Here is a 228,455-nt window from a genome sequence, read left to right as displayed (position 1 = left end):
ATCTGCTCCCCCTCCAATCCTTGAGGGGTATTGTCTAGTTAAGGGCGCTCCTCCCTCCCTTCCTTGCCTGAGCAACATTGTGGTTTAGCATAACATATCTGCCATATTTGCGTGTTCAAGACCATAGCCTGTTTACTGACGCCATCTCTAGCCTAATTTCTCTGTGCTTGCCTGTCTATCCTGGATGAGTCTGATTGCTGACCAGACCTTTGCATTCTAGCAAGCTCTAATTATTTAGTTGCACCTGCTATTTTCTGTTCCACAGCACCAGCTCTGCTAAAACACCTAGTTAGTCTTGCCTCTACTGACTCTGCTGCTGCACTTATTACATCTAGCATCAGCTCACCCCACCTGCATGTATCCCTGGTGCTTGGCACCAGGGCGTCCTGGCCTACTTGGCCAGCTGCCACTTAACCCCTTAAGGACGCAGGGTTTTTCAGTTTTTGCATTTTCGTTTTTTCCTCCTTACCTTTTAAAAATCATAACCCTTTCAATTTTCCACCTAAAAATCCATATGATGGCTTATTTTTTGTGTCACCAATTCTACTTTGCAGTGACATTAGTCATTTTACCCAAAAATCCACGGCGAAATAGAAAAAAAATCATTGTGCGACAAAATCTAAGAAAAAACACCATTTTGTAACTTTTGGGAGCTTCCGTTTCTACACAGTTCATATTTCGGTAAAAATGACACCTTATTATTCTGTAGGTCCATATGGTTAAAATGGACCCCTACTTATATAGGTTTCATTTTGTCGTACTTCTGGAAAAAATCATAACTACATGCAGGAAAATTTACACGTTTAAAAATGTCCTCTTCTGACCCTTATAACTTTCTTTTATTTTTCCATGTACAGGGCGGTATGAGGACTCATTTTTTGCGCCGTGATCTGAAGTTTTTATCGGTAACATTTTTGTTTTGATCGGACTTTTTGATCACTCTTTATAAATTTTTTAATGGTATAAAAAGTGACCAAAAATACGCTTTTTTGGACTTTGGAATTTTTTTTGCGCATACGCCATTGACCGTGCGGTTTATTAACTATATATTTTTAGAGTTCTGACATTTCCGCATGCGGAGATACTACATATGTTTATTTTTATTTTTATTTACACTGTTTTTTTTTTTATGGGAAAAGGGGGGTGATTCAAACTTTTATTAGGGAAGGGGTTAAATGACCTTTATTAACACTTTATTTTTTTTAACTTTTTTTTGCAATGTTAACTTATAGCCCCCATAGGGACCTATAACACTGCACACACTGATCTTTTACACAGATCACTGGCGTGTATTAACACCTGTGATCAGTGTTATCGGCGCTTGACTGCTCCTGCCTGGATCTCAGGCACGGAGCAGTCATTCGCCGATCGGACACCGAGGAGGCAGGTAAGGGCCCTCCTGGTGTCCTGTAAGCTGTTCGTGACGCCGCGATTTCACCGTGGCTGTCCCGAACAGCCTGACTGAGCAGCCGGTATACTTTCACTTTCGCTTCAGACGCGGCGGTCAGCTTTGATCGCCGCGTCTGAAGGGTTAATACAGGGCATCACCGCGATGCAATATGACGGGAGCGGGAGCCGGCAGAGGACGTAAATATATGTACTTCGTCGTTAAGGGGTTACTCCACTGTAAAACATATTTTTAAATCAACTGATGCCAGAAAGTTAAACAGATTTGTAAATTACTTCTATTTAAAAATATTCATCCTTTCAATACTTATCAGCAGGTGTATGCTCCAGAGGAAGGTTCTTTTCTTTTTGAATTTAATTTCTGTCTGACCACAGTGCTCTCTACTGACACCTCTGTCCATGTCAGGAACTGTCCATAGCAGGATAGGTTTGCTATGGGGATTTGCTCCTACTCTGGATAGTTGCTAAAATTGACAGAGGTGTCAGCAGAGAGCACTGTGGTCAGACAGAAAGAAAATTCTAAAAGAAAATAACTTCCTGTGAGCATGCAACAGATGATAAGTCATGGAAGGATTAAGATTTTTAAATAGAAGTAATTTACAAATCTGTTTAACTTTCTGGCACCAGTTGATTTAAAAATTTTTTTTTCCAGTGGAGTACCCCTTTAACTGGGACCATTCTCGTGGTAGCAACCTGGTGTTTTCCTGCATCTAAGACGTGTTTCCACCTCCTGGAGCGGAATAAAGAGTGAAAACCAGGGGAACACTTAGTTTCCGCTCTCAAATTTGTCCCAAAGCCAAACTGGCAAATGGCACAGTGGGTCCACACCCGTTGGGGCGTTACACCCAAATGTTACCAATTTGGCTATGACCCCAAAGATGAAAAATGATTAATTACATTTTTAAAGCTAAAACTTATAGGAGGAAATAAAGCAATTAAAATAGTGCTTCACATTCTCTAGCAACCCTGATTGCACAGAAGACTCAAAATACCCTATACAGGAACACTTAATTTAGCCACTCTGACTAGAGTTTTGGGTGGACTGGTTGACTTTGTTCTCTTGGTATAGAGACTGCAAAATTAAGCAGGCATTTTCCCCAAATATCTCCCTTCCTACTCTCCTACATTAACCCTGGAACACATTAAAGGGCTTTTCCAGGACTATTATTATTGATGGCCTATTCACAGGATAGGCAATCAATCGCTGACTGGAGGGGGGTATCATTCAAGTAAATAAGAGCTGAGATGCAGGGCCCTGTTTACTCGGTAGTGTGGGGCACTAAACAGCAGATTGGCGAGGGTCCTGGGTGTCGGTACCCTGCTGAGTAGTAATTGAAGGCCTATTCTGTGGATAAGCCATGATTTTTAGCCCCAGAAAACCCATTTAAGATCTGATATTACATCGAGCCTGCTTTTGGTAAGCACTTAGAAGACTTAAAGGGGTACTCCGGTGAAAACCTTTTTTCTTTTAAACTAACTGGTGACAGAAAGTTAAACATATTTGTAAATAACTTCTATTAAAAAATCTTAATCCTTCCTGTACTTATTAGCTGCTGAATATTACAGAGGAAATTATTTTCTTTTTGGAATGCTCTCTGATGACATCACGAGCACAGTTCTCTCTGCTGACCTTATTATAATAATAATAACGCTTTATTTATTGTTGTCCTTAGTGGGATTTGAACCCAAGTCCCCGGCACTGCAAGGCAGCAGTGCTAACCACTGAGCCACCATGCTGCCCTTAGCATACATCTGCTATGCATGGTTGCTAAAATGGACAGAGATGCCAGCAGAGAGCACTGTGGTCGTGATGTCATCAGTGTTCCAAAAAGAAAGGAATCTCCTCTGTAGCATTAAGCAGCTAATAAGTACTGGAATGATTAAGATTTTTTAATAGAAGTAATTTACAAATATGTTTAACTTTCTGCCACCAGTTGATTTAAAAGAAAAAAGGTTTTCACCGGAGTACCCCTTTAAAGAGCACTGAGACAGAGACAATTGAAACACATTTTACGCTTAGTAAACCTGGACAATAAATGGCTTCTCACTCTTCACAAAATCTAACTCAGGTACCCGGACATCTGAGTATTTACTTTTACACACTGCCAAGTACGCAGCTACGTTATGCCAAAACTCTTCTCAAATGAATGGAACCAAACACAAACATATCTTGAACTATACCTCTAAAAAATCCACGTATTCTGACGTTATTTAATGTTCCTAATGAACCATAAAATTGCCTCTGTACTCATTCGCTGGGCCCTCAACATACCCTACTTAAACATTAAAATGCTACTTAACGCATATAAGATTTTCCCCTCTGCCAGGTATCAAGAAGTGACTCTCAAAATACTGTATAGGGCACAGGGATTCCACATGGGAATATGCTCCTCCGTTATTTGCCTGAAATGAACTACAGACATACATTTCTCATATGCCCATGACCCTGTTCCAAAACCTTGATGGTATACTAATTTACTAAATCCTATACAATTTTGTACCATGAGACCCAGTGTAATCTTTGGATGATTAAACCACACACAAAAAAAATGTACAAGGTAGTAGGAAATTACTATACTGTGTTGCAGCAGCAGCACCCAGAAAAGCCAGTTACAAGTATGGATTTTCCTAAAGCCACAGACCAGAAAAATATTTCTAGAAAAATGAACTTATTACTTCCTTTATAGACTGGATTAAAAAAAAGCCATACAAAAGGAGGAACGGTGATGTCCGGTATTAGCCACGAGTCCCGGCTACTGTTAGCCGCTGGGACCGACCCGATATGACGCGGGGTCACTATGCAGGTACGCCCTGCATCCCCAAGAGGTTAATGGAAAGGAGCGTGGACTCCCATGCTTACAAGCTGGGGTAAATTTTAGCTGAAATCTGCATCAGCTTAGATTTCAGTCAGACCTGCCCAGGGCAGCCACATATGTGTTAGGCGCACACCTCTTAACCACTTAAGGATGAAGCGCATACAGGTACGCCCTTGACTTCTGGGACTTAAAAGGGAACTGTCAGATATAAAAACTTCTCATATGTTGTAAAGCATGCAAAACCAATAGGTTTTGCAATTGCTTTCATTAGAAATTTTTCAGTATTTAATACTGGAAAAAGCCAGTCAAAAAACTGACCACTAGGGGTCCCCCTGCCTCCTGGGACACATACAAGTCCCGCCATGTCCAGCAGTCATCACCTACATCATGGACACATGGTGTGATTGACAGGGCTGCATGCAGGTCCAGCTCTGATGTGCTTGCTTCCGTCCCCCCCCACTCTGCCTGTGTGAGCTTGTGGCTGCCGGGAACAAACGTGCGCATGGACCTCAGTGAGCCAGCAAATCAGTGAGCACTAAAATCTAGCAGCATGTTATGTATGATATGTTTAGGGGGGGTCCTGCACCAGCCCACAGATGCCCACGGATGTGCGGGAGCTTTGACCCGGGACTGGAGTTAGATGTGTCTCACTGAGCAAGAAATGCAAGTAAATAAAAGTAATTCTGAGAAAAATATAGGTACAAAAATGTACATGATCAGGATGAGGTACTGACCAACATATAACAGTATTTTAAAAAAAATTTTTTGGGTGATCTGACAGGTACGCTTAAAGGACGTACACTCTCCGGTGATCGGAATGGGATGATTGCTGATATCTATTAGTAGCCTACCCAGTACATCCCACAGGAGAGCCCTGAAACACCTGCCTCCCCCCACTCTTGTCAGAGATCTCCACAATTCTGACGGGAGAATCATGGCTTTTCTGGGCCAATCAGGTCTCTGGTGACCTGGTGCCCCAAAGCATGCTGGGAGTTTTGCAACAGCTGGAGGCACCCTGTTTGGGAAACACTGCCGTAGGGTATTTTTGGTAGAGGAGGTAAACGCCATGCTTGCATCCGGGTCCATCCGTCCGCAAATCCCTAATTTAGGCCTCAAATGTGCATGGAACCCTCTCCCTCCGGAGCCCTGTTGTATTTCAAGGCAACAGTTTAGTGCCACATATGGGGTATTTCCGTAATCGGGAGAATTTTTTTTACAAATTTAGTTTTTTTTCTTCTCCTTTTACCCCTTATGAAAAGAAAAACTTGGGGGCTACACCAAGATGTAAGTGTAAAAAAAAAAAAAACTAACATGCTGGTGTTGCCCCATACTTTTCATTTTCACAAGAGGTAAAAGAGAGAAATTGGGTAACAAATTTTGTAGGGCTGTTTCACCATTTACCCCTTGTGAAAATGAAAAAATAGGGGTTAAATTCTAATATTTGTAACAAAAAATTGACAAACACCTGGGGGGTGTTAATACTCACTTTAACCCTTGTTTAATTCCTTGAAGGGTGTAGTTTCCAAAATGATGTCACATTGGGGGGTTTCCGCTGTTTTGGCACCATGAGGGCTTTGTAAAGGCGACATGGCCCCCAACTTCAATTACAGTCAAATCCTCTCTCCAAAATCCCAAAGTTGCTTCTTCCTTCCTGAGCCCTGTTGTGAGTCCGCACAGCACTTTTCATCCACATATGGGGTATTTTAAGAACCGGGAGAAATTGGGTCACAAATTTTGTGGTGCTATTTACCCCTAGTAAAGATTATATTATATTTTTGAATTTACCCATTGTATGTGGGGCTACAACAACATGTTAGTGTAAAAAATAGAGGTTTTGACTTTTCCTCTCCACTTTTGTGTTATTCCTGTGAAACACCTAAAGGGTTAACAAACTTTGTGAATGTCGTTTTGAATACTTTGAGGGGTGCAGTTTTTATAATGGGGTAATTTATGGGGGATTTCTAACAGAAAGCTCCTCACTTGTACTGAACTGATCCCCGAAAAATTAAGATTTTTTAACTTTTGTAAAAATTTGGAAGTTCTGCTAAACTGTGAAGCCCTCTAAGGTCTTCAAAAAGTAAAAACATGTCTGTTTTATGATGCAAACATAAAGTAGACATATTGTATATGTGAATTTATGTCATTTATTTGCATTACTATTTTCCTTACAAGCAGAGGATTAAAAATTTAGAAAAAAGCTAATTTTTCCATTTGTTCATTAATTTTTAGAATTTTTGCAAGTATCAATGAAAATTAACCACTATCCTAAAGTAGAATATGTCATGAAAAAACGATCTCAGAATCAGAATGATAAGTAAAAGCATCTCAGAGTTATTAATGCATAAGGTAACAAGGGTCAGATTTGCAAAAAAAATGGCGATGTCCTTTAAGATTTACTCCACCCCTAGACATCTTATCTCCTATCCAAAGGATAGGGAATAAGATGTCTGATAGCGGGGGTCCCGCCGCTGGACCCTCACCTGATCTCGCTCTGTGCCTAATGATGGGAAATACAGGGGCCCAAGCATCGTGACGTAACGGTTCCACCCTCTTGTGATGTCACGTTCCGCCCCCTCAATACAAGTCTATGGGAGGGGGCATGGTGGACGTCAAGCCCCCTCCCATAGACTCGCATTAGGTGGGCCATGACCAGGGCCGGACTGGGACAAAAAATAGGCCCGGGCATTTTAGAATAAGCAGCCCATTGTTTTGTGGGAGTTCAAATGCTTGGACCCCCACCGATCACCTAATTTCAAGTGACTCTACAGCTGTTGCAAAGCTAGAATTCCCATCATGCCTGGAGAGCCTCAGGCATTATGGGAGTTGTAGTTTTGCAACAGCTGTAGAGCCACATATTTGGGTACAGCATCACCCATCATCACTGCAGAACTAGAAGTGACTACAGCTCTGATGGGACAGTCAGGAGAATGCACAATGATACCAGTGACCTGAGTGATGTCTTCTCTGTTGGTCCAGGCACCAGGTCTTCTTCCAGCGACATCTTCTCTGCAGAGTCTGATGCTTGGACATCATTGGCTTCTCAGTTTATCAGCAGATCCTCATCCTCTGTATGAAAAAATAAATCATTATAACACTGCCAGACACTGTGTCCTGACACACATTGTACCCCTAATAATAATACTGACACGCATTGTTTCTTCTCAGTTTGGCTGAATTCTATCCCTGCACTGTCCTCCTTCATATCCCTCCTCCAGACCCCTCTGGCCTCATTTATCCTCTTCCTCCAGACCCCTCTGTCCTCCTCCATCTTTCTCCTCCTCCAGACCCCTCTGTTCTCTTCCATCCAACTCCGGACCCTCTGTCCGGCTCCATCCTCCTCCTCCAGATCCCCCCCCCCCCCACCCTCCTCCTCAAAACCTCTCTGTCCTCCTTGATCCTCTTCTCTAGACCACTTTCTCCACCTCTTCAATACCCCTCTTTTCCCTACTCCTCCAGGCTCCTCCATCCTCCTCCAGAGCCCTCTGCCCCCCCCCCCCCACAACTCCTGAGGCCATATTCACATGGTGTAAATTGTGTAATTTTGGAATGTCAGCACAGAAAACATGTGGACATTTTGCACATTTGAATAATCTGTCAGGCACTAGGACTGCTCACAAATGCACCCGTTGATAGCAATGCATTTCCAAGCAAAATCCGCAAAATAATAGACATGTCTATTCTTTTAGCAAATGCCAGAATTGGAACTTCTGCAGCAGAAACATCTGCCAAGTGGGTTCCACAGTGTGCACAATGCAGCAGAATCCCATTGAGAGCAATGAGACTCTGCTGCAGCGGAATGTCCGTGCGGAATACTCCTGCAGAATTCCACATGGACATTCCTCCATGTGAACATACCCAGCTCCTCTGTTACACTCCCCAACCCACACCCTAATGACTGCCAGACTTCTCTGTACCCCACCCCTAACTAAGTCCTCTCCAGGCTCCTCTGTCCCCTTTCCCCAGACCCCTGAGTATAATAGATTTGTATATGACCGGTGTATGTATGATAATAGATGTGTGTAAGTTTGATAGATGAGTATACACATCTATCATACACAAGTACACACATCTATTGTATACACATCTATCATACATACTTACACACATCTATTATATATACACACATCATATACTTATCTATCATTACACACACAAATCACTCATACAAACATCTATTATGCATACATACTCATCTTTCACACACATATATAATACATACATACACACATCATACATACAAAATACGTACATAACACATAATACATAAAAAAAAATAGAAAAAAAAGTGTAATTTCATCTATCAGGTTGGATGCTAGGTCGGTGCTGTAGTAGTTTTGAGTATATTTGCTGGCAGAAGAGCACGTACTGCAGAGAGTGGGCCATGGGCCGTGTCCCATGTACCAGAACAACTTGAAAAGAAAGTTGCCTCCAGCTCTTAAAAGGAAAACTGTGCTTGTAGTATTAAAACATCAAACATTTAATCTATATGCATTAAAAATTAAAAAAAAGGTGGACATCAATCATAAAAGATAAGTGAAATGCCAACATGTTTCGAGCTACATGCAGCTCTTAATCATGGCTACATGTAGCTCTAAACGCGCTGGAGTTACACTTCTCTTTTATGACTGATGTCCACTTTTTTTTATTTTTAATGCATACAGATTAAATGTTTGATGTTTTAATACAACAAGCACGGTTTTCCTTGTAAGAGCTGGAAGCAACTTTCTTTTTTCCTTTATTCTGATACATAATACATATATACACACACGTCATACATACACAATTCATATATACATATATATATATGTACACACATCATACATAATACATAAATACAAACATCATAGACACCATATATACACACACATCATACATATATAATACATCATACATACATAATATATACATACATAATACTTATGTAATACACATCATAGCTACAGGCACACATCATACATACATACAACCCCCTTCACCCCTCAGTCACCTTACCCCCATTCTGCATGCAGGGCGTGCTGACTCCCATCTGCTAAGGTGTGCTTTGCACCGGCCTCCACTTCTTCTTCCTCATGCCGAGGTATGGCCACTCGGCGCTAGGAGTTGTTGGCAGGGCCATTTCAGGGGGTGGAAGCAGATGTGCATATGTGCGCACCTGCGCGGGGAAGCCCCTGTGTCTGGCGTTAGCGCAGCATTGTGCACGGCTGGGGTAGGGGGAAAGTGCAGCCGGAGAAGGGGGAAAGTGCTGCTGGAGGAAGGGGAAAAGTGCGGCCAAAGAAGGGGGAAAGTGCGGTCGGAGAAGGGGGACAGTGCGGGCCGAGGAAGGGGGAAAGTACGGCCGGTGATGGGGAAATGTGCGGCCAGAGGAAGGGGGAAAGTGTGGCCGAAGAAGGAGGAAAGTGAGGTCGGAGAAGGGGGACAGTGCGGCCGCAGAAGCAGGGCTGACCAGCCGGAGCCACACACCAAAAAAAAAATATAAAAAGTTAAACATTGCACCTAGACAGACAGCCAACTGGATGGGCCGGCCCACCGGGCAAATGCCCGATTTGCCCGATGGCCAGTCCGGCCCTGGCCATGACCTCATAAGATGTCTAGGGGTGGAGTACCCCTTTAAGGCCAAAATGGGCTATGTCCTTAAGGGGTTAAAGCGTACCTGTCAGATCCCACAAATAAAAAAAATTATATATGTTAATAAGTACCTAATACTGACCATGTACATCTAATTTTATGCCTCTATCCCCTATATTTAAAAAAATAAAAATAAAAATCTTTTCATTAGCTCACAGTGTTAGAAACCCTCTCAGGGTAAGGGGGCGCCACCCTCGTTGGTGGTGGGAGGTGATTGGGGTATCTGCTCATACAGCTTTGTCCAAGAGTCCTCTCTTGTCCATGACTCATGGACAAGCTGATGTTGCTGCAGGACTGGTTAGTGTCCCAGTATGTATGGGGAGCCCTAGTGGTGGGATTTTCAGGAGCAGTTTCTTTTTATTAAATATTTAAAATGTTTTAAACAACCATATTACAAAATGTCTTTAATTTTCATGGGAAACAACATATAAAAAGTTTTTGAAACTCACAGTGCCCATTTAATAAATCTGGCTAATTAAACACCAGCAGGATTGTACTTAAGGCTGGTTCCAATTCTCTCCTTATGTGTAAAAGTTGTTATTTGTTATATGTTTATCCTTTTGTTAATAGGAAACAAGAAAATGAGAATAAATAACAGTAAAATGTACATTTTCAGAGAGAAAAATCCAGCACTGTACTGTAGAGACCACAACTGGATATTAATGGTGTACACTCTGATTGTGCCACTGTTAGCACTGGAATAGCACAGGTGTCTGTATTAGGTCCTTTTTACTATATTTATTAAAGACCTTGTAGAGTGAATACAAATACCAATTTTTGAACATGATATTAAACTATATAAAGTACATATCACCAAACTACATTTTAATATATTGTTCCTTATGTAATTTTAAGATATTTTGCTATTTACTTGCTGTTAAAATTTTCAAACTAGGTGGCTCTGTTCTGTTCCCTGCACAAGTCAAACAGTTAGATTGGTCTCCTCCCAGCCTGGCAGAAGTTCAAACTTAGGAAGTGCGTGCGGGGCATGGTGAGGCACAGTTCTTGCAGGCTTCAGTGACATCACGTCTGTTGGGGAACACTCACTTTCTCCTGCTGGGAGCTCACACAATGTGAGCAAGGGGAAAGGTATGATACAGAGCTTTTTAAAGCTTGGAAATGTTTTTTTTTTTTTTTAAGGCAGGAGGGGTGTTAGGAGTAGTTAGGGAATACAATCTGAGTTAGTTTAGAAAATATGGTTTTATGACAGGTGCTCTTTCAAGGCATGTCAAAAGTTTTGATCGGTTAGGGTCTCAGTGCTGAGGTCAGGGGCAGACTGGCCAGTCCATACAGACGTGGTTCGAGGGTCCGGCCGCGTAAAGGGCCCGTTTCCGCCGCTGCTGCTGCTGCTGCTGAGGATCCGGAACAAGTGTCAGCGCTGCTTTCTGCTGTATGCGCGGCTCATGCCCATACAAGAGAAAGCCTCCTCTCTGTGTGAGCTGCATCTGCGGCCTGCACTGAGAAGAGAAGTGACCTCCGCTCCCGCTGCACAGTGCAGGCACCGATGACGTTACTTATCGGCGCCTGCACTGTGGAGGATGGAAGACACACTTCCCTGCTGCGCTTCGGAGGAGATAGCTGTGTGGGACATAACCAGGTGAGCAAATTTTTTTTCCATCCTGGGGAGGGGTTGGGGACTCTGCTTCCTATACCTAATGTGGGGGAACTCTGCTGCCTATAACTAATGTGGGGGAACTCTGCTTCCTATACCTGTGGGAAAACTCTGCTGCCTACACCTACTGTGGAGGAACTCTGCTGCCTATACCTACTGTGGGGAAACTCTGCTACCTATACCTACTGTGGGGAGCTCTGCTGCCTATACCTACTGTGGGGAGCTCTGCTGCCTATACCTACTGTGGGAGAACTCTGCTGCCTATACCTGCTGTGGGGGAACTCTGTTGCCTATACCTACGGTGGGGAAACTCTGCTACCTTTACCTACTGTGGGGGAACTTCTGCCTACTAAATGTGGCAGACTTGGGGACTATCTTCTATGTTCCTGCCTAGCTAACATGGGGACAAACTACCAAACTAATAGGGTGTTACTTACATAGGGGGTTTCATACAGCTATCTGAGGGAATTTACCCACATGGGGCATGACTACCTACCTGGGGGCATGACCTATTTCCTGGTGACACTAACCCCCTGGGGACATTACCTACCTGTGACTTCCGTAAGCAACACCTTATTTTCTGTCCGCTATCACAAAATACTCTGATAGTGTCCCTCCGAGACTAGACTCTGGTGGAGGGGGGGGGGGGTGCTGGCTATCTACTTGACTAACTACTTGGCTACCTAACTTTATACCTGGATACCTAACTTTAGAAACTTCAGATTACAGCACTGAACCCCGGAGACTCAGTATCTTGATAGGATATTGCTTTATTAGCTCCCAATAGTGTAACATTTTGGCATAAACTTCCTTTCTCAAGCATTTTCTCAAGCATTTCTCAAGTCAGTTGTGTGCCGAAAAGTTGGCATATGTGGAGCTAATAAAGCAATATCCTATCAAGATCCTGAGTCTCCGGTGTTTGGTGCTGTAATCTGGCATTTCTTTTGTATGCAAATCTGGACTGACATTTCTGGATGATTACTGGCACGATGGTGGAATCCAGTGCTGTTTCTTTCCCTCTTCTTGGATGCCTAACTACTTACCTGAATACCTGGCTAGCTAACTACCTACATACCAGGATGTCTAACTACCTACCTACATATCTTGCTACCTACCTACATTCTTGGCTACCTAACTATGTACATACCTGGTTTTCATGCAAGGCTGCCTAACTACCTAGCTAGCCACCTACCTCAATGCCTGGCTACCTAGCTACCTGGCTAGTCACATACCTACATCTCTGGCTTCCTGATCTACCTATATAGTAACCTACCTACCAGGACTACCTACCTACTTGCCCTTTTACTGTGCAGGACACCAAGGAGGGCATTATACCAGTTTGTGGGACTATAGATGGGAAGATTGTGTAGAGTAGGGGAGGGCACTGGCAAAATGCAGAGTCTAACATGTTTGTCCTGCAGATGTTAAGAGATCCACATGGTCTGATCCGTACAGAGAAGAAAAGGAAAAAGGAGGTCGCTGATCAGAAAATACTTAATTGTGAGTCCCTAGATGTAACTGTAAGCACTTATATAGTAAACAAATCCTGTTTACAGCTGATATCTACTGCCATATGGTCCAGTATATAATCATTTATATGGTATACAGATCTCTGTACAGCTGGTATCTACAACTATATGTTCCTGTATATAATCACTTATACTGTATACAGATCTCTATACAGCTGGTATCTACCGCTATATGGGCACTGTATATAATCACTTATATAGTATACATATCCTTTATAGTATACTTGTCTGTGTATACAGTATGGCGGTATTATCCAGCTAATGTCTGATGGTATATATTTCCTCTTTGTATATCGTATTACTGGTCATGAAATCTTATTTAACCTATTTTACTTACAATAAAGTGTTTTTTGTTTTTTTTTTACAGTGTGTGTATATATTAGTTTATTCAGTGTATAGGGGTGATGGAGGGATTTGGGTGTAATAGGGGCATGGCAGAAGTGTGACCAGCAAAGGAGCCTCGCAGGGGGGCCCTTGCTTTTTTTTTTGTGAGTATTGTCATTCAACCCCTAGCTGAGGCCCTAGATACAGCTATTATTAGATACAAGTAGAAGAAGCGCTCAGCTAAGTACTTCTCTCGCAGGGTTACCGTACTTTCTTTTTTGTTTCACTGCAGGAGATTGTTTCACTTGGAAGTCTATGGAGACTGTCTACTGCAATAAGACAGAGATTACAATGAGGAGTGGTGAGTGCTTCTCCTGGCTGTATCTAATGATTGGTGATGGTCTCAGCAGTGACCACTGTAACTTCCCTTTTAGCAGCTATACATACTGTTTTTCTGCATCTGCCGGCTGGTCGTACCAAAGTAGCACTGAAAATAGCTGGTTGATTGTGTCTGTAGTACACACTCGGGTAAGGAGTGGATTTTTCAAAATCTGTGTAGAAGAGTGGTGCAGTTGTCCATAGAAACAGATTGCTTCATTCATTTTTCGGAGGCCTTTTAAAAAATAAAAGAAGTGATCTAATTACTGTGGGTAACTGCACCACTCTTCCTCATCAAAAGGTTTTGATAAATCTCATCAGTCTATTTGGAGGCTATGTACAATGTTAAAATAGATTACACAGCCCTCCACATGTTTTGCCACATTGCAGTGGTTTGTCAAAAGACAGTGGGCACCAACACCTTTGATATGGCCTGATGCACACAGTTTTGTATAGCTGCTAATAGTGCTACAGTGGGGAGAACAAGTATCCGATACACTGCCGATTTTGCAAATTTTTCTACTTACGAAAGCACGTAGAGGTCTGCAATTTTTATCATAGGTACTCTTCAACTGTGAGAGACAGACTCTAAAATAAAAATCCAGAAAATCACATTTTATGATTTAAAAAAAAAATGATGATTTAAAAAAAAAAAAAAAACGAAATAGCATTTTATTGCATGACATAAGTATTTGATCACCTACCAACCAGTAAGAATTCTGGCTCACAGACCTGTTATTTTTTCTTTAAGAAGCCCTCCTGTTCTCCACACATTACCTGTATTAACTGCACCTGTTTGAACTCATTGCCTGTGTAGAAGACAACTGTCCACACACTCAAACAGATTCCAACCTCTCCACAATGGGCAAAACTAGAGAGCTGTGTAAGGACACCAGGGATAAAATTGTAGACCTGCACTAGGCTGGGATGGGCTACAGGACAATGTGCAAGCAGCTTGGTGAGAAGACAACTGTTGGCACAATTATTAGAAAATGGAAGAAGTTCAAGATAACAGTCAATCTCCCTCGGTCTGGGGCTCCATGCAAGATTGCACCTCGTGGAGCATCAATGATCATGAGGAAGGTGAGGGATCAGCCCAGGACTACACGGAAGGACCTGGTCAATGACCTGAAGAGAGCCGGGACCACAGTCTCCCAGAAAACCATTAATAACACACTACGCCGTTATGGATTTAAATCCTGCAGCGCACGCTAGGTCCCCCTGCTTAAACCAGCGGATGTCCAGGCCAGTCTGAAGTTTGCCAATGACCATCTGGATGATCCAGAGGAGGAAAAGGAGAAGGTCATGTGATCTGATGAGACAATAATAGAACTTTTTGGTCTAAACTCCATTCGCCTTGTTTGGAGAAAAAAGAAGAATGAGTACAACCCCAAGAACACCATCCCAACCGTGAAGCATGGAGGTGGAAACATCATTCTTTGGGGCTGTTTTTCAGCAAACGGTACAGGACGACTGCACCGTATTAAGGGGAGGATGGATGGGGCCATGTATCGCAAGATCTTGGCCAACAATCTCCTTCCCTCAGTAAGAGCATTCAAGAATATCTGCAAAATCGGCAGTGTATGAAATACTTTTTCTCCCCACTGTACATATTTTAAAAAGTGTGTGTAGGATTACAAATAAAGCATATAGGGATTTTATAGGTTATGGGAAATATAGAGTTCTTTTGGCCCATCTAATTAGTGGTCTATGGACATACTTATTAGGGCAGGGTCACACAATAGCATTCATAGAAGAACTGCAGAACGAGCTCAGTGTGTCCATTCGTAATGGAAGATCTCCCGCTGTAGTAATCCGCCAATACGAGCACTGCTGGATAGATCTATTTTTATATTGCTGCAATAAACTGTGGAAGTTCTTTTATCCCAGTGCTGGATCCAAGACCTTTTTCTTTGTTACTGTGAAGGTTACACTGGGATCCATGATGTGAGCTGGATAAGTCTTTTTCTGTGTTACTGGACTTTTTGATCATTACTGTGGAGCGAACTGAAATCAGCGAATATAGATTTGGTCCGAACTTCGCAAAAAATTCACTTGGCTAGTTTTGGCCAAATATGCTTACATACAGTAAGCTGAGGATACTTTATATATCCCCATTTTATTGAAATGTATCCCACATGGTCAGTGGCGTTGCTATGGGGGTGCGGACTGCACCAGGTGACACCCCTCCAAGTGGGGTGACACCATCAAGTGGGAAAATCCGGCGATGGTGTCACCCCAGCAACGCAAGCACGTGCAAACGCAGAGGCAGTAAGTCACTACAATGGTGGAGCAGGAGCTCTCAGCTCCCACTCCATCATTCACTCTCACTCACACTGCAGACACTTCTTGCTTGCAGCGTGTGAGCCGCAGGGACGCGATCCCCAGCAGACCGGCATGATGATGTGACATCATCACGACTGCTCAGAGATCCGGTCACTGCGGCTCACACATTGGAAGCAAGGGAGAGACCTACCTAATCCACGTTGGAATTTGGATTAGGTGAGTGCAATTGTTGTTTGTTTCTTTTTACTATGTTTGGGGCACTATGGTACAGGTTAAAACTTAAATACTTAAACTTTAATAAACTTTATTAAAACTTGGGAGGGAACATGACGGGGACATTATATCTGAGGGGCACAGGACCAGGGGGCATTTAATGTAAGGGGCACAGAACAGTGGGCATTTTATGTGAGGGGCACAGGACAGGGGGCATTATATGTGGCAAAAGACAGGGCATTATATGTGAGGGGAACAGGGTTATGTGGGGGAAGGATGGGGGCACAGGACAGAGGGCCTTATTATTATTTTGAGGGGTACAGGACAAGGCATAATTATGTGGGGGTAACAGTACTGGGAATTATTAGGTCAGGGGCACAGGACAGGGGGCATTATTATGTGGAGGGCACAGGACAGGTTACAGTGTGTGATCGTATATATAGAGAGTCCAGTGCATGCTAGTATTATATTCAGAGGGTACAGTGTGTGTCAGTATTACATTTAGAGGGCACAGTGTGTGGTAGTACTGTATTCAGAGGGTACAGTGTGTGATAGTGTTATATTGAGAGAGCAGTGTGTGGCAGTATTGTATTCAGAGGGTACAGTGTGTGGTAGTATAATATTCAGAGGGTACAATGTGTGTGGTATTATAGTAAGAGGGTATAGTGTGTGGTATTATATTCAGAGGGTACAGTGTGTGGTAGTATTCAGAGGGTACAGTATGTGATAGTATTCAGAGAGTGCAGTGTGTGGCAGTATTATATTCAGAGGGTACAATGTGTGTGGTATTATATTCAGAGAGTATAGTGCATGGTATTATATTCAGAGGGTACAGTGTGTGGCAGTATTCAGAGGGAACAGTATGTGATAGTATTATATTCAGAGGGTACAGTATGTGACAGTATTATATTCAGAGGGTATAGAGCGTGGTATTATATCCAGAGGGTACAGTGTTTGGTAGTATTCAGAGGGTATATTGTGTGATAGTATTATATTCAGAGAGTGCAGCGTGTGGCAGTATTATATTCAGTGGGTACAGTGTCTGGCAGGGTTATATTATTATTGTTTTCATATAAATGATCAGAATGCGCTAACAAAGTGAGGAGCCAATGCCATCTGGGCGTCAAGTTCTGCAGAGAAAAAATTTAGCTGGAACAAGACCTGGCGGTATGTACCATCTGAATTAGGAAAGATTATAGGGAAGACGTCACCTGTAGTCACTGATGTCATTGTATATTCTGCCTCCCTATATCCCATCAAAGCTGTAGTAACTTGTGAGTTCTGCAGTTATGATGGGTGAAACAACAACTACCAGCATCCCCTCACCACTTCTAAGGTCATACTGGGAGCTGTAGTTTTAAATGGTAAGAACTTCTCCAGTACTGTCCCATTCTGTGGCAATTGCTATATTTGATTATTATACTGTAAATAATTTTCCGCAACGAGCTACACCACTGGCACACAGCCAGCTGTAATAGATTCCCCACACTGCACCCAACCCTGGTAATCTTTCCCCTACACAGCAAACCTACGCTGTGTACAGCACAGATTCCTAGGGTCCAGCACAGCGCAGGGAATCTATTAAAACTGACTGTGTGCTGGAAAATTTCTGCTCATGCCCAGGAAAACATGTGGTAGAAAGCCCATACAGCACTATGGTTTTTACCAAGAACCAAAAGTGTTTTGTTTTTTACTGAGTAAAAGGGTTAATGAGGAGCACAGGGGTACTATGAGGAGCTGAGTACCAGCAGGCCCAAACCTTAAAAAAATGACAGTCTGGGATGGTGGCACACTTGTATTTTAAGGATGGCAATGGCCGAAATAAATGGCTGCTGCCTTTTGATTTTGTGCCTATCTGGTTAGGTTTCTGTTTCTGTATACTGCACAGAACTGTCCCCTAAACTACAACTTCAATCATGCCTGTACGGTTTTGCTGTTGCAAAACTAAAACTGCAAAAAAGCTGGAGAGTCACAGGTTGGGGGAACAGTTCTGTATATTATACAGCAATATTCCACAGGAGACATCGAACAAACATACTGTAGTGACTTGATACAATTTCAGAGGTTTCATTACTGGAAGAATATGCTTTCAATCTGGCTTTAATACCATTGGAGCTCCTTCAACATGCCACAGTTTGGAGCTAGGTACTTGCAAATTTTATTGATTGCAGATCTTAAAGAGAGAGAAATAATAATGAATAAATAGATGATAAATTCCCATTTCCAAATAAAACAAATACACAAATGCTAAAATAAGATGAATTAACCTTCCTGTATCATACTAAATCTGTGATTATATTAGAATCAAGATAGGCTCCAATGAGCTAGATATAAATCAAAGTATGCCCTTAGCAAGGCAGTGGTTGTCTTGGAGGTTTGTTTGGGTGATAATCATGATTGAATACTGCCCTGTGGGCCAGTCCTCAAAATGTGGGGGAACATGCCCTACCTCAGTATGTCACAGTACATGTTGGCATTCATGGTTTCTTCATTGTAGTTCCACAATGCCAACAGCATTCATGCAGTCCCAGACCATGACACTCCCACACCATGCTTGACAGTAGGCACACTTGTCTTTGCACTTCTCACCTGATTGCTGCCACACACGCTTGACACCCACTAAATAAGATTATCTCGGTCCTACCAGACTACAGGACATGGTTCCAGTAATCCATGTCCTTAGTTTGCTTGTCTTCAGCCATCTGTTTGCAGGCTTTCCTGTACTTGATCTTTAGAAGAGGCTTCCTTCTGGGACAATAGCCCTGCAGACCAATTTGAAGCAGCATGGGGTGTATAGTCTGAGCACTGACAGGATGACCACTCACCCCTTCAACCTCTGCAGGAATGCTTGCAGCACTCATACTGTAAAACCACTGTATGGTCTTGCCCACCGTATAGCCTATGCCATAGTAATATAGCAACAATAATTTTTTTTATATTCCCGATACTTTGCCACAAGGTGCCATGTTGAACTTCTGGTGACCAGTTTTAGAGTGTAAGTGTGATATCACAAATTTTAAGACAATTGAAACCCATTCACACTTTGTAACACTAATGAGTCACATGACACCAGGGAGGGAAATCGGCTAATTGGGCCCTTTTTGGACATTTCCACTTAGGGGTGTACTCACATTTGTTGCCAAGGTTTAGACATTAAATGGGCACTATCAGATTCAAAAACGGATAAGTCAGGCTCGGTAAGAAAGACATTATCCAGGGACAAGTCAGAGTCAAAACCTAGAGGTCAACCTATTACAAAAACAGAAGCAGATATGGTGAGAGAAGTTTTATATTAATTCTGACAGGAACAAGTTCATGAATGCTACCCAGAAGACATACTGACTGAGGGGGACAGTCACGGGGCACCTGTACCGGCATTCGTTTCACACATTAACTATAATGAATTTAATCCGAGATTCACTAGTAATATGTCCATAGATAAGATTCAGTTCTTTGACATGGAATTGAATGGAGACCCTATAGAAGGGGTAGTACATTCTTCTCCTATTTCAAAAAGAAGTACCACCCAGTTCATACCATTAAAGGAAAACTGTCAGCCTGTTCACCCACACTAAACCCAATACACTGGGTTATAGTGTGGGTAAACTGGAGTCTAACGGGGGTCACCTACTTAAATATGTCCAGTAGGTCCTGAGATATGTCCCCCGGAAGATCCTCAGCTAAATTCAGTGAATCATGCTCGGGGGTGGGGTTTCGTCGGCTCAATTTACATATCCATTGTCTGTGACTCCACTAGGATGTGGAGTCACTACCAATGAATATGTAAACGGAGCCAACAAATTTATTTGAGTGACCCCTCGTTGGACTCCTGTTTACCCACACTACAACCCAGTGTATTGGGTTTAGTGTGGGTGAACAGGCTGACCGTTTTCTTTTAAAGCAATTCTAGCTGGGGAGTTTGTACATACTAAAAGAGCTTGCTTCAAAAGCAGTATCAGAAATAAAACAGTTGGATGAAACTAAGCTATAATGAGCCCAAAAGATGGCAGAACATGAATGAAGGGGGGAATTACTAAGACAACAGCATAGACAAGAAACCTCAAATAAGATAACTTAGTTTTTATAACGTCCTTCAGAAACAAATATCATGACATTGTGAAGATTGGGAAAAACAACCTGAATATTTTAAGACAGGAAGAGGACATAGCAAAAATAACTAACAAAGACTGCTTAGGTGTAGCCAAAATAGGGCAAGACAAGTCAATTCCCCAGTAATAATACTAAATCTTGTTTTTTTTTTCCCCCAAGAGGACTGCATAACTAAAGATTTCCCACTTAATACTGTATCTTACTAGGCAGCTGTCACTCACAAACAATATTTTACCACATATGGTACACACTAAATTCAAAAGGGTTTTAAATAGCTATGTTACCTATGTGGTTCTGTAATTTGTCAATTCTAATAAAACTGGTGAGCTTTTTAATCTAAAACAACATTTTGATTGTAGCACCAGCTACAAGATTTATGTGGGTGAGTGCACTAGATTGATTGAATCAGAAGGATTCATGCAAAACAGCCTGTCCAGACACTATTGAATATTGACAGTGGACTAGATCACAGTGCCACATTATTCATTATAACATTTGCTATATTAGTTTTCTCCACTCATAGGTCACTTGCCAATTTCTATAACATTTCTTGTGTTTTAATATTGTGGTTTTGTATTTTCGCCCTCAGACATATTGATAGTTATTGTTTTTACTAAGAGCCATTTATTCATTTGCAAACTCAAGTGTCATTAATCTATTCATTCGTTTACAAATACCATATCCTCCAAAGTGTTATGTATTTGTTTATTTATCTGCAAATATTTACTTTAAGAATTTCTGTACTGGCTAATTTTTACCTCAGTCTACATAAGATCGATCCCCTCTATATCAACCCAGCAATGACTTGGGATTACAGCATGACATCTTGTGGTTATTTTTACAACTACAGCTCTCATTTAATCTGTAAATGTGCCATAGTTACGGTAAGTGCACGCATTTTAAGATAGCAAAAATAAATAGTCACAAAATTTTATAATGTTTACATATAGCATTCTCTGAAGTTCTGCCTGTGCATAACTTTCAAAATAATAGGTGAATGTGCATTAGGGAATTCAACTTGTGGCTTGGTGAATGATGTCAGGACCAAGGATTTGGCTTTTTGTCCTGTAATAACTCTATTTGGAATAGAAAGGAACTGTACTTAAGGTGTTAAGAGAAAGATGCAAACCATCTTTTAAGTGTGTAAGGCCTCCTTCCACTCCCGATCTATGAAACTGAGCATGCATCATAGCAGGATGGTCTCGGCTGCTATCTGCAGCCGGACCTGTGGTTAATGCCGGACATCATCAGCTAATGTATAGAAACTAATCCTGGCAGCTCAGCGGAGCTGATCAGGACATCTGTGGTGAAATCCCAGGGTCGTATTTAGCTGAGAGGATGGGTGGAGGCTTCCTTCCTGCCTCCGTCCTGTCTGATCGGCACTTCAGGGCAGTCTGAAGCAATGAAACACTGATAATATCAATGCTGTGCTACTGCACAGCATTGCTCAATGTGTGCAATAAAAAAAAAAACGTTTTCATACAACACTGAGATGCAGGGACAACATGGAGAGGAGTCTCCTGCTCACTGAGCAAGTACTCTCTGGGGTAGAGGTGGGGGAGGATAGTGGGATGGAGGGGCAGGAAAGTCAGGCAGTTAGCTGGGTTACAGTTAGAAAACGGGGTAGAGGGAAAAGTGTCAGGGAGGCTAGTCCTGAACTAGCACACCCCAACAAGTTTGCCCGGTTGGCAGATCAGGGGGATGCCATTCCAGCAGAGCTAGCAGTACTGCAGCAGGACTCTGCCTCTGACCGCAGGGGGAGGGTCTGCTCCAGTAAGGAGGGAGGGAGGAGTGCAGGGCAGGCCAGACAGGTACTCGTAGTGGGGGACTCAATTATTAGGGGGACAGACAGGGCGATCTGTCACAAAGACCAGGATCGCCAAACAGTGTGTTGTCTTCCTGGCGCTCGAGTTCGGCACATCGCGGATCGGGTTGACAGGCTGATGGGTGGGGCTGGAGAGGACCCAGCAGTCATGATACATATTGGCACCAATGACAAAGTATGAGGTAGGTGGAGTGTCCTTAAAAACGATTTCAGGGACTTAGGCCGCAAGCTTAAGACAAGGACCTCCAAAGTAATATTTTCTGAAATATTACCTGTACCACGAGCCACACCAGAGAGGCAGCAGGAGATTAGGGAGGTAAACAAGTGGCTCAGAAGCTGGTGTAGGAAGGAGGGTTTGGGTTCATGGGGAACTGGGCTGACTTTGCTGTCAGTTACTGGCTCTACCGTAGGGACGGACTGCACCTCAATGGGGAGGGTGCAGCTGTGCTTGGGAGAAGATGGCTAGAAGGGTGGAGGAGTGTTTAAACTAGGGACTGGGGGAGGGAACCTACAACATAGAGGGGGAAGATAGTGTAGATAGAGAGGGGGGACTTTAATGTACCTGGGGGTGGAGCAGAGGGAGGGGTTAGAATAGGCCTTCAAAGGAAGAGATAGGCTTCAAAGAAAAACCATATGCCATTAAATTGCATGTTGACTAATGCCAGAAATCTGACCAATAAAACTAATGAACTGGAGTGGTTGATGTCTGAGGAGGATTATGACATAGTGGGTATAACAGAGACTTGGTTGGATGATACCTGTGACTGGGCGGTCAACATACAGGGTTATAGTCTATTCAGGAAGGATCGGACAAAACGTAAAGGGGGAGGAGTCTGTCTTTATGTAAAGTCCAGTCTGAAGGCTGCACTGCGGGAGGATATATACGGGAGGGAAACGATATTGTGGAATCATTATGGGTAGAAATATATGGAGATAAAAATAATAAAATTCTGATAGGGGTTTACTATAAGCCACCGAATATAATGGAAGAAGCAGAAGATCAATTAATGAGGCAAATAAACAAGGCAGCAAATCAGAATGAGGTGATAATAATGGGGGACTTTAACTATCCTGATATCAATTGGGAGACTGAGTCCTGTTAATCTCATAAAGGAAACAGGTTTCTGACTATAGCTAAAGACAATTATCTGTCCCAAATGGTGCAGAGCCCGACCAGAGGGGGCGTCATACTAGACTTAATATTAACCAACAAACCTGACAGAGTAACTAATGTGCAAGTTGATGGACACCTAGGAAATAGTGATCATAATATAATACATTATAACTTGTTCTTCAATAAGAGAATCTCTCGAGGGGCCATAAAAACAATGAACTTTTGGAAGACAAAGTTAGACCAAATCAGAGAAACAATATAAAATGGGATAATGCTCTCAAAAACAAGAATACTGACACTAAATGAGAGACTTTAACAAATATCTTAAACTCTCACTGTAATATGTCTATACCTTAATGGGAATAAAAGGGTCAGAAATAAAAGAAAACCAATAAGGATGAATAAAAATGTTAAGGGGGCAATAAATGACAAAAATAAAGCGTTTAAACTACTAAAACTGGACAACAGTAAAGGAGCATTTAAAAGCTATAGAGAAAAATTTTAAATATGTAAAAAACAGATAAAAGCTGTAAAAATAGAGACAGAAAGACTCATTGCCAGAGCGAGTAAAACTTAACCCCAAAATGTTTTTTAACTACATAAATAGCAAAAAGGTAAAAAATGAAAATGTAGGCCCTTTAAAAAATGATAAAGAAGAAATTATAAATGGGGATCAGGAAAAAGCAACTATATTAAACAAATTCTTCTCCACTGTATTCACCGAGGAAAATGAAATGGCAGGTGAAATACAGTGAGATAAGGCAAACTCCCCTTTACAGGTCACCTGTCTAACCCAGGAAGAAGTACAGAGTCACCTACAAAAAATCAAAATAGACAAATCACCAGGTCCAGATGGCATTCACCCCCGTTTTCTAAAGGAATTAAGTAGTGTAATAGACAGACCTCTATTTTTAATATTCATGGACTCTATAGTAACAGAGACTGTTCCCCAGGACTGGTTTATGGCAAATGTGGTGCCAATATTAAAAAAGGGGACAAGAGGTGACCCCGGAAATTATAGGCCTGTTAGTTTAACCTATGTTGTATGTAAATTGTTTGAGGGTTTTCTAAGAGATGCTATTTTGGAAGATCTTGATACAAATACATGTATGACTCCATATCAGCATGGCTTTATGAGGGATCGGTCCTGTCAAACTAACCTGATCAGGTTTTATGAGGAGGCGAGCTCCAGACTGGACCAGGGGCGATCGCTGGATGTCGTATATCTGGATTTTTCCAAAGCATTTGATACGGTTCCACATAAACGGTTGGTGCATAAAATGAGAAGGATGGGGCTGGGGGAGAATGTGTGTAAGTGGCTCAGTGATAGGAAACAGAGGGTGGTTATTAATGGTACTTATTCTGATTGGGTGACTGTAACTAGTGGGGTACCACAGGGGTCAGTATCGGGTCCTGTCCCATTTAATATATTCATTAATGACCTTGTAGAGGGGTTGAATAGTAAAGTAGCAATCTTTGCAGATGATACTAAACTCTGTAAAGCGGTAAACACTATAGAGGACAGTGCACTGCTACAAATGGATCTGGATAGGTTGGAGGCTTGGGCTGGGAAGTGGCAGATGACGTTAGACACTGATAAATGTAAGGTAATGCACATGGGGAGGAAAAATCCGGCCTGGGATTATGTACTAAATGGGAGCACACTAGGGACGACTGACGTGGAAAAGGACTTGGGAGTTTTAGTTAACAGTAAATTTAGCTGTAGTGACCAGTGTCGGGCAGCTGCTGCCAAGGCGAATAAAATCATGGGTGCATCAATAAGGGCATAGATGCCCACGATAAGGAAATAATTCTACCGCTGTACAAATCACTATTCAGACCACACATAGAATACTGTGTACAGTACTGGGCACCAGTGTACAAGAAAGATACAGTGGACCTGGAGAGGGTTCAAAGACGGGCAACCAGGGTAATACAGGGAATGGGAGGACTACAGTACCCAGAAAGATTATCAGAATTAGGGTTATTTAGTTTAGAAAAAAGAAGGCTTAGGGGAGATCTAATAACTATGTATAAATATATCAGGGGACAGTACAGAGATCTTTCCCAAGATCTATTTATACCCAGGGCTGTATCTATAACAAGGGGGCATCCTCTCCGTTTAGAGAAAAGAAGGTTTCTACACCAGCACAGACGGGGTTCTTTACTGTAAGAGCAGTGAGACTGTGGAATTCTCTCCCGGAGGAGGTGGTCATGGGGAACTCTGTAAAAGAATTTAAAAGGGGTCTGGATGCCTTTTTGGAGAGTAAGAATATTGCTGGTTATGTAAATTAGAATTATAGGGACAGAACGTTGATCCAGGGATTTATTCTGACTGCCATATTTGGAGTCGGGAAGGAGTTTTTATCTCTAATATGAGTTTTTTTTTGCCTTCCTCTGGATTAACTCAGTAGGGACTCATTAGGGATATAGGTTGAACGAGATGGACTCTGGTCTTTTTTCAAACTTATGAACTATGTTACTATGTTACAAAAGGTAAGAATATATTAAAAGTAGTAAAACAAAAAGAAACTTCTATAAATTGGGTATCAAATGTAATGGCTATTAGAAGGCAAGTAGGAAAAAAATGAAAGTGCCAAAATGAAAAATCTGTGTCCTTAAGGGGTTATGTGAACGAATGTTCTCTGCTGTGGTGCTTTGTCTGTGGGAAGGCGAGGTCCAGAGTCAGGGGGCTTGGTAGGGCAGTAGTAGGGCTGCCTAGCCACTGAGTCATTCCCCCTGTGGGCTTAGTGCTGTGGTGGCTATGGTCAAGCTCGGCACTATGCCAGTGGTAGTATAGGGACCCACTCTGACTAGGCGGCCTTGGCGTGGCGAGTGGGCTTGTACGCTCTGATCAAAATGTATACTAACAACCTGTTAGTTTTTAAAATTATGCTGAGAAGCAAGTAGATCAAAGGAGGGGGGGGGGGCAGCAGTCCAATTACCCCCAAAACAAAAAAGGAGAAAAACCAGCAGCACACAGGTTAAAAAATTAGGTAAAGCTAAAACAAAAGACAAGTCTTGTCTACAAATGCTGGGACTTTAAGGAATTAAATACACAAACTTTGTGTCAATAAGGGATTCTGAGAATTTTAAACTAATGTATATTACAGATATATATAGTTACATAGTTACATAGTTAGTACGGTTGAAAAAAGACATATGTCCATCAAGTTCAACCAGGGAATTGAAGGGTAGGGGTGTGGTGCGATATTGGGGAAGGGATGGGATTTTATATTTCTTCATAAGCATTAATGTTATTATATATATATATATATATATATATATATATATATATACATACATAAAGCAAAATCATCGGTAGTTGCAGTATCTTGTAATACCTTTTTATTGGACTAACAAGATTATGTAGAGACAAGCTTTCGGAATTCCTCCCTTTATCAAGACCATAAGCATTTCTGAGCTCACAAGGAGAAAAAACACGTTCTATCTCACAAAATATGCAGGGGTTAAAACAACATATGTGGAGAATGGACATTAAGTTGGGCCATAAATTGTATAGCTAAAGGATGATAGATACAGATAAGAATGAGGAGGGGGGGGGCAGGAGAGCAGAGGTGAGAATGGTGGTTACGCTATAATGTTATGTTTCTACAGTATATAAAATGTTTTTGCTAATGAAATGTGCACTTAAACGGCTGTTACTAAGACATGGTTTAAAGAGGACCTGTGGTCTCCCTGGAAAAAAAAATGGAAGGGGTACTCCAGCATTTCACATTTTATCCCCTATCCACTAGTACCAAGCTTGTTTATCTCCAACACTCCCATTGAGATGCATAGAAGGGGTGTATTGACTCCATGCTCTGTGCACAGGGACATTTTGGGCCCATTCTGGAGATCGTGCGGTGTCCCAGCGGTCAGACACCCCACGCTCAGGCCCTATTCTGATCGCATAGCTGTTTATAGAATGGTGATAAGCTCCCTTCTGTTCCAGAGATATACCGCTCTGTACTGCATCTGACAGTCTAGTTACTCAAGGAACCCCATTTCACTGTGTTGGTGGGGTATATAATGGCTGGGGTGTGTATACAACTCCGGCCAGCGCTCACTGAGTAAGATCTCGCGTCCCACAAAATACTGTTCAGTGAGCACTGGCCAGAGCTGTATACATGCCCCAGCCATTATATACAGTGGAGAGAACAACTATTTGATACACTGCGGATTTTGCAGGTTTTCCTACTTACAAAGCATGTAAAGTCTGTAATTTTTATCATAGGTACTCAAACTCCCAAACAGAATCTAAAAAATCCAGAAAATCACATTGTATGGTTTAAAAAAACATGAATTTGCATTTTATTGCATGATGTAAGTATTTGATCACCTACCAACCAGTTAGAATTCTGGCTCTCACAAACCTGTTACTTTTTCTTTAAGAAGCCCTCCTGTTCTCCACTCAATAACTGTATTACCTGTTGGAACTCATTAACTGTATAAAAGACACCTGTCCACACAATGAATCAAACAGACTCCAACCTCTCCACAATAACCAAGAACAGAGAGCTGTGTAAGGAAATCAGGAATAAAATTATAGACCTGCACAAGGCTGGGATGAGAAGGCAACAACTGTTGGCGCAAATATTAGAAAATGGAAGAAGTTCAAGATGATGGTCAACCACCTTCGGTCTGGGGCTGCATGCAAGATCTCACCTCGTGGGGCATCAATGATTATGAGGAATGTGAGGTATCGGTCCAGAACTATACAGCAGGACCTGGCAAAATGACCTGAAGAGAGCTGTGACCACAGTCTCCAAGAAAACCAATTGTAACACACTACGCCATCATGGATTCAAATCTTGCAGTGAACGAAAGGTCAAGCCAGCACATTTCCAGGCCCGTCTGAAGTTTGATTAACTAAGTGATCCGTATTGCCCAGGAAAGCCGCAAAACTTAAAGGATCTGGAGAAGGTCGGTATGGAGGAGTGGGACAAAATCCCTGCTGCAGTGTGTGCAAACCAGGTCAAGAACTACAGGAAACGTATCTGTGACTGCAAACAAAAGGTTTCTGTACCAAATATTAAGTTATGCTTTTCTGATGTATCAAATACTTATGTCCTGCAATAACATGCAAATTCACTTTTTAAAAATCATACAATGATTTTTGGGATTTTTGTTTTAGATTCAGTCTCTCACAGTTAAAGAGTACCTATGATAAAAATTACAAACTTCTACTTGCTTTGTAAGTAGGAAAATCTGCAAAACTGGCAGTGTATCAAATATTCGCTCTCCCCACTGTACACACTCCTCCCATCCAACAGACACAGCTGAACACTATATAACGAGATACCCATCCATGAGTAGCAAGACCATCATGTCTCGGACCTATATATCCAGAGATATAAGCATTTATCTGCTGGTGAGTTACTTTTTCATTGTGCAAGCTGGAGGGGGCGTGTCAGTCTGTCTCCCTCACAGGAGCAAGCCTGGGCAGTCAGCCAATCAGTACTCTCTACTCTGTAACCCTTTCCTCCCTGGTTTTACGCTGTGTCATGTTACAGAGAGAAAGATTTTTGGAGCTTGCCTGCAGTAATCAGAAGACATTATGGTGAATTCATAACAGGATAAAATTTATAAATATAAGAATAGATCTTTATAAAATTAGTGCAAGGATTTTTTAGATAAAAGTACAGCATTTTTATGAATACATGTTCTATCTGTTTTATCTTCTAGTAAAGCTGGATGCTAATCAGCATAGCTGTCACTATGTGTGTCATTCATCTTTCACAGACTCCTGAATGTCTGATCAACTTCTTTGTCATTCAGGAGTCCAAGAAAGCTTTGACTATTTCAGCATGCTGGGAGTTGTAGTTTAGTAACAATTGAAGCTGCAATGTTTGTAAATAACTGTGTTACATAGTTACATAGTTAGTATGGTCGAAAAAAGACATACGTCCATCAAGTTCAACCAGGGAATTGAAGGGTAGGGGTGTGGTGGGATATTGGGGGAAGGGATGGGATTTTATATTTCTGCATAAGCATTAATGTTATTTTGTTCCAGGAATGTATCTAACCCTGTTTTAAATTTATTAATCGTTCCTACTGTGACTAGTTCCTGAGGTAGACTGTTCCATAAATTCACAGTTCTCACGGTAAAGAAGGCGTGTCGCCCTTGAGAAAGGGAGTGCCCCCTTGTCCTTTGAGGGGGCTTAACCTGGAACAGTTTTTCTCCATATTTTTTGTATGGGCCATTAATATACTTATATACGTTTATCATATCCCCCCTTAAACGTCTCTTCTCAAGACTAAACAATTGTAACTCCTTTAATCGCTCCTCATAGCTAAGATGTTCCATGCCCCATATTAGTTTAGTCGCGCATCTCTGCACCCTTTCCAGCAACACAGTGTCCCTTTTATGGACTGGTGACCAAAACTGAACAGCATATTCCAGGTGAGGCCGTACCAATGCTTTATAAAGGGGGAGTATTATGTCCCTGTCCCTTGAGTCCATGCCTCTTTTTATACATGACAATATCCTGCTGGCTTTGGAAGCAGCAGCCTGACATTGCATGCTATTCTGTAGTCTGTGATCTACAAGTACACCCAGATCCTTCTCTACTAGTGACTCTGCCAGTTTAATCCCCCCTAAGACATAAGATGCATGCAGGTTATTAGTACCCAGATGCATAACTTTACATTTATCCACATTGAACCTTATGTGCCAAGTGGATGCCCAGACACTTAGTCTATCCAAGTCATCTTGTAACTTATGCACATCCTCTATAGACTGTACCGTGCTACAAAGCTTGGTGTCATCTGCAAAGATAGAAACAGAGCTGTTAATGCCATCCTCTAGATCATTGATAAATAAATTAAACAACAGCGGTCCCAGTACTGAACCTTGGGGTACACCACTAATTACCGGGGACCAATCAGAGTACGAATCATTGACCACCACTCTCTGGGTACGATCCATGAGCAAGTGTTCAATCCAGTTACAAACTAAAGTTTCCAAGCCCAAAGACCTTAACTTACCTGTCAGACGACTATGAGGGACAGTATCAAACGCTTTAGCAAAATCCAGAAACACTATATCCACAGCCATTCCTCTGTCAAGGCTTCTACTCACCTCTTCATAAAAGCAAATTAGATTGGTTTGACAACTTCTATCCTTAGTAAACCCATGCTGGCTATCACTTATAATACAATTATCCCCTATGTATTCCTGTATGTAATCCCTTATAAGTCCTTCAAACAATTTACCCACAATGCACGTTAAACTTACCGGTCTATAGTTTCCTGGGGAAGACCTAGAGCCCTTTTTGAAGATTGGCACCACATTCGCCTTGCGCCAGTCCCTTGGCACAATACCAGACACCAGAGAATCTCTAAATATCATGAACTGGGGTACAGATATTACTGAACTTACCTCTCTAAGAACTCTTGGGTGTAGTCCATCCGGTCCTGGGGATTTGCTTACATTTATATCACTTAACTTACCTTGTACCATCTCTACATTAAGCCAGTTCAGTACATTACATGATGTGTTACCAGCACTGACCTGGCCAATGTCAGCTCCTTCTTCCATAGTGTATACAGAACTAAAGAACCCATTCAGTAGCTCCGCCTTCTCTTGATCGCCTGTGACAACCTCCCCATTATCATTATTAAGGGGTCCTACATGCTCTGTCCTTGGTTTTTTTGCATTTATATATCTAAAAAAATATTTAGGATTAGTTTTGCTTTCTTTGGCCACCTGTCTCTCATTTAGAATTTTTGCTGTTTTTATTAAATTTTTACAGATTTTATTAAGCTCCTTGTACTGTTTAAATGTTGTAGCTGACCCATCAGATTTGTATTTTTTGAAGGCAATTTTTTTGTTGTTTATTGTTCTTTTAACATCATGTGTCAGCCATGTAGGATTTAGTTTTAATCGTTTATATTTGTTCCCCTTTGGTATATATTTAGCTGTATAGTTATTTAGAGTTGATTTAAAGATGTCCCATTTATCTTCTGTATCAGTATTTGACAACACCTCCCCCCAGTCTATGTCCTGTAGTGCAGCCCTCAGCCCAGGGAAATTTGCCTTTTTAAAGTTATATGTTTTTGCCTTCCCCGCCTGTCTTTGTTTTCTACATTTTAAGTCAAAAGTAACTATATTGTGGTCGCTATTACCAAGGTTTTCCCGCACAGTTACATTACCAACCAGCTCTGCGTTGTTGGAAATGATCAGATCCAACAAGGCATCACTTCTTGTTGGGTCCTCCACAAACTGGCCCATAAAATTATCCTGCAATAAATGTAGGAATTGTCGCCCCTTTGTAGTTTAAGCCAACCCCGGACCCCAATCTATATCTGGATAGTTAAAATCTCCCATTATTACCACTGTACCTGCCCGGGCGGCCCTCTCTATTTGTTTATGAAGCCGAACTTCTATCTCTTCAGTGATATTAGGGGGTCTGTAGATTACACCAAATACTATTTTTTCAGTATTTCCCTCCTTTTGTAATTCTACCCACAATGATTCCACATCCTCAGAATCATCACACACTATGGCATCGTTCACACTGACTTTCATACCACTTCTTACATACAGACAGACTCCACCACCTTTTCTGTTCATTCTATCCTTGCGAAACAATGTAAACCCCTGCAGATTGACAGCCCAGTCATGCGAGGAGTCCAGCCATGTCTCAGTGACCCCAACTATATCAATATGTTCCTCCAGTATCAAGGCCTCAAGCTCCCCCATTTTATTTGCTAGGCTTCTGGCATTTGTGAACATACACTTTACATTTCCATCCTTTATGTTATTGGGGTTAATGGGATTCAAGGGTGTAAGTTTTATTTTCCTATGAAGCTTATTCCTATTAACTATTCTAACCCCTCCCTCCGCTCCACCCCCAGGTACATTTATAATTCCCACCTCTCTATCTACACTATCTTCCCCCTCTTTGCTGTAGGTTCCCTCCCCCCAAGTCCCTAGTTTAAACACTCCTCCACCCTTCTAGCCATCTTCTCCCCAAGCAAAGCTGCACCCTCCCCATTGAGGTGCAGCCCGTCCCTACGGTAGAGCCGGTAACCGACAGCGAAGTCAGCCCAGTTCTCCATGAACCCAAACCCTTCCTTCCTACACCAGCTTCTGAGCCACTTGTTTACCTCCCTGATCTCCCGCTGCCTCTCTGGTGCGGCTCGTGGTACTGGTAGTATTTCAGAAAAGACTACCTTGGAGGTCCTTGCCTTAAGCTTGCGGCTTAAGTCCCTGAAATCATTTTTAAGGACACTCCACCTACCTCTTACTTTGTCATTGGTGCCAATATGTACCATGACTGCTGGGTCCTCTCCAGCCCCGCCCAACAACCTGTCAACCCGATCCGCGATGTGCCGAACTCGTGCGCCAGGCAGACAACACACTGTTCGGCGATCCCGGTCTTTGTGACAGATTGCCCTGTCTGTCCCCCTAATAATTGAGTCCCCCACCACTAGTACCTGTCTGGCCTGCCCTGTACTCCTCCCTCCCTCCTTACTGGAGCAGACACCCCCCTGGCGGTCAGAGGCGGTATCCTGCTGCAGTTCTGCTAGCTCTGTAATGGCATCCCCCTCATCTGCCAAGCGGGCAAACTTGTTGGGGTGTGCCAGTTCAGGACTAGCCTCCCTGACACTTTTTCCCCTACCCCTCTTTCTAACTGTAACCCAGCTAACTGCCTGACTGTCCTGCAACTCCGTCCCACTGTCCTCCCCCACCTCTATTCCCGAGAGTGCCTGCTCAGTGAGCAGGAGACTCCTCTCCATGTTGTTAATGCTTCTCATTGTTGCCAGTCGCCCCTCTAGATGCAGGATCTGGGCTTCCAAACGGACAACTAGCACACATCTCGCACAACAATATGCACCCTCAAACTGTTGTTCAAGGATTGCATACATTGAACAGGATGTACATTGGACTGCATTTTCCAACATGGAGGCCATCTAGTTATGGGGATTTCACAAATGTATAGGAAAAAACAGACAGTCAAAATTACACTTAATTTTTTTTGTAGACCTTGTGGGTTCAAAAATTAAAACTCAGCGATCTCAACCTCCTGCTTTCAAACTCCAGTTTTTGAAACTCCTCTTTCACGCCCCCTCTTACACAGCAACACTCAGAAAGAGCAAGCTAGTTTCTAAGATAAAGTATAAAAAGTACCCTATCATCTCACCCATCTTATGACCATTGATGGCCATATTGGGGTCATGTGCCTAATTTGAAGTTCTAAAAGATTCATATTTGTCCTTATAGTCACTATTTCATCCTATTTTTACTGACTTGAAGATAGGATGGAAAGTGTATTTGAAATGTTCCTTTTAAGACACTTTCACATTTGCATATTTAGGTCAGTATTTTGCATCTTTATTTGCAAGCCAAAATCAGGAGTGAATTCTACACTGGAAAAAAAAAGTGCAATGGAAATATTTTTTGTGTGTTTTAGAGCCAATTCTGGCTTTAGCTTATTCATTTGGATTTGTGCTTTGTGATAGTTGCCTGAAGAATTGTGACCATAAACATTGGGGGAGATTTATCAAAATTACTGAGTTTCCAATAGCAACCAATCAGATCGCTTCTTAAATTTTTCACAGACATTTTCAAAAATGACTGGACAGGTTTTGATTAGTGTTGCTCACGAATATTCGCAATGCGAATTTCATTCGCGAATATCGTATATTCGTGAATTCGCGAATATAGCACTATATATTCTTAATTACGAATATTCGGATTTTTTTTTCCACAGTACACATCGCAGTGATCATCCCTCTCTGCTTCCAGCTTGTGTGGTGTAAAGAAGGCTCTAATACTACTGTGTGAGACTGGCGCGCGAATTTTCGCATATGCGAAACTTTGCATATGGTAATTTTCGCATATGCGAATTTTCGTTTATGTTACTTTTTATATATGCTAATTTTCGCTTATGTGAATTTTCGCATATGCGAAAATAAAACGCGAATATTACGAATATACGAATTTAGCGAATAGGGGTACAGATATTACTGAACTTACCTCTCTAAGAACTCTTGGGTGTAATCCATATGGTCCTGGAGATTAGCTTACATTTACTTTACTTAACTTACCTTGTACCATCTCTACATTAAGCCAGTTCAGTACATTACATGGTGTTACCAGCATTGACCTGTCCAATGTCAGCTCCTCCTTCTTCCATAGTATATACAGAACTAAAGAACCCATTCAGTAGCTCCGCCTTCTCTTGATCGCCCATGACAACCTCCCCATTATCATTATTAAGGGGTCCTACATGCTCTGTCCTTGTTTTTTTTTGCATTTATATATCTAAAAAAATATTTAGGATTAGTTTTGCTTTCTTTGGCCATTTGTCTCTCATTTTGAATTTTTGCACTTTTTATTACATTTTTACAGATTTTATTAAGCTCTTTGTACTGTTTAAATGTTATAGCTGACCCCTTAGATTTGTATTTTTTGAAGGCTATTTTTTTGTTGTTTATTGCTCTTTTAACCCCTTAAGGACCAGGCCATTTTACACCTTAAGGACCAGAGCGTTTTTTGCAATTCTGACCACTGTCACTGTAAACATTAATAACGCTGGAATGCTTTTAGTTATCATTCTGATTCTGAGATAGTTTTTTCGTGACATATTCTACTTTAACTTAGTGGTAAAATTTTATGGTAACTTGCATCCTTTCTTGGTGAAAAATCCCCAAATTTGATGAAAAAAATGAAACTTTTGCATTTTTCTAACTTTGAAGCTCTCTGCTTGTAAGGAAAATGGATATTCAAAATAATTTTTTTTTTGGGTTCACATATACAATATGTCCACTTTATGTTTGCATCATAAAATTTATGAGTTTTTACTTTTGGAAGACACCAGAGGGCTTCAAAGTTCAGCAGCAATTTGGAAATTTTTCACAAAATTTTCAAACTCGCTATTTTTCATGGACCAGTTCAGGTTTGAAGTGGATTTGAAGGGTCTTCATACTAGAAATACCCCACAAAAGACCCCATTATAAAAACTGCACCCCCCAAAGTATTCAAAATGACATCCAATAAGTGTATTAACCCTTTAGGTGTTTCACAGGAATAGCAGCAAAGTGAAGGAGAAAATTCACAATCTTCATTTTTTACACTTGCATGTTCTTGTAGACCCAATTTTTGAATTTTTGCAATTGGTAGAAAGGAGAAAATTTTTACTTTTATTTGAAACCCAATTTCTCTCGAGTAAGCACATACCTCATATGTCTAGGTTAATTGTTCGGCGGGCGCAGTAGAGGGCTCAGAAGGGAAGGAGCGACAAATGGTTTTTGGGGGGCATGTCACCTTTAGGAAGCCCCTATGGTGCCAGGACAGCAAAAAGAAACCAAATGGCATACCATTTTGGAAACTAGACCCCTCGGGGAACATACCAAGGGGTAAAGTGAACCTTAATACCCCACAGGTGATTCACGACTTTTGCATTTGTAAAAAAATAAAAAAATAAAATGTTTTACCTAAAATGCTTGGTTTCCCAAAATGTTTACATTTTTTAAAAGGGTAATAGCAAAAAATACCCCCAAAATTTGAAGCCCAATTTCTCCCGATTCAGAAAACACCCCATATGGGGTGAGAAGTGCTCTGCTGGCGCACTACAGGTCTCAGAAGAGGAGGAGTCACATTTGGATTTTTGAAAGCAAATTTTGCTCTGGGGGCATGCCGCATTTAGGAAGCCCCTATGGTGCCAGAACAGCAAAAAAAAAAAAACACATGGCATACCATTTTGGAAACTAGACCCCTCGGGGAACGTAACAAGGGGTAATGTGAACCTTAATACCCCACAGGTGATTCACAACTTTTGCATATGTAAAAAAAAAAAAATGTTTTTACCCAAAATGCTTGGTTTCCCAAAAATTTTACATTTTTAAGAAGGGTAATAGCAGAAAATACTCCCCAAAATTTGTAACACAATTTCTCCCGAGTACGGCGATACCCCATATGTGACCCTAAACTGTTGCCTTGAAATACGACAGGGCTCCAAAGTGAGAGCGCCATGCGCATTTGAGGCCTAAATTTGGGACTTGCATAGGGGTGAACATAGGGGTATTCTACGCCAGTGAATCCCAAACAGGGTGCCTCCAGCTGTTGTAAAACTCCCAGCATGCCTGGACAGTCAGTGGCTGTCTGGTAATACTGGGAGTAGTTGTTTTGCAACAGATGGAGGCTCCGTTTTGGAAACAGTGGCGTACCAGACGTTTTTCATTTTTATTGGGGAGGGGGGCTGTGTAGGGGTATGTGTATATGTAATGTTTTTTACTTTTTATTTTGTGTTAGTGTAGTGTTTTTAGGGTACAGTCGCAAGGGCGGGGGGTTCACAGTAGTTTCTCGCTGGCAGTTTGAGCTGCGGCAGAAAATTTGCCGCAGCTCAAACTTGCAGCCGGATACTTACTATAATCCTCCGCCCATGTGAGTGTACCCTGTACGTTCACATTGGGGGGGAGAAACATCCAGCTGTTGCAAAACTACAACTCCCAGCATGTACGGTCTATCAGTGCATGCTGGGAGTTGTAGTTTTGCAACAGCTGGAGGCACACTGGTTGTGAAACACCGAGTTTGGTAACAAACTCAGTGTTTTGCAACCAGTGTGCCTTCAGCTGTTGCAAAAGCTACAACCCCCAGCATGTACGGACAGCGGAAGGGCATGCTGGGTGTTGTAGTTATGCAACAGCGGGAGGCATACTACTTTGGCTTGGGATGCTGGGGATTGTAGTTATGCAACAGCTGGAGACACACTGGTTTGCTACTTAACTCAGTGTGCCTTCAGCTGTTGCAAAACTACAACTCTCAGCAGTCACCGACAGCCAACGGGCATGCTGGGAGTTGTAGTTATGCAACCACCAGATGCAACACTAAAACTCCCAGCATGCACTTTAGCTGATTGTGCAAGCTGGGAGTTGTAGTTATACAACAGCTGAAGGTACACTTTTCCATAGAAAGAATGTGCCTCCAGCTGTTGCAAAACCAGAAGTCCCAGCATGCCCATAAGGGAATGCTGGGAGTTGTGGTGGTCTGCCTCCTCCTGTTGCATAACTACAGCTCCCAGCATGCCCTTTTTGCATGCTGGGAGCTGTTGCTAAGCAACAGCAGGAGGCTGTCACTCACCTCCTGCTGCTGCTGATCCACGCCGCGCAGGTCAGTCCCGCCGCCGCCGTCGCTCCTGGGGCCCTGATCCCAACATTAACGCCGGGGATCGGGGTCCCCAGCACCCGGGGTCCACGTCCCGCACCCGCTCACGTCCTCCGGAAGAGGGGCGGAGCGGGTGCGGGAGTGACACCCGCAGCAGGCGCCCTGATTGGTCGGCCGGGAATCCAGGCCGACACCTCACCCCTGCTGGCTCTGGCTGTTCGGGGCCGTCTCTGGAGACCCGATTGACCCGGAATCGCCGCAGATCGCTGGACTGAATTGTCCAGCGATCTGCGGCCTTCGCCGACATGGGGGGGCATAATGACCCCCCTGGGCGATATGCCGCGATGCCTGCTTAACGATTTCAGCAGGCATCGGGCACCGGCTCCCCTCCGACTAGCGGCGGGGGGCCGGGAATGGACAGGACGTACTCCTACGTCCTCGGTTCTTAAGGACTCGGAAACGGGGGCGTAGGAGTACGTCCATTGTCCTTAAGGGGTTAATATCATTTGTCAGCCATGTAGGATTTAGTTTTAATCGTTTATATTTGTTCCCCTTTGGTATATATTTAGCTGTATAGTTATTTAGAGTTGATTTAAAGATGTCCCATTTACCTTCTGTATCAGTATTTGACAACACCTCCCCCCAGTCTATGTCCTGTAGTGCAGCTCTCAGCCCAGGGAAGTTTGACTTTTTAAAGTTATATGTTTTTGCCTTCCCCGTCTGTCTTTGTTTTCTACATTTTAAATCAAAAGTAACTATATTGTGGTCACTATTACCAAGGTTTTCCCGCACAGTTACATTACCAACCAGCTCTGCGTTGTTGGAAATGATCAGATCCAACAAGGTATCACTTCTTGTTGGGTCCTCCACAAACTGGCCCATAAAATTATCCTGCAATAAATTTAGGACTTGTTGCCCCTTTGAAGTTTTAGCCAACCCCTGACCCCAATCTATGTCTGGATAGTTAAAATCTCCCATTATTGCCACTGTACTGGCAGTGTTGCCTCCAGCTGTTGTAAAACTACAGCTCCCAGCATGTCCACACATCCGTTATCTGTAGTTTTGCATACACTCAATAGAAATCTCCTATACTGGATACCAGTATGCTTTACGGCCGGTATCCAGTATGCTGTAAAATCTAGACTAGTCTGTCTGGCTACAAGACAGGCGATCCCTAGTGGCGGCTATTTTGAGCTTGAATTTCAGGTGAAAAAAAAAAAAAAAAAAATGTAACAGGTGTATATTGTGAAATGTCATATTATAATGAGTCCTGCAATATATGAAAATTTTTTAACAATGACAGTGCCTCTTTAAAGGAGTAGTCCAGTGGTGACTCAGTGGTGAGCAACTTATCCCCTATCCTAAGGATAGGGGATAAGTTGCAGATCGTGGGGGGTCCGACCGCTGGGGCCCCCTGCGATCTCCTGTACGGAGCCCCGACAGCCCGCGGGAAGGGGGTGTGTCGACCTCCGCACAAAGCGGCGGCCGACACGCCCCCTCAATACAACTCTATGGTAGAGCCGAAGCGCTGCCTTCGGCAATCTCCGGCTCTGCCATTGAGATGTATTGAGGGGGCATGTCGGCCGCCGCTTCGTGCGGGGGTCGACACCCACTATCTGGGCGGAGAGCCGGGGCCCCGTACAAAGAGATCGCAGGGGGCCCCAGCGGTCGGACCCCCCGCGATCTCAAACTTATCCCCTATCCTTAGGATAGGGGATAAGTTTTTCACCACTGGACTACCCCTTTAAATCTCTGGAAAGGAGGGTTTAAAGGCATGGGACAAGATGACCATATTCCTTTTTTCAAGACACACCACAGGTCTTCTAAGTGCTGCAGAGCAGAATACTGCATCTAATAGATAAACAAGTGAAATACTAGATTCATTTATTCAACATTTTATGACAATTTCTTACTTATTACATTCAGTTATGTAACAAATACATATAAAGTGGTAGTTAGTTGACAAAGTCTGTATCTTGTGGTTGCAGTTAAAAAAACTACTTATGTCTGATATTCTACAGCCATTGTAAGGTTAGATAGATTATTAGATATAGACATATAGCCAGAGTTAGTTTCAGTTTTCATTGTTCAATACTATGATCATTTCTTTTTCTTTGCATGCCTGAATCCTCTCATAGATCCACGTCCAAAGCAGATTGTAGAAGGCACCCTTCAAAAAATAAAAATAAAATAATTAATCCTAAAGCTCAAATAACGTCAAATGAAATATAATTTTGTTTTCCAATTGCTATTACATGGGCCACAGCTAGAGCTTGCAGTTTAGTACCAAGTGCCAGACAGAATGTGGCCTGGCCATTAGCACTAAACAACAAAATGCAAGCGCTTCTCACAATAAAAAACAGGATTTTTTTGGCCCAACTAGCAATTTGTAGTGACGTCACTCGCTACGGGACTTACAATCATCTTCACTCTGCAGCACACAGGTAGAGACGTCGCCGGCTGGGGCAGATCTCCCTGAAAACTGCATGGATTACTATACAGTCCAGTATCATCAGCAGAAACATTGCGCATACTGGAGGAATAGGATCGGACCAGAAATACATAGAGGCACGGGTGCGCACACACTACTGTGTGCTCTCATGCACATACGTATATCGGACAACAGAACAATTTGTAAGACCTCTGCTAGTGCTACTGACGGTCAAATAACTGTTTTGCATCTATTATTCTAACGGTTATACAGGGATCCATTAGATCGGCAATATAAGCTGCTGTGGGGCACATCATTACAATTTTTTTCCATAGCGCCAAGGTGTTAAGAGTATCCAGATTTGTAAATTACTTCATTTAAAAATCTTAATCCTTCCAGTACTTATCAGCTGCTGTATGATCCAGAGGAAGTTCTTTTCTTTTTAATTTTTTTTCTGTTTGACCACAGTGCTCCCTGCTGTCACCTCTGTCCATGTCAGGAACTGTCCAAAGCAGAAGAGGTTTGCTATGAGGATTTGCTCCTGCTTTGGACAGTTCCTGACATGGACAGAGGTGTCAGCAGAGAGCACTGTGGTCAGACAGAAAATAAATTAAAAAAGAAAAAAACTTTCTCTGTAGTAAACAGCAGCTTATAAGTACTGGAAGGATTAAGATTTCTAAATAGAAGTCATTTACAAATCTGTTTAACTTTCTGGCACCAGTTTAACTTTAAAGGGTTACTGTAGTTAGTAAGAAAATAAAATAAAATTGTTGAAGTAATTTGCCCTTAGACCTATAGCATAATAATATGCATGGGCTAATATGTAAAATATATTTTGATCTGTATATTATTGTAATGAGAGGCTGGAGCAAGGTGAGCTCCTCTCCCTCCCCCTCCCTTCAGTCATGAGGTCTGCACAAACCATTGCAAAGTTTTCTACCTAAATGCATGCTCTACATAACACTGATGCAGCCACGTGAACCTATATGGTGCAAGGACAGAAGAAAAACCTGCATTTTGTGCATGCTTTTTACAATCCTAAAGCACCTATATGGGGAAAATACACAAGAAATAAGTTCATAAAATATATATATTTTTTTTTTACAGTGCCTTCCATAGTTGGCCTGATGCTTTCACATTACTATCATCCAACCTTACTATACATTGTGCATTTTTATTTGCCAAAGTTTCGTAATCAATGGCTGTGTGTTGAGTTATTTTAAGGTGACAGCAAAAATAAAACATTAATATACAGGCTGTGTTCTTACTACTTTACATCGTAACAGAGTGTAATTTATTCATTGTTGTCACATGAAAAGCTATAATAAAATATTTACACATACTGTATGTGAGGGGTGTACTCACAAAAGATACTGTATATTTACAAAGAAAAAACAAAGAAAACTACCTTTTTTTTTTTTTTTTTTTTACAAGCAAGGTAAATTCCAAGGTAAAACCTAAGGAATATCATTTTGACCTAACAAGTATCATTAGAATACATACAGCGCTTTAGCAAGTAGGAAAATGGTTGCTGCCCTTGGGAAGCTTACAGGGTGTATTTACTTTGTGCAAATGAGTGGGTGGTTATATGTTGAAAATTGCCCTCTTGCATCCCTTTAAACTACATTTGTGTCCTCAAGATAAAGATGTAGGGGTGTGGCTTAGGCAGGGAGGTGTGAAGACGCAGTTTAAGCGTTAAAGTCTTTACAGCCAGCGCTACGTTACAAAACTTACCCCCATTCACAGCTCTCCGAGGGATGCCTCAACACCGCAGGGCTTCAGTACAGTCTACACCATGTCCTGTGACCCACCTGGTATCTGTTGCTCCTTCTAGACACCGCAGTCTGAAGTCTGTCAAGGTAGCATTCAAAGATGGCTTCCACAGCGGTATTGGTGGCTCAGTGACCTCTCCAGCACAGCTGGACAGATGTCCTTCACAGCAGCTCTTTCTAAGCCTTGAATGCCACAGTAAGTGCTTTCACAGCATAAGGGCCCTCAGCCATGACTCCGGCAGTGTGTGCTCCCCCAGCGTGGCTGGAGGCTGCTTCCCCGTATCCCGCACAGATAGCCTGTCAAGTTAATCCTTTCCAGTGTGGCTTTTCCTTCTCTTCACCTCCAGAAGTAGCAGGGCAGTATGCCTCTGTCACTGGGCATCTCCCTTAGCCCCAACAGCCTATGAGGCCCTCATAAGGGCAGAAACTACCTCAAAATTAATCCCAGCACTCAACATGCTTTCACACTACTATCATCTGATTTTACTATATGTTGTGCATTTTCATTTGCCAATTCTCTGTTGCTCTTTTTGTTATCAAGTTTGTCATTTTTGCACTTTTTATATTACGTTTCATATTTTAAATTGTATGTGAAGGGGACTGACCCCCGGATGTTGACGGCCTCTCGTTCTGTTCTTTTCAAAAGAAAAAAAAAACAAGCCTGAAGAATCACCCAACTAATCGCTTCACTACCTGACTCACTGCCTTTTCCATCTCACTTAAGTGACATACTCTATTATAAGCCTATGGAGCATATCTCCTGCTGTGAGACTGAGATGGCTGTGAGCCAGGAAAGAGGTACCAAGCCGAATGCTTCTTCAGGCTCATTATTGAAATCGATACTCAGACCACAACCTATTAAGCCTTTTGACAAGTATTAAATAGGCACTGTAATTTCAACAAACTTTGCATAAATAAGTAAATATAAGAAACTTTGCAACATATATTAGACAAAAACACTTTGTGTTATCAAGCTTCTTCGCTCTCCCCCCTCGCCTTTGAGACCGTATTCCACTCAGAAATTCAGCATAGTCCTGTGCCTTCAAGAAAAGTCAATAAATGTCTGCCCATCAGCTCTAAGAGAACTGCAAATTAGAGCTCAAGTCTGTGAAGCAGAAATCATCTAAAGAATAGAACAAAGTTATATAATCATCAGTAATAGTGCTGCTCTTCATGTACACACACACACAGGGCTGCATATCCTGAAATATCACCTAAAACTAAAGGAAACTAAGTTTTTGCAAATGACAGGGACAATTCAAGCATTTGATTAAGTTGTTAAGCATAACTGGCAAACTTGACCTCATATGAGGGAAACACAGCACATTTAACATAAACCTTTATGATGCATGGGAGAGGTGGCCACACATGTGTACTCACTATCAACTATGTTAAATAAGAAATGTGACAGAAGTATCAACCAGCCATTCAATATATGGTGATGCTGCCACCTGCTGGTGTTGGTCTTATCTAAAAACAGATATAATTTTTTTTTTTTTAAATAAAGACTGAAGTAAATTCAAAATATGATGCTGCTGCCACCTGCTGGTGTTGTTCAATTATGATCCAAAGAAGTATGACTGGCACCACAAGCTATAGTAAACAAACACAGTGCCTCAACTTTCCAGTCACAGCTATAAGGTCTCCGTGCAGGCCAACCCGTGGTGCTAAGACAACAGTACAGCAGTCCATATCCATAACAGGTAATAGAGAAGAACAATAATGGTGGCACTCTTGTATTGTGAAAATGGCAAGTCCTTTATTCACAGAGATAGAGGAACATAGCACACTACACTTTACTGTTGTGTGCTATGTCCCTGTCTCCGTGAATAAAGGACTTGCCATTTTCACGATACAAGAGTGCCACCATTATTGTTCTTCTCTATTACCTGTTGTTCAATTTTGTCTCATCTAAAAACAGTATTGATATTAAAAAAAAAAAGGCTTAAAGCCAAACAGAGACATGTCTCACGGCTCTCTACAATCTTTACCTTGCTCCTCAATTATAACGCGATTGTAAGTGAAAAGTAGATTATTGCCAGGAGGCACCGTGACTTACAAGTTGAAACATTGTTAAGTCCAGTTACAACTGGAATTAGAGTTTTCCACCAGAGTACCCATTTTTTTTTTCAAATCAACTTGTGCCAGAAAGTTAAACAGATTTGTAAAGGACTTCAATTTAAAAATCTTAATCCTTCCAGTACTAATCAGCTGCTGTATGCCACAGAGGAAGTTCTATTCTTATTGAATTTCTATCTTCCTGACCACAAATGGCTGTGGTTCATTATAACACTGCTGCTTTCTTTTTATGAAATGGCTTTTTTTTGTTGGCATTCCTTCACTCCAACTACAAGTCACAGGAAATCTTTAAGTGTGAGGTCACTTTTCTCCCTCCCTTACACGTACATCAGCCCACCCATTTCAGCACAGCTGAGCCGCCTTGCATGCTGTGCTGTGCTTGAAACTGCAATTCCATGCAGCCCTGTGAAGAATGATCTCCCTCCTACTCAGCGGTCATTCCCCCCACTGAAATAAAGACAGGCTCCCTTTCAACACCTGACTGGTGATATAATGTCTCGGGCTGCAATGCAACAAGGAAAAAGCAGAGACATCACTCATTTTGTATGCCTCTAATTTGGAACATAGGGGCAAAGATCACATAAGAATTGCAAGGCCAGCCATCAAACACAGGTACAGACAATATATTATGAACTACACTGACTTTACAGCTCGTGTAGTGTAGTCAAATTTATAAAAAAAAAAAATCCTGGAATACCCAGTTAATTTTGCTGTCCCCTCAAAATAGCTCAACACACAGCCATTAAGGTCTAAACCTTAGCAACCAAAGTGAGTACATCCCTAAGTTAAAATGTCCAAATTGGGCCCAAAGTCAATATTCTGTGTGGCCACTATTATGTTTCAGTACTGCCTTAAACCTCGAGCATGGAGTTTACCAGAAGTTCACAGGTTGCCAGTGAAGTCCTCTTCCACAACTCAATGACGACATCAATGAGCTGGTGGATGTTAGAGACCTTGCATTTCCCCCCACCTCCTATTTGAAGATGCCCCACAAATGCTCAATAGGGTTAAAGTTTGGAGACATACTTGGCCAGTCCAAAACCTTTACCCTCCACTTCTTGGTAGTGGTAGGCAGTGGTAATCTTGGAGGTGTGTTTGGGGTCGCTATGTTGTAATACTGCCCTGCTGCCCAGTCTCTGAAGGGTGGGGGATCAAGCTCTGCTTCAGTTTGTCACAGCACATGTTGACCATTATGGTTCCCTAAATGAACTGTAGCTCCCCAGTGCCAGAAGCACCCATGTAGGCTCAGATGATTACGCTCCCACCACCATGGTTCACTGAAGGCAAGACACCCCTACACACACACACACACACACACCTCTTCAATCTGATGCTGAGCACTCAACTTCTTTGGCCGACTATGATGTGGCCTGTTCTGAGTGAAACCAGTCCTGTGAATCCGCTGTATGAGGTGCCATGTTGAACTTTCAGTGACAGTATTAGGGAGTGTGAGAGCAATAACTCCAAAGACAACTGTTTCCCAATTACCTAAGATCTTGTAACCCTAACAAGTCACATGACACCGGGGAGGAAAATGGCTAACTGGACTCAATTTGGACATTTCTACTAAGGGGTCTACTCCTTTTTGTTGCCAAGGCTTAGACATCAATGGCTGTGTGCTGAGTAATTTTAAGGGGACAGCAAACATAAAACACTATTATACAGGCTGTGTTCTCCCTACTTTACATTGTAGCAGAGTGTAATTTATTCAGTGTTGTTGCATGAAAAGCTCTAATAAAATATTTACACATGTGAGGGGTGTACTCACAAGAGATAATGTATATTTACAAAGAAAAAAAAAAGAAAAAACATTTTTTTTTTCTTCAAGCAAGTTATACTGCACAAGTACATGCAGTCAACCCCTAAGGTAAAACCTAAGGCAGTGTTTCCCAACCAGGGTGCCCCCAGGTGTTGCAAAACTACAACTCCCAGAATGCCTGGACAGCCAAAGGCTGTCCAGGCATGCTGGGAGTTGAAGTTTTGCAAAATCTGGAGGCACCCTGGTTGGGAAACACTGACCTAAGGAATATTATTTTAACCTAATGAATATCATTAGAATACATACAGGGCTTTAGCAAGCAGGAAAGTGGTTGTTGCCCTGGGGAAGCTTACAGGGTGCATTTACTTTGTGCAAAGGAGTGGGGTGGTTATATGTTGAAAACTGCCCTCTTGCATCCCTTTCAACTATATTTGTGTCCTCAAGACAAAGATGTAGGGGTGTGGCTTAGGCAGGGAGCTGTGAAGATGCAGCTTAAGGGCTAAAGTCTACACACCCCAATGACAGCTCTCCGAGGGATGCCTCAACACCGCAGGGCTACAGTACAGTCTACACCATGTCCTGTGACCCACCGCAGTCCGACGTCTGTCAAGGCAGCATTCAAAGATGGCTTCCGCATCGGTATTGGTGGCTCAGTCATCCCTCCAGCACAGCTGGACAGATGTCCTCCACAGCAGCTCTTTCCCAGCCTTGGATGACACAGTAAGTGCTTTCACAGCATCAGGGCCCTAATCACTCTGGCAGTGTGCACTCCCTCAGCGTGGCTGTGGGCTGCCTCCGTGTCCCCTGGCTCCCGCACAGATAGCCTACCGGGTTAATTCTTTCCAGCATGGCTGGGTTTATTAGGTTTATTCATTCCATTATATGCACAGATGCATGGTACACGATGCGTTTCTGTGTATGCCTTCTCCATGGCATATGCCACAATGCCCTGTAAAGTTTTAACTGTACACAGTAACATAGTTCATAAGGTTGAGAAAGAAAAAGAAAAAGAAAAAAAAAAAAAAAAAAAAAAGCCAATCAAGTTCAACTTCTATACCCCTATTGAGTCCCTGCTTTGTTCATCCAGAGGAAGGCAAAAGAACCCACATACTAGAGGTAAAGATTCCTTCCCGACTCCAAATATGGCAATCGGAATAAATCCCTGGATCAACATTCTGGCCCAGATTTATCAAAGAATGTCTACGGTAGAGCTATTTTCCCATGTTTATTTGGGTGTTGGGTTTGACTAGCGTGCATCTTATTAATTAAGAAGGTGCAGCAGGATGATGAATTTTTCGCAGCTCCGCTGTGGTGGGAAAAGCTCTACCACATACACTTTTTCTAGACACTTGTGAGGGAGGGAAGTAGACACTTTCCCGGGTCCTGAATTTGGCAGGTTAGGCGTTTTTACTTACTTTCACAGAGCTGCCAGGACATTTTTACTTGCATTTTAGACGTTATAATCAAATTTGATTGTGGTGTTTAAGGGGTTAAAGCCATAAGGGGGCACCATCGTGATCAGTGATGTCTGGCATTAGAGATGGATCCTGGTGGCAGATAGCCGCCAGGACCACCCAGCTATGACCCACACTCAGCTCCTGAGCGCATGTCATAGAAGGGGAGTGGGACGCTGTCATCCACAAGAGTTTAAAGGTTGGTTGAATTGCGGAAGGTAGAAGTGATTCTCATGCCTACTGGTAGGTGGTGTAGCTTTGCGCCTAAAAAAGGACCTTTGCGCACAAAATGGCGACTTGACAAAAGTCGCAAATGATAAATACGTGACCACGGCATGGTAAAAAAAAAAAGTTCTACAGGTAGGCAAAGAGAGTGAAACTGTCTATATCAAAAGACGCATAAAAGTCACTAAATATGCTGCTTGCGCCTGAACTGTGCCAAAACAGACCATAAAAATGCTCTAAAAGCAATGATAAATCTCCCCCTCTGTCCCTATAAATCTAGTATCCATAACCTGTCATGTTATTACTCTCCAGAAATGCATCCAGGCCCCTTTTGAACTCTTTTACAGAGTTTACCATGACCACCTTCTCCGGGAAAAAATTCCACAGTCTCTCAGTTCTTACACTAAAAAAACGTAGTCTTTCCTCTAAACGTAGACGGTGCCCCTTGTTATAGATACAGTCCTGGGTATAAATAGGTCATGGGAGGGATCTCCGTACTGCCTCCTAATATATTTATAAATGTATTAGGTCATCCCTAAGCCTTCTTTTTTTCTCAACTAAATAACCCTAATTCTCATAATCTTTCCTCCCATTCCCCTTATTACTCTGGTTGCCCGTCTTTAAACCCTCTTCAGCTCCACCATATCTTTCTTGTACACTGGCGCCCAGTACTGTACACAGTATTCCATGTGTGGTCTGACTAGTGATTTGTACAGTGGTAGAATTATTTCCTTGTTGTGGGCATCTATGCCCCTATTGATGCACCCCATGATTTTATTGTCAGCTAGGCAGCTGCCCTACACTGGTCACTACAGCTAAATTCACTGTTTACTAAGACTCCTAAATCCTTTTCCATGTCAGTCGTACCAAGTGTTCTCCCACTTAATACATAATCCCAGCCTGGATGTTTCCACCCCATGTGCATAACCTTACATTTATCAGTGATGAACCTCATCTGCTACTTCTAAGCCCAAACCTCCAACCTATCCAGATCCATTTGTAACAATGCACTGTCCTCTATTGTGTTAACCACTTTACAGAGTTTAGTATCATCTGCAAAGATTGCTAGTTCTAGGGATGCACCTAAAGGGAAATTTTGGTCCCAAACTTTAAAATTTAGGCTGTTCTTGGCTGAAAAATGCATTGCCCCGCTCACTTTTAAAAAAATTTTTTTATATATAGTCTTTGTTACATTTCATTACTTTTTTGGGATGCGATGTAACAAAAATCAGGAATTGTTGCCTTTTGGAATTTCTTTTTTGGCAACCAGTTAAGGGACGGACATCGGAGCAATCTCCGATGTCCGTCATTACATGCAGATGTCAGCTGCTGATAGCAGCAGGCATCTCCCGGTTATGACACGGACCCAACCCACGGGCCCGCATCATGTCCGCTCATCCGACCCATGACGTACATGTATGTCATGGTTAGGGAAGGTGTTAAGCCACGCCCACCGAAATTATCAGCAGAAAATTCCCCTGGTTGAAAAGGCTGAAGGGGCCATTTTCAGCGATCAAAATTTGGTGCAGCCCTAGCTACTTTACAATACATCCCTCAACAAAGGTCATTATTATATAAAATAGCATAGGACCCAAAACTGACCCCTGTGGTACCCAACTAGTAACAGTCACCCAATCAGAATAGTACCATTAATAACCACCCTGTTTTCTTTCACTAAGCCAGTTACTTACCCACTTGCACACATTTTCCCCCAACCCAAGCATTCTCATTTAATGTACCAATCTTTTATGTGGCACTGTATCAAATGCTTTGGAAAAATCAAGATATACAACAGCCAGTGATTCCCCCAGGTCCAGTCTGGAGGTCACCTCCTCATAAAAGCTGATCAGGTTAATTTGACAGGACTGATCCCTCATAAACCTATGCTGATATGGAGTCATACATTTGTCAAGATACTCCAAAATAGCATCTCTTAAGAAACCCTCAATTTACATACAACGAAGGTTAAAGCGTACCCGTCAGATGCAACAAAATAAATTTTTTTAGATACATCACTCAGTACCTAATCCTGACCGTGTACATCAAATTCTTATGTGTTTAGCACATTTATTTTTTTTATTTATTACACTTTTAATTTAGCTCACTAGTCTGAATTCCTCTCAAAGGGAGGGGGCATGGCCTCACTGTGCAGGTCTCCGCCCCCTCCCTCAGTATGCTGTCTGCTCACATCTCCCCTAGCATTAGCAAAACTACAACTCCCAGCTTGTCCTCACTGACAGTAGCGGGACACAAGCTGACAGTGGGAGGATTTTTCCTCCAGCTGTGAGCCCTGCGCTCATAGCTGTCAATCAAGGAAGTGTGTCCATGACATAGGTGATGATGCATGGACACAGCAGGACTAGTATGTGTCCAAGCAGACAGGGGGCAGTTGTTTGACTGGCTTTTTCAGTATGACAGTTTTTCTTTAAATATAAGAAACAGGGGTCTGTTTAGAACATTACTTATCTCCCTTAGAAAGCGGGGGTGAATGCCATCTGGACCTGGAGACTTGTCCATTTTGATTTTTTGTAGACGGCACTGTACTTCCTGGGTTAGACAGGTGACCTGTACAGGGGAGTTTACCTTATCTCACTGTATTTTACATGCCATTTCATTTTCCTCTGAACACAGTGGAGAAGAATGTGTTTAATATTTTTGCTTTTTTCTGATCTCTGTGTCTAATTTCTTCCTCATCACTTTTTAAAAGGGCCAACACTTTCATTTTTAACCTTTTTTGCTTTATATATGTAGTCAAAGAACATTTTGGGGTTCGTTTTACTCTCAATGGCAATGAGTCTGTCTCCACTTTTGTGGCTTTTATCTGTTTTTTACATATTCAAAATTTTTCTCTATAGATTTTCAATGCTCCTTCACTGCCACTCTGTTTTAGTAGCTAAAATACTTTATTTTGTAATTTATTGCTCCCTTAACCTTTCTATTCATCCACATTGGTTTTCTTCTATTTCTGGCCCTTTTATTCCCATAAGGTATGTACCTCAAAAGTAAGAATTTAGAATATCTTTAATACTCACCCATTTAGTGTTAGTATTCTTGTTTTTGAGGACATTATCTAATTTTATATTGTTAAGGGCTTCTCTGATTTGATCAAACTTTGCCTTACTAAAGTTTATAAAGGTTCCCTTATTGAAGAACAAGTTATAATGTATTATATTATTATAATCACTATTTCCTAGGTGTCCTGCTACCTGCACATAAGTTACTCTGTCCGTTCTGTTGGTTAATATTAAGACCAGTAAGGCACCCCCTTTGGTCGGGCCCTGCACCATTTGGGAGAGATAAATTGGCTTTAGCTATAGTCAGAAACCTGTTTCCTTTATTAGATTCATAGGTCTCAGACTCCCAGTTTATATCGGGATAGTTAAAGTCCCCCATTATTATCACCTCATTCTGATTTGCTGCCTCGTTTATTTGCCCCAGTAATTGATCTTCTGCCTCTTCCATCATATTTGGCGGCTTATAGCAAAAGCCCATCAGAATTTTTTTTTATCTCCATATATTTCTACCCATAATGACTCCACATTATCGTTTCCCTCCCGTATATCTACCCGGAATGTGGCCTTCAGACTGAACTTAACATAAAGGCAAACTCCTCCCCCTTTCCGTTTTTTCCGATCCTTCCTGTGAGTTGACCGCCCAGTCACAGCTATCATCCAACCACGTCTCTGTTATACCGACTATGTTAAAATTTTCCTCAGACATCAACTCCAGTTCATCAGTTTTATTGGTTAGACTTTTGGCATTAGTCAACATGCAATTCAAATGTGTATGTTTTTTTTTCCTATGAAGCCTATCCCTATTAACTATTCTAACCTCTCCCTACGCTCCACTCCCAAGTACATTAATAAGTCCCAGCTCTCTATGTATATTATCTTCCCCCTCTATGTTGTAGCTTCCCTCCCCCAATTCCCTAGTTTAAACACTCTTCTGGCCATTTTCTCCCCGAGCTCAGCAGCACCTTCCCCATTGAGGTGGGGTAGAGCCTGTATCCGACAAAAAAGTTGGCCCAGGTCTTCATGAACCCAAACCCCTCCTTTCTACACCAGCCCTCCTACACCACCTGTTTACTTCTCCAACCTCTTTCCTACACCAGCCTTCCTACACCACTTGTTTACCTCCCTAATCTCCTGCTGCCTCTCTGGTGTGGCTCTTGGTACAGGTAATATTTCAGAAAATACTAACTTTCCTTAAGCTTGTGGCCTAAGTCCCTGAAATCATTTTTAAAGGACACTCCCCTTACTTGGTCATTGGAGCTAATGTGTACCATGACTGCTTGCTCTTCTCCAGCCCTACCCAGCAACCTGTCAATCTGATCCGCAAAGTGCCGAACTTGAGCGCCAGGAAGACAACACACTGTTCGACGATCCCAGTCTTTGTGACAAATTGTCCTGTCTGTCCCCCTAATAATAGAGTCCCCCACTACCAGTACCTGTCTGACCTGCCCTGCACTCCTCCTTCCCTCCCTACTGGAGCAGAAATCACCCTGGTGGTAAGAGGCAGTGTTTTGCTGCATTACTGCTAGCTCTGAAATGACATCCCCCTCATCTGCCAACTGGACAAACTTTTTGGGGTGTGCCAGTTCAGGACTAGCCTCAGTGACACTTTTTCCCTCTACCCCATTTTCTAACTGTAACCCAGCAAGCTACCCGATTGTCCTGCACCTCCATCCCACTATCCTCCCCCACCTCTACCCCCAGCGTGCTTGCTCAGTGTGCAGCAGACTCCTCTCCAAGTTGTAAATGCGCCTCAGTGTTGGCAGTTGCTCCTCTAGATCCAGGATCTAGGCTTCCAAATGAACAACTCACACACATCGCACAGCAATATGCAGTCTCGAAATGTTGTTCAAGGATTGCATACATCGTGCAAGATTTACAAATGACTGCATTTTCCAACATGGAGGACAGCTTAGTTTTGAGGATTGCGCAGATTAGTCAAAAACAGAAGTACATATTTTAATTAAACTCCCTGAATTTAAAGTCCCTTAAAAAGTACCTGTCACCAAATAAACTTTTCTAAACTAGAGCTTTAAAAAGCTGTGTATCATACCTTTATTCTTGCACACATAGTGCAATTTCCCAGCAGTAGAAAGTGGCTATTTCCCAACAGGTATGACATCACCTAAGCCTGGTGGGTGACCACTTCCCCCCCCTCACATCGTTGCTGTGCTGTGATGAATAAAAGACCTCAAGCTCTGTGCATCTTTCAGTGAGGCTCTGTGTAGCTGTCTATCAAGCTCAGTGTAGAGAAACACTTCCTGAGTTTGGTCTACTGCCAGGCTGGGATGAGACCAAACTTACAGTATTAATTGTGGCAGGGAACAGAACCTAGTGGCTGTCTATTCTATTACATTTTAAACATATTTATGTTGATAATCTTAAAAAAAAAGTGAATGGAAAAGGGTCTGCTAATTACACAAGTTTTAGTTGGTGACTTACTCTTTAAAGTCCCTTAGTAAAATATAATGTTAAGTAAAACCTATTGTGAATAGTGTAGATGTAAAAAAAAAAATAAAAAAAAATAAAACAATACTAATAATTAAAATTGCGGATTATTGGTCACTTCATATGACAGAAAAAAAATGAACAAAAAAGTGGGAAAATCCCATCAAAACAAAAATGGAACAGATAAACAGTAGATATGCAGTACAATTAGTCCTACAGACAAAAAGCACTATAGATGGAAAATTGATTTAAAATCCATAACTGTTCCAATTTTTTTAAAGGCAAGGAGGAAAAAAATGAAAAATCAAGGCATGCTTAAGGGGTTAAAGTAGTAAAGCATGTAAACATGGGGTTCATTTTAATCGTATTGATCCACAGAATAAAGAGAACATATTAGTTTTACTGTAAAGTGCACTGCGTAAATAGTAAACCCTCCAAAAGTTGCAAAATTGCATTTTTTTTTCAATTTCCCTTCACAATTATATTTTTTGGGCTGTGCCATACATATTATGAAAAATTCATAACGTGTTATTATGAAGTCCAGTTGGTCTAAAAAATGGTCTGTGGCTGGAAAGAATAAAAGTTATGGTTTGTAAAAGGAAAGGTGGAAAAAACAAATGCAAAAATGAAGCTGGCTGTGTCCTTTAAGGGGTTAACAAAAAACAACACGTTTTGGGCTGCGTTCGCTCTTTCATTAGGTGTGAATAGCAATGCTACAATTAACAATAAGTAAGTCAAACGATAGCAAGTCACAACTGAAGTGACAAAATGTTTAAGGATGCCAGATTCCAGCAACAATAAATACATCTTATAAAAACATATGACTGAAGTAAAATCAATTAATGCCTACGTTTATTTAAAATTTTTATATATATATATATATATATATATATATATATATATATATATATATATATATATATATATATTAATCAAACTAAATGTTTGTTTTTTTGCTGATCTCATATAGATCCTCAGGCCATAATGTGTTAACTTTAATCTTTTTGGATTTTTAAAATGAACACAGAGAACCTGACAAAAGGGCTAACAGAGCTCAGAAAAATGTTGTGTGTTGCTAATAAACATTGTTTGTATGAATTACCCTCATCATACATTTCACACTGGCAGCGTCAAAGTAGCTTCTGTCTTTTGTTCTTTCTGATCTCCTGGCTGTGTTGGACCCGAGGTCTTTGGGTCCTTTGCGGTCTGCTCAGTCGCACCCCTTCCGCACCTTGCTGCTGATAATAGACAGCTTGAATCTAGCTGTGCGGCCACAGGCTATTTACGGCATGTGCTCCCATGACCTACTCATAACTGGTCTCCCATGTACACCAACCTCCTCCTTGCCTGACCAAATGGGAAGTGGACTTGCAGCTCTTGCTGACCCCGGAACAGCGGTCCTGTATCTTACACCGGGTTCACCACTCTTCCAAGAAGCATGTGGATCCTATGTGTTGGCGATATGGTTCCTCAGAGGGCAAATTTTTCATATTTTCTGGTCATACCCAGTCCTGTTCTCCTTATGGGCTGTTTCCACTATTATTCATCAGTCACTGGGTTGGCGATGGTTTTGACCCTTGCTCTTTTTCTGCTGCATCACTGAGATCTCCACAAAAGCTTACAAACAGCCACTGCTCAGGTTTCTAGAAATGGCAGCAAGGGCCTGTATTCATCTTCTTTGGAAACAACCTTTGGCTCCATCCTTATCGTTTTGGGTGTCCAAATGGAAGAACTGACCTCTTTGCCAGCATCTCATAATAAGTTCTACCACACATGGTCTCCTTGGATGCTATACCAGGAAAACGAATACACTGAGGTCCTGCGTACTTCGTATCCTCCTAGATGTCACATGGTCACTATCCCCATGCTATTTACCAGGCTAAGGTGTTCCACATCCTCAGAAAGGGTCCATGTCTCTCCCCGCCCACTTTTATTCTTTGCCCAAACCTCCCCCTTTCTTGGATTATTCTTTATTCCCTGTTTCATAATTCTGCCTCCCCACCTTAACATACCATTCCTTTGTTCCCCAGTTATGTCATGTCTATCTTCTTTGTGTCTGCTGTCTCCGTGTGATTTCTCTGCCTTTGGCTTATGGATAAAACCCTAAGTATTGCTGTTTTAATGTACAAAAGCTTTTTTTATTTTGTCTGGCCAATTCAATGTTCCATGTTACTTTGTTTGTTTGTACTCTATACAATTTCTGTACTATATTTTGGATTTCATTTTCCATAAACTTTGTCTTTTTCTTTACAAAAAAAAAAAAAGATGTAGTTGAATACTATAGTGAAACAGCTCACTGTCATGCCACATAGGCACTTGTTAGGCACTAAATTTTACCCACTATACTAATAATGGATTCAATGTTGCAAGCCTGTTTATATTTTGAATGTGTTTACGTAACACTTACACAATGTACTCAGCCTTACAATAATTAAAGGTGTTATCCAAAGATTACAATTTATGAACTATTCACAGAATAGGGGATAAGTAGCTGATTTATGGGGTCGGACCACTGGGACCCGATCGATCACAAGAAAGAGTGAGGTGTTAGTGAAGGGCTCCGTAAGACAATTTCATAGAGAATAGAAAAATGCACTCGCCACACTCTGGAATAGGCTGGTCGTAGCTGGAGTCTTTATTGGTATCCAGACATGACAAGATTAACAGCACTCCGAATGGAGCAAGACACAACGGGCTAGCTGCGGGTGCGTGCAGCGGAGGATAGAAGACAACAGACTGTTGTCTAAACAACGCTTCTTTTGGTCTGATTCATTCACAGGTGAGCAGTGCTTTATACAATTATAAGTGACAGCATGTGAATAGTTAAAACCAACCTAGATTCATTTGAACCTGTGTTCACACATGACCTGTTTCTTACAGATAAGAGGAACCTAATGCTCCTAAGCGGCTAATCCAAGCTGCTTCTTTTTGTAATAATAAACGGTCCCGATCTATTCCTCTTTCTGTAGGCTCAACTTTTTCTATGCCTGCCACCCCCTATGCAATCCCTAATTTAGTCCTCAAATGCGCATGGCGCTCTCTCACTTCGGAGCCCTGTTGTATTTCAAAGAAACAGTTTAGGGCCACATATGGGGCATCTCCGTACTTGGGAGAAATTGCACTACAAATTTTGGGGGGCTTTTTCTCCTTTTACCCCTTATGAAAAGGAAAAGTTGGGGGCTACACCAGCCCGATTGCGCTGCGGGCACACAACAAGGCTCAGGAGTAACATGTACATTTGAGGCCTAGATTTGTGATTTGCACAGTGGTGGCAGTTCTGACATGAAAGCAAAAAAATAAATACCCACATGTGACCCTATTTTGGAAACTACACCCCTCACGGAAAGTAACAAGGGGTATAGTAAGCCTTAACACCTCATAGGTGTTTAATGAAAATTCTTCAAGGTTGGATGGAAAAATGAAAAAAAAAAAATTCTGGTGTTACCCTAAATGTTTCATTTTCACAAGGAAAATAGGAAAAAAGCCCCCCACAAGGAAAATAGGAAAAAAAGCCCCCCAAAATTTGTAACCCCATTTCTTCTGAGTAAGAACAGACCCCATGTGTAAAGTGCTCTCTGCTGGCGCACTACAATGTTAAGAAGAGAGGGAGCGCCATTGGGGCAGAAGAGAGGGAGCGCCATTGGGGCTTTTGGAGAGAAAATTTGTCCGGAATTGAAGGCCACGTGTGTTTACAAAGCCCCCATAGTGCCAGAACAATGGACCCCTCACACATGTGACCCCATTTTGGAAACTACACCCCTCAAGAATTGTAATAAGGGGTACAGTGAGCATTTATACCCTATAGGTGTCTGACAGATTTTTGGAACAGTGGTCCGTGAAAATGAAAAATGTAATTTTTCATTTGAACAGCCCACTGTTCCAAAGATCTGTCAAACGCCAGTGGGGTGTAAATACTCACTGCACCCTTATTAAATTCTGTGAGGGGTGTAGTTTCCAAAATGGGGTCACATGTGGGGGGATCCACTGTTCTGGCACATGGCCCCTGACTGTAAATGCACATGGCCCCTGACTTCCATTCCAAAAAATTTTCTTTCCAAAAGCTCAATGGTGCTCCTCCTCTTCTGAGCATTGTAGTGTGCCAGCAGAGCACTTGACGTCCACACATGGGGTTACAAATTTTGGGGGTCATTTTCTCCTATTATGGCTTGTAAAATTTGGGGAAAAAACAGCATTTTAGTGAAAACTTTTTTTTTTTCATTTACACATCAAACTTTAACAAAAAGTCGTCAAACACCTGTGAGGTGTTAAGGCTCACTGTTCCCCTAGTTAAGTTCCTTAAGGGGTGTAGTTTCCAAAATAGTATGCCATGTGTTGTTTTTTTTTGCTGCTCTGGCACCATAGGGGCTTCCTAAATGCAACATGCCCCCCAAAAACCATTTCAGCAAAATTTGCTTTCCAAAAGCCAAATGTGACTCCTTCTCTTCTGAGCACTGTAGTGCGCCAGCAGAGCACTTGACGTCCACACATTGGGTATTTTCATACCCAGAAGAGATGGGGTTACAAATTTGGGGGGCATTTTCTCCTAATACCCCTTGTAAAAATTTAACATTTGGGGGAAAACTATCATTTTAGTGAAAATGTTACCCCTTGTAAAAATTCTAAATCTGGGTCTTCAAGAACATGCCAGTGTAAAAAAATGAAGATTTTAAATTTTCTCCTTCAATTTGCTGCTATTCCTGTGAAAAACCTAAAGGGTTAACAAACCTTTTGAATGTAATTTTGAATACTTTGAGGGGTGCAGTTTTTATAATGGGGTCATTTATGGGGTATTTCTAATATGAAGGCCCTTCAAATCCACTTCAAAACTGAACTGGTCCCTGAAAAATTTGGATTTTTGAATTTTTTTGGGAAAATTGCTGATATATGGTACTTTGAAGCCCTCTGATGTCTTCCAAAAGTTAAAACATGTTAACTTTAGGATGCAAACATAAAAGTAGACATATTGTATATGTGAATCAATATATCATTTATTTGGAATATTCATTTTCCTTAAAGGGGTTATCCAGGAAAAAAACTTTTTTTTCAAACTGTCTCCAGAAAGTTAAACAGATTTGTAAATTACTTCTATTAAAAAATCTTAATCCTTTCAGTACTTATGAGGTTCTGAAGTTAAGATTGTTCTTTTCTAAGTCCTCTCTGATGACACCTGTCTCAGGAAACGCCCAGTTTAGAAGCAAATCCCCATAGCAAACCTCTTCTAAACTGGGCATTTCCCGAGACACGTGTCATCAGAGAGGACTTATATGCCCCTATATGAGGAAAACTAAACAATTTGTGAACCCCATAGACTCCTGATCCTATGATATCAGACAATTTATAAACTGCAGCAGTAAAAACGTGCTTTACGTGGCTATATGCACGTGTCCTAGGATTTATGTGGGCAAAACCGCTCAAGAAATGAAAAGGCGTATCTCAACATTTGAGTTGTATATGCACGAAGAAAGATACCTCGGTATCTCGACACATGCAGTTGAGACACAATAACAATCTGGCAGAAATTAATTTTGTAGGGATATGTCAACTACGCTTGGGCCCGAGACGAGGTGACATTCATAAGAATCTATTGAAAGAAGAATCGAGATGGATTCATCGTTTGAGGTGCATGGCACCGGTGGGCCTAAACGAAGGCTTTTCCTTTGCTGCATTTTTGGAATAAGCATGAACCAGCTTATGTACAGAAGACTTGTTTCATTATATTATGAATTGACCAGCTTTTACCATCCCATGTACTTCTGATATCTTTGATGATTAAAATAAAACATAGAAACCAACACAGTGATCCAAGAAAGTAATATGCCTGTCTCGTTCATAATATAATTAGTCATCTGAGAGACATTATCTATTTTTTTGCAACTTATTTCATCTTACTGGATTATTGGAATTCGTTAATAGATACTTACCTGTTACTTACCTGACACTTCTGATGATTGTAATATAAGACAGAAATCAATACAGTAATCCATGAAAGTAATATGCCTATCCTGATCACAATATAATTAGTCATCTGAGAGACATTATTTATTTATTTTATTTTAATTTACTTTATTTCACTGTATTCATGGAATTTGTTAATAGATACTTACCAGTTTGTGAATGCGGTTTATATGCCATAGAGATGGACATATAAGGTAACTCTATGATAAATCTTAGATATACGGTCTTTGTATACCTGACAGAATGATAACCAATCTATCAGTAGTGGTGCTCTATGTAAACACTCACAGCCATCCCATATGATAGTGCAGGTATATGCACATGATAAATTTCTATGTCCGGGCACATGCGCGGCAAGGGGGCTTTGTGCGATAGTACAGGCGTACCGCGGCGCCGACATGGCAGAGTCTCTAAGTTTGCGCGCGTGCGCGTTAGAGACATTCATGGATACAGCAGATAGCGGATAAATTCTAAGTCCGCGCGCGTGCGCAACTGTGAACGAGACGGCCCGGTGATCATGTGATAGATCACATGAGCGGGCGCAATGCGGAAATATGGCGCATAGAGCTGACAGGTAAGACAGCAACATAGTGATTGGATAATCCAGGACAGGTTAACCGGAATGGATTTCTGTGATTGGTTCCTTAATATTAAACACTCCGGATAGGTTGAGATACCTGTCGCTGAGTGATGACAGCACAAACAGACCATATATAAGGAAGTGCTTGACACGTGGGAAGGTGTTTGCCCATTGTTCCTCCTGAGGACGGTGCAGTAGCGCCGAAACTATTAGAGGGGGGCAAATGATAGTGTTTTAAATCTGTCTCGGCCCACTCAGATAAAAGGGAAACTGCAGTTCCCTATACAATTATACTAGTGAATTTACTCACAGTTATCAGAACACAGTGGACCCTGACATGGGATTTTAACGTTTTGGTCACAAATATTTTATCAGAGCACCATTAAAAGTTACGTTTTAGGGAAGTCTCCCAGTAATAGGAATCTTGTGCCCTGGGCTTCCTTCGCCCCGGGCTTTAGTAATTTATCAGAGAGGACTTAGACAGAAAAGAACAACCTTAACTTCAGAAGCTCATAAGTACTGAAAGGATTAAGATTTTTTAATAGAAGTAATTTACAAATCTGTTTAACTTTCTGGAGCCAGTTGATATATATAAAAAAGTTTTTTTTTTCCTGGCATACCCCTTTAACCCCTTAAGGACCAAGGACGTACCGGTACGTCCTTGGTCCTGCTCTTCTGATATAACGCGGGGTTACACAGTAACCCCGCGTCATATCACGGCAGGCCCGGCGTCATAGTGAAGCCGGGACCCGCCTCTAATAGCGCGCAGCGCCGATCGCGGCGCCGCGCGCTATTAACCCTTTAGCCGCGCGCTATTAACCCTTTAGCCGCGCGCTCAGAGCTTAGCCACTTGGCTAAAAGTGAAAGTGAAAGTTCACGACTAGCTCAGTCGAGCTGTTCGGGATAGCCGCGGCTAATCGCGGCATCCCGAACAGCTGACAGGAAAGCGGGAGGGCCCCTTCCTGCCTCCTCGCTGTCCGATCGCCGAATGACTGCTCAGTGCCTGAGATCCAGGCATGAGCAGTCATGCGGCAGAATCGTTGATCACTGGTTTCTTATGAGAAACCAGTGATCAACATAGAAGATCAGTGTGTGCAGTGTTATAGGTCCCTATGGGACCTATAACACTGCAAAAAAAAAGTGGAAAAAAAAAGTGAATAAAGATCATTTAACTCCTCCCCTATTAAAAGTTTGAATCACCCCCCTTTTCCAATAAAAAAAAAACACAGTGTAAATAAAAATAAAAATAAACATATGTGGTATCACCGCGTGCGGAAATGTCCGAATTATAAAAATATATCATTAATTAAACCGCTTGGTCAATGGCGTGCGCGCAAAAAAATTCCAAAGTTCAAAATAGTGCATTTTTGGTCACTTTTTATATCATTTAAAAATGAATAAAAAGTGATCAATAAGTCCTATCAATGCAAAAATGGTACCGTTAAAAACTTCAGATCACGGCGCAAAAAATGAGCCCTCATACCGCCCCATACACGGAAAAATAAAAAAGTTATAGGGGTCAGAAGATGACAATTTTAAACGTATTAATTTTCCTGCATGTAGTTATGATTTTTTCCAGAAGTCCGACAAAATCAAACCTATATAAGTAGGGTATCATTTTAATCGTATGGACCTACAGAATACATATCAGGTGTCATTTTTACAGAAAAATGTACTACGTAGAAACGGAAGCCCCCAAAATTTACAAAACAGCGTTTTTTTTTTCAATTTTGTCGCACAATGATTTTTTTTCCCGCTTCACCATAGATTTTTGGGCAAAATGAATGACGTCATTACAAAGTAGAATTGGTGGCGCAAAAAATAAGCCATCATATGGATTTTTAGGTGTAAATTTGAAAGAGTTATGATTTTTTAAAGGCAAGGAGCAAAAAACGAAAATGCAAAAACGGAAAAACCCCCGGTCCTTAAGGGGTTAAATTAAAAAAATGCAAAATTTTCAATTTGTTCATAAAATTTTGCACCAAGAGATGATGCAAGTATCGACAAAATTTTACCATTAACATAAAGTAGAATATGTCACGAAAAAACTCTCGTAATCAGAATGAAAGGTAAAAGCATCCCAGAGTTATTAATGCTTAAAGTGACAGTGGTCAGATGTGCAAAAAATGGCCGGGTCCTACACTGAAAATTGGCTGGGTCCTTAAGGGGTTAATTTTGCTATTTCTTGTAAATCTTTCTCACTTTCTATCATGAACCAATTTGTGTGTATAGCAGGTTTTATGGCATTATTCATAGGGGTATTTTGAAATACAAACAATGTAGATTTTTTAAAAGGTTTTTTATGGATCAATTCTTCCCTATTTTTTAACCGTGCTCTGTTTGCGGCTTTTTCTATGATTTTTTTGGGGTACCCTCACTGCAATAATCGTTCAGTCAGTTCTTGGACTTTTAATTCGTACCTAGTAGCATCATTATTAATATTTTTTCTAGCAAATATTTTTCTAGCAATTCTAGAAAGTAATTTGATATTTTCCCCAAGTAATCCATATAGTCGAGACATAAAATTTTTCTACGTTATGTAGACGACATTTTTGTTATACAGGACAATACTGAAGAAAAATGTTCCCAATTTGTCCACTATTTAAATACTCAGAACCAGGTCAATATGTTTTTCACCCATCAGTTTGGGTGTTACACGTTAGACTTTTTAGATGTTCGTATATTTGTGGAAAATGGAAAAATGAACACCACTGGATACAGAAAAGAAACTTGATATTACATTATGAAAGTTCTCATCCGAAACATGTCCGTGATGCAATTCCGTACAGCCAGTTCTTGAGAATTAAACCTATTAATAATGATGCTACTAGGTACGAATTACAAGCCCAAGAACTGACTGAACGATTATTGCAGCGAGGGTACCCCAAAAAAAATAATAGAAAAAGCCGCAAAACAGAGCAAGGTAAAAAATAGGGAAGAATCGATCCATAAAAAACCTTTTAAAAAAAATCTACAGAACAACGTTTTGTGTTTGTATTTTAAAATACCCCAACGGAAAATGCCATAAAATCTGCTATACACAAAAATTGGTTCATAATAGAAAGTAACAAAGATTTTACAAAGAAATAAAATTAAAACCCATCATTACACATAGAAAAATTACTACAATAGACAGTTTCATAAAAAATAAGAAAAAATATAATCAAAAAAAGAACAAAACATGGTTAAAACAAACAGCTCCAAAGGTAATTATCCTTGTAGGAATTGCAACATCTGTCATTTAAATAAGAGAGTGTTCACATTGGGCGGTTTTGAAATTAATGTACAACAACTAATAACCTGTAAAAGCACACATGTAGTATATTGTTTAATATGCCCCTGTGGCATGTATTATATAGGAAAAACAATCAGAAATGTGTACAAATGCATAAAAGAACACACTCCTTTATTAAAAAAAAAAATCCGGTGCTGCAAAATTTATAAGTCATATGCATGCAGTCCATGCAGGGAATTCAGCTGTATTAAAATTTGCAGGCATAGAAAAAGTTGAGCCTACAGAAAGAGGAATAGATTGGGACCATTTATTATTACAAAGAGAAGCAGCTTGGATTAGCCGCTTAGGAGCATTAGGTCCCTTGGGACTTAATGAACAGGACCATCTTTCCTCTTATCTGTAAGAAACAGGTCATGTGTGAACAATGGTTCAAATTAATCTAAGTTGGTTTTAACTATTCACATGCTGTCACTTCTAATTGTATAAAGCACTGCTCACCTGTGAATGAATCAGACCGGAAGAAGAGTCGTTTAGACGAGAAACAGTCTGTTGTCTGTTATCCTCCCCTGCACGCACCCCCGCTATGCCGTTGTGTCTTGCTCAGTTCGGAGTGCTGTTAATCTTGTCATGTCTGGATACCAATAAAGACTCCAGCTACGACCAGCCTATTCAAGAGTGTGGCGAGTGCATTTTTCAAATTCTCTATGAAATATTCTACACGATCGTTTGTTCTTCCGAAGAATTGCACCCCACACAGAAACTAGCAAGACAAAAAGTTTTTCACTCCATGACTTATACAGCTAGCAGTGCCTAGTAATCTTATCCTCATTTCATGTTGCTCCGTAAGACAAGCCATAAGAGAGGTCTATGAGATCATGACAAGGGGTTGGCTGTTTTCTAATATCAGGTAGAATAGTAGAGGACATAAAAGGTGAATAGGAGTAAAATGGCACTGGAAGTGGAAAGTGCAGGGTCCCTTGTTCAGGGAAGGAATTTCCGCTGGAAAATCTTTGGGAGGTGAGCTAAAAAGCAGATGAGTAAAGGGTGTGAGGTTTTTAGCATAAAAGGAGGCAGGTAACAGGAGCAGGCAGAGCAAGTTTTGCAGTTGATCCATCTTCCCGGGTATCAAGGGGGTGGGGGAAGCTGTAAGGGAGGGCAATGTCTGATATTGGAACAAAAGAAAGCTATGCAAGCCAGAAATTACAATTTTTTACCCAGGGTAGCAGTGACTGTACGGAGTACGAGGGTGTTTGGACACTGTCAGGCCAACTATCACTGTGAGGGCATGGTTTTGTGGCATAACTTTAGGTCATGGGTCACAATTTAAGTCAGGCTACCAGATGTACTGTATAATTGTTGCCAAAATAAAGAAGGGGGGTGAGCAACACAATTTTGTTAAGAGAACAAGTGGTGGCATGTTTTTGTTTGTCAGATTATCACCAATCAGATAGTTATTCCCTAAACTGTGGATAAAATTTCACTCTTGGGATAATCCCTTTAACAAAGATTTGTGAAATACTTGCCTGGGTTTGTTATGTGGCATTGAAGACACTGATGCATGTGAAGAACTATGGTCACCTGTAGATAAAACACTAATCTCCATTGATTCTACCAGTGATGACTCTTCAGGCATTATGTCCATAGACTGATTTTTGCAACACTCTTGCTTGGTTTTGCTGTAGAAACAAAGAAAAAACTGTAACTGTGGTCCATGGGGTAGATTTACTAAAGACTGGCACTTTACACACTGCTCTTTAGCTTATCTATGGTAGAATAATTTGCTTCTAACTGATCAAGAGTCGCAAGACACTTAATAAATTAGTCACAAATGTGGCTACCTAAATTGTACTCCAACTAGAAGCTGGCAAAGGTTTAAGCACCAATTTACTGCTAATTTTTGGCATCAATTTTTGTAAATGCAGTGGACCCTTTATGCTAAGTCAACGTATTTTCTAAAAAGTGGAAAAGGTAGTGTAAAAAGATAAAAAGCTACAAAGCTTTGCACAAACTGAGGACTTGTGCAAGTTTGTGACCTTTTGATGTCAGAAAACTGTCATATCACCTTTATAAACCCCCAATGTATTTCTTTATTGTAACAAAAAGCTTGTATTACATTATGCATCTTGTATACTTTATTCTATATCACAGACTACAGAGCTTCAGCTAATAGAAAGAAGAATAAATGTTCGTACCCAATTTTTCTAACTATAAGACTATAGTACATAACACTGGTTTTGAAAACTGAAAATTGGAAAAAAAAAAAAATTTCATTTTAAATAAACTACCATGTTGGTCTAAAGGAAGTCAATGTCTAAAAAGACCTAAAGATCAATGCCACTAACTTTGGTGGTGTAGGAGTGAAGAAGGCGAATAGTCAGATCCTATTAAGCTTAGTATATCACCTGGCCATTGACCTGAACGGTAATAATGAAAGCAGTTACCTCATTACAGTTAGCTATTCAAATTATGTTTACATGAATGTAAAACAGGCACATTTATGCATCCATATTACAGCCAATTGTCCCAGCCCTACTGCAGATCTAATTACAAGAACTAACTGCATTACTAGTCCTTAGAAGGGAACGTATCACCTTTATTTTTCCCTGGTTAGAGGGAGACACTGAAGCAAGTTCTTTTTTTTTTCTCATCAGTTTCAATTTTTTTTTACTGTATTTTTGTATTTTTCTTTTTTACATTATTATTGGGGGCAGTCATCTTACCTTATCTGTTTTTTACAACATTTAGAAATACCCATGGATGTAGACAACAATAAACTGAAGCTGCTCTGTTCAGAAGAATTGAAGGGAATTGAAGTCACTATTAAACATTCTCTGTGAACTTTTCAAAAGGTCATTCTATGGGAAGAGGAATTTGGGCCAAGATGTGCAGACATAGGGGGAGATTTATCAAAACCTGTGCAAAGGAAAAGTTGCCCATAGCAACCAGTCAACTTCTTTAATTTTGCAGAGGCCTTGTTAAAAATGAAAGAAGCGAGCTGATTGGTTGCCATGGGCAACTTTTCCTCTGGACAGGTTTTGATAAATCTCCCCCATAATGCCTGTTTTACAATTGAGAAACTGGACTTAACCCTATCGGACAATGGACATACACGTACGCCCCGACTGCCTGGTACTTAGAATGTAAATGTACATCCTGGTGCACCGAGTGGCATCCAGACTATGAAAAACAGGAAAGTCGCTCACTACATAGACCTGTCCTGGAAGCACACAGCATTTAAAGTAGTGCTGGGGTTTTGTGAGACTCATCGGCACACCCACTGTGCGATTGCAGGGGTCCAATAAAAAGGAATACCATTAAAAACAACAGAAGACAGGGCAAAAAAAGAGCCCTCATACAGCCCCGAATATAGAAAAATAAGAAAGTTATGGTGGATCAGAACAGGGAAATTATAAACATTAAAAAAAAAAAAAGTTTGGCCTTTTTAAGAAGTAGCATAGAGATGGGTATTGATTCATTTATACTGACTGACAGAATAAAGAAAACAAGTCAGTTTTACACAGTAAAATGCACTGTTAAAAAAATGAAACCCACCAAATTTGCAAAATTGCAGTTTTTTTCCAATTTTCCTCCACAAATGATGATTTTTGGGGGTTTCAGCACATTTTATGGTAAAGTAAAGCACTCACATGGTTCTGTTGATGGAAAAATAAAAGTTATGGCCAAAGGTGAGGAGTATAGATGAGCGAATTTACAATAAATTTGATTCGTCACGAACTTCTCCGCTCGGCAGTTGATGTCTTTTCCTGCGTAAATTAGTTCAGCCTTCAGGTGCTCCGGTGGGCTGGAAAAGGTGGATACATTCCTAGGAAAGAGTCTCCTAGGACTGTATCCACCTTTTCCAGCCCACCGGAGCACCGGAAATCTGAACTAATTTATGCAGGAATAGTCATCAACTGCCGAGCGGAGAAGTTCGTGATGAATCGAATTTACTGTAAGTTCGCTCATCTCTAGTGAGGAGAAAAAAAAAAAACACACAGAATCTGTCAGATAACTTAAAACACTGCATAAATCCGGAAGGAGAAAGGGATCCACAAACCTTACAGGGGTACTCCATCCCTAGACATCTTATCCCCTATCCAAAGGATGGGGGTAAGACGTCTGACAGTGGGGGTCCGGCCGCTGGGAGAGGGTGTGATGTCACGAGGGGGCGGGCATGACATGACCACTGTCGCCCGAATCCAGCAATCTGAACATAATGTTCAGAATGCTGGGTGCCTGCACGGAGATCACTGGGGTTCCCAGTGGTGGGACCCCCGCAATCAGACATCTTATCCCCTTACCATTTGCATAGGGGGATAAGATGTCTAGGGGTGGAGTACCCCTTTAAAATCGTATGTGATTAGCGCCCCCCCTTCACTACATACCAGTAACTTGCATTTTTAGAAATGACCACAGGTCCTCTATAAAGTGAAGCTTTCAAGTGAACATTGCTTGTCTTTTCAGGTACTTTCAGGTATAAAAATTACACTAGACTCACCTTTTATTTTTCTTAGGCATGCCAAACCGAAAGTCAGATGGATAGAGGTGGGCTTTGATTAAATGATTTTTCCGCTTGCCACTAGTTTCAAATTTCTCCATACATCCCTCCACCAAACACTGGAACTGTATTAAACCATAGAGATTTTAGTAAACTGTCAAAGTAGTTTATTAAGATTGGAAAAGTTTTAATATTAACCCCTTCCCCTTGGTTACATTTACAAAAAGCACAATTTCTCAGAAATTTTGCATATAAAGTTAAACGGCAATATATCTACCGTATTTTTCGCCCTATAGGACGCACCGGCGTATAAGACGCACCCAATTTATAGGTGCAAAATCTAAAAAAATAAAGATTTTGAACCCAATAGTGGTCTTCAACCTGCGGACCTCCAGATGTTGCAAAACTACAACTCCCAGCATGCCCGGACAGCCAACGGCTGTCCGGGCATGCTGGGAGTTGTAGTTTTGCAACATCTGGAGGTCCGCAGATTGAACACCACTGCATAGGAGGTAATACTCACGTGTCCCCGCCACTCCGGACCCGTCACCGCTGCCCTGGATGTCGCTCCATCGCTGTCGCCGTGTTTCCGTTGCTCTGGAACGTTTCTGCTGCCGACTGGGTATCCTCGCTCTCCGTCGCCGTCATCACGTCGTTACGCACGCCGATGCACGTACGCGACAACGTGATGACGAGGAAGGAGAGCGCCGGCCATACAGGGGATCCCTGAACGGAGAAGACACCGATGAGGCAGGTAAGGTCCCTCCCGGTGTCCTGTAAGCACTAACCCGGCTATTCAGTGGGGCTGTTCGGGACCACCGCGGTGAAATCGCGGTGGTCCCGAACAGCCCGACTGAACAGCCGGGTTAGTGTCACTTCCCCTTCAGACGCGACGGTCAGCTTTGATCGCCGCGTCTGAAGGGTTAATACAGGGCATCACCACGATCGGTGATGTCCTGTATTAGCCGCGGGTCCCGGCCGTTGATGGCCGCAGGGACCACCACGATAGGGGTGTATTCGCCATATAAGACGCACTGACTTCTTCCCCCCAGTTTTGGGGAAGAAAAAGTGTGTCTTATACGGCGAAAAATACGGTATCTATCTATCTAGATATGCATCTAGATGGATACATGCACACACACACAATCTCACACAAGGGAGTACATCCCTCACATTTTACATGAAGGTGATGTTAATTGCCCCATGACAGACGAAAAATTATTTTCTGTCTCAGTCACTGAATCAACTTTCTATTCAAATAAGTCCAGTATCCATAACCTTTAATATTATATTTGTCCAGAAAAACATCCAGCACCCTCTTGAACTTGTTTATTGAGTCAGACATCACATCATCATGTGGCAGAGTTTCATAGTCTCACTGCTCTTACAGTAAAGAATCTCTCACTGTGATGATAGTGAAACCTTCTTTCCTCTAGACGTAGAAAATGCCCCCTAATCATGGTTATCGGCCTAGGTATTAAAAAAATAAAAAATCACTAGAAAGGTTTCTGTACTGACATTCATATATTTGTACACTGTGATCAAAACACCCCTAAGATGTCTTTTCTCTAAACTAAATAACACCAAGCTTCATAACCTGACTCGGTACTGAATCCTCCCATACCATTAATAATCTTTGCCGCCTCATGTGCATTTTGTAAATATATTCTATTTTTTTATGTGACAACACTGAAGAAATGACATTTAGGTTCAATGTAAAGTAGTTGCTGCCCCCTCAAAATAACTCAACACAACACGCCATTGACTACTAAACCTTGGCAATATAGTGAGTACATCCCTAAGTTGAAGTGTCCAAATTGGGCTCAATGTGGCAGTGGCCTCCATTATTTTACAGCACTGCCTTAAAAGGGGGTATCTCTGCCTCTAGACATCTTCCCCGCGGGGGTCTTAGTGGCGGCCCAGCCGGATCTCCGCCTCGTCAACCCGGCATTCTGTACATTTATGTTCAGAATGCCAGCTGTACTTGGCTTTGGGTGCCATGGTCGCCACACTATCCTCCATTACTGTCTATTGGAGGGGGGTGTTATCGCTCGGAATCCGGAAAGGAGTTCGCTCCATGCAGCAGATTACTTGGGAACCGGGCCAGAGATCGTGGGGGTCCCAGTGACCAGATGCCCTGTGATCAAACATCTTCTCCTCTATCCTTTGGATAGGGAATAAGATGTCTATGGGCAAAGTGCCCCTTAAAGCCTCACGGGTATGGCGTTCACCAGAGCTTTAAAAGGTAGCCACTGGAGTCATCTTCCACTCCTCCATGACTACATCTGAGCTGGTGGATGTTTTAGATCTTGCATGCCCCTATCTTCCATTTAAAGATGCCTTACAGATGCTCAACAGGGTTAAGGTCTGGAGATATGCTTGGCCAGTCCATCACCTTTAATCTCAACTCCTTTAGCAAGGCAATGATGGTCTTCAGGGCCGGTGCAAGGATTTTCGTCTATACAGGCAAAGGGCATTTTGGCCCCCCCCCCCCCCTTACCTTCCCCCAATAGGTAGGTAGGGAATACTTCAGGTAGACGGGTATTGCAGCCACCCCCCCCCCACCCCTGTAAGGTATTGCTCCCTCAACTCCCCCCCCCCTGTAGTTAAGGACTACACCAAACCCCCCCCCCCCCCTGCCGTAGTTAGGCATTGCCCCCCCTTCCCCGTAGTTATGTTTCGGCCCCCTTGTAGTTAGGTACTGCACCACCAATACCCCACTGTCACTGTTGTTTGGTACGGCACCCCCAACCTCCCTCTCTGTAGTTTGGTGTTGCAACCACCCCTTCCTGAGTGAGGGCCACACGGCACACGCACGTAGCACACAACGCCCCAGCCCAAAGAAAAAAAAAAAAAAACATTTTCTGCCCCACAGACAGGCTATGCATTCCGTGCTGAATCCGTACAAAGAATGAACGCGCTCATTTTTTGTGCAGACACGGAAACATCTGGCACGCAAATTCAGCTGTGTGCACAGAGGAGCAGAGTGCCGTTGAATTTAACAGGACTCTGCTGCAGCGGAAATTCCATGCGGAAGTCCACACGGAATTTGGGCCGTGTGAACGCGGCCTAAGGCAGTGGCTTGGCCGGCATTATTATAGCGCCGGGCCTGGTCGTCTTAGAGGTGTGTTTGGGATTGTTATTGTGTTAGATTACTGCCTGCAGCCCAGTCTCTAAAGGAAGGGGATACTTCAGTATGTCAAAGTACATGTTGGCATTTGTGATTCCCTTAAAGGGGTACTCCGGTGGAAAACTTTTTATTTTTAAATCAACTGGTGCCAGAAAGTTAAACAGATTTGTAAATTACTTCTATTAAAAAAATCTTAATCCTTCCTGTACTTATTAGCTGCTGAATACTACAGCGGGAATTCTTTTCTTTTTTAAACACAGAGCTGTCTGCTGAATCAAGAGCACAGTGCTCTCTGCTGACATCTCTGTCCATTTTAGGAAGTGTCCAGGGCAGCATATGTTTGCTATGGGGATTTTCTCCTAGTACTGGACAGTACCTAAAATGGACAGAGATGTCAGCAGAGAGCACTGTGCTCATGATGTCAGCTTTTTGAAGAATAAGGTAATGTTTTCATCAAAACGCAATAGCTTTTTGCCATTTTAATGTATGAAAAAAGTGAAAATATATACAGTGGTCCCTCAACATACGATGGTAATTCGTTCCAAATGACCCATCGTTTGTCGAATCCATCGTATGTTGAGGGATCCGTGCAATGTAAAGTATAGGAAGCTGTACTCACCTGTCCTCGTCGCTCCGGACCAGGTCCTCACCGCTCCCGATGCTGTCCCAGGGGTTCCCGATGCTGTCCCGCTGCTCCGGTGTCTTCTTCGCGATCCTCCGGTGTCTTGCGCATCTTCTGCAGGGTCCGGGACTCGCTTTCTGGTGACGTTATTACGCTGCTGCGCCGGCGCGGCGTGCGTAGTGACGTAATAACGACGCCGGAAAGCAAGGCCCGGACCCTGGAGAAGATGCGCAAGACACCGGAGGATCGCGAAGTGGACCCGGAGCAGCGGGGATAAGTAAGTGAACCTGCTGGGGCACATTACACTGCTATCCGACAGCAGCTTAAGCATTTTGCGCTGTCGGATAGCAGTTAATGCGATGGCCCCGACATATAAAAGCATTGTATGTCGATGCTGACATCGACATGCGATGGCCTCTGAGAGACCATCGTATGTCGATTTTATCATATGTCGGGGCCATCGTAGGTCGGGGGGTTACTGTATTATATTTTACATTTAAACCATATTTTTTTAACAAGGCAAAGTAAAAACACTAAATTAATTTGTTTTTATTTTCCCATTTGTGCATTAGTTTGTTATGATATATGATGATGCCAGTTTTTTATTTTATTTATATATTGATATGATTATTTTACATAATTGTTTTCTTACTTTTAAGATATTTTACAATATTATATCCTCCATATTATGGAGAGTTTAAAGGGAACCTGACAATTCCTCAGGGCCTCACATTCCAGCCCTGGAACCTAACAGATCAGAAGAACAGCTGTCAGTTGTCACAAAAAGCTGAAAAGTAACTTCATTCTCTGCCAGTTCTGACTAATCTATTCACAAGGGAAGTAGACCAATGTTTCCCAAGCGCGGTCCTCAAGTCCCCACAACAGGTCACGTTTTCTGGATTTCCTTAGTCTTTCACAGGAGATATAACTGTGGTGATGTCTGATTCACTGACCACAATTATATCACCTGTGAAAGGAAATCCTGAAAACATGACCTGTTGGGGGTACTTGAGGACCGTGCTTGAGAAACACTAAAGTGGACCCGGCTGCTTCCAGTCACTTCTGCCTAGACCAGCGATTGGCTGCCTGACTAGTGGGATGAAGACATGGTAAACATGTCTGGAAGCTGCCTGTTCCACTCTTCTGCAATTGGATACAAGTCATTGACTGTGGTGATTAAAGTTACCTTCCAGTTCTTTGTGGCATCATAGACAGCTGAGGAGAATAGTGTTGGAACATTTCAGTAAATGTAGTCTAAGAACTCATTCTAAGAGTTGATATCAAATAGTAGCATTTACATGAATGAGGTAAGTTGCAATGGCAGACCAGCCCAAGCACAGGAGTGTCTTGGTTTCTGGGAAAAAAAAAACAGACCCTTTTATGGTATGGTGTCCAAATACCCCTCTGTAAGCAAGACCAGTGTTAAATTCTCCCTTCAGTTAACTTACAGAAACCGTTTGGCATTGATCAGCGTGGGTGCAAAATAGCTTGTCTTAAGTACTGTGCCCCTTCAGCTGTGACTGGCTAATCCTCAGAGATGTTAGGTTAGCGGTGTACAAGTGCACGAGTCCATATTCTGATTTGCTTGCACCTCCAAAGAGAGCTAAACAAGCTAAACACAGACTATGCAATTAGTGGTTGTCTCAGCACTCAGACTCTTACAGAGCAAAATTATTAAAATGTTTTGCTTTTTGGAACTACTCTGTAGTGTCAGAAGACACTAGAAAGTTGAGGTGAGCACTGAGCAGTACTTAAAAGAAGTACACAACAATTTAATCCCACCTGGGTTAACGAAAACCTCTCTATACTATGTGTCCAATCTAAAACGTAACTTTTATTAAGAATAGGGTTAATATTGTGAACTAAGGAGAAACACACATTTAAAAGCACAACCCCAGGAGCGTCTGCAGAAATATTATGGTGGCCTCAATGGAGTCCCAGAGTACCACTATTTAGGGGTGTTTATGGTTTCACTGCTCCTATTAGGGGTGTTTATGTTTACACCACTCCTATTAAACATACATACATTATAATTATATATATATATAAAACACTGGTTATCAGTTTGCATTGTACTCTTGCATGGACTCTAAGGCAGCATCACGCTAACCCGCTGTGCACCGCGGGTACGGATCACCAATGTGTAAGATACCCTCTCTATTTTATACATATATCCATATGTTATTTTATTCCATGGCATTGCATATTGCAAGACGTTCCAGGGTTGCAGTTTAAAAAGTATTGCTGTCACACCTCGACATGTTTCGCCACTATGTGGCTTTATCAAGGAGAACAACTGACAATACTCGTCTTAATCCTTCTAATAATTATCAGCCACTGAAGTGGAGTTGTTCTTTTCTGTCTGACAACAGTGCTCTCTGCTGACATCTCTGCTTGTCTCAGGAACTGCACAGAGTAGAAGAGGTTTGCTATGGGGATTTGCTTCTACTCTGGACAGTTCCCGAGACAGGTGTCATCAGAGAGCACTAAGGGTGTGTTCACACTGCGGAATCTCCGCTCGCTGAATTCCGTGAGCGGGGATTCCGACTGGCGGCCGCCGCCGAAGATGCTTCAGCGCTAGGGCCGCAGGGCACTGAGCCGTCACCATTGACGGCTATGCAGTGCTCGCAGAATCCGCACAACGAATGAACATGTTCTTTCTTTCTGCGGAACAATTTCAGCAGTGGAATTGTCTCGCGGAGACCCATTCACACTAATGTTAAGTTCACACAGCGGAATTTCGCTCGCGGAGTTCCGCTTGTGGTATTCCGCGGGAATTCCGTAGTGTGAATGCACCCTTAGACAGAAAAGAACAACTCAACTTCAGCAGCTCATAATTACTGAAAGGAATAAAAAAATTTAACTTACATATCTGTTTAACTTTCTGGAGCCAATTGATATATATATATATAATAAAAAAAAAGGTTTTTCCTGGATAACCCCTTTAATTTGAAGTGAAGGTAATTTCCCTATGAGTGCCTTTACTTTGCAGTTATTTGCTCTGTTCTGGTTCTCTGCTGTATCACATGACCAGCACTCTGACATGCTAAATTCTAGAGAAGTAAGTTTCTCTATTTCTATGAGACTCACATTAAAAGGAGATGTCCCATGCCTAGAAGTACAGAAAAACGTATCCCCTAGCCGCAGTATGGTGCCCCGGCTCTTACCCAGAGCGGCGTGTCACAACCTCATGAGTCGTCATCAAGGCAACGTCACTAGTCCAGGGCCGGGCCCGGAGCGGAGAAGAGGACCTCCCGGTGAAGATGGACAGCCTGGAACGACTAACCCTCCCCACCGGACGGTCCCTGCAGGATAGATGGCCCGGACCAGCTCAACCTTCCTTCCCACCGAAGGGAGGTGAGTAAAAAGCTAAAGGTGGGGGTCTGGATGATGACAAAGGCCGCAGTGGTCTTCAACCTGCGGACCTTCAGATGTTTCAAAACTACAACTCCCAGCATGCCCGGACAGCCAATGGCTGTCCGGGCATGCTCAGAGTTGTAGTTTTGCAACATTTGGAGGTCCGCAGGTTGAAGATCACTGGATTGACAGGCGGTGATGATGAAGGGGGGGAGGGGGATGATGACAGGCGGTGATGATGACAGGCGGTGATGATGAAGGGGGAATGATGAAGGGGGGGAGATGATGACAGGCGGTGATGATGAAAGGGGGGGGGGATGATATATTTCCCACCCTAGGCTTATAGTCGAGTCAATAACTTTTCTTGGGTTTTTGGGGTGAAATGAGGGGCCTCTGCTTATATTCGGGTCGGCTCATACTCGAGTATGTACGGTATTCACTTTTATTGTAACTTCCCTGAGGAAGGGAAATGGACCCAAACAGCATCAGAATTTTGTTTTATTTTTAGTCTTCTTTATTCTGTTTGAATGTCTGTCGATATATGTGTGTGATATATATATATATATATATATATATATATATATATATATATATATATATATAGCTATGCAGTATTCTATGTTTAACCCCTTAAGGGCCGAGTCCTTTTTCCCCTTAAGGATGCAGCCTTTTTTGCAATTCTGACCACTATCACTTTATGCATTAATACCTCTGGGATGCTTTTACCGATTATTCTGATTCCAAGACTGTTTTTTTCGTGACATATTCTACTTTAACACAGTGGTAAATTTTTGTTGTTACTTGCATCATTTCTTGGTGAAAAATCCCCAAATTTCATGAAAACTTTGAAAATGTTGCATTTTTCTAACTTTGAAACTCTCTGCATGTAAGGAAAATGGATATTCCAAATAAATTATATATTGATTCACATATACAATATGTCTACTTTATGTATGCATCATAAAGTTGACATGTTTTTACCTTTGGAAGACATCAGAGGGATTCAAAGTTCAGCAGCAATTTTCCAATAAGTTTTCAAAATCAGAATTTTTCAGGGACCAATTCAGTTTTGAAGTGGACTAGAGGGGTCTTCATATTAGAAATACCACATAAATGACCCCATTATAAAAACTGCACCCCCAAAGTATTCAAAATGACATTGAGAAAGTGTGTTAACCCTTCAGGTGTTTCACAGGAATAGCAGCAAAATGAAGGAGAAAATTCAAAATCTTCATTTTTTTTTTTTTTTTACACTCGCATGTTCTTGTAGACCCAGTTTTTTAAATTTTACAAGGCGTAAAAGGAGAAAAAAAAACCATGTCCCATTTAGGAATCCCCTATGGTGCCAGAACAGCAAAAAACAAAACAAAACATGGCATACTATTTTGGAAACTACACCCCTCAAGGAACATAACAAGGGGTCCAGTGAGCCTTAACACCCCACAGATGTTTGATGACTTTTCGTTAAAGTCTGATGTGTAAATGACATTTTTTATTAAATTTTTCACTGAAATGCTGGTTTTCCCCCAAATTTTACATTTTTGCAAGGGGTTATAGGAGAAAATGCCACCCAAAATTTGTAACTCCATCTCTTCTGAGTATGGAAATACCCCATGTGTGGACGTCAAGTGCACTGCTGGTGCACTGCAATGCTCAGAAGAGAAGAAGTCACATTTGGCTTTTGGAAAGCAAATTTTGCTGAAATGGTTTTTGGGGGGCATGTCGCATTTAGGAAGCCCCTATGGTGCAAGAACAGTAAAAAAATAAACCACATGGCATACTATTTTGGAAGCTACACCCCTCAAGGAACGTAACAAGGGGTACAATGAGCCTTAACACCTCACAGGTGTTTGACAAATTTCCACTAAATTTGGACAGGAAAATGAAAAATTTGATTTTTTTCACTAAAAGGCTGATGCTACCCCAAATTTTTCATTTTTACAAGGGGTAATTCGAGAAAAAGCCTCCCAAAATGTGTATCTCCATTTTTTTCTGAGTATGGAAATACCCCATATGTGGATGTAAATTGCTCTGCGGGCAAACTACAATGCTCAGAAGAGAAGGAGCGCCATTGAGCGTTCGGTGAGAGAATTTGGTTGGAATAGAAGTCGGGGGTGATGTGCGTTTACAAAGCCCCCCGTGGTGCCATAACAGTGGATCCCCCCCACATGTGACCCCATTTTGGAGACTACACCCCTCACAGAATTTAATAAGGTGTGCAGTGAACATTTACACCCCACTGGCGTTTGACAGATCTTTAGAACAGTGGGCTGTGCAAATGAAAAATAAAATTTTTCATTTTCACGGACCACTGTTCCAAAAATCTGCCAGACACCTGTGGGGCACAAATGCTCACTGCACCCCTTATTACAATACGTGAGGGGTGTAGTTTCCAAAATGGGGTCACATGTGGGGGGGTCCACTGTTCTGGCACTATGGGGGCTTTGTAAACACACATGGTTTTCAATTTCGGACACATTCTCTCTCCAAAATCCCAATGGCGCTCCTTCTCTTCTGAGCATTGTAGTTCGCCCCCAGAGCACTTTACATCCACATATGGGGTATGTTCTCACACGGAAGAAATGGGGTTACAAATTTTGGTGGGCTTTTTTCCTATTCTCTCTTTTGAAAATGAAAAATGTAGGGTAACACCAGCATTTTAGTGAAAATTATTTAATTTTTTTTTCATTTTCACATCCAACTTTAACAAAAATTTGTCAAACACCTGTGGGGTGTTAAGGCTCACTATACCCCTTGTTATGTTCAGTGAGGGGTGTAGTTTCCAAAATGGTGTCACATCTGGGTATTTATTGTTTTGCATTTATGTCAGAACCGCTGTAAAATCAGCCACCCCTTTGCAAATCACCAATTTAGACCTCAAATGCACATGTGCTCTCACTCCTGAGCCTTGTTGTGCATCCGCATAACATTTTACGCCCACATATGGGGTATTTCCGTACTCAGGAGAAATTGCGTTACAAATTTTGGGGGTCTTTTTTTCCTTTTACCGCTTGTGAAAATTAAAAGTATGGGGCAACACCTGCATGTTAGTGTTAAAAAATTTTTTTTTTCACACTAACATGCTGGTGTAGACCCCAACTTTACCTTTTCATAAGGGGTAAAATGAGAAAAAGCCACCCAAAATGTGTAACGTAATTTCTCCCAAGTACGGAGATACCCCATATTTGGCCCCAAACTGTTTCCTTAAAATACAATAGGGCTCCAAAGCGAGAGAGTGCCATGCGCATTTGAGGCCTAAATTGGGGATTTTAATCTGCCACAAAAATACCCCACGGCAGTGTTTCCCAAACAGGGTGTCTCAAGCTGTTGCAAAACTCCCAGCATGCCTGGACAGTCAGTGGCTGTCTGGCAATACTGGGAGTTTTTGTTTTTCAACAACTGGAGGCTCTGTTTTATTGGGGGGGGACTGTGTAGGGGTTGGACAGTTGGGTTTACAGTGAGTTTTAGCTGGGAGTTTAGCTGAAAATTTGCCGCATCTCAGACTTGCAGCAGAAAACTTGCTGTAAACCCAACTGTGTGAAATGCACCCTGTACATTATTATCATGGGGGGGGGGGGGGGGGGAGGGACAAACCTTAAGCTGTTGCAAAACTACAACTCCCAGCATGCACTGACAGAGCAAACATGCTGGGAGTTGTAGTTATGCAACAGCTGGAGGCACATTGTTTGCGGAACACTGAGCGTTTGTTACTTAACTCAGTGTTTCGCAAACAGTGTGCCTCCAGCTGTTGCAAAACTGCAACAATCAGAATGCACTGACAGTCGAAGGGCATGCTTAGCAACAACTCGCAGCATGCAAAGCCAAAGGGAGTTGTAGTTTTGCAACAGCTGGAGGCACACTGCTAAAACTCCCCAGAGTATGCCCTCTGGTAGTCTGTGCATGCTGGGAGTTGTAGTTATGCAACAGCTGAATGCACACTTTTTCATAGAAAAAATGTGCCTCCAGCTGTTGCATAACTACAACCCCCAGCATGCACAGGCTACCAAAGGGCATGCTGGGAGCTGTAGTTGGAACTCCAGATGTTGCAAAACTACAACTCCCTTTGGCTTTGCATGCTGTGAGTTGTTGCTAAGCAACAGTAGGAGGTGAACAGGCCTAACCTCCTGCTGTATCCTGCCGCTGGAACCGCCACCGGGACCGATCCTGCTGCTCCTTTCGCCGCCACCACACACGGGGGGACCCCCGCCGGACCAGGGCAAGGTAGGAGACCCCCGCCGGCGCCGATCTCCGCTCCGATCGCCGTCCCCAGCAGGTCCGTGATTGGTTGTTCGTTCCGATCAATCACGTGATCGTGAGGCGGCACCCGTGCCACCTCACTCCTGCTGGGTAAGGGTGAATGGGGCTGTCTCGGACAGCCCCATTCACCATTTTTTTCCGGGTCACCTGAGACCCGTAATAGCATCAAATCGTCGGTCTGAATTGACCGGCGATTTGCCGCGATCGCCGACATGGGGGGAGTCTCAGGATCCCCCTGGGCGATATGCCGGGATGGCTGCTGATAGATATCAGCAGTCATCACGTTCCGATCACCGCATCCAGAGACGTGGTGATCAAGGAAAGCTGCGCCGTAAATGTACAGCGCTGTGCGCTAAGAACTTCTTAGCAGCGCCGTACATTTACGGCACTCGTACTTAAGGGGTTAAAGTAATTATTACGACCTGAGTGAGCAGAAGAAGCAACAATCGCTCGTGAATGCTGGAAAGAAGCTTATGTGAAATTGTATAGACGGCGTACCTGGAATAAGGGGAGTTTGGAGTGTTACTCCCCTCTTGGTCACTTATGAGGAATGTTTATTCATGTACCTATTATACTGAATTGGATGTAAGGTGCTGGACCCTTTTTTCTTGTTTCCTATATAATGTGGAAAGCATAAAAATGGATGACTCAAGAATAAAGGCACCAGTATGGAAATTAAAGAAAATCTGTTGCCTTTATATTACCTAGTATATGATGCCCTGATGCCAACAGTACTTTTTTCTACACTCCTTAGTTTCCAAGATATAGGAATTTTAGTAGTACTTACTTGACTGCACTTTTCACTGAATAGTCAAATAGGTAGAAACCTTTTTTTTTTCCAAGTAAATGTTTTTATTAACACCATTTTTTCAATAATAGGCAGGAACTTTAACACAAAATAGAGTGTGAATGCTAGACTAAGAGGTTGTGATTAAAATAGTTGAGAAAACATGAATTATGTTACCTCACATCACCCCTTTTTTCAAAAAAAGTGCCCCGCAATCTACTATTCAGTGAAAAGTGAAGGCAACCAAGTAGTAAAATCCCTATATCTTGGGAACTAGAGGATGCAGCATTTTTTTTTTGGACTGACCTTATGTCCTCATTAACTACACTGCTACACCTGGGGAGTGCTTCTTTATAGTTTGTTTCACACAAAACATTTACAAAATACACTGCAGGTTTTTTTTCTCCCAAAAGACAGGAGTGGATTGTTGAGGAACAGAACTTCATCTTGCTTTTCCAAGGGACATGGGCATATTTTCTTTCACACTCACAGAGTGTTTCACGCTGCAAGTTAGAAAGGGGCAGGCTCTCTGTGGGCTGCCTGTGGCAAATTCTCGGCAGCAGTAATCAGCCGCAGACCCCATTTAAGCCAATAGGGTCTGCGTCGATTTCAGCAGTGGAAATTCCGCTGCCGAAAGTCTGCCCAGATAGCCAGCTCCTTTCAAACTCACAGCAAACTCGGAAATACCCTGCAAATTGAAAGGAAATATGCCGGTGTGAACGTACCCTAAAAGTGGTATCTAACAGCATTTTTAGATAAATACTGCTTATGTGTATTTGTTTTTTCCATTTATATTTTTTGCCAAAAACACTGTAACCAGATGTTAGCTGAAAGTCAGTGATTTAATGTTTGTAGCTTATTTACGTTGTTGTGTTATTTTTTTTTCAAGGGGATGTTGCATTTTGAAAGGAAAATATATGCATTTGTTCTATTTTTCCATTGGCTACTCTATAGGACAAAAACGCATTTAAAACCTGTACGAGTATTAGGAGTCACAAACCTCTTAATACAACGGACGTATCTTTGAATGGCTGTATCTGTGGGTTTTATTCACATGGAATAAAACAGAAGCACAAAATTAGATGTCTATTTCCAGTTAGAAACAGGTTTGTCTAAATTTGCTTAATTAAGCTTATTGTTATTTATATATTTTTTTTATGGACTGCAAAAAGAGGTAATCTGTCACCTCTTCTTATGCATATAAAACCAAAATGACGTGCAAAGTGTGCTGTATTCTTCCACTGAATTCAATAGGAGATTTATCAAAACCTGTGCAGAGGTAAAAGCTATGAAATACAAAAAGATATCCGATTAGTTGCTAGGGGCAACTAGTCAGCTTTTCATCTGCATAAGTTTGCTAAATCTCCCCAATATTGAATACCAGTGATTTACGCTTAAAACTAAAAAAAAAATTTAAATACACCTACAAATAAAATATAAATTTTGATCTTGTTGATTTCAGCTATAATTTACACCAACTTTTGTCGTAAATTATAGTTACCACATCCGCTAGCCGGGACAACTTATTTGGGCACAATAAAAAAATAAAAAAATAAAACACTGAGAAAAAAGTTTACAATTTTTGAGCAAAACAGGCATGTTTATGGTTAAACAAAAAACAAAACCTGCTAACGAACAGCACTTACATTTTCTTTTATGTATGAAGAAGGTCTAGAGCAGTGGTCTTCAACCTGCAGACCTCCAGATGTTGCAAAACTACAACTCCCAGCATGCTAGGAATTGTAGTTTTGCAACATCTGGAGGTCCGCAGGTTGAAGAACACTGGTCTAGGGGGAATTCCTTCATGTATTCACTATTAATGTTTCTATGTAGAGCTGCAGTAGATTTATACCTTTGGACATTATGCACAAGGGGAATCAACAGTGTGGACCTGTATGGCACTCCATATAAAATAGTTTATAAGACTGAAAAAAACAAGCATTTATCAAGTTCAACCTATGTCCCTACTGTGTTGATCCAGAGAAAGACAAAAAAAACTATGAGGCAAATGTCAATTGCCTGATACCAGTGGGAAAAATCCCTTTCCGGATCCAAATATGGCTATATCATTCCCTGGATAAGCATTTTGTCTATATAAATCTAATATCCTTAAATTGTAATTATTACTTTCAAAAAATGCATGTTGAGAAATAATGTCCTTTTTATGCTAAGAAATTGTGTCATGTTTCTAAATGGAATTTTCTCTGAAATGTTCATATTGGCATGGAGCACACAATGCATTCCTATTCATGTACATAACAGCAAGAGAATTCTCTCTCTTTAAAGCGCTGAACAAGATCATAATTCAGCAACAATTCAGGAAACCTTTGATGGAGCTAACATGGAGAATTCTTGCAAACATTTAAATACTATGAAAAGTAAAATTCAAAAAGGTACTGTGCTGTTCTACAAACAATCCAGTCTTACAATGAGGGATTTAATCAAAAGCACATCATTGTCTAATTATTCACATACCATACTGGTCTTTTCCGCCATAATCTGGAAGAGCGAGTCATGCCATTCAAGAATGTGTATGTCCAAAAGCCTGACCGATGGAAAAGATCTTTTGCATGTGGAACAAACATTTCTATGCAGAGTGTTGTAGTGATGTTCAAAGGACTCCAATGTGTCAAAGAGCTGCGCACAGTCTGCTACTTGGCAAGGAAATTCTGACACCCTGGGAAAAAAAATTATAATAGATATATATATATATATATATATATATATATAAAAATATTCTGTTGCAATATATATATATATATATATATATATATATATATATATCTCTAGGGAGCGCAAAAAGTTAAGGAATAACTCAGAGTATTCGTGTACATACTACACTGATAATTGAAGGTATAATCGTAAGAAAACAATCCTCAAACCCCAACCTCCTGCAGCCATTGATCTATAGGCAATCAGGGCCTAAGTTGAGAAATGCAGTACACTGGTATTTAATTAAAGTTTAGAACCTTTTAGGGTGTATTCACACGTAGCGTATCATGCAGGTATTTGATGTGCAGGATTTGAAGCTATGTTTAGTTTACACTGAAAGCTGAAGCTTCAAATACTGTGCATTAAATATGCACAGGATACTGTACATGTGAATACACCCAGAGTTACAGCAGAGCGAGCTCCCTGCTGCCGTAGCTCTATTTGTCTGCTCGTAACTGCGGAATGCTCACCGGCAGTCACAAGCGGACACAACGAGCTGCAGCAGCATCAGCAGGGAGCTCACTCTACCGTAACTATGTGTGCCTGCAGCTCATTCGCCGGGTCAAATACGCTGTGGATGCGCTCCCATGTCTACGTATCCTAAAAGGGCTCAGGTGGGAGGTAAAAAAATTAATGAATTATAATCACCTGTTGCTGATAACCCACTAATGCCTATTGTCAATGCTTCCTGCCCTCCTCTAGAAACATTAGGCGAGTATGCATTTCCAACGTATTTTGAGAGGAGAGTAGGAAGCGCACATCAGTGGGCGGTAGTAGGGAATCTGCTACAAATTATTACATGGTTTTCTCTCTTTTTCCTCTCACCCCGAGCCTTTTTAAGTACAAACTTATAGCATTAATATTTTGTTAAGTTATTGTCCATTAGAGCTGGGCGGTATGACCAAATATGTGTATCACGGCATCTTTGTAACTTATGGCGGTTCCACGGTATATAAAAGGTATTTCTTTCAGCTCCACCCCCCAAATCATGTGATCCGCGAGTGCTGTTCTGCTCCCCCCCCACCAAATCATGTTACCCGCCAGCGCTGTTCTGCTCCCCCCCAATTAATTATCAGTCCAGCGGGGTTCTACTCACATATGTCACCCGCAAGCACTGCCCTCCTCCTCTTTGTTGGGGGCCGCCGGCGATGTAACTCTATACCGTACACCAGTGGTCTCAAACCTGCAGACCTCCAGCTGTTGCAAAACTGCAACTCCCAGCATGCCCGGACAGCCAACGCACTGTCATGTAAGAAGCCGGCCAGAGCTCCTCACATGACAGTGGGCTCAGCCTATCACTGGCCGGGTCGGGACATCGCTGCGGCCGGTGATAGGCTGACGGTTGTCCGACGTTCCAGTCCCCAGCGTAAGGCCGACGTAGGTAAGTTAAAGTTTATTTTTTTTATCTTTTACAGCCCGGGCATATGGATACAGCATACAGCAGTGGCCTCAAACCTAAGGCCCTCCAGCTGTTGGGAGTTGTAGTTTTGCAACATCTGGAGGTCCGCAGGTTGAAGACCACTGGCGTACAGTACAGAGTTCCAGTGCCGGCGGCCCCCAACAAAGAGGAGGAGGGCAGTGCTTGCGGGTGACACATGTGAGTAGAACCCCGCTGGGCTGATAATTAATTGGGGAGGGGGGAGCAGAACAGCGCTGACGGGTCACATGATTTGGTGTGGGGGGGAGCAGAACAGCGCTGGCGGGTCACATGATTTGGTGTGGGGGGGGGAAGCAGAACAGCGCTGGCGGGTCACATGATTTGGTGTGGGGGTGGAGCCGAACAGCGCTGGCGGGTGACATGATTTGGTGGGGGGAGGAGCAGAACAGCGCTGGCGGGTCACATATGATTAGTTCCCCGATGTGGGGACTATTAAACAGTCATGGCCGTAAATGTTGGCACCCCTGAAATTTTTCAAGAAAAAGTAGTATTTCTAATAGAAAAGGATTGCGGTAACACATGTTTTGCTCTACACATGTTTATTCCTTTTGTGTGTATTGGAACTAAACCAAAAAAGGCAGAAAAAAAGCAAATTGGACATAATGTCACATCAAACTCCAAAAATGGTCTGGACAAAATTATTGGCACCCTATCAAAATTGTGGAAAAATAAGATTGTTTCAAGCACAGATGGTCCTTTAAAATCACCTGGGGCAAGTAACAGGTGTTGGCAATAATTAAAAAGCCCATCTGAAAGCAGATAAAAAGAAGAGAAGTACACTCAGTATTTGCATTGTGTCTGTGTGTGCCACATTAACCCCTTAAGGACTCAGCGTTTTTCGGTTTTTGCATTTTCATTTTTTCCTCATCACCTTCTAAAAATCATAACGCTTTCAATTTTGCACATAAAATTCCATATGATGGCTTATTTTTTGCGCCACCAATTCTACTTTGCAGTGACATTAGTCATTCTATCCAAAAATCCACGGCGAAACGGAAAAAAAATCCATTGTGCGACAAAATTTAAGAAAAAATGTCATTTTGTAACTTTTGGGGGCTTCCGTTTCTACGCAGTGCATTTTTTAGTAAAAATAACACCTTATCTTTATTCTGTAGGTCCATACAGTTAAAATGACACCCTATTTATATAGGTTGGATATTGTCGTACGTGCCCGTATCATAACTACATGCAGGAAAATTTATGTTAAAAAGTCTCATCTTCTAACCCCTATAACTTTTTTATTTTTCCGCATATGGGCCGGTATGAGGACTCATTTTTTGCGCCGTGTTCTGAAGTTTTTATCGGTACCATTTTTTATTGATCGATGATTTTTTGGCGCGTACGCCATTGACCATGCGATTTAATTAACGATATATTTTTATAGTTTGGACATTTCCGTACGCAGCGATACCACATGTTTATTTTTATTTACAGTTTTTTTTTTTTTATGGGAAAAGGGGGGTGATTCAAGGGGGGTTAAATGACCTTTGTTAACTTTTTTTTTGAAGTGCTATAGCTCCCATAGGGACCTATAACACTGCACACACTGATCTCTTATGCTGATCCCTGCAAAGCGATAGCTTTGCACGGATCAGTGAGATAGGGGCTCGAATGCTCAAGACTGTAGCTCAGGCTTGGAGCAATCAAATCCCGATCGGACGCCGCAGAGACAGGTAAGGAGACCTCCGCTTGCGTCCCAGCTGATCAGAACATCGCGATTTTATCGCGATGTCCCGATCAGCCCGACTGAGCTGCCAGGAAGCGCTTACTTTTACTTTCAGACGTGGCTGTCCACTTTGACCGCCACGTCTGAAGGGTCAATAGCGTGCGGCACAACGATCAGTGCCGCGCGCTGTTAGCCCAGGGTCCCGGCTATGAATAGCAGCCGGGACCGACCCGGTGTGATGCGGGGTCACAGCGTGACCCCGTTTTAAACACCGGGATCGGGTTCAGGGCGTACAGGTACGCCCTGAGTCCTTAAGAGGTTAAGCATAGACAACACAAAGAGGAGAAGAGAACTGTCTGAGGACTTGTGGAAAAATATCAACAATCTCCAGATATCTAGATTTGCCTTTGTCCACAGTGTGCAACATTATCAAGAAGTTTGCAACCCATGGCACTGTAGCGAATCTCCCTGGGTGTGGACGGAAGAGAAAAATTGATGAAAGGTGTCAACGCAGGATAGTCCGGATGGTGGATAAGCAGCCCCAAACAAGTTCCAAAGATATTCAAGCTGTCCTGCAGGCTCAGGGAGCATCAGTGTCAGCACGAACTATCCATCAACATTTAAATGAAATGAAACGCTATGGCAGGAGACCCAGGAGGACCCCACTGCTGACACAGAGACATAAAAAAGCAAGACTACATTTTGCCAAAATGAATTTGAGTAAGCCAAAATCCTTCTGGGAAAACGTCTTATGGACAGATGAGACCAAGATAGAGCTTTTTGCTAAAGCACATCATTCTACTGTTTACCGAAAAGGGAATGAGACCTACAAAGAAAAGAGCACAGTACCCACAGTGAAATATGGTGGAGGTTCAATGATGTTTTAGGGTTGTTTTGCTGACTCTGGCACTGGGTGCCTTGAATGTGTGCAAGGCATCATGAAATCAGAGGATTACCAACGGATTTCGAATCGTCCAGTGTTAGTGTCGCAAAGACATGATGGGAAACGCAGTTTGACTAAAACACGGAACAGGAAGAAGGTAAGAAAAAGGAGCACACAGGACACTAAGACAACTGATGAAAAAAGAGGCACAAACAAATCGCAACAAAGGTAAACAAACTAAAAAACGACCAAACAACAACAAATTCACCTAAAAAAAAAAAAAAAAAAAAGTATAGTAAAGGAGTACCCCTTTAAAATTGCTGTTGGGAAAAGAGACCTGGAGCAGTTTGCAAAGGAAGAGTGGTCCAACATTCCGGCTGAGAGGTGTAAGAAGCTTATTGATGGTTATAAGAAGCGGCTGATTTCATTTATTTTTTCCAAAGGGTGTGCAACCAAATGTTAACTTAAGGTTGCTAATAATTTTGTCCAGAACATTTTTGGAGTTGGTGTGACAATATGTCCAAATTTGCTTTCTTTCCTCCCTTTTTTGGTTTAGTTCCAATACACACAGAGGGAATAAACATGTGTATAGCAAAACATATGTTACTGCAATTATTTTCTGTGAGAAACACTTCATTTACGGTGCCAACATTTATGGCCATGACTGTATATCACGGTATTGTATCTTTCTGTATAACAATGTTCACACATATTTGACTGAACAGTACCTGTTTTTGTTACTTTTTCTTTTTAAAATATTTCAAAATATTTCAAAATAAAAAAATATTAAAAGCCACCTGACAGTGGCGTGAGTGCTTGTGCCTACTGAGCGCTCACGTGACCAGCGGCCATGAATATTCAAATCCAGCCGTCGGGCCCGCCTCCAGCGTGCAATTCAGCACTGGAAGAAGCCGAGCTTCAGAGGGAACAGGTGCCAGAATGCAGCTTCGTATATCTGTCAGAAACCCTGCACCGGTCTCCTGTTCACCCACACTATAACCCGAACTAGAACGGGTGACAGTTTTCCTTTAATAAAACTAGTCTGTACACTCCTACTATACACATCAGGGTATGTGCAGACTGCGCAGAGCATTGCATCCTAGTGTCTGTAGTACTGACTCTGTACTACAGACACTAGGGTGCAATGCTCTGCACATACCTCTGTGTGTATAGATAGCAGTGTGCAGTGCAGGGCATTGCACCCTAGTGTCTATAGTACAAACACTAGGGTGCAATACTCTGCACATACTTCTATGTGTATAGCAGTTTGAATGTAGTACATGCACACACTGCTATACACATGGAGGGTATGTGCAGAGCATTGCACCCTAGTGTCTGTAGAAGACACTAGGGTGCAACGCTCTGCAGATACTCCCCATGTGTATGACAATGTGAAAGGCAATGCGGCAGTAACAGTAGAAGCATGAGCCCTGAGGGCGCATTATACAGCAAGCAACCCAGCAAGTGATTGTTTGTAGTAGGGCTGCAACAATTATTTGATTTTATCGATAATCTTGCACTGGTGCTCTGCTCTCCTCTCTCGTTGCCGCCTGTGGATGCACTTCATTGTGCTTCCGTTTTATGGAGCCTAAGCCCTGGAGGACCTCACCCGTACTATTTCCGCCTCCCCTGCCTACGGTAGGTAGGCAGGGGAGGCGGAAATAGTACGGGAATTGTAGACCTTTTTTTCGTTCTTCACCTACATTTGATGCCACTGGTTAAGTAAAAAAAAAAAAAAAAAACACTCAAAGAGCATCATTTGTGAATGGAGCAGTATTACCCCTGTGAGGCCACTGCTCCATTCACCACCAATGGCACCGGTGCTGTACAGCAGTTGGCTATCACTCTCAGCCCCACAGACAGCAGATGGGGCTCTGGTAATGCAGGTTACTACCTCTTCCTACACAGAGGCATTATAGGGAAGGAAAATAATAATATACTAGCAAGTTTTACATACCTGGACCTTGCTTCCACTTCTCCAATTCCAGTCAATATATTTTGGAGGTACAAATGGCGATGTACATCTCCATCCTGCATTAAAAAGTAAACAGTATACAAGTTATAGTCAGCAAGACAAACATTGTTGCAAAGAAATTAAAATAAATCTCAACAAGCATTAAAAAAAATACAAATATGAGATTCCCAAAAAGGCAAGTTCAAAAACGGAAACTGGGCTAGGTGTGCTTAACTAATAGCCAGGGCATAACAGCCCTGCAGTGGCTAAGGAGTCCATGGGTCAGGGGTAGGCTCACTAGCAGCAGCCTGCTGCACCAAATTGTTGCTGGCAGAGGTTCACTTGTTATAGCAGCTGCAGTTTGTGCTTCTGGTGCCACCTTAATAAAAAAAAATTAAAAAACTTGCTGTCATCCCTTAAAATGCGTTGTCTAGTGAATTTTTTTTTTTTTTTAAAGCAAGGGCCCGGGCTGCCTTATAATATAGAAAAGCTTCTACATACCTCCCTTGCAGGCTCTGTGCCGTGCTTCTGACAAACTTCCCCTTCACAGAGCTGCAGATGTGATGTAGCAGCGCCGCTAAGCCAATCAATGAGGCGGGACATTGCTACGCGCAGTGATTGGATGAGTGGCACTGCTACGTAACGTCTGCAGCTCCGCAAAGTGGAAGTTTGTCGGAAGCATGGCACCAATACACCAGAGTCTACTGCAAATGATAGCACAGCTCTTACATCCACACCATTAATGTCCTGTAATAACATGGCAGTTCATTTAAAAACACCCAGTCAATGTACTATTCCAGCACTGAGAGGGAAGGGACTATCCAGAATCAGAAATACATAATGGCTTTCCTTCAGAAACAGCACCACTCTCGTTCTCGGTTTGCTCAGTTTGTCCTCAGCAGCTTAGCTCCATTGAAGTGAATGAAGCTGAACTGTAATACCACACATAGCCTGAGGACAGTTGTGGCACTGTTTTGGAAAAAAGCAGCTATTTGTTTTCTAGTCCTGGTCAAACCCTGTAATATATAGGTTTGTCTTTTGCATTTTGTTGTTGGGGGGGGGGGGGGGGGGGGGGAGGGAGAAGGGTCCCTCTGGCAATACATGGAGAGACTCTGCTAATGTTTCTTGCCCACCCTGCTGCTAGTCTTCTAAGCTCCAGCAACCAAGATTTAAGGGGTTTTCTAAATGTGATGAGTTTTGGCACTACACAGATCAGACATTGATGGCCTACACTGAGGATGGACCGGAAAACCCCATGAGGGGAAAGCCGGTAATTAATCACCGGTAATTCTGTTTTCAGAGAGATGGACTCCTCCCCCCAGGGACAGGAAACCCAAAACTTAAAGGGGTACTACCGTGCTGACAACTTATCCCCTATCTAAAGGATAGGGGATAAGTTGCCTGATCGCACGGGGTCCCGCCACTGGGGACCCCCGCGATCTCGCACAAGGCACCCCTCTCTCATCAGGCCCCAGAGCAAACATCCGCTCTGGGTGTGATGACGGGGCCGGTGATCGTGACTTCACAGCTCCGCCCCTCAAATCAAGTCTATGGCAGGGGGCGAGACAGCTGTCTCGCCCCCTGCCATAGACTTACATTGATGGATGGAGCGTGACGTCACATGGGGGCGGAGCCGTGACGTCACGATACTCCGGCCCTGTGATCGGCAGTCATCAGACCCGGAGCGATGTTCGCTCCAGGGCCTTATGAGAGCGGGGTGCTGGGTGCGAGATCGTGGGGGTCCCCAGCAGCGGGACCCCGCATGATCAGGCAACTTATCCCCTATCCTTTAGATAGGGGATAAGTTGTGAGCACGGTAGTACCCCTTTAAAAAAGGAAGTGCATTTCTCCTAGGCCCCAGTGAATTACAGAGACCTAGAAAAACACTTCCAACAAGTCAGTACATATAATACAATATTTTAATGCCATAAGAGTAACCAACGCCATAAGAACAAATATAAATATATTTTCCTCTCTTTTTTTTTTTAATATAAATCACCAATGTGCATAATCCCTAGTCGGGAAAAAGGGTGGGAATAGGTTGTGGTGCTGTCGTGACTATGAGGTAACAGAATTACCGGTGAGTAATTACCGGCTTTCCACCCTATCACGACAGCACCACCAGAGAGAATACCAGAGAAACATAGGGTGGGACCACAGCCTGCAGAACCTTACGACTGGATAGGGAAGAAGAGGCCCCCAAGCTCAGCCTGTAATGGCGGTAGAAGGTGTGAGGGGGAAGACCACGTGGCTGCCCTACATATCTGCTGAATAGGGGCTCCCCTAAACTCTGCCCAGGATGATGCAATGGCTCTATATGAATGTGCCCTCAATCCAGCAGGAGGAGTTAACCCTGCTGAAATGTAGGCTGAAGGGATTGCTTGTCTAATCCACCTAGAGATAGATTCACTATTGGCTTTGTCTCCTTTATTTGGACCAGAAATTTAAACAAAACAGTCTGTCAGTTTTCCTAAAAGGCTTAGGGGAAGATTTATCAAAACCTGTGGAGAGGTAAAGTTGCCCAGTTGCCCATAGAAACCAATTAGATTGCTTCTTACATTCTTAACAAGGCCTCTAAAAAATGAAAGAAGCAAGCTGATTGGTTGCTATGGGCAACTGGTCAACTTTGTCTCTCCATGGGTTTTGATAAATCTCCCCTAGTCCTTTGAAGGTATTCAATGACACACCTACGCACGTCCAACGTATGAAATTTTTCCTCTGTCTCATTGGACAGGTGGTTGCAAAAGGAAAGTAGAACTATATCTTGAGAAATGAGGACACTAACTTAGGCATGAAATCCAATATCTGAGTATAAGGTGGATTCGTGGATAAAGCTGCAATCTCCCCCACTCTTCTAGCCGAAGTTATAGCCACTAAAAGTGCAGTTTTTTGAGTCAATATTTTAAGAGGGATTGAAGATAAAGGTTCTAATGGATGTAAACATAGAGAATTAAGAACAACTGTTAGGAACCCAAACTTGTTTTGTTAGCTGTAATCTTTTCACCAGCTTAATGAACCTTACGACCCATGGGTGGTCTGCGATTTTCTGGCTGAACAAAGCTCCTAGAGCAGAGATGTGAACTTTTAATGTAGCCACTCTCAAACCTTTTTCAAACCCTTTTTGCAGGAATTCAAGAATGGATGTAATATTAGGTTTCTTGAGATGTATTGATGAGACATTACATACTTCAATATACTTCTTCCATATTCTAAAATAGGTTTTATTGGTGACTGGCTTCCTACTTGCTTGAAGGGTGGAGATTACTGCTTCTGAAAGGCCTTTTGCTTTAAGTATCATCCTCTCAAAAGCCACTCCATGAGGTGTAAATTTTTGATCACTGGGTTAACTATTGGACCCTGTACTAGTAAATTCTGTAGATCCGGAAGCACTCGTGATTGGCAAATTCCTTAGACACGAAAACCATGCTCTCCGAGGCCAAAAGGGGGCTATAAGAATTACTGTGGCCTTGTCCTCCCTGACCTTTTTGATCAGAGAATAAAGAATTAAGGGTCGACAGGCATATGCTAGATCCCAAGTTCATACCTGTGATAGAGAATCTACTACTAGAGGCTTGTCCGCTGGGGACAGAGAGTAGAATTTCCTCACTTGACAGTTTTTTATCGTGGCAAATAAGTCTGTGGTTTCCCCCAAAGTGAGACAATTTTCCAAAATAGTGTCATTTTGAATATCTGCAGATAGCTGGTCAATCCATAAGATCATAGAATGGGCTACAGATGTACCCGCTATGTTGGGTTTTAAGGCTGCTCCTGCCATTTCCCAGGTTCTCTTTAAAGGGGTACTCCATTGGAAAAAAAAATTTTCTTTTTTAAATCAACTGGTGGCAGAAAGTTAAACATATTTGTAAATTACTTCTATTAAATCTTAATCCTTCCAGTACTTATTAGCTGCTGAATGCTACAGAGGAAATTCCTTTCTTTTTGGACACTGATGACATCACGGCAACAGTGCTCTCTGCTGACATCTCTGTCCATTTTAGCAACCATACATAGCAGATGTATTCTAAGGGCAGCATGGTGGCTCAGTGGTTAGCACTGCTGCCTTGCAGTGCTGGGTCCTTGGGTTCAAATCCCACGTCAGCAGAGAGCAGTGTGTTCGTGATGTCATCAGAGAGCATTCCAAAAAGAAAATTTCCTCTGTAGTATTCATCAGCTAATAAATACAGGAAGGATTAAGATTTTTTAATAGAAGTAATTTACAAATATGTTTAACTTTCTGGCACCAGTTGAATTAAAAAAGAAAAAAAAAAATTGTTTTTCCACCGGAGTACCCCTTTAAGAATCCCACTGATTTTTGTCCATAGGATCTTTTAATACCCCGAGATCCTCAAAGGGTATGGCACCTTTGGTATGGCAAATTTTTGAAATGGCTACATCAATCTTTGGAGTTCTATTGCAGTTTTTTGTATCTGAATCATCAAAGGGCTACTTCCTCTTTAAGGCCCTTGGAATAAATGATTTTTTTTCCGGATTTTCCCATTCCTTTTAAATTAATTGGGACACTGTTCTGTGTATGGGAAACATGCTATGCTTCATTACTTCCAGGCCCTCAAACATTATGTCCTGTATAGACTTGGCCTCTTTTTGCTTCTCTAGTCCCATAGCTGATCTTACTGACTTAAGCAGCTGGTCCTTATCTTCCAAAAGGAAGGCAGGCTTGCCCGATAAATCCTCGTCTGAGGAAAGGGACTCCTCTCCTGATTCAGAATGAACCTTGACTAACCCTTCTTCTTCATCCTCTATTATGGGAACAGAATGGGTAGCTGTAGGCTGGGGAGTGGAGAGGGTAGATGGTAGTATCTAGAGCTGGTCGGTATAACTAAAAATGTGTATCACTGTATTTTTGTAAGTTATGGCGGTTCAACGGTCCTTAACAGTATTTCCCCCCCCCCCCCCCCCCCCCCGAGAAGCAGAACAGTGCCCGCGGGTCACATATGACAGTGCACTGCGGCTGATAATTAAGTCATTCGAGGGGGGCCCAACCGGCATGGGAAAAATTCATAGCTTGAGGGGAAAAAAATTTCAGCATTAGTAGTATCCCTTTAAGAGACTCCTTTATCTGTTTCTTAACCATATCCTGCATTTGCTGCAACAGGCTCGGGGTATCTGCCAGCATTACTTTATTTATATATGAAATACAGTTAGGTTTGTTATAAGCTGCAGCTAAACTTGCTCTGCAGATTGCACACTCTCTATTCTTAGTCTTTTTAGATGCCTTCTTATGTGAATCCTATATAAAAAAAAAATATATAACTAAGCGTCTGAACCCCAAAGAAGCAGGAACAAACTCACCACATAGCCATTGAAATACCGAGGAAGGGATCCGGGGGGAAGACTCTGGATGATCCAGTTTGCCCACATCCTCCTGGGAACTCATGCTGACCACACTCCCTCCTGGAAGCTGGCTATCCAGTGCACCCAAGAAGGCAAGGGATCAGAAAGAGGATTTCCTCATTTAAAATTGCTGCCCTTCCCCTCCCAGAGACCAGCGTCTGATGTAATTTCCGGTCTCCGGCCTTATTCCTCTACCAGCCACCACCATCTGTAAGCCGGCGCTCATGTGACCTTTATAGCTCTGCCACCAACATGGCCACAGCCCCCGAAGCACACTACAAGACTCCACAGCTGCCCCGGAACCCACCGCATCCTCCGCAGAAGATTTACAGCATCAGTAAAGATACCGGATTCTGCGCCTAAGCCCGAACTACGGGCCGGCGCAGCGCAGGAGATACGGTCGGCGGAGGGAGTAGGGGGGGGATGGGGGATGTTAGTAACTACCAGGCTGGGGGTACAATGGAAAGGCTCTTAACCAAGAGCCATATGGAGAACCCTCCATCCCAACTTCGCGGGACATTGCTTCCCAGGCCCCCTCCACCAGCATCAATCCAGTAGATTGACTGCTCCAAGTTTCCAAGGGACAGGAAACCACCGGGGTCTGGGAGAGATGCACTTCCTTTTAAGCTTCGGGTTTCCTGTCCCTGGGGGAGGAGTGCATCTCTCTGGTGGTGCTGTCATGACAGGGTGGAAACTATATATAACTACATGATGCTAATTGCAGATTGTAATATTGGGTCATGACGAAAATCTGGATAGCACTAGTAGGGTGGCACGGCTTGCTATACAATTTTAAAATATAGGTCTCAGACTATTAGAAGAATAAGAACTTTAATATTAAAAACATTATTTTAACTTGTGTTATGATGTATGTGTAAGTCAGCACCACTTTTGTCACAGCTCCCAACTGTATTTTCCAGATGTGGATAAAGATGAAACATATAGTCATTAGCTCCTTGCCCCACCATATTCTCTCTATTGGGCCACAGGCTGCATTAGGCCTGCTGCTTACAAGTTGCCGAGCCCACACTCAGGACGTTAGCTTCCTGGAACAGAGATTACATCAGTACTGGGAGAAAATAAGGGGGAACTATTACCCAGTAGGCAGCAGTGGCGGACATTATTATTTTTAGGTTCCACAAAAAGGAGTGTTATTACTATTGTGGGATAGAGAGGGGACATGATTTTCTGGTGCACTAAGGAGACATGTTGAGTTTTTAAAGGCAAACGGACATTATTTTGTTGAAGAAGGGCACAGGTGGGCATTATTACAACATTGGAAGATATAAGGGGCTATATAATTGCGCAGGGCTTGAAGTTGTCATGGTGGACTGGGCTTGATAGAATAGACTGAAAAACACATCAGCGGTTATTACTGCAATGTAATCACTTATATGGTCCAGAGATCCTGTTTAATTCTAGTTTACCTCTTCCCCTCCATGCACAAGTACTTTGGCACAGGTCATACCTAGAAGACTTATAAATATATAGAAAGCATATATAATCTAAATTATATATTATACCAGTCCTCAAAGGATAGTAGAAAAAGAATACAGAAGATAGGAAAACCGAGAGAAAAAAGAGCAATAATGGCAATATTAAATGGATGATAATAAGGTATGATACCTAATAATAACATAATAAAGTATGAGTCCAATAATGATGCGGTTACTGATATTCTCAATGACAGTTCAGGGAGTGATATAGTTAGTTATTGATTGCCAGGGTTAGTTCAGTTCCAGGGATAGTTCAATATAATCACTAGCGGATAGTTGGTAATACCTGCAAGCCGGGATGTGGTTCCACTTACTGTAGATGTATGTGGCCGGCGTCCTCCAGGATCACAATCTCAGGAATGATGGTAGAGTGGCATCCGGACTCCAAACAGGTGAGCGTTCCCGGCAAAAATGCAGGCTGGCACGGATATGCATCCAGCCCAGACAGTCCTCTCAGGTATTAGAATGATACAATGTAGGCAATAGTCTTATCGCAATCCCTGGCGTCCTCGTGTTGCGCGCGATCACCAGTGGTCCACAAAATGGGGAACTGCAGCGCTGTCAAGGCTAGATTCGGGCTATAAAAATCATACTTTGGTATAATCTTGAAACGCGTATAGCCTTTAATTTAACTTATTCTTTTATTACAACCACCAAGCCCAATAGCCCGAATCTAGCCTTGACAGCGCTGCAGTACCCCATTTTGTGGACCTCTGGTGATCACGCGCGATCAACTGCAACACGAGGACGCCAGGGATTGCGATAAGACTATTGCCTACGTTGTATCATTCTAATACCTGCGAGGAATGTCTGGGCTGGACGCATATCCGTGCCAGCTTGCATTTTTGCCGGGACCGCTCACCTGTATGGAGGCCGGACGCCACTTCGTGCCACCGCAGACTCTACCGTCATTCCTGAGATTGTGATCCTGGAGGACGCCGGCCGCATACATCTACAGTAAGTGGAACCACATCCCGGCTTGCAGGTATTACCAACTATCCACTACTGATTATATTGATCTATATTGAACTATCCCTGGCAATCAATAACTAACTATATCACTCCCTGAACTGTCATTGAGAATATCAGTAACCGCATCATTATTGGACTCATACTTTATTACGTCTTTATATACGGACATCTATTTGAGGTTATTCATTTATATTTATTCTTTACAGGTGGTTGTTTCATAGTATTTTCTTATATTTTAAGCCTTCTATCTTAATACAACATCTGGTGCAAGGGCCCTGCCCAGATGTAAATTATTATATATTTTAATAAATGTTGTTCTATATTTTTCTTATCCTTGATTCATGAACCTTATTATCATCCATTTAATATTGCCATTATTGCTCTTTTTTTCTCTCGGTTTTCCTATCTTCTGTATTCTTTTTCTACTATCCTTTGAGGACTGGTATAATATATAATTTAGATTATATATGCTTTCTATACATTATTAGGGGATATAGACAAACCTCAGGATTGTAAGCTTGAGTGAGCTACACATCTACCCCCTTTTTATCAACACTTACAAATAGTCAAGAAACATCTCCAGACTACAGGTTACTTTAATCCACATACATATGTATATATAAAATCCACCAAGTGAAGGCGCAGCACTCCAAAGATAGAAAAAAAAACATGAATTTATTCACCACGTTACCAACAGCAACGTTTCAGCTCAACACTAGAGCCATTTTCAATCATGCTTGAAAATGGCTCTAGTGTTGAGCTGAAACGTTGCTGTTGGTAACGTGGTGAATAAATTCACGTTTTTTTCTATCTTTGGAGTGCTGCGCCATCACTTGTTGGATTATCTAAAGGTGTCCTGATCAGACCCAGGACTCTTGGCACCCACGCATATTTTTTTCTATTTGGGAGTGCTGCAACTATTCCGGTGTATATATATATAACGACTATAATACAGCACGGCCATAGTCATTTTTTGTTATCACTTTTTTAATTATGAGATTGGTGGCGGAATATCTTCACCGACTCCCTGCTGCTTATAGCTGCATTTGGAAATGAAGCTTTCTGCTCTGTCTCCAGCTTGAGACCCATGTTTCGTGCAGTATGGTAATGAGCTACATGTAGTCATCAGGGGTTGCAGCATCCTCAGGTAGGCATGGATGATGACGGCGGTGCCTGAGCTGTCAATCACACATGAGTGGAGTGATTACAGCCCGGAGCTCCGTGTCTACATGAGGAGTCACACATCCTGATGACTATTTGTGGCCAATTACCATTGGGACGTGGCGGGACATTTCCAAACTTTATTTTCAGCACTTTAGTGTACGCCAAGGAGGACATCAAGACCAGGTGAGAAGCCCTATTTTACTCTCTGTAACATGTTGCCAACAGTTATATTGTACGGTGTCCATATTAGGACATCATCAGGCGTCAGTCAAATAGCATAATATTGGGTAAAATCTGGTGAAAAGTTCCCTTTAAAAGAAAAAAAGGTTCCCCTCAGAGATGCTCTCCCGCCTATTTGGAGTAAAGACATAGCTCACACAAGGCATACATGTTGCTGGGATATCCATACAATAACCAGCAAGTTCCATGCACAAGTCTTTTTCTAATGTGACTCATAGATGGAACTCACTGGGTGTCCTGCTACTGTCATTTTAACTGGGGGCCATGAAGGTTTTGGATAAAAAGGGCTATGAACTAGAGATTTACCAGTGTAACTCCAACTATTGCAAAACTACAACTCCCAGCATGCCTGGGCAGATAAAGGCTATCCGGGCATACTGGGAGTTGTAGGTTTGCTATAGCTGGAGGCACCCAGGTTGCAAAAGACTGATCTAGATAGAATCACCAAGGCATTATCTAGCAAAGGCACGCTGTGTAGTGTGGTGCCCTGATGGGTCAAACCTCTGATAAAGCAGAGGCCAAAGCTAATAGCAGAGAACAGACTATACATAAGATCTGTGCCCATTACTATTCATTCCCACCTCAAAAAACTCGTCTTCTCTCCTAAACCCGACTCTGCACGCAGTAAAAGACGCAGATTCTTCTAAACTCGTCCTGACTGGTAATCCAGGGAACTGCCCGATATCCAGCGACTCATCTCTAGAGAGCAAAGAAAGTAATTCGGGGGAAACCATGTGTACGGGTATTTGCGTTTCAAACCTCTATTCCGTGTTGCATGCGTCCCAAATTACGCATGCGTCATTACTGTCAAACACAAGAGGGCGACATTTGCAGAAAACTATTGTCTCTGATAACTGTGAATAAATGGCTGTGAGCAGCCATGTTGAAAAAGGCCAAAACACAGAGGAAACCATGACAGGTTTATGTGCCCGTAAGCGTCAGTAATTGTGACATTTCACCTCTAACCTTCTGCGTTCCACGACTCATTTTAGAATCCCGCGCTCGGTTCGCGGTGTGTTGTTGTCATGGCTACTCTGTCTGATCTCTTCTATATCGGGGAACAACAATAGAGTTTTCTATTACATTCAATGCTGGCCGACACGTACACAGCCTTGAATCCTGTGAGGAGGCCCGCGGAGGTGACGGAAGCCTTGAGCTACCAGTGACAGGTGATTGGGGGCGGAGGTATTGCATGTCAGCTTATTGTCCATTATCTATTTACTTCTCTGATAAATATTGTTTAGTAGTTTATGGCATTTTATCAGGCTGGGTTCACATGAGCGTTTTTTTTTATTCCTTTCTGTTCTTCAGATCTGTTGAGTCTGAGAAACTGAAACAGTCATCAGTTGTGCTTGAATGTTTTTTATGTTAATGTAAAAATACCACACATGCACAAATTTTTCTTTCTGTCAGAAGTAACGGACATCAAAACGTCTGTTTTAAATTTACTGAACTGAGCATGCTAAAAAAGGAAGTCATAGGAACTGAGGCCAGATCACATGACCTTAAACGTAAATGGCAAAAAAAAACAAAAAAAAAAAAAGGGACATTAATGGATAGAAACATTATTTGAAATTATTCGAAAGAGGAACTCCGGTACTTAACATCTTATCCATTCTTCACAGGATAGGGGATAAGTGTCTGATCACGAGGGTTCCAATGGATCTTCTGCCCGGCACCCCAGTGTTTTTAAGATTGTTGTTCAGAACACCGGCTCTCCTTGTGCATGGTATGGTCGACACCCCCCCTCCATGCACTATGTCTATGGGAGAGCACTATAACATCTGGCTTGGAAATTCTTCCATGTGAACAGTGCAGCAGAATCCAATTAAAGTCAATGGGACTCTGCTGCTGTGGAATGTCTGTGCGGAATAGTCATGCGGAATAGGGCTGCGACTAACAATTATTTTCATAATCGATTAGTTGGCCAAATTTTTGTTTCAGTTTATCAGATAAAAAGAATCATAGTGGAGAAGAAGATAATTTGTGCGTTAGATTAGGAAGGAAGTTAATGACGGGAGGGGATAGGGCTGAAGGTCTTCTGTGTATTTTAGCGAACATAGAAGCAAAAGCTGCCTTGGAGGCGCTGCTCAAAACTTGGATGCAAATGAAGGACTCAGGCCAGCACAGGACAACGTACAATTTATTGTTTACAGTAGGGACAACGCGTTTCGGCACCAACTAGTGCCTTCCTCAGGTCCACAAAGATTTCTATAGACAGAGAATTATATACAAATGGTCTATTCTGATATAAAAGCAAAATGTAATAGGACATACGGTAACATATTAAATTATATTGGTAGGTAACAACAATAAAATTTGTGGAATCCATGTATGAGGACTAAAAGTTGGGCTAAAAAACATATTTTTAGAGTGACATTAAGTTCAAATAAAAATGCCCCTAGTGATGGCGGTATTGCACATGACATTCAACATGATATAGTGTATAGTATAGTATATTCAATAGTGGAGGCATAGAGATTATTTGTTGAATCTCTCTAGGCATACAGGTAAAATTCATATTCATATGTCATATAGTTGTGAATTAAAGAGTAGCTCCCACCATCCCTTTTTTTCCCCCCTCTCTGTCCCTGCCTATTTCCCATCTATCCCTAACCCCCTCCCTGCCTTTTTTCTATCTATCCCTAACCCCCTCCCTGCCTTAAAATTTTTTAACTATATTAAAAATGGCTTTTTGTCTGCCTGGTAGTGTGCTCACAGGCGGGGGTCATATTTTTATTAATGCACTGGTGGGGGTAATAACTTAAAAAAAAAAAATCTTGTTTCTTTCTAATTTACAAATCCGCATTTTTGTTAAAGAACAGTTTTGCTTTAATATCTCCACCTGACTGCAGCTTTTTGAATTGAGTCTAATTTTCCATGTGAAAAGCCAAACCCTTTGTTGTTGTTTTTTTTATTACTTCCAAGTTTTCATTTTTTTTTTAAAGGTCCTATAAATAGCAACGTGTGACTGAATTATCTAACCCTTTGACAAGGAAAAATTGCTGTATTGCCCATAGTGTTTCCTGATTTTAGATTGTGGTGTTCTTTAAAAAAATGCTCTGTGGAAAATGCCTGTGCTTTTGGCGTCTCCAAGCGCTTTCTTAGGTAATAAAAAAAATATGCAATATTTATCAAGTCTGTGCGCCTTTTTTTGAAAATAAGGCGCACAGCCGTAGAAAAGAATGAGAAAAAAAATGCATAAAAAGCAGCTTCTCACAGACAAAATTGACAAATCTCCCCCTATGCCTCCACTATCGAATATTGCTGAATGTCATGTGCAATACCGCCATCACTAGGGGCATTTTTGTATTTGAATTTAATGTCACTCTAAAAAAATGTTTTTAGCCCAACTTTTAGTTTTCATATATGAATTTCACAAATTTTACTGTTGTTACCTACCAATATAATATAAAATTTTATGTCCTATTACATTTTTCTTTTATATCAGAATAGACCATTTATATATAATTCTTTGTCTATAGAAATCTTGGTGGACCTGAGGAAGGCACTAGTTGGTGCCTAAAAGCGTCGTCCCTACTTTGATCAATAAATTGTTTTGACATGCGCCTCATAGACAGTTTTTTGCTTGTATGTTTTCTTCTCCAAATTGGTTTCCTTCCTGGAATCTGATACCGGTTCCACTTCCCTTACCACTGCAGTTACACACCAACGTGTAACTTTGTTTTACAGGTCAGTATATCCCTTCGGTGTGGTGGAGGGTGCACACCTTTTTGATATACGATACCAGGGAGCGACCCCTGTCTTTTCTTCTTTCTCCCAATATTCTTTGTGTTTTAGGTAAGGGATGCATTGTGTGTTAAGTTTGTGGGGGTCGGCTAGATGCTGAGCTTTGCGAAGGCTGAGAGGAGTAGCTCTTTATTATATTTAAATATGTATAATAGTTCTTTTAAATATATTTTTCTTTTTATTCCTTGACAGGGCTATACCCCACTCCCCTACGCAGAAAGAAAGATCTACTGAGGCTTTGTTCATACTACAGAATTTCTGAGCTCAGAAATTCGGGTCCAGTGGCCTCCCATTGTGCACACTACTGAATTTCCATGACGGAAACTAAAATTTCAGACCCTGCTGAAAGAATGGTCATGTTTATTCTTTCGGCAGAATCCATGCCTGAATTTATGCCTGAAACAAGACATTGTAGTTGATAAAATCTCCCCAATGTATTATTAACCCCTTGGGGTTTTTCAGTTTTTGCACTTTCGTTTTATCCTCCTCACTTATTAAAAATGATAACCCTTCCAATTTTGCACCCACAAACCCATATGATGGCTTTTTTTTTTTTTTTGCACCACCAATTCTTCTTTGTAATGACATTAAGTCATTTTACCCAAAAATCTACAGCGGAACCAAGAAATTTTTTTTTGTGTGTGTAACAAAATTCATTGTGCGACAAAAAACGCAATTTTGTAAATTTTTGGGGCTTCCGTTTCTATGCAGTGCATTTTTCGGTAATACCGTATTTATCGGGGTATACCACGCACTGGCCTATAACACGCACCCTCATTTTACCAAGGATATTTGGGTAAAAAAAGTTTTTTACCCAAATATCCTTGGTAAAATGAGGGTGCGTGTGTATACCCTGATACACTGTTTCTTACCCCGTAGAAGCCTCCAGGAAAGGCAGGGGGAGAGAGGCTGTCGCTGCCCGCTTCTCTCCCCCTGCCTTTCCTGGGGTCTAGAGCCCTGCTGCCGCCGCTTCTCTCCCCCTGGCTATCGGTGCCGCTGCCCCTTCTCTTCCCCCTGTCTATCGGTGTCGCTGCCCCATTGCTGGCGCCGACGGACAGGGGGAGAGAAGGGGCAGCGGCACCCATTGCCGGTGCCGCTGCCCCGTTGCCTCCGCCATCCCCAGTTGTATAATTACCTGTTGTCGGGTCCGCGCTGCTTCAGGCCTCCGTTGTGGCGTCCCCTGCGTCGTTACTATGCGCTGCGAGACGCAATGACGAGTGACGTCACTCGTCATTGCGCCACGCCGTGCATCGCATAGCAACGACACAGGGGACGCACACTGGAGGCCTGAAGCAGCGCGGACCCGATCCCGGCAACAGGTAATTATACAACTGGGGATGGGGGAGGCAACGGGGCAGCGGTGCCGGAAATGGGTGCCTCTGCCCCTTCTCTCCCCCTGTCTGTCGGCGTCGCTGCCCCATTGCTGCCGCCGCCTCTCTCCCCCTGGCTATCGGCACCGGCAATGGGGCAGCGGCACCGATAGCCAGGGGGAGAGAAGGGACAGCGGCATTGATAGACAGGGGGAGAGAAGCGGCGGCAGCAGGGACCCCAGGACAGAGGGCAGAGAAGCCGGCAGCGGTGGCGATCTCTGCACCTGAAAAAGCCGCTGCTGCAGTTCATTGATTTAAAGCGCCCGCTTTAAATCATTCAACTGCAGCGGCTTATCGGCGTATAACACGCAGGCTAAAAATTTTTTACCTAAAAAATGCGTGTTATACGCCGAAAAATATGGTAATTACACCTTATCCTAAATCTGTAGGTCCATACAATTAAAATGATATCCTACTTATATAGGTTTGATTTTGTCTTACTTCGGGAAAAAAATCATAACTACATGCATGAAAATTAAAATGTTTAAAAATGTCCTCTTCTGACCCCTATACCTTTTTTTTTTTAAATTTTTCTGCATATGGGGATGTATGAGGGCTTATTTTTTGCGCTGTGATCTGAAGTCTGTCAGTACCATTTTTGTTTTGATCGCTTTTTTTTTTTTATGGTATCAAAAGTTACCAAAAATACGCTATTTTGGACTTTGGATTTTTTTTGCAGTTGACTTTTCTTTGGATTTTGCAATTGACCGTGCAGTTTAATTAAGGATATATTTTTATAGTTCGGACATTTACGCACGTGGCGAAACCACATATGTTTATATTTATTTTTCCTTTATTTTTTTTTTATTTTTTTAAATGGGATTTTTTTAAATCATTAACTTTTTTTTTTTTCTTTGCAATAAGGGCTATAACATGCAGTACATTGATTACAGCACTGTTCAATGCTATGCCATAGCATTGATCAGTTTTATTGGCGGTCGATTGCTCAAGCCTGAATCTCAGGCTTGGAGCAATCAATCGGCGATCGGACGTGCCGGAGGCTTTACCGAGGTTTTACCGCATTGGTCCCGATCAGCCCGACTGAGCTGCCGGGAATGCTATTAGCCCCGGATTCCGGTTACCGTTAGCCGCCGGGTCCGACCCAATATGACGCGGGGTCACCGTGTGACTCTGCGTTATATTGCGGGAGCGGGCGCAGGACGTACAGGTACGCCCTGCATCCCCAAGAAGATAAGTGCTTTCTCTGACCACCTGGTATTCAGGTGCACATTTTTTGGCTCTAGGTGATGTTTGCATGGGCAAAGAATGTGCGGAATATCTGCACGAAAAACAGGTGTGGACATTCCACATATTTGACTAACCGGCAGGCATTAGGACCGCTCAGAAGCGTGGCGTCTCATAGACTGCAATGCATTTCTTTGCGGCCTCTGCAGAAAGAATAGACTTGACTATTCTTTCTGCGACCTCTAGAATATGAATTCTGGAAAATTCTGCCATGTGAACAGTGCTGCAGAATCCCATTGAAATCAGTGGAACTCTGCGGCAACGGAATATTCTGTGTGGACCTGGCCTTACACCTCCAACATGGCTCATTGTGTTCTTCTGTGTCTACATCTGCCAGTTGAGATTAGTTACTCCTAGAAATGACATACCGCCTTATCAGAAATGACCTCTTATTACTTGGCCACTTTGAAGCAGGACATTAAATTACACAGACTGTCACTTTCAAACATGCAAAACCTGGCTGTCACTGGTTGCCCTTTGCAACACCATTTTTACCCTTCTCTTGCCACCAGACAGGAGCTCACCTTAGTATAACATCTCTTTGGCTTAGACACCTTCACTTTCTGGTTGGTAGCACCTTGCAAAGCAAGCTTGTACAAAAGCTTATCCAGGGACCACTGTAATTGTGCCCACAATGCCTTATGCTCACCTTCAAACTGTGTTTGCTCTGGGTATTAACCTTATATTTAGTCAGATTTTTGAAACTCTGTTTCTCCCACATGTGTCTGGCAGATTCAGCCATTACGTTGGGGATTTATGAAACTTTGTGCAAAGGATTATTGGAGCAGCTGCCTATTGTAACCAATTATATTGTGTCTTTCATGTTGTAGACTAAAATACAAAAGACAAAAAAGCGCGAGTATCAACTCTCCTAAAGTGAGCCGAGGATCAACTCCTCTAAAACTGTGGTGCAAATTCCGGCACAACACGTATAAGCACTTAGGGGGAGATTTATCAAAACCTGTAGAGAGGCAAAGTTGCCCATAGCAACCAATCAAATCGCTTCTTTCATTTTTCAGAGGCCTTGTTATGAATGTAAGAAGCAAGCTGATTGGTTGCTGTGGGCAACAGGGCAACTTTGCCTCTCCTTAGGTTTTGATAAATCTCCCCTTTAGTCATTTAAGGCTGCTGCACATTCCTCCTCATGCTCCCAGGCATGAATAATAGATTCCAATACCACTCCAACCTCCACGGAGGACAATAGGCACTGCCAATAAGGGTATCCAGAAGTGATGATAAAAACGTATTTTATTAAAACATTCTACGCTTTGCGAAACCGGACCGTTTTTTCTTCCGTCGAGGTTGGAGTGGTATTGGAATCTTTCATTTTGTAGAGACCATCTGACTGTTGCTATGGGCCCCACTGTTCCTTTGTGTAAGGTTTGATAAATCTCCCCAGTCTCTATATCGTTCTTTCCCCGTATAGGCAAACTGAGAACACAGTCTCTCAAATTGGGCTTCTGGTCCTCTATGTAGCAGTCAGCTTTGTGTGCCATTTTCCTTGCCCACAGCAATTCTCCACCTTTTGTAACAACCTATACTTCTTAAGCTTGAATCATAAAATTTTTGCAAAACTAGTCTCAAACTTTCACACAGTTTTTCTGACATTTTCAAATCTCCTTTTCTGATGCTTTTCATCCATTTACTTTGCTACAGCTATACTATTTTGCAGTTTGCAAACAAAACATTTATTGGAGTATAAATTATCCAAAAAACGTGAAAACATTCTACAACTGGGCTCAACAGAAGTACCCAGCACTTAATTATATGTCTGTAATAATTAAAAAGACATTAAATAAAATGTAGCACATTTGCATCTAAGAGGCAATCCAGCCTGTAAACATGTTATGCTTGTTTATAATATGTTGTAAATGTTACTGAAATGCTGTTCTTAAGGGTATGAACACACTACTTTTCTGACAGGATGCTGACTTATACTGTTAAAGGGGTTATCCTTATATATCTCAACTGGCTCCAGAAAGTTAAACATATTTGTAAATTACTTCTATTAAAAAATCTTAATCCCTCCAATAATTATCAGCTGCTGAAGCTGTGTTGTTCTTTTCTGTCTGGCAACAGTGCTCTCTGCTGACATCTCTGCTTGTCTCGGGAACTGCACAGAGTAGAAGAGGTTTGCTATGGGGATTTGCTTCTACATTGGACAGTTCCCGAGACACGTGTCATCAGAGAGCACTTAGACAGAAAAGAATAACTCAACTTCAGCAGCTCATCAATACTGAAAGGATTAAGATTTTTTTTAATAGAAGTAATTTGCAAATCTGTTTAACTTTCTGGAGCCAGTTGATATATAAAACATTTTTTTTCTTTCCTGGATAACCTCTTTAATGGCAGTAGCGAACCCCATTCACTTCTATGGGGGTAGAAACGTAGTGTTTCCGTACCCTAACATGCATTGCCAGTTTCAGGAATTACACCTTAAATGCTACATAGCAAATACTGACAAAATGCAGGTTAACAGCATTGTATATGTATTTACTGCATATGGGCAACTGCATAGTGTGTTGTCATTCTAAATTTCATATGGGAAACCATTTTAACCTGTTGTGCTTCAATAATTTATAATAGAACAGAAGCAAGTTTAGCAGTCTTACTAGAGACCAGAGGTATCCTACTACTTATTTATTAAAAGGCACATCTTGTGGTTGGCATAAAGTGTGAAGTTGCAAATTTTGACGCAGTGCTTGCATAAATAATTGTGACTTTTTGATGACAGAATATTGTCAGATTCTGTTAATAGATTCCCCTTTTTGTTCATAGTTTGTTTTATTTTCATAGAAATGCAACTTACTTTTTCATCTGTTTCAGACATCCACAATGAGTGAGTTCCGAATTCATCATGATGTAAATGAGCTCATCAGTCTTCTCCGTGTGCATGGAACTGAGGGAGCTGAGCTTTACATAGATCTCTTACAGAAGAATCGCACACCATATGTCACGACTAGTGTGTCTGCTCACAGTGCCAAGGTAAATATCTTTAAACTATTGAGTTATCAAGTCTGTACAAAGAAAAATAGAGATTGTGATCATTTTTTTTTATTTATTTTTTTTGCATTGATGCCTTATCACAGGCCTAATTATCCAGTAACATTCAAAGTATTTATTGTATGTTCTTCTTGTCTATCTATCAAATTCTGAATTAGTGTTTGTGTTTATGAAATCCTTTAGAGTACATTCACACGTACTGTGTTTGCTGTGGATCTGATGCTGTGTAAATCAATGTAACTAAATTATTTAATACAGTATCAAATCCGCAGCAAACACTGTACATGTAAATGTACCTAAAGGGAATCTGTCAGTTTCATTTGCTGCAGACACCTTGGATTGCTGTTAGCCTGTAAAAAGCAAACTACTCCTTTCCTTTATTTGATTTTGGTCCACAAACTTATCAAATTACTTTTCTATTTCTCTGCCAACACCCAAGGGGGTGGAGCAAAGTTGCCCAAGTGCTACAGCCTGGCTTTCCTCCCCGCTTACTCTGACCTCTTGCCCCACCTTGATTGACATAAAGAGCCCTGTACATCAGAGAATCAAGGGCTGTAAGGTAAGGGTGAGCAAAGAAGTGTGCTAGGCTCTGGTAATCGAGCAACTTAACATCCAGAGTCATAGTACATCATAAGAATCTATCAATAAGCTCTTGACACATAAGTTAAAAGGAACCTGTCATAATCACTCATTACATTATTATCATTACTGCCTGAACCACTGCCTCTGGCAACTTCTCCCACCGGCCTTTGCTAATAGATTTCTTACTATACCCAATCAGGGCTTTTGGTTTGGGTAGCATGAAACTGATGAAAGTTTCCCCTTAAACAGGTGCCTTTATAGCCTATACATGACTAGTAGACATCCATCACAGTCTCTTTTTTTTACCAGCCCTTAAAGGGGTACTCCGGTGGAAACTTTTTTTTTTTTTAATCAACTGGTGCCAGAAAGTTAACCTGATTTGTAAATTACTTCTATTAAAAAAATCTGTACTTATTAACTGCTGAATACTACAGAGGAAATTCTTTCTTTTTGGAGCACAGTGCTGACATCATGAGCACAGTGCTCTCTGCTGACATCTTTCTCCATTTTAGGAACTGTCCAGAGCAGCATATGTTTGCTATGGGGATTTTCTCCTGCTCTGGACAGTTCTTAAAATTGAGAGATGTCAGCAGAGAGCACTGTGTTCGTGATGTCTGCAGAGAGTTCTGTGTTCCAAAAAGAAAAGAATTTCCTCTGTAGTATTCAGCAGCTAATAAGTTCCGGAAGGATTAAGATTTTTTTAATTGAAGTAATTTACAAATCTGTTTAACTTTCTGGCACCAGTTGATTTAAAAAAAAAAAAAAAAAAGTTTCCCAACGGAGTACCCCTTTAAGCCATGTGGGGATATTGATATATTATTTTTTAAGTACATAATTTTTATTTTAATGCATTAAAATGTACACAAATTTGTCATAGGTGAAAATAGCAGAGTTTTCCAGGACACCAGAAGATTTCCTAAAGAAATATGAAGAGTTAAAATCAAAGAACACACGTAATCTTGACCCACTAGTATATCTGCTCTCCAAGCTTACTGAAGACAAAGAGGTATGATAGTAATTTAACATATACCAAAAAGGTGTCAATGTTTGACTTTAAAAGGGTAGTCCAGGGAATTGAACTTATCAGACACTTATGCTCTATACACGGGCCCCACCTTCCTGGACTAGCGCAAGTGACAGCCTTCTCAGCCAATCACCAGCCACAGTGATATCCCGCCGCAGCTGGTGACTGGCTAATGCGCTGGTGACTTGCGCTCGTCCTGATAAGTGAACGGGGCCCTGTACAGGAGATTGCGGGGGGTCCCAGCTGTCAGACACCCCACAATTAGATACTTATCCCCTATCCAAAGATTAAGGGAAAAGTGTCTGATAAGTTCAGTCCCCTGACTACCCCTTTAACCTGTTAACGACCATGGACGTCTATACTCGTCCAATGGCCGTTAACGGTGTATGACGCGGGCTCCTGACTCAAGCCCACGTCATACCGGCTGGCCCCCAGCTGATTCCTGTAGCTGGGGGGGCGGCGTTAATAGCCAACATGCGGCCTGCTATTAACCCTTTAGATCGCTGCTGTCAAAGTTGCGTGTGTAAATGTCCGAACTATAAAAATATATCGTAAATTAAACCGCACGGTCAGTGGCGTATGTGCAAACAAATTCCAAAGTCCAAAATAGACTATTTTTGGTCACTTTTTATACCATAAAAAAAGGAAAAAAGCGATCAAATAGTCCAATCAAAACAAATATGGTACCGATTAAAACTTCAGATCACGGCGCAAAAGAATGAGCCCTCATACCGCCCCGTAGGCAGAAAAATAAAGTTATAGGGGTCAGAAGATGACCATTTTAAATGTATTAATTTCCGTGCATGTAGTTATGAGTTTTTCCAAAAGTACGGCACAATCAAACCTATGATAGGGTATCATTTTAATTGTATGGACTTACAGAATAAAGATAAGGTGTCATTTTTACCTAAAAATATACTCTGTAGAAACGGAAGCCCTCAAAATTTACAAAATGGTGTTTTTCTTCAATTTTGTTGCGCAATTTTTTTGCTGTTTTGTCGTAGATTTTTGGGTAAAATGACTGATGTCATTACAATGTAGAATTGGTGGCGCAAAAAATAAGCCATCATATGGATTTTTAGGTGCAAAATTGAAAGAGTTATGATTGTTAAAAAGTGAGGAGGAAAAAATGAAAGTGCAAAAACAGAAAAACACTTGGTCCTTAAGGGGTTAAAAGTACTTGTCACCTGTTGCTTACTGATAATTGTTTTTGTATGTATGGGAAGATCAATGAAAAGTGTCTGCATCTAGCTACATGTGTAAGAGTTTAACCCCATTTGGACTCAGCGCATTATTTTTAGGTTTTCGTTTTTTCCTCCTCGCCTTCAAAAAATCATAACTATTTTATATTTTCTCGATCGCTTCATTGGGGGACACAGGACCATGGGTATATGCTGCTTGCCACTAGGAGGCTGACACTAGGCAAAAAAACAGAAGGCTGGCTCCTCCCGGCAGGATATACCCGCCTACTGGCTCTGAGCAACTCAGTTTCAGCTTAGTGTCAGAGGAGGCTAGATGCAGCTCTGGAGCTCTCCAGACCTGCTCTTTCTTTTTGTTTTTTTCCTAGTATCAGGTTCGGTTTAGAATTTCTCTCCCTTTTTTGTTTTATCTAGCATGGGGCGACAGGAGCATGGCGATGCTTGATCCACACAGCAGGCACAGCAGGTCGCCCACGCTGGTGAATTCCTCAGTTGGGCTTCCTTGGAGTCGGCACGCTGCGCGGCCTTGGGCTCGGGCAACTTGGTGGCCCTCGGGCGCTCCATGTGGCTTAAGGCTTGGAATGCCGATGTGGCCTCTAAACGCTCTCTCACTGAACCCCCGTTTCAGGGGTCTCGTTTGTTCGGTAAGCGCCTTGATGAAATAATCTCAGAGGCCACTGGGGGGAAAAGTTCTCTCTTGCGCCGTTCGGGTACGCGGCGGGGAACTCCTTCCTTTCGCCCTTCCCGCTTCTCAGGCCGCACGGATAGGCCCCAGGCCTCTCAGGACAAGAGGGCTCCGTCCTTCAAGTCTCGGCCCTCTTGGAAGTCGGGACCTCGTTCTCACCGCCCCCCTCCCAAGTCGGGGACCCGCAAGCCCTCCTCGGCATGAGGGTGCGCCCCCATCCGAGTCTTTCCCTCGGGTGGGAGGTCGCCTGTCCCTCTTTTCGGACGTTTGGCTAGCTCATGTCCAGGATTCCTGGGTCCAGGAGGTAGTTTCCCAGGGTTATCGCATAGAGTTCGCTTCTATGCCCCGGGATCGTTTTTTCCGGTCCCACCCCCCTCGGACCCCAGCTCTGGCTGCAGCTTTTCAGGTTGCCCTCCACAATCTTCTTTCCCAAGATGTGATTGTTCCGGTCCCTCCTCAGGACCGCTTCTCGGGGTTCTACTCGAACCTCTTCGTGGTCCCCAAGAAGGACGGCTCGGTTCGTCCGATCCTTGACCTCAAACTCCTGAACCGACACGTGCGCCTCAGGCATTTTCGGATGGAGTCTCTGAGTACGGTTGTGGCTTCAGTAAATCAAGGGGAGTTCCTCTCCTCTGTGGACATCCGGTATGCTCACCTACAAATTCCTATCTTCCCGGCCCACCACTGCTTCCTCAGGTTCGCTGTCCCCGGGGGTCATTTCCAATTTGTCGACCTACCTTTCGGGCTGGCTACTGCGCCCCGCATCTTTACCAAGACGTTAGCGGCAGTGGTGGCTCTTCTCCACTCTCGGGGCATCTCGATTCTTCCGTACCTGGACGACCTGCTCATCAAGGCGCCCTCCTTGGAGCAGAATCGGGCCAACCTCAGCATCACCCTCCAGACCCTCTCCAGGTTCCGTTGGATTGTCAACCACGAGAAGTCCCATCTGTCCCCATCCCAGTCCCTGGTTTTTCTGGGGCTCCACTTCGACACAGCGGCTGCTCGTGTCTCCCTGCCGGAGGACAAACTCCAGGCCCATTTCCCATCCGCACCTGCATGTCCGTTTTCGGGAAGATGGTAGCCGCCATGGATGCGGTGCCCTTCGCTCAATTCCGCTGCCGTCCTCTCCAATGGGCCATCCTGTCCCAGTGGGACAAGTCCCAGAATTGGCATGGAACAACAAAGCCTTGTGTGCTACTTTAAAAAAAAGGACTGTCCAGTAGAATAAAAGAGGCTCTTGCTGCACGTGATCCTCCGACTAACTTGTGTGAACTAATTCATCTAGCCACACATATTGATGTGCATTTTACCTAGAGGCAGGGAGAACTTCATACGCAAAGAGAACCTGCCCGAACATGGCATTTTCCTCACTTGGCACCCGTGTTCCAACGTCCACCTCTACAGTCGTCTTTGCCTCTTGCCGAAGAGGCTACGCAAGTGGATCGTACTCTTAATGCAGCTGGAAGGATCCCGACGACCCAATGAGAATTTGTGCCTATACTGTGCCAGTCCAGAGCACTTTCTCAAAGACTGTTCTTTACGTCCTCAGAAATGCGTCCGGGAAATGCTTGCATCTAGGGCACGTGGGAGAGGTGTCCCTAGATGTGAATACTACCTCTTCTTGCTTGATTATACCTGTTCAAATCTACACTTCTGCCAAGACTTCTTTCTTTGCTTCTGCATTCTTGGACTCCGGTTCCACTGGCAACTTCATTGATGCCTCTCTGGTACATGAATATTGTCTCCCTGTAACTCGTCTAGCCAAGCCTTTGTTAATTTCTTCAGTCAATGGACAAAATCTGGACTGTAAGGTGCTATACCACACAGAGCCTCTCATCATGCAAGTGGGAGTCTTGCATAAGGAAAAAATGTAATTCTACGTTCTTCCTCACTGTAGTTCTCAGCTACTTCTTGGTCTTCCTTGGCTCCAACATCATTCTCTGCAACTTGACTGGAAATCAGGAGAGATTACTCGCTGGGGACAGTCCGGCCAAGAGTAGTTTCTTCCTTTTCTCCTATGATTAGCCTGTCATCCCCTTATCAGGATTATTCTGATGTTTTCTGCGAAAAGCAGGCCGAGACTTTACCTCCACATTGTCCATAAAACTGCCCCATTGATTTACAGCCTTGAACAATGCCAGCACGCGGAAGAGTCTTTCCTTTGTCAGTTCCTGAGACTCAAGCCATGGAAAAATATATCCAGGAGAACCTCCAAAAAGGATTTATCCGAAAGTCCTCCTCCCCTGCTGGTGCAGGGTTCTTCTTTATAGGCAAGAAGGATGGTTCTCGCCGTCCATGTATTGATTATAGGGGTCTCAACAAAATCACGGTCAAAAATCGCTGTCCTCTTCCTCTGATCTCAGAACTTTTTGATAGTCTCTGGGGAGCCAAGGTTTTACTAAATTGGATTTGCTGGGAGCTTATAATCTGATTCGAATCCGAGAAGAAGACGAATGGAAAACGGCCTTTAATACCCGAGATGGACTTTTTGAATATCTTGTGATGCCATTTGGCCTTTGCAATGCTTTAGCTGTCTTTCAGGAATTCGTCAATGATATCTTCCAAGATCTTCTCTACACCTGTGTTGTCGTGTATCTTGATGACATCTTGATTTTCTCTTCCAACTTTGAGGAGCATCGTTCTCATGTTCGTAGAGTCATCTCTATGCCAAACTGGAGAAATGCCTATTTGAGAGGTCTAGTCTCCTGTTTCTCGGATACATTGTCTCCCATCAAGGCCTGCAGATGGATCCAGAGAAACAGTCTGCGGTTTTTGATTGGCCCCATCCTACTGGTCTTCGGGCTATTCAATGCTTTCTGGGATTTGCCAACTATTATCATCAGTTCATCCCACACTTCTCTTCCTTGGTCGCTCCTATTGTAGCTCTCACCAGAAAGAAATCTAACCTTAAGTCTTGGCCTTCAGAGGCCGAGGAGGCTTTCTCTCACCTAAAGTCTGCATTTGCTTCAGCTCCTGTGCTTTCAGAGGTTGACGCTTTGTCTGTAGGAGCTGGTGCCATTCTTACCCAGAAAAACTCCAAGGGCAAGACTGTAACCTGTGGTTTCTTTTCAAAAACCTTCTCGCCAGCAGAGAGGAATGACGCTATCAGAGATCGAGAACTTCTTGCTATAAACTAGCCCTTGAGGAGTGGCGACATTTGTTGGAAGGGTCTCCTCTTCCGGTCAGAATCTACTCAGACCACAAGAATCTCCTATACCTACAGTCTGCTCAGCATATGAATCCTCGCCAGGCAAGGTGGTCATTGTTCTTTTCCAGATTTAATTTCTTCATTCACTTCCGTCCAGCTAACAAGAATATCAGAGCTGATGCCCTTTCCAGATCCTCTGACGTTGTGGGTTTGGACTCATATTATTCCACCAGACCGTCTGATTTCTGCAGCTACTGACTATCTTCTGCATGTACCTCCTGGTAAATCCAATGTACGTGCCAGATTGAGATACAAAGTCCTGAAATGGGGTCATTATTCTTTATTAGCAGGTCATCCCGGAGTACGTAAGACGTTACTTCTAATCTCGCGTCACTATTGGTGGCCGCATCTGGAATGCGATGTCTCTGAATTTGTCCATTCCTGTGCACATGACAAAACTTCTCGACAAAAACCTGTGGGACTCTTACAACCATTGCCCATTCTGGAGACTCTATGGACTCGCATCGCTATGGATTTTATTACCGATCTTCCACCATCTCATAATAACACGGTCATCTGGGTTGTAGTTGATCGGTTTTCCAAAATGGCTCATTTCATCCCACTTCTCCTGGTCTTCCTTCTGCTCCACAGTTGGCGTGGCATTTCTTACAACATATTTTCCGTCTACATAGTCTACCAGAATGTATCGTCTCAGACAGCGGAGTTCAGTTTGTGTCCAAGTTCTGGTAAGCTCTCTGTACCAGTCTTGATATCCATCTGGACTTCTCTTCCTACCACCCTCAATCTAACGGTCAAGTGGAAAGGGTAAATCTGATTTATGAGACTTATCTTCGGCATTTTGCTTCTGCTCCTCAGGACGACTGGGTCGATATTCTCCTTCCCTGGGCCAAATTTTACTATAATCATAAGGAAGACGAGGACCTCTCCGTTTTTTTATTGTTTATGGTCATCCTCTCTGGTCTCCTCTTCCAGTTCAAGTTTCTTCTGGTGTCCCAGCTGTAGATGAACTTGTCCATTACTTCTCTTCCATTTGGCGACAGACTCGGCATTATTTGTCCCGGGCCTACTCTCGCATGAAAACCCAGGCTGATAAAGTTTGGTTATCTTCTAAGTACATTCGTTTCAATATTCCCAGCTACAAATTAGGTCCTGGATTTCTAGGTCCATTCGAGGTCTTACAAAAAATCAATGCAGTCTCGTACAAACTCCGGTTATCTCCTTCTCTCCATATTCCTAACTCTTTCCATGTGTCACTTCTCAAGCCTTTGGTTGTCAACCGTTACTCTCTAAAGAACACTGTTCCCACGCCCGTCTCAGGTTCCTCTGATGTCTACCAAGTCAAGGAGATCCTTGCCTCCAAAACCATGTGAGGGGGGGAAAAAGCTCTTCCTGGTTGACTGTAGGGGATTTGGTCCTGAGGAGAGATCCTGGGAAATTTTTGACCCAAAGGAAGAGGGGGAGACCAAGTGGGGGGGGGGGGGTACTGTTACACACTGCGCTCAGGCCGGCCATGAGCGCATCTCCCCTCACATGTCTCCTGTCGGCGGGCCGGCCGTGAGCACATTTCCCCTCAAATATCTGTCGGTGGGGCTCGGATTCGCATCGCGAGACGTGCCCGCATGCGAGTCCCAGCCTGTCACTCACCTCCGCCTTCTGCCTCCATCTCTCAGCTCCGGCACTCGTGCCCCCACCTCTGAAATTTAAAGGGCCAGTACGCCCATAAGCATGGTTTTCACCTGTGCCATTGTTATGTTTCTGCACCTCCCACATACCTCTGCCGGATCTTTGTTTCCCCCAGTGCCTTAGTGAAAGCGTTATACTGTGTTTCCTTGCTGTGTACCAGACCTCGAATTCCATGACCTGGCCATGTACTTTGCCGCCTTCCTACTGACCTTCTGTTACGTTCCTGTTTACGCTCCTGTGCTGCCGGCCCTGACCTCCTGCTTTCCAGACTATGTCCTGTCTCTTCCCTTCTGTACCTTGCATCACCTCAGCGGCCTGTGTCGAGTCGTGCCAGGGGTAGGGACCTGGGTGCTGCCTGCCGCAGCAAGACAATCCCGCTTTGCGGCAGGCTCTGGTAAAAACCAGCGGCACCTTAAACTCTGCTCCCTGGCACGGCCCGCGTCATCTACCACACAGGTCCAGCGGATCTATGACCTCTCGTGTTCCAGACTATTGTGGTCCAGCTGATCTACTTCCTCCCGAGTGCCAGTCGATTGTGGTGAGTCTAACAGTTATTAAAGAGTACCTGCCACTAAACTAATATTTTCTAAACCAACTCTGATTATATTCCCTAACTACTCCTAACACCCCTCCTGCCCTTAAAAAAATTGCCGAGCTTTAAAAAGCTCTGTATCATACCTTTCGCCTTGCTCACATTCTGTGAGCTCCTGGCAGGAGAAAGTGGGTGTTCCCGCAGCAGTACGATGTCACTGAAGCCTGCGAGAGCTGTGCCTCTCCATTCCCCACACCTACTTCCTGAGTTTGGTCTCCTGCCAGGCCAGGAGGAGACCAAACTGTTTGACTTGCGACAGGAAACAGAACAGAGCCACCTAGTGGCTGTTTTTTCGATCACGTTATAAACCTATAAAGGTTGAGCATTTTAACAGCAAGTAAATAACAAAGTATCTTATAATTACATAAGGAACAATATATTAAAAGTTTAGTTTGGTGACTGGTACTCTTTAAGCTGTATCACTTTCTACACTTAGATATGATCCATAGCAAGTGCAGTGTGATGCACTCCACCCTATGTTTCAGAAAAGCTAGAGGCATAATGGGAAATACAGGCTGAATTAGGGCATTGGTTATGTGTGAAAGCAAAAGGCAAAATGGCAAACAACCCATATTTTCCACATCAGCGAAAACAGTTATACACAACAAGGCATGCATATGAGCCTCTGTGTTATTCTTTTAAAAATTTCACTTTACAGGTAAAAATGTTGGAGTGCTTATGTTTCTTACTTGAAGAGATTAACGTTAATAAGGACTTTTTTTTTTCTATTCCCATCTTGTATCTACAGACCCTTCAATTTTTGCAACAGAATGCTAAAGACAGAGTGGAAATCACTACCATTACTACTGCCAATAGTAGCCTTCCTATTGCTCCCAGCTCCGCCAAGATTTCCATGCAAGAGCTTGAAGAGTTACGCAGGCAACTTGGAAGTGTAACAGCTTCAACAACCAGTGGCCCCCAGGTAAAGTTTACCTGTCTGATATTATCTTTAAATAATACATCTATATTTAAATCATGGGAAATGTATTTTGTTGGGGTTAATATGCCAGTCTTCAGCTCAATCTGTGCTTAGATTGAGTAACGTACACCAAATTAACTAAGTGACATAGACACATCTGTGGGTGTCTGCATGGCACAGACTGAAATCTACTTTTAAATATATGTGTGTTAAAAAACAACAACAAAAAAAACCATTTTGCATGCCTGAAAATTGAAGTGCAATGTTTAGTAAAGCTCCCCTTTTTTTTGCTAAAATTATTTATCTATTCTTTCAGCCAGTGGAGATTCTACGGAAACAACTGAGAGACAAACTGAACAAGAAGAATGTTGGACAACTAATTCCTGTGTTCCCACAATGGGTGTATGAGAGACCAGCTCTGATAGGAGATTTCTCTTCTATGTCTAGTACAAGTACAGATGTCACCGTGCCAATAGGTTTGTTGACTGTACTAGTGGCATGGAATCCTTGCTTAATCCATGTCAACTTTAATCAGTGTTAAAGGTGTGATCCAAATTTATAAAAAATGACAAAGTTCCTTGCATTTATTCCTCTTACTTATCCCTTGGGATTTTTTCCCATTTTGCCACTGTTACAAACTGGTATTGACTTGCATAGACTTTCACCATTTCAACAACGCAACATGAATAGTACTTTGAAAGTGCAAAATACCTTTTATTGTGAACAAATAACAAAAAAGTTCACATCTGTTGGATACATAAATATTCAACAGTTTGGTCTCATCTAACCTGGACACCTTCTTCCACATGTTTTTTTTCTTGCTGTGAAGGACAGCTTTGTGGATACAGTCCTATGGACAGATTCTCCCACCACAGCTGTTGATCTTTGCAGCTCCTCCAGAGTTACCATGGCCCTCTTGGGTGCTTCTCTGTTTACTTTTCTCCTTGCTTGGCTTGTCAGTTTAAATGGACTGCCTTGCTTTGGTAGGTTTGCAGTTGTGCTATATTCTTTCGATATTCTGTTTTTATGGTGCTCAATGAGATGTTCAAAGCTTGGAATATCTTTTTATAACCTAACATTGCTTTGAACCTGTCTAAAACTTTATCCTAAACCTATTTGGTAAGCTCATTGGTCTTCATGCTGCTGTTCGTATAGTAATGCCCTCTAACAAACTCTTCACAGAACAGGAGCATTTGTACTGAGATTAAATTGCAGACAGGGGGACCCAATTTACTAATTTTGTGACTTGTGAAGGTAGTTGGTCACACCAGAGCTTAGAGGTATCACAGTAAAGTAAAGTGGGTGAATACATATGTATTTAACATTTTTCAAGATTTTATTTGTAAATCATTTTGAAATCCATGTAATGTTTGCTCCCGCTTTCAAATGACGGACTATTTTTTTGTGTTGGTCCATTACATAAAATGTCATAATGTAGAACAGTCTAAAGTGGGGGAATACTTATGCAAGGCACTGTATCATCAAAGTGAATCGGTCAGCACATCTGCACTCTATTATCTGCAGACGTGCGCTGACAGATAATGGTGCAAAAACACAAATGTTACCTTTTTTTATATGAAGCGGAGGTGCAGCTGTGGCAGCTCAGTCCTTCCTCCGTGACACCTCAGTCCCAAATAATTTCCCTATTTTATGATTTCTGCAAAAGCCCGTAGCATTATAAAAGGTAATGTTTGTGTTATTGAGCCATTATCTGTCAGCACACATCTGCAGCTTATAGTGGGAAATCTATCAAAACCAGAGGCATTTTTAGAAATTAAAGAAACAAGCTGATTGGTTGCTATGGGCAACTTGTCAACTTTTCCTCTTCACAGGTTTTGATGAATTTCCCCCATGATTTTCAGATCGGCTGTTACTTTAAGAAATGCATTTTTTTTATGATTAGAAAGGATCTGACCTCTGGAACCTCCAGTGTCATTGTCAAAGGATCATACTGATAGTTTAGCACTGCACCCTCAGCACTGTTTTTTTTTTCTGCTTAGTGGCACCCTGACCACTGCTATGATGGGAATGTAATGTGGTCCCATTCAAATAAATAGGGCCAACTATGCGGAGGTGCATACCCTTGATGATAATGGGAATAAACCCCCCTTTAAAGGGGTACTCCACCCCTAGACATGTTATCCCCTAACTAAAGGATAGGGGATAATATGTCTGATCGTGGGGGTCCTGCCACTGGGACCCCACGCGATCTCAGGTGCAGCACACCAGTCATCTGGTGCACAGAGCAAACTCTTCTCCGTGCTGGACAATGGGGGACCTCAGCCGCCACGCCCCCTTCCATTCGCGCCTATGGGATGAAGCGTGACTGCTATGTACTAGCCATCATGCCCCCCTCCCATAGACATGAATCAAGGGGGTGTGTCGTTACATTTCGAACACTGAAGCTCCAGGCTTCAGTGTTCCTGAACGCCGCAGCGCCAGCCTGAAGATCGCTGGGACCCCCCCCGTGATCTCCAGCACGCCACCCCAGTCATCTGGTGCACGGAACAAATTCTGCTCTGTGCTGGATGATGGGGTACCACAGCCGTCACACCCCTACCATTCACGCCTATGGGAGGAGGAGTGAGGGCTTTGTCCTACCCGTAACGCCCCCCTCCCATAGACCTGAATGGATGGGGCGTAGCGTGATGTCACAAACACGGAAGCCCCAGGCTTCCGTGTTCATGAACACCACAGCGCCAGCCCAGAGATCCGCCACAATAATACATGTTATCCCCTATCCTTTGGATAGGGAATAACACGTCTAGGGGTTGAGTACCCCTGTTGAATTTCTACATTGTCTATAAGCATGTATTCGTAATTGTGTCAACTTAACTGTTTCACCAGTGTCTATTTTTATTTTTGTATGGACTTTAGGAGCCCTTCCTCTTCCCTCCCAGGAAGCAGCCATAGTTGAGGACCTACTATATGTTCTGATTGGAGTTGATGGACGGTATATTACTGCACAGCCCATAGTGGGACATCAAATACGTTCTTTCTCAGTGGACCCAAACCTAGATATGTCTGTAAAAGAACTTGTGAACAGGATACTACCTGTGGCTTCCAGTTATTCTACTGTTACCAGGTACTAAAATGATGCAATTATTCAAACAACTGATTGATAGAATTAATACAAAATATTGGGTAATTCCATTCTCTAGTATAATTTTTCCTATATATATAGTTTCATTCTATAGATAAAAATGATTGCTGGCTAGCAACCTTTTATTCCATTGTCCTGTGTTTTGTATTTTAATCAGATTAATTTTTATTGAAATGCGAAACAAATAACATACCAGTATACAATAGGACAATATACGGTAGTCTGAAGTTACAAACAGGCGTTGTTATACATAGCAGTCAATACAAACTTTCTTTTCCACTTCTACCTGGACTACAAATCATTGTCTACTATAATATATATATATATATATATATATATATATAATCTTTATTAGAAAATGTAATGAAGATTGAGGGGTTCTGTTTGTCTCCACGACAACACCCCGAGATTGCCTCTTCCTTATTGGACAGGAAAAACACTGAGAAGTTTAAAGGCCCTCCCTTTTCTCTACATCTAAGTGTTTTTCCTGTCCCGATCCAGACAGGTAATCTGAGAGGTGCGGGAGACCTTTTTTGTGCCCTCAGAAAAACTTTTATTCCCCCACACATCCATGTGAGCTTATGCACAGGGGCACGGTGGCAGGAGTTTGGATCTGGGTGCCCTTCTCCCATCCTTGTGTGCTCAACTTCTATGTGAAGCCCATTGCGCTCCAAAAGAAACCGTGCTGACATCACCTCCGGCCGGGAGCTGGATCACGTGATTCAGCCTACCCTATCAGAATCAATAGTGGGGTTTTCAAATGCTGAACAGATTAATAAATATAAAATCCTCCTGGAACCAGCATTCTTGCTTCCTCTGGATGAGAAATCTGATGCAAGATCCTTCAGTGCCAGGATGTCCAGGGCAGCAAGAGAACCTGAGGTTGATATGCAACAAAATCCGGGAACTGTGAGTACTGAGGGCCAGTGGTTTTACCCAGACATATCTTAAGGAGGTACATGTTTATCCATCCTCCCTTTCTCTTTTTTTTAAAGAGAAACTGATTCTAACACAGCCCCCAGTAAACCCGAATCTACTAGAAAGAAATGCGTAGTTACATAGTTTATTAGGTTCAAAAAGGACCAGAGTCCATCAAGTTCAACCTATGTCCCTGCATATTTACAAAGCTCATGTCGGGGGTGATTGCTCTCCTAAGGAGGGAGGCTATTGTAGTTTTTCATACCTGGATGACATATTGGTTGTGGCAGATTTTGGTCTTAAATTACAAATTCATGTTCCAAAGATGATTCAGCCCTTTAGGATCTGGGCTGGTTTCTGAATCTGCAAAAATCAAATCTAACACCCAGCAACAGGAAGTTCTTTTAGACTTCGTGCCAAGAGAATAGGGATTCAGGGTTTGGTGGCATGGTTTTGCTCCCAGAAATTCTGCTCCATAAGGACTGCAATGTCAGTTCAATGTCAGGGCCATCTAAAAGCCTGTACATCTTCAGTGAGGTGGGCCCAATTCCATTCAAGGTAACTTCAGAAATGGATTCTGTCTGTCTCAGACTTTATTAGAGAGGAGAGTAGTCATTCCTCAGATCCTAAAGCCCGAGCTAGCCTGCCTTCACATGGAGTTAGGAAGCACACGGCTTGGACCAAGTAGTCTAGGGGAAGTGGACTCAGGCTCTAGCTCAAAGAACTTCAAATCTGAGTGAACTGGGAGCAATTTGGATGATGTTCCAACATTTAGAACAGTTATGCAGGGACAGACACATACTCATCTACTCCGACAACACAACAGCTGTAGCATTTATCTGTCACCAAGGGGGACCCAGATGCAGTCCATTACTGTCAATTGCAAGACATATATTTTCTGGGGCGGAATCTACGGTGCTGTCAATCAAAGCAGTACATCTCAAGGGAGTGTGGAACTTGCAAGCAGACTTCCTCATCAGCTAACTTTATGATCCGGGAGAATGGACATTAGCAGATTGGGCATTCAAGATGATAGTAAAGAAGTGGGGACTTCTTCAAATAGATATGTTTGCATAAAAACGCAACGTACCTGACCCTCAAAACTGTTTTTTTTTTTTTTTTTGTGGTTGTTACTTCAGCTTGTAGTGTTAGTGAGATTCAAGCTCTCTCTATCCAACAACCTTTTGTTAGGGTAGTAGAGGAGACTGTGTTTAAACTGGACCCCAATGTTATGCCAGAAGTGTCATCTTTCTATCATAGATCTCAGGATATCATTATTCGTAGGAGTACTTTGGGGTTAGATGTGCTGCTCTTAACTATATAGAGGTTATCAATTCTTGGAGGAAGGATAGGAATCTCTTTTTTTACAGTTTACAGGCTCTAACAAGGGTAAGAAGGCCTCGAAAAGTTAATTTGCCAGATGGATGCGGTTAGCCATATCCAAATTCCAGTGCGGAATTTTCTGAGCTATTAAAGCATCACATTTCTGCCTGCACAGTTAAAGGGGTACTCCGGTGAAAACCTTTTTTCTTTTAAATCAACTGGTGGCAGAAAGTTAAACATATTTGTAAATAACTTCTATTAAAAAAATCTTAATCCTTCCAGTACTTACTAGCTGCTGAATACTACAGAGGAAATTCCTTTCTTTTTGGAACACTGATGACATCACGACCACAGTGCTCTCTGCTGACATCTCTGTCCATTTTAGGAACCATGCAAAGCAGATGTATGCTAAGGGCAGCATGGTGGCTCAGTGGCTAGCACTGCTGCCTTGCAGTGCTGGGGGCTTGGGTTCAAATCCCACTTATGACAACAATAAATAAAGCATTATTATTATTATTATTATTATAACGTCAGCAGAGAGAACTGTGGTTGTGATGTCATCAGAGAGCATTCCAAAAAGAAAATAATTTCCTCTGTAGTATTCAGCAGCTAATAGGTACAGGAAGGATTAAGATTTTTTAATAGAAGTAATTTACAAATATGTATAACTTTCTGCCACCAGTTGATTTAAAAGAAAAAAGGTTTTCACCAGAGTACCCCTTTAACAGTGTAAGCACAGAAAACCACCCAGTCCAAAACTGCTGATATTTATCACATTCCAGAAAAAAATAGATTACAGCACAAAATTTTATCTGTTGCACAGCTTCATAGGGGGGAAAAAATAAGTTATAAGGGTCAGAACATGGACAGGTTTTTTTTTATTTTATTTATTTTTTATTATAACAAAAGTTTGGCATCGTTGGAATCATACTGACCAGTAGAATAAATCTAGCATGTTTGTTTTGCCATATGTTAAGTTCAAGAAAATTATTGCCACACGCAATTGTGAATTGCATTTTTTTTTTTTTTTTTTTTTTAATATTGGCCTCCAAATTGTTTTTGTTTACAGCTTTATTATACATTATAGGGTAAAATTAAGGATACCAGTAAAAAGTACAACTTGCCCTGCAAAAAAACTCTCATACGAGGGAAAAATGAATACCGTATGTAAAAACTACCTCGCTCCCTGTAAATTTTCCAGTTCCCCACTAAATGTTCCAGCTGATACTTTTGAGACAGACTCTTCTCGGCAGGGACAACCTGCTCAGCCAATCATTGTCTGTGACTGACTGCAGCCGGAGTGTTCAGCAGGGGACGGGAAGACATCATTGGGGAGTCCCCATTGGGGAGTAAGGTAGGCAAGCATGTGTTTTCTTTTTTGTCTATGCGGCCCCAGCAACATATAAACAATTTCTGGTATCTGGATAACCCCTTTAAAGGGGTACTCCGCACCCCTGAACATATTATCCCCTATCCAAAGGATAGGGGATAAGATGTCAGATCGCCAGGGTCCCGCTGCTGGGGACCCCCGGGATCTCGGCTGCAGCACCCACCTGTACGGCTTCCACCTCACACCGGCAACGCTGGAGGCTTCGGATCCCGACCACAATGGCGGAAGAGCGTTACGTCACGACTCCCCCGTGTGACGTCATGCCCCGGCCCTCAATGAAAGTCTATGGGAGGGGTCGTGACGGACCTCCCATAGACTTGCATTGAGGGGGCGGGGCGTGACGTCACACGGGGCGAAGTCGTGACATCACGCTCTTCCGCCATTGTGGTCGGGATCCGAAGCCTCCAGCGTTGCCGGGGGAAATTTTCAAGGTACGGGACTTTATAAATTGTAGCACTAGTGGTGTAATCTATATTGCAATTTGCCCATGTGCTTTAAAATATGTGGGCAAAACAAGAAGGGCATTGAAAACTCGCATACTGGAACATCTGGGAGATGTTAGGCATAATATGGATAAACCCCTTGCACGACACATAAATTTGATACATCATGGTGATGTGAGGAATCTCAGATTTATGGGTATAGAGAAAGTTTGGCCCTCACCTAGAGGGGGAGATATGGACCAACTCCTACTACAAAAGGAATGTCGTTGGATTCACAAGTTGGACACAGTAACTCCGAAGGGCTTAAACGACCATCTCAACTTTGCTTGTTTCTTATAATTATACATCTATTGACACCTTCCCCCCTCACAGCGGTATGAGTAGGAAGTTTAGTGGAGACTGTAGCTAGTCTTGAGGTAGAAATACCGCTTACAATAGGGTCAAGTTTGAGGCAAGTAGGAGTCATCCTGAGCGGGGCCGCCCTTTTTAGGGCGTCATACTCCGCCTAGGTAGTTAGGGTCTTCATAGTTAGAAATAGGTACAGAGGTTAGGTTCACTAGGTCCATGTCTGATATCGCCCCTCCCCCTTTTCTCAATAGGGATAACCCCCTTGGGGGGACGGTGTCTTCATTTAATTATCTAAATACTAACCTCGGATATATATATTTAATGCTTCTAACAAACAACTCTCTATTCCGTACTGAGATTCACCATATGATAAAACCTTGTGTCGCTGCTATCAACTAAAATCATAGAACAACAATTTATCTATGGGGGATAGGGGGACACATGTAGGAAGGGGTTCAATATTAATATCTTTATGGGCTATGTGATCTTATTTACTTCCAGGGACCCAGTATTCGTCTGAGAATAGTGAATACCTTGAGTTCACATCGCCCTATTTAATCCCTCCCTCCAACACTTTCCCCCCTCCCCTCCCCTTTTCTCCAGCCTCCTCCTTCCCCGTCCCCTCCATGTTCATCTTTGGTTTATCTAATTTGTCCCGATGTGTCTTGCATCTTTCAGATGCAATTATGTATTTATCTGCCATACTTCCGTGCTCTTAGACAGTACGTTAAATCTACAAAAAATATAAATAGTAACCAGTATACTTTTATCTGGCCAGAAATCACGTGATAGTCTCTGGTTAGCAACAGTGCCGCGTCCTGACAACTAATACGCCCAACTGCGTCATCACGGGTGGGCGTTTTACAGTGACGTCATGGCCGTGCGACCGGATATGATGACAGACGCCGGGATCCTTGGCACGGAGGCACAGGAAGCCGCAAAAACAAGCCGGCTCCCCGCCACTGCGGGTGTTGCTCCGTCCAAGGATCCTGACCAGGCGAAAGGAATCGTAAGTACCGCATAGCGGTCTGTTGTCCTTTTTCAGGTACCGTAGTACAAATTCTGACAGGTCCGTACATGTATACATTTTTTTTCCCTAGGAAACTAAACTATGGGGAACGGACCTGTGAGTAATATATACAAAATAGACATCCTCTACGAATGTGTAAGATCTATAATCATGCTGAAACGAGGTATGGTTTGTGCTTTATTTTCAGGTATGAAGGAGATGTGACCCCTGCTGGACTGTCTGACCTATATGCCTGTGTCTAAATAAGAATATTTATCTACCGTATTTTTCGCCATATAAGACGCTCCGGCATATAAGGCGCACCCAATTTTAAAGGAGGAAAATCTAGAAAAAAAAGATTCTGAACCAAATACTGTAGTAAAATATTTTATATCAGTATAGTTCCCCCACAATAGTTGGCAGTATAGTTCCCCCACAATGGTAGGCAGCTCCTCCCCCCTCCCCCCCACAATAGTTGGCAGTATAGTTCCCCCACAACAGTAGGCAGCTCCTTCCCCCTCCCCCCCACAATGATTGGCAGTATAGTTCCCCCACAATAATTGGCAGTATAGTTCCCCCACAATGGTAGGCAGCTCCTCCCCCCCTCCCCCCCACAATGGTTGGCAGTATAGTTCCCCCACAATAGTTGGCAGTATAGTTCCCCCACAATGGTAGGCAGCTCCTCCCCCCTCCCCCCCACAATGGTTGGCAGTATAGTTCCCCCACAATAGTTGGCAGTATAGTTCCCCCACAATAGTTGGCTGTATAGTTCCCCCACAATGGTTGGCACTGGCAGCTCCCCCCCCCCACAATAGTTGGCAGTATAGTTCCCCCACAATGGTAGGCAGCTCCTCCCCCCTCCCCCCCACAATGGTTGGCAGTATAGTTCCCCCACAATAGTTGGCAGTATAGTTCCCCCACAATGGTAGGCACTGGCAGCTCCCCCCCCCCACAATAGTTGGCAGTATAGTTCCCCCACAATGGTAGGCAGCTTCCCCCCCCCCTCCAAAATGGTAGGCAGCTCCCCCCCCCCCCCCACAATGGTTGGCAGTATAGTTCCCCCACAATGGTTGGCAGTATAGTTCCCCCACAATGGTTGGCAGTATAGTTCCCCCACAATGGTTGGCAGTATAGTTCCCCCCACAATGGTTGGCAGTATAGTTCCCCCACAATGGCTGGCAGTATAGTTCCCCCGCAATAGTAGGCAGCTCCCCCCCACAGACATACAGCTTCAAGCCATATACAGTGTATGGCTGGAGGCTGTATCTCTGTGTGCTGCCCCCACAGTGTTCTGGTCACCGCTCCTCTGGCCCAGTGTCACATCTACTGCTATGGCCTATGGACCATAGCAGTAGGTGCCGGGACCGGAGGAGCGGTAACCGGAACGCTGAAGATTACACACCGCCGGTCACTCACCAGGCCCCGGTCGGCGTGCGTCTTCCTCCGGTCCTCTATGGTTGTACGCACGGGACGTCACTCAGGTCCCGTGCGTACAACCATAGAGAGGCGGATTATCGCAGGAAGACCGGAGGAGGACGCGCATCGGCCGGGGAATGGTGAGTGACCCGCGGACATCCTTATGTCCCGAAAAGATTTTTCGGGACATAGGGATGTCCGGCATAGGAAAACCTATGATTTTATCTGCCCGGGCCGGCTCCTGTGTGCGGCTGCAGGCGGGGGCCGGCCAGAGCAGGTAAAAACTAATACTGTATATTAAAAACCAGGGGGCCTCCAGCTGTTGTGAAACTACAACTACCAGCATGCCCAGACAGCCTTTGCCGGTCCGGGCATGCTGGTAGTTGTAGTTTCAGAACAGCTGGAGGCCCCCTGGTTTTTAGTATACAGTTATTAGTAATTCACTTGCCCGGCGCCCGGAACTGTATGTTCCAGGCGTAGGGCAATAAACATAGCTGGTGTGAGGTGAAAAATTCACCGGCGGTCATGAGGCTGCTGCGGGTGGGGAGCGGGTAGTCAGCGCTGTACCGCACCGCCGCAGCCTCTGTACTAACCGCTGACTTCCCGCTCTCGCCCGCAACAGCCTCGGGCGTATATTCGCCGTATAAGACGCACCAACTTTTCCCCCCACGTTTTGGGGAAGAAAAAGTGCGTCTTATACGGCGAAAAATACGGTATATATTTTTGCATACTATGAATTTGATAGTGGTATATCTATCTCTCCTGAGGACGTCACATTATTGTGATAGAAACGCGTTGAGAGTTTATATGAGATAATTATTAAATCCACATTCATCTGAATATTGCTCACATCTGTGGGCATACAGCCTTAAATGGATAACTGATTTGAAGCTATATATATTGGTGTTCTAAGTCGTCTGAATTGGTCGATGTAGTAGATCTACCTAATGCTTATATATAGGTTGCTATAGGCAACGACCTATGTTTGATTACTGACAACCTGGTCAGTTTTAATAATTCGTTTTTGTTTTTTTTGGTGAGAGGATATTTTGAGCACTAATTGGTGTTATTTTATGAGATCTTATTAAAAGTTAAGTATTAGGCACTTTCCTCCTTTTTAAGTTTATACTTATAATTTTGATCACTTAATATATGGACCAACATTTTACTTTTGTAAAGTCTCAGAATAACTTAGACACAAACATATTACCACATATTCTGAGAGAGGTCAGATTTATAAAATGGCCTTGGTCATTGAGGCCAAAATTGTGTGTGATATTAGAACATGTCTTCATTCCCTTCTATTGAGCTGAGCTGCACCACACAACCTGCAGACATATGTAGTACAGCTCTGTTTTTCTAGTGCTGGTGTTCCCACCTCCTTTAACCCCTTAACGACGCAGGACGTATATTTACGTCCTGCGCCGGCTCCCGCGATATGAAGCGGGATCACGCCGCGATCCCGCATCATATCGCGTCGGTCCCGGCACTCATCAATGGCCGGGACCCGCGGCTAATACCACACATCGCCGATCGCGGCGATGTGCGGTATTAACCCTTTAGAAGCGGCGGTCAAAGCTGACCGCCGCTTCGAAAGTGAAAGTGACCCGGCTGCTCAGTCGGGCTGTTCGGGACCGCCGCAGTGAAATCGCGGCGTCCCGAACAGCTTGCAGGACACCGGGAGGGCCCTTACCTGCCTCCTCGTGTCCGATCGGCGAATAACTGCTCCGTGCCTGAGATCCAGGCAGGAGCAGTCACGCGCTGATAACACTGATCACAGGCGTGTTAATACACGCCTGTAATCAGGATGAGAGATCAGTGTGTGCAGTGTGTCCCCTATGGGACCTATAACACTGCAAAAAAAAAGTTAAAAAAAAAGTGTTAGTAGAGGTAATTTAACCCCTTCCCTAATAAAAGTTTGAATCACCCCCCTTTTCCCATAAAAAAAATAAAACCGTGTAAAAAATTAAATAAACATATGTGGTATCGCCGCGTGCGTAAATGTCCGAACTATAAAAATATATCATTAATTAAACCGCATGGTCAATGGCGTACGCGCAAAAAAATTCCAAAGTAAAAAAAAGCGCATTTTTGGTCACTTTTTATACCATTAAAAAATGAATAAAAAGTGATCAAAAAGTCCTATCAAAACAAAAATCATACCGATAAAAACTTCAGATCACGGCGCAAAAAATGAGTCCTCATACCGCCCTGTACGTGGAAAAATAAAAAAGTTATAGGGGTCAGAAGATGACATTTTTAAACGTATAAATTTTCCTGCATGTAGTTATGATTTTTTCCAGAAGTGCGACAAAATCAAACCTATATAAGTAGGGTATAATTTTAACCGTATGGACCTACAGATTAATGATAAGGTGTAAATATCTGCGTAGAAACAGAAGCCCCCAAAAGTTACAAAATGGCGTTTTTTCTTCGATTTTGTCGCACAATGATTTTTTTTCCGTTTCGACGTGCATTTTTGGGTAAAATGACTAATGTCACTGCAAAGTAGAATTGGCGACACAAAAAATAAGCCATAATATGGAATTTTAGGTGGAAAATTGAAAGGGTTATGATTTTTAAAAGGTAAGGAGGAAAAATCGAAAGTGCAAAAACTGAAAAACCCTGAGTCCTTAAGGGGTTAAAGAGGACTCCCAGCCCCCTCTGACTTGGGTAGGTGATTGGGAAGCCAAAGCAGACCATCTAAATGAGTTGGGTAACTTGCTATACTCCTATTGACTTTAAAGCATATATCTAGTGATGTAGATAATAACATTATATGTATATTTGTAATGTAAAGTGGTTAAAAATTGCAGGGAATGAATTTTCACTAAAAAAACAAGTTTTTAACCAATGTATATTACAAATATACATAGGTTACTATATACATTATATAAAAAGTCTTTGCAGATGACAGGTAGACCTTCGCAAGACTACGGCTGTTAAAGCTATTAATTTTGTGGAAGTCCCATGCAAGCCTACGGGACTTCTTCCAAATCCTTAGATTAAATGCCCATAGTCTCACACAGATGTCAAACGGCACAAATATTTAAACGTATATCCCTCTGAGCCATCACTGGATGTAAACTTTAATAGGAGTTTTGTAACCATTTTCAGGACAAAAAAGCCATAACAATAGTATGTACACAAAAGCCTATGGCTGGGTTCACACAATATGAAATGAAACATGAGATAACTGCAGTAAATAGGCATATAAAGCTGCACTTTTTTCCTCTTATCTAATATATGGCCGTGATTGCACTCATTGGCGGACATTCATAAAGCTTTTTAGGCATAGAAAAGTCACACATTTTTGAGCAAGCCTCCAATTGTGCAAAAATTTTGGACTTTTTCCCCCTATACACTACTTGTGCCTGATGTTTGAAAGTGCATTGACTTAAAGGATACATCCACTGATTGCTCAGGCGGCAGGAAAATTTTCATCTTGGACTGCACCCTCAAAATGTATAACTAGCTTGAATTGTTTATAGTTTTACTTCTTGTCTCTGTCCATAACATAAGTTTTAGCTAGGAGTGCTGAATCCAGATGTATGTTCTTCTTCGAGACTAATCTTCTGATGCTGCCGAGGTTTCCCCTAGGCCTTTTGAATCTGTATTTTTTTTTTTTTTTTTTGTCGTTCATTATCAATGTACTGCTAATTATTCTTCACTATCTATTACAGGTTCATTGAGGAGAAATCTTCATTTGAGTATGGACAAGTAAACCATGCTTTAAGTGCTGCGATGAGGACTCTGGTGAAAGAATACATGATCCTTGTTACACAGCTGGAACACCTACAGAGACAGGGGCTACTTTCCCTGCAAAAGTTGTGGTTCTATATTCAGCCCACTCTCAGGGCGATGGAGGTATTGGCATCACTTGGTAAGTGTCACTTTTCTGTGTATATTTTAAAACTGTATTTTTGATTACCTATAATAAATAAAGGGTCCTTGCATGCATATGTCTTTTTTTTTTTTTTTGCATTACATCTGTCTCTTAGGAAACCTTACACCAGGCAGTAAAGGGGTTAAATGGCCACTGTCATTTAAGAAAACTTTTGATATGTGACAGGGCATGAAAAGTTTTGACATTCTGTAATGTATACCTGTTAATACATAATCTAAAAAAAATTATGTTTATATAAGAAATACTACCTCCTGGGGACATGGCTTGTACATGGCCATTTGAAGTCACATCTTATCAGAGCTCCGGGACCCACTCGCAGTTACCTGGACTTTCACCCATCTGCCGCTCTCCACAGGATGCACAGTACCCGTAAGACTGAGCTTAAGCCTCCCTGGACCCTTGCAATGTCACATGCTCGCTTTGTCAGCGCTTCTCCTGCTAATTCCCCACAGGCCTCCTTATCCAACATGGTGCGGTTCTCCTCTGCAGCACGCACCTGCCACGTGACTCCTCTGCCAGAGCTCCGCCAGCCCTTCCAGCTACTTATTCCCTTTCCTTGTGGGGATGATATGCAGCTGGCCAACTTTCTCAACATGCAGGACTTACATTAGCCTATGGCTCAGCCACAGTGGTTGGCAGAGATTGATGCTATGATGCATATCTTGCCGACCAAACCCTACCTGGATGCCCTCATTGCCTTCATAGTCATGTTACTCACAAGATGTCGCTGCCGTTAATGCCAGTATCTTCACGGTCGTAGAATCTCTTGCCTCTGGACACAGCTCACACCTCCCTGAATGCCAAAGTTGTGTTTTTTTTCTCCATGCCCTGATCTTGCTGGACTATTCTCTCCATGTCGATAACCTGTTGGTTGCAATAATGTGAAATTGAGGGTCTTCCTGAATCCCTAGTTGGCAACAGATTGGTGTGTGCTTTTAACATATTACTTGGGCACCCCTGACTGGATTTAGATCATACACCAGGTGGCAGGACAGTGTTCCATAGATTGAAATAGGCCATGTGATGTCCTGTCCCGGGTCCATCTTCTAACAAAAAGAGGCCATCCTGCATAGGGCCTGGGAATAGGGTCCTGTTGATCTTGATGAACATCAGATAACTCTTCTTCTTTATGCTTCTTGTCAGACTCTGGCTATGAGAAGACTGTTAAAACTCCTGCTAGGTTTTGCAGGCGGCGGTTCAGGGGTCCGCCTGAGCCTTTTTTTCTGCCAGGGTTGGCATGCCCTCCCCAGGGACTGCTTTAGGACGTCCCATGGTCCTGTGTCCCCCAATGAAGCGCTTGAGAAGTAGAATTTTGGACTTACCGTAAATTGTCGGAACACAGCTCCTGCCCATTGTTTTTGTTGCGGACAGCCGGTTTCCGCCCTTCCGGGGCGGGGGCGTTCTCCCTTTTTGGTCGGTTTCCCTTTTTTCTGGGTGTTGTGTTCGGACTGTTTTTTTCTGGGTTGGCTCTCCTTCTGCTTTGGGACTAAAACGGAGTTGCTCAGAACAGGGGGCGGGTATATCCTGCCGGGAGGAGCCAGCCTTCTTTTGTTTTTTTGCCTAGTGTCAGCCTCCTAGGGGCAAGCAGCATATACCCATGGTCCTGTGTCCCCCAATAGAAGCTCAGAGAAAGAGAATTTACAGTAAGTACAACATTCTACTTTTTTAGGGTACTGGAATACCCCTTTAATCTTAAAAAAAAAAAGTATTTAAATTGTTGATGTATTTTGCGTTGGTTTAATAGCACAGGTCTAGTTTAAAAGCTGTCCTATAGTTTTATTTTTATTTGCTTTTTTTCCAGCCATTTCTTTGGATAAAGGGGAGTGTCTGGGTGGAGCCACACTTAGTCTTTTGCACGATAGAACATTTGGTTACACAGGAGATACCCAGGCACAGGAGCTATGTCTTTATTTGACAAAGGCTGCCAGTGCCCCATACTTTGAGATCCTGGAGAAGTGGATATACAGGGGAATCATCAATGATCCATACAGGTACAAATTTAATCAAAAGTCTAGTTAAAGAAATGTTTTCTCATTTTACAAATCATTTGTGTGCCTATTAGAATGTTTGTATAGCATCATAATGGTAGCTTATAAATAGTGCTAGGAATTATGTACACATTCACTACTGTCCATGTCAGAAATACAGCACTCTTTCCAACAACATATTGCTCAGGGATGTGGATAAGGACAGACAAGACATGGGAGTCAGAAGCTCCCCTATAGCCTTTACTTCTGGTAAAGGTACATTACTTATCTAGCATAATAAATTGTGTTCTGTTGGATTAAATGAAAGGGTACGTACACCTTTGGTACAATATACTGTAGACCAGCATTTTAATAAACTAAACGCCAATCTTTTATTCTTAGAACATGTAGAGACACAAAGAGAAAATAAAGGCTCTATCTGGTGCTGGTTCTTAGTTTTATAAGGTAAAATACAGGTATGCTCACCTATGCCAGCAGCAGCCTGCATTCTCATCAGTTATCCTGGAATGGAGCTTGCACATGCTAGAAGATAGATAGTATATGAGATTCACTAACATACAAGAAAAATGGGCGCTTCTTCTTGACCTGATAAAGGATTTCACCTTTCAAAACGTGTTGTCCTGTGTTTTAATAAACACTTTTACTATTTCCTTCGTGTTACGGTTACCTTCCATGCGCCATCCAGCTCCTGTTCTTCGTGAGCTCCATTAGATCTCGTATACTAAGTTCAAACTTTTATTTTCCTCGCAGTCCATGAGAAACCAGAGCAGAGATACAGGGGCTTTTTGTGTTTCAAATAGCCTTAGCATTCTTGATCCTAGCCATGTTAAGATTAGAAAAATACTTTGGCCATTTAAAATGCATAAATGTCTGTATTTTATATTTTTTTTATGTATGTAAAAAATGACAGTTTGATCTATGGTTTTATTCAACCACTGCAGTACCTTTTGTTGGATTACTATCTAGCTGGAGTGAAATCTGTGTGTTGCTAGTATCTTGGTTGTTTTTGTTGTTTATTTTATTGCTACAATGCATATGGTTTTCAAGGCTAACATGTAAAAATGTTAATTTCTCTATTGGCTCTTTTGGGGGACACAGACCGTAGGTGTATCTTGCTGACTCTAGGAGGTGTGACACTATGGTAACAAAAAAAGTCAGCTCCTCCCTGCAGGATATACCCGCCTTCAGGCTCTGAGCTATTCAGTTTAAGCTTAGTGTCTGAAGGAGGTGGACATGGGCTGGATTCTCCAGTCCAGGTCTTCTGTTTTTTATTTTCATAGTATAGGGAGGTGTTAGTTTTTTATTCCCTTTCTTTTCAGTTTTCAGGTGGGGACTCAGGAACTGCGGTCCACTGTTTCACCATTGCCAGTGAGGGGGCACAGACATTGCGTATATGCGCTGTTAACACCCCCCCCCTAGCCAACGGTCAGCGCCTGGGTGGTACCTCATGGGTCCGTGTCCCCCTTTGTCTCTGCTCGTCTCGCTCGCGCATAGCAGCTAGGCGTGATGCAGGGACCATAAGCTGGCTGAAGACTTCACTGAAGACTCCATTAGGTAAGTTCTTCTGACTGAGGTAAGTACTTTCCCCCCCCCCCCTTTTTCTCCATAGGTATGGACTCGCAACCTCTGCAGACCCCCTGTTTTTGTCCCACCTTCAGTTTTATGGGGCTGCATTTTACAGGGGCTGCATCTTTTTATTGGGGGAGCAGTGGCACCTAAGAGGGCATATATTACAGGGCACTTTACTTCTGGAGGCACTTTATTTTACTGTGTGTGTGTGTGTGTGTGTGTGTGTGTGCTTGGTGGAACTACTTCAGCGCCTTATATGCTGCTGTAAGCCGCGGCGCCACTTCGAGCCGGGCGCTTCTGCGCCAGCTTACTTTTACTTTAGGCCACCCTCTCTATTCCCCCGAGCACTATGCGGACTGGACATGGCGCTCGGGACAAGGAGCGGGTGCCATTACAGTCCTTCTCGGCCGGTCTTAGCTCCGCCCACAGGGCTGGGAGCTTCCAGGGGCGCGAAGCAACCCCCTATCAGCGCCGTGGGCGTGATTTTCACAATATTGGGGCCTGTTACTGGGTGCCTTACTTCGGGCACGCCCCTCCCTTTCTATTGGCTGGTCTTTTTTAGTCTCCTTAGCTGCACGGAGTGAGTTCTCACTGCAGCTGACAGGGGACACAGACCAGGGTGAGAAGGCTAGTCCCTCTCTCTATCTCTTTTTCCACCATTATGTCTACTCCCAGAGCTGTTCCTCCCTCTAGTCAGAAACCTGGAACATCAGTGACTTATTATTTTTGTAAGCACTGTAATACCAAGATGTCTGGCTCTGCTGAGCCCACTTGCCCTGCCTGCTCCACCAGACCCCCTGATACCCCCTGATGCCCTTTCGGTCCCGGTGGGTTCAGCCGTTCCACTCAAGGGATCTTTCCTGCGCGGGACCTCTGAGAGGGCCGCTCCTCGTTCATGCTTCACGCTCTTACAAGCGTACTAGGGGTGCCTCATCTGACTCTTCAATTGAGTTTTCAGATAGACGTGAGCGTTCCCCTTGTGGGTCCTGCCCCCCTGTCATCTGGGCACGAATGTCGCTCCTCCTGAGGACGTTCTCGGATTCGCCGCTCTGCCACGCCAGAGCTGCGTACCCGGTCAGGGTCGCCCCCCTCCACGACTGCCTCTACTCATTCACTTCCCCTGGTGGACGAGGCTTCCGAGCCGGCATCTGACTCAGAGGACCGCTCGGACTCAATTGCAACGGTGAACTCATTGGTGACAGCCATAAGAGACACCCTTTACCTAGAAGATCTTCGGATGTCTATCCAGAAGTATCCTTTCATCGTGCTAAGCCAGCACCTCAAAGGTTCAGCTCTCACGCTGACTTTGACGTCATTCTGGAATCTGCATGGAAACATCCAGACAAGAGGTTCCCGGGAATCAAGACAATCCAAGAACGTTATCCATTTGTCAAGGACCTTGTCGCTAAGATGGTTTCCCCTCCCTCAGTGGATCCACCAATCTCCCGGATCTCTAAGGCGACTACACTGCCTCTGGCATTTGCCGCTGCCTTCAAGGATCCCATGGACAAGAAGGTAGAATCCTTAGCGAGGTTTGCTTCTGAAGCAGCTGGCTCTTCTCTTCTTCCCATCTTCGCCTCGACATGGGTGTCCAAGGCCCTGTCGGAGTGGTGCCAAAAGCTCCATCAGGATATCTTAGCGGGCTCCCCCCCCCCCCCCCCCCAGAGGATCAATCTGCTCTGGCTCTCCAATGCTCTAAAGCTGGGTACATTCTGTGCGCAGCTTCCACGTAGTCAGCCCGTTGTTCTGCCTTTGCTGTGGGTCACCTAGCGGCTCTCCGCCGCTTTATGTGGCTTAAAGCTTGGAATGCGGATGCCGCTTCCAAAAGGTCTCTCACTGAGCTTCCCTTTACGGGTGGCCGTCTTTTTGCCGACCGCCTCGATGAGATTATCTCCGTGGCAACGAGAGGTAAGAGTTCCTTCTTACCTCATAATAAGGCTCGCCCTTCTTCCCAATGGAAGTCCTTTTTCCTTTCGGTCATTTCGGACCTCTGGTTCCAGCTAAGGGTCCGGGCAGGTGCCCTCGCGGGACAAGAAGGCTCCCTCGTGCCGGGCACATCCGGCTTGGAAGTCGGACTCCAACCGGTCCGGCTGTTTTGCGCCCAAATCGTGCAACCGCAAGCCCACTTCTGCTGAAGTGAGGCCCCCACCCACGTTTTCTTTCGGGTGGGAGGTCGTCTCTTGTTTTCCGAGAAATCTGGACTTCACACATTCAGGACTCTGGGGTCAGGGATGTGGTGTCAAACGGTTACTGGATCGAATTTGCCTCCCTTACGAGGGATCGCGTTTTTCGATCCCGGGCCCCCCGGTCTCCCCCTCTGGCGAAGCAATTTCGAGCAGCTCTCCAGTCTCTGCTTCTCCAGGGGGTTATCGTCCCCGTTCCTCCAGGGGAACGTTTTCGGGGTTCTATTCAGATTTTTTTGTGGTCCCCAAGATGGACGGTTCTGTGCGACCAATCCAACCATCACCTTCTCATCCACCACTTCAGAATGGAATCTCTCCGTTCGGTGGTGGCGTCCCTGGAACAAGGGGAGTTACCTTCATCGGTGTACATCACCGATGTGTCAATATTTCTGGGCCATCATCTTTATCTCCGCTTGCGGTTCCGGAGGGGCACTTTCAATTTGTGGCCCTCCCCTTTGGTTTGGCCACGGCTCCTCGGGTCCTTACAAAGATCCTTGCGCCAGTGTTGGGCCTGTTTGGTTGAGGGGAATCTCTGTGATATTCTATCTGGACGACCATCTCATCAAGGCTCCGACCAGAGCCCAGAATCTGGACGTCACTCTCTGACTCGCTTCGGGTGGATGGTCAACTGGGACAAGTCAGTCTTCTGTCCTACCCAGTCTCTAACCTTCATGGGACTTCGATTCGACGGCCTCTGCCCGCATTTGTCTTCCGCCGGACAAACATCTGGCGCTCTGGTCGGGGGTACGCTCCCTTCAGACCCAGGTGTCAGTCTCCATCTGCACAATATGGACGTCCTGGGTCGGGTGGTGGCAACTATGGAGGCCGTACCCTTTGCCCAGTTTCATTACCGCCCCCTTCAACTTGCGATTCTCTCTCGATGAAACAGGTCTCCTCTGTCCCTCGTCAGATTGTTCTCCCTCGCAGGGTCCGTCAGTCTCTGCTCTGGTGGCCCCTTCTTCTCCTAGGGCGGTCCTTTCTTCCCCTTCTCTGGCAGGTTGTTACAACGGTTGCCAGCCTGTTGGGCTGGGGCGGCGTGTTCAGGGATTGGACGGTCCAGGGACTCTGGTCTCCCCTGGAGACCCCTTTTTCCGATAAACCTATTGGAATTACGGACGATTCTTCTTTGTCTTCTTCATTGGGAGTCCCGTCTTCAGTCTCGTCCTGTCCGCATTCAGTCGGACAACGCCACGGCCGTGGCGTACATAATCGACACACATTCCGGGAGTGTTCAACTGGGAAGCGGACTTCCTCAGTCGGTCCTCACCCGACCCCGGCAAGTGGTCTCTTCATCCAGAGGTCTTCGCGCAGCTCTGGGGCCTTCCGGACGTGGACCTCTTCGCGTTCCGGCACAATCGAAAGATCCTTCCGTTTGTGTCCAAATTCCGGGACCCACAGGCTCTGGACGTGGACGCCCTAGTGATTCCTTGGGCGGGGTTCGCCCTACCTTATCTGTTCCCTCCTCTCCCGCTGCTTCCTAGGGTGCTGAGGAAGCTCAAGGCAGAGGACGTCCTTGCTTTTCTGGTAACTCCAGATTGGCCCTGAAGGTCGTGGTACGCCGAGGTAGTCAGGCTCCTGGATGATGCTTCTCTGCGCCTTCCGCTCCGCCTGGTCCTACCCTCTCGGGGTCCTCTTGCCACCCCAATTTACAGTCGCTGCATTGGTTGGCGTGGCGCTTGAGACCGTGGTTTTGAGAGCCTGCGGGTTCTCTTCCCAAGTCATTCACACCATGTTCTAGGCTCGTAAGCCCTCCTCCGCACAAATTTACCACCGTACTTGGTGGTTTTTATTTTCGTTGGTGTGAAGCTCAGGACTTCTCCCCGGTGACCTTCTCGGTTCCCCGTCTTCTCTCCTTTTTTTGCAGTAGGGGTTGGAACTGGGGTTGTCTCTCAGTTCCCTTAAAGGTCAGGTTGCGGCCCCTGGTTTCTATTTCTCATGTCCAGACCTTCATGCAAGGAGTGGCGCACGCTGCTCCTCCTTATCTGTCACCTTCTCCCCCTTGGGACTTGAACTTGGTTCTGAGTGCCCTCCAGGGTGAACCTTTTGAGCCCCTTAGAGAGGTGTCTCTCCGAACTCCTTTCTTGGAAAGTGGCGTTTCTTGTTGCTATCACCTCCATCGGGAGGGTGTCTGAACTGGCAGTCTTTCCTGCCGTTCTCCATCTCTGGTGATCCACCAGGACAGGTCGTTTTCCGGCCAGTTCCTTCCTTTTTGTCTAAGGTGGTCTCGGTCTTTCATCTCAATGAGGACTTTGTCCTCCCGTCCTTTTGTCTGGCTCCTTCTCATCCTAAGGAGCGTTTACTACACAACACAAGCTGGTTGTAGTTTTGGGCTGTTCGGTCTTATCTCTCCATCACTTCTTTGTTTCGTCAGTGTGATTCCTTTGTCGTCCTTACGGAAGGTCGTCGCAAGGGACAACCTGCTTCCAAGGCCACCATTTCTCGGTGGATTCGATCCGCCATTGCGGAAGCCTATCGCTGTAAGGGGAAGATTCCTCCTTTCAGGGTTGTGGCTCATTCCACACGTTCTGTTGGGCTTCCTGGGCTCTCCAGAATAGAGCTTCAGCCTCGCAGATTTGCAGGGCAGCTACCTAGTCTTCTTTGCACACTCTCTCAAGGTTTTTCAGAGTTCATACGTTCGCATCGGCTGATGGTAGTCTGGGTAGTTGTGTTGCAGGCGTCAGTGGATCGGCCGTCTGCCTGACTACTTATCTGCCCACCCAAGGGACGGCTTTGGTACGTCCCACGGTCTGTGTCCCCCAATGGAGCCAATAGAGAAAAGGAGATTTTTTGACACTTACCGTAAAATCTCTTTCTCGAAGGATCCATTGGGGGACACAGCTCCCGCCCTTTTTGGGTTTTTTAATTTGGTTCTCTGTCCGAGGGTGTATTCAGTTGTGTTTTTTCTTCTGGTTCTCGGAGAGTTTGGGGTTTTTCTTTGCCCTATTGGTCTCCTCCTATTGCTCTGGAACTTAAACCGAATAGCTCAGAGCCTGAAGTCGGGTATATCCTGCTGGGAGGAGCTGACTTTTTTTGTTACCATAGTGTCACACCTCCTAGAGACAGCAAGATACACCCACGATCTGTGTCCCCCAATGGATCCTTCGAGAAAGAGAGATTTTACGGTAAGTGTCAAAAAATCTCCTTTTTGCTTACACAGTGAATTCATGGTAGAGGAACACGAGTTACAAAAAGAGAAAATACAAGAGGATTATAATGATAAGTACTGGGATCAACGGTACACCATTGTGCAACAGCAGATTCCATCATTCCTTCAAAAGGTTGCAGACAAAATCCTTAGTACAGGTAACATTTTCAACTTCTTATATCCTGTTGTTTCTAAAAACTTTTGCAGATAACAAATGACAGAAGTTTGTGTAAAAAGGATTGCTCTTTTTGTTCTTTACCAGGTAAATACCTAAATGTAGTCAGGGAGTGTGGTCGTGATGTCACTTGTCCTGATGCCAAGGAAATCATTTACACACTTAAGGAACGGGCCTATGTTGAACAGATTGAGAAGGCATATAGCTATGCAAGCAAAGTACTTTTGGATTTTTTGATGGAAGAAAAAGAGTTGGTTGCTCATCTTCGGTATGTGAACATTATAGTTATTTCATTTAATCCCCATAAAGAGATAACTGTATAATTCTAACTTAAGGAGTACCTGTCACCGAATAAAACTTCTAATATAGTATTCCTTGTTTAATTAGCAGACACTTTCCCATTCACTTGCTTTTAAAATTAACAACATAAATATGCTTAAATTGTAATTAAAAAATGGCCACTAGGTGGCTCTGTTCTGTTCCCTACCACAATTAATACTTTGAGTTTGGTCACCTCCCGGCCTGGCAGGAGACCAAACTCAGGAAGTGTTTCTTCACTGAGCTTGATTGACAGCTGCACAGAGCCTCATTGAAATCTGCAAAGAGCCTCACTGAAAGCTGCATTGAGCCTCACTGAAAGATGCACAGAGCTTGAGGTCTTCTATTCATCACAGCACTGCAACCATGTGAGGGCGGAAGTGGTCCCCTAGCAGGCTTCAGTGATATCATGCCTGCTAGGAAATGTCCACTTTCTCCTGCTGGGAGATTGCACTATGTGAGCAAGAATAAAAGTATGATACAGAGCTTTTTAAAGCTCTGACATTTTTTTAAGGGTGGGAGGAGTTTTAGGAGTAGTTAGGGAACATAGCCTGAGTTACTTTAGAAAAATTTATTTGGTGACCAGTTCTTTCTTAGTACTTCAATATACTCAGGCTTTCCTTCTTTTTTATTTTTTATTTATTACTGTAAATTTTTATTAAAGTTTTAACATACAGAAATAATGCCATAGACAACATATGCAGATGTAAAACAAATGTCAATGGTGAATACAAACAGTTACAAGAGGTGACTTGGGGCAAAGTAAAATGCCCGAGCAATTGTTCCAAAAATACCACACAAATGGTATGCAGTGATCAGTCAGCTCTCTCAACATAACCAAGGTACCAAAAAGGACCACTGAAGGCCCACATACAAGACATCCAGGACAAAAAAGAGCAAAACATGACATAGAGAGGACTAACAATGACAAAAACAAAACAGTACAAGGATGACAAAAGGAGGAGGGGGGAGGGGAAGAAGAAAGAATAGCTGGAAGTCAAGGGAAAGGAAGGAAGGGGAGGGGGGGAGTAGGAAGGGCAGGGGACAGTAGAGGGATAGTATCAGAAAAAAAGTAGAAGGATTAAGGGGATTGTCTATCTGAAAACCGATCCCAGGGTTCCCAAAAAGAGAGGAAGAGAGGCATGGAGTTATTAAGGGAAGCTGTGAGGGATTCTAGGTAACGTATCTCCCGAATTCTTGTTACAAGATCTATTTCAGAGGGAGGAAGGGCCTGCTTCCAGTGTTCAGCAATAAGAGTTTTGGCTACCAAAACAATGTGCATAAAAAGTTTGAAAGGTCTTTTGGACAGAGCCCTTCTAGAGAGATGCAGATGAAGTATACTAGTGGGTCCAAGAGGACTGCGACACCCAGTACTTCAGTGACCAACGACCTCACCACTTCCCAATAGGGAACAATCCCAGGGCAGGACCAAAATATATGGAAAACTGTGCCCAGCCCTACTCCACAGCGCCAACACTGAGAGGGGAATATTTGGGTTCAGTTTATTAAGCATCTTGGGGGTATGATACCAGCAATTAGCATTTTAAATTGTGTTTCTTTGTAGGCTGTGCAAATGGAGGCTTTAGAGGCCCGTTGCCATATGATCTGCCATTGGGGAAGTGTGATGGTGGTGTTCAAGGCCTCCTCCCAACGACTCATGTAGCGATGTGATGGGGGACTCCCATTTAGTGGAGGGTTAATAATAGAATAGATGTCCAAGAGAAGCCCCTTCATCTGCGGTCCAGAACTGCATAACCGCTCAAAGGCCGTAGGTATGGAGACCACATTAGTACCCAGGGCAGACAACATAAAGTGCAGAAGCTGTAGATAATGGAGTCGTTCAGAGGAGGGAAGACGAGTGCGAGAGACCAAGTTCTCAAAGGACAGTAGCGTGCGGGAAAGAGGGTCTACAACATTAGCCCAACAGAAAAGCGCTCTACACCCCCCCCCCCCCCCCCTCATTCCTATACTCTGGCTTTTCATCACCAAAAATAATTATTACAGCATAGACCAACATTTTGCTCCTGTTTTAAATTACAACTATGAAAAGGAAGATGTTTAGATTCTTTTTTTGTCTTGAATGATCCACTGCCTGAGAAAACAGGATACCTGGTTTGAAGAACTTTGTTGCAGAACATCCATGTTTATGCTGCATATTACTCAGCTAAGTTGCAAGAAAGCAATGAGGAGTTAAAGGTTATTCCTCAGCCTTTATGTTGTTTTTGTTTTGTTTTTCATTTTAACTCTTCTGCATTACCCATCAGCTTTTATCCACTCCCTGTTCATTGCAATTGTAGGATCTTAGGCAGTACACTCAAACAGAACTGTCACGACTTCACATCGTGGACGGGGGTGAACTTCCCAGAAATAAGAGGCTATAACTTGTCATGTATTTTAAGACATCATGAACGTGTTCCATAACACCTCCATATATTCTAACACGCCCCTGTAAATCCAATATGCTGCCCCATGGCACCCTATGGCTCTGCGCCATTGTCCTTTTTCCTCACTGCCGCCACCCATCAAGGGATCCTTGTTGCTTAGGGATACCATAGCTGCTTAGAAGGTCCTTAGAAGCCGTATGGGGCTATCCTATTGTTGCTCGAAATATCTCTCCCCCTGGTACACTCCAGAATTCCTGGAAGGCCATCGGAGCGCACTATTTCATTTGTGGAGGCTGAAGGGGATCAATACCCAGGGCAACCTCATGAAAGACATTGCCACCAAGAGCCCCTCCACCTTACCCTCCAATGTTGTTACATTCTTAAGGGATGATCCTATCCTTCTCCCACATAGCCTTGGGATGGGAGGTCGGGATGGGAGGTCAAGATAGAAGGACGGGATGGTCGGGCTAGGAGGTCAGACTAGGAGGTCGAGATAGGAGGTCAAGATCGGAGGACGGGATGGTTGGCATAGGAGGACGGGATAGGAGGTTGAGATAGGAGGTCGAGATAAGAGGACTGAATAGGAGGTCTGGGTATGAGGACAGGATATGGGATTGGGATATGACAACAATATATGGGGATGGGATATGACGTCAAAAGCTTCCTCCTTTGACGATTTTCCTCCCCAACAAGTATGAGGCAGGAAAAACCGGGCAAAGCCAGGTACTCAGCTAGTTGTTAATAAATGTATTCTTTCATTTCAATTTGGAGTGCTATAGATTACTACATTCAATGGGTAAAAATCACAGACTTTTTGCTGAATTATGTAAATGTCTGAGTGAAGAACACAGCTGGCCTACAAGTTCAAGGGGGGCCTGGATGTTTTTCTGGAAAAATATAATATTACAGGTTATGTATACTAGATTTATGGGGATAGAATGTTGATCCAGGGATTTATTCAGATCACCATATTTGGGTCAGGAAGGAATTTTGGCATCAGCCCCATGTTTTTTTTTTTTTTTTACCTTCCTCTGGATTAACACAATAGGCTTTTAGGTTGAACTCAATGGACTCAACCTTACAAACTATGGGGGAGATTTATCAAAACCTGTCCAGAGGAAAAGTTGCTGAGTTGAAAGAAGCGATCTGATTGGTTGCTATGGGCAACTCAGCAACTTTTCCTCTGGACAGGTTTTGATAAATCTCCCCATATGTTACTATGTAATCTCAGATTGGCGGGACTTTATTTTGATATGGGCTGTGTTCGGCTTGGTTAAGCATGGAGACTGCACAGGGGTATGCATATTTAATGAAGGGGCATGGCACTGGTCTGATGATCAGATGATGATCATTGATCCTGCTCTGTGTGAGACACACCCTCTCATTACATATGCACAGCCCCTTACAGTCACTGCATTGAACTAAGCCCATATGAAAAAAAAAAAAGTCCTGCCTATTAGACAGATTTACTAAATTTACTTATTTTCTCAGAGTGTGTGCCATATGTAAAATATATATGTTTTACAAATGACAGGTATCAGCTGTATTACACAGCTGACAAACTAACACTCACAATATCCCTTTTTTTTCTTTTACATTTTTGTTGAAAGGTCCATCAAGCATTACTTCCTAATGGATCAAGGAGACTTCTTTGTCCATTTCATGGATCTGACTGAGGAAGAACTTAAGAAAACAGTAGAAGACATCATTCCAACCCGACTGGAAGCTTTGTTAGAACTAGCGTTACGAATGAGTACTGCAAATACAGATCCTTTTAAGGATGATCTAAAGGTACTGTGAACATTTTAAAGTAAGCAGAAATTGTTTGATTTCAGTTATGTTAAAGCGTTCATAAATAACTTATAGGGGAAACTGACAGCTGGCTTACTGACACTAAACCCAATAGACAGGGTTATAGTCCGGGTAAACCTGCTTAAAATTTGATATAATCCGATCAGTGCCTCTGTTCAGGAGATACAAGTAGCATAGGGTTCGTTGCTAATATGCTAATGCCGTCATTTGTCCAATGAAGACAGCAGCAGGCATGCAGAGCTTCCCTGCCTCCATCCCCTCTGCTCCCATATGCCCATCCAACTCATGAATATACATAGAGGACCCTTCACCCATGTGAACACGCTGCGGGCGGGCATATGGGAGCAGAGAGGAAGGAGGCAAGGAAGCTCTGTATGCCAGCTCACGCCTCCATTGCACAAAGGACATCATTAGCATATTAGATACTGACCCTATTACTTCTTGTATCTCCTGAACATCTGGAGATACATCTTCCCTACTAGACTAGACTTCTTTGTTAAAATCAATTTCTTGTTAGTATCTAGTAAAAGAAATCCAGCTCCAGTAACAATCAAAGCATTTTCTTTGTCAGAAACTTGCATCCCATCATAGTAAGTAATTAGTGATGAATGGATACTGCTTTTATTAATGTAAGTTGCTGACAATAAAGAAAATGTTTTGGCTGTTGCACTACTGGCGTTGGATATCCTTTACATGTGGATTGCTCAGAGTAACTCTGATTCTAGATCCAAAGACCCCCAAAGTGAACAGGTAGGGTCCAGTAAGGTGCTATTTTGTTTTACCACGGTCACCAGACTAATCCCTTTAGTCTAGTGTCTCCAAGAGCTAGGCACACACTGCTCAGCTGCTTAGATAATTTACTGCATATGATTCCTGCAGTAAGTCCCAACCGGCAGACGTGGCTTCTACCAGTGGCAATGTCCAGTTGCTAGTCAGTTTGATACCTCCACTGCTTTTGTGTCAGGTACTGGTGAAATCTGATTCTTATCCTGACCTCAACCTTGTTACGAGTCATGCTTGCACCTTCTTGTCATCTCATCACTACATTCCTGGTCCGCGTGCCTGTTGCTTTCTGTTTTGATCTCACCGTGACTATGCTTGGCTGCATTCCATACCACACTACAGCTCCCTGAGCTAACCGGCAACTTTCACTTTCGTTTTTAGCCGCGCGGCTAAGCTTTGAGCTTCAGAAGCTCATAAGTACTGAAAGGATTAAGATTTTTTAATAGAAGTAATTTACAAATCAGTTTAACTTTCTGGAGCCAGTTGATATATAAAAAAGTTTTTTTCCTGGATAACCCATTTAATGCTTATAAAGAAATATAAAATCCCATCCCTTCCCCAATATCGCGCCACACCCCTACCCTTCAATTCCCTGGTTAAACTTGATGGACATATGTCTTTTTTCAACCGTACTATGTACTATGTAAAGTAGACCTATTGTATATGTGAATCAATATATAATTTATTTGGGATGTCCATTTTCCTTATAAGCGGAGAGCTTCAAAGTAAAAAAAAAAAGCAACATTTTCAAATTCTTCATCACATTTTTGAATTTTTCACCAAGAAATGATGCAAGTATCAACAAAATGTTACCACTAACATAAAGTAGAATATGTCACGAAAAAACTATCTCTGAATCAGAATGAAAGGTAAAAGCATCCCAGAGTTATTGATGCTTAAAGTGACAGTGGTCAGATGTGCAAAAAAAGGCCCGGGTCCTTAAGTTGAAAATGGTCTGGGTCCTTAACCTCTTAAGGACTTAGGGCGTACCTGTATGCCCTAAGCCCGGTCCCGGTGTGAAAAACACATCACACCGGTTCGGTCCCGGCTGCTAATGATAGCCGGGACCCTGGGCTAACAGCGCGCGGCACTGATCGTTGTGCCACGCGCTGTTAACCCTTCAGACGCGGCGATCAAAGTTGACCGCTGCGTCTGAAAACTAAAGTAAACGGTTCCCGGCAGCTCATTCGGGATGATCGGGACATCGCAATAAAATTGCGATGTTTTGATCAGCTTGGACGAAGGCGGAGGTCTCCTTACCTCTCTCCGCGGCGTCCGTTCAGGGATTGATTGTTCCAAGCCTGAGCTACAGGCTTGAGCAATTGAGCCCCTATCTGACTGATCCGTGCAAAGCTATGGCTTTGCAGGGAACAGCATAGGAGATCAGTGTGTGCAGTGTTATAGCTCCCTATGGGAGCTATAACACTGCTAAAAAAAGTGGAAAAAAAAAGTTAACAAAGGTCATTTAACCCCTTCCCTATTAAAAGTTTGAATCACCCCCCTTTTCCCATAAAAAAAACCCTGTGTAAATAAAAATAAACATATGTGGTATCGCCATGAGCTAAAATGTCCGAACTATAAAAATATATTGTTATTTAAATTGCACGGTCAATGGTGTGCGCGCAAAAAAATTCCAAAGTCCAAAATAGTGTATTTTTGGTCACTTTTTATATCATGAAAAAATGAATAAAAAGCGATCAAAAAGTCTGATCAATACAAAAATGGTACCAATAAAAACTTCAGAACACGGCGCAAAAAATTAGTCCTCATACCGGCGGAAAAATAAAGTTATAGGGGTTAGAAGATGAGAATTTTTAACATATAAATTTTCCTACATGTAGTTATGATTTTTTTTCTGAAGTACGACAATATCCAACCTATATAAGTAGGGTATAATTTTAACCGTATGGACCTACAGAATAAAGGTAAGGTGATATTTTTACCGAAAATGCACTGCGTAGAAATGGAAGCCCCCAAAAATTATAAAATTGCATTTTTTTCTTCAATTTTGTTGCACAAATTTTTTTTTTTTTCCGTTTCACCGTGGATTTTTCGGTAAAATGACTGTCACTGCAAAGTAGAATTGGTGGCGCAAAAAATAAGCCATCATATGGATTTTTTGGTGCAAAATTGAAAGCGTTATATGATTTTTAGAAGGTGATGAGGAGAAAATGAAAATGCAAAAACGGAAAAACGCTGAGTCCTTAAGGGGTAAGCAGGACAACCACTCCAGCCTCAAAATCTCTCTTAACATTGCAGAGAGTCAGTTGAATTGTTAGATTCCTTTACAGATTGTAAGCTTCTTTGAGTAGGTCCCTCATTTCTTTTGTTTTGTAATTTACCGTAGCTTTTTATTCTGTAAAGTTTTATTCTGGTCTGTACATCGGCCAACTATATTTTAAGGTAATGTGCAATTTTTCAAAACTATTAGGAAAGATTGTCAATCATCAAAATTCATTCTCTCAAACCTAGAAAACGAAATTCCTAGGGATTATCTGTGACTTCATGAAGGCCAGGGTTCTTCTCTTTGTGGAAAAGTCTACTGATGGTAGCGCTTCTTTGATCCATTTGCTTCTGCTTGAAAGTGTTCAGTGTCTTAAGAGTACTAGTGATTGCCCGTTCCATGTAGGCCATCAGTGCATTATGGGCATGCCGTCATCAGGCTTCAGATTCTCTAGTATGCTTTGCAACCACCTTGAAAATTCAGAGATTGTAAACAAGTACAGCAGAAAGATATCCAGTCCTCCAGAGTAGGTCAGGGTACTATTAGATACCCATAAACCTTAGATAAATACCAGATGTAGCACACAATGCAGTTGGTTTGCATACATATGTTCTTAGGGTATGTTCACACTGAGGAATTGGGGCGGAAATCACGCTGAAGATTTTCACCCCAAAACACAGGTTTTTTTTCCGCTCAGAATTAGCAGCGATTTTGTGCGGAAATGCAGGTTTCATGCGGAGGAGGAGAAGAGGAGGAGTATCGAGAGTGGGAGGAGTTCCTGCGGCCATTTCCACAGACTGATTTTCAGGGGCGTTTCCATTCATTTTTGGTGAAAATTTTGCGTTAATATATGTATTTTTTTTTATTCATAAATACTCCTTTTTTTTTTTCATGCGGAAATTCTGCGCGAATTCCGCGTGGAAATGCTTCTGACTGAAAAAAAAAAAAAAAAGTAACATTGATCTCTATGGGAGAACGACGCTGATTCCGCCTGAAAGAAAGAACATGTTTCTTCTTTCTTCAAGCGGAACAGACTTCCTCATCAGAATTCTGCTTGAGGAAATTCCTCAGTGTGAACTGAGGGGCAGAAATTCTGTACAACTCTATGGGGTTTTCACTGCTGAATGAATTGGAGAGGAAAAAGCAAGCAGAATTACTCATGGAAATTCCTCTCCAATTCCTCAGTGTGAACATACCCTTACTGTCACAGCCTGATTGTCAAGTGATGGAGGTACTTGACATTACGGTGGACTGGCTGCAAGATGTGACATGGAAAAGAGGCCTGACTCGCAATGAGGTGGAGTAGCAAGCCAAGCCCAGATTTATTAAGTGACCGTCTCCTGCGTAAATGTCCGTCTCCTACGGGGGAGCCAAGCAGTGTGCAGGAGACTAAGGGGATGACGAAGCTAACACTGCTGGGTACTGATGGTCCTTGGTGACCTGGCATTTGTATTTAAAAAAGAACTGCTTCAGATAACTGACCACTTGTCAAGGCTTGTTGGTAAACCTGTAAAAGCTTTAGGAGGCAAGATATCTTTATACGGTTTATAAATTTCAGTTGGCAGGCCATCAGTCCATGTAGACTTATCACTGGCCATACCTGCTAAAGCTAATTCTAGTTTCTTTACTTTGAGGTAAAAGTAAGCAACTCTGCATCCTCTCCGGTAATATGGGGCAAAAGCAGCCCTCTTTTGAGATAGGGCACAACTAAGACTGATATAGATTAGCATATAATTCATCAAAAGTGACCACCTTCTGTCTGGCAGGATAAAGCATGTTACTTGTTGAGTGCGTAGGTGTTTCTTGATGTTGTTTTTTGCTCTTCTCTCCTGAACATCAGCAGAGTAGTCTAAACAAAAATACTTTTTGCCTATTGATAGCTAAATCCAGGATGTCCTTGGTAACCTTTGGGAGATTGTCCTGGTTCCTATAGTAAAGCATGTTCATGAGGACATTCTGTGGCATATCACCAGGAGGTAAAGGACCCATGGGGGTCCTGTGTACACTCCCCACAGCTTAAAAGTGGCAGTTTGCTCTCTCCACCTTCTCTGGGACCCCCACAACATGGTCCATTCTCCAAATTGTCATTTTATGCTTGATCCCTTGTAAAGAGCTATTCAGTTACACCTGAGAAACATAGAGATGTTAAAAGTGTCAGTCCAGTGATGTGGCTCCATGCCATCTTTACAGTTCAGGTTGGAGAGCCACAGTTCATCCCTAAAATAAGCTAAACATTGTGCTTTGGCTGCTTTTGGCCTTTTTAAGTGTTTTTAATGATCCTGTCTGTCTTTTTGATATATGTATTAATAAAGAGAATTTTTTGATATTTACCTTACATGGGTGTGCGCTGTTTTACGTGTTTCTTTTTCTTCTGGATATACAGTTCATCCCTGTCAATCAGATTGCAACTGTACATCGCTCAGCAAGTTCTGTGCATGAGTCCTATTAATTAGAATAGAGCTTGTGCATGGTACTTGCTAGGCTTCGTACGGTTGCCTTGGCCACCCCACGCCCAGCATGAGCTGCATTTCTGGACTGACACTTTAAGCATCTCAATGTTCCTCAGTTGTTACTGTCTCTTTCAAAAAGGTCACAGCGTCTAGATTTGTTTTTTCCTCTAATGCAGTAGTTCTTTTAGTTGTCCTTCTCTATGTCACCCAATTTAAAGGAAAGCAAGGAACTATTGCAGTGTCCCACAGCCTTTAGTATATCAGAAAAGTTAGGCTCTACATTCAGTGTATTTGTGCCACATGAGCCTGCTCAGTGCTAGCAATGTGCTGTTCAGCCTGCACAGTTGACATTTTGGTCTTGGGATGGTGTCATCTTGGAACTCCTTCTCCAGACTCTTTGTAACTTTTCCATGCTTTATGGCATGCAAGTTGTGCACCGAAAGGGGGTCAATAAGGTCAGGGTGCAGTCAGCAACACTTTGGAGTGAAAAGCAAGAGCTCTGATTCAGCCCTTCTGTTTACTTCCCATGCCACTGTCCCAATGCACAAACTGATTAGTTTGTTGTCTGGTGGAGGGGTGTAGCCTGTAAAGCTAGAAACACCCTTTTTTTTTTTTTTTTTTTTTTTTTTATACCTCAAACACATCCTTTTAGATATAGGGCCTTTTCCATGGTGCTATGTTCCACAACCAACACGAAACAGATTTTATGGTAGATACAAAATTGCAATTATTTGGTATCCTATTATCATGCTCTGTATGATTTTGGTAATTTTCTTTATTTCCCTTAAGATTGAGCTTATGCCACATGACCTCATCACACAGCTCCTACGTGTTCTTGCCATTGAAACTCGTCAGGAAAAAGCCTTAGTTAATGCTGATCCAACTGAGCTGGCACTGAGTGGATTAGAAGCTTTCTCCTTTGATTATATTGTTAAGTGGCCTCTTTCACTAATAATTAACAGGTAGGCAATGTTAAATCTGTTTTGCTATGGAAAAGGGGTTGTCCAGCTTAAAAAAAAAAAAACTCTACTTACCACCCTCTGTTGTTGGGGCGGACACTGGGAACCCCAATAAAAGAGGTTTATTCTGGATAACTCCTTTGGATAACTATGAATAAAGGAGTGCTCCAGTGCACTAAAACTTATCCCCTTTCTGAGGGGATAAGTTTTAGGTCGTGGGGGGTCTGATTGCTTGGAACCCCCCCCCCCCCCCCATGTGAGCCGGAGATACCCAAATGTTGTATCTCCAGCTCACCCATAGAGATACATAGAAGGGGCGTGTCAGCTGTTGCTTCGTGCAGGGGTGACCCCTTCCTGAGAACTGCCAGGGTGTTGTGCATGAGATGGCAGGAGGTCCAAGCGGTCGGAACACCCTCGATCTAAAACGTATCCCCTGTGCTCTGGATAGGGGATAAGTTTTACTGTACTGGATTACTCCAAAGATGTGAAGTCTAGCAGCTTCCCAATATACTGATAAATATACTCTACATAAATGTCTTGTGGCATGTATTCTTTGTTTTTAGCATTTATAATGTTGTAGTAATCTTGTTTTTTGGGAATAACAAATCAGTTTATTTATAAGACTCTTATTTCTAATTATAACTTGGGGGAAAAAATTCTTCCATTTGCAGAAAGGCTCTTACACGTTACCAGATGCTTTTCCGTCACATGTTTTATTGCAAGCACGTAGAGAGACTACTTTGCAACGTGTGGATCAGCAACAAGGCTGCCAAACAGTTCTCATTGCATTCTGCTAAATGGTGAGTGTTTACTTAGCACAAATATTTATGCACATGGCACAGCCATGAATATTGCTGATAAGATGTATGTCCATACAGATGTGATCTCAAGCACCACAACTTGGGACCTGATTTGCTGTGTATAGATCTTTCATCAGCTGATTAAAGCTGGTAGAAAAAATAAGAAGTCTAACATGAAAACATAAAAACCTTTTCTCTATCGGCTCCATTGGGGGACAGAGGACGTGGGTGCATGCTGCTGCCTCTAGGAGGTATGACACTATGGCAACAAAGAAGTCGGCTCCTCCAGGCAGGATATACCCGCCTCCAGGCCCTGAGCTAATCAGTTTTAAGCTTAGTGTCTAAGGAGGTGGACATGGTCTGGAGTTCTTTCCATGTTCTTATGTTTTATTATTTTCCTAGATTTAGGGAATGTGTTAGTTTTTTAATTCCATTTTCTTTCCTTATTTCAGGTGGGGACTCAGGAACTGCGGCTCACTGTTTCCCCATTGCGAGTAAGGGGGCACAGACATTGTGTATATGCGCTGTTCACCCCCTCTCGCCAACGGTCAGCGCCTGGGTTTGTACCTCATTGGTGCGGATCACCCGATCTCCCTGCTCGCCTTGCTCGCACTTGGTAGCCCGGCATGATGCAGGTGATAAAAACTGGCTGAAGACTTCATAGGAAGACTTCATGAGGTAAGTTCTTCTGACTGAGGTGAGTATATTTCCCTTTCTCCTTAGGTGCAGATTTGCAACATCTGGAGACCCTCAGTTTTTGGCCCACCTACTCATGGGTCTAATGGGGCTGGCCTGGACAGGGGGTCCTTTATTAAAAACTGTGGTGAGCAGTGGCAGTTTGAATGGTAAACTTTCTACACTTTATTCTTATATATATATATATATATATATATATATATATATATATATATATATATATATATATATGTGTGTGTCACTGTGTGTGTGTGTGTGTAACGACTGTGTGTGTGTTTTTAGATTGAAGCGGCTGACAGCCGCGGCGTTCTCTATGCGGGCGCTCTGAGTGCCGGCTTACTTTCACTTTCGGCAGCGGCTGCTGCCAGCGGTGTCTGGTCCGCTTAGTTCCCCGCGAGCGCACATGCATTCACATGTGCGCTCGGGGCAAGGAGCGGGCGCCATTACGGGACTTCTTGTTAATACTTCGCGAAGCTTCTCTGGGCGCGAACTGTGCACCAATCAGCGCGCGATTATGGTGGCAGGGGCCAATCAGCGGTTCCCCCTGCTCCTAACACGCCCCTCCCTTGCTATTGGCCGGCATTTCTCCTCTCTGACAGCTGGAGACCACCACTGGTTCGAGTCCCGGGGAGTGTGTCATCTGACTCATCCCCCGAGTCTTCTGGCAGGCACGGGCACTCCCCTCACAGGCATCGCCCCGTTACTCCGACCTGTAGCAAGCGTCGCTCCTCTAGAGAATGCTCCCAGGATCGCCACTCTGGCTCTCCAGACCCGCGTACCAGGTCTGTCTCTCTCTCTCTCTTACAGGGCCGCCTCACACGTTCCCATTCACCTGGAGAACTTGTGGAAGAAGTTCTGATTCGGCCTCCGACTCAGAGGACCGCACGGATGTGCCTAATGTGGTGTACTCATTGGTTGCGGCCATAAGAGACACCTTCCAGCTAAAGGACCCAGGAACTTCGGACGTGGTCTACAAGTTTCCTTTCATCGTGTCCGACCGGCACTCAAGACTTTCAGCTCTCACGCTGAATTTTACGCCCTGCGGGTATCCGCTGGAAATCACCCTGACAAGAAGTTTCAGGAAACGAAGAAGGTTCAAGCGCGGTATTCCTTTTATCAAGCACCTCATTGCTCGGTGGACCTCCTCTCCAACTGTGGATCCGCCGGTCTCTCGCCTCTCTAAGGCGCCTTCTCGGCCATTGGCTGATGCGGCTGCCTTCAAGAATCCAGCGGACATGAAGGTGGATATTTTGGCAATCTCTGCTCTTGAGGCAGCAGGTTCTTCCTGCTTTTGCTTCTGCCTGGGTGTCAAAGGCCCTTTTAGTATGATCTTCCAACTCCGCCAGGGTAGTCTTCAAGATCCCTCTGGAGGATTTATTTAATCTAGCTCTCCGATGCGCTGCAGCCGGAGATTTTTCTGTGTTCTGCTTCCATGTGCAGCCACTGTGCTGCCTTTACCACAAGCTACCTGGTAGCCACCGTCCCTTCATGTGGCTTTAAGACTGGAATGTGGACGCCACCTTCAGGAAGTGAGGCGATGGGCGGAAAAAGTTCATTACCTCTGGTAAGACTCACAGAACCGCTTTCCGTCGTAAGTTCTCCTTCCGGTTCTGTGGACCTTTGGTACCAACAAAGGGTCCAGCCAGGCGCCTTCATGGGAAGAGGGCTCCTGTTTCCGATCCCATTCCTCCCGGAGGTCGGCTATCCGTTCCGGCCGTTTGGCGGCCCCATCAGGCACCCGTAGGCCTTCCTCGGCCTGAAGGGTCGCCCCCACCCGCCGACCTCTCTCGGGAGGTTTGTTGCCTCTCACCCTCCGGGATGCCTGGACATGCAGCTTCAGGAGAATGTTTTTCGAGGTTTATTCCACCCTCTCTGTGGTCTCCAAGAAAGGCGTTTCTGTTCGCCCAGTCTTGGTTCTCGAATATCTCAGCCAGCATCTTGCGTTCCCATCCCGAATATAGTCTCTCCGTTCGGTGCTGTCGTCCATGGTTCAAGGGGAGTTTTCGTTCCTGGGTGGACATCAAGGATGTCTGCCTCCACTTCTCATTGTTTCCCGTCATCAGCGGTACCTGCAGTTCCGGACGGTCATTTCTATTGTAGCTATCCATTTCGGTCTGGCCACTTCTCTGCAGACCTTTACCAAAGTCCTGGCGCCTGTGATAGCCTTTTTACGTACAACAGTTGTTTCCGTGATTCCTTATTTGGACTACCTCCTGATCTGAGCTCCAGCCAGGACCCAGATCCTTGAGAGTCTTAGTCTCAACCTCCAGACCTTGTCTCATTTCGGTTGGAGGGTCATTTGGGACAAGCTCAACCGCTCTCCTGGGGCTCCAGTTCGATGCCGCCTCTGCCCGCTTTCGACTCTGCCGACTCTTTTCAAGAGTCTGATGCCTTCGGCTCCCTGCTCCAGATTCCATTCGCTTTTGCATGGATGTCCTTGGTCGATTGGCGGCGGCCCTGGAGGCCGTGCCATTTGCCCAGTTTCATCACCGACCTCTTCAACTGGTGATTTTCTTCCGGTGTGACAGGTCTCCATTGTCTCTTGTCAGTCTTGTTGGTCCCTTCTATGGTGGCTTCGTTTTCCTTCCTGTCCATCTCTGCCAGTCTTTCAGGCTCGGGAGTTGTTTTCAGGGACCGCCCGGTCTTCGCCCCCCGAGAAGCTTTTTCCCCTTCAACATTTTGGGGCCTAGGGCAATTCTTTCTTTGCTTGCTTCTTGGGAATTTTCCTCCTGGGCAGAACTCAGGTTTCCGGCCATCTCAGTTATCTTCAGTCTGGCTGTCTCTGCGATGTGATCTTCTCGGCCGGTCCTCAGTCGTACAAGGCCACTGGTCCCCACATCCAGGGGTGTTTGCTGTGATCTGCAACCCCTGGGGCGCTCCAGGCGGGGACCTCTACTTGTCCCACCATAACCGAAGCGTTCCTCTCTCTTGGTCGAGCCTTGCCCTACTTTGTCTATTTGGTGGTCGGGCTTTGCCTTACCTTATCTGTTTCCTCCCTTTCTTCTCTTTTTGGGGTATTGAGGAAACTCTCAGTGGGATGTTTCCGCATTCTAGTGGCCCAGTCTTGGCCCGGCAGGCATGGTACGTCGTCATGGTCAGGCTCTTGAAAGACTTAACGTTGCGCCTTCCCTATCGTCCAGACCTCCTATCTCAGGTCTCCTTTGCCACCCCTATTACCGTCTCTGCTTTGATGGCGTGGCGGTCGAGACCGCGGTTTTGAGAGCCGTGGTTTCTCTTCCCAAGTCATTCACACCATGCTCAAATTTACCACCGTACCTGGCGGTCTTATTTTAGTTGTTGTGAAGCTCAGGTCTTGTGTCCTGTTACCTTTTCGGTTTCCCGTCTTCTCTCTTTCTTGCAGTCGGGATTGGAACTGGTTAAAAGAGACGTGGGGCTCACACTAAGGGACACGAGGTTAACTGATTTGCTTCACTCAAAGGATAGGGAGAAAAATAGAAACAATGTAAAAAGATCAGTCCTCAGTGTTCCACTCACAAATGAGTGTGTAATGGATATCTGGTGGTAATTAATTCTTATAAAGCCAGTTAGTATTCAAAATTATATAATATTTATTACACAGTTCTAAAAATATCTCTAGAAGTCTGTCTCTGCAGGGCCCTTGCGGTGTGTAGGCTCGCTTCAGAGAATGAATAAAATAAACAGTAAAAATTAAGACCATATAATAATGCGGTTCACCTCTATAGTCATATTAATTACAATGTATATGAAATTATCCTGTGATGATCCTGCAGCAGAAAAAATAATGATATACGCTGTAATAAAAATTGTCCTTTAACAAAGGGTAATGTAGCAAAAAATATAGCAAAAAATTAATTATACATTTTTTTTAGCAGAAATATCCTGCAAAACAAAGTCCAGATCTTTAAAAAGAAATAGAATATTAGTAAGTCCAATGGAAATATATACTAGTCCAAAATATATCCTGTAAATAAATCCAATTTGATTTATAGATCCTATAAGGGTGTAAATCTCTTCAAACACTGCCGTTGTATTAGGCAATCAAATTGTTGCAATATACTTGATCAAGTGATACAATTTATGCACTATGATTCAAGCCAAGCAGAACCTATGTAGTATATCTATGTTGGTAAGAGTCCTGTTAGAGGAGAAGTTTCGGCACACTGTGCCACTCACCGCCCTTTAGTGGAATTGATGATTCTCCGGGATGGTAACCGTCTGGCTGGAGGTGGCGATACCTGATGTCAGGGTCTAGCCCCTTCTTGTAGCCTAAAAACACTGCCCGCCGGTGATTGCCGTAGATGTCATGGGTGTTCACTCCGATATACAGGTAAATGGTGCCCGATAGAAGCGGCAGGTAGTATCGGCGGCGTGTGATGCAATCGATCAGCTGATTGCAGGTCAGCTGACCTCGGCTGTATAGAGTCCCAATATGCCTCGGAGGTTTTAAATCCACTTAGCGGGAGATTCGAGAGAGTGCAGGGTCCGGTCGTGATCTTATGATTCACGTTCTGAATTCACTGAATTGTAAAGGTCTGCTGGCAGTTGTAGTCCTTAATCTGATATATATATAGGCAGTCCTTTGGATCTGAATGTGGCCAGTATATGGTCTTTTTTTAGCGATGTTGGAAGCAGGATATAAAATATTTAGATAAAAAAATAAAATAAACGCAGGATATAAATAAAACCGCAGGAGAACCGCAGACTAAGTATGAACTTGTAGCAATCCCAAACGCATTTCGGGGTACCCGTAGGTGATATCCTGACCCCTTCCTCAGTGGTGCATACAAGAGACTCAAGGAACTGGGGTTGTCTCTCAGTTCCCTTAAGGGTCAGGTTTCGGCCCTTTCTATTCTTTTCCAGGGTCCTCTGGCTTCTAATTCTCATGTCCGGACCTTCCTTCAAGGAGTGGTGCATGCTGCCCCTCCTTATCGGTCACCTTCTCCCCCTTGGGACTTGAATCTGGTTCTGGGGGTACTCCAAGGTGAACCTTTTGAACCCCTTGGGGAGGTGTCCCTGCGCCTCCTTTCTTGGAAAGTGGCATTTTCTTGTTGTTATTTCCTCCATTTGGAGAGTGTCTGTCTGAATTGGCAGCTCTCTCCTGCCGTTCTCTGTTTCTGGTGCTTCACCAGGACAAGGTTGTCTTCCGGCCAGATCCTTCCTTTTTGCCTAAGGTTGTTTCGGCCTTCATCTCAATGAGGACATTATTCTTCCATCCTTTTTGTCCCGCTCCTTCTCATTCTAGGGAGCATTTACTCCACAAACTGGATATGGTTTGGGCTGTTAGGTATTACCTCTCCATCTCTTCTTTGTTTCGTCAGTGCGATTCCTTTTTCGTCCTTACAGAAGGTCGTCGTGAGGGACAACCTGCTTCCAAGGCTACCACTTCTCGGCGGATCCGGTCTGCCATTTCGGAAGCCTATCGCTGTAGGGGGAAGATTCCTCCCTTCAGGGTTGTGGCTCATTCTACCCGTTTCTGTTGGGGCATCCTGGGCTCTCCAGAACAAAGCCTCGGCCTCGCAGATTTGCAAGGCGGCTACTTGGTCGTCTTTGCACATTTTCTCGAGGTTCTACCGGGTTCATACCTTTGCATCGGCTGATGCTAGTCTGGGCCGTAAACTGCTGCAGGCGGCAGTGGAACAGCCGTCTGCCTGACTGATTATCTGCCTACCCAAGGGACGGCTTTGGTACGTCACACGGTCTGTGTCCACCAATGGAGCTGATAGAGAAAAGGAGATTTTTTAACACTTACCGTATAATCTCTTTCTCGAAGAATCCATTGGGGGACACAGCTCCCGCCCTTTTGGGTTTCTCTTTGGTTCTCTGTCTGAGGGTGTGTTCAGTTATATTTTTTCTTCTGGTTCTCGGACAGTTCGTTTTTTTTCCTAGACCTGTCGGTTCTCTCCTATTGCTCTGGTACTAAAACTGATTACCTCAGGTATATCCTGCTGGGAGGAGCCGGCTTCTTTGTTGCCATAGTGTCATACCTCCTAGAGACAGCAGCATACACCCACGGTCTGTGTCCCCCAATGGATCCTTCGAGAAAGAGATTTTACGGTAAGTGTTAAAAAATCTCCTTTTACTGCATTGAAAGTATTTTAAATGTGCCCCACTATCAGTTTTTCCACATAAACCATAGCCTAGTTAATCCATTTAATAGGCTGATTACTTATGTCCCTCTGGTATTTCAACAGTATTCCTCCAAGGTAATTAATTCTAAGTCTAGGTGTCCGTTTACCTTAGAGAATATGACTGGAAATGGTGCAATACAACCAGACCTTATTCCTTTACACAAGCTTTAATTTTATATAAGCAATAAAAAGGACAGGCACCCAGCACTGGCGCCGCTGATGTGATGAGTGTACTGGAAACTGCGTTCCTATCTTCAACTCTGGAAATGTTCAAACCAACTGAGCGGTGCTCTTGTGCAGAAAAAGGTCCATAATGACCAATGGCAACAAGTAGACAACAAGAACCGGGATGAAGTCACTTTTTGCTTGATTTATTAAATACGTGGTGGAATACAGGCGAGCAGGACAGATGATTCAGCGGGGGGGAACAAGAGAGGAGTTGAAGGACAATTTAATGCAATTGCGCTTCATCAGGCCTATCACTAATATAGGCCTGACGAAGTGCAGATGCGCTAAACGGTCCATCGCCTCCTCTCTTGTTCGCCCGGCCTTATCATCTGTCCTGCTCGCCTGTATGCCACCAGGTATTTAATAAACCAAGCAAGAAGGGACTTCACCTGGGTGAGTGCTCTGTTTGTTCTTTACTTGTTGCTATTATTGACCTTTAATTTTATGCTTACAATTGTTTTAAAACATAAAAGCATACTCATTTAAAAGGCGCATACCTAGATCTGTTATTCTGATCCTGGGTTTCGCATACTCCCACTTCTTCCAAGACTTTATTACTTCTTTATCCCAATTTTGCTGTAAAAGAAAGTGATTTTTGATTGGGACGAGTGGCTTACATTTAAAGGGGTTTAGTACATACCTTCCAGACAGTAATGAACATGCTTAGGAAGGATCTGTGCTTGTCTTGGGGCTAAATGGCTATGTTGTGAGTCCACCATAACATTGTGGCTAGCTTTTTGTGAACTGGTATTTCCTGTTTGAGTTTTTCTTTTTTGACTACAAATCCCATAATTCCATTTTGCTCCCTCCCACACATCAGCCACCCCACAAATTGAAATATAAATGAGCTGCATCCATTCAAAAGACCTCTGGTTTTCAATCAGGGTGCCTCCAGCTGTTGCATTAGTTGCAGATTGATCCCTCCACCCATTGAAGCAGACAGGCTCCCTGTCATCAGCTGACTAGTGAGTCGGGTCTCGGCCGCATTGCAAACTGGGAAAAATCTGAGACAACAGTCATTTTGTATGCTGCTAAAAATAAATATTGGGGTGAAAATCACAGAAGAATTGTGAGAAAACTGTCACACACAGGTACAGACGCTATATTATGAACTACACTAACTTTACAGCCCCTGTAGCATAGTAAAATTAAAAAACTTCCTGGAATACTTCTTTAAAGGGGTACTCCACTGGAAAACTTTTTTTTTTTTTTAAATGAACTGGTTAAACAAATTTTTAAATTACTTCTATTAAAAAATCTTAATCCTTCCAGTACTTATCAGCTGCTGTTATGATCCAAAAGAAGTACTTTTTAAAACAATTTCCTTTCTGCCTGACCACAGTGCTCTCTGCTGACACCTCTGTCCATTTTAGGAACTGACCAGAGTAGGAGCAAATCCCCATAGCAAACCTGTCCTTCTCCGGACAGATCCTAAAATGGACAGACAACTCCAATACCAGACGTGTCAGAAGAGCGCACTGTGATCAGACAGAAAATAAATTAAAAAAGAAAAGAACTTCCTCTGGAACATACAGCAGCTGATAAGTACTGGAAAGGTTAAGATTTTTAAATTTACACATCTGTTTAACTTTCTTGCACCAGTTGATAAAAAAAAGGGTTTTCCAGGGAAGTACCCCCTTTAAAGCTACAGGCTGAAATTGTAGACCAATTTGAAAAGTAGTAGCTACTTTTTACCTTCATAGTAGTAACAGTAAAATTGTCTGGAAAGCTCTCGAAAATCACTCTTTAAAAGGGGTTATCTAGAATTAGAAAAACACAGCTGCTTTATTCCAGAAACAACACCACTGTTGTCTTCAGTTTGTGTGTGGTATTGGAGTTGTAATTCCACAAAAAACCTGAGCACAGCTTAAAGGGGTATTCCAGGATTTTTTTTTTTATTTGACCATGCTACAGGGGCTGTAAAGTTAGTGTAGTTCATAATATAGTGTCTGTACCTGTATGTGACGGTTTTCTCACAATTCTTATGTGTTTTTCACCCCAATATTTATTTTTAACAGAATACAAAATTACTGTTGTCTCAGATTTTTTCCAGGTTGCAATGCGGCCGAGACCTGACTCACTAGTCAGCTGATGACAGGGAGCCTGTCTGCTTCAATGGGTGGAGAGAGCAATCTGCAACTAATGCAACAGCTGGAGGCACCCTGATTGAAAACCACAGGTCTTTTGAATGGATGCAGCTCATTTATCTTTCAATGGGTGGGGTGGCTGATGTGTGGGACGGAGGAAAATTGAATTATGGGATTTGTAGTGAAAAAAAAGAATAGTTAAACAGGAATTACCAGTTCACAAAAAGCTAGCCACAGTGTTATGGTAATCTCACAACATAGCCATTTAGCCCCAAGACAAGCACAGATCCTTCCTAAGCATGTCCATAACTGTCTGCCAGGTACATACTAAAATCACCTTATGGGGATAACCTCTTTAAACTTTAACATTCTTATGTTTTCAATGAAGGGTGAAGCTGTAAGCTGCTGACAGTCAGCACTGATGGCTTATCTCTCTGAAAACAAAAGGCTTGGGCAGTTAAAATTCAACATGCCTGATCCTTCTGGGTAGATAATGCCAGGGGAGAGATAGGAAACCTGTCATACATATTAGATGGTCAGCCAGTCCTGCCCAATAACGTTCAGCTGACACATGTAGCCAGCTCAACCCACACTTTCAGCATTTTTACATACATGCGTGTAAGGATTGCGGTGGAGATCAGCCTGTTGTGGGAGTTATGAGAGGTACCTACTTTTATTTGTTTTAACCCCTTAACGACAATGGACGTCATGGTGACGTGGTACACCATGACGTACATTTACGCGCTGCCATGATCGCGAGCATCGGAGCGGTGCTCGCGTCATGCGCGGCAGGTCCCGGCTGCTATCAGCGATTGCGCGGGTGTCCGCCATTCTCCACTCAGATGCCGTGATTAGAGATGAGCGAATTTACAGTAAATTCGATTCGTCACGAACTTCTCGGCTCGGCAGTTGATGTCTTATCCAGCATAAATTAGTTCAGCTTTCAGGTGCTCCGGTGGGCTGGAAAAGGTGGATACAGTCCTAGGAAAGAGTCTCCTAGGACTGTATCCACCTTTTCCAGCCCACGGGAGCACCTGAAAGCTGAACTCATTTATGCAGGATAAGTCATCAACTGCCGAGCCGAGAAGTTTGTGACAAATCGAATTTACTGTAAGTTCGCTCATCTCTAGCCGTGATCAATACAGATCACGGCATCTGCGGCAGTGCGGTACTTTGAATGGATGATCTAATCGCCCGCAGCGCTGCCGCGGGGATCCGATCATCCAGCATGGCGGCCGGAGGTCCCCTCACCTGTCTCCGGCTGTCTCCCGGGTCTTCTGCTCTAGTCTGAGATCGAGCAGACTAGAGCAGAAGATCACCGATAATACTGATCAGTGCTATGTCCTATACATAGCACTGAACAGTATTAGCAATCAACTAATTGCTATGAATAGTCCCCTATCAGGACATAAAAAGTGTAAAAAAAAAGGTAAAAAAGGTAAAAAAATTTTACATTTAAAAGTAAAAAAAAAAGGGACAATTCCCCTCCCCCAATAAAAAAGTAAAACGTCCGCTTTTCCCATTTTACCCCCCAAAAAGCGTAAAAAAAAAATGAATACCCATATTTGGTATCGCCGCGTATGTAAAAGCCAGAACTATTAAAATATATTGTTAATTTTCCCGTATGGTGAACGGCGTAAACGTAAAAATTTTTTAAAAGGTCCAAAATTGTTGCTTTTTTGTCACATTTTATTCAAAAAATTTTTTATAGAAAGTAAAACCTAAGCAAAAGTGGTACTGATAGTAACTACAGATCATGGCGCAAAAAATTAGCCCTCATATTGCCTCATATACGGAAAAATTAGAAAGTTATAGATGGTCAAAATAGGGCAATTTCAAACATACTAATTTTGTTAAAATGGTTTGAGATTTTTTTTTAAGCGGTACAATTATAGAAAAGCAGATAACATGGGTATCATTTTAATGGGATTGACCCACAGAATAAAGAAAACATGTCATTTTTACCGGAAAGTGTACAGCGTGAAAACAAAACCTTCCAAAATTTGCTAAATTGCGGTTTTCTTTTCAATTTTGCCACATAAATAATATTTGTTTGGTTGCTCTGTACATTATATGGTAAAATAAGGGATGTAATTACAAAGTACAATTGATGATGCAAAAAACAAGCCCTCATATGGGTCTGTGGATGGAAATATAAGAGAGTTATGATTTTTAGAAGGGGAGGAGGAAAAAACGAAAATGCTAGAATAAAATTGGACTGGTCCTTAATGGCCAAAATGGGCCTGGTCCTTAACCCCTTAAGGACGCAAGACGTAAATGTACATCCTGGTGCGGTGGTACTTAACGCACCAGGACGTACATTTACGTCCTGTGCATAACCGCGGGCATCGGAGCGATGCCCGTGTCTTGCGCGGCTGATCCCGGCTGCTGATCGCAGCCAGGGACCCGCCAGCAATGGCCGACGCCCGCGATCTCGCGGGCGTCCGCCATTAACCCCTCAGGTGCCGGGATCAATACAGATCCCGGCATCTGCGGCAGTGCGCAATTTAAATGAACGATCGGATCGCCTGCAGCGCTGCTGCGGGGATCCGATCATTCAGAACGCCGCACGGAGGTCCCCTCACCTTCCTCCTTCCGGCGTCTTCTGCTCTGGTCTGAGATCGAGCAGACCAGAACAGAAGATAGCCGATAACACTGATCTGTTCTATGTCCTATACATAGAACAGATCAGTATTAGCAATCATGGTATTGCTATGAATAGTCCCCTATGGGGACTATTCAAGTGTAAAAAAAATGTAAAAGTAAAAAAAAAGTGAAAAATCCCCTCCCCCAATAAAAAAGTAAAACATCCGTTTTTTCCTATTTTACCCCCAAAAAGTGTAAAAAATTTTTATAGACATATTTGGTATCGCCGCGTGTGTAAATGTCCGAACTATTCAAATAAAATGTTAATGATCCCGTACGGTGAACGGCGTGAACGTAAAAAAAAATCCAAAATTGCTACTATTTTTAATACATTTTATAAAAATAAATAAATTATAAAAAATGTAATAAGTTTTTTATATGCAAATGTGGTATCAAAAAAAAGTACAGATCATGGCGCAAAAAATGAGCCCTCATACCGCCGCTTATACGGAAAAATAAAAAAGTTAGAGGTCATCAAAATAAAGGGATTATAAACGTACTAATTTGGTTAAAAAGTTTGTGATTTTTTTTAAGCACAACAATAATAGAAAAGTATGTAATAATGGGTATCATTTTAATCGTATTGACCCTCAGAATAAAGAACACACGTCATTTTTACCATAAATTGTACGGCGTGAAAACGAAACCTTCCAAAATTAGCAAAATTGCTTTTTTCTTTTTAATTTCCCCACAAAAAGTGTTTTTTACTTGCGCCATACATTTTATGATATAATGAGTGATGTCATTACAAAGGACAACTGGTCGCGCAAAAAACAAGCCCTCATACTAGTCTGTGTATGAAAATATAAAAGTTATGATTTTTAAAATGCGAGGAGGAAAAACATGAAAACGTAAAAATTAAATTGTCTGAGTCCTTAAGGCCAAAATGGGCTGAGTCCTTAAGGGGTTAAGGAATTAAGCTTCTATTTTCCTACTGCGTAGTTATAATCACAAAATGGTGCTTGCATCATGTACACACCATGTTAAAGGGGTTATCCAGGAAAAAAACTTTTTTTTTATATATATCAACTGGCTCCAGAAAGTTAAACAGATTTGTAAATTACTACTATTAAAAAAATCTTAATCCTTTCAGTACTTATGAGCTGCTGAAGATGAGTTGTTCTTTTCTGTCTAAGTGCTCTCTGACGGCACCTGTCTCGGGAACTGCCCAGTTTAGAAGCAAATCCCCATAGCAAACCTCTTCTACTCTCTGCAGTTCCCGAGACAAGCAGAGATGTCAGCAGAGAGCACTGTTGCCAGACACAAAACAACAACTCAACTTCAGCAGCTGATAATTATTGAAAGGATTAAGATTTTTTTTAATAGAAGTAATTTACAAATCTGTTTAACTTTCTGGAGCCAGTTGATATAAAGTTTATTTTTTTTCCCCTGGAATACCCCTTTAAACCACAACTAGCTAGTGACCTTGAAGGTATTGAAGCTTGTATGTACTGGGTTGCTGAGCAGACAATAAAGTTCTAGACCAATAAGCCGACAGCATTACCCACTAATCAGTTATGATGCAACCTGCTTGCTTGCTATGATAAAAGTTGTTGGATGCCTTAGTTCAGAGTGACTCTTCGCTTGTCTCTCAGCGTGTAAGGATCACCCATGTGTATTGATACCTATGAAATAAATCACCTTTTCTTCATGATACTGGGAGTCTTGATTGATCTCAGGGGAAAAGTTTTCCAACACAGCCCCCTCCATTTACATTTGTCTTTCTATACAGCAGCCCAGACACTTTTAGAGCATCTTCTTATTTAACCCCTTAACAACCCGCACTATGTATGTATATGTGTGTGTATATGTATATATATCAGGCCCGTACTGGCCTACCGGGATCCCGGGAATTATCCCGATGGGCCACTGGGCCTGGGGCCGCTTCGGGGCCGGATTAACGTAGGGCCCGGCGGCTCTCTAATTATCTAATTAGGTGATATAGGCGGCCGCCTAAGGCCTCGCACTAAAGGGGGCCTCGCGGCCGCCTAAGTTGTGTAGTTAGAGCAGTGATTTTGGCGAGATATATATATTTTTTTCCAAATGTCCTGCCCCGGCCTGCACGTGGGGGGGAAGGGAAGCCTGTGTGCGCACTGCGCACACAGCATCCTCCTGCGTCCAAACCCGCCCTCCCCCTTGTGGCGCAGTGGTCCGAAAATGGTGCCCGACGTCGGAGCGAGCTGCATTTGCGCCGGACTGCTGTGGAACTGCAAGCTGTGTGCGCCGGCTTGCTTAAGGTACCGTACATTTTCCACCCCTCCGTTACCCCTTCTCAACCCTGTCCAAACCCCCCCCACTGTCACCCAGGTCCACCCTCTGCCCCCCCCCCCCCCCTGTCATCCATGTCCACCCCCCCGTCATCCATGTCCGCCTTGCCTACCTCCCTGTCCATCCCTGTCACCCATGTCTACCCCCCCCCCCCTGTCACCCATGTCAACCCCCCCCCCCTGTCACCCATGTCTACCCCCCCCCCCCATATATATATATATATATATATATATATATATATATATATAAAATGGTGCAGCCGTGCAGGAGCTGAGCTCGCTTCATACCTGTTCAGGCCCGGCTGCTTTCAGCAGCCAGGACCTGTGGCTAATGACTGACCAATGGCCAATGTCCAACATTAACTCTTTAGACACCGCGTCTAAAATGCTGAAAATACACTGCTGCTAGCCCAGCAGAGCTGATCGGGATGGTCACGGTAAAATCGTGTCCAGATCAGCTGAGGGGACAACGGGAGGGCCCTTACCTGCCTCCTCACCATCAAATTGGTGCTCCTATGCCCCAGTCAGCCATGGCAAAAAAATGTTTAAAAAAAAAAAATGTAAATAGTTTTTAAAAATATAAAAAAAATCCTCCCCCTAATAAAAGTTCATATCACCCTCCTTTTCCATTGTTCAAATAAAACACTGTAAAAAATAAACATGTACAGTACGCCAATGAAATGTACAACTTGTCCCGCAAATAAGAAGCCCTAATACAACTTTGTCAGTGGTGAAATAAGAAAGTTATGGGTCTTAGAATGTGAGCCAAAAGAAATAGAAAAAAAAAATCACTGGGTCATGAAGGGGTTAAATGAAGTAAAATAAAACCTATATAATTTGGGTGTTGTTGTAACCGTATGGACCTAAAGAATAATGTGTAATTTTACCGAAAAGTGCACTGTGTCGAAACGGAAGCCCTCGGGCTACAAAATAGTTACATAGTTACATAGTTAGTACGGTCGAAAAAAGACATATGTCCATCAAGTTCAACCAGGGAATTAAGGGGTAGGGGTGTGGCGCGATATTGGGGAAGGGATGAGATTTTATATTTCTTCATAAGCATTAATCTTATTTTGTTCCAGGAATGTATCTAATCCTGTTTTAAAGCTGTTAATTGTTCCTGCTGTGACCAGTTCCTGAGGTAGACTGTTCCATAAGTTCACAGTTCTCATGGTAAAGAAGGCGTGTCGCCCCTTGAGACTAAACTTTTTCTTCTCCAGACGGAGGGAGTGCCCCCTCGTCCTTTGGGGGGGTTTAACCTGGAACAGTTTTTCTCCATATTTTTTGTATGGGCCATTAATATACTTATATACGTTTATCATATCCCCCCTTAAACGTCTCTTCTCAAGACTAAACAATTGTAACTCCTTTAATCGCTCCTCATAGCTAAGATGTTCCATTCCCCATATTAGTTTAGTCGCGCGTCTCTGCACCCTTTCCAACTCCGCAGTGTCCCTTTTATGGACAGGTGCCCAAAACTGAACAGCATATTCCAGGTAAGGCCGTACCAATGATTTACTAAGGGGGAGTATTACCGTATATACTCGAGTATAAGCCGACCCGAGTATAAGCCGAGACCCCTAATTTCAACCCAAAATCCCAGGAAAAGTTATTGACTCGAGTATAAGCCTAGGGTGGGAAATACCTCATCCCCCCCTGTCATCATCCAGACCCGTCATTAACATCCTCATCATCATCCCCTTTGTCATCATCCCACACATCCCCCCTTCATCATCCTCTTATCATCCCACACATCCCCCCTTCATCATCCCCTTATCATCCCACACATCCCCCCTTCATCATCCCCTTGTCATCATCCCACACATCCCCCCTTCATCATCCCCTTATCATCCCGCACATCCCCCCTTCATCATCCCCTTATCATCCCGCACATCCCCCCTTCATCATCCCCTTATCATCCCACACATCCCCCCTTCATCATCCCCTTGTCATCATCCCACACATCCCCCCTTCATCATCCCCTTATCATCCCGCACATCCCCCCTTCATCATCCCCTTATCATCCCACACATCCCCCCTTCATCATCCCCTTGTCATCATCCCACACATCCCCCCTTCATCATCCCCTTGTCATCATCCCACACCCCCCCTTCATCATCCCCTTATCATCCCACACCCCCCCTTCATCATCCCCTTATCATCCCACACCCCCCCTTCATCATCCTCTTCTCATCATTCGCCCTCAGTGGTCTTCAACCTGCGGACCTCCAGAGGTTTCAAAACTACAACTCCCAGCAAGCCCGGGCAGCCATCGGCTGTCCGGGCTTGCTGGGAGTTGTAGTTTTGAAACCTCCGCTCCGGAGGTCCGCAGGTTGAAGACCACTGCGGCCTTCAACATCATCCAGCCCCCTCTCACCCCCTTTAGTTCTGAGTACTCACCTCCGCTCGGCGCTGGTCCGGTCCTGCAGGGCTGTCCGGTGAGGAGGTGGTCCGGTGAGGAGGTGGTCCGGGCTGCTATCTTCACCGGGGGCGCCTCTTCTCCGCGCTTCCGGCCCGGAATAGAGGCGTTGCCTTGACAATGACGCAGAATTACGTTGGCAATGAACGCACCTCTGCGTCGTTGTCACGGCAACGTGACTATTCTGAGGCCGGGCCCGAAGCGCTTAGAAGAGGCCTCCCCGGTGAAGATAGCAGCCCGGAACACTATCCCACCGGACCACCTCCTCACCGGACAGTCCTGCAGGACCGGACCAGCGCCGAGCGGAGGTGAGTACTCAGAACTAAAGGGGGTGAGAGGGGGCTGGATGATGTTGAAGGCCGCAGTGGTCTTCAACCTGCGGACCTCCGGAGGTTTCAAAACTACAACTCCCAGCAAGCCCGGACAGCCGATGGCTGCCCGGGCTTGCTGGGAGTTGTAGTTTTGAAACCTCTGGAGGTCCGCAGGTTGAAGACCACTGCGGGTGGGGGAGTTCACTCGAGTATAAGCCGAGGGGGGTGTTTTCAGCACGAAAAATCGTGCTGAAAAACTCGGCCTATACTCGAGTATATACGGTACGTCCCTGTCCCTTGAGTCCATGCCTCTTTTGATACATGACAATATCCTGCCGGCTTTGGAAGCAGCAGCCTGACATTGCATGCTATTCTGTAGTCTGTGATCTACAAGTACACCCAGATCCTTCTCTACCAGTGACTCTGACAGTTTAATCCCCCCTAAGACATACGATGCATGCAGGTTATTAGTACCCAGATGCATAACTTTACATTTATCCACATTGAACCTCATTTGCCAAGTGGATGCCCAGACACTTAGTCTATCCAAGTCATCTTGTAACTTATGCACATCCTCTATAGACTGTACTGTGCTACAAAGCTTGGTGTCATCTGCAAAGATAGAAACAGAGCTGTTAATACCATCCTCTATATCATTAATAAATAAATTAAACAACAGCGGGCCCAGTACAGAACCTTGGGGTACACCACTAATAACCGGGGACCAATCAGAGTACGAATCATTGACCACCACTCTCTGGGTACGATCCATGAGCCAGTGTTCAATCCAGTTACAAACTAACATTTCCAAACCCAAAGACCTTAACTTACCTGTCAGACGTCTATGAGGGACAGTATCAAATGCTTTAGCAAAATCCAGAAACACTATATCCACAGCCATTCCTCTGTCAAGGCTTCTACTCACCTCTTCATAAAAGCAAATTAGATTGGTTTGACAACTTCTATCCTTAGTAAACCCATGCTGGCTATCACTTATAATACAATTATCCCCTATGTATTCCTGTATGTAATCCCTTATAAGTCCTTCAAACAATTTACCCACAATGCACGTTAAACTTACCGGTCTATAGTTTCCTGGGGAAGACCTAGAGCCCTTTTTGAAGATTGGCACCACATTCGCCTTGCGCCAGTCCCTTGGCACAATACCAGACACCAGAGAATCTCTAAATATCATGAACAGGGGTACAGATATTACTGAACTTACCTCTCTAAGAACTCTTGGGTGTAGTCCATCCGGTCCTGGGGATTTGCTTACATTTATATCACTTAACTTACCTTGTACCATCTCTACATTAAGCCAGTTCAGTACATTACATGATGTGTTACCAGCACTGACCTGTGAGGTTTGTTTCAATTTTGGTGGGGTTTGTTTCAATTTTGCCCCACAATTTTGTGAAATGATGGTGCAAAGAAAAAAAAACAAGTCCTCAAATGGGTCTGTTGGTGGAAAATTTAAAGCATTATGATTTTTTAGATGGTAAGGTGAAAACAACAAAAGTGCAAAAATGAAAATACCCTGTGTCCTTAGGGGGTCAGAAAAGCAGGGAAGGCAGCAATGTTAAGATACACATTGAAGGGTTGGATAATAATATATGTAGAGAGAAATAAACACTAGTGATGGCAGAATCCATCTTTACCTGCATCTCCGGCCATGTGATAGTTGAATAGCCAGCATCTTTGTCAGCTAGTTAAAAGTATTCAACCTTCTATCTTCAGCCTTCCAGATCATTTTACCCTTTTTCTCATGGTTTCAGGTTTGCTGGGGCATTTACTCTCCGTCAGAGGATGTTAAATTTTGTACAGAACATCCAGTATTACATGATGTTTGAAGTGATGGAACCAACTTGGCACATACTGGAAAAAAGCCTCAAATTAGTAAGTAAAAAAAAAAAATAATTTGTAAAGTACAACATGGTGTTAAGTGTTAAGTATGCCTATTAAAACAAGTTAATGAGAAGGTAGTGGAGCTAAATGGAGAAACAACAAAGAGGGGGAAGTTTAGTAAAGGGGAACGTTGTGATTCAACTGACATTAATTTAAAACTGCCCACTGGAAAGAGAAAAGAAGGGTCTAATAAATCTGCAGCCCTGTACATCTACGTCATCAAATTGTTCATTAATCAAACCAAACTGGATGAACGTCTTCTCCAGGAGCATGCTGTAGATATCCTAACAGCAATGAAACCCACAGAAATCCATCTATGAGTACCGTATTTTCCGGTGTATAAGACTACTGGCCGTATAAGACGACCCCCAACTTTTACAGTTAAAATATAGAGTTTGGGATATACTCGCCATATAAGACTACCCCTCTACCGTGATAAAAGTTACCTTACCGTTGTTCCCCCACACTAGGTTGTCAGCATAGTTCCCCCCACATTAGGTTGTTGTCAGCATAGTTCCCCCCACATTAAGTTGTCAGCATAGTTCCCCCCACATTAGGTTGTAGTTCCCCCACATTAGGTTGGCAGTATAGTTTCCCCACATTAGGTTGTAGTTATCCCACATTTGGTTGGCAGTATATTTTCCCCCACATTAGGTTGTAGTTCCCCCACATTAGGTAGGTAGTGGACCCCACAGACATACAGCCTTCAGCCATATACAGTGTATGGCTGGAGGCTGTATGTCTGTGTACTGCCCCACTTCAGTGCTCCGACCACCACTCCTCCGGTCCAGGGTCCCGATCTACTGCTATGGCCTATATAGCAGAGCCACAGGTTGAGAAACAATAATTTAGGCGCACAGTGACACAGTTCTTACTGGCCACAGTTCATTAGGTAACACAGTGGCAATGATCATTAGGAAATAAAGTGGCACAGAGGTGTCATTATTTGATCAGGGCATAGCATGTGGCAGTATTATATTCAGGGAACACAAGGGCCCTGATTTACTAAGAGGGGAGTGTAGTTTTCTTTGTGGGTTTTAATATCCTACAATAATTTTAAACGGTACTTACACTTTCCCTAAATTTTTTTGCTTTTTTTACACAAGCTCTGATCTGTGGGGTTTTCCTCAGATCCACTACATTTTCTGTGGAAACTTTAGTAAATATGTTGGGTTTTACTGAAAATGTCGGGGACACGCCCATTTCCATCATCCACACCCACTTTTCCCGGTGGTCACGCCCCTTTTTTAGGGGTTTTCTCAGTAAAATGGAGAGTTAGTCTTTTTTTTTCAATTCTGGCGCAGACAGAATTTCGGGCACAATGCGCCAGAATCTGGCACACATCCCAACAAAACATGTTGGGTTTACAGTAGTAAATCAGGGCCAAGGTGTGGCATCATTGTATTCAGGGGCAAAGTATGTAGCAGGAGTTTATTTATAGGGGTGCATTGTGTGACAGTATGAGGTGCGAAGTTTATGGCAGTATTTGTAGCTAGTATAGATAATAAGGATCCAAAGAGAGTGCAGCAATCTCTTTCCAGCTCCCAGCATTTCCTTACCATTGTTCAGGTCATACAGGTAGCTGTAGATTTGCACACTACACACTTCAGTAGCACATTTTACCATGCAACAGGCACTGCCCTAAACCACCAGGGATTCAGACATTAACATTTGTTGTCCTAGACCACTGAGAATCCTTGTATGTTCACCCCCTCAGTGTCTAGATCACTAGGGATTCTGACTTCCACCCCTTCTCTACCCTAGGCCACCAGGGATACAGACATTATTAATTTCATGTAAACTAACAAATTTTCTTTGCTACATAGCTCAGCCCTAACTGCTCTACTCACAAAAGCTTAGAATATACACTGACCATGAAACATGTACACTAGATTGTCTGCTGGAAGGTTTATAGCCAACAATCAGCTTAAATCCAGCAGTAAATCATCTGGTGCCAGAAAGTTAAACAGATTTGTAAATTACAAAAAAAAAGAAGGTTGCAGCAGCACTTTTGGTCAAAAATGGATGCTCTTAGCGCACTTTTTGATCAAAACGTGTCCCCCCCCCCCCCCCATCCACCACGCGGAGGTGGCCTCATTTCGGATGGGACCCTAACACACATTCTGAGCCTAACACTCACCTGCTGGGCATATAGCCTCTGACTGGGTGACATGCTGGATCCATTATCAATTTATTGAATTAGTGTATTAGGTAGTTGTGCTGGCTATTTTTCTTTTTGTAGATTTGTAAATTACTTCTATTTAAAAAATCGTAATCCTTCCAGTACTTATTAGCTGCTGTATGCTACACAGGAAGTTCTTTTCTTTATGACTTTCTTTTCTGTTTGACTACAGTGCTCTCTACGGACACCTCTGTCCATGTCAGTAACTGTCCAGAGCAGGAGCAAATCCCCACAGCATACCTATCCTTCTCTGGGCAGTTCCTGACAGGGACAGAGGTGTCCGCAGAGAGCACTGTGGTCAGACTGGAAAGAAATTCAAAAAGAAAAGAACTTCCTGTGGATCATACAGCACTGCTAAGTACTGGAAGGATTAAGATTTTTAAGTAGAAGTAAAAAAAAAAAAAAAATCCACTAAAGTACCCCTTTAACCCCATGGGGACAGAGCCTATTTTGACCCTAAGGACGAGAGCATTTTTTGCAAATCTGACCTCTGCAAATCTGAGAGAGTTTTTTTTTTCATGACATATTGTACTTTATGTTAGTGGTAAATTTTCGTCGATACTTGCATCATTTCTTGGTGAAAACTTCCAAAATTTCATGAAAATTAGTTCACATAACAGAAGCGTGGCCAGGCACCCTCCCTCAGTATCGTGCTGGTAGGACGGAGTATACTGGTCTGTGGCAGCAGATCAGGATATCCTCAGTCGGGCCATCCCCAAACAACTGTGTGCGGTCGTGCTAACACGGGCAGAGCAGTCCAATGGTAATACCAATACAGGTGAGAAGTGAAGAAAAAACTAAGCACAAATCTTTAGTTGCAGACGATCAGGAACTTCTTTATTGAAGTCTTGGGGACACCATCTGTTGGGGGAGCAGGACGCCGGACAGTCCGGCGTCCTGCTCCCCAACACACGGTGTCCCCAAGACTTCAATAAAGAAGTTCCTGATCGTCTGCAACTAAAAGTCTGTGCTCCGTTTTTTCTTCACTTCTCACCTGTATTGAAAAATTTGAAAATGTTGCACTTTTCCAGCTTTGAAACTCTGCTTGTAAGGAAAATGGTCATACCAAATAAATTATACATTGATTCACACATACAATAGGTTTACATTTTTGGTATCATAAAGTTGACAAGTTTTTACTTTTTGAAGACATTAGAGGGCTGCAAAGTAAAGCAGCAGTTTTCCAAATTTTCATGCGAAATTCAAAATCTGAATTTTTCAGGGACCAGTTGTTTGAAGGGGAATTTAGGGGCCTTTCTGTAAGAAATTCCCCATAATGGACCCCATTATAAAAAAAAAATAAAATAAAACTGCACCCCTGAAAGTATTCAAAATGACATTTAGAAAGTTTAACCCTTTAGGTGTTTCACAGGAATAGCAGCAAAGTGGAAAAGAAAACTCAAAATCTAAATTTTTTACACTAACATGTTCATGTAGCCCCATTTTTTTTATTTTTCATTTTACAAGGGGTAAAAATAGACAAACCCCCACAAAATTTGTAACCCAACTTCTTTCAAGAATGGCAATACCTCATATGTAGATGTGCATATTTTCGTTAAAGTTGAACGTGAAAATGAAAAATTTTAACCCCATTTCTTCTGAGCATGGAAATACCCCATATGTGGATGTAAGGTGCTCTGCGGGCAAACCACAGGGTTCAGAAGAGAATGAGCGACATTGAGCTTTTGGAGAGACAATTTGGTTGGAATAGAAGTCGGGGGCCATGTGCGTTTACAAAGCCCCCATTGTGCCAGAACAGAGGAAACCCCTCATATGTGACACCATTTTGGAAACTACACCCCTCATGGAATGTAATAAGGGGTGCAATGAGCATTCACACCCCTCTGGTGTTTGACAGATCTTTAGAACAGTGGGCTGAGCAAATACAAAATACATTTTTCATTTTCACGGACCACTGTTCAAAAAATCTGTCAGACACCTGTGGGGTGTAAATTCCACACTGCACCCCATGAGGGGTGTGGTTTCCGAAATGGGGTCATATGTGGGGGTCTACCATTCTGGCAGCATGGGGGCTTTGGAAAAGCACATGGCCTTCAATTCCAGCCAAATTCTCTCTACAAAAAAACAAATTTTGCTCCCTCTCTTCTGAGCATTGTAGTGCGCCCATAGAGCACTTTACATCCATTTCCTTACTCAGAAGAAATGGGGTTACAGATTTTGGGGGCTTTTTCTCTTATTACTCCTTGTGAAAATTAAAGATTTGGGGTAAAACTAGCATTATAGTAAAAAAATTTAATTTTTCATTTTAACATCCCAATTTAACGAAAGGTCCTCAAACACCTGTGGGGTGTTTAGGCTCACTGTACCCCTTGAAATATTTCTTGAGGGTAGTAGTTTCCAAATCACTAATTTAGGCCTCAAATGTACATGGTGCGCTCTCACTCCTGAGCCCTGTTGTGCGCCCACGTCCACATGTGGCGTATTTCTGTACTTCCGTCAAAATTTTGGGGGTCTTTTTTTCCTTTTACCTCTTGTGCAACACCAGCATGTTACTGTATAAAATTTTATTTTTTTTCACTAACATGCTAGTGTAGCCCCCAACTTTTCCTTTTCATAAGGGGTAAAAGGAGAAGAAGCCCCACAAAATTTTTAGAACAATTTCTCCCAAGTACGGAAATACCCCATATGTGGAACTAAACTGTTGCCTTGAAATACGACAGGACTCTGGAGTGAGACACTACTCTGGAGTGCATTTGAGGCATAAATTAGGGATTTGCATAGGGGCAGACTTGGATGCAAGCATGGCGTTTGCCTCCTTCACCAAAAATACCCTACGGCAATGTTTCCAAAACAGGGTGCTTCCAGCTGTTGCAAAACTCCCAGCATACCTGGACAGTCTATGGCTGTCTGGCAATTGCGGGAGTAGTTGTTTTGCAACAGCTGGAGGCTCCGTTTTGGAAACCCTGCCGTACAAAACGTTTTTAATTTTTATTAGGGGAGGGCAATAACTGTATAGGGTGTGTGTAAGTAGTGTTTAAACCAACCAATATGAAACCAATATATGAAGGGTAATATTCTTAATTTACTCATAAGTCCCCCGGGAAGAGTGATCCACAAAATTTAATTTCCCATATATCCACATGGGTTGGGAAACACTGTGTTTAGGTAACAGCACCTAACTTAGTGTTTTCCAACCAGTGTACCTACAGCTGTTGCAAAACTAGAACTTCCAGCATGTACTGACAGCCAAAGGGCATGCTGAGAGTTGTAGTTATGCAACAGCTGGAGGCACACAACTACAACTCCCAGCATGCCCAGACAGCTGTTTGCTGTCTGGGCATGCTGGGAATTGTAGTTTTGCAAGATCTGGAGGGCTTAAGTTTAGAGACCACTGCACAGTGGTCTCCAAACTGGTTCTCCATAGCCAAGACCACTTACCATGATCGCCGCCCCCTCCCCTGAGAGGATTTCTAACACTGTGAGCTAATTGTAAAGAAGTATTTTTATAATAAATGTAGGTGAAATATAGGTTAACTGTAGGAGTATACATTTGCAACATTGTATAAACCCAACAACAGCAATTTTTTTACTTTGAAAATAATTTGCCATTTGCCAGTATGCATTTACCTGTATTGGAATGACACATTTCTTAGAATTAGGTGCAACTGTGATAAATTGGATGACTACAAAAAAAGTTGCAAAGGAAATGTATTACAAGTTTGAGGAAAAAGGATATAACAGTAAGGGTATGTTAACACATGCATATTTTCTGCTGCAGATTTGTTGGAGTAGATTTTCCTTCCTATTGAAGTCAGTGGGCAGTAAAATCTGCAGCAGATCTGCAGCAAAATTACACATGTGTGAACATACTGTTAACATTCTCGCTGGTGTTAGCTCTGGGACCCTCCTTTGCCACAGCCAAAAGGATCCGTTTTTACTTCATTCAGTAGGCAAACAATAATTTCCTCATACAAGTCTGGCTCCTTGCCAGCTTTATTAGATAGGTTGCAGGATAAACAAAAACATAACACAGGAATTAAAATAAAAACCTAGGCCATCTTGCTGCTAACTGTACAATACAGCATGCCTTGACTATCAACTGGAGGGCTTTTCTCTGCCAGTTAAAACGTGCGTCCAGCAACCTTTACTCACTGTTCACACACAGCGTTTGTGGCCTCTTGCCTTTTGTTCTTATACCCCTTGTCTGTCTCATACAGGAGAACTAACACTTCACCTGCGTTACCACAACTTTTCACAGTCCACTTTACTGGTGTGGGTCACTCACAGTGCCTGGTTGTGTGCTCTTTGCAAGGACCTCTTGCCTCTCCCTCACAGCCAGAGTACATACTACACTGTCTGACTTCCTTTTTAACCCTTTAAGGCCTTAAGGACTTCTAAAAATCATAACTCTTTTATATTTTCATCCACAGACAAGTATGAGGGCTTGTTTTTTGTGTGACCAGTTGTCCTATGTAATGACATCACTCACTTTACCATAAAATGTATGGCGCAACCAAAAAAATACTAAGTGTGTGGGGAAATTGAAAAGAAAACAGCAATTTAGCAAATTTTGAAGGTTTTGTTTTCACGCTGTACACTTTATGGTAAAAAGGACATGTGTTCTTTATTCTGTGGGTCAATTAAAATGATACCCATGATTACATACTTTTCTATTATTGTACTGATTTTAACAAATCACAAACTTTTTAACCAAATTAGTACATTTAAATTCCCTCTATTTTGCTGACCTATAACTTTTTTTTCGTATAAGCGGCGGTATGAGGGCTCATTTTTTGCTCTGTGATCTGTACTTTTTATTGATACCACATTTGCATATGTAAAACTTTTTAATACATTTTTTATCAAATTTATTTTTGGAATGTTATTAACCTGTTGGGGACGAAGGGCGTATGCATACGCCCTTGCGTCCTGGTACTTAAGGACAAAGGGCGTATCCATACGCCCGTGGGAATTTCAGTCCCCGCCGGGCGGGGACCGGACCGTGGTGACTGCTGATATCTATCAGCAGGCACCCCGTGCAAATGCCCAGGGGGGTCATTAGACCCCCCATGTCGGCGATCGGCGCAAATCGCAAGTAAATTCACACTTGCGATTTGCGCCGATTACGGGTCTATGGTGACCCGGAATAGAAGGGGGATCGCGGGTGTCTAAGACAACTACGATCCCCCTGAAGCGATAGGAGTGAGGTGGCAGGGGTGCCACCCCTCCTATCTCTGCTATTGGTGGTCTAGACGTGACCACCAATAGCAGATCGGTGGCGGAGGGGTTTACTTTAGTTTTCCCCGTCCTGCCCACCCACAATAGGCGGGGCAGGACGGGGAAACGACGGGGACCGAACGCCGAAGGTCCACTTACCCTCCGGAGGCTGCAGGCGACGGTGATCGACGGGCGGCGACGGAGATCGGCACGGGCGGCAGAAGAGAACAGCTCCCTGGATCCTACAGAAGCCGGTAAGTTGCCTAGCAACATCTGGAGGGCTACAGTATGAGACTGTAGCCCTCCAGATGTTGCAAAACTACAACTCCCAGCATGCCCAGACAGCTGTTTGCTGTTTGGGCATGCTGGAATATGTAGTTTTGCAACAGCTGGAGGGCTGCAGTTTGAGACCACTATATAGTGGTCTCTAAACTGTATCCCTCCAGATCTTGCAAAACTACAACTCCTAGCATGCTCAAACAGCTCTTTGCTGTCTGGGCATGCTGGGATTTGTAGTTTTGCAACATCTGGAGGGTCACAGTTTGGAAATCACTGTGCAGTGGTCTATAAACTGAAGCCCTCCAGATGTTGCAAAACTGCAAATCCCAGCATGCCCAAACAGCTGTCTCACCATGCTGGGAGTTGTAGTTGCGTAACCTCCAGCTGTTGCATAACTACATCTCCCAGCATGCCCTTCGGCGATTAGTACATGCTGGAAGTTGTAGTTTTGCAACAGCTGGAGGCACACTGGTTGGAAAATTCTGAGTTAGGTAACAGAACCTAACTGAAGGTTTTCCAACCAGTGTGCCTCCAGCTGTTGCAAAACTACAACTCCCAGCATGCACGGTATGTCAGTACATGCTGGGAGTTGTAGTTTTGCCACAGCTGGAGGCACACTGGTTGGAAAATACTGTTAGGTAACAGAACCTAACTGAAGGTTTTCCAACCAGTGTGTCTCCAGCTGTTGCAAAAGTACAACTCCCAGCATGCACGGTATGTCAGTACATGCTGGGAGTTGTAGTTTTGCCACAGCTGGAGGCACACTGGTTGGAAAATACTGTTAGGTAACAGAACCTAACTGAAGGTTTTCCAACCAGTGTGTCTCCAGCTGTTGCAAAAGTACAACTCCCAGCATGCACTGTCAGTGCATGCTGGGAGTTGTGGTTTTGAAACAGCTGGAGGTTTGTGTCCCCCCCCCCCCCCCCATGTGAATGTACAGGGTACATTCACACTGGCAGGTTTACAGTAAGTTTCCTGCTTCAAGTTTGGTCTGCGGCAAATTTTTCGGCGCAGCTCAAACTCCTAGCGGGAAACTCACCGTAACACGCCAGTGCGAATGTACCCTAAAAACACTACACTAACACATAATAAAGAGTAAAACACTACATATACACCCCCTTACACTGTCCCCCCCCCCCCCCCAATAAAAATGAAAAACGTATTGTACGGCAGTGTTTCCAAAACGGAGCCTCCAGCTGTTGCAAAACAACAACTCCCAGCATTTCTGGACAGCCACTGACTGTCCAGGCATGCTAGGAGTTAAGCAACAGCTGGAGGCACCCTGTTTGGGAATCACTGGCGTAGAATACCCCTATGTCCACCCCTATGCAATTCCTAATTTAGTCCTCAAATGCGCATGGCGCTCTCTCACTTCAGAGCCCTGTCGTATTTCAAGGAAACAGTTTAGGACCACATATGGGGTATTTCCGTAATCGGGAGAAATTGCACTACAAATTTTGGGGGGCTTTTTCTCCTTTTACCCCTTATGAAAAGGAAAAGTTGGGGGTTACACCAGCCTGTTTGTGTACTGTCACCCCATTTTGGAAACCACCCCCCCCCCCCCCCCCCCCCCCCCACGGAACGTAACAAGGGGTATAGTGAGCCTGAACACCGTTGTTTGACGAATTTTCATAAAATTTGGATGGGAAAATGAAAAAAAAAAATGTTTTCACTAAAATGCTGGTGTTACCCTAAATTTTTCATTTTCACAAGGGAAAATAGGAAAAAAATCCCCCCAAAATTTGTAACCCCAATTCTTCTGAGTAAGAACATACCCCATATGTGGATGTAAAGTGCTCGGCGGGCGCACTACAATGCTCAGAAGAGAAGGAGCGCCATTGGGATTTTGAAGAGAAAATGTGTCCGGAATTGAAGGCCACATGAGTTTACAAAGCCCCATAGTGCCAGAACAATGGACCCCCCCCCCCCCCCCCCCACACATGTGACCCCATTTTGGAAACTACACCCCTCGTGTAATGTAATAAGGGGTACAGTGAGCATTTACGCCCCACATGTGTCTGACAGATTTTTGGAACAGTGGTCCGTGAAAATGAAAAATTTTATTTTTCATTTGCACAGTCTACTGTTCCAAAGATCTGTCAAACGCCAGTGGGGTGTAAATACTCACTGCACCCCTTATTAAATTCTGTGAGGGGTGTAGTTTCCAAAATGGGGTCACATGTGGGGGGGTCCACTGTTCTGGCACCACAGGGGGCTTTGTAAACGCACATGGCCCCTGACTACCATTCCAAACGAATTCTCTTTCCAAAAGCTCAATGGCGCTCCTCCTCTTCTGAGCATTGTATTTCGCCCGCACAGCATTTTACGTCCTAACATGGGGTATTTCCATATTCAGAAGAGATGGGGTACAAATTTTGGGGGGCATTCTCTCCCATAACCCTTTGTAAAAATGGTAAATTTGAGGAAGAAACTGCTCTTTAGTAAAAAAAAACTTTTTTTTCATTTACACATCTGATTTCAACGAAAAGTCGTCAAACACCTGTATTAAGGCTCACTGGACCCCTTGTTACGTGCCTTGAGGGGTGTAGTTTCCAAAATGGTATGCCATGTGGGGTTTTCTGCTGCTCTGGCAGCATAGGGGCTTCCTAAATGTGACATGCCCCCCAAAAACCATTTCAGCAAAATTCACTCTCCAAAATCCCATTGTTGCTCCTTCCCTTCTGAGCCCTCTACTGCGCCCGCCGAACACTTTACATACACATATGAGGTATTTCCTTACTCGAGAGAAAATGGGTTACAAATTTTTGGAGTCTTTTTCTCCTATTACCACTTGTTAAAATTCAAAAACTGGGTCTACAAGAACATGCGAGTGTAAAAAATGAAGATTTTGAATTTTCTCCTTCACTTTGCTGCTATTCCTGTGAAACACCTAAAGGGTTAACAAACTTACTGATTGTCATGTTGGATACTTTGAGGGGTGCAGTTTTTATAATTGGGTCATTTGTGGGGTATTTCTAATATGAAGGCCCTTCAAATCCCCTTCAAACCTGAACTGGTCCCTGAAAAATTCCGATTTTGAAAATTTTGTGAAAAATTGCTGCTGAACTTTGAAGCCCTCTGATGTCTTCCAAAAGTAAAAACATGTCAACTTTATGATGCAAATATAAAGTAGACATATTGTATTTGTGAATCAATATATAATTTATTTGGAATGTCTATTTTCATTACAAGCAGAGAGCTTCAAAGTTCGAAAAATGCTAAATTTTCATCAAATTTTGGAATTTTTCACCAAGAAATGATGCAAGTATCGACAAAAATTTACCACTACCATAAAGTAGAATATGTCACGAAAAAACTGTCTCGGAATCAAATTTATAACAACAACCTAAAAAAGTCCTATATACTGTGGTCTAAATAAAATTGGGGAAAACCCAAAACAACCACTAAATAACCTATAAATACGCCACTACAGCGTATAGGGTAAACCCACCAAAAGTAAAAAATGTATATAATAAAATGAATAGAAAATATATTAATCTGATAAATCAATAACCATAAAATTTAATAAATATGATTTTATTTTTCAAAAAATACATATATCATACACAAGCAAGAAAAGTTGGTAATAATATATAGCTATATAACATACATAAAAATAGTAATCATTAGCGCAATTTGATAATGTGTATAATTATTTAAAAAATATATTTTATATATATATATGTAAATAAATGAACTTAAAAAATGCAAAGGATAGCAGGGACGGGAAAAGGATATAAAAAAAGTTGTAAAGAAGGAAGACGTAAATGTCGGGGTCAGCTGATCACCAATGGATCATAAAAGCACCTTTTGCTAAAAAAATATACGTGCAATGTGACACTCAATTTAAAGCATAACAAGTGTATTTAACCTTAAAGATAAAAATGCATAAAGTGCAATGTGCAACACAGAAATATACGTGTATACAATAGATATAAAAAAGGAAAAAACAGTGCAAGAAACCAAAAAATAAGGTGCTAAAAGTAAAGGTGTCAGAATGTAAATACTTGACCCCACATGTAAAAAGAGGATGGGTTCCACGTCCCTGCAATCACCTCCAACGCGTTTCACCGTGACCGGCTTTGTCAAGGAGTATGAGTACGTTTTATTTGTGTTTAAAAAAGCTGGCACTAGGTGTCTCCCTACTTGTCAAGAGCACATTTTCCCCCATCTTTTGCACAGACTTTGGACTCCTGCTGGTCTGGCAGAAGTCCAAACTCAGGAAATGCTGACCCCCCTCAGCCTTATCCAATCAGAGCTCATCTCACACACTGAACTGCTCTGGGCTGTGTGTAGCAGAGTGAGGGAGGAAGTTCTCCCCTGTATGGCTTCAGATGATGTCACGCATAACATTGCACAAGTTCAAAATTCCTAGTACAGTTCATATCATCCTGTAGCAGTTCATGGGGGAAAAAAATATTCATTGAAATTTAGTCCACCATTAAACTTTTCAGGCTTTCCTGAGTCCACAGTCTACCTACTCTCACACACAGTCTTTTGTGTAAGATTTCGCCTCGGCACTGCATGCGCCAATCTCTGTTCACCAGACTTTAAATCCAACCTGCAGAGTGTGAACAGTTTTCAGAACTCATGAGGGGTCCCCCACCCTCACATGGTTTTGCAACTGGACATAGGTGTCAGCCACCCTGAACCGAGTTCACATAGTCAACTAGGGAAAAACCACTCTCAGTCTCAGCATTTTTATGCACAGTCCAATTACTCTTATGTACAGTCTCATAATTTTTTAACCCCAGCTACCATATACACTTGCTTATCAAGTAGCTCTGCAACTTTATATCCAGCATCACTGTTAGGCCGCTGTGCAGACTGCACTCTTGTAGCTTGGCTTACTCTCACTCGAGTCAGGATCTCTGTCCTGACTTTCTCATAGTCCCCTAAGATCTTTGGCTCCAGTTCACAATAAACTTTTAGCGCCTCTCCTCCAAGGAATCTGAACACCAAGTTTCCCCAGGTAAAAAAAAAAAAAAAACAGGAAGGAAAGGAAAAACCAAGGAGACTCCCCTCCACCACGCGCATATGAGTGTCCAAAGAAACTCTGGTGTTTCTGTGAAGGCCAGCAACTTACTCAAAGTCTGGTTATACAAGTCTATTTGGCCATGTGCCACTGCCATCCACTTCTCAGCTCTCTCAATGGCTGCTAATTCAAAAAACCATTGTCTGAGAGAGGGAGTTTATTCTCTACGCCAATATCTAGGGAACACCAATCTTACTGCCGTCAGGCAGAATATCAAAACCCCAGCCTTAAATAACAACCTGCATACACTGAAAATATCTCAAAAACTTTATCCCAAAAGACCTTAATCCTTGGGCAGCCCCACTTTATATGAAGCAGGGTGCTCCCCTCCATTTTATACCTCCAGCACCTGTCAGACACCTCTAGAAGTACTCTATGCATTAATGAGTGGTTCCTATTCCATCTAGAGATAATCTTGTAATTTTCTTCTTCACACTGGCAGAGCAATACATTTGGTACGAAAGTGTACAGATTTTCCCCACTTCTTCCTCATTCAAGGCCACCCCAGCTCCTCTTCCTACTTTACAAAGAAAGTAGCCCTTTTCAAGAAGTAGTCCTACCAGGGTTACATATTGTTAGCAGTAGATGATATACCTTTGATTAGTGCCTGTATCTGTACCCCTGAACAACTTTTCTATGGCTGTAGGGGGTCGGATATCATTTGCCTTGAGATATAAAGATAGGAAGGATTTAATCTTGGCGTATTCTAGCCACACAATTTTTGATTCAGGAAATGCTTCTGCCCATCTGTTCATGGCAACAAGCTGATCTTCTATTAGTAGGTCTCGTATTCTACCCCTCTCAATTCCCAAGCATTGGAAGTAGGTTGGGTCTTTAAACCCGTGTAAGAAGGCTGGGTTATCAAACAATAGGGTCAGAACAACCTGTCCTTTGTGTAATTTAGAACGTATCCACCCATCTATCCCACACCTGCAAAGCATTTCCTAATAAGAATGGCATATTTGGTAGAAGCTTTCTATCCCTCTTCATTAAGAATGTCACCATGGCCACCCATTTTTTCAAGTCAGCCTGGCGGACCCAGTCTAACATCAATGTAATAACTGCCGCCTTTTGATAAATCCGCAGATCCCAACGCCCCCCCCTCCATTCTTTCTATTTATGGACAAGAATTCTGTCCTGATTCTCGACTTACCACTACTCCATATAGAATGTGCTAACTCTCTTGTTGGATTACCTTAAGAAAGTGACTCAGAACCTTTATGGAAATCGTGAAAGACGTATAGACACTCTGGTAATTTATCCATTTTAATTATATTCAACCACCCATACCAAGACACAAACTTATTCTAGTAAGCTTTTAAGTTCATGGCTATCTTATTCTATACTAGAAGGTACCGTAGTTCAGTGAGAACAGGTTATCCAATTGAGAAGGAATCTGTACCCCCAGATAGGTTATACTATGATCTTTCCAGACAAACGAGAAGTACGTTTTTAAACTCTCTAAGTCATTGTCAGGCAAAGAGATGTTAATCCCTTCAGTCTTCTTTAAATTGGCTTTGAAATGACCTAATCTCTCGAAGTGTTCCAGCTCCCTTATGATAGATGGAAACAAAACTCTCGGGTTGGTTATATATATAACAGCAGATCATCTGCATATAAGGCCAGTTTGTGATGAACTTGTCCCAATTTTACCCCCTTAATATCTAGTTTATTGCGTATAGCAATGGCCAGGTGTGCCATTGTTAGTATATATAACAGGGGTGACCGCAGACACCCCTGTCTGGTGCCATTTTTAACATTGAAGGCCTCAGATAGTTAATAGTGAAATAGAATGTCATGCTTCAAAAAAGTTTAGGAAAAGTATATACACTCTGGTTTCTCTTCATTCTTAAATAAATATTTCCCATAGAGAGGAACAATTATGAGTCCTATATAATTTTTTTGTTGCCCGGCGATAGCCTTTTGAGCAATAAGGTATATTGGTAGGTTAGTTTTAATAAAGAAAAAGGGGTTATCCAGTTGGGGGGGATTAGAACTATCTTGTGCCAACCTGTGTTTTTATATAAAAAATAAATGAACCTGTACTCCCCTCCAGCACTCCCACGTTGCTTCTGTTTGTCCTGCTCTTGTCCCCCTGTGTAATGCTGTTCCTAAGCTGGAGTATGACGCCTGCGCGCCCCCCTCCCCAAAAAAAAAAAAATATACAGTCGTGGCCATAAATGTTGGCACTCCTGAAATTTTTCTAGAAAATGAAGTATTTCTTACCGAAAAGGATTGCAGTAACATATGTTTTGCTTTACACATGTTTATTCCCTTTGTGTGTATTGGAACTAAACCAAAAAAGGGAGGAAAAAAAGCAAATTGGACATAATGTCACACCAAACTCCAAAAATGGTCTGGACAAAATTATTGGCACCCTTAACTTATTATTTGCTTGCACACACTTTGGAAAAAATAACTGAAATCAGTTGCTTCCTATAACCATCAATAAGCTTCTTACACCTCTCAGCCGAAATATTGGACCACTCTTCCTTTGCAAACTGCTCCAGGTCTCTTATTGGAAGAGCGCCTTTTCCCAAAAGCAATTTTAAGATTTCTCCACAGGGGTTCAATGGGATTTAGATCTGGACTCATTGCTGGCTACTTCAGAATTCTCCAGCACTTTGTTGCCATCCATTTCCGGGTGCTTTTTGACATATGTTTGGGGTCATTGTCCTGCTGAAAGACCCAAGATCTCGGACACAAACCAACTTTCTGACACTGGGCTGTACAGTGCGACCCAAAATCGTAGGCCTCATTCCGTTTTCGGTAAACAGTAGAATGATGTGCTTTACCAAAAAGCTCTATCTTGGTCTCATCTGTCCACAAGACTTTTTCCCAGAAGGATTTTGGCTTACTCAAGTTCATTTTGGCAAAATGTAGTCTTGCTTTTTTATGTCTCTGCGTCAGCAGTGGGGTCCTCCTGGGTCTCCTGCCATAGCTTTTCATTTTATTTAAATCTCGATGGATAGTTCGCGCTGACACTGTAGCTCCCTGAGCCTGGACGACAGCTTGAATATCTTTTGGAACTTGTTTGGGGCTGCTTATCCACCATCCGGACTATCCTGCATTGACACCTTTCATCAATTTTTCTCTTCCGTCCATACCCAGGGAGATTAGCTACAGTGCCATGGGTTGTAAACTTCTTGATAATGTTGCGCACTGTGGGCAAAGGCAAATCTAGATCTCTGGAGATGGACTTGTAGCCTTGAGATTGTTGATATTTTTCCACAATTTTGGTTCTCAAGTCCTCAGACAGTTCTCTTCTCCTCTTTCTGTTGTCCATGCTTAGTGTGGCGCACACAGATGTAAAGACTAAGTGAACTTCTCCTTTTTATCTGCTTTCAGGTGTGATTTTTATATTGCCCACACCTGTTACTTGCCCTAGTTTAAACGAGCGTCACATGCTTGAAACAATCTTATTTTTCGATAATTTTGAAAGGGTGCCAATAATTTTGTCCAGCCCATTTTTGGAGTTTGGTGTGACATTATGTCCAATTTGCCTTTTTTCCTCCTTTTTTTTGTTTTGTTCAAATACACACAAAGGGGGAGATTTATCAAAACCTGTCCAGAGGAAAAGTTGCTAAAGTTGTCCATAGGAACCAATCAGATCGCTTCTTTCATTTATGAAGAGGCCTGTGAAAAATGAAAGAAGCGATCTGATTGGCTGCTATGGGCAACTCAGCAACTTTTCCTCTGGACAGATTTTTATAAATCTCCCCCAAAGGGAATAAACATGTGTATAGCAAAACATGTGTTACTGCAATCCTTTTCTGTGAGAAATACTTCATTTTCTAGAAAAATTTCAGGGGTGCCAACATTTACTGCCATGACTGTGTTTGTATGTATGTATGTATGAATATATATATTACATTTCAATAAATGTCTTTTTGTGTTTTTCATGTGTGTTTTTTTATTTATCTTTCTTTTACTTTTTCCTCAGGCTTCGAACATAGATGATGTACTTGGTCACCACACAAGTTTCCTTGACAACTGTTTGAAGGATTGCATGCTTACCAATCCAGAGCTTCTTAAGATCTTCTCAAAGCTGATGTCAGTTTGTGTTATGTTCACCAACTGCATGCAGGTAAATATTGCTCCCACAACTGAAAATTTTGCTTAGAATGGACTGTTAACAAAAATATTTAAAGCAGATATCTACAGAGGTTGAACAAAATAAATAGAAGAGCTATTTTACAAAATACACTTTGTGCTTTGCATGCCTGAGGATTTTCACTCATACTGGTGTCACTAAACTTTCTTTGAACTTTGTAATATTTTGAGGGGTCATAGTTTTGTGTTTTTGGCTACAATTTGACAAATTGTTCTTCTTTCCCTTGCGTCAAGCTTTGTCCTTCGACCAGAGCTGCATCTGTCTGCAGATGTGTTGCCAGTCTTTGCATACTGATATATGATCAAAGAAACAGTAGACCTTGACACACCCATCAACTTGGGTCACAAAGGTCCCTACCTGACTTGCATAAACCATTATTCCTAATTGCAACTTTGCCAGGTCTGGCTTATCACACTGCTAAAACAAATAGCAGATTTTATAGCAGCACAAGTTTATCAACAGCAGTTAAGCCTGTGTGACTGATGAAAATAAGAGGCTGTTACCTGAAGCGTAGCGTGTAGCTTCAGGGCCCCGATGCAGAATCTGCAACAGGGCCCCATATGCCAATTATTTCTACTGCTCTATTATGGGGCAGATGTGCTTTGGGGCCCCCTTAGGCACCAGGGCCCCGCTGCCACTGCTATCTCTATAGCTAAGCCCCTGGCTGTTGGCAGTAATTGCAGGTGTGCCAGGAAGAGTTTAATTAAGTTGACTATGTAAAATAGGGGTGCTCTAGTTATTTATTCCAGACCTTTATTTGCTTCAGTATATGTCTGATACTGTTCTTATTGAAGTAAAAAAGAGAACAAGGATGTGCTCCGTAGTGTGACATCGAGACATAAAATAGGTAACTTACCAAAGGAGGTTGTACTACGTCCAAGTACAACCATGGATAAAGGTGCAATACAGGGCGGTCTCTGCAGCTACTCCACGCCGATAAAATCCAAATAAAACCAATTTCTCCAAGCAACAGGGCGGGATGAACAGGAGCGCTGAGACCAGGTACTAAGGTAAAAAGATTTATTTCCCACAATGCAAATGTTCTTATTGGTAGTTCAAAGCTGTTTGTTGTTTAAAAAAAAAATCCCTACAAGCATGATAAAGGCATATAAAAGCAGTGAAAACCTATTCTCACTCCTTTTTCACCACTACTCCAGCAATGGCTCCACTGCAGTGTCCCTTGCCAAAGGTGTTGTAATGGAAAAGTTTCTTTAAATGGACACTGTCACAATAAAAAATGTTTTTGGCATATGATACAGCAGGTAAAATAAATAAGATTTGTAATTTACTCCCTGTAAAAAAAAAAAAAATTATAATTATGTCCCTTTCATGGCCTTATAAATCTGACCACTGGAGGGGTCTCCCTTCTGGTCCAGACTGCATTTTGTTTTCTCAAAAGCACAGACTTTGGTCTCCTGGCAGGATACCAAACTCAGGAAGTGCTGTCTGGCTACACAAGCAGAGAGCGAATGCTATTCACTGCCTATGGCCAGACCACCCTTCCTGAGTTTGGTTTCCTGCTGGACTGGCAAGAGACCAAAGTCTGTGCTTTTGAGCAGACGTAATGTGGTCTGGACCAGAAGGGAGACCCCCCAGTGGCCAGATAAAGAAAATAAATAAATAACATTAAAAATTAACATAAAAACACTAAAAATACCGATTTTTTTTATCACATCACATATCAGGAAAAAAGACTAGAAAAAGATCAAAAATACCCATAAGATCGAGGTAAAAAAATAAGCCCTCATATATGCCTGTATATGGAAAAATAAAGTTTTAGGGTTCAGAAAAAAGTATTTTACGCATATCAAGTAGTACAGTAATAGAAAAACTATATAACCTAGGTATTGTTTTAAGTGCATTGACCTACAGAATAATGAGAACATATCATTTTTACCATAAAATGCACTGCATAAAAACCAAACCCCTTAAAGTTGCAAAATTGCAATTATCATTTTCGGCCCACAAATAATAATTTTTTGTGGTACATTTTATAAAGTTTTGTGGTACATTTTATGGTAAAATGAAACATGTTATTGCAAAGTACAATTGTTTGTGCAAAAACAAGAATTATGCCTCCTAAAAGGATTAAAGGAAAAAATGAAAACAAAAAATGAAAATTGTCTGTGTACTCAAGGCCAAAATGGGCTTTGTCCCTTAAGGGGTAAAGGAGTATTCCAGGTTCAGACTTTTATCTAAAAATCACACCATCGTCACAAAATATGCTATTGTTTTAAACACTTGCCAGGGATGTAGAATTCCTATCGCCCAACGCCCGGGACAAGCAGTTCCGGGCGCCGGGCAGGTGAATTTGTCCGGCCTTAGCAGGGCCGGACCTGACAAGTCGCCCAGACCTCTGCAGTCTGTATGGAGCGGGCTGCCGACTCCTGCCCGCTCCATACTCTGCAGCCCCCGTCTGTAGAAACCTGTGTCCTCCGAAGCAGAGTAGGGGAGATGAGAAGCTGTGTATGTCTTCTCTCCCCTGCTCTGCAGACGTGTGGGGGGAGATGAGGGGGCGTGGCTTCTTGCTCCCCGTGCAGACCTGCATCCTCTGCCTTCACTCCCCCCAGCTGTAGCTTCGGAAAGCTGAGGGGAGGAGGCATGTCTGCACGGGGAGATGCATGCGGTACTCTGCAGTGTGTATGGAGCGGGCTCGTGACTCCTGCCCCCAGAAGTTCAGTAGTCTTTGCCGCTTTAATCCTGTGTTGTCCCAGATGTTTTTCATATCTCACCACAGCCTAAGACAATGCCAATGTTACTATAATCTCAGGGGGCTTGGCTTGGCCTTGTCTACGTGACAGATATTTTTTTTCTTGACCTATGATAACCCCTTCGTCATACATGTGCAGCTTGTGCTTGCTCTGGGTGTGTAAAGTGGGCTCAAAAGCTGAGCATGCTTCATACGCAGTGGGTGCCAGATTTGTTTCACTTTATACAAGTAGTAATCTATATATATATATATATATATATATATATATATATACACATATACTAGCTGAGTACCCGGCGTTGCACGGTTTTTCCTTCCTAATCCTTGTTGGGAAGGAAAATAAACAAAGGAGGAAGCTTTTGACTGCATATCCCGTCCTCATATATTTTTGTCATATCCCGTCCTCCTATCCCGTCCTCCTATCCCGACCTCCTATCTCGACCTCCTATCCCGTCCTCCTATCCTGATCTCCTATGCCGTCCTCCTTTCCCGTCTTCCTATTTTGAGCTCCTATCCCGACCTCCTATCTCGTCCTCCTATCTCGACCTCCTATCCCGTCCTATCCCATCCCCTATCTTGACCTCCTATCCTGATCTCCTATGCCGTCCTCCTTTCCCGTCTTCCTATCTCGACCTCCTATCTTGACCTCCTATCGCATCCTCCTATCCCGTCCTCCTATCTCTATGTCCTATCCCGACCTCCTATCCCATCCTCCTATCTCGACCTCCTTTTCCGACATCCTATTCTGACCTCCTATCCCGTCCTCCTATCTCGACCTCCTATCCCGTCCTCCTATCCTTATCTTGACCTCCTATTCAGACCTCCTCTCCCGACCTCCAATCCCTACCTCCTATCCCGTCCTCCTATCCAATCCATCTATCCCAACCTCCTCTCCCGACCTCCAATCCCTACCTCCAATCCCTACCTCCAATCCATCTATCTCGACCTCCTATCCTGACCTCCTATCCCATCCTCATATCCCCTGCTCCTATCTCGACCTCCTATCCTGACCTCCTATCCCAATCTCCTATCCCGTCCTCCTATCCAGTCCATCTATCCAAACCTCCTATCGCGACCTCCTATCCCGACCCGTAATATGTGTACCAGGTATTGAAATATCTCCATCTGTACGGAAGTTATGTGGGAACATACATTTCCCATTGATTTGCATGGGACTTTAAACAAAAGCCTTGACCCTCAAAAATGGGGGTAGTTAAGGGATAAATTAACTATCCTATATTTTAAGTGGACATATAAGTAACATGTGACCAAGTATTATGGAAATATCTCCAGCCGTTTGGAAGTTATGCAGTAACATATATTTACCATTGACTTGTATGGGACTTTAAACATAAACCCCGCCCCTGGCAAATCGGGGTGGGTAAGGGTTAAATCACCTATCCTATGTTTGTTGTTGACATATAAGTAACCTCCTATCCCGTCATCATATCTCGACCTCATATCCCGTCCTCATACCCCGACCTCCTATCCCGTCCTCATATCCCGACCTCCTATCACCTATCACCTATCCTATGTTTGTTGTTGACATATAAGTAACATGTGTGCCAAGTTTCATGTTAATATCTTTAGCCGTTTGGACGTGATGCTGGAACATACATAGATACATACACACACATTGAGTTTTATATATATATATATATATATATATATATATATATATAGATATAGATATAGATATATATATAAAACTCAATGTGTGTGTGTGTGTTCCAGCATCACGTCCAAACGGCTAAAGATACGAACATGAAACTTGGCACACATGTTACTTATATGTCAACAACAAACATAGGATAGGTGATTTTAACCCTTACTCACCCCCATTTGCCAGGGGCGGGGTTTTTGTTTAAAGTCCCATACAAGTCTATGGGAAATATATGTTACTGCATAACTTCCACACGGTTGGAGATATTTCGATAATACTTGGTTACATGTTACTTATATGTCCACTTAAAATATAGGATAGTTAATTTAACCCTTAACTACCCCCATTTGTGAGGGTCATGGTTTTTGTTTAAAGTCACATGCAAATCAATGGGAAATATGTTCCCACATAACTTCCGTACCGCTGGAGAAATTTCAATACCTGGTACACATATTACGGGTTGGGATAGGAGGATTGGATAGGAGGACGGGATAGGAGGACGTGATTGGAGATCGAGATAGGAGGATGAGATATGAGGATGGGCAAGAAGGACGAGATAGGAGGTCGAGATAGGAGGTCGAGATAGGAGGACTGGATAGGAGGTCGAGATAGGAGGACGGAATAGGAGGTCGAGATAGGAGGTTGAGATATGAGGACGGGATAGGAGGTCGGGATAGGAGGAGGGGATAGGAGGTCGGGAGGACGGGATGTGAGCATGGCATATGAGGTCGAAATATGATAACGGGATGTGAAGTCAAAAGCTTCCTCCTTTGTTTATTTTCCTCCCCAACAAGGATTAGAAAGGAAAAAAATGGGCAACGCTGGGTACTCAGCTAGTATATATATATATATATATAAAACTCAACGTGTGTGTGTGTGTGTGTATGTATGTATTTTCCACAAAAACTTCCTAACGGCTAAAGATATTAACATGAAACTTGGCACACATGTTACTTATATGTCAACAACAAACATAGGATAGGTGATTTAACCCTTATTCACCCCCATTTGCCAGGGGCGGGGTTTATGTTTAAAGTCCTATACAAGTCTATGGAAAATATATGTTCCTGCATAACTTCCAAACGGCTGGAGATATTTCGATAATACTTGGTCACATGTTACTTATATGTTCACTTAAAATATAGGATAGTTAATTTAACCCTTAACTACCCCCATTTGTGAGGGTCAGGGTTTTTGTTTAAAGTCCCATGCAAATCAATGGGAAATAACTTCTGTACAGCTGGTGATATTTCAATACCTGGTACACATATTACAGGTCGGGATATGAGGACGGGATGGGAAGTCGGGATGGGAAGTCGGGATAGGAGGCCGGCATAGGAGGTCGGGGTATGAGGAGGGGATATGGGGTTGGGATATGACAACAATGTATGGGGATGGGATTTGAAGTCAAAAGCTTCCTCCTTTGTTTATTTTCCTCCCCAACAAGGATTAGGAAGGAAAAAACGGGCAACGCCGGGTACTCAGCTAGTCTATATATATATAAAACTCAACGTGTGTGTGTGTATGTATATGTGTATGTTCTAGCATCACGTCCAAACGGCTAAAGATAATAACATGAAACTTGGCACACATGTTACTTATATGTCAACAACAAACATAGGATAGGTAATTTAACCCTTACTCACCCCCTTTTGCCAGGGTCGGTGTCACGATCACACCCTATCGGTCCAGCTAAGACGCTAGAGAGAGAGTGTGATGGTGCAAGGGTTAAGGCCACCAGACCTCTGGGTATACACTACTAGTCCCAGCAAGTCACCAAATTAACCCTTAGATAAACGTGTTTCCACCAGAGCTGCCTTCAGAAAGGTGAGCTCATATATTTAGAGATCAAAGACCAGAGCTGATTAATTAAACATTTTATCTGATAAAAGGTATCACAGTGCTGACTACATAAAAATACAGAAACAAATTACATACAGTTACAAAAATATATAAAAGAGTTTAGCAAGGCAAGTTCAGAAAACAAAAGATGAAGTTCTTACAGCATGATGGTATCAGCCCATGAGAGTGAGAGTCCAGCTGTTCTTAGGATGGTCTTGTCAGCTTTGGGCACAGCCTTCCACACCCTGAGTCTAGAATTGTTTTAAATATCATATCTGCTTTCTTGGGAGGGAGACTCCATTCCCCCCTCCCACTGATCCCACCAGGTCTTCTCTCTTCCTGGCCCCTTATCTGTTTGATTATAGGATGGGACCAGAGTGCATGACTTCAAAAAAGCCTTTGACTTCATAGGAGATGTAAACAAACAGCCAGACCCCCAATAAAATGCAATACACAAAAGGACACACCGTCGGAATGACCTCTCACCCATGTCCTGGACAATCCATCACACACAGTTATAATTTATAATACACATATAGGATTTTAATAATCAGGCCTTGGGCCTGACAGTCGGGTTTTTTTTTTTTTTTTTTTTTTTTTTTTAAGTCCCATACAAGTCTATGGGAAATATATATTACTGCATAACTTCCAAACGGCTGGAGATATTTCGATAATACTTGGTCACATGTTACTTATATGTCCACTTAAAATATAGGATAGTTAATTTAACCCTTAACTACCCCCATTTGTGAGGGTCTGGGTTTTTGTTTAAAGTTCGTTGCAAATCAATGGGAAATGTATGTTCCCACATAACTTCCGTACGGCTGGAGATATTTTAATACCTGGTACACATATTACGAGTCGGGATATGAGGTGGGAATAGGAGGTCGAGATAGGAGGACGGGAAAGGAAGTCAGAAAAGGAGGTCGAGATAGGAGGACGGGATATGGAGTTGGGATAGGACAACAATATATGAGGACGGGATATGAAGTCAAAAGCTTCCTCTGTTGATTTTACTCCACAACAAGGATTAGGAAGGGAAAAAACGGGCAATGCCGGGTACTCAGCTAGTATATGATAAAAACTACAAAAATTTGGGCATCTAATTTTACCAACTGGCGCAATTGGCATAACAACGCTGTTTCTGTTTTTCAGTATATTTTATGGTAAAATGAAGGATGTCATTACAAAGTACAATTGTTACCACAAATATCAAGTCATCATATGGCGAAGAAAAATATTTAAGTTAGGGAAACTATATAGTTACATAGTTAGTACGGTCGAAAAAAGACATATGTCCATCAAGTTCAACCAGGGAATTGAAGGGTAGGGGCTCGGCGCGACATTGGGGAAGGGATGGGATTTTATATTTCTTCATAAGCATTAATGTTATTTTGTTCCTGTTTTAAAGCTGTTAATTTTTCCTGCTGTGACCAGTTCCTGAGGTAGACTGTTCCATAAGTTCACAGTTCTCATGGTAAAGAAGGCGTGTCGCCCTTTGAGACTAAACTTTTTCTTCTCCAGACGGAGGGAGTGCCCCCTCGTCCTTTGGGGGGGTTTAACCTGGAACAGTTTTTCTCCATATTTTTTGTATGGGCCATTAATATACTTATATACGTTTATCATATCTTCTCTTCTCAAGACTAAACAATTGTAACTCCTTTAATCGCTCCTCATAGTCAAGATGTTCCATGCCCCATATTAGTTTAGTCGCGCGTCTCTGCACCCTTTACAGCTCCACAGTGTCCCTTTTATGAACAGGCGACCAAAACTGAACAGCATATTCCAGGTGAGGCCGTACCAATGCTTTATAAAAGGGGAGTATTATGTCCCTATCCCTCGAGTCCATGCCTCTTTTTATACATGACAATATCCTGCCGGCTTCCTTTGGAAGCCGCAGCCTGACATTGCATGCTATTCTGTAGTCTGTGATCTACAAGTACACCCAGATCCTTCTCTGCCAGTCTAATCCCCCCTAAGACATACGATGCATGCAGGTTATTAGTACCCAGATGCATAACTTTACATTTATCCACATTGAACCTCATTTGCCAAGTGGATGCCCAGACACTTAGTCTATCCAAGTCATCTTGTAACTTATGCACATCCTCTATAGACTGTACTGTGCTACAAAGCTTGGTGTCATCTGCAAAGATAGAAACAGAGCTGTTAATACCATCCTCTATATCATTGATAAATAAATGAAACAACAGCGGGCCCAGTACTGAACCTTGGGGTACACCACTAATAACTGGGGACCAATCAGAGTACGAATAATTGACCACCACTCTCTGGGTACGATCCATCAGCCAGTGTTCAATCCAGTTACAAACTAAAATTTCCAAACCAAAAGACCTTAACTTACCTGTCAGACGTCTATGAGGGACAGTATCAAACGCTTTAGCAAAATCCTGAAACACTATATCCACAGCCATTCCTCTGTCAAGGCTTCTACTCACCTCTTCATAAAAGCAAATGAGATTGGTTTGACAACTTCTATCCTTAGTAAACCCATGCTGGCTATTACTTAGAATACTATTATCCCCTATGTATTCCTGTATGTAATCCCTTATAAGTCCTTCAAACAATTTACCCACAATGCACGTTAAACTTACCGGTCTATAGTTTCCTGGGGAAGACCTAGTGCCCTTCTTAAAGATTGGTACCACATTCGCCTTGCGCCAGTCCCTTGGCACAATACCAGACACCAGAGAATCTCTAAATATCATGAACAGGGGGTACAGATATTACTGAACTTACCTCTCTAAGAACTCTTGGGTGCAATCCATCTGGCCCTGGAGATTTGCTTACATTTATATTACTTAACTTACCTTGTACCATCTCTACATTAAGCCAGTTCAGTACATTGCATGATGTGTTACCAGCACTGACCAGGCCAATGTCAGCTCCTCCTTCTTCCCTTGTATATACAGAACTAAAAAACCCATTCAGTAGCTTCGCCTTCTCTTTATCGCCTGTGACAACCTCCCCATTATCATTATTAAGGGGTCCTACATGCTCTTTCCTTGGTTTTTTTGCATTTATATATCTAAAAAAATATTTAGGATTAGTTTTGCTTTCTTTGGCCACCTGTCTCTCATTTAGAATTTTTGCTGTTTTTATTACATTTTTACAGATTTTATTAAGCTCCTTGTACTGTTTAAATGTTATAGCTGACCCATCAGATTTTAATTTTTTGAAGGCTATTTTTTTGTTGTTTATTGCTCTTTTAACATTTGTCAGCCATGTAGGATTTAGTTTTAATCGTTTATATTTGTTCCCCTTTGGTATATATTTAGCTGTATAGTTATTTAGAGTTGATTTAAAGATGTCCCATTTACCTTCTGTATCAGTATTTGAGAACACCTCCCCCAGTCTATGTCCTGTAGTGCAGCTCTCAGCCCAGGGAAATTTGCCTTTTTAAAGTTATATGTTTTTGCCTTCCCTGTCTGTCTTTGTTTTCTACATTTTAAGTCAAAAGTAACTATATTGTGGTCGTTATTACCAAGGTTTTCCCGCACAGTTACATTACCAACCAGCTCTGCGTTGTTGGAAATGATCAGATCCAACAAGGCATCACTTCTTGTTGGGTCCTCCACAAACTGGCCCATAAAATTATCCTGCAATAAATTTAGGAATTGTCGCCCCTTTGAAGTTTTAGCCAACCCCGGACCCCAATCTATATCAGGATAGTTAAAATCTCCCATTATTACCACTGTACCTGCCCGGGTGGCTCTCTCTATTTGTTTATGCAGCCGACCTTCTATCTCTTCAGTGATATTAGGGGGTCTGTAGATTACACCAAGTATTATTTTTTCAGTATTTCCCTCCTTTTGTAATTCTACCCACAGTGATTCCACCTCCTCAGAATCAGCCCACACTATGGCATCGTTCACACTGACTTTCATACCACTTCTAACATACAGACTCCACCACCTTTTCTGTTCATTCTATCTTTGCGAAACAATGTAAACCCCTGCAGATTGACAGCCCAGTCATGCGAGGAGTCCAGCCATGTCTCAGTGACCCCAACTATATCAATATGTTCCTCCAGTATCAAGGCCTCAAGCTCCCCAATTTTATTTGCTAGGCTTCTGGCATTTGTGAACATACACTTTACATTTCCATCATTTATGTTATTGGGGTTAATGGGATTCAAGGGTGTAAGTTTTATTTTCCTATGAAGCCTATTCCTATTAACTATTCTAACCCCTCCCTCCGCTCCACCCCCAGGTACATTTATAATTCCCACCTCTCTGTCTACACTATCTTCCCCCTCTTTGCTGTAGGTTCCCTCCCCCCAAGTCCCTAGTTTAAACACTCCTCCACCCTTCTAGCCATCTTCCCCCCAAGCACAGCTGCACCCTCCCCATTGAGGTGCAGCCCGTCCCTACGGTAGAGCCGGTAACCGACAGCGAAGTCAGCCCAGTTCTCCATGAACCTAAACCCTCCTTCCTACACCAGCTTCTGAGCCACTTGTTTACCTCCCTGATCTCCCGCTGCCTCTCTGGTGCGGCTCGTGGTACTGGTAGTATTTCAGAAAATACTACCTTGGAGGTCCTTGCCTTAAGCTTGCGGCCTAAGTCCCTGAAATCATTTTTAAGGACACTCCACCTACCTCTTACTTTGTCATTGGTGCCAATATGTACCATGACTGCTGGGTCCTCTCCAGCCCCGCCCAGCAACCTGTCAACCCGATCCGCGATGTGCCTAACTCGTGCGCCAGGCAGACAACACACTGTTCGGCGATCCCGGTCTTTGTGACAGATCGCCCTGTCTGTCCCCCTAATAATTGAGTCCCCCACCACTAGTACCTGTCTGGCCTGCCTTGTACTCCTCCCTCCCTCCTTACTGGAGCAGACACCCCCCTGGCGGTCAGAGGCAGTATCCTGCTGCAGTTCTGCTAGCTCTGTAATGGCATCCCACTCATCTGCCAAGCGGGCAAACTTGTTGGGGTGTGCCAGTTCAGGACTAGCCTCCCTGACACTTTTTCCCCTACCCCGCTTTCTAACTGTAACCCAGCTAACTGCCTGACTGTCCTGCAACTCCGTCCCACTGTCCTCCCCCACCTCTACTCCCGAGAGTGCCTACTCAGTGAGCAGGAGACTCCTCTCCATGTTGTTAATGCTTCTCATTGTTGCCAGTCGCCCCTCTAGACGCAGGATCTGGGCTTCCAAACGGACAACTACCACACATCTCGCACAACAATATGCACCCTCAAACTGTTGTTCAGGGATTGCATACATTGAACAGGATGTACATTGGACTGCATTTTCCAACATGGAGGCCATCTAGTTATGGGGATTTCACAAATGTATAGGCAAAAACAGACAGTCTATAAAAATGTAACATTAATGATCCCACAATGTAAAAACAAAACTATATATAATTTCGTTAATCGTACTGACCCAAAGAATAATGACAAGACACAGACCAAAACTGTCTTATTATCCCATAGCAACCAATCACAATTCCACTTTTATTTCACCAGAGGACTGGTAAAATAAAAGGGGAATTATAATTGGTAACCAAGAAAGCTGAGCAGTGATTGGTTGTTATCGGCAAATCAGATGGTGTCAGACGAAATAAAAAATCTGGTTACATAGTTAGTACGGTTGAAAAAAGACATACGTCCATCAAGTTCAACCAGGGAATTGAAGGGTAGGGATGTGGCGCGATATTGGGGAAGGGATGGGATTTTATATTTCTTCATAAGCATTAATGTTATTTTGGTTCAGCATATTATCTTCACTGCCCAGTAAATGGGGTATTTTTTTTTATTTTTATTTACAGTACATTTTATGGTAAAATGAAAACTGCCATTACAAAGTTATGATTTATAGAAGACAGGATAAAAATAAAATTGTCTGTAGCCTCAAAGAGTTTAATTTTACAGCTGTAATTGTTATGGTCGTAAATTAATTGCTAGGGCTTTATTTTAGACTGTTTATGTGCCAAAATACAGTCATACTTTGGCAAATACTGCAAACCTTCCAAAATCTGTCCCTATTGAAAATAGATGTCTTATGTTGAGTTCAACAGTTACGATTTAGGCTAAGACAACTTTGCAAAATATTTGGTTAACTGTTAGTAGAATTCTATAGCCTTCTAGTTTTTGTTTTTTTCCAATAAGGTGGACTTATTGATTCTTCTAATTAAAAAACAACATACACAAAATGCTGTGGAACTAGCCTAAAAATCTGCATAAAGATAAAGTCAAATATTTCACCATTGCAAGGGATGAAATTGGTCACATAAGTCTGCAGAAACATAGGGTGTGCTGCAGTTTTTAAATAAATTTCAGATTTTTAGTGCAGATTCCAGAACAGATAATCTGCAAGAACATTGCATCTGTTAAAAAAACAGAATGTTTGCTCTGTGTTAGCCAGTATGGCATGTTTTTGAAATAACCTGCACCACATTAATGCATTTAATTGTGAAATGTCCCCTTTTTGTCAGAGGTTTACACAGAGCATGCAGGTGCAGACAGAGATGGAGCGTTTGACCTTGGAGCATGGAACAATGATGGGCCCTCCTACTCAAAGCGAGAAGTCAGAAGAAGCTGTTAAAAAGAAACTCACCTCTAAGGTAAATGGTTAATCTGTGCATTCCTAGGAACAGACTAAGTACATTTATTTAATTTAATTGTTGTGTGGTACTTAGTTTCTTGCAGAACATGTTGATGCATTTCAGTCTTCAACTGGTTTTGAATCAACCATCAATAATTTTGATAGCAATTTTTCAACACATCTCATGGACCTTCTTGATAAGTTGAGCATGTACAGCACCAATGACTGCGAGCACAGCATGATTAATATCATATATAGGTAAGAAAAATTGTAAATGTCTTCTTAAAGTGTCCAAAATAATTTTATCCCTTTGGCGACATATAATACATGTATTTGAGATTGAGCTTGCGTCAGACGGTAACGGTGGTCGCCGGATGCTATTAGCACTCACCATTAAAGGGGATATTCAGCCTAAAGTGGTAAAAATAAAATGTCTTCAAAAGGCATCCCAGCTGTTTCAAAATCAGGCCTCCATAGCCCTCATAAACAGCCTTTTAAAATCCAGCAGTGAGGCAAACAAATTACACAAACCATCAGCCCCTGGGCTTGTTTCCTATGTGAGCTTCTAGGAGGGGCTGCCTTTAAAGACTGAGCAGTGAATATAGATAAGGGAGGTGTGTGAGCCTCAGCCAATCAGGGGCAATCACACACGGCACACTGAAGCACTGCTCTCTGAGCTGAGGAGAAGAGTTTGCTGTGTCTTTTACTGTAGACGCTGGCCATCAGGCAGGAAGTCCAGTAGATCTTATCACACATTGAGGAAAAGCTGAGAGAAACAGGATATGTGCTCAGCAAAGATTAAACTTTATGTTGCAAAGTTATATAACTTTTAACATATGCAGCTATATAAAGGTAATTTCATTTGCTGGAGTTTTCCTTTAATGACAGTCATCGGCAATCATGCTTATGTTGGTCACTGAACACTTAATTGCAGCAATCACTACCAATTGTGTCATTTAACCCCTTAAGAACGCAGGACGTAAATGTACGTCCTGGTGCGGTGGTACTTAACGCACCAGGACGTACATTTACGTCATGTGCATAACCGCGGGCATCGGAGCGATGCCCGTGTCATGCGCGGCTGATCCCGAATGCTGATCGCAGCCAGGGACCCGCCGGCAATGGCCGGGCGTCCGCCATTAACCCCTCAGGTGCCGGGATCAATACAGATCCCGGCATCTGCAGCAGTGCGCAATTTGAATGCATGATCGGATCACCCGCAGCGCTGCTGCGGGGATTTGATCATTCAGAATGCCGCACGGAGGTCCCCTCACCTTCCTCCTTCCGGCTCCCGGCGTCTCCTGCTCTGGTCTGAGATCGAGGAGACCAGAGCAGAAGATGACCGATAACACTGATCTGTTCTATGTCCTATACATAGAACAGATCAGTATTAGCAATCATGGTATTGCTATGAATAGTCCCCTATGGGGACTTTTCAAGTGTAAAAAAAAATTTAAAAAAATGTAAAAGTAAAAAAAAGTGAAAAATCCCCTCCCCCAATAAAAAAGTAAAACATCAGTTTTTTCCTATTTTACCCCCAAAAAGCGTAAAAAATAAATTTTAGAGACCTATTTGGTATCGCCGCGTGCGTAAATGTCCGAACTATTAAAATAAAATGTTAAAATAACATTTTATTTAAAAAAAATTATAAAAATTTATTAAAAGTTTTTTATATGCAAATGTGGTATCAAAAAAAGTACAGATCATGGCGCAAAAAATTAGCCCCCATACCGCCGCTCATACGGAAAAATAAAAAAGTTAGAGGTCATCAAAATAAAGGGATTATAAACGTACTAATTTGGTTAAAAAGTTTGTGATTTTTTTTAAGCACAACAATAATAGAAAAGTATATAATAATGGGTATCATTTTAATCGAATTGACCCTCAGAATAAAGAACACATGTCATTTTTACCATAAATTGTACGGCGTGAAAACAAAACCTTCCAAAATTAGCAAAATTGTGTTTTTCTTTTTAATTTCCCCACAAAAATAGTGTTTTTTGGTTGCGCCATACATTTTATGATATAATGAGTTATGTCATTACAAAGGACAACTGGTCGCGCAAAAAACAAGCCCTCATACTAGTCTGTGATAACATCATATGATTCCTTCTCTAGAAAAGATACTGATGGATACTGCATCCTTGCCACTGATAACTCCAGTAGAGTATCTGTCTCACTCTCTTGGACCACGCCCCCTTAAACTGAAGCTGAATTGGGGGAATCTGTTCCCTTGTCTATATTGGAAACTGAACCCTTTCTAGCTCTCTGTTACCTCCGCCCTAGTACTTTATTGAAAAGTGGTGTTCCTGTTCTGCAGATCAGGGCTCAAATGCCCCTTATGTGGATCTGGGATGATTTCAATATGCATGTCTGTGAAAAATTGATGTTAACAAGCCATGATTTGAATTCTCTTAGACTGACTGAATGGCAAAGGGATTCCTAGGCCATGGCATTAGAGTACATTCATTCTCCAATGTCAGACACTTAACAGAAATGGCTTTCCATTAAGCAGGTGTGGTACATTGCTAACACGAATAGCACAGGTGGATACTTTGGTTTGGTAAAATGGTCCTACCTATGGGCGTTGTCTGCTCATTTACTTAATTTTGTCAGATAAATTAAACTGTATGAAAGAAAGACCATCTTTCTTGCCTGTAGTAACCAATCAGAGCTCCGCTTTCATTTTAACAGCAGTTTAAGAACTCAAAGCTGCGCTCTAATGGATTATTATGGACAACAAAGACAATTTTACATTTTGGTTATTTTCTATAGATTGTGATCTGTTGAGACAACTGTATAAAGCAAGGATAAAATTGTATCCACATATGTGAAATTTTTGTTTATTATACTACAAGTGTCTATATTCTCACTCTTGTTATATTTTACAGGTTAGATTTTAATGGTTTTTACACGGAACGTTTGAAAAGACTTTCTGCAGAAAGAAGCCAAAAGATTCCCTCTCAATCCATTCCTCTACGACAAGCAGTGACCAGCCAGTGATGTAACATTAACAAAAGTGAAACAGAAATCATTGCAAAGTCCATCCAAATTCTGCCTACAAGAACTGTACTACCATTTTTCCCTGATAATATTCTTTTCTTTTGAGGACATAAATGTAAGAATAGCCCACTCTCTTGGTTGTTATGGTCATTTATAGATGCGTGTAATTATATTAAGTTTTGGAATTATTTATACATTCATGTACTGCAAGAGAACTCACAATGCATAACCTGTCCTTCTCTGCATAGACTGCACCACTTGTAAACAGCTTTTGTAATCATTATCTTTATTGTCTACTTGCATATTAGAAATATTATTTGAAGTTAATAAACCCTGCTGTTTTCTGGTTGTCTTAAAAGAGCAGGTCATCAATGTTTAGTCTGCAGTGTTCCACCACTTAAAACCTATTGATCAGCAAATCAAAGGGACTGCAGCTCTTTGGCCAAGTTTCCACTGCCACAGCTTTTTCTTGCATTTTTACCTTTGTGTGATAATTGCATTTTTGAGTTCTTTACCTCGTTTTAGCAATCTATAGGGGTCTGAACACTCAAACCCTGACCAATAATAACTTTTACCACATCTCTATGACACGATATGAAAAAAAAAGTTTTTTTCTTTAATAGTAATGCTTTTTATGGTCACTGTCATTTGACAGCATATGCGATCCCTAACACTTTGTAAATTACTTTATTTACTTAAACTGACTCCTAATCCCCCCCAAAAAACAGCTCCGAAGTCTTGGCCACTAGGTATCTTACCTCTCTGCAATCTGAGAAAGCCTAGGCTGTGCAGCTGCAAGCTTAGCCAGTCAGCCTTCTGAAGTTGATCCTCACTGTGCATAATAGGTAAATAAGGGTTTCTCTCTCATATCTGATCACTAAAAGTTCTGAGCAGCTGGCCTTTGTGTAAGTACCAGTGTACCTACTGCTGTATGTTCATTGTGCTGCAGTGTGTAAACCCGCTTGTCTTGGGGCTAAATGGCTATGTTGTGAGATTACCATAATACTGTGGCTAGCTTTTTGTGAACTGGTATTTCTTGTTAAAGTTTTCTTCTTTTGCCTACAAATCCCATAATTCAATTTTCCTCCCTCCCAGACATCAACCACCTCACCCATTGAAACTTAAATGAGCTGCATCCATTCAAAAGACCTGTGGTTTTCAATCAGGGTGCCTTCAGCTGTTTTAGTTGCAGATTGATCTCTCTCCCACCAAGCGATCGCTCCACCCATTGAAGCAGACAGCTGTCATCACCTGACTAGTAAGTCAGGTCTTGGCCCATTGCAACCTGGGAAAAATCTGAGACAACAGTCATTTTGTATGCTGTTAAAAATAAATACAGTGGTCCCTCAACATACAATGGTAATTCGTTCCAAATGAGCCATCGTTTGCACGAATCTCTCAACATATGATGAATTCGACAATGTAAAGTATAGGAAGCTGTACTCACCTGTCTCCGCCGCTCGCGATGGTGTCCCCGCCGCCACCAATGGTGACCCCGGGCCTCCGCTGGGCTCTCCTTGTCTTCTCCGGTCCTCTACTGTCTTCCGCAAGGCCTTACTGGGCCTGCGTATCGACGTCATTACGCCGCTGCGTACGCCATCTCTATTGGATGACGTGCGCAGCAGCGTATTGACGTCATCGGAGAGTTTCAAGAAGACACCGGAAGACCAGCGCTGGACCCGGAGGGCACCCAGGAGCATCGTGGAGGGGTAAGTAATACTTACCGCACCACACGGGGAACATTAAGCTGCTATGCGGCAGCAGCTTAAGCATTTTGCGCAGCCGGATAGCACTTAATGCGATGGCCCCGACATAAAAAAGCATCGTATGTCAATGCTGACATCGACATGCGATGGCCTCTGAGAGGCCATCGTATGTCGATTTGATCATATGTCGGGGCCATCGTAGGTCGGGGGGTCACTGTATTGGGGTGAAAATCACATAAGACTTGTGAGAAAACCATAACACACAGGTACAGACACTATATTATGAACTACACTAACTTCACAGCCCCTGTAGCATGGTCAAATAAAAAAAAAATCCTGGAATACCCCTTTAACTCTAGCTTCTCAGCAGCAGCAACAGGTCCGTGCTTAGTTTGTTGTGCTGCTGTTTTTTTTCTCATCACAAAGCACCTTGTGAAGCCTGTGCATCTTCTTCTTACCTCTTCTTTTCTCCCCAGAAGTATTGTAACAAAACCATTAGGCACATGAAAAATCTTTTGAAATGACAGAGAATATGTAATCAGAAAATTATACTAACATAACTTCTTTAAAACCAACACTTTTTTAAAGGGGTACTCCACTGGTAAACTTTTTTATTTTTTTATTTAACCCCTTAAGGACCGGGGGTTTTTCCGTTTTTGCATTTTCGTTTTTTGCTCCTTGCCTTTAAAAAATCATAACTCTTTCAATTTTGCACCTAAAAATCCATATGATTGCTTATTATTTGCTCCACCAATTCTACTTTGTAATGATGTCAGTCATTTTGCCCAAAAATCTACGGTGAAATGGAAAAAAAAATCATTGTGCGACAAAATTGAAAAAAAAAAACGCCGTTTTGTAACTTTTGGGGGCTTCCGTTTCTAGGTAGTACATTTTTTGGTAAAAATGACACCTTATCTTTATTCTGTAGGTCCATACGATTAAAATGATACCCTACTTATGATTTTTTCCAGAAGTACCACAAAATCAAACCTATATAACTACATGCAGGAAAATTAATACGTTTAAAATTGTCATCTTCTGACCCCTATAACTTTTTTATTTTTCCGTGTATGGGGCGGTATGAGGGCTAATTTTTTGCGCCATGATCTGAAGTTTTTAACGGTACCATTTTTGCATTGATAGGACTTATTGATCGGAATTTTTTTGCACGCGCGCCATTGACCGAGCGGTTTAATTAATTATATATTTTTATAATTCGGACACTTCCGCACGCGGTGATACCATATGTTTATTTTTATTTACACTTTTTTTTTTATTGTAAAAGGGGGGTGATTCAAACTTTTAATAGGGGAGGGGTTAAATGATATTCATTCACTTTTTTTCACTTTTTTTTTGCAGTGTTATAGCTCCCATAGGGACCTATAACACTGCACACACTGATCTTTATCATTGATCACTGGTTTCTCATAGGAAACCAGTGATCGATGATTCTGCCGCATGACTGCTCATGCCTGGATCTCAGGCACTGAGCAGTCATTCGGCGATCGGACAGCTCCCCAAATTAGGTGCAGTACAGTTCCCCCACATTAGGCTGTAGTTCCCCCACATTCGGTGCAGTATAGTTCCCCCACATTCGGTGCAGTATAGTTCCCCCAACATTAGGTGCAGTATAGTTCTCCACATTAGGTGCAGTATAGTTCTCCCCACATTAGGTGCAGTATAGTTCTCCCCACATTAGGTGCAGTATAGTTCTCCCCACATTAGGTGCAGTATAGTTCTCCCCACATTAGGCTATAGTTCCCCCACATTATGTGCAGTATAGTTCCCCACATTAGGTGCAGTATAGTTCTCCCCACATTAGGCTATAGTTCCCCCACATTAGGTGCAGTATAGTTCTCCCCACATTAGGCTATAGTTCCCCCACATTAGGTGCTGTATAATCCCCCAACATTAGGTGTAGTATGTTCCCCCACAGACATACAGCCTCCAGCCATACAGTTTATGGCTGGAGGCTGTATGCCTGTTTACTGCCCTACTTCAGTGCTCCGACCACTGCTGGTGGTCGGAGCAGTGAAGCTGATGTGCCGCTGGACACTTACCATGCTGGCCAGCGCATGTCCTGTTTGCTGCTCCGCTCCTCCGCATTGCTTTCCAATAGGCGCACGCACGGGTCGTCAGTGACGTCCCGGCGTGCGCTACCCCCCGGCGGTCCCTGCAAGGGCCGCAGAAGGTTAACAGGGACATGGGATGTCCTTAATAGGGATGTCCTTAATAGTGATGGGGCAATTGCCCCCCCCCCCACCCCCCAGATTAATTTCCCTGTTCCCCCCCCCCCCTGGATCCGCCACTGCATGCAATATATACACACACAACACACTGTACACATTACATACTGTACATGCATGCTTCATACACACAGATGCTGTACACATTACATACTGTACATGCTTCATACACACACAACATACTGTACACATTACATACTGTACATGCATGCTTCATACACACACTGTACACATTACATACTGTACATGCATCATACACACACAACACACTGTACACATTACATACTGTATATCTATCATACACACACACTGTACACATTACATACTGTACATGCATGCTTCATACACACACAACACACTGTACACATTACATAATGTACATGCATGCTTCATACACACAAACTGTACACATTACATACTATACATGCATCATACACACATACTGTACACGCACCATGTACACATTACATACTGTACATGCATGCTTCAAACACACACACACATACTGTACACATTACATACTATACATGCATCATACACACACACTGTACACATTACATACTATACATGCATCATACACACACACTGTACACATTACATACTGTGCATGCATGCTTCATACACACACAGCACACTGTACACATTACATACCGTACATGCATGCTTCATACACACACTCATACTGTACACATTACATACTGTGCATGCATCACACACACAACACACTGTACACATTACATACTGTACATGCATCACACACTGTACACATTACATACTGTACATGCATCACACACTGTACACATTACATACTGTACATGCATCACACACACACTGTACACATTACATACTGTACATGCATCACACACACTGTACACATTACATACTGTACATGCATCATACACACACATACTGTACACATTACATACTGTACATGCATCATACACATTATATATTGTACACGTTACATACTGTACATGCATCATACACACACATATACTGTACCCATTAGACTGTGCATGCATCATACACACACATACTGTACACATTACAGACTGTGCATGCATCATACACACACATACTGTACACATTACAGACTGTGCATGCATCATACACACACATACTGTACACATTACATACTATACATGCACCATGCACACACAGATAGATCAGTGTTTCCCAACCAGGATGCCTACAGAGGTTGCAAAACTACCACTCCCAGCATGCCCAGACAGCCTTTGGCTGTCAGGGCATGCTGGGAGTTGTAGTTTTGCAACAACTGGAGGCATCCTGGTTGGGAAACACTGATATAGATACACACATGCACTTTACATATAGTCATCCACAGTAGTAACACACACACACAGGCATAGTACATAGACATACACATATGTACACACACACACACACACACACACACACACATATATATATATATATATACACACATATACATCCACACACCTGCTTATACACATATATACATGCAGGGACACCTACTTTAGTCAGTGCCCATGTTGTACAGCCTCTGCGGTCTCTTTTCCTCACAGCTCTGTGCTCTCTCCTCACCCCTCCTCCTGCTCAGACGGCTGAGAGAAGAGTCCGGGGCTGAGGGAAGATACCAAGTGCAGCGGGGGTGGGGGGAGCGTGATTGTGGTGAGTTGAGAACTCCAAAGCTGCAAGTGAGTTTATTTTAAAAAAAAATGTCAGACATTTGGGGGCCCTCGTTTGACTGGGTGCCTGGGGCCCGGAGCACAAGCTCCAACAGCACGATTGTTAATCCAGCCCTGGTGATGCGTGAAATTGCCCCGTCGCTACAGGACGGGCAAGCACTGGCTCTGCTCGGGGCCCCCCAGCCTGCTCAGGGCCCAAGCAATTGCTTGGTTTGCCTGTCCTGTAGTCATGGCCTGCTGATTCAGCACCTCTATCTGAGAGTTCTGACAGGTCCGTAGTATTATCAGAAGAGCTTTGGTCAGTAGATTTAAAGCTGACATGATTGTTTCTTTTTTTGTAGTAGTATTTATTGTGACCTTTTTTCAATATAGATTTCGGGTTTGAAAAGATATTTTCCCATTGTCCCCAGCAGTTGTACTCAGTCTTAGGCTGGGTTCACATTACGATTTGTAACTACGGTTCCCGTATACGGCTGGGAGGAGGGGGCGGGGCTTAATCGCGGCGCCCGCACTCAGCCGTATTCGGGAACCGTATTTAATGCATGTCTATGAGCCGACCGGAAGTGAACCGCAGCCTCCGGTCGGCTGCTTTTCCGGCCGTATGCGGTTTCCCGACCGTAAGCAAAAACCCGGTCAACCACGTTTTTGCCTGCGGTCGGGAAACCTGCATACGGCCGAAAAACCAGCTGACCGGAGGCTGCGGTTCACTCCGGTCGGCTCATAGACATGCATTAAATACGGTTCCCGAATATGGCTGAGTGCTGGCGCCACGATTAAGCCCCACCCCCCTCCTCCCAGCCGTATACAGGAACTGTAGTTACAAACCGTAGTGTGAACCCAGCCTTAGTACGGAAATCGTGTCACGCTGAAATTTAGATTTTTTGTTTGTTTAATGATCTCTTCCAATTTAGTGATTTTTTTTTCTTTAAGTTTTTTTTTTTTTTTATCAAAGTCGATGAATTCTTGGGTGGAAATAAATGGTCTAAGATTATCTTGAGTTGATTTAATGTCAGTGGTTACATCTTGCAACAATAGTTCCTCAATCAAATCAATGAGTAAAATGGAACTTTTAGTAAGAATATTATTCCACCTCTGTTGAAATTCGTCATTAAATACCAGTGTCGGAATTTTTTTCAACCATGCACATTGGACAATGAAGTTGCTTGTCCAAGGTGATCAGTTACGGTGTTCCCCCCCCCCCCCCCCTTCTTGTGGGCGGTGAATACCTGGACTGTGTCAGTATAAACGATTGTGCTGAAGTGTTCACATGTATGCCATGACTAAGGGCCTTATGGCCTGAAACGCGTCGGCGTTTGAGGACTAGAAGCTATGCTTGTCTTGCAATTTTGTCCTTGTGTTACATTTTTTGCCTGCCATGGAATTTTAACTTGGATATAAATAAAGGATACTTTTATTCAGTGCTGGCTCCACCCTTCTTCCAATACCTCTCTTGCTTCAGAGGCTGGCCGTGCACGTGTAGGATCAGGTGAGCTGAAACTTTCTTCAAACCTTGATTTATCTTGTATGTGCCTCCATACTTCGTGCTCCCTGTATTCAATCCTTTTTTCAACATGGCTGAAGGCAATGATGTAGAGAATGTTATGACAACACAAGCATTAAGAAACATGGATGACTGCACTGAACGTGCCCATGCTGCTAAAGATTTGTTTTGTGGCGATAATTTCTCCAAGGACTTTAATATTACCTATTTAATGCACAGCTTGGAAAAACTGCAAGTAAAGGAAACTAAATTATGGTGGGATGTTACCACCCTCAAAGCTTACATAGAAAAATGCATTGTTCCAATGATGAATTTCAACAGAGGTGGAATAATATTCTTACTAAAAGTTCCATTTTACTCATTGAGTTGATAATGGAATTTGAGGAATTATTGTTGCAAGATGTAACCATTGACATTAAATCAACTAAAGATAATCTTAGACCATTTATTTCCACCCAAGAATTCATCGACTTTGATAAAAAAAAAACTTAAAGAAAAAAAATCACTAAATTGGAAGAGATTATTAAACAAACAAAAAATCTAAATTTCAGCGTGACACTCACAATTTCCGTACTAAGACTGAGTACAACTGGAGTCAATGGGAAAACATCTTTTCAAACCCGAAATCTATATTGAAAAAAGGTCACAATAAATAGTACAAAAAAAAGAAATAATCATGTCAGCTTTACATCTACTGACCAAAGCTCTTCCGATAATACTACGGACCTGTCAGAACTCTCAGATACAGGTGCTGAATCAGAATCTAATGTGAACACCAACCAAAGAAATGACTGAAAAAAGTGGTCAAAAAACTAATCCGGAGGGCGGGGAGAAAACATAAAAATCAGAACGTACCAGAGCAAAGAAAACAACATAAATGAAGTGGATCATCAAGTGGTTAATATTTCATCTTACATTATTTCTGATTATGAGTTGAAACTATTCTCTAAAGGTTTAGGCTTTTCACCTACCATACAGTTTGATGTCTATAAAACCATTCTTGACATCAATAAATTTGTATGCCTTCTAACGGTAAAAAAACATTTTTTGCCGGTCAACACTACGGATGATCAGTTTGCCAATATGGATCAAATAGAGCAAGATTCACATGGATTGCCCGCACCAGATTAGATTTTGAAATCTTTGAAGGAACAGATGGCTTTCCGTGATTTACATATGCTTGAGTCTGATAGTAGGATCAATTCTGTTGGTAAATCTACTCAGTTTGTAACATCTAACCCTTATTTTTTATCCTGTCCATGCACGACCACCGGTTTTGGACCGTTTTCACGACTTAGTGATGAGGGACTTAGTGGCCCTAAAAGGTGATGATGTATCTCATGTTAAAGATAATCTGACCAAAGGTGAAAGACGTGCATTATCTAATCTTCAAAAAAATTCGGACCTTACAATAAGTTTGGCCGATAAGGGCGGTTCAGTTGTTTGCATGGACACCGGGTTGTACATTAAACTATGTGAAGAGTTGTTATCAGATGTTAATACATACCAACCACTTTCAGCCCATCCTACTGTCATATTTCAAAAATCTTTGAGTTGCTAAGAGGTGCTTTGGGTACTATTTCGAGTGAAAAAGAAATTGATTATATGTTTGTTGAGCAGCCAATTATTCCTATTTTTCATGCTTCACCCAAGCTTCATAAGGACCAATTCCCGCCGCCGATGCGACCCATCGTTGCGGGAATCTGTTCCCTCAATGAACGTGTGTGTCAATGGCTTGATTCTGTCTTGCAACCGTTAGTTTCCAAATGTCCTAGTTTCATTAAAGACAAAAAGCACCTTTTGGCAATTCTAGACTAATTTCCTTGGTGTGAACAGTATTCATGGCTTACATGCGATATTGAATATCTTTATACATGCATTCCTCACCATTTAGCTATTATAGTACTCACATATATTTTACACCATTTTTCTAATTATGATTTAGAATTAAAACAATATATTTTGGATGTGACTGCTTATATTTTGAAACACAATTATTTTTTGTTTAATGATGTTTTTTATTTACAAAAAACTGGAGCATCAATGGGTGCAAAATCTTCACCTGCCCTTGCTAATTTATTTGTGTTTTGGTGGGAGAATTTTTATATTTTTTCTGATCACAATCCCTATCGAGAAAATATCGCATGGTCGATGACGTCATTGTAGTGTGGAATAATAATGAAAATAATGAAAATTATAGTCCTCAGTTTAATAAGATTAGGAACATTATATCAAAACATCTTCCCATATTACATTTGGATTCTGGTTTAAGTGAGATTATTAAAAAAGGCATTAGGTTTTCCACTCGTAAAGCACCCACATTAGCTAATTCATTGGCTTCTAGTACAATCGCAGATCGTGACACTCATAACACTTCGCTTCAAACAAGGTTTTTTGAAATGTTCAGAGGCTAGATGTATAGTCTGTAGATATGTTGTTAGATGTACCACCATCTTGTCCTTGTGTTACATATTTTGCCTGCCATGGAATTTTAACTTGGATATAAATAACATTTTATTCAGTGCTGGCTCCACCCTTCTTCCAATACCTCTCTTGCTTCAGAGGCTAGCCATGCACGTGTAGGATCAGGTGAGCTGATACAAACTTTCTTCAAACCTTAATTTACAAATCTGTTTAACTTTCTGGCACCAGTTGATTAAAAAAAAAAAAAAAAAAAGTTTCCCAGTGGAGTACCACTGGAGTAATCTTGCCGTTTTCATCCTGGCCAGTAAGCCCACTAATAAACTGACACTTCCTGTACTGTAGTGATCACTTTCCAGCAGTGTCCCTCTCAAACAGGATTACAGTGAAAGGTGACACCGGCGTATAGGTAGTCACATTCAGTGCTAAGCACACCACTACCAACACACACTGTCCTGCAATATCACAGAGAATGCCTAACTATAAAAAATTGTTTTTTGTTTTTTTTACGATTTTTTAAAATAAAAGATTAACACAAGGACAACAGCTATAGGCTACCATCATTCACAGTTTTGAGCCAAAGGCAAAAGTAGGTCCAGTGTATGTCCTTACTTCCTATATTTCCCATTTCTTTCTAATTCACTTTTAGTTTTAGGTTAAAAAACTCCAGTGGAAGTTAAAAAAAATAAAATAAAATGCTGTGTTAGATGGAAGCTTTAGCGAGATGTGCACTTTAATTGTTGTTCCAAACTGTTGTTTCTGTGTGTCCTCTTTTCAGTTTCATTTATTGTGAAGGGATTCTCACATGGCCAGTACCACAAGATAGACATGTGCTTGTGTTTTTTAGGTTATGCATGTAGTTTACTGATATCTAAGATAGAGACAGGCTGCACATCAATGGAAAGGCTGCAGCTGTGCTTGAGGAGAAGATGTCCAGAAGAGGGGAGGAGTGTTTAAACCAGTGACTAGAGATGAGCGAACTTACAGTAAATTCGTCACAAACTTCTCGGCTCGGCAGTTGATGCCTTATCCTGCGTAAATTAGTTCAGCCTTCAGGTGCTCCGGTGGGCTGGAAAAGGTGGATACATTCCTAGGAAAGAGTCTCCTAGGACTGTATCCACCTTTTCCAGCCCACCAGAGCATCTGAAAGCTGAACTAATTTATGCAGGAAAAGTCATCAACTGCTGCGCCGAGAAGTTCGTGAAAAATCGAATTTACTGTAAGTTCGCTCATCTCTACCAGTGACTGGTGGGAAAGCAATCACTAGTCAAGGACAACTACAGTGTAGATAAAGAACTGGAACATATTAATGTACCTGGGGGTGAAGTGGCAGTAGAAGTTACTGTAGAATAGTTAATAGGGATATGCCTAATAGAAAAAGAAAAAAAAACACGAATGCACAGCTAAATTGCATGCTGACTCAGGGGCGGACATATCACTTGTTCAGCCGGTTCGGCTGCACAGGGGCCCAGCGTGTTAGGGGGCCCCCCTAGTAGCCCAGGTTACAGCCTGGGCCTCACAGTCTGGGCCCCTGTAGGGCCCCCTGCCAGTACTTCATACTATATGCTGCAGCAACAGGTCCCGGACCTGCCACTGACAGCAGTAATTTACCTTTAAACCGGCCGGGCGAGAGGACAGACCAGGGGCTGATGGGAACAGACGTGCCCCGCGCAGGCACACACGTCTGTTCCAAGCCCCTGACGTCACGTGTCATGGCCTCTGACCCCGGCAGAAGCGACAGGAGCAGCAAACCCTCCCGCCTCACAGCCGCATCGCTGAGCAGATAAGGTGAGGAGAGCGATGGTCGGGTGCAGGGTGGGGAGGGGATTGTAATGATGAAGAAGAGGACAGGAGGGGTGTTGAAGAGGTTGGTGGTGTAATGATAAGAAGGATTGGGCGTCTGGGAGAGCGTAGTGTTGATATGGAGGACCAGAAGGGGGGTCAGGGGTGTAGTGATTAGGGGGTTTAATGTTGATGAGAAGGACTGGGGGGGGGTGTCAGCTGTGTAATAATGATGAGGTGCTTAAGGTATATGGGGTGATGAGGAGACTGAGGATGGAGTGCGTGGGGTGTATGGGGTGATGAGGAGACTGAGGATGGAGTGCATGGGGTGTATGGGGGTGATGAGGAGACTGAGGATGTGTTGCGTGGGGTGTATGGGGTGATGAGGAGACTGAGGATGGAGTGCATGGGGTGTATGGGGGTGATGAGGAGACTGAGGATGTGTTGCGTGGGGTGTATGGGGTGATGAGGAGACTGAGGATGGAGTGCATGGGGTATATGGGGTGATGAGGAGACAGGATGGAGTGCATAGGGTGATGAGGAGACTGAAGATGGAGTGCATGGGGGGATGTGGAGACTGAGGATGGAGTTCATGGGGTATATGGGGTGATGAGGAGACTGAGGATGGAGTGCATAGGGTGATGAGGAGACTGAAGATGGAGTGCATGGGGGGATGAGGACACTGAGGATGGAGTGCATAGGGTGATGAGGAGACTGAAGATGGAGTGCATGGGGGGATGAGGAGACTGAAGATGGAGTGCATGGGGTGATGAGGAGACTGAGGATTGAGTGCATGGGGTGTATGGGGTGATGAGGAGACCGAGGATGGGTTGTGTGGGGTGTATGGGGTGATGAGACTGAAGATGGGGTGTATGGGGGTGATGAGTCTGAGGATGGGGCCCATGGGGTGATGAGGAGACTGAGGATGGGGTATATGGGGGTGATGAGGAGACCGAGGATGGGTTGTGTGGGGTGTATGGGGTGATGAGACTGAGGATGGGGTGCGTGGGGTGATGATTAGACTTAGAATGGGTTGTGTGGGGTGTATGGGGGAGATAAGGATACTGAGGATGTGTTGCGTGGGGTGTATGGGGTGATGAGGAGACTGAGGATGGGGTGCGTGGGGTGTATGGGGGTGATGATTAGACTGAGGATGGGTTGTGTGGGGTGTATGGGGGAGATAAGGAGACTGAGGATGTGTTGCGTTGGGTGTATGGGGTGATGAGGAGACTGAGGATGGGGTGCGTGGGGTGTATGGGGGTGATGATTAGACTGAGGATGGGGTGTGTGGGGGAGATAAGGAGACTGAGGATGGGTTTTGTGGGGTGTATGGGGTGATGAGGAGACTGAGGATGGGTTGTGTGGGGTGTATGAGGGAGATAAGGAGACTGAGGATGGGGTGTGTGGGGTGTATGGGGGAGATAAGGAGACTGAGGATGTGTTGCGTGGGGTGTATGGGGTGCGTGGGGTGTATGGGGGTGATGATTAAACTGAGGATGGGGTGTGTGGGGTGTATGGGGGAGATAAGGAGACTGAGGATGGGTTGTGTGGGGTGTATGGGGTGATGAGGAGACTGAGGATGGGTTGTGTGGGGTGTATGGGGGAGATAAGGAGACTGAGGATGGGGTGTGTGGGGTGTATGGGGGAGATGAGGAGACTGAGGATGGGGTGTATGGGGGAGATGAGGAGACTGAGGATGGGTTGCGTTGGGTGTATGGGGTGATGAGGAGACTGAGGATGGAGTGCATGGGGTGTATGGGGGTGATGAGGAGACTGAGGATGTGTTGCGTGGGGTGTATGGGGTGATGAGGAGACAGAGGATGGAGTGCATGGGGTATATGGGGTGATGAGGAGACTGAGGATGGAGTGCATGGGGTGTATGGGGGTGATGAGGAGACTGAGGATGTGTTGCGTGGGGAGTATGGGGTGATGAGGAGACTGAGGATGGAGTGCATGGGGTATATGGGGTGATGAGGAGACTGAGGATGGAGTGCATGGGGTGTATGGGGGTGATGAGGAGACTGAGGATGTGTTGCGTGGGGTGTATGGGGTGATGAGGAGACTGAGGATGGGGTGTATGGGGGTGATGAGGAGACTGAGGATGTGTTGCGTGGGGTGTATGGGGTGATGAGGAGACTGAGGATGGAGTGCATGGGGTATATGGGGTGATGAGGAGACTGAGGATGGAGTGCATAGGGTGATGAGGAGACTGAAGATGGAGTGCATGGGGGGATGAGGAGACTGAGGATGGAGTTCATGGGGTATATGGGGTGATGAGGAGACTGAGGATGGAGTGCATAGGGTGATGAGGAGACTGAAGATGGAGTGCATGGGGGGATGAGGAGACTGAGGATGGAGTGCATAGGGTGATGAGGAGACTGAAGATGGAGTGCAGGGGGGATGAGGAGACTGAGGATGGAGTGCATAGGGTGATGAGGAGACTGAAGATGGAGTGCATGGGGGGATGAGGAGACTGAAGATGGAGTGCATGGGGTGATGAGGAGACTGAGGATTGAGTGCATGGGGTGTATGGGGTGATGAGGAGACTGAGGATGGAGTGCATGGGGTGTATGGGGTGATGAGGAGACTGAGGATGGGTTGTGTGGGGTGTATGGGGTGATGAGACTGAAGATGGGGTGCGTGGGGTGTATGGGGGTGATGAGTCTGAGGATGGGGCCCGTGGGGTGTATGGGGTGATGAAGAGACTGAGGATGGGGTATATGGGGGTGATGAGGAGACCGAGGATGGGTTGTGTGGGGTGTATGGGGTGTATGGGGTGATGAGACTGAGGATGGGGTGCGTGGGGTGATGATTAGACTTAGAATGGGTTGTGTGGGGTGTATGGGGGAGATAAGGATACTGAGGATGTGTTGCGTGGGGTGTATGGGGTGATGAGGAGACTGAGGATGGGGTGCGTGGGGTGTATGGGGGTGATGATTAGACTGAGGATGGGTTGTGTGGGGTGTATGGGGGAGATAAGGAGACTGAGGATGTGTTGCGTTGGGTGTATGGGGTGATGAGGAGACTGAGGATGGGGTGCGTGGGGTGTATGGGGGTGATGATTAGACTGAGGATGGGTTGTGTGGGGTGTATGGGGGAGATAAGGAGACTGAGGATGTGTTGCGTTGGGTGTATGGGGTGATGAGGAGACTGAGGATGGGGTGCGTGGGGTGTATGGGGGTGATGATTAGACTGAGGATGGGGTGTGTGGGGTGTATGGGGGTGATGAGGAGACTGAGGATGGGTTGTGTGGGGTGTATGGGGTGATGAGGAGACTGAGGATGGGTTGTGTGGGGTGTATGGGGGAGATAAGGAGACTGAGGATGGGGTGTGTGGGGTGTATGGGGGAGATAAGGATACTGAGGATGTGTTGCGTGGGGTGTATGGGGTGATGAAGAGACTGAGGATGGGGTGCGTGGGGTGTATGGGGGTAATGATTAGACTGAGGATGGGTTGTGTGGGGTGTATGGGGGAGATAAGGAGACTGAGGATGTGTTGCGTTGGGTGTATGGGGTGATGAGGAGACTGAGGATGGGGTGCGTGGGGTGTATGGGGGTGATGATTAGACTGAGGATGGGGTGTGTGGGGTGTATGGGGGAGATAAGGAGACTGAGGATGGGTTGTGTGGGGTGTATGGGGTGATGAGGAGACTGAGGATGGGTTGTGTGGGGTGTATGGGGGAGATAAGGAGACTGAGAATGGGGTGTGTGGGGTGTATGGGGGAGATGAGGAGACTAAGGATGGGGTGTGTGAGGTGTATGGGGGAGATGAGGAGACTGAGAATGGGTTGCGTTGGGTGTATGGGGTGATGAGGAGACTGAGGATGGGTTGTGTGGGGTGTATGGGGGAGATAAGGAGACTGAGGATGGAGTGTGTGGGGTGTATGGGGTGATGAGGAGACTGAGGATGGGGTGTGTGGGGTGTATGGGTTGATGAGGAGACTGAGGATGGGGTGTGTGGGTGTATGGGGGAGATAAGGAGACTGAGGATGTGTTGCGTGGGGTGTATGGGGTGATGAGGAGACAGGATGGGTTGTGTGGGGTGTATGGGGGAGATAAGGAGACTGAGGATGGAGTGTGTGGGGTGTATGGGGGAGATGAGGAGACTGAGGATGGGTTGCGTGGGGTGTATGGGGTGATGAGGAGACTGAGGATGGAGTGCGTGGGGTGTATGGGGTGATTCAGTGGTGTACAGTGGTTGGCAGTATTATATTTAGGGGTACAGTATTTGGCAGTATTATATCCGGGGGTACAGTGGTTGGCAGTATTATATTCATGGAGTACAGTGGTTGGCAGTATTATATTCAGGGGTACAGTGGTTGGCAGTATTATATTCAGGGGTACAGTGGTTGGCAGTATTATATTCGGGGGTACAGTGGTTGGCAGTATTATATTCAGGGGTACAGTGGTTGGCGGTATTCAGGGGGTACAGTGGTTGGCAGTATTATATTCAGGGGGTACAGTATTTGGCAAGGTTATAATGATTATTGTCATCATACAGAGGATGAGGATCTACTGACAAATTAAGGAACCAATGATGTCCGGGTGTCAGACTCTGCAGAGAAGATGGAAGAAATCCTGGTGTCTGGACCAGAGGAAGAAGAAAAGTAAAGACAACAGAGAAGACGTCACTCAGGTCAGCGATATCATTGTGTATTTTCCTAACTGTCCCATCAGAGCTGTAGTCACTGATATCATTGTGTATTTTCCTATCTGTCCCATCAGAGCTGTAGTCACTGATATCATTGTGTAGTCTCCTGACTGTCCCATCAGCTGTAGTCACTTCAGACATGATGGGAGTTGCAGCTTTCCAACATCTCGGGAGCCACTTGAACCAAGGTGATTGGTGGGGGTCCCATGAGTCAGACCCCCACCATAAAAATGGACTGTTTATTTTAAAATGCCTGAGCCTATTTTTGGTCCCAGTCTGGGCCTGCCTGTAAGTCACTTCTATCACTAAGGATAAGAAGCCAAGGAACCAGGGGGTGCCAAGGGGTGTCGTGCTAAGTCCAGGGGTGCGAATGTAAAGGGGAGCACTGCCCTCTGCCTCCCAGCTAGATACGGGTCAGGCTGACCCGGGGGAGTACTCACTGGGCCGCACACTGAGAGGGACAGAGGCCACCCGGAGCCCACCTCAGGAGCCGTTCCATCCACCTGTGGTGGACAAGGCAAGTGGCGACACTACACGTGCGGGGTAAGTGGAGGCCCTCCGGTGGGGTTTAGGTACATGAGGGGGCACAGTGCTGGGGGGGGGGGGTCCCAGGCACATTCTTTGCACAGGGGCCCTCTGCTGCCTGTGTCCGCCCCTGTGCTGACTAATGCTCGAAGTTTGAAATCAATAAAATTGACGAACTGAAATATAAAATGTCTGAGGAAAATGATGACATATTGGGAAAAATAGAGACATGTCTGGACAATAGCTATGAATGGGCAGTTAACTCAAAATGTTATAATTTATTCATGAAAAATTTGAAAGGGTGAGGTAATTACTTTTATGTAAAGTCCAGTCCAAAGGCCGCACTGCGAGAAGATATATGGGAGGAAAACAATAATGTGGAGTCATTATTGGCATAAATATATGGAGAGAAAAATGATAAAATCACAATAAGGTTGTTATTATAGGAGACTTAAACTATTCTGATATAAACTAGGAAACTGAGACCTATAAATCTCATAGGGGAATCAGGTTTTTGGAAACAGCTAATGATAATGAAATGAATTCATCAAGCTTTTTAGACCATTTTTTTTTCTATCTAAAAAAGTTACATCAACAGTCTCAGTCACTTCTTCTGCGACTTTTGCTATAGATCATATCTGAAAGTGAACTACCCTGTGCAGGGCTTTAAGATAGTTTTATGCAGTGGTGATCGATTCATAATGTGCGACTTTTCTCTGAAAGTTACACAAAAGTTGCCGCTCCTGTCCTTTACACACTAACCCACACAAATTTACTTCAGCCCTGAAAAGTACACACCCTGCGCGCGTCACTGCCATGGGGATCAGATCAGCCAAAATGGCAGACAGAGGTCCCCTCACCTGCCTTCACTGCTCTCCTGGGTTCTTCTACTCTGATCTGCCTTCCAGCAGACCAGAGCAAAAGATCGCCGATAATACTGATCAGTGCTATGCCTATGCATAGCACTGAACAGTATTAGCAATCTGATTATTGCTATAAATCAGGGGTCTCAAACTCCCGGCCCGCAGAACAAAAGTTTGTGGCCCGCACCAGGTATGTGTAATTTGTATTGCCCGACACATGCAGTTTCGAGCGCCAGACATGTAACTTCTTCAGGCATTTAACCCTGCTTCGGGCAAGCAGCGCTAAATACCGGAAGGCTTCACTCACCCCCTCCTGCCGGTCTCCGATTGGCCGGCCGGCCCGAGTCTGATGAGGGATGTCGTGCATGTGACGTCCCTCCACAGACCCGCACCTCGTCAGGCCGTTGCCGGAGAGGAGAAGGACAGGTAAGTGTGTCTGTGTGTGAGAGTCGGGGGGGGAGACGACCTAATGTGGGGAACCTGCTACTACATAATGGGGGGAACCTTCTACCTAACGTGGGGAACCTGCTAATTCCTACCTAATGTGGGGAACCCCCAGAAGTAGCACCTCCATCATCCATCAGCTCATGCTATTACCAAACGGGGGTAGGGGGAATGGCTGGTGGATGATGAGGGGCTCATGATGGGGGCATTATATGCCTCCAGTGGCCCCCAGATCATTTGACTAAAAAAGTGTAAAATAAATGTTAAAAAAAAAGTAGAGAAAATAAAAAATTATGTGAAAAAGCCCCTCCCCCAATACAGATTTAAATCACCCCTTTTTCCCATTTTAATCAAAACAGTGTAAAAAATAATAAACATATTTGGTATCACCACGTGCGTAAATGTCAGAACATACGGTGAACGGCATAAACGTTAAAGTCCAACATTTCTGCTTTTTTGGTCACATCACATTGCAAAAAAAATTAACAGCGATCAAAAAGTCCCATGTACACACAACTGGTAGTAAATAAAACTAAAGATCATGGAGCAAAAAATTTGCACTCACACCTCCCTGTATACGGAAAAATGAGAAAGTTAGAGGTGGTCAAAATAGGACAATTTTAAACGTACTGATTTTGTAAAAAAGTTTGGTATTTTTTAAAAGTATTACAATAATAGAAAAGTATGTAACCATGGATATCATTTTAATCGTATTGACCCACAAAATAAAGAAAACATGTAACTTTTACCATAAAGTTTACAGCATGAAAACGAAACACACACAAAAAGAAAATTTGCTAAATTGTGATTTTTGTTTAAATGTCCTTACATACATGGTTTATCATACATTGTAGGGTAAAATGATTGATGTCATTACAAAGTACAATTGTTTGCGCAAAAAAACAAGCCCTCATATGGGTGTGTGAATGGAAATATAAAAGAGTTATGGATTTTAGAAGGCGCGGAGGAAAAAATGAAAACGCAAAAATAAAATTGGCTGTGTTCTTAAGGGGTTAAAGAACAGCTGGAAATCATGACAATTTGAGAGATGACTATTAACAGAGGCTATAACCTGAGAGCTAGGTGGATGATATGGACGGAGACCAACAACCAGACTCACCTGGTAGCCTGCAGCAAGACCAGTAGGCTTCGTAGAGTGGGCCCCCTACACAGTAGCTGGCATTTTCACCTGGCTGCGATTCTGCCGACTCAGGGTAGGACAGTGACAGCAGTGGCCAGGGTGGGGCGCTAATTGCCAAGATTAGAATGTTAGAACCCCCAGTGTGCCTTTAGAACCTTATTTTTGAAGATGAACTCCCAGAGGAGGCACCTGGGGTAAGAAAAAGAACCCAAAGCAGCAAAAGTGGTGAGTTACATCTACAATCCCCTCCCTGCAACCCCTGAGCCAGACGCTGGGTTAGATCATTGTGTGCGCCCCATTACCCAACCCAGACGTGTACTGTGGTGGACTGTATGCAAAGGTACAGGGAGAGTTCAGATACTAAAAGATGCTGAGCTCCATCCCTGTTAACAGCAGCAGGGATGGAAAAATGAAGGCATCATCTAAAGGGCCGGACAGTGAGGGTGGGCAGATTCATGTGTGTCACTGTTGGGGGAAGTAGAATGCTCTTCTCCTGGCTCTGGCGTATTGTAGAGACGTCTCCTGGAGGCTCTCAAAAAGTATATAAATGTAGAGGGTAGAGCAGTTGATCTGTCCTTCTGAATAGAGATCAGAGAATTCACAGCAGGCAAGTATGGAAGATATCTTCTTTACGTGCGTGCTGTGAATTCTCTGCTCAAGCGCTCACTCAGCACCCAAAGCTCAATTTAAAGTAAAGGGTCTGCAACTGTAGTCTTTCCTTTTTAGTAAATTTTCAAAAATTGCTAAAATTCTTTTTTTGTACGTACTGTTTTAAACTTATGTCAATTTATAACTCAGGCACAGGCTTACTTAACAGGTGTAAACATAGCCTTAAAGTGTATGTAGAGAAGGTCAGCACTCGAGTGCAGGTGCTGTGCTCGTGGTATAGCGTAGATAACAAACAGAAAAGTGCCAGCACCAGCTACTTTGTTGCTTTGTTAGTTTTATTAGTAACTAGCTTAATACCCGGCGTTGCCTGGTTTTTCCTTTCTAATCCTTGTTGGGGAGGAAAATAAACAAAGGAGGAAGCTTTTGACTTCATATCCCGTCCACATATATTGTTGTCATATCCCAACCCCATATCCTGTCCTAATATCCTGACCTCCTATCCCGTCATCATATCTCGACCTCCTATCCCGTCCTCATATTCCGACCTCCTATCTTGAGACCTTCTATCCCGACGTCCTATCCCGACCTCCTTTTCCTGACCTCCTATCCCGTCCATCTATCCCGACCTCCTATTCCGGTCCTCCTATCCCGAACCGTAATATGTGTACCAGGTATTGAAATATCTCCAGCCGTACGGAAGTTATGTGGGAATATACATTTCTCATTGATTTGCATGGGACTTTAAACAAAAACCCTGACACTCACACATGGGGGTAGTTAAGGGTTAAATTAACTATCCTATATTTTAAGTGGACATATAAGTAACATGTGACCAAGTATTATCGAAATATCTCCAGCCGTTTGCAAGTTATGCAGTAACATATATTTCCCATAGACTTGTAAACATAAACCCCGCCCATGGCAAATGGGGGTGAGTAAGGGTTAAATCACCTATCCTATGTTTGTTGTTGACATATAAGTAACATGTGCCAAGTTTCATGTTAAAGGGGTTATCCAGGAAAAAAAAATTTTATATATCAACTGGAAACTCCAGAAAGTTAAATAGAATTGTAAATACAGTAACTTCTATTAAAAAATCTTAATCCTTTCACTACTTATGAGCTTCTGAAGTTAAAGGACAACTGCAGCGGCATTACACTTATCCTCTATCCACAGGATAGGGGATAAGTGTTTGATCGCGGGGGGTCCGACCGCTGGGACCCCCCAATCTCCCTAACGGGGCACCGCCATAAGAGCTCATGCTGAGCACTAAGGCTCGTAGCGTCGACCTAGAGGTCGACGGTGACGCCCCGTCTCCTCCCCGTCCCCATAATGTTCTATTGGGGATGCGGGGAGGCACGAATGCTGCCTCCCCGCCTCTCCCATAGAGATGTATGGAGGTGGCGTGTCGGCCGCAACGTCATGCTGCGGCTGGCACGCCCCCTGCACGGGAGAGCCGCAGGCCCGTACAGGAGATCGCCGGGGGCCCCAGCCTTCGGACCCCCCCGCAATAAAACACTTATCCCGTATCTTGAGGATAGGGGATAAGTGTAACGCTGCAGATGTCCTTTAAGGTTGTTCTTTTCTGTCTAAGTGCTCTCTGATGACACGTGTTTCGGGAACCGCCCAGTTTAGAAGCAAATCCCCATAGCAAACCTCTTCTAAACTGGGCGGTTCCTGAGACACATGTCATCAGAGAGCACTTAGACAAAAAAGAACAACCTTAAAGGGGTACTCCGGTGGTCAACGTGTTTTTCCGTTTTTGACTTACCCTATTTGTTTTGTTTCATTTCTATTCTTGTTGTTTAGCCTACTCTATTTTCGTTCTTTGTTGTCTTTTTATCCCCCACTTTGTTTTCCTATCTTTGCTTCTATTTCCTGTTTCTTGCTGTGCTGAAAACTACAAATCCCAGCATGCCACATGCCTTGCTGGTTTGGGGCGGCTCCTTTTTATTTTTATTTGTTTGTTCCGCCCTTTACCCACCCTACTATTTTCCCGGGTCAACCCCCTCATAAACAGCACACTAACATAATCAGCCTTGGTTGGGATACACTGTCATACACACACAAAAGGGACTACAACTCCCAGCATGTGTAATTCAGGAGTCTTCAGTCTGTGGTATAACACCAGCATGCTGTCTCTGTAGTCTCCTGGGGGTTGTAGTTCACCACACCTCTGTAGGGCATACACCAGTGTTTCCCAACCAGGGTGCCTCCAGGTGTTGCAAAACTACAACTCCCAGCATGCCCTGACAGCCTTTGGGCATGCTAGGAGTTGTAGTTTTGCAACAGCTGGTAGGCACACTGGTTGGGAAACACTGGTGTAACATGATGTGTATGCTGAATAGGCTAGAACAGTGTTTCCTAACCAGTGTGCCTCCAGCTGTTGCAAATCTACAACTCCCAGCATGCCCAAAGTCTGTCAGGGCATGCTGGGAGTTGTAGTTTTGCAACAGCTGGAGGCACACTGGTTTATAAACACTAGCATACACACACATACACAACAGGGACTACAACTCCCAGCATGCGTCATTCAGGAGTCCCCCCTCCCCCTTCACTTATAGAGATCATTCCCAGTATGAGAGTTATTCCCCTGCAGTCCGTACATCCCCAGCCCGTGCACCTTCTCATCCTCCCCTTCAGATAACACTTATCTTATCTGTGAGTTCCTTCTCCTGTGCAGACCTGTGTCCTTAGAATACAGAGCAGGGGGGAGGGGAGGAGCTGTGTACTCAGCTGGATTAGATGAAGGGGCGTGGCTTATTCCTCTCATGCAGACAGAGAAAAAAGAAAAAAAAGCTGTGACATCTTGTCCACAACAGACTCAGAACTGTGGACAACAGTAAAAGAAAACCCTAGGTAAGAAAAACACACACATGCTGCCAAAACATATAACACATGTATATTGCAAAAAAACAAAACTTACAAAGTAGATTCCATATAGTCAAAAAAATTAACCACTGGAGTACCCCTTTAACTTACAAATCTGTTTAACTTTCTGGAGCCAGTTGATATATATATATATATATAAAAGTTTTTTCCTGGATAACCCCTTTAATATCTTTAGCGGTTTGGACGTTTTTGTGGAACATACATACATACATACACACATTGAGTTATATATATAAATAGATATAGCATATTACAGTTACGCAAGACACGTTTCGGCATATAGCCTTTCTCAATTGTATACAGACAACAGTGAAAAACACGTGTTTGTATATCATGCACTCCCGCTAGTATTACACCCTTTTGAGTTTCTTTAACCCCTTAAGGATGCAGCCCTTTTTCACCTTAAGTACGGAGCCCTTTTTCGCAATTATGACCACCGTCACTTCACGAATTGATAACGCGAAAACGCTTTTACCGAATATTCTGATTCTGAGATTGTTTTTTCGTGACATATTCTACTTTATTTTGGTGGTAAATTTTCGGCGTTAATTGCATCCTTTTTTTGGTGAAAAATCACAAAATTTCATGAAAATTTTGAAAATTTTGCATTTTTCTAACTTTGAAGCTCTCTACTTGTAAGGAAAATGGATATTCCAAATAATTTTTATTTTTCTTCACAAATACAATATGTCTACTTTATGTTGGCATCATAAAATGGACATATTTTTGCTTTTTGAAAAAATTAGAGGGCTTCAAAGTAGAGCAGCAATTTTCAAAAATGTCATGAAAATTGCTAAATCTGAAGGGACAGATGTTACAGAACTACAACTTCCAGCATGCCTGGGCAGTCGAGGCATGCTGAGAGTTGTAGTTTGGCAACATCTGGAGGGCTACTGTTTGGGCACCACTGTAACAGTGGTCTCTAAACTGTGATCCTCCAGATGTTGCAAAACTACAACTCCCAGCATGCCCAGACAGCCTCTGGCTCTCTGGGCATGCTGGGAGTTGCAGTTTGGCCTTCCTAGTGGTTGCCACAGTAAAGATCATTTAACTTTCACTTTCAATTCCCCCCCCCCCCCCCCCTGTCAATTCCCTACCTGATCCAGCAGGCTCAAGCAAAGATCCCAGGTCCCCAGGCATCTTCTCCTGCAGGTATGGCCTCCATCTTCTTCCCAGATCCTCTCGACATCCAGGGGCGGGCAGAACGGGGGGTTGCCATGGCAACCCCCTGTCCTGTGCTGCCATTGGTCAGAACTCCGTTCTGACTAATGGCAGGGGATAGGAGGAGATCGCAGCTTTGCAACCTCACTCCTAGCTGTTGCTGACAGCTCCGATCAGCCCTATTTTCCAGGTGATCGGGTCACCAGAGACCCGATCAGCCCGGAATTGGAGAAAATCGCATGTCTGAATTGACATGCGATTTTCTCCGATCGCCGACATGGGGGGGGTGCCGGGGTGCCTGCTGAATGATTTCAGAAGGCATCCGGCTCCGGTCCCCAACCGGCTAGCGGTGGGGACCAGATTTCCCACAGGCGTATGGATACGCCCTCGGTCCTTAAGGACTCGGAATGCGGGGCGTATCCATACGCCCTGTGTCCTGAAGAGGTTAATTTCCTTAACGGAATACGCCCGGAACTCAAATTCACAATGACTTTAGATAACCTGGTGTTAAAAAATGAAAGGAATGGGTTACAAACAGATTAATGTAGGAAAGATACAGACAGAAATAACCTTTTGCTATATTCTAGCTATATTCTCCTGTGTAAACGTGTAGGGCCATAGTATGCTCTATGTAGAATTTTGAGGGAGGTCTCCATAAAGGAGACCTGCCAGCTAACCCGGCCGAGATAATCACAGCAAGAGTGCCATATAGGGAGAGATAAGGTGGTATGAAAGTCTGCCTAGCGTAACATAAATGGTAATTTAACATCTGACAGGGGGCGTTCAATTGGCTATAAATCACAGAAAGTAGCCCCTTGCAAGTAGGGGAGTATAGCATTAAACGCTAAAATCTAGAAAGAGAGGAAGAAGGAAGAGAAGAAGACAGAGAGCGAAGGAAGGAGAAAACCTGGGGTACCCTAAAGCATTCTGAAGCTGAGGGATTGTATCGATTCCGGGACTCATCCAGTGTTAGAAGGCGGCCTCTAAGCAAAAAATCATGATGACAGTGTCATTTCTGCGAGTGCCACCAGGAGAAATAAGAGGATCGGAGACCTGGAGAAAAACAATTGTTACCCAGGATAGGGGACAGAGGTGAGGAAGGGGAGTGAAGACGAAGGCGACCGCCACAGAGAAAGAGAGTATAATGTATGTAAAGCAGATGAGGGGACATAACGAGAGACAGGCAATAAGGACCACATAAGAGCAGGGAAGGAATAAGGTAGGATCAGTGTGGATTCCAACTGGACCCAAAGGGGAGCTTCATCAGGGACCATAAACCATGCAAGTTGACTTAAACGGGCTGCATAATAATATTTGAGGAAGTTGGGTACAGATAGTTGTGATAATAATGTTTGTGATAGTGCATAACTGGGGAAGGGATGCGTGGGTGTTTATGGCGCCAGATAAAGGAAGAAACTTCTGATTGAAGTGTCTTGAGATCTGCCGTCGGTACCGGGACTGTTTAGGTAAAGGGAAGTTTAGGTAAAACAACCATCTTCACTGTATTTACCCTACCAATCCAGAACAGATAGGACACATCCCAGGAGCGTAGGTCTGAGCAAATGGAGCGATACAAGGGTAGATAATTTGTAGCATAGAGAGAAGATATGGAGGGGGTAAGGGATAATCCAAGATAGGTGAGGGTAGGAGTAGGATCAGGGAAAGCAAAGTTAAGATAGATCAGCTTTTGAGTAGGGTGAGGGACACCACAGAAAAGAGTTTCAGATTTTGAGGTATTCACACGCAATCCAGAAAAAAGAGAAAAGTCAGAGAGAAGGCGGAAAAGATTAAGAAGGGAGGTCAGGGGACGGGTAAGGGACAAAAGAATATTATCAGCAAATAAGCATAGCTTATAGCAGGAAGGACCTATCATTACCCCTGATATGTCAGGCGAGGACCTAATGAGAGTCGCCAGGGGCTCCATCACTAAAGCAAATAAAGCAGGAGAGAGAGAGGGCACCCCTGGCGAGTCCCATGTGAGACCAGGATAGGACGGGGAGTAGTGGTGGGTAACTTAAGAAAAGCAGAAGAGTGAGAGTAAAGTAAACAGATCATATGGACAAAAGGGCCCCTAAAACCCAATCTATCAAGCACTCCATGTAGATATGTCAAGGAAACACTATCGAATGCTTTGTGTATGTCCAAGGCTAATAACATAAGGGGTGTAGAGTAGGAATTAGCCCAATGCATGACATCTAAGACCCTCCTAATGTTATCTGATGCCTGTCTCGCGGAAAAAAATACAACTTGGTCAGCATGGACCAGCTTCAAAAGAAAAGTATTTAACTGGCGGGCCAGAATAGAAGTGAGTATTTTAGTATCTAAATTAATAAGATATATGGAACGGTAATTAGATATAATAGCCGGATCTTTGCAAGGTTTGGGAATGACCGTGATAAGAGCAGGGAAGGGAAGAAGCATGGAAAAGGCAGTTAAAGAGGGATACCAGATGAGGGGTTAAAATAGCAGTGAATTTCTTATAATATTGGGCAGAAAGGGCATCTGGCCCTGGTGCTTTCCCCAATTTCAAAGAGGCAATAGTAGAAGAGACCTCTTCGAAATAGATGGGAGCATTAAGGAAGTCCCTATTCTCTGAAGTAAGAGAGGGTAAAGCATTGGTCAGGTGCTGCATAGAGAGAAGAAAAGTAGGAATGAAAATCGTCATAGATACTACAAGGATGAGAGGTGCGAGATAAAACATGACTGGCATATAACAACATGGGAAGAGTAGATGAATTAACAAGCAACCAGTCTATGGGGGAGTAATGGTTCTGCAAGGGAGAAAAATAAGTATAACCCCTTGCAGAACCATTATGTTCTCGCCACGTGTCCGTCAATTGTAGAGATTTAAAGGAGGAGAGTAACAATTGTTGTTGAGATCTAGACCTCCCTAAAGGTAC

At 43.1% G+C, this 228,455-nt stretch overlaps 2 protein-coding genes across 7 annotated transcripts; one reads left to right on the top strand and one right to left on the bottom strand.

Moving 5' to 3' along the window:
- Positions 1-39,222: 39,222 nt before the first annotated feature.
- Positions 39,223-106,042, bottom strand: ZNF511 (zinc finger protein 511). 5 transcript variants are annotated; one of them, XR_008846488.1, is made up of 7 exons: positions 97,414-97,566; positions 87,612-87,685; positions 81,431-81,632; positions 66,803-66,927; positions 63,828-63,980; positions 41,521-42,772; positions 39,223-39,525 (listed from the first exon to the last, which is right to left on the bottom strand). XR_008846488.1 is itself a non-coding variant. In XM_056531211.1 (6 exons), exons 1-6 carry the CDS (start codon positions 106,025-106,027, stop codon positions 39,456-39,458), a joined length of 645 nt encoding a protein of 214 aa, XP_056387186.1. In that variant the 5' UTR covers positions 106,028-106,042; the 3' UTR covers positions 39,223-39,455. The 5 variants fall into 5 exon arrangements, 4 of the variants coding, with proteins under 4 accessions (XP_056387186.1, XP_056387185.1, XP_056387183.1 ...); XM_056531211.1 differs by lacking the exons at positions 41,521-42,772; positions 97,414-97,566 and adding an exon at positions 106,007-106,042; XM_056531210.1 differs by lacking the exons at positions 41,521-42,772; positions 97,414-97,566 and adding an exon at positions 97,799-97,933.
- On the top strand, positions 97,862-202,302 carry TUBGCP2 (tubulin gamma complex associated protein 2). Of its 2 annotated transcripts, none has more exons than XM_056531204.1 (18): positions 97,862-98,001; positions 106,024-106,182; positions 107,660-107,788; positions 115,883-116,056; positions 116,370-116,529; positions 118,931-119,138; positions 129,687-129,886; positions 131,712-131,901; positions 138,808-138,953; positions 139,058-139,238; positions 143,283-143,463; positions 149,731-149,903; positions 150,572-150,700; positions 169,240-169,360; positions 185,987-186,130; positions 198,832-198,960; positions 199,036-199,199; positions 201,833-202,302. In XM_056531204.1, the coding sequence occupies exons 2-18, from the start codon at positions 106,033-106,035 to the stop codon at positions 201,942-201,944; spliced, it is 2,691 nt and encodes an 896-aa protein (XP_056387179.1). In that variant the 5' UTR covers positions 97,862-98,001; positions 106,024-106,032; the 3' UTR covers positions 201,945-202,302. The 2 variants fall into 2 exon arrangements, with proteins under 2 accessions (XP_056387179.1, XP_056387181.1); XM_056531206.1 differs by having other exon boundaries at positions 97,887-98,017.
- Positions 202,303-228,455: the final 26,153 nt, after the last annotated feature.

Source organism: Hyla sarda, chromosome 7 (assembly GCF_029499605.1).
Source record: "Hyla sarda isolate aHylSar1 chromosome 7, aHylSar1.hap1, whole genome shotgun sequence".
In the NCBI taxonomy this organism is placed as follows: Eukaryota; Metazoa; Chordata; class Amphibia; order Anura; family Hylidae; genus Hyla; species Hyla sarda.
Note: the sequence above shows the minus strand (reverse complement) of the source record. Positions and strands in the feature narration are given on the sequence as shown.

Excerpts from the sequence above, each read along its gene's own strand:
- ZNF511 (XM_056531208.1), bottom strand. The coding sequence starts at position 97,566 with ATGGTTTCCCCCGAATTACTTTCTTTGCTCTCTAGAGATGAGTCGCTG. Across the intron at positions 63,981-66,802 it reads ATGCCTAAGAAAAATAAAAG|CAAAACCAAGCAAGAGTGTT; the intron begins GTGAGTCTAGTG and ends TTGTTTCTACAG. Across the intron at positions 39,526-63,827 it reads ATGCCACATAACAAACCCAG|GGTGCCTTCTACAATCTGCT; the intron begins GCAAGTATTTCA and ends TATTTTTTGAAG.
- TUBGCP2 (XM_056531204.1), top strand. The coding sequence starts at position 106,033 with ATGAGTGAGTTCCGAATTCATCATGATGTAAATGAGCTCATCAGTCTT. Across the intron at positions 169,361-185,986 it reads TGGAAAAAAGCCTCAAATTA|GCTTCGAACATAGATGATGT; the intron begins GTAAGTAAAAAA and ends CTTTTTCCTCAG. Across the intron at positions 186,131-198,831 it reads TGTTCACCAACTGCATGCAG|AGGTTTACACAGAGCATGCA; the intron begins GTAAATATTGCT and ends CCTTTTTGTCAG.